The sequence below is a fragment of the Ipomoea nil genome, unplaced genomic scaffold (assembly GCF_001879475.1).
Source record: "Ipomoea nil cultivar Tokyo-kokei standard unplaced genomic scaffold, Asagao_1.1 scaffold1407, whole genome shotgun sequence".
NCBI classification, from domain to species: Eukaryota; Viridiplantae; Streptophyta; class Magnoliopsida; order Solanales; family Convolvulaceae; genus Ipomoea; species Ipomoea nil.
The window spans coordinates 6044068-6266174 of NW_017617835.1; the positions used below are offsets into that span (position 1 = coordinate 6044068).

Below are 222107 nucleotides of genomic sequence, written 5' to 3' on the forward strand. Positions count from 1 at the left end.
AAATTTTGGGAGTTTGTAGTAGAACTCTTTTAGAGCAGTAAATTATCTTTCGTTAAACTTTTTATTCGACCTAATCATGTTGTAGTGTACGGTAGCACCTAGGATTGTAGCTCTAGATCACCGACACGATAGCAACTATTATAGTTAAATTTAATAAAAATATGTGTCCATGGAAGTGTGGAACTTTCATTAACTTAACTTCAACGGCCATTTCTCTTTGGTCGGACTTTGACGACACAAATTATGCAAAAACATAACTGTGCATGCATGTTACAACGTAACATTCGAGAATTATTTTAAATGTTGATTATGATATACACAAAAAGATTCTATAACAGCATAACGATGTCCGTCAACCCTGATTAATCAATTATTGAATTGACGCTTTTATTATCCAGCAGAGCATACCCATTTTCTTCTAATTATGGACTGATTAACAAATTTTAAAAGGAAAATTATTAATTAGGCTAAAAAGGGATAAAAATGCACTGTACTAGCGAGTAATAATTAATATTTGTTGTGGTTTTAAAAAATATCTAATATAGTTTCAAACGTGTAAGAGAGTCAAATTCAGGACCTGATCTCCACTATGAATTTTTTAAGTTTGGACTTCCAGTTTCTATATAGGTGGATCGAGACTAGCTAGCTCTCTAAAATTGTCTCAATCCAGGCCTAGGAAACCCTAACTCGGGGGTTCAGGTCATGCTAATTTTTATTTTGAATTGAACTGATTCAAGGGCAGTTCAATCCTAAATTACCTTGCATTATGATTACCTCTAATGTATAGTATAACTCATCAATATTGTACATGTTTTTTTGTTTTTTGTTTTTTGTTTTTTTTTATAAACTTAGAAATAAATACTAAGTCAGAGATAAATAACTCATAATATATTTTGACGGTGATTTATAAACAATACATAATCTAATACTCCGTATATGGTATACTTCCATTCATTCATAGTATTTGGAGGTGGGGTTTGGTAGTTGATGTTGAATACTTGAGAACATGTCTAACTTTTCTCCCCCTTATGATAAAACATTGTCGTATTCTTAGTTCCATGAAAGTGGTTTTGTCCGTCAAATTGATTCAGTTTGGTCCACCATCTTTGCCATAAGTCTTTTGCATGTCTAAACTTCCTCAATTTTGTAAACCCCTAAGGTGAAGCTTCAGCTAGCCAGCTAGTCCATCTGTAGCTGTGTACCATCTCTAATGCACACCTCTCGTGTATTGTTTATTTGTTCCGGTATAAATCTAACACATTTTCAGAAATTATTTTTTGTTAGGTGAAGACATATGAAGATATATTTTGATCTGTTTAAAATAAACAAGGAGACAATCCTCGATTCTAATATATGGTAAAGGTTTATTCTTGTGATTTTTTATTTTTGGGTGTATAGTGTAAGTGTGTAACACTTCTTGTAGAAATTTTATGTCAAGTAAGATCGATAAGAAGATATATTAGAGCAAATATATCAGTTGGTCTTTTGCATAATATTTAAGAAGCCAAGTAAGATAGAGAGGGGGGAGAGAGAAGAAGAAAAAGAAAAAAAAAAAAACATTCAGACACAAAAAGAAATGCCTTCTCTCTTTCTTTCTCCTTGGAATCCACAGAAAACCATTACTTTGCGGGAGATCAAAATGTCTTCTCTCTCGTTCTTCTATATCATCCACTTAACTTTGGGCCCACAAAAAAAAAAAAAAAAAAAAAAAAAAAAAAACCCAAGAAAAAGTCACTAGCTTAGGGCGTTCTCAATAGTTGAGGTTTTTAAGAAGTTTTTACAGGTGCGACTTGGAAAGTGAAAATTGCGAGGAGGGAAAAAGGGAGAAATCAAAAAGCAAAACAAAATATGAAAAATAGATTTTTTAGGTTTACGTGCCCAGCGGGCACGTGGAGTGCATGCGCCCGCTAGGCGCTTGTTTTGCTGCGCACGCGAGCAGCTTTAATCTCTTTTAATTTTTGGTGGGTCCCACCATTATGATAAAAACCATTGTTTTGCAGGAGATACCCAAACTTTCTCTTTCTTCTCCTTCTCTTTTCCACGTCCATCCGCATTGTTGTTCTTAAAAACTGTGAAGATCCATCTATTAGGGATGACCTATGAATAAAACAAAGAGACAATCACTGATATGATGTGACATATCAGGAGGTTAATTATTTAGTTGTATTGTTCTAACAATTGACCGCGTAAATTAATTAAACTAGATTCACACAATGTAATGATACGGTATGTATAGATAGAGAGAAGATATGTTATAGGCATAGGTCGGTTATGTTGTTTAATTTGGGCTCTCTTGTAAGTCAAGTTGATATGATCAGCATATTTTCCAATCAACTGGACTTGAGTTGATCGCTTTTCCAAAAAGCTAATTGTTGGACTTGAGATATTGAGCCTACTATTTGAAATACTGAGCTGATCGACATATGTCTTAATCAATTGGACTTGAATCGATCTTTCATTAAATTGATCGTTAGACTTGAAATATTGTGCTTAATTACTGTCTAGATTATAGAACAAATTCGATTTTCGATAATTAAAAATATCCATACCAATATTGAAATGAGCAATCATAGCCATAGAATGCATGGGTGATTAAAGACAAAAGGTGGGGATACTTTGGAGGTGAGGTAGGAAGCACCACATACACCAAAGTCTAGTCATTTCAACGTACAATTCATGAAAGCTAAGGGATGGAGGTGTACTACAGCTACACCGCAAGAAAGCACCGAACCAATTAAAGTAGCGTCGTCGTTTGTATTATCACAAACAGCCAAACATGGACGGAGGGTCGCCGGACCCCACCGTGCCGCCGCTGCCCGGCCACCCCCTCACAGATTCAACAAACACTTTAATCTCACCTTCTCACTCTTTAAGAATATAATGAATCTAACTAACTTAAAAATTTATCTATACACCACATCTTCAATAAGCACATCATCGTGTCCGACTGGCTTCACTAAATAATGTGACATTACTTTCAAGGTACAACTTCACTAATTAATAAATCTAATAAAGTTAATAATTTAATTTCATTAGCATCTACAAGAATACAAGACCATCGATTTAATTTAATTTTATTAACGAGAGATATATATAAAATTGGCCTAATTATACGCATGGCACATCTTATACTATATTTTAACTATTAACCGGGCGTTTGGTGAGAATGAAGGAATTATGATAGAAAGGAATTGTAATTCGATTAAAAAAATGGAAATAATGTATGAATTCAAAATACGTTGTTTGATAGAGAGGAATATAATTATTGTGACTGTAAAAATAAGTGATATAAAATCTAAAATACACTTGTAATAATAATAATAATAATTATAATAATGATAATAATAATAATAACTAAGAGTAGTAATGTCATTTTATCCATTTTTTCTTTTCTGACAATCATTGAATTGTAACTCAACAAAATAAATAAATATAATTCTCTCCAACCAAATATTATAATTGGAGTAGTCAAAGAATTGTGATAGAATTGTAATACAATTCATGTCTTACCAAACAACGCATTAAAGTTTTTACATTAAAAAAATAATAAAAAGAATACCTTGGGATGGGATGCAATCCTGGCCGTGCTTTCACGTTTGTTTTCTTACTATGCCAGCTGGCAAAGGAGAAGCTCATTGGCCACAAACTACCGCTCCACGTGTCGTCTGTCTTTTCCCGGATTCTCTTGCGGGACCCACCTTCTTGACCATGTATCATCGGAAGGAAAACGACGAAAAGCCGTGAAACTTTTGTACTACTGTTTTATGTTTTAACCATTGGATTTATTATTATTATTATTTCTATATATTACTCTCTAAGTACAATATCGGTTTTAAGTTTTAACTTTTAACCATAGGACAAAACTTTCTTTGGTTGCTTATTGTTAAATTTGGCATACAAATACTAGTTGTACTAAATACTAAATAAGAAGTACGGAGTAGTAGATAATAAGAAACCTTATCTTTAGTCAATAATTTTATAGAAAAAAAATCTTTCAATTAATTTAATCGTGTTTCATATCAATTAAAAGGTTAAATTGGTATCTAAACTTTACATTTATATTATATGATCAATACACCATTTCACGTGTGTAGTTTGATCATTTTTTGAGGGATCATGTGCAACATGTAGATATAATATCTTGTATTATTATTATTATTATTATTATTATTATTATTAGATACATCTTTTCACTTGTGCATGTGCGAGCTCATTACTTTTTGTATGAGACATATGTGACACATGGGCACAATTTTTTTATTGGGTATGCTAGCTCCTTCAAGTGTGCATGTGTGCGATTTGATTATTTTTTGATGGGTTACATGTAATACGTGAAAATGTTGGCACATAATTTCTTATAAAAGGGTTGAATTGCAGACATATTTTATATATATTATACAATCAATAACATTTTTTCTTCCAATGAAACCAAATCACGTTGTGAAAATACAATATTTTATCAATTGATTACTTATAAATTAATTGGTGTAAGTTAATTAAGTAAAATAACGTAACATCATTATGAGTTAATATGCTTCCATAATTAAACACACCATTATATAGTAATTGCGAAAATACCAAAAAAAAAAATAAAAAAGGAAGTTATTCGTAGAATCGTAGGTAAAGCTCTAAAACATGACGAGGTTGGCGGTAGCTAGCCCATCTTCTCTGTTTTATTTTCTTCGCCATCTCTTCTGGGACACGTTTCCTCTGAAAAAATTAAGGTCGTCAAACCTGCGATTCCCTCGTCCATTTCCCCTCTGTTCTATATAACCATACTCCGTTATATATATTTCGTTTGCACGTATCAATCCCCCATGAATGCGTTTACTTGAGACAATTTCTCAATCTGCACATACGTATCACAATCTCTCCCTGCCTTTTTCTCTCTGGAGGTGGTAAGTTGACGTCATTCTCTGCGATTTTTTGTTTTTGTTTTTTGTTTGTATCAATCCTCTTGTTCTTTGGGCTTCTGGGTTCTGGTTCTGTCCACGATGATTTTGTCTGATCCTTGTTCCCCGCTCCCCTTCTCTCTTGGAAAATACCTTTTTTATATTTAGATCCGCATTCATTCCCATTTTTTTTCATTCTGTGCTTTCGGCTTCGGTGATTCTTTTCATATTCCAGCTCGTGATTCAGGTGCTCCGCCGTCATTACTATTTCTGTTTCCGTAGTTATTAAATTTTTTTTAATGGCAACTTTTTGATTTTCTGATGTACTTTTTTTTTTTTTTCTGGGAAGTTTTTGTTTTTCATTTGTTGTTGTTAATTTATTCCTGTCTGTATCTAATTATAAAATCACATCGTACATTTCATGAAAAAGATGCATATATGCATTGTGGGTATAGTATTAGACAATAAAAATTGAAACTTTGGGTTATATAAGCGTTCAATATTCTTTTTGGAGTAGGCATTCTGCGTTTCTGGTTCTGTGTGATTTAAGGTTTCATCGTTTGACCTCTCTGTTTTTTGGTCAAAGCCTCAAACTTTTTTTGTTTTTTTACTCATCCATGTTTTTGTTTGTCAGCAACTCAGCATATAATTTTCTTAGAAATTTGGGTAAGTTAAATTTCAAGTTTTTTTTTTTTTTTCCTTTTTTATTTTCCTCTTTGGTGAACCAAATATGGAATAAATGAAGAAATTTCAAAAATCTTGATGGTGATAAGGGCTTTCTTGTACTCTTATTTGGTTGTTCTTTAGCTTGATGTTTATTTAACAACAACAATTTGTCATTTGCTGAGTCATTTGTAAGATATGTTAGAATATAATTAATTTGTGGTGCTGGTTAAGGATAGTAATAGCTAATAAGTTTTCGGTTATTTCTGTTTTTTCTCGCAGCTGCAAAGGCAGATATTCTTAGCATTGGTTTTATTATGTTAGTGATAGAGCTATTTGTTATTTAGACTGATGTGATGTTTGCCAAAGAATTTTATGTATACATCTTTTTCAAACTTTTATTTAATTGGCAAATGGTTTTGCTTGATTGTTAACATGATTGCGACTGGGCGTTTTGTTGATCCGAGTCGTTCTCACTTACACGGTTGTAACCCACAAAACTGATAAAAGGAAGGAAATAGTATATGCAATTATGCACGAATTCTTCTATGAATCTATGTAATGGCTTTGGAACGAAATGATTGTAGTATAAGGTGTTATGGTGGGGACGAAATATTCTGAAAGCAACAAGAAAATGGGGATATAAGAATTTAGTAGTTTCCTTTTTTTGACATGTCATGGTTTTGTTTTGTTTATGAAAATTATTGCGACGGGTCCATATTAATAATGCTGTCCATACTCCTGGGTAGGACCATATTATGTGGTTGCATATGCTATTGTTTCCTTTCACTACTGACTGCTCGAATTGTTTGTGCCAAATATCAGCGTTCTGGACCACATTATGTGGGTGCATATATGATATATACCCTTTGCATTAGTCATTAGTCTAGATCGCCTCGTTGTGACTGCTTTCCCCGACCTATTCACTCATCGGAGGTGATAATAATATCTGTTGTTGAGTCTTTATACGAATCAACTTGCATCTGCGTATTTGCTTTCATTTGAATTTGGAAGTTATTTCTCGACTCTCGTTGTCCTTTACTGGACATATGAACTTCATGATTGTCTCAGAAAGGGTTAGATCAAAATGGGTTCTGAATCCAATGAGGTTTACTCTTCTATTTCATATGATTAGGTGTTAATCTTTGACGTTCATCTTTTTTACTTTTCTTTTTGGAACGTGTTTTTTTTGCAGTTATTTTCCACCCGACTGCTTAAAAAACTGCGGTGAACGAGGGGGCAGGATGGTCAAGTAAGATTAACGAATGTATTGATACAAGTGGGGTTGAAAAGTGTGAAAGATTTAGGAAGGAAAGTTTGCATCTTCGAAGTAAATTTGTAGTTGTATATCTATCTATCGATAGTTCGGGCCATAATGGACCTAAATTCGAACCGTAAATCCCCTGTTATTGCTGATGCTGCTCCCGTGAACAATTCGAGGATAGGCATTGCTTCTCTTCTGCCTTACTCTCCTGCCGGTACAACTTTCTCTCATAAGCTGTTCCTTACAATCCCGATGATGAAGCCAGTAATACTCGATGACTTACAGTCGAACACTTGGTTAGATGTGATGAAATCGTCCTCTCCCACTCACAAGAATAGGAATAAAGATCATAGTATCGACCACATATTGAACGAGAATGATGTTCTCTATTACAATTGGACAGTACGTTTATTCCTTTCTCTTTTTTTTTTTTTTTCCTTGTGTACACTTTCTGTCAACCAAACAGCTCAATTTTTCTGTTTCTTTCTTGTCTAACAGCTCAGATATCCATCGGCACTCGCATCCTTTGAGCAAATCACGAACTATGCAAAAGGAAAGAGGATAGCGTTATTCTTGGATTATGACGGGACCTTATCACCAATCGTTGACAATCCAGATTGTGCCTTCATGTCAAATGCTGTGAGAATTAGCTATTATCGAACATCTAAAGTTTCGTCATTTTTCTTTGGGGGATTAATCTTGATACCTAATAAAACGCTTTCAGATGAGAGCTGCTGTAAAAAACGTTGCGAAATATTTTCCAACAGCAATTATTAGTGGGAGAAGTCGTGATAAGGTAGCTTGCTGCCATATATATATATTTTCCCGTTGCAGTAATTTCACCTCTAAGATAACCTTTTTCGTTTCTTTAGGTATATGAGTTTGTAGGACTAACCGAACTTTATTACGCTGGTAGTCATGGTATGGATATTATGGGGCCTGTGCACCCCGTTACAAATGACTATAAATGCATTAGTTCCACTGACAAGCAGGTAATACCGTTACTTTTTAGACTAATCTTGATTGAAGAGATGCGATCTTCGTTTCCCATTTGTGACTGTACTTATATGGTGTTACGGTTTTTAATTTTTGTGAACATAGGGTAAGGAAGTTGCTCTTTTCCAGCCCGCCATAGAATTTTTACCAATGATTGACGAGGTGTGTAATCGTCTTTCCTTTTAGACGAACCCCTTTTCATTTAATTCTAATTTTATTAATAATCATTCTTGTATTCTTCTTCTTTAGTATTTTTTAATAATTCCTCATACACTTCAGGTTTTTAGATTGCTTGTCGAGATAACCAGAGACATTGCTGGAGCGAACGTTGAAAACAATAAGTTCTGTCTTTCGGTTCACTATAGAAACGTAGAGGAACAGGTATGGTAAAATAAGTGTTCCGAAACTGTGTATGACACTATCTACTGATTGATGAAAAGCTTACACGATTTGCATCGTTTGTAGAGTTGGGAAACAATCGGGGAATCTGTAAACCAGTTATTGAAACACTACCCTCGTTTGCGATTGACACATGGTCGCAAGGTAATATATACACACGATTCGCTTTTTCGTATCCTTTGTTTTCACCCCCTTGTAACAAAGTACAGTGTACTCGATTTTTCTTTTTCCAGGTTTTAGAAATTCGGCCCGTGCTCGATTGGAACAAGGGGAAAGCTGTCGAGTTCTTACTTGAATCACTTGGTGAGTTTGTCTCCTTTGCATGATGCATAAACTTATGCCCGGTAGTTTGTTCTTTAGTATGGAAAAACATAGTACAATACAAACATTAAAGATTAGTATTAGAGAATCTGTTCTTAATAGGTTGTTTGACTATGCAAAGCACACCATCATTTATATGATGATGCAGGGCTAGAAGATTGCGATGATGTCCTCCCTATATACATTGGAGATGATCGAACAGATGAAGATGCGTTTAAGGTAATGGCAAACATACCCGAATCTGAAACTTAAACCACACATGCTTGAAACATTCGAAACTGAATGGTATCCTGGTTTGTTCCCAGTTCTTGAGAGTTGGAAATCGAGGATATGGCATCCTGGTTTCTTCGACGCCCAAGGAGAGCAACGCAACATACTCTCTTCGGGATCCATCCGAGGTATAACCAATGTTTTGCTCGCTGATCAGTTAGTTAGTTAGTTAGTTTCGTTCTTCTGGTTTCCTGTCGGGTATTCATGCCTCGATGGCGACTTTGCAGGTAATGGAGTTTCTGAAGTTGCTGGTGACGTGGAAGAAGTGAACAGAAGTTTAGCGCTCACTATAAATGATTGATGACAGTAATGGAAGACTAAACTTAGTAATGAATGATGATACTAGAATTTTTTGCTAAAGAAATCTTATTCTAATCAAAATTGTAAAGTGTTACTAAGGAACAGGAGCTGAGGTGCTTTAAGGAAAGTGTTTTAGATAGTTTGATTCTTCCTAATGTCTATAGCTTTTCTTTGTTTTGTTACTGTTGCACCAAGGATGCCCTTTTCCTCTGTATTCTGATCTCCCAAAGGGGAGAGGGTAATGTAGGAAACTAGGAATATTACTATTGCTTTTCAATTCACTAATGACTTTATATATATATATATATATATATATATATATATATATATATATATATATATATGGACAATTCCAATTATACATTTATACAAGAATTAGAAGTATCTAGAATATTACAGTTGTTTAATATCTATCGGGATGAAGATAAGAAGAAGTCTTATCTCATCAGCTTCCTGTATACCTGTCACTTACAAGATATCTTAAAGAGATAATTTTATCTCATCTTTTTAAATCATTCAATACTTCATCAAATATTAATAATGGTAAGAACATTTTGTCCAAATTTTAATTAGGGACTATTAAGCATAACTGCATAAGACACAATACTTCAAATATTTTATATATAATTAGATTTTCAATGTTGTATTCATTGCAGGCCCTTTGTGAGCACAAATTGGGCTTTCCTCATTAAAAAAATAAAAAGAAAGAAAGAAAAGGTGTAGCACGTAGATATAGTGAACATGAATATTAATATATTATATACTATTAAAAAATTATTGCAGAGTATTTTCTTAATTACTCCGTATTAGTTATTAGTGATTTGGTGTCTCACTATCAAGCGAATACAAATGTCATCCTTATTTGCTCTATGATATTACTAAATTGATCTTTCAATTGTCCATAGGCCTACCAACATAGTAACATGCAAGATGCAACCTAAACTGGTTGCTTTTTTGAAGGTCCTAAACTGGTTGCTAATATTACAAATTTGCAATAATTAAGAGACTAATTTGACAACAGCCTAACTTGAAAAAATATTTGTGTACGCATAATAACAAAGAAACAAAATGATGATTCACCATTAATTAAGAGGCTAACATTGCTTTTTATCCTTTAAACTAGATCTTTTTATGCGCCATGCGTAAAAATAGACACACAATAATAATATTAAATATTAAAATTATAATTATATTGAAATATCTTTTAAAATAATAGTATATAATTTTTTTAATCATAATTGTGAAATTCATATTATATTTAAAGTATAGTTGATAATTTGGGTAATAATAACTATTGTATAATTTTTATTTATTTATTTATTTTAAAGGAACAATGCAATGCTATTAACTGAAAATAATATGAGAAATACACATAGGAGGGATGAGACTCACTCCCTCAAAGGGTAAAGTAGGAAAAATAATAAAAAAAAAATACTAAAATTAAAATAATTTGAATCATTCACAAATTATTCGAATATTGATTTCAAGTCTAATCCAACTAGCCATATCTACGTATATTGGCATATCAAGCCCAATATAGTAGTTTAGCAGACGGTTGCGAACGACGCCGTTTCACTATGGTAGAGTAACGGTGCCGTTAGTGGCACCGTTTAACTCCACCAATCATTTTTTTTTCTCACCATTGTAAATTGAGGTCTACTTCTTCATGTATTATGCATTTTATGGATATATAGTTCACTAATTCTGAATTTATAGTTCATTAATTCTAAATATATATTTCATTCATTCTGAATACACAAATGCAACGAACTGCCATAAGCCAAAACAGAGTACCAGTAACCGGTGTGGATATATAGTTCACTAATTCTGGATATATAGTTCATTAATTCGTGATATATAATTCACTAATTATGGATATATAATTCATTAATTCTGGATATATAGTTCACTAATTCTGAATTTATAGTTCATTAATTCTGAATATATAGTTCATTCATTTTGAATACACAGACGCATCGAACTGCCATAAGCCAAAATAGAGTACCAGTAACCGGTGTTGATATATAGTTCATTAATTCTGGATATATAGTTCAAATTATGCACGGCATAATGCCGTTAACGACAATCAAGAATATTTTTTTTTTAAAAGTCAGATGGCATCATTTTTAATCTAAACGATGCCATTTTCCAACCGTGTACACTATGCATGGTGCACACGGTTGCACGGCATAATTTGACAGTAGTTTAGAGTTTAGACCTGGCAACTCAAATCTATTTATACAAGTGTTGGATGGCATTTAATAATGTAGATAGCATGCTCATTGCTCAAGCCTAAAAACGTTATCGTCGCACAAGAGACTAGACTAGACTTTACTTGTAGTTGAATGTTACCCTAATTAACACTCACGCACAATGTTCAAAAAATCGCTAGGCGCCCTCTAGACGTCTGGGGACCGCCTAAAACGCCTAGGAGGCCGACCGCCTAACGTCTAGGCGTCGATTTTTGGAACACTGCTCACGCATCATACACGTACAACTACACTATTATTTAACTTATATTAGACATCTTATTTATCGTGACTTATATTATATATCAAAGTTTAGTGTCTCGAGTTAACGAAAGTTACAAAACCCATACACGTTGATTGTGATGAGTTAGGAATGTGTCTAAAGGCTAATTAAACTTCCATCACTCCCAAGTCCCATCAGTAGTAGTGTAACATATTGATTTGCAGACAGGAGTCAAGTAGATAGTGGAGTAGTGTAGAGTGGTGTGTGTGTATATATATATATATATATATATATATATATATATATATATATATATATATATATATATATATCACTTTCCAGCTGATTCAGCTCATAATATTAACCATTCGGTCGTTGGCTACTCAATTTTCATTCATTTGGATATGTGGTCGATCTGTACCTATCTACGCTTTAATAATTCACATTTACACTATTATTGATCATAAATAATTTAGGTCTTGGGTCCCATATTCATATATTTGGATGTGCAAACAATTTAATTTCCAACGCCAGCAAGAATCTCATGATTCCTAGCAAAGTTGATTAATCAATGAAATTAATTTCATTTTTTTCGTGTGTGGCTGACAAAAAAAATTATAATCATTATCAGATGATGTATATATACTGGATAAATTTTGTTCTTGTATAATAAATAACAAATCACTTGATAAACTATGTTACTGTATAATAGCCCACAAATCACGTATGAAAGGTAAATCGTACTAAAAATACTTTGCATTCGCAAAAGGTTGACCGAGAGGGTTTGGTTAAATTCAATGTGGTCGCGCCACTACAATATAATTCGTTGTTAAGAGGGGATGCATGTCTTTCGAAATGTCTTCGTATATATGAATGTAACGAGGGAAACCTACAACGGATGTCTTTTACACGTGATAAATACAATTTATTGTCTTTAACACGCGATAGATATAATTTAAAATGAATAGAAATAGTTTTGAGTACGTTTATACAAGATATTGTCAAAACAATACAAATATTCTTAAAACTTTTTTACTTGTATCTGGTACAAGATGCACCCGTAACAATTGATATTGTACTTCCCCAATTGTATAATCTCGTTTAGTAGTGTACTAGCTTGGTCCTTATTTGTTTGAAGGTTTTGCACTTGTTTCACATAATTTGTTGCAGTGAACTTATTTATCAATTGAAATAGAGATATTGTATGTTCATTGTTTAATTGTGTAATTAAATATTTCGTGAGAAAAAAATTAAATTGAATTACTTATAAAAACAAAATAGATTATTGATTAACGAGGCAAGCGAAACCTTGAAGGAGTGAATTAAAAACATAACAAGTCTTAATCTGATTAATAGGAAATTACAATCAAAGCATGATTAGTAGAAGTTTGGATATAATTATTGGTCACATGTGAATCATTCCCATGCTTAATCATTTTATCTAAGAAAATTGGACATTGATGATGTGGCTTCAAACATTATTATTTTTTTGTTGGATTCACAATAATGCAAGAAATGTCGACAATTATACTTGCCTTTGGGACCCATCATCATCACACTTTTTTTTCCTTTAGAATTTAGAAATATATTATTACAATTATTTCATCAAGTAACTAATCACAATTCGCAAAGTACTCATAACATAAACAGTTAAACACCTCACGTGAAAGAAAAAAGAATAATATATAATGTTTCTTCAAATTAAAACTAAATACGAGGTTGAGAGTATAAATTCATGTATTATAAAAAATTAGACCAAAATTTATTTGGATTAATTACATCCCGCAAGATACATGACATTAATAAATGTTTAAGGATTAAATTAATTTGTTTTAATTGAATATTGTATGTACATTTATAGGATAGGAGCCTTATTTATAAGTTACTGTACTACACCTCTTAACGTGAAAAATAGCATCAATGCACCAAATTGAGATCAATCCAATTATTATTACATATATACATGATTGCATTCGATCAATTAAGAGATACATCTTTAAAAGATGTTAAAACTCATATTACTTTACCGAGTATTTTTCAATAAATTTTATCCTCTTATAAGACTGTGAGAATAAAAAAATTAGTTATCTAGATTCATTAAATCATGACATAAAAATGATGCTACATATCATGCACTATGTATCAAATTTGCAAATACATTAGTTCAAAAAATAATTATGTAAAACACATCATGTTATATAATGTTTGATTTCTCGAAGTATCTGAATAAGCAGCCCACATGGCACATGAGATGTAGGCAAATGTTGCGTTAAAAAAGAAAAAGGAAACGTACGAGATTAGTGGTTGATTTATGTTGAGAGGTCATTCGCAAACTGCAAGCCGCAACGCTTTTTAGGCCACCAATTTCGACCAATCATTATTAAAGTTCGGCCCTCATTGCCTATGACAAGTGTCTCAACTCAAATAATTCTACTATATATATATATATATACTTCATCACTTTTACTCTTTGATATAATTGACATTTGATGATTAGTTAATTATCTTCATCTTGTGAGTTTCAATTAAAATATCAATATCAAAATTTTATTAAAAAAATAAAATTTAAAAATAAAATTTGAGAGTAAAAATAAATTATTTTCCCAACTCAAATTCTTTTTGAATATTCAAACATTTTTCACTCCATCTTTTTATCCTATGGTCTATACTTTGATTTATTTAAGAAAAAAGTTAGTCTCTTAATTAGAAATGTCAATCAGGAGAATATGTTATGTTTTGGGTTAGTCTTGTTGAGTTATTGAGTTTAAACGATCAAATTTATTATTTTTTTGTTAAATTTAAATTTTTTTTTCTTAACTCTAAAACTTTTAAGTTATTTGGTCATTCTGATTGGATTGGCCTAGTTAGCTTGATTTGCTTATCCAGCTATTTTTTTCGTACTAATCTTATACTTTTTCAATTTTATTAGGTCAATCCATCTATTTTGAGTTATTATTAAATCTCTAGTCACAATATTTATTTTTTTCTACTTTATTTTTCTAATAAAATCAAGACATGCATGAGAATTTTATTCCCTAGGAGTACGCTGCTCATTTTCATTTAAGAAAATTGGTAAAATGCAAGTTCACAGCCGTTGCTTGAAAGCACAATGCGCTTTGAGTGAAACTTGTCTTGTGATCATAGCTGACAAAGGACATAAGGGTGTAAACCATTTTATATTGTCCATAATTGATCGGCTCAAATTAAAAAAGTCAATATATAGATAAGCTCTGCGGAGAGTCAAACTTAGAACATTATGATTACCAAACTAACTATCCGATCAACTTAAATATGCTAAATAATATTTTCTACTATCTTATGTAAAATTTTGATGTCATTTTTTTCCTCCCAATATGCAAAACACAGCTTTGCCATGGCTGGCTGCATATTAATCTGTATTTAATTAATTAATACCATAATTAAATGCCTAATACATTCCAGAGTCCAGAAACATGTATATATCAGTGATGATTATAACTTTTGGTCTTCCATCGGGTCACGTGGAAGATGCTAGAGCCACGTCGATATGTTAGGTGACATGTCAGTTCACACCATGCCACGCTGTATTTCTCTTCTAATCATTTCTTTTAGGAAAATATAGAACTCTTTCTTTTATGAGCATATACCAATTTTGGTCCCATGAGTATTAACAAAATAACAATTTTGGTATACATGTTTAATTTCTATTAATTTTCATTCACGACTATTATTTTAGTACCAATTTGCATCCACGACTATTATTTTAATGCTAAAATTTATCACGTTGGTCACTCATTCATTTAAGACATGCCGAAATTTAAAAATTTTAAGGGTATTTTCGTCTTTTCAACTTAAGTTCCCAATTTGAGCATTAATAATAAGATTTAAGCCCTAAGATCGATCTCAAATCGCAGTTCTCTTCCTCATCCTACCTTAATTTGACGAAGAGAATTGTGAATTCGGATCGATCTAAGGGTTTAAATTTCTTTATTCATGCTCAAATTAGAATATTCATTTGAAAATGACAAAAATACCCTTAATAATTTCATATTTCGGCATATCTTAAACGGAGGAGGTGACCGGTGTGATGAATTTTGACACTAAAATAATAATCGTTGATGAAAATTGGTATGAATTAAACATGTGGATCAAAACTAATTGTTATTTTATTAATACTCGTGAGACTAAAATTGGTATTTACTCTTTCTTTTATGTTTTAGTTTTAATTCCAATAGGATACATCGAAAAAAAAAAAAAATGAAACACAAAAGCATTTTAAGTGCATGTCTTTAATTAGCTGAGTTCGAACTTTGAAGTGCTATTTTTTTAATGAATTATTCAATGTTAAAAAAAGATACGTTGAAAATTCTGAACTAGATTAAAGAACAACTAATCATTAAGGAAATTTAGGAATATTTTATTGTATTATTGGGACTCCGATGATGAACGCTACGATGATTGTCAGGTCGTGTCCAATAATCAACCGAATTTAGTCACTAATATGGCGTGTCGACACGTAGATATATTTTATCAAATGACACCTGTCGTCTTGTAGTGGCCTGATGAAAGATAATCTCATAATTTGTAAATTAAACAAGAAAAATAAATTACTTCAGAAAAAATCTATACAACAACCTTGACTAAAATATTAACAATAATTGCTTATAATATTTTGATTCCAAATTTATTTATATTCTATATTTTCTTAGTCATCTATTTTAGCGCGAAATTTTTTTAATAGAGAACTTATACATAGAACGAAACAACAAATATTAAAAAGGAGCACCGCCTCAAATAAATTTTAATAATCACTTGATAAAATAATGAAAACAAGTGATTCAAAAGAATAATGGACTTATGGACTGAACCAAAGCATATAAGATCAATTGCCCTATTGAATACAATCAATGTACACTATCAAGAAAGTACGTGAAAATGCTCTAATTGTTATATCATGGATCAGTGTCTATATTGTATTATAAATTTTGGTACAAAAATTATGTATGACAATAATTTATATATTTTATACCTGTAATCAATCGTTTATATATTTGTAAATAAATTGAATGTACATAACACGTCAACTACAGACACATAAAATGGTAACTACAGACATATAAATTATTAATTACATGTACATAATATGTTAAATGTAAACATATAATATATTAACAATATATTATGTCTGCAATCATGATATTATGTACTTGCAATTAACAGTCTATGTGGTCGTAGTAATATATTATGTACCAATTTGGCCAGCATTTTGCCCATTAATTGAATCGGTCCGGTGCGAACGAAAATTGGTCTGAGTATGATATAAGCTTAAAGGTGCCTCTTACAGTTATGACATACTCAGTACACCCCGTGGTCTGACAAAATAAAATAAAGTTGATTGTTAAAGATCTAATGTTAAAAATGTATAATACTTATATGACTAAAATTGGAAAAACTCTCGAACTTATTATTACCCTTACAAATGTGATTTCCCAACAATGTTGGACAAACCCTCCACCCAACCTTAGGTGTATTGGACACGACAAACACATTTACCTTATTGGCCTCAAAATTTGACCCAATTCCAAAGATCCAACATTATGCCCTAGCCTGGTATCCTGATTGATTATTGATTATTATTTATTTATTTATTTTTCCCAAGCATTATATATGTAAGCGAAATGTGTTGTTATTTCTTACAATATAGTCATATGTTAGTCATTCATAGTTGACGACTTTGTCGGAAACACATGGCTAGCTCTCATTTGAACCCCACTTACGATCTTGAAAATGCGGCCGCGGCCGCGTACACTCCCCTGCCGGAGCAACCCCATTCCGCCGGAGTTCAGACCCGTGACCGGAAACCCTTCAAGGTCATCTCCGGCATTATCCTCTCCTCACTTTTCCTGCTCGCTTTAATCCTCGTGGCGGTAAATTACCAAGCGCCACCATCTCAGGCGCCGCCGCTTAGCAGCGGCGGCGACAATTCTCAACATCCTGCCCCGTCCGAATCCGCGCAGCCGGCGGCTGTAATCCCGCCGTCCAGAGGGGTGTCTCAGGGTGTTTCCGAGAAGGCGTTCCGGGGAGCCTCCGGCGCCGGCAACCGAGTCTCGTTTGCTTGGAGTAATCTCATGTTGAGTTGGCAACGAACGGGTTACCATTTTCAACCTGTGAAGAATTGGATGAATGGTAAGTGATAATTCTGCAAAAATCTGTTTACTCCTTTCTTATTTTGCTTTGTTAATTAAAGACATTTATCGGAGTTTTTCCTGTTGATTCTCATGGCTGATGTTTGGGAACGAATGGATTCTGATCATCGTTTTCTGCTACAGATCCTAATGGTACGTTTGACTGCATCCTCTTTTTCCGTTTAATCGTGTGATTATCATGCTAATTATTATTTCTACACATTCTTAACATGCGCCGCTAATGCAAACGTCTCTAGATCTTGTCGCTGCAGTTTAATACTCGTATATTCTTTTTTCCTATTATGGTATTATTAAGCATTTTTAGAAATAAAATATGCAATAGTATAGTACTCCGTAATAATCAAATGAGTGGTTGATTGGATAGAATATAATTCTTGTATATGTTTTTTTTTTTTTTTTGTATGGTTTTTGATAGAGATATTAACATTTATTTAGGAGTGAATTTTTAAATGTACACTTTCAAGTAGTAGATGTGAATTTCTCTTCTCCCAAAAATATATATGGTAGGAATGGCTTATGGTCCGTTGTTATATCATAGACAAAGGTGCACATTGCAAAGTGAATCCTAGTCATAAATTGTCTATTTTTAGTATTGGAGTTTGAACTTTTAGAATATAAATTGTGTTTATAAGTTTTAGAAATTTGTGAATACAATACATGGTCATTACAAATTATGAATTTTTAAAAGGTAAGTTATAAATATTTAGTATCTAAAATGTGTATTTTTAGATTTGACCTACGTCCACAGAATATTTACCGTTTATGGTAGGACGGTGGATAAATTAGTTAGTTAATTTGGATTGTTTTGGTTCATAAAAATATGTGGTGTTTACTCATCTCTGATCTGGATTAGGATAAAAAAAAATAAGATAAGAAAGTGCCCAAGAATTGAATATTCCATTATTTTTGGACAGGGCCCACCTCTAGATCCAATGGTCCACTAGTTGCCACAATTATGTGAATATGTCGCCCCCATTCATTTTCTTTTAATATTAAAAACATTTTATGACCTAATGTTATTTGTTTAAAACATGTAAGTATGTAACCTCATTTGTTGCCCTTTCTTTGTTTAATTTTACCTTAATTACCTCGTGCAAAAGATATAATTTATCTTTAAAATTTAGAGAATTGTTTGTTGTATATACTTTTTAATTATACCATGTATGATTAACCTCAGACTTTACAATATCCAATATAATAAAATATATTATACATATAAAACAGCTTTAGAAATACATTTATATGTTGATAATTTCTGTGACAATTTCATAAGTGGTGACCCATGTTGCCCAATAAGTAATAAGCTGAATTGGTACGTCAAACAAGAGGGGTGGTGGATTATTTAATGATTGTAAAGACGAAAACAGTTTGACTAAGACATTGTAACATGGACTGCACGTGGCATTTATACAGGCCCATTATACTACAAAGGATGGTACCACCTTTTCTATCAGTACAATCCAGATTCCGCTGTTTGGGGGAATATTACGTGGGGCCACGCTGTATCAACGGACCTGATTCATTGGCTCCACCTACCATTCGCCATGGTTCCAGATCAATGGTACGACGTTAATGGTGTCTGGACTGGATCCGCCACCATTCTTCCCGACGGTCGGATCGTCATGCTCTACACCGGCGACACCGATGACTATGTTCAGGTCCAGAATCTTGCTTATCCGGCCAACTTGTCGGATCCTCTGCTCGTTGACTGGGTCAAATATCCGAATAATCCGGTGTTATTCCCGCCGCCAGGGATAGGTGTCAGGGACTTTAGGGACCCTACCACTGCATGGACATCTGGCAGTCAAAACGGTCAATGGTTGGTTACAATAGGGTCCAAGGTCGGTAAAACCGGTATTTCACTTGTTTATGAAACCACCAATTTCACCAGCTTTAAGCTCTTGGATGGAGTGTTGCATGCGGTTCCGGGTACGGGTATGTGGGAATGCGTGGACTTGTACCCGGTTTCGACCACCGGAGAATACGGGCTTGACACGTCAGCTAACGGGTTAGGTATCAAGCACGTATTAAAAGCTAGTCTGGATGACGATAAACACGATTACTATGCACTTGGAACATATGACCCGGTGAAAAACAAGTGGACACCCGATAACCCGGATTTGGATGTGGGTATCGGGTTGAGACTTGATTATGGGAAGTACTATGCATCCAAGACGTTTTATGATCAGAACAAGCAGAGAAGAATCTTGTGGGGATGGATTGGTGAAACTGATTTAGAATCTGTTGATCTCATGAAAGGCTGGGCATCTCTTCAGGTATGATAGATTCTTCATAAAATTCTAAAAATACTAAATTGACAACATTGATAGATATCTTTAATGTTTATGTCATTCATTCAGGCGATTCCTAGGACCATAGTTTTCGACAAGAAGACTGGGACAAACGTGCTTCAATGGCCGGTTGAAGAAGTGGAAAGCTTGAGATCAGGAGATCCTATAACTGCTAAGGCGAATCTTGAACCGGGATCTGTGGTGCCAATCCATGTTTCAGAGGGGACACAGTTAGACATAACTGCTTCATTTGAAGTGGATGAAACCCTTCTTGAAACAACCTCGGAGTCCCATGACGCTGGCTACGAGTGCAGTAATAGCGGCGGCGCCGTTACACGCGGCAGTTTGGGACCGTTCGGGCTTCTGGTTGTCGCCGATGAAAAACTTTCTGAGTTGACGCCTGTCTACTTCTACATTGCTAAAGGCGCCGACGGGAAGACAAACACTCATTTCTGCGCCGACCAGACCAGGTATATATAATATATGCATGCTTCTAAACCTTATTCATGTCGGAAAGATTACTATGTTGTCCGGTCCGGAATATGTGACATGATGAACAATTTGTATGCAGATCATCCATGGCTTCTGGAGTTGAAAAGGAAGTATATGGTAGCGCAGTGCCGGTTCTTGATGGTGAAAACTACTCTGCTAGAGTACTGGTACGTACGTGATTCCACTACTAGAAATTATGGAATTTCCGACCACCTGAAAGTGATCTTGAATCAAGTTGATACCAAAAAGTGGTCGGAAATAGCAACAAAGGTTTTTCCGAATACCAAAAGTGGTCGGAACAAAGTTTTTTACTTGATTTAAGATCATTTTCAAGTGGTCGGAAATTTCATAATTTCCACTAACATATATAAACATAAATGTGCAATCCAACTATCAGCTTAGATTTTTAGTTGAGAGATGGAACACATGCTTCAATTAGTATACTAATCGTGAAAAACATCATTAATGCAGATTGATCATTCGATAGTAGAGAGCTTTGCTCAAGGAGGAAGAACGGTGATCACATCAAGAATTTATCCAACAAAAGCCATTTTTGGAGCTGCAAAAGTTTTCCTTTTCAACAATGCTACTAAAGCTACTGTCACAGCATCGGTGAAGATGTGGCAAATGAATTCAGCGGATATTAAACGATTCCCCTTGGATGAGTTGTAGTCCCATGAAAAAATTGTTGTATTTTAGTTTATATATGTCGTTTTGATTTCATCAATTTAAGGTTTAAAATAGAGAGATATGAAGTGATATGCAGATAATGTTTGTATGTAAAATCTGTTTATTGCTAGCTATTTTTTAATCAAAATGATGAGTTTACAAGTATAACCCAATGGGCTTCACCCTTGGAACACTTTTGTTGGGCCAAAACCTTTTTCCAACCCTCAAAAGAGAGTTTTTTTTTTTTTTTTTTTTTTAAATATTATTTAGTCTATAAGAGCATCCACACCCGTTGGAGAGATTTGAGGAATAATACAAGAATGATTAGGAAAGAGAATGTGGAAAGGGACAAAAGAAAAAAAAAAAAACAGAAGATTCAGGCGCGCCGGTGTGGGCTGCTGTTGTGCGCGAAATAGCAGCCCATGTTCCTTATTTGCGCGAAACAGCAGCCCATGTTCCTTATTTCTTTTTTTTTTTCTTCTTCTTCTTTTCTGCCATTCTCTTCAACTTTGCAGAGAATAAATCTGATATTATCCTCCTCCTAATATCTGTTCATACATACTGGTGCACAAAGAATTAATGTTTCACGTTGAGATTCAAACCGGAAATCTCTGAAGTGAGGGACCACAGTTATGTCGCTCGACCACAAAGGCAAAACATAGTAGGGAAAAGGAGCATGTACGATGAGATAAGAATGAGGAGGCCTGGTCACGTTGGACCTGTGACAGTTGGAAGCAAACAACAAGACAAGACAGAAATTCCATTTTTATAAGTAAACTATGTTGTATCAATCTTAATCCGTTTACATGACCTGTAAAGCCCAGATTACTGTGTCATTTTGTGATTAAAATACTCAGTAGTTACGATTATGGTTGATGGCTCGACTTTACATAGACGTTTCTGGTGAAATTTGTTGTTTGTTTAATGTTTCTTTTTTGTTCTTTTAATACAATTATTTATTGAGTTATAGAATTAGATCCTTCTCTATGCTGTATCATGTGCTAGTTAATTATCACACATATCATGTTTACTTCTTAACGGTAACTAAGTAATCGGGATTGGATTAAGCTAAGCTAGATAGTCAATTTAACAGAGTTAGGGTGAATTAAATCGGATTACTTAATAAGCCAATATTGTTATGATTGGTATTACAAATATGTAGTGTTTTTGGAGTTATTATTTGTGTTATTGAATTAGACTTATTATGAGTCATTTGATTATTTGTCTAAATTCAAACTTGTAAATTAAATAACATATTTTAAGAGATTTTTTTTTTTAATTTCAATAAAAGCAAACATTTGTTGAAATAGTAGGATAGCTATAATTTCGAGCTATTTGCATATAGCATACAATTATTGTTTGAAAACATCATTATATTGCAAGAATGGCACTCATAGACATGTGTGGGAACAAATTATTGTTGTTTAAAAGCATTGTTTTTTGAAATCATTTCATCACTAAAAGGATACCTGCTTTTATGCATTTATCACCGGAAAATTTGTCCAATTATTCTACAAAAAAGTTACATATGAATGTGCTAGTATATGCGTATTTACGTAACGAGTTCTTCTAACATAAATTATTATCATATAATAATAACATGAATCAAAATTTCAAAACTGAAAAAGACTAGTCTAGTGGATGGATTATACTTTCTCAATCTTTTTTTTAGAATAAAGAATCAATGTTCATAACTTCATACATTAGGTTTGATCATGTGAGCACCCATTAAGAATAATAACAAATTGTCTATCACATTACATAGTAGTTGGCATATCATAAGTTATTATTATAAATTAAAATGTGAGTTTTGTATTTTTTTTTTATTACTAATTCATATAATCTAATCCATATATCAAATCAAAGTGATAAAATCCGGCATTAATCATGTAAAGTTAGGTAATGGCGCATTGGCGCCTCAATCACTCTTATTTATTTATATATTATTATTATTCATTCAACGAGGAGCCCGACCACCTTAAACAATTCTTGCGCCAACCCCACATTGTTCATTCGCATTGTCGGAGCCCAAAATCAGAAGTGCAAACTTCTTTGTATTTGTGTGTGGGTATATATATATATATATATATATATATATATATATATATATATATATATATATATATATATATATAATTCCGTTACCCTTAAAAGAAAGTCTAATTTATAAGGTCTTTAAAGCAATTTCAATCAAATTAGTCAACAATTTTTTTTGATAATTACAAAGTTCTAAGTTGAATGTTCAATGAAAATTACATATTGATATTTTTGATTTGAACCAATTACCTATGAATAATCTATGTTGAGCTAATTTTTTATGGTCCATTATTACACATTTCTAAATAGACTTTCTCTAAATTAAAGTTTAAATTTTTTTATCTTGCCAAATATTAGTAATTTGCTCACCATTTATCTCAAACATTGCATTAAAAAAAACTTATTATATATATATAATATGTATGTATATAATTAAAAACTATAGTGTAATCAAATAATATAATGTAATCTCCCTTTTATATTTGAATTTGAAAGTTATTTTTATCATTAATGTAACTTAACAGTAAACTACATCATTAAATTACTTTACATATTTTATTTTATTTTTCATATTTATTACCAAGTATTTAAATTTTGGTTTTCTTTTTTGAAAAAAAAAAAATATTAAGAACACTTTGTCAATTTTTTGAGGGGGCCCATAACGGGTGGTTGGGGTCTTTGAGGGAGTGGGCCCCTCAACTCACATTTCAAGGAGTCGTTTAGCCCAAAAAAGCAACGCCGTTGTGAAATGTGAAACCATTGACGGCTTCATTTTCGAACGTTACTTTCAATTTTAGCTTTTACAGGCAATAACCGGTTACCGTTTGCCAATTGTTTTATACTCCCTATTTCCTATTTTACCTGTTATATTTTTCTTTTTAATTTGTTCAAAATATTGTTATCTTTTCAAAATTGAATTTAACTATCACTCTATATTTTTTAATGAGTAAATACTTAAAATGATCCATCGACTATAGCAAAATTCATAAATTGATCTTCGATTTCAATTTCAACCAATTAAGTCCTTAACTTTGCAATTTACACGATTTGGTCCTCCATCTATTTGACCATTCGACTATATATGTATGTATGCATGTATATATTATTTTTTTTAATAATTGAATAGACAACCTGCAAAAAAAAAGTTAATCGAACAAATTTAGTTGGTAGATGGGCCTATTTGACATTTAATTTAGTTCGTGGTGAAAATTGAGCACTTCGCAGTTGTAGATGTGCCTATTTGTTACTTATGCCTAAAATTTATGCAAAAAGCAAATAAGACAATCAATTAAGGAGGAAATGATATATTTGAAAAAAATCTCATGTTTTTATTTTTTTTATTTTTATTTTTTTTTGAAAGAATCTCATGTTTTTTCCCTTAAATATTCATTTTATTATTAATATTATTAATTTCACATACATAAAAGATTGATATTTTATGAGATGAGATTAATAGAGCTGAATCTTTGCTACATACATATAAATTTCAACTCTTAAACTCATGGTTAAGTGATTAAATTCCTTGCATTTTAACTAGTGTTTTTTTGGTGTTAAGCATTTTATGCTTAATTGATACATTTATGACTTTTCTTGAGTGAAGGTCACAGAATAAAACTCTAGTGGTGGGATATTCATTCTTTAAGCTACAACAGATTTAGAAAGTATATTGAACAGACAGTACCGTGTAATAGATTCGATAGTACTAAAAAAAGTTAATTATTATTTGTTTATAGTTTAACGTAACATTAACTTTACTTATAAGTGAAAATTTAACTTGTAAAATATTCGAAGGTATTTAAATGTGTATTTTGAAAAAAACTTGTTTAAATTATTTTTTAAATTATTTATAGCTGATCGACTTAATAAAAAATGTCAATAAATAGTTGATAATCAAAATTAGAATATTGTGGTTAGCTGATTAATTTGGTTGGTTGCTTTTATAGTTATTTTTAGTGGAATTTTGAAAATTGGTTTTGGACAAACCGGACGAAGCAGTAAGCGGTTCCATGAGCGCACATTACGCTATGCATATTTAGAAGAGAGAAGTGCGAATTTCGGGGAAAGAACGTTTGCTTGCCCATTCGTCTGCTCCTTCTCGGAGAACCACCTCGGCGTTATGTAAAACAGCTCATCCAATCTCTGTTGCAAGGATTTCATCAATGGCTCTGCTTAGTGCTCTCCGTCGGGCTTGCATTTGTAATGCTTTGATCTTCTTCACTGTCTGCTTCGCCGGCGACAGATTCGTCAGCTTCGAGTTGGAGTACACCTATGTCACCAAATCTCCACTCGGTGTTCCTCAGCAGGTAAGAATAATACGTTCCCAGAAATGGAGAAGGAATTAGAACCCGTTTTGCTCAGTAGTTGAACTGTTTCTGTGGCTATTCGTGTAATGCGGGTCACGACTAACAAGACGGAGTAAATTGAATAGAAAGTTACACTTTTTTCTGCTGATTTTTACTTCTTCTTTGAAGTACAATAGGAATTTATGGATGCTTTAATGACCCAGGTGCTGGTTATGGACCATTTATGGAAAATACATCTTTTTTTGTTTTTGGGTTCTGCTCTTTATTGAATTTGTACTGTGTATTTTCTCTCTCCTTTTCCTTTTAAGAATGTTGTTACTCTTTGTATATGGTATATAAATTGGGAGTCTATTCTGTGTTTTTTAGTGTTAGGCTTTATTTCCATGTAGTCTTGCAGTTGAATGGAAGTGCTTTTGTCTTTGATTATCATGGGAGTATACCATTTCCTGGGTTTTGTTTGAATTAGGATGTGTGATTGTATTTCTAGTGAAGCAGTAAGATGACTTCACCATTGGTTATCATTTGAATCAGGTTATTGCAGTTAATGGGCAATTTCCAGGTCCTGTTTTGAATGTTACAACTAATGATAATGTTATGGTTAATGTGAGGAACAGGCTGGATGAAGATCTTCTGGTTACCTGGTATATTTTAATGAATTATGGTTTTGGAAGATAAGAATGTGACTGGAATATGTTATCTTTTCTTACTTGTGTGGAACTGGTTTACAGGCCAGGAATTCATATGTGGCGCTCTTCCTGGCAAGATGGGGTTCATGGAACAAATTGCCCTATCCAAGCGAAGTGGAACTGGACCTATCAGTTTCAGGTCAAGGACCAGATTGGAAGCTTTTTCTATTTTCCTTCATTGCTCATGCAGAGAGCATCCGGTGGCTTTGGTTCTTTTATTATCACTAACCGCCCTGTTATCAGTCTTCCGTTTGGTTTTCCTGATGGAGATATAGTCATGCTCATCGGTGACTGGTATACCAAAAGTCACAAGGTTTGTATAAGTCATTAAGTTGAAAGATTCTATTTTTTGTGCAAATATTGATATGTTTGGGTCCAGTGTGTTCAGTGTATAGTTTCTAAATCTAACTGAATCTTAGGCTCTGCGTGAGGACCTTGATAATGGTAAAGAATTGGGAATGCCAGATGGGGTACTTATCAACGGTAAAGGACCCTACAGATACAATTCTTCACTTGTTCCAGATGGCATTGATCATGAAACAATTAATGTCGAACCAGGTGCATCATTTGCAAACATTTCTTGTTTAATCTTATAATTGTTGTCAAACTATGTTTCTCTTTCCTTGTCGGTCATTGTTATTATCTTGACCAGGTGGTATCGAATACTGCAGGCAAAACTTATCGTGTTAGGGTGCACAATGTTGGAGTCTCGACTTGTTTGAACTTTAGGATTCAGAATCATAATTTGCTTTTAGCAGAAACAGAGGGAACGTATACTTCTCAGCAGAATTATACTAGCCTAGATATCCATGTTGGGCAATCCTACACTTTTTTGGTAACAATGGATCAGAATGCAAGTAGCGATTACTATGTTGTAGCAAGTCCTAGGCTTGTAAATCAATCGGTTTGGGAAAAAGTTACTGGTGTTGCCGTTTTGCACTATTCAAACTCCAAAGGAAAAGCAAGTGGCCCTCTCCCGGATCCTCCCAATGATTTTTATGACAAATCCTATGTGATAAATCAAGCATTATCCATCAGGTTCGTCACAATTTACCAATGTTTATACCGGTTTAGAAATGGATTTCTTTTGGCCAGTTTTAAACATTCTTTATTGTGAAATGAGTTAATACATCTCAGGGTCTCAAATTTTCTTAGAGAAGAATTTTGGTATTGATTTGTGCTGTTTAATGAAATGGTTTTAGGCAAAATGTATCTGCTAGTGGAGCTCGTCCGAATCCTCAGGGATCCTTCCACTATGGCTCTGTTAATGTGACTGACATTTACATTCTAAAGAGTGTCCCACCAGTGACCATTGACAGAAAACGGCGAGCTACATATAATGGGATATCCTTTGTTTATCCCGATACTCCCATGAGGCTTTCTGATATATATCATGTGCCAGGTGACTACAAACTTGATTTTCCGAATAAGCCAATGAACAGACCACCTAAGATGGACAAATCACTTATCAGTGGTACATACAAGGGATTCATAGAAATCGTATTGCAGAACAATGATACTGTTGTGCAGAGCTTTCACATGGATGGTTATTCATTCTTCGTGGTCGGGTATAACTCTTTACTGAAAGTATGGTTATTACGAATTCCAATTCTGGTTATATATGTATTGGTTTAATGATCTATTTCATGCAGGATGGGCTATGGAGAATGGACAGAGAACAATAGGGGCTCGTATAATAGATGGGATGCAATATCCCGGTGTACTACTCAGGTTTGTTTTCATTCCCGAAATTCAGAAACTAGATTTGCATTTTGTTTCTCTTAATGACAACTTTCCCTTAATCATTAGGTTTTTGCTGGAGGCTGGACAGCAATCTTGGTATCTCTTGACAATGTTGGTGTGTGGAACCTTAGAACAGAAAACCTCGACAGATGGTATTTAGGGCAAGAAACTTTTATGAGAATTATCAACCCCGAAGATACTAGCAATAAAACAGAAAACCCTGTGCCGGATAATGTTCTTTACTGTGGTGCCCTTTCCTCAATGCAGAAGTATTAACCTTTTTCTTCTTCTTCTTCTCTCTCTCGCTCTCTATGTGCTATTAGACCATTAATTAACTTGTTATTCATATTTTGCATTTCAGGCAACAAAAAACATCATCTGCAGTTGTCCATGGAAGCTCGGACCTGATGCTATCGATGATGTTGCTATCTGCTGCTAGCATTTACATTTTACATTAACTTTGAATGTTGTGGAAATAGGGTCCTTTTTTGGGGTGTGGGTAGAGGTGAGGGGGGGGGGGGGGGGTGTGGTTTGAATCATTTGATTTGCTGTTTTGCCTTTAAAAAGTTTTCATTTCCATCATTTACATAGGAATGTTGTGTATGACAAATTCTGTTTTAGCATTTACCAAGGAATGAAGTAATTTTATCTTAGTCTATGAAGCTCTATCCTTAAATGTGTGTTTGTCTGTACACTTTACATTTATATATGTTCAGAGGCCAGAACTGAATGGAACATTGGTAGATGGCAGCCATGAATTGCCATCAATAAACTTGTCCACAGTGAACTGTTCAGCTTGTTGTGGTGTAATCACTTGGCGCGCATTACCCCAATCCACCCTGCGGGCGGTGGAAGAGCCGGGGCCGGTGTTTTTAAACTCTGCATAGTATATCTTATCCTTAAAAACATCTTCCTTTCCAGCCCACCATAGCCACCCTTCTGGATCTATCAAAGAATCGATGTGTGATTGCATGATAACTGTTCTTGCGTAGTGTCCCCACGGTCTTCCCAGGTATACTTTGATTCCTTCCAGGTGCGTGCCCGGCGCGGCGGCGATGTGCGATCTCTGGATTATGATTCCTGTTTGATTCTTTGGGTCTTCGCGCTTTGAGGCTGTGATTACTGCGTCCTTGCTCTTTGGTTGTCTTACGTATATGTTGCAGTTTTGGAAGACGGCCATGGCGTTTCCGAAGATGAAGTCGAGTGAGCCGTAGATGTCGCATTTCTTGTAGAATTGTCGGCCGTGGTGGACGTAGAGTGTGTCTTGGTATCCCTCGAATGAACAGCTGTAGAAGGCCGCCCTGTCGCCGCTCACCCGCAGCGCCACCGCTTGCTCCGCCTTCGCACCGGCGGTGTTCCGGAATGTTATGCCGCGAGCTATAAACCCGTCAGCATCAACCGCTGCAAAAAACCGTGTCATGAAATTCAGGATATAGTTCAATGAAATCGGAAAACTGAGTTACAAAAAAAAATAAAAAAAAATTCACTTACTAACGGTTGCAGTTTGGAAGGTGGTTAAGTTATTGCCAAGAACACTAAGGTAGCCGGAGATAATAGTCTTCCCCTTTCCATCTCCGAGCAGCGTGAGATTCGGAAGGTTGTCGTCGATAATGACATTCTCGTTGTAAACTCCCGCTTTTACTTTTATAACATACCTCTTGTCGCCTGTCCTGTTCTGAACCGCTGTCGCGATAGCCTCCTTAATGGTGCGGATATTTGTCGCGCCCCGACCAACCACAAGGTCCAGTTTTGCAGCCTTTAGTCGCCGTGGTATGCTGCCGGCGTCGATGCGGCACTGGGCTAGTAGCGCCCAAGATACGAGGAACAATAAAAATCTTATGTTTTTCAGCTCCATAGTTATGTATGTTAATCTGCAACTATCTTAGCTTAATCGGTCCACGATTTTACATGCATATTATAGAGGGTATTGTGTGTCAAATTTATGACTGTGTACATTTAACATTTTTTATTTAATTTTTCTCAACGCATTATAGTACAATATGCTAAGTATTCATTTGAACCTTTATATCAAACGAAACTGTTTATTCACAATTACTTTGTTATAAGGAGATGTATATATCCCTTTAAAAAAAAAAGGAGATGTATATATTTATATAATCAACCTTTTATATTGAATTTGAAAGTTACTTTTATCATTAATGTAACTTAACAGTAAACTACATCATTAAATTACTTTACATATTTTATTTTATTTTTCATATTTGTTACCAAGTATTTAAATTCTGGTATTTTTTTTCAAGAACACTTTGTCAATTTTTTGAGGGGTCCTTCATATGGTGGTTGGGGTCTTTGAGGGAGTTAGCCCCTCAACTCATATTTCAATTAAGGAGTCGTTTATATATATATATGTGTGTGTGTGTGTAACACCATTAACTTGTTTGAATCAATTGATTTGCTGTTCTGCATTAAAAAAGTTTTCATTGCATCATTTACATAGGAATGTTGTGTATGACAAATTTTGTTTTAGTATTTACAAAGGAATAAGGTAATTTTATCTAGTCTATGAAGCTCTATCCTTAATTGTGTGTTTGTGTGTACATATATATATGTTCAGAGGCCAGAACTGAATGGCACATTGGTAGATGGCAGCCATGAATTGCCATCAATAAACTTATCCACAGTGAACTGTTCAGCTTCTTGTGGTGTAATCACTTGGTGCACACTATTCCAATTCACCCTACCGGCGGTGGAAGAGCCGGCGCCGGTGTTTTCAAACTCTGCATAGTATATGTTATTCTTTAAAGATTCATCCTTTCCATCCCACCATAGCCACCCTTCTGGATCTATCAAAGATTCGATGTCTGATTCCATGATAATTGTTCTTGCATACTCTCTCCACGGTCTTCCCAGGTATACTCTGATCCCTTCCAGGTTTGCGCCCGGAGCTGCGGCGATACGCGATCTCTGGATTATGATTCCTGTTGGGTCATCTGGGTTTTCGCGCTTTGAGGCTGTGATTACTGCCTGGATGTTGTTTGTTTGTCTTACGTATATGTTGCAGTCTTGGAAGACGGCCATGGCGTTTCCGCAGATGAAATCAACTGCGCCGTAGATGTCGCATTTCTTGTAGAATTGCCGGCCGGCGTGGACGTAGAGTGTGTCTTGGTATCCCTCGAATGAACAGCCGTAGAAGGCGGCCCTGTCGCCGGTCACCCGCAGCGCCACCGCCTGCTTCGCCTCCGCACTGGCGGTGTTCCGGAATGTAATGCCGCGAGCTATAAACCCGTCAGCGTCAACACCTGCGAAAACCGTGTTTCGTTACTTCATGTTACCTTAAACGTGTCCTATCACCTAAGTGTGAGTATATAGCCATTAACGTGCAATCCAACTATCAATTTAGACTTTTAATTGAGATGGAGTATATGCTTCAATTCTAAGAACCAACTATACGGTTCATACGATTTAGGATATAATTAAGCAAAATGAAAAAATCTGGGTTATAAAAAAAACACAAATTCGCTTACCAACAGTTGCAGTATTGAAGGTGGTTAAGTTACTGCCACCAACACTAAGCTCGCCGGTGATAATAGTCCTCCCCTTTCCATCTCCGAGTAGCGTGAGATTCGGAAGTCTGTCGTTGATAATGACATTCTCGTTGTAAACTCCCGCTTTTACTTTTATTACATACCTCTTGTCGCTTGTCCTCTCCTGAGCCGCTATCGCGATAGCTTCGGTAATGGTGCGGATATTTGTCGGTCCCCGGCCAACCACAAGGTCCAACGACGGCTTTGTAGCCTTCAGTCGCCGTGGTATGCTGCCGGCGTCCGTGCGACACTGGGCTAGTAGCGTCCAAGATACGAGGAACAACAAAAATCCTAGGTTTTTCAGCTTCATAGTAATGTTGATCTGCAGCTATCTTAGTCGGTCCACAATTTTGGATGCAAGTTATACCGGGTACTGTGTATGTAATTTATGACGATTTTGTGTACCTTTATATCAAAAGAAACTGTTTATTCACAGTTACTTTGTTTTTAGGGAGATGTATATATTTATTCTACCTGGAAGTAGTAAACGTTGATGGTGCAAATCTAGCTAGAATAAGGGAGTAAGGGTTGGTGTTGGTGGTTGATGGTTTTATATACAAGTGGGCTTGGAATTACCATAAAAGCAAACTGATTCCTAAGTTGTTTCACATCTGGGAACCCATGTTACATTTGGAATAGGAATCCCAATCCAAATTGTTAGTCAAAGGAAAATGGTTCAATTCCTAAGTTGTTTCAGATTGGGAATCTGGTTATCTGATTCCTAAGTTGGTTTGAGTTAAACACCAATAGCAATAGACGATGTATTCTTCTCAAGAATGTCATAACAGCATGACATGTAAAATCAAACTAAATATGAAACCAAAAATCCATAAGAAATAAACTAAACACGATCTAATGATCACAAGCCTGCGGTAAAAGGGATGCCGGTGGAAGGCAACCAAGTCCGGCCGGCAATAAGGCTGGAGACAGTAAACCTCGCCGCGACATTCCGGTTAGTAATAACGTGGTACCCCGGCCACTTTACCCTTAACCTCGTCGAAGCTCCCGGCCCGAAATTCCGGTACTCTCCGTAGTACAACGTGCTCAAAGCGAAATCGGTGTTCTGCCACCGCAGCCATCCCTGCGGGTTCACAAGCCGGTCTATGTAACTCTTTAGGACGACCGTTTGGGAGTACTGTTGCCATGGCCGGCCGAGGTACGTTTGGTAGAAACGCGCCACCGGCTGGAGGTCCGGCGCCGCCCGGATTTGGGAGTTGTGGATGGAAATTCCGGTATTCTGAAACGGGTCGCCCCGGCCTTGGGCGGTGACGACGTTGATTTGTCCCCACAGCGGTTTTCGGACGTAGATTATGCAGTTTTGGAACACCGCCGCCGCGTTGCCGAAGATGAAGTCTATGGTCCCGTAGATGTAACATGATTTGTAGAACTGTCGTTGCGCGAGTACGAAGAGCGTGTCTTGGTAGCCCTCGAAGCCGCAGCTGTAGAAGACGGAGAGATCGGAGGCTGATCGGAGAGCCACCGCCTGTCCCTTTCCCGGACCCGCCGTGTTCCGAAATGTTATGCCACGAGCAATGAATCCTGGGCCGTCAACCCCTAATCAACTCAAAAGAAAATTAAGACATTAGAATCCAATCAAACTATTAGCATTTTTTATTTGAACTAGCCAAATATAATTTAAGTTAATTTTCTTTGTTAATTAAAGCCATAAGTGGATTAATCTAATGTATACAGTTGATAATGATTGAGAGTTTTTCTTATCATTTAAAAAAATAATAAAATTATTCTTATTATATGTTGATTAATTAATTATTCATTATCAAACACGAAATATCGAAATCAATAAAATATAAATGAAAAAGAATTCTTTCACGTGATATGATCGATATTAATGTACGTAAAAGCTTAGCGTTGACCTTCTAATTTTTTCTTAATTACTCTAATGGAATCTTGCCTCACTTTCCGCTACCTCCATCTGACAAAAACTTGAATACCTAATTTAGTAGTATTTATCAAGAAATTCGAAAATGTTCTTTCTATAATTTTATTTTATATTTATACTTATAATTTATAATAAGCTTTACATATCATTTAAATCTTTATGTACGTGTTTTCCCGCCAAAAAACATAAACACGAAAACAAAAATTAAAAAAAAAAAATAGAAGTAATGTATTGATTGAATGACTTGGTTAGCTCAAAAATCAAGATTTGAAGTTGGATTTTTATGTGTTTTTACACTAATTTGGATGTATTTTAAAAAAAATAAAAAGAATGGATCCATACCAAAAGTTGCGCTGCTGTAAGTGGTGTAGCCACCGCCGACGCTACGTGCGCCGGTGATGATAGTGTATCTCAGGCCATCGCCGACCAGCATGATTCCACTCATCTTACTGCTTATGATCACATTTTCTCTATAAACGCCCCGCTTGATATAGATAACAATCCTTTGATTCCCCCTTCGTCTCGACGTTGCCTGATTTATTGCAGACTGAATGGACCGGAAATGGCCTCTTCCGTTCTTGGAAACTACGTAGTTTGCCTGTGACGCCGCCGCGACGGATGAACTCTGCAACAGCCGCCGTTCGCCGGCGGATATCCAGCTCGGGAATTCGTCGTCCGTCGCGGCGGTGGAGTTGTGTTCGTCTATCAAAACTCCGTTCACGGCCAAGCAGTTGCTGATGAGCTCGGAGACGTTGCTGGAGACGATGGGTTCGACGACGCTGGAAACGTTGAGCTCGACGGCGCCGGAGCGGCACGTCTCGATGTTGGTGAGGGCGGTGCTCAGCCACGTCTGGGCGTCGACGTCGGCGCAGGAAGTGGCGTTATCTTTAACGCCGTCGAGAGTCCGGTTGAGTTGCAGAACGGTGTTGGCGATGAGCTTATCGCAGTCCATCCAAACCCTCTTCTTTCTTTTGCCACGGCAGTTGCTGCCGTGCTGCTTCGCCGTGTTCTGGGCGTGGATGGCTCTTTCCAGGGCGACTCCAACAGTCATCGTCCGGAAATCCGACCGGCATTTCGGCCTGGCGTTGTAACCAGCGTGCGCCATATAAAACTTGCAGGTTTCCGGATGAGGTGTGGCGGCGCACCACCAGTCAATATCTCCTCCGCCTTCCACCACCGGTTCTTCATTCGAGTACGCGGATCGAGGTAACAAGAAAGAGATGATGAGTACTAAAGAAATGGAAATGAAAATGAATCTTACCATTGATAAACTTTAATTTGGCGTTGTTATGCAACAATGATGTGGTGTGTGTATATATATATTTGTGGACATCGAGGTTGTAGTGTGTACTAACTAATATAGGGTTTGGGTTTTTGTTTTTGTTTTTGTTTTTATTTTTATTTTTATATTGGGAAAATGGCACTTTTTCCCCTATGTTATATGCTTATAGCACTTTTTCCTCCTGAGTTATTCATGCATCCACATTTGCCCCCTCAATTATTATAAAAGTGGCGGTTTTTCCCCCTGATAATATTAAATAGACATTTTTACCCTTAAATACATATTTTATTTATTTCTCTTGTTCAACAAATTATTGTTTATACGTAGGGATGGCCACGGTTCGGTTCGAACTGAACCGAACACTATAGCAATCAAATAAAAAAAAATTCGGTTATGATTCATAACATAACCCAATATTTGGGTTTCCGTTTATTAAAATTGTGAAGTGGAAAAAAATAGATTCTGAACCGTGAACCAGAGGTTCAAATCGGAACAACTACTAGCAATAGCTTAAAATTAGAATTATAATATTTGCAAATAGTGTATGTTTTTTTCGCATTTATATTGACTCTCACATATAAGTATATATAATCGCGATTTGGTTTTTATTTTGAATCGTTGTTTCACAATTTCGGATCCAATTTGAACTGTTGGTTCAAACATTATTTTAAAATTTTATTTTTTTATTTTTAAAGTATTCTAAATTCAACAATTAATGTATTTTATTTTTTCAAATTGTGGTTATAATTTGTTGGAGAAGTAAAATAAAGGAAATATTTATTTTAAGGGTAAATATGTCCATTTAATATATCAGGGGGGAAAATTGCCACTTAAATAATATAGGGGGGAAAAGTGCTATAAGTATATAATACAGAGGGAAAAAGTGCCATTTTCCCTTTTATATTTTTATATTGTTGAGTGAATAGGAAAATTAAGAACTGTATATTGGAGGTGTTTAAGGTGTAAATTTAGTATTGTGATCCTTGTTGAACATATATAATATATAAATATAAATATAAATGTGCAATTCAACTATCCACTGTAGTTGACATAAAAAACATGCTTCAATTTGATATTCGAGTCCGTCCAGAGACTATGGTCCACCTGTTGCTTGGAGGGTAGTTGGCCTGTTAAGCCAGAGTGTGTAATTGGCCCAAGCATGTGCATTACTAGTAACTATTTTGTGCCACGAGTTTGATTGAGAATGTGTGAACAAAAATTAAATTTATAACTTTCTCATATGAGAATCATACTTTACTCATACAATCACCTAGGTAAGATAGGATTTTGTTGGGTTTTCAGTTTAATTTGACATGCGTATGAAAGTAATGAATTGTCAGCCGACAGTTGGCCTAACGTTGAAATGTGAGGAATAAATTTATCACATAATTGTGAAAATATAGATTATTATAGTGATAATATTGAATAATTAAGCTTGGTGTGGTTTTCTTCCATGTTAGATCCTCGTTTTGTGGATCAGATCACTGACAATACACTCAATTTCAGCATAGGGGTGCATGGAGTGAGAAGCTTTAATGATTTTTCTTTTCATTTTTTATTTTGTTTCCACAAAATTATATTGTATATGGTTTTATAAAACTATATATTTTCGTCTCAAATTATTTATAAAGGCACCGATACCTATGCATGAAAGCATGTCAAACAAGTATGTGTTGCTTAGTTAAGATGTAATTCTTAGAAAAATGAAAATGTATGTATAAGCAACTTTGTTAAGTGTTTTTTTATTTGTAATTAGTGGATATTGTTTTGAGGATAATCATGTTAATAATTTTATTCGCAGAAAAGTTTACATCTGCTATGCGATGACGTGTCATTGAAAGCTCACTTTGTGACTCTAATCGTATGGGATCATCACGAAGTAAGCCAATTGAAGTTGTCCATAACTATCCAACTCAAATTAAAAAGACAAATAGGTAACTTTATAAGGAATTGAATTTGAAACCTGGTGATTAGTAAGTTAGGTAATCCATCGATTTAGTTGGGATTGTCCAATTATATTAATAATAATGAGTGTGATGAGATGATGATGAGGATTGAGGTTGTCGTTGTGTTTCGATTGATTCTCATGCACTCATCAATATTCCGTTAGTTAAGTTAAGCTAGCTAGCTTAGCATTACCTAGATTCTAAATTCAATATGATAGCCATATATTTGCGAGATTGCATGTGACATTGGCTTTTATTTTGAGTTATATTTTATATGGTGAATTCCTTGTTAAGCATCAAGTTATTATATATGAATATGATTTATCTTGTAAATTGGTTTAGCTCACTAGCTCAGTAAGTAATATTATTTGGCTTTAGCAATGTGAGATTTTTTTTTTTTTTTTTTTTAAGTGAGCAGATTCCTTGATTCCTTGTGTGAGTCGACAACTGGTCCTGACTGTGAGTGAGTGACTTTCATCATTTTTTCAAATGCTTTGTTGGGACGGAGTTGGTGATTCGACCTTTTAAGAGAAGATTCAAAGAATTAAATTTGTGACAAAAATATTTTAAAAAACCAAATTTATGACCTTTTAATAAGCAGAGAAACATACATTTCATCTTTTTTATTTTTATTTTTATTTTGACATTTACACAATTTAATTGGTTCTTATACCTAGATGAAAGACAATAATGTCTCAATTTTCTTTTAAAAAAATGTGTGAAAGTACATGCTGCTTATCAAACCTAATTAATATCGCAGTATCCAAAAATCTAGGTTATGAGCCCCAGAAATTCTGCTACACTCTTGAAGAACGCCCTTAATTATTGACTCTTCTTTAATTTAAATGCTTAACGATACAGAGATAACCAATAATCATAGATCTATAACGCCTCATGGCCCTCATTACCATATTTACACATTATTGTATTCTTTTAAAAAAATTTATTTTATTTTTTTATGACTAGGAAACCGCAACACTAACAAAAAAAAAAAAAAGGAAAATAATATTTTTTCTCCCTAAGTCATATACTTATACAGGCTCTGTTTGGCAAACCTAGCTGAAAAGCTATAAGCTAGGAGGTAAAAGCTGAAAATGAGTTGAAAGCTGAAAAGCTATAAGCTCGGAGCTGAAAACTGAAGAGCTGTTAAGCTAGCTGTTATAATTGAAAGTGTTTGGTAAAATTAGCTTTTTGATAAGCTGATAAATGTTAAAAGACAAAAAAGTACATCTTCATAAAATTTAAATTAATTTGTTTACATATTAAAATTTAACTTTTTGTCTTTTAAAAAAATTTAACATTTTGAAATAAAACTATTAGCATAATGATGATCTAGCATCTCATAATAAAGTAGCAATATTGTTGCAAATCTCATAATAATAATAATAATAATAATAATAATAATAATAATAATAATAATAATAATAATAATAATAATTACGGTGAAAGTTGTGGATAAAGGAGAATAGAAAAGGGTTATAATTAGGAAGGGTAAATTATGTCATTTCTTTAAAATAATAAGGATAAAGATGGAAAAAAAAGTTAGGAAGCTAGGAGCTTATTTTGAAACGCTACCTAAGGTAGCGTTCCAAAATAAGCTCATATTTTAAGCTAGGAGCTTATTTTGGAAACATTATCAAACAGAGCTTATAGCTTATTAGTAGCTTAAAATAAGCTATAAGCTCCTAAATAAGCTCTGCCAAACAGAGCCACAGTTATATCACTTTTTCTCATTGAAATGTTAAATGGACATATTTACTCTTAAAATAAATATTTCATTTATTTTTCTTCTCAAACAAATTATGATCACAATTTGGTTCAAACCAAACAAACACTATAACAACCAAATCGAAATATTCCAATTACAATTTAGAATAAAAAACCGATATTTAGAGTTTATTAACTCGCAAACCGAAACGGCCGGTTCATGTTCCGAACTGAAAAAAATAAAATAGATTTGTTGTTGAAATTGACTATTTTAAAATAAAATAAAATTTAAAATAAAGACGGTTCAAAATCGCGAATCGGATCCAGAACCGCCGGTTCACGGTTCAGGATCCAGTTTTTTTGATTCATAATTTTAATAAATTGAAATCCAAATATTAGGTTCTGGATCTGAATCATAACCTGAAACTTTTAATTCGATTGCTATAGTGTATGGTTCAGTTCGAACCGAAACATGGTCATCCCTACGTATACGCAATAATTTGTTGGAGAAGAAAAATATATAAAATGTTTACTTTAAGGGTAGAAATGTTAATTTAATATATCATGGGAGAAATTGCTATATTTAAAATAATTGAGGGGCTAATGTACTTACCTGAATAATTCAGTGAGAAAAAGTGCTATATGTATATAACTCAGTAAAAAAAAAATGTCATTTTTCTAAAAACCAATTATGCAACGAGAATCAATTAAGAGGTGTTAGACAAAAATTAAACTCGTAACCTTGAATTACAAGAAATATGGTATACATACTCATTTGGTCGCCTTTTACGAGCTACGGAGTATATGATTTCTTTTTACAGGATATATATATGCTTATATATACATTGTGCAGTGCATACAATCAATAAAATTGGTATACATTTTGTGAACGGATCTCCAGCCTATTAAATGTGACAATTATTTATCAAAATGTTTACAAAAATATACTGTTTTTGTCATGAAAAGATCAAGTAACGTATGTATATATCATGAATAAGAAGTTGATGATTTTGGAAAGTTTTCAAATAATTAGCCCTGCTCATACTTCATCCATCAAGCAAACAAAAAAATGCTTTTGGAATTCTTATATATAGCAATAGCATCATATAGGATATTGATCGATCAAGCTAAGCTAACAACGATACCCGGACGAAAGTTGTTACTCTGATCTCTTCATCTACCTACTCTCCAGCTAGGTACTATTTTCAATTTTCTATATTCACTTAGATCAGTGTAACTAGTCAAGTTTCGAAAGAATGAAATCACAATCGATTTTATTCTTATCACAAATTCACAATTCAAAGAGTAGTTTGATGATTTATATTGAAATTGGACTCTATAGTTGATTATATATATATTGTATAACAGATGATTATTTTGAACTCACTGCAGAAAATTTTGTTATTTCTGTCTACTATTTTTTGACCAACTAAAAGAATTAGAGTTTTTAGTGAGTTTAGAATTTGATTCTTGCCAACACTTCTCAGTTGAACTTATGGAACAAGGTCTTTTTAGTATAGTTTACTCTCAATTTGTTGTATGGTTTACGGCCCAGGCTATTATACATGAACAAGAATTATCCACTATACCTGCTCTTATAATGGTTACGAGCTGATCGAGTTTTCCTTAGCACTCAATTCAAGAAAAAAGAGAAATTTAGAGTTTTTTTAACCCCCTTTTTTTGTGACGGGAGAAACTTACGGTCACTATCTTAGGGTGTAGGTTGGGTAAACATTACTTGTGTAATAGCTTGCAAATTATATTAGACAGGAGAAAAGTAAACTACACAATCAAGAAAGTATTGATAAGAATAGAATTCGTGATTGGGTTTTTAAACTTTTATGGTTGGTGAAGGTGGAAATTTCCAAAAGGAAAAGTACTTTATATGTTCTACGGAAATTCAAGCATATATAGATTTCTCCAAAACGTGGATCTTCATTTCGATAAGACTACATGTACTTTTGAGACATGAAACGTGTTCATTAATTTCATGAAAATGACGACGATAGTGTATAAAAATGAAACAAAAAAAGCTGCGGTGCGTAAATCTCTCCGCCACGCGGCGCCGCCTCCATTCCCGGCGCCATGCGCGCACACATAATGAAGAAGAGAATGAAGTTTCATTCCATTCTGCCGTGCATTCTAATAATTCTTGCTTTTGTCATACCTTATACGTTTCAATTAACAATTTCCCCAACCCCAAAACCTCGTAATTAATCTAAAAACATCATATTTAGACAAGAACGACGAGATATCAATACAACAAATTGCAATATAGATCCAACAGAACATACATGCATGTGTTGATGGTATAACTTTTTCTCTTCTCGTGAAATGAAAAAGTAGTAAGGGTTTGTTGCGTTATTATATTCACAAATTGCAGCGCTAAGGTTGTCTTCTTCGCTGACTTCTAGGTGGTATAAAGTCCTATATACTTTGAATATGAACGTCAAAGTTTGAATAGGACACTTAACCAAGCTTTATTTATGGACAAGTATTGTTGTTAAGTTGTTGTTCTTGCCCGTGAAGGAATTTCCCATTCTTACTCTCTTTAATTTTCTGGGCTCGTGAAGGGATAATGCATATATATGTGTGTGTGTGCGTGTTCTTACGATGAAGATCAAATAGTTGGGAAAAATTAAATCTTTTGGTATTGGGGTGTGCAGATTTTTGGAGAAGATGATGGGAAGTGGGAAATTAGCAGTGTTTCTGGGAATGATGATGAGTGCAGTAATGGCGGCGGGGCAGCATGATTATGGCGACGCCTTGTCGAAAAGCATTCTGTTCTTTGAAGGGCAGAGATCTGGAAAGCTTCCTTCTTCCCAACGCATGAATTGGAGGAAGGATTCTGGTCTTCAAGATGGTGCAGATATGGGTGTATGTACTTAACTTCTCTTTCTCCCTTGATTTCAATTCCTTTTTTCTCATATTGGTATGATATTATATTATTGTTAGCTTCTTGATGTCATTTAATTTATTAGGCCTGTGGAGTTGTTCTACCATGGACAAGGTGGACCTTGGTCCTAAAAGACGTATAAATTGTGTATTTTTAGTATTAGAATTGTAAATTTCTAAAATATAAATTGTATTTCTAAGTCAAAACACATAACAGTATAGAAGAGAATTTGTGAATATAATAATATAATAACGTCATCAAATCATAATTTGTTAATATTGTGTGATTGCAGTATTTGAAAGAAACTTGTAAATTAGGTAACATTTGAATCTACTTTCAAAAAAAAAAAAAGGTAACATTTGAATCCAAGTCTACAGAATAATTTGCGTCATTTAATTTATTAGGCCTATGCCCATGGGCTGTATTTATTTTTGGACACTTATCGCTAATTTTCTGATGACGTTTATTAGGCGCATGCCCATAAACCATATTTTTTGGACATTTATCCAATAAGATTCATCCTTTTTTTTTTTTTTTTTTCATATTGATATGATATTGTTAGTTTTTTGGTGTCACTTATTTATTAAGTTCAAGCCTATGTAACGTATTTATTTTCTGACACTTATAAAAAAACTTTATTATATTCCTTTTTCTCATATTGAGTATAATGGTATGATAATGTTAGCTGGTGTTACTTGTTAAGCCCACGGACTATATTTGGTTTTGGGCACTTACCCAAAACCCATCATAACAATGGATTATTAATTGTATTGTTCACGAGTATAACTGAAAAGAGTAATGCTACTCTCTTTCACATACATATTATCAATGTATTAAGTATCTCCCCTTATTTCAAGGTTAGGAGACTAGTTCAAAAGTCAAAATTGATAAAAGATAGTACATAGTAAATTAAATGAGTACTTTTGATAAAAGATAGTACATAATAAATTAAATGAGGTGTGATGAATAGCATACCCATAATGCATAAATATAATGAGAAAGTAGTACTCAAAAAAAAAAAAAAAAATCTTCAGTGCTTCGGTAAGTGAGAAAGTAGTTAAGCAGATACTACATTGTAACAGAGTCGTAAGTCCTAAAAAGAAATAATGAGAAATCTTTTGTGACATATGTATTAGGTGGACTTGGTAGGAGGATACTATGATGCGGGTGACAATGTAAAATTCAATTTTCCAATGGCATTTTCCACCACAATGCTGGCATGGAGTGTGTTGGAGTATAGAAAAGGAATGGGATCAGATTTGCAGGCTGCAATGGATGCCATCCGCTGGTCAACTGACTACTTGTTGAAGGCAACTGCCAAACCAAACACGGTTTTTGTTCAGATTGGTCAGGCCCAGGCTGATCACAATTGTTGGGAACGCCCTGAGGACATGGACACACCTCGTACGGCCTTCGCCGTCACCGACAAGTCCCCTGGCTCCGAGGTTTCTGCCGAGATTGCTGCCGCCTTAGCCGCTGCATCCTTAGTTTTCAAGAAATCTGACACTCCTTATTCCGAACTCCTGCTTCAGAGAGCTTCCCAGGTTTTTGTGTTTGCAGATAAGTTCAGAGGCTCTTACAATGACTCTCTTGGGGAATGGGTTTGCCCTTGGTATTGTGACTACAGTGGCTATCAGGTTTGTCCTAATTCAAATCACTTTTATCACTTCTTCAGCTTTTCGGCGTATGGGTGTCTCAGCACAGTCACCGTGATCCGAGTCACCTGTACAGGTGGCTCAAAACATTTTTTTATAGGTGACTCGAAAAGTCTTTTTTGTACTAGTGATTAATAGGGAACAATGATATGTAGGATGAGTTGCTCTGGGCAGCTGCATGGCTCTTAAAAGCCACCAGACAACCTTTTTACTGGAACTATGTCAAATCGAATATCATAAATTTTAGACCACAAATTGAAAGTGGCATATCTGAATTTGGATGGGACTCCAAGCATGCTGGTATAAATGTGCTTATCTCCAAGGTATAGTATATTAGTATATCTTCTTCATCAACGAACTTCGTTAACAAACAGCTTATATATCTAAAGTACATTAAATTAGCAAATTTTATAGCATTTCAAACCTTTTTCTTCTGATCTGCAGTTTGTTCTTAAAAATATCAAGAATTCCACCCCATATATTCCTTATGCTGATAAATTTATCTGCAACTTACTGCCCGAATCGCCTTCGAGATCAGTATCGTACACACCAGGTACATATTCTAATGTTGTTATTACATATTTTTTGGTACTTTCGCCGCCGTTAAAAAATTAATAATTTAATGTTGTTTCATGTTTTTTGGTACACTTGAAGTTTAAAAAATTAGCGATTTTTAAAATTTTTTAGACCACCGTCTAGTTTCAAAGTGAAATTTTGACACTTTAAAATGATTGGAACTCTAAGATTAGGTTTCCAAGTTACTTTAAGGTAGTCAAAAATTGTGAAATTTTTAGTTATGTGTAAACATTTTTTTCCTTATGTTGGCAGGTGGACTTTTGTACAAATCTAGTATTTGCAACATTCAAGGCACGACATCTATATCATTTCTTATTCTAACATACGCCAGATACCTAAAAAACTCCAAAAGAATAGTTGACTGCGGTAACGGCGTTACTGCAACTCCGACAAGGCTCATGGAGTTCGCGAAAACCCAGGTGAACTATATCCTAGGAAGCAATCCGGCGAACATGTCGTACATGGTCGGGTACGGCGAAAGATTCCCTCAGAGAATACACCACCGCGGCTCGTCGTTGCCGTCGGTTGACCAGCATCCACAACGGATCGAATGTAAAGAAGGGACGCCATATTTTCAGACTGAAAACCCAAATCTTAATCTGCTGATCGGAGCTGTGGTCGGAGGACCGGATATCAATGATAACTTTTACGATGATAGAGTCGACGCCGGGCATTCAGAGCCCACTACTTACGTTAACGCGCCGCTTGTCGGCCTCTTGGCTCATTTCAATAAACATCCTTGATTATAGATTATTTTTATTTATTTTTTATGTAAGAAATCTCAAATTAAATCTTTATTTTTTTGAATGTATAAAATTTGAAAAATTGTTGTTTTATTGGATTGGATTTGATGGAATATAATTGTTATGAAAAAGATTTCTGTGTACCAATACGGATTAGGGCACGCAACTGAATCAAAGATGTGATAAAAGGGATCGGATATGATATCACGGATAGAATTGTAAATTAAGATTGTGATCCATTATAACTTTATAAGTTGATAATAATATGTTAAATTAAGGTGTATTATACAAGTTTGGATATATTTGTTGATAATAATATGTTAATAAGGGCAAGTTTGGATATGGGATAAGGTTAAGGTTACGTGTGGCTAATCAGGAATTGATATATTTGTTCGCAGGAGTAAAATTTGTTACAAGGTTGGTGTAGATATGGCCAAATCAAACTTCGAGTTTGATTTTAATTTAATGACACATTATACTTTTTGGGATATTATGAATCACACTTTCAAACTTTCTCAACCTCACCGAATGGCCCTGGAGTGATTAATTTGTTTGGCCTAAGGGCATCCTTAATAGTGGAGATTTTAGTGTAGTTTTTTAGGTGCTAAGTAAGAGAGATGAGGAGGAAAGAGAAAAGGAAAAAAAGTAAAAAAATAAAACGAAAAGAGGTTTCTAATGCAAGAAAAAAAGAACAACCAATTGTTATCTTTATTTTGCATTGGGATCTCAAAAATCTCATTCTTTGCAGGAGGACCTCTAACATTCTCTTCCTTACTTCTCTTTTATTCATGGTGATAATTTTTATTAAAAACTGTCCTAATGGGGATACTTTAACCGTTAAAAAGGATTTTGGTTCTAATTTAATGACAAATTATAGTTTTTTGGGATGTTTTGAGTCAACCTTTCTCAACTTCACCAAATGGTATCTGGTCGGCTAAAAGGAGATCTGTTTTAATTTAATGACATATTATGCGTTTTTGAAATGTTGTTTTTTTGGTCAAACTTTCTCACCCCAAATTTAATGTACCAAACAAATTTTTATTAAAGATCGATGTTAATTTATAAAATCTTGTTTTAATTTTGACCAAACATTATGTAAAATAAAATTGTCCAAATAAGGAAATAATAAAAGTCACAAATATTTTATTTTGTTATATTTTTTCAAGGGAATATTTTTTTTTTCTTTTTTGAGTACTACTAACTCTATTCATATATATTTTACCATCCCAATAGGGCTTGGACCTTCCATATGAGACATCTATTTCATCAATCTATTGAATTGAAGTACAAAAAGTCAATACTATTCCAATTGGGCTTGGACCTTTCATATGAGAGAATCACCTCGTACCATTAGAAAGTCATTGACTTGTAAGAGGAGACTTGTTTGAGTACTTTCACATACATGCATTTTTCCATCATCATCTAATTCTTTCTAATGACACACTGCTTGTATTTCTTGGGAATTCATTTGTTCTTTGGTCCCCCAATAAAACATCGTTTTTATCCGCACTTAACCATGTTAATTTGTAAATTAATGATATCATTCATTTCCGATTTGATCTTTTTTTTGGGTAAGATATCAAATCTAGATTCAAATTTTTTTTTTTTAGATTAATCTCTAAACTACATTAGGAAATAGATCAAATAATTAAGGGGAGCGCACCTATAGATATATGGAGGCATGCAGCCCAAAAAGGCATATTATAATGATATTACTAAATATGCAATCTGGTGTAATCTATAAATAAAGCCATCTGTGTGTGTATATATATATATATTCAAGTAGTCCATACGATTTATATACGAAAAAAGTAAGATTTTGGTTTAAAATGGCGGCGTTGGTCAAAGTTGCGGCGGCGTTTCTTTGCCTGATAACCATTGTAACGGCGGCGGAGATGACGGGGAGCCGCCGGGGAAATGATTACGGCGACGCCTTATCCAAAAGTATCCTATTTTTTGAGGGTCAGAGGTCCGGCAAACTGCCCAGTAACCAACGTTTGAATTGGAGAAGGGATTCTGCTCTTCAAGATGGTTCTGATCACGGTGTATGTCTTCCTAATATATATATAAATAATTTAAAAATTACCTTTTAATTTGTCTCATACTAGGTGGTCTTTTTTGTTTTTTTGCAAAATGATTTTTAATTAAATAATAACAATGCATGTAGTCCCTGCAGGCACTAATTATTTAATTATGTGAATCTTTAATTGTTTTCCCTGAATTTAGGTGGATTTGACAGGTGGATACTATGATGCTGGAGACAACGTTAAGTACAGTTTTCCAATGGCGTTTTCTACGACGATGCTGGCATGGAGTGTGGTGGAATACGGCGGCGCCATGGGAGATGAGCTGGGTCACGCTTTGGAGGCGGTACGGTGGGCGACAGACTTCATGTTGAAGGCTACAGACAAACCTAACGTTGTATATGCCATGGTTGGTGAGCCTCACGCCGATCACAGTTGCTGGGAACGGCCGGAGGATATGGACACTCCTCGGACGTCTTTCGCCGTCACCGACACGTCTCCAGGCTCCGAGGTTTCTGCAGAGATTGCCGCCGCCATGGCCGCCGCTTCCTTGGCTTTCAAGTCTTCTGATCGTCGTTACTCCAAATTGCTCCTGAAAAGAGCCACCCAGGTACGTATCGTAACACACATACATTAACCTAATTATTTTATGATATGATGAAACTAACATTAATTGTTTGGAAACTAACGTTGTTGGATCATATCAGGTTTTTCAATTTGCTGATAAATACAGAGGGTCATACAATACCGGCTTAGGGCAATGGGTTTGTCCATTTTACTGCGATTTTGGTGGCTATCAGGTAATTAATATATATATATGTACTAATCTAATTCCTGGACATCCTATCCTAGTTATCCTCAAATAAAACATCCTATCCTAGTCACAATTCATAAACCTGAATGTTTTTTTCTCAGGATGAATTGGTATGGGCAGCAGCATGGCTCCACAAAGCCACAAATGACGCTCAATACTGGAATTATGTGAAGCAGAACATTAATGGCATGTCGATGGCGACAAGTATGTTTGGATGGGATTCCAAGCATGCCGGTATAAATGTTCTCGTCTCTCAGGTTCGTCGGTTAGGTTATAAACAACTAATACAATCAACTACCTGATAACCGTATTTATATATCGGCCCTTCACATATTTTGCAGTTTATTCTAACTAAAGACAGCCCAGATTTCAACCCTTTCATTCCCAATGCTGATGCACTCGTATGCAATGTTCTCCCCGAATCGCCTTTCAAATCCGAAAAATTCAGTCCTGGTAGGCATTTTCGTGTTTTTCAATCACTCGTTAAAAAGTTAAGATTTCTATTTCTTAGTAACATTAAAATCTCTGACTATTACACTTTATCTTGAAAATGTTGGTAGGTGGACTTATGGTGCAGGACGGTGCGGCATGTAACATGCAACGTCCAGCAGCTGTGTCGTTTCTTTTCGTTACATATGGAACGTACTTGGAGAAGGCTAAAAGGACAATCAACTGTGGCAACGTTGTTGTCACTCCAGCCAGGCTTATAGAATTCGCAAAATCCCAGGTAAATTTGAAAACTTTAAGGTACAGGTAGAAAATATACCTTGTTACAGTTTCTAGTACAATCCAAATATAGTGAAGCTAAATATGGTGAAATTGAACAGGTGGATTATATATTAGGAAATAATCCGATACAGATGTCATATATGGTGGGGTACGGCTTCAAGTATCCCCAACGAGCACACCACCGAGGGGCGTCATTGCCGTCGGTCGGCGATCATGGTGAGCCCATGGGATGCGATGGGTGGTCATATTTGCAAACCCAAAACCCAAATCCTAACTTGCTGGTCGGAGCTGTGGTCGGAGGGCCTGACGGAAACGACCAATTTGCTGATGACAGAAATGATCCTAATCACTCCGAGCCTACTACTTATGTTAATGCACCTCTTGTTGGCATCTTGGCTTATTTCAAAGCACATTAACTAGGCGATACATGTTTGGGTGACACATTTAATTTTAGATTAATCTTTTGACAGCACAGTTAGGAACGATATTAATTAATAAGTGTCACCTATACAAAAATGATAATATTTATACTCATCATATATTATATGAATTTAAATTTACGAAGTACTTTATTATGCAATACCCCTCTCTCTCTCTCTCTCCTTTTTTTTTTTTTTTTTTTTTTTTACTGGGCCTTCATGCGTCAACCTATCTCCTCAAGGCTTAGCCCAACTTAATTAACATTTATAGATCCATTACATCATCTTGGATGAGCTTGTATACAAAACTTAAAATCAAGAAATATTTTATTTGGACCCATTAATCATAAAAAGTATTTAAAATATAAAACAAGAATAATTAATTAATTCGAGTTCAAAATGATTATCGAATATCGGGAAATTATGTTATTAAAAAAAAATAGCATTTAGGATATTTTTAGTAGAAATGAAAGGATAGGAAAAGGACTACTCTTGTGGTGGATGATAGGGTCGGGTTTCCAACTGGACCATATGAGTTTTTATCGTTTTCATTGTGCAACTTGCCAGTTAAGGCATGGTCCAACAAAATTTCTTTCTTTAAAAAAAAAAAAGGTTTTTATAAAGTATAAAGAAAAATCGTTAGGCTGAAACTCGGTTGTTATTTCGTGCACTTTAACCTAATTCAAAATTATGTTGTTTCGTAACTTTTTGAAGCAATATCGTTAATGACGTCATTTTTTCAACGTAACATTAATACATAATCTGATAACTGCAACTTTATAAAATTAATACTTTAACTGTATAATAAAAACTTTGCATGTCAACATAATTGTTGTAATAAACCAAAAATAACACTACTAAGTCGATCAATACAACTTTAGAAGGTGGGTAAACATAATACTACAAGTTCAATTTATAAACTTGATACACTAACTTCATATATAAAGTATTTAATTTCATAAAATATATAACATTGTTTAAAACTAGGGTCCACAATGACCCTAGTCCACATAATTATTTGCAGCTTAACTGGATGGGGGGATGGAAGGAGCCAAGCTAAAACAAGCATCTTGTTATAGGTGCACGTGCATTGTCTAGTGTAGGGTACCATTCATGATCAACAATGCCTTAAAACAAAACATTTTCATTTTCAGTAATATAATATTAAAAAATCTTAAGATATTAATTGATATCAATGTCAATCAGCATCATATCGAAGCAATTATATATATATATATAACTTTTCTTACGATTATGCAGCTTTGCACAAATATGTATCATAAATATACCATCACGTATCTAGAAATGCATCAAGGTGTAGTGTATTTTACAATTTAAGTGGTACCTGGTACATTTCTGAACACGTGGTGGTGCATTTTGTGCACACATAATGGCGCAAAGCCGCACGAAAAATAGTGACCACACCAGATCTTGTTCATATATATATATATATATATATATATATATATATATATATGTATGTATGTATGTATGTATGTATCAAGTATTATAAGGACAAAATTAAAATTGACAATACTCTTTAATTTAACATATATTGGTACTGATTTATATGGTAGAAAATAGCAACCGAGTATCCTTCAAGTGGTGACTAATAAGTGGTTGAACTAATTTTTGTACCTAAATGTTACAAGTTAAACGTACTCTTACTAATAAAATCTTAGTCAAGCCGTCACATATAGAATTTTGTTTGTACAGTACACAAGAATAGTACGTGACGATGAATTTTTCTCGTTATTCACAAAAATGGGACAGAGTAAATGATGTTACATACAAAACATATATATTATTATTTAGTTTTTTTTTTTTTTATAGTACTACTTACCTCCTATTTGGGAGAGCAACTCGGTGACACCCGATCTTATTTAGTTATTTACAATAGAAACATTGTTTGTCTAGTAGTAAAGTAAAATTCATAGGTAACATATCTATGGTACTACATCACAAAAGCCCACTACACACCCATCAAAATTATACACAGACATACAACCTTTTTCCATCACTCAAACATGCAACATGTTTCTTGGAGAAATTAACAATGTACGATTAAGCTTAATTAGTTATGGAGAGCGGCGAAGCTGTTGATTAGAGCTAAAGCGTTGCTAGTCAAGTGCGCAACCTTCCGAATCTGCGCCCTCACGGCGGTCTTAAGTTTGCCGTCGACGGATTTTCCGGCGAACCCTTCGGTGCAGGTATCGTCGTCCGTCAGGGCGGCACTAACCCACGTCTCTATGTCGCTCATTTTCATGTCGAAATCCGGGCCGGAGAGCTCCTTCATTTCCTCCATTGAGCGTCTGATGCGGTCCACGGAGTCGTGTAGCTCCTCGATGCAGTCGCGCATAGCGCCGACCTCCCGCCGCGTCAGGTTGTAGGTCTCCGCCGCCAGTTTCGCCAGCTTGGCGGAAGTCGACTTGGTGGTCTGCAGCGTCACCGTCAGCGCCGTCTTGGCGAGAAGCTCCGGGTCGGCTCCGATCTCACTTGCATGGCTCGACAGAGATCTGTAACACAGATTAGGGTACGTCGTTGCCTGGCAAGATGTTTTAATGAACTCGGTGTTTGTCGTTCCGACAGCCACCGCCCGCGCCGCCGCCGGATTTACAGAGAATAATGCTAACGCAAGTACTGAAGCAAGAAAAGCTACAAGAAATTGGTTATTCAAACCCATTTTCATCTCTCTTTCTCTCTCTGGTTCTTGAAGACTTCTTAATCACTTAGGCTATGAAATCTGGGGCAGAGAGCTTCCAAATTTATAGGAAAAAACAGTAGTCATTTTACTATGAAGTAACAATCTTAAAAACATAAAAAATTCATACGTTATTACTGAATGTTTTTGGAAGATTCGAAACGTGAAAATTTAGGATGTTTTACTTGTTTTTATAGGTAAAAAGAATAGGAAATATATATGGATGCAGTAGAAGAGTTGGGGATCTGATCTGAGTAGATGGATCGAAATGGTCCAATGAATGAAGAAATTAGATGAAGTTCACGAGAAAGAATGGTATATTGTCGAGGAAGTGAAACATGTCACTGCAGTGGACGACAAAGACAGATGGATAATTGGGCATACTTCTTTTTAATGAAAACAACGGACATATGGGAAACGATTGCGACAACTAATGAGCTAATCATAGTATTGACAGCTAATTTTCAGTTAAAACATTCACATCCATATTAACCTTTTACTTCATTTAGGTTCCGTTAAAAGACAAAAAAAAAAAAAAAAAAAAAAAGACTTTTTGAAAATTATTTTCCAATTATCACTAAAAAATATTTATTGTAGTCAAAAGAAAAAAAAAAATAATGTAACTCATTTCTAGTTAAAATGTATTTTATGGCGGATTCTTATTTCATGCTCATCTCTCCCTTCAAGTGGTGTCAAATGCTGGGTTGGCTGCCTGACTCGCCACACGTCTGGTTATTATTTGAATTAAATTGGACTAATTTGGTTAAAATATGAGTCTGATCATGTTATGTCAAACAATAAAAACTTTGGTCCAATTAAACTCATAGTCCAAAAAATTTAAAACATTTATTTTTTTTTCGTTAATTTTTTTAAATTTAGACTTATTACATTTATTAATTGAAAATAAAAATATATATTACTATTTCATATTTTTTTTAAAAAAAGAACCAAACATAAATATAAATAAATAAATAAATAAATAAATATATATATATATATATATATATATATATATATATATATATATATATATATATATATATATATATATATATATATATATATATATATATATATGTATATAATTTTTTTACTTTCAACCAAACAAAATATTACTATTTTGTTACTTTCAAGTCAAACACTAGAAAATGAAAATATTTTACATAAAATAAATAATTTTCTAGAAAATACTTTTTTGCTTTTTTCAAACATATTATAAATTTCAAAAAAAAAATAAATGTAAACTTGAGTTTAAAAAGAATTACATATATAAAGTACCAATTCTAATCCCCCCCCCCCCCCCCCCCCCCCCCAAAAAAAAAAAAAAAAAAGTGGTGTTTAACAGTGAATGATAAACATGCATGCATAATGCAAATATTATAAGCTAATAAGCAGCCAATTGTATCATTATTACTATTAATTATTATAGCTAAAGAGTAGACATATATGGGGTCCATCTTCAATTTTTTTCCCAAACTTTAAATTTAATTTGTTTGCTTATTGTATATGGGAGGGCCCTTCATAATTATTGTTTTACTAGAATCTTCTTTTTATTTTATTACTTTTTGCTGCACATGAATGAACAGGGAGGTAAAGTTTTGTGTCCATCTTGATATGATCTCTTTCCACCTTTATTTTAAATAAAATATATAATAAGATATCCAACGTTTTTAGGGTCTCCTATCTCGATAAAAAAATTATTGTACTAATTATTAAGATAAAAAGTTGTAATGAATAACGAAAGTACAATTTTATATATGATATGATGGGTTATAATAATCCGGGAGTCTGGATTATATAATCCGAATATATGAATATGAACGTGATGACAAGTAAGGATTGAACGAATGAAGAATATAATAACAGTACGAAATAGGACCGAATATACGTCACGGGGACGAATATTGTATTAATTATGTATGAAACGCTATTACAAGGACAATGATTACGTAATAACGAGACAACGTATGTAATTAGGACACAAGATGTCTAAACAAAACACAAATGAGGATTTTTATACCCCATGTCGCCCCAACAACCCTGAAGAGAAAGGTGGGAGGTCCTCTCAACTGTCTTGGACCGCAACCGACGCTGCAAGACTCGGACAATACGAGGACCCCGTCCCTTGGTCGAGCCCGGAGCTCGGCCAAGCGAGGACCATGAGGTGGCCGACCTCACGCTGGCCGACCCCAAGGTGGCCGACCCCAAGGTGGTCGAGGACCCTGGGTTGCAGTGTCCGAGGACCCCGGGGTGAAAAGACCGCTCCACGATCGGCCTGGTCACGTGCGTAGTCATATCAGGTCTCATGTCTGATTCGCTTCATATTACTTCGCCCCGGATCCGCTCCGTAATTATTCCATCAATATATTTTCTCATACTTGCATTACAATTCCTAAACTATTTCATCGGTGTGTGCCTAGTAGTCATGTTGTTAATTGCTATGTTAAGTATATTCACGGATTTATTATAATATTAATTGCAATTTTTTTCTTAAATTAAAAGAAAAATCATTCTCCGAATAACGTAACCACTTGAAGTAGACTAGTGGGGGAGTAATCAAGTTTGGCATGATAATTAAACGTCGTGTCCAAAATGGCGCCCATGAATCATCGCTATCCAACAAACCAAATTGGTCGATTTCATCTATCATTATACTTCTTCTACGAGGCTGCCGGTCCATATATGCCTGCCTAGATAATTTCCAAAACCTAGAACAACTCAATCCCAATCGATCTCCTAAGACACCAAACTTTGATATGATTTTTGCATCACATTAACAAGAAATTTTAAAATAATTTTATTTTTTCAATCCAGACGGTTCGATTTCAAAAATTAACCAAAAACTTCAACAATAACGGATAATTGTAGTTCTAGAAATTAAACTTTAATTATTCTTACGACCGGCTGACCAACTCGATCAAATCAAGAAGGTCGATCTGTCAATAAGCAATTCCACACAAAATTAAACTTGACACTTTATAATTATTAAATTAATTGTCCGAGTAACTTAGCTAGGATTCTTCAATTATATTACTACCCTCGAACTTATTAAAGATGTGTTGGAATTGTAGGACCTTGTAATTTTGTTGGATACATATGCATGCATGCATGGCAATTGGGAACGTAGCCATCTATCCATTCATATATGATCATGATGGAGTACCTACTGGATAAATATTAAACAAAAAAATTATATAAACACTTGCAACATGCCTTTCTTTATTGGACCGAGGTTTGTAAGACCTAATCCAACATCTTATCATAGGAATATGACGATTATTATTATATAAATTTAAAAAAAATTGTATATTCACTACGCGCTATGATTGTCATCGGAGTAGTAAATAAATCTTGGCATTCTGTGTCAATATTCTTATAATTTTACTAAAATTTTAATAATTTAGTCTAATTTCATTTAATAAAATTATGTCAATTATTGAACTTTAATTTGAGTAAAAAATATAAAATAAAACGCATAAACAACTCAGCACTTTGATTTTATTTATTTATTTATTTTATCAGAACAATATATTCGATCAACAGGGAGGTAACTGTCGTAGATTAATTATATGGTATTTAGGTAGGAAGAATCATGCATATCAGCGGAATATCCTTTAAATATTCATATAATGATGGCATCATCGGATCTATTTTATTAGGAAAGTCTTGTCCTAAAAACATCTATAATAGTAGATTTTATTATTTGGTTTTTGATTGTCAAAAAACAAATGAACGGATGTGAGAGGAAATTTTTTGACAAATTTACTCTTACAAGAAATGAATTTTGTCAGAGTTACAAAAAAAAAAAAAAAAAAAAAGGCAAGCGCACACTGCCCGCCACAGCGGGTGTGTGTTTCCCACGCGCCCGTTGGGGCACTTCATGACGGCCACTCTGAAGAAACCAGTTAAACTTGTTTGTTTTTTGTTTTTAGTTTGTCAGTTTTTTTTTTTTTTTCATTTTGTTTTTCTATTCTTTTTTTCCTCCATCTTCTTTCACTACTGAAGATTATGAAATTTCCGAACACTTGAAAGTGATCTTAAATCAAGTCGAAAGCCTTGTTCCGACCACTTTTGGTATCCGAAAAAACCTTTGTTGCTATTTTCGATCACTTTTTGCTTTCGACTTAATTTAAGATCACTTTCAGGTGATCAGAAATTTCATAATTTCCAGCGGTGTTTATCCTATGTGTAACCTAAAAAATCATATGCAAAAAACTACTACTACTAAGGAGAAGTCCATTTTTATTGTTAAGGAGGAAGGAAACAAAAACAAGTAGGATAACAACACACACACATTATGTGATTAGAATAAAATTATATTAATTATTAATTATACTTAATTTTGTCCTTCTTGGTAATATATTTGAAGGGTATATCACACTCTAGGAAATTACTTTTATTTTAAAAAATACCTCAAAGCAATTAATTAGCTCGTAAAAATCCCAATAAAATTAATTTAATAAATAATTAAATTAAAACCAATTTACAGAAAGCACGTAGCATAATTGTGATTGTGATTAAATAATATGTACAACCACATCATATATATCGAATCAAATTAATTATTTGAAATAATTAATCATTGGCATGATATGTGACACGTGTGAAATAGACACATGTATTGATTTTGGATGAATTAATTGATAAATCATAATTTGGTGACCGGTCTAAATATGCATGTCTAAGTGATACTAACAACTATAACTAATAACAAATACATAATTATATTTTCTTGTACTTATGTAATATTTAACGTTACATTTGGATGATAGAATGTTAGACTTGATCATCTAAGCCTATGTTCAACCATTCATCTTCATTATATACTATTTTTTGTTTAATGTCGATTACGATTTAAGTTTGTTTAATTATAATGCTGACATCAAGTTTTCATTTCATATATCAAGTGAATGAGAAGCCCACCATCACAGTACAACCTCAATAGTTTCGTTATTTGATTCGATTGTATGTCGAATAATCATTGTACCTTAAAAGAGCTGTTCCACTAACTTTGTCTTAAATAATGCATTGACCGATTGCTTCGAATATATCGAAACAATGACCCTAACGTACGACGATTATGCATGTATGATTAATTTTTGATTAAAAAAAAAAAAAGGTGATAACTGTTATTGAAGTTGTTATGGTTTGAATAAGGTTCGCTTTCTGTTTCTAAACGGTAAAAGATCACAATAAAGTAAATCAAGTTAGATTGCTTATAGCTAATCAACACAAATCAAGAAGGTCAACAAACGACTTTACAAGGAGACGAAATTGAAAGTTTATGATTACCAAATTAATTGCACGGATAACTTGATTGAAGGTTATCCCATGTCTGATTAATCTTGATTAGCCACAAAGTGCAGTGTAATATTTTTTTTGAATGTTACTAGCTCTATTACAATGTAGTATCTGTTTATATACTTTCTCAACCTACTGAAACACAAAGAACCAATAACGCTTCCACTGAAGCTCGAACTCACAACCTTCCAAAGTGCGGTGCAATATAATTAATATGGATCACTCGATCTCTCGCTGGAATGGGGTATTCTATGTTTGATTTTCAGCAGTAAACTTGATGATTCCATCTTTTATTATTATTATTATTAATTATTTATAAAATTTAGTTCCATCTCTAATGAGTCCAATTTGTTGTCTAAAAAAATTAAATCAAAACGAACAACATAGTACACCAATGAAACATCAATAGTCATGTCTTAATTAGCGCATATACATCAGTACATCACCTTTTGAAGTTTTATCTGATCTTTAATTAGGTACTAACATTGTCGTTATATAGGCAAATCACATAGTGGTTGATTAGAAACAAATTAATTATATTTAATTATTGTACGTCACAAGTAATTAAATTATGAGTTATAGAACATATATTACTTGATAAAGAATCATAAATTTTTCAAAAAAAAAAAAAAAAAAAAAAAAGACTATGGGTTTGACGAATTATGAAAGTAAACAAAGAGTCATTATAATTCTTATCTTGTTTTACTTACTCGAATTAAGAAAATAAATTTATATTTACAAATACTGAATGCAAAACTAAGCAAATTAATCAAGTTATATAAATAGATAGAGACGTTACATTTTTGTAACGAGTGAAAGTAAACCAACCTAGTAGGTCTGATAGTACTAATACACAGACCGGTAGGTTAACCTATCTATGAATCCGATCGAGTGGCGGTCGGCAGGGATGGAGTCAGAACGGAATAGTGCGGGGGTCAACTACGATTGAAGTACTAAATCAAATACATTGATATTCCGTTAACATATCTCAAAATAATCATTACATTACAAATTCAATAAAGTTTAGAATAAATCATTTATAATTGAATCTATATTAAATTATTTTGCAATATGCTTTGTACAGTTGAAAGAATGAAAACATTCACGCATGTTTTAAAAGACTATTGATTATTTCTTGAAAAACCCTCTTCACAACATAATAGTAATTGTTTTATCAAATACATATACCACACAATTGTTACATTATTATGCATTTTAAATTAAATACAAAATTTATCACACAACCACTAATTTACATAATTAGCCAAACAAATGCACCTTGATATCCACGATTTAGAATCAAACAAAACAATTATTTAAGATAAACAATAGAATATGAAACAAAAATTAACCAAACAAGTTGCTATAAACAAAAATAAAAAACAAAAATTAACTTGAAAAATATGAATGAATTTTTTTAATGACAAATTATCTTATTATAACGTATATGCTGCATATATGCATGGTTCTAGAGAGAGAAACTAGTACGTAGGTTAAATGAAGTTTAATTTGAATGTGAGTCAACAATATAGGGAATACAAAATTTGAAATAGGAGAGAACTGAAAAAGTTGAGAAGATGAAGAAATTTATAATTTAACCTGTAAGATTAATTAAATGGAGGGGGGGCAAATATTTTGAAAAAACAACAAAATTTAAAAAATTCTATATAATATTTTTTAAAAAAAATTAATACCTATATAGTATTAAAAAATTTTGGGATGGGGGAGGGGGGCCAGCCCTAAGCATCCACTTCCCTCCGTCCCTGGCGGTCGGGAAGCTCTTAAGGGTCTCCACCTTTCTGTCCAAAAGTCCTCTATACTACTGTAACTATCGCTATTTATAGGCATGGAAGGGGAACACAGTCCGGGCTATCGGCATGATGACCACATTGTATATACGTGTCTTTAACTAATTAGCACGACCTTCCTGGCACCAGCTACCGTCGACACGTGGAGGGGCATAAAACGGATACGCTTAGGCGAACAAGACTAATCAGTCGGTCGAGAAGACAAGGGCGTTCGGGAAAAGTGCAACCGCACGGGCAAGATGGACAAGGGGTGAATCACACGGCTCGTCGATCGGTAGACGGAACTGATCGGGTCGGGCGTATATCCTATCAAGGTCCATAGCTGATCGGTTCAAATCAAGAAAGTCAATAGATCATTCACTCCCGAAGTCACACATAAAGCATTGTTATTGTCAAGCTAATAGTCTGACCAACATGATTGGGGTTTCCCTTAGGGTCAGAATTTTTCAAACTCAGACCATTTTTTTTATCAAAAGAGGAAAACTTGTAACCACTATTCGAAAGTGTGTACTAGGTATAAAAAAGATTACGTGTGACAATTGACGGACTTGATCGAGAAAATGTTGACAAAAATCAAATTGATGACGATGCATCAGATATACATGCATATGCATCATGGCTACCGAGGATAACGATCGTACCAAAATATCGTGTCTGGCCAATTGAATTAGCTAGACCAACTTGATGAATTACTTCAATTCTTCTAAGAGGTCGGTCCAGTTGTGCCTGCCTAAATAATGATTTTCAAAAACTAGGTTACGATTAGGATGTCTCACTCCTGACATGAAATCCTACGATAGGATGATGACAACATAATGCCACTTACAATACATTCATGGCATAATATGGTTTGTTTCCTACCCTTGATATGACAATCACACTTGCTTATCTAAATCCATATATATCTAATCTAAAAATTATTTTAAAAAACAATAATGATAAAGTTTTATTGTAAAAAAAAAAAAATGTTTTAGTATATTTAATTGTAGCGATAACTTGTACACAACATCCTTCTATTACATGTGCTTAATTTGAAAGTAAAAGTCTGCATTGTAACCTTAGTTAATTGACAAATGACTATAAATAAATTAGATTAAGTTGTTCAAAATTGGCCAACGTAATTCAAATTGAAAACCCTACTAGTCACCGAGCTCCTACAAGTTGAACTTAGTTGGAACTTTATTTTTTATTTAATATACTAAATTTTTTATATTCTTTTTTAGTTGGAAATTTGTTATATTCTAATTGCATAAAGAGATTTGATTTTTATTTTTAATACGTCGGCTCAATTGCCAACCTTGTTTAGTTAATCATAATGAAGATCGTCGTGCGTTAGTTTTTTAGTACAATTAATTCTGTTACAGTGTAGTTTCTTTTCATACATATTTTCTCAATCTATTGAAACACAAAAAATCAATGTCGCATTGAGCCACAGTTATGCAGCTTGACCATAGTTATGAAGATCGCCGTGTGTTAGTTATTATTATTAAATTTATTTTTATTATTATTATTATTATTATTATTATTATTATTATTAGGAAAAATGACACTTTTCCCCCCTGAATTATATGCTAATAACACATTTTCTCCCTAAATTATTCATGTAAGCACAATAGCCCCCTCAATTATTCTAAAAGTCATTGTTTTCCGTCTTGATATATTAAATTGACACTTCTACCCTTAAAGTTAATATTTTATTTATTTTTCATCTCCAACAAATTATTGCTTATACGTAGGGATAACCACGGTTCAGTTCGAACTGAACCGGACACTATAGCATTCGAATTGAAAGTTTTCGGTTATGATTCAAATCTAGAACCCAATATTTAGATTTCAGTTTATTAAAATTATGAATCAAAAAAACTAGATCCTGAACCATGAACCGGCGGTTCTGGACCCCGTTTGTGATTTTGAACCGTCTTTATTTTAAATTTTTATTTTTTTATTTTAAAATTGAACTTGTCTAAATTCAACAATAAATGTATTTCATTTTTTTCAGTTCGGAACATGAACCGGTTGTTTCGGTTTGCGATTTTAATAAACTTTAAATATCAGGTTTCGATTTGAACCAAATCGTGGTCATAATTTGTTAGAGAAGAAAAATAAAAATAAAAATAAGGGTAAATATGTCTATTTAACATTTCAGGGGAGAAACAGTCACTTGAATAATTTAGAGGGAAAAAGTGCTATAAGTATATAACTCAGAGGGAAAAAGTGTTATTTTACCTTATTATTAAGAAGAAATAATTTTTTCCATGTTATCCCACGAACATCGCCTTTTCTTGAGCAGTGTTTTAATGCTAATCGTTGTTAAGCGATCCATCCAATATTCCCAGCATGTGACTGGTTTGACTTTTATTTTCTTATTTTTGTATTTAAATTTCTCACAGAAATTATTTTTCTTTCCATTTTAAATTAGTTGAGTAGACTCATAGCATTAGAAATAAGTATATATTTAATCTTGAGGAGTAAAAAATTAAAGAAAAGACTATTAGTCATATAGGTGCCAGTTGAGATTCATCACGCATAGGTAGCACGAATCTAATTAGTTGATTAAGTTAACCTCGAATTCGTTAGATCCAATGATCTGTTCCTTTCATGTTCTTTGTATATTCCAGCCCCCAAATCTCTGTTGACCAATCAGAATTAAATGCATTTTTAGATGAAAAGCAAATTGGATCCAATGCAAATAGACTAGTAACTATATACTAAGACTAAAATTATTTATTTCTGGTAAAATATCAAAGTGACAAAACATTTTCTCATAGATTTGATTAAGTTGGAAGACACTCGTGTCATCGCATTTACACGTACCCCACGTGTGCATAACTTACTTAATTGTGGAGTGTCAATCCAAATTGTAATTGTTTCATCCCCTTTCGAAAATTAATGAGCTGAGTGATTAGTATGGTTCCATATCCACTTCCCAAGTTGAAATTAAATTGTAAAATGATATTTAAATTATGGTCAAATTTCTAATTTTGAGCTTGTAAGGGTAAGATTTTAATTTAAATATTGTGTGATTATTGGCTGCTTGATACTTGATAAGGTTCTAAAGGAATTGAGAAAAGTTAATATAATGCCTGATCGGAGATACATATTACGACTCTATATGCATGTCCTTGTTTTAGTGTCACTCTTATTATAACTCTTCATTTGTATATATTTGTTGCTTATATGATATCAATAGGGTAGGGTTTTTCCTATGGCTGATCAATCTTCTGCTCATGTCGGTTCTGTTAGTTCTTCCGAATTGACTGTCTTGGATGTTGTTGTTGCGTCTTCGTTTCTTGCTACCACAAACTCCCTATCCACGGCTCATCATTTTATTATTATAAAATTAACAACGCGGATTTTTTGTTTTGAAGGACATAATTGGTTCCGTTTTTGCGTGGCCAAAATGTCATGGGTTCCAGAATATACAATTCTCATCATACATACGTACGCTTTGTACCAAATGCATGCATGCTTAGCTTCGTATACTTTACATTAATTTGCATGTGACGGCCGGTGACATCGTAAACTATAATCTTCACATCACATATTCACGTCTGTATTTTATTTAAATTATATATTGTTTAATACAAGACTCATTATTTGGATTAGTGGATAGTTGAAGCACCACGTTATCATGATTTTTTTAATTAGTATTATTATACACAAAATTAGAAAATAAAAACAGATCAGAGAATCAGCACGTACAAGGATCTCATCATTATTCCATTTCGACTACATTATTATGTACGAAACAAGGTAAAAGAAATATGTAAATAAGGAAGAATGAAATGGATAAGATGAAGATTATGAAAATTTTATGTAATGCATGTCTTCACATAAGATGATGGAATTTGTATTTGATATCAATGTATTGTATGTGCAAAAGAGTGAAAAAATTATTTCGAAATGAGTGATCAGGTGAGTGGAATATAATTATCGTACTAGAGAGTTATGCATTTAATTCTTGTCAATATACTTTCAATCGAACTTGACACAAAATCTTCTTAGTATTTGCAAACTATTACACTGGTGCAGGCCGGATTTATTTAATTACCAATTAGCAAGGATGTGCAAAAGGTAGTTAATTAAATTAGTTATAGACAATTAGGTTAATTAGTTAAATTAGTTAGATTTGGGTTCTATTCTCTATGTGTATATAAAAAGTGTAAAACTAAACCAACTGCGGCGATTCTACACAATTGAGATCAAAGCTCCAATCTTGAAAGTAATATATTACTTTTTTTTTTAATTTTTTTTGCATGTTACTTTAATTAGGGCGTTATTAAACTTACATTATACTTCATTTGATTTATTTAAACATAATAAACATCATCCGATCCACGTTCAACGCATTCCACCTGACACTAAAGCTCTATAAATTCAATCCTTAACTCGTACAATTAATCGATAATACATTGTGTTTCCAGTTTAAGAAGTGATCAAGAAACATCTATCTTATATTACCTTTTCGAAAGTCATGGAATCCTCTTCCATTACAAAAATCGCAGTTCTCCTCGTCATAGTTGTTTCATTATTCGTGTCCCAGAATGAAGCTGCAACTTCGACCTCGAAAAGAGTGCCGGCAAAGTACACAAACTTCATCAAGACAAAGTGCAATGCCACCACCTATCCTTACCCTTGCCTGAAAACACTGCTGCCGTACGCGGCGTCGGTGAAGGGAAACGCCACCAATATGTGCACGGCGGCGCTCAAGGTGGCGGTGCAAGCGGCACGGAACGCCACGCTGACCGTCAAGGATATGAAGAAGAAGAAAGGGATTTCCACGACGGAGGGTGCAATCTTGAGGGACTGCATTGACGATTTGAAAGACGCGGTTTATGAACTGAAGGATACCTTGGACGCCATGGAACATCTGGGCGACGAGGACGGGCGGTTTCAGTGGGATAACGCCAAGACCTACGCCAGCGCCGTTATTACCGACATAGATTCTTGCATGGATGGATTTTCCGGCCAGAAAGTCGACGCGGCGCGGAAGCGCCAGATTAGAAACCTCATTTATTATGTAACACAGCTTGCTAGCAATGCTTTGTCCCTCGTCACCCATCTTTACTGAAAACCTACGCATGCATGCATTCTCCTCTCCTTCATGTTTATTATAATTAATATATATATATATATATATATATATATATATATATATATATATATATTTGGATGGTTAATTTCTATTTCTTTGGATTTTGAAAATTGTTAATATGGACTACTAATTAAAATGGTTTTTTTTTTTTTTTTTTTTTTTTTGAGAAAGTAGCTTATTGGTACTTTTCATTTGAACCGATCAGTTATGGACAAATTAGGCTATCCTAACTAGCTGATTATCTTTGTGTGGTCCTTACCAAATAGGATCACAACTCATAAGTTTGGTTTTACATAAAATGCACATTTAAATTGTGACTATAAATTTTTCATAAATCAAAACTAATGGTTTTGAGATTTTTTGTAAATTAAAAGTAAATAACGAAAAAAAACATTGGATAAATATTTTATTTTGGTTAGTTGATGGAGTATGACTTCAAGCATGTAACGTACCAACGTTAATTGACCAAAAACGTACGAGTTACGACTGCACATGTACGTGAAATACGTTAATTATACGTATGTGTATGTATAATACGATATATATATATAGATTGACCAGATTTGTAATAAACTATTGTATTAAACTTTCTGTACATTATAAAAAAAAAAAAAAAAAAAACTATTAAATTAAAAGAAGCAATTTGGACCTACTGCCCACCACACCTTTCTTTTTCTTCTTCATTATTTCGTATTCTTTTTTCCTGCTTTACAGCCGCAAATCACGTGGGTATGCATATGGTAATTAAAGTCGTCTTTGTCGATCTGCCTTTCACATCTTTCCAAATTTCCAGATTTCTTTAATATTACACTGCTACTCTGCCTGCTTTTGTTCGGCCAAAACGCACACTATTACTACAGTACATATCACCATCATTTTCTAGAGTATCAGAAGAAAGAAACTTTAGAAACAATCTTGACTTAAGTAAAATTTGATTTTTTGTGAGATTTGCCTATTGACGTATTCAGATTAATTAAGTTTGTCAGTTATGAATAATTTAAATTAGTTTATTTTTTGTATAGTCTTTTATATATTAAAGTTATAAATTGAGTTTCATCCGTAAAATCAAAATGATAATAGAAATCGAGGTTGGGTGGCAGGTTAATATGTATTTTCCCGCTTCATCATCTCATTGCCATTCCTATTTCTGATAAGGTTAGGCAAAAAATAAGTAGTGAACAAATGCTTCCTTAGTGTGTCCCCACAATTTGTTCCCATCTTTATAAATATCTCTGGTATATATAATATTTTAACCATGTATTAGTAAACTAAGCTACAAAACGTCAATTTCTTAACATGGTATATATGTGTGTGTAATTTAAATTGTAAATAGTCGCGTTATTATGAATTGTCTGGCACATATTAACATTATTATATAATAATTATTATGTGATTTGGGTATCTTAAAATGAACGTGGCTAGCTAGCTAGGATATATAGATACTTAGAACAGTACGTGCCAACCTTGTATTATTCATCATATTATATATATGGATTATATTGCTCGACTTTTTTGAAAGTGGATTTTTCGTCCGTGCCATGTTTTGACAACATTATGGGCAACACCATTCACCCGACAAGACCATTTAATTTTCACCAATAATTGCTACCTCCTCAATATTTTATTCATTTCGTTACAACCTGCCAACTCGTACAGATCGATGTTCAATATTGGACAAATAATTTTTTTATTATCATAAAATTTTTCGTATCCAATTATTATTATTATATTAAATTATTTTTAGATTTTATTCAAAATTCACTTAAAATTTTACAAGATGCTAACTTAATCAAAACAATATAATTAAGTTGAACAAACTGTTAATTTAGTTATTACTCCGTACAAGATTACAAGTTTAACTCATAGAACGTCTTTAACTTGAGCTGGTGAGCTAAGACAATATATACAATTAAATAGTGACGGTTGATACTCAGCGCTCATTAAAAAAAAAAAAAAAAAAAAAAAAAAAAAAAAAACTTAACCCAAATAGGCAAGGGTTGAAACCTTTTTAGGGTATATTTATAACTTTAATTTGACGGACAATTTACAACAAAATTCCAAAGCCATCCAAGCAAACATGACTTAGTGAAGTGCCTTTATAAAACACTAAACAGACAACCTTAAAACGGACAACCTTAAAGCAGCGACGACGTCTCAGGCTAGCTAGGTTGATTAGTTGTACTTAGAAGCGAACTGGTTGATTAGTGCCAAAGCATTGCTGGTGACCTGGGCAACGTTGGTGACACGGGCCCGAATGGAGGCCTTAATCTTGCCGTTCAAGGCCCGGCCGGCAAACCCGTCCATGCAGGTGTTCTCGTCGGTGAGGGCGGCGCTAATCCACGTCTGGGCATTGCTGATGTGCCACTGGAAGTCCCGGCCCATGTTCTTGAGCTCCCGGACCGATTTGCTCAGCCGGTCCACGCTGTCACTCATCTCGTCCAGGCAGTCTTTCAGAGCCCCATACTCTCTGCGCTTCAACCCTTTGAACTTGCAGAGCTTGTCGACGAAGCCCTTGGTGGATTGGGCCCGGTCCACGCTCACGGACAGGGCCGTCTGCACTAGCTGCTGCGGGCTTCGCTTGATGGTCGGGCCGTACGCCGCCAGGGAAGTGACGCATAGATCAGGGTACGTGGTGGCTTTGCAGGAGGTCTTGATGAAGCTCGTAGCAACCGTCGCCGCCGCCGACTCCGCCGTGTCGGAAACATACAAGATAGAAAGCACCACCACCGCCACAGCTTGAACCAACACTCTCGCCATTTTCTTTACTTATGACAGGCAGAGATCTTGAATAAAATAAAGAATGGCCGCAGCGTATTTATAGTGGCAAATGAATATGAATGATTATGGGCACAAGAATTTAGGGCCCTCCACGCTATCGTGCGCAGTGTGATTTGGGCTAACTTTATTGGAAAACAGAGGACAACTATAAGTCTATAAGTCAAAAATCCATTAATCAAGCATTAATTTGAGGTTAATAATGGAAAAACGCTTCAAGGCTTATTATATTTTATTAATTTTTTTTGCCTACATTTGGTACGGCGTTGAAATAAATTAATAATGTGCTGACCGTACTTGGACCATATTAATTAGTGCAATAATACTTACTAAATCTAAAAAAAAAATTAACTTCAATACGGAGTACAATTTTACTTTTCTACCGTTAAATACAAGTTACTTTTGATTAATATTAATTGAGTCATTGTTGGAAAAATGAAAAGTTCCTTGGTCAAAGTTGACCAAAGTCTCCAAAACTTGTGGTTAATATTGAGATGGAACTAATTTCACTTTTGGTCCCACGACTTTTGAGTTCGTATCACTTTTGGTGCACAACTTTAAATTTTTTCGATTTTGGTGCCTAACTTTGTTATTTGTATCAGTTTTGGTCCTTCCAGTCAAATTGACGGTAAAATATTTCCGGATTTTATATTTTAGGGGCGAAATCGTCATACCATGGAAAGATCTTCAATATTTAAACAAAAGAAAAATCATATTAAGAGGAAAAGAAGAGTTTGCCAATGGTCGAAACTATAAATCCCATAAATTTGTCTGGTTTCTGTCCGTCTTCCCCATTATTCTCATCGATCAAACACCTATAGATATGATTTTACAGTGATTTTATTTAGATATTGAAAATGTTTCCTTGGGATGACAATTTTACCCTAAAAATATAAAATCTAACAACATTTCGCTGTCAATTTGGCCGAATGGACCAAAACTAATAAAAATAACAAAGTTAAGCACCAAAATTAAAAAATTTTAAAGTTGTGCACCAAAAGTGATAGAACATTAAAAGTCGTGGGACCAAAAGTGAAATTAATTCTATTGAGATGTGCTCTTTAGGTGATGCTCCCTCGTCATTCTAGCTGACAAAGGATCACAAGAAAATAATCTAACCTAGGTTACTCATAGTTGATCGACTCAAACCAAGAACACTAATAAACAACTCCCGCAAGTAATTGAATATACCGATCGTAAATTATTAATAGTTGACAGACTTAAACTAAGAAGATCAATAAACAATTCCAATAAACCATATTTTCTTCCTCATCATATATTGTGGCCAGTAATGAAATAAGTGATTTTTTCCTCATATGTATAAGACACGACAAGGTTTGTCTACATTTAGACAAACGAAAAGATATAGGGGGTGTTTGGTAAATAGTCGTTAGCAGATTGAGTAGTTAATAGCATCAGTTGGTTGTAAAAAAAAATGTTTGGTAAATTAATTGTTTATTGATAGCTAATTACATGCAAAATGACATTTAAGAGTATAATTTATTTTAAAAAAAAAAAAAAACTGATCGAAAAAACTTTTTTGAGCAGCTTTTGGAATTTTAGCATTATGGAATAATAAGTTGTTACAAAAAGCTGATTAACCAAACACTCATATTGGTTGTTTAACAAAGTCAAACAGTTAATAGTGGTCAAACAAGTCAAAATTGACAAATAAGCTAATTATATATGCTACCAAACAAAGCCATAGAAAACACATAGAGAGTGTTTGACAAATAATTCTTAGCTGATTGGTTAGTGGTTTGACTAGTTGATAGTATTAGCTAATTGTAGAAAAGTGTTTGGTAAATTAGTTGTTAGCTGATAGCTGATTACATACAAAATGACTTTCTCAAAAAGTTAATCGAAAAAGCTACTTTGACAACTTTTTAAATTTTAACATTTTGGAGCAATAAGTTATTACAAAATGCTAACTAATCAAACACTATTAATTTTTTAACCAAATTAAACAACTAATATAGTCACTAGGACTATGTGGTCTAATGGTACCCGGGTTGGACTTCCATTTGGAAGGTTGTGAGATCGAGCCTCAGTGAAGGCGTTATTGGCTCTTTGTGTTTCAGTAGGTTGAGAAAGTATATGAACAGATACTACAATGTAATAGAGCTAGTAGCATTCAAAAAAAAAAAAAAACAACTAATATAGTCAAATAAGTTAAAATTGATTGATAAGCTAACTATTTTACCAAACGGGGCAATAATCACTTCTCTTTTCTCCTAGATGGTATATTACTCTGAAGAGATATGCAAGGTTCAATCTTTGTTCAAGATGCAAAGAAACAAATACCGTTCTGTAAGTTTTGGAGCAACAAGTTCGCTTTTAAGAATCTAGGATAATAGTTCTTCTACAATACAATATTTAATTTGTATTTCAATGCTAAATTTTCAACCATCCACATTTTTAAATAATAAATTAGAGAATCAAATCGAGATTGATGAGATAGTGAAAGTGGGTAATGTTTTGTGGTGTTGAAATTTTGAAATTTAATTTGCTACCGACACGGTAGAGAAACGCCGATATATAATGCCGACCAGAGGGTAGAAAATTAATTTTGTTAAAAAACGTTAAATGTAGCAATCGGACGTACGTTTTTTTTTTTTTTTTTTTTTTTCTTAATCACGAAAGCTGAGACACTATTTATTAGTATTCGACAAAAATGCTCTCACTCTCTTCTTCTCCCAATGTGTGTGTGTTTTTTTTTTAAAAAATTATAAGAGAATAACGAGGCTAAAACCCACTACTCCCACATAGAAAAACAACTTGGTATCAGTGAATCAGAAAGTCATTGGTATATTTCGTATTTTTAAATTTTCTAATTTATATCTTATGCGATTATTAAATACGTGATTGATGTTATAACGATATTATGTATATGTGTCAGTTGCAGTATTTTAATAATAATAACAATAACAATAATAACAATAACAACAACAACAACAACAACAACAATAATAATAATAATAATAATAATAATAAAGTCATGATCTAAAAATAAAAATAATGAATCCGTACATAGTAAAATATTATATGTACTAATATTATGTGATTCTTTGAATAGGAAACTAATATTAATACTGTACTATATAAATTTGATTTTCATTTTATTATTTAATTTACATTTTTTTTCTATAATATAATGTCACCATCATATGATGAAAATGTGTCTCATTTTAATAATATAATATTGGAATTTGTACAACTTTAAAAAGGCAAAAGATACTTGGTATAAAAGATGGGAGATTAGAAGGATGGCAACTACGGCCAAAGCATTCACACAAAAATAGTATTCAATTCTACAAAATACTATACATTATGTGTTAGAATAATATACATTATCATGAGTTAAAATAATGAAATTCCTAAAATAAGATAATATATATTATGTGTTAGAATAATGTTCCGTGTAATAGGTTATGTGAAAAAAAATTGCGCGAAACGATATCAGTTTTGAACTGTTGGCCACACAATAACTATTGGAACTTTACCTACCAGGCTAAATTGCCAAACCTACAAGTGCTAGCTAAATCATGACATGAGGGTTAAGAGGTTATTGAATATAATATTGACTTTTAATTACTCGTAGTATATATTATTAGTAATTAGGTATGAATGGGAGACATGTGAGGTGTTAGTTAAATTGTGCAGTGTGTGAAAGAGTTGAATGATGTTCCTAGCTTTTTAAGAGTGAAGCGTGTTAGTTATGGGCGGGTAACCGACTAATCTGAGAAACCATAGCTTTAAAACGTTAAAATACAGAATTAACATAATAATTACAAAAAAATAATGTTTGGATCCAGCCGTACTTTATGTACTTGGGTTAGTTTTTGTTAGTCGGCCAATCTCTAATGTGGTGTAATTTACTATCAAATTGTATAAATTAAAAAGCATATGATAGGCTGTTTAGTTAAAAAAAAATTTATTTAACAATCATTAATTATACCACTATGAATAACTATGGCGTTTTTCTTACTATTCAACTACAATGAAAGGAAAAATTGTTCTATTGTATATAATGTGATCTAGTTTGTTCAGTCATCCTAATATAATGATATCATGTCATAATATAATATAATATAATACATGCCTTAATAGAAATTTTGAATGTGTAACCATTCAAAAGTGATCAAAATTCTAAAATTTGTAGCCACAAATAATTGTGACAATCACTTTTGGATGATGCAAAATCCCTTCTTGGTAATATTGACCGCCTAGTAAAGTGGTCAGAACTTTTGACATCTTTTTCTTTAGTTATAAAGTTTGGTTTCACATATAGGCATGACATAAATCTTAATATTCTAATCACTTTTTGCTCGACACCCCACACGGGATCGTTATGCTGTGCATTCGTATGTACCATGCATGGTGCATATGGATGGCAAAAACGACGTCATTTTATTAAAAACGCGCATCCCACTTTAAAAAAAAATATTCAGTTTCGATTCTCCTCAACAACATTATGTTGTTCATTCATTCTGAAATTTTAGTTCATAGATTCTGGAATTTTAGTTCATTGATTATGGATATTTAGACGTGAATTGAAACTGATTTTTTTCATTCATGCTGGATATTTAGTTCATTCATTATGGATTTTTAGTTCATTCATTCTGGAATTTTAGTTCATAGATCTGGAATTTTAGTTCATCGATTCTGGAATTTTAATTCATTGATTCGGGATATATAGTTCAAATTATGCACAATATAATGTTGTTGCTGAAAATCGAAACTGAACTTTTTTTTTAAGTGACACGCGCGTTTTTAATAAAACGACGTCGTTTTTGCATTCGTATGCACCATGCATGGTGGTGCATACGGATGCACAGTATAATTTACCCCCCTCAGGCGCGTACACATAAGTAATAAGATTATATTCAGCGTATGATCCTAATCTACTAATTAAGAAAACGTGTGGTGAGCCCAAATATCCCACTCAAACTGGCCCAAAAACAATTGAATGTGTAAATTAGGTAACAAGCCTTGAGCCCAAAGTCATTGTGCTACACTTTTTTTTTATCATCTCAAGGTATTAGGGTTTTTGGTCTGCAGTCCAGTTCATTCTGCAAATTGGGCACAAATTGTACACAATACCTTCTAGCCCATTTATAATGTAAATTGTCATTTCTTAAGTTATCTATTGGTACGGTATTAATAGTATAGAACACAAACATATAAACTATATCTAGTTATATCATGTACCATTGATATACTAGATAGCTCTCAATATAACTAGATGTATTATACATAGTTGTATTCGATATTTTTGACAGGAGAAAATTAAATAGTAAAACCTTAATGAGAAAGAAAAAAGATTGTCAAAATAAGGGGATCAGAATAAAAAGTAAAATGGATCACTTAGCTGGCTTAAATCTCATAATTTTGACAATCATTCTTGAGACTGGTTTTCTTCGGGTGGTGCAAGGTCTCAACTTAATCTTGGATGATCTATCTTTTCATTTAGTATTAGTTGATATTAAAAACTTAATGAGTATGTTTACTCATATTAATTTATCGTTTTCTAGGCGATTTACGAATCAGGCGACTTATTTATTAGCTAACCAGTCTGTTTCTATGTTGATTGCATGGAGTGGTTCTCAAACCCATCAAATATCATTTTTAATGTTCTCTTCTCAGATTTGAATTAATGTGATCATTCATTCAAAAAAAAAAAAAAGTAAAATGGAATACAAAGGAGAAATAAACATTTGCTGACAACATAAGCAACTGGAGAGGATTGAGGAAAGCACCTAACATAGTGATGCTGACGGAGGAGTGAGGCAATGCTTGAGTAAGATTAAAACTTTATGAAATGTAGTTTGAAAATGAAGGTTCATACATGGGCCAATGGGACTGAAGGCCCATCTTGTTGTATCACATCATTGGGCCCACTTACAATTGTGGTGCCCAATAAGAAGTAGCCATCATATCATGTTTTAGTTACCAAGCACTTGTCCACAACATAGTCCCCAACTCTTATATGCATGCGCGTGACGCCACGCCACTCAACTCCACTTACATGCTTCATTTAGCTTGTAAGAGCCAAGAGCCAAGAGCCAAGAGGGGAAAGGAACACCCAACACCCTAAAACAAACACCTAATTTAAAGTTGGATGTCTCCACTGAGGCTCGATCTCATGACCTCCTACATAGGAGAGGTCACTACATGTCATCTGAGACACAAGGTGCTTGGCAGGTAATATTATCTCCAATGATGTTAATATGAAGGGTTTGTGCAATAAGGGAGCAAGGGACAGTGGAATGAACGCGCGAGAGAGTTAGTTTGAGCGTGGAAAACACTATATATAGGGAACAACTCCTACCAAGGAAAGGCCGGCATGCTCATCCATCATTCATTCTCTCATATATATAAAGGAAGGTGGTGATCGAGTGGGCCTCTGGGACAGATCCGTATCTGAGAAAAGTAATAATAATAATAATTCTTTTCTTCTTCTTCTTCTTCATTTGGCTCCAAGGATTAGCTAGGTAGAGCATTGCAGCAAGATTGCTTAATTGTTATGGGCAGGCAACCTTGCTGTGATAAGTTGGGTGTGAAGAAAGGGCCGTGGACTGCTGAGGAAGATAGGAAGCTCATCTCTTTCATCCTCACCAATGGCCACTGCTGCTGGCGCGCCGTCCCTAAGCTCGCCGGCCTCCGCCGCTGCGGCAAGAGCTGCCGCCTCCGCTGGACTAACTACCTCCGCCCCGACTTGAAGCGCGGCCTTCTTACTCAAGAGGAAGAGAAGCTGGTCATTGATCTCCATGCACGCCTCGGCAACAGGTAGCTTCTTAATTAATAAACTCATCTTCATTATATATATATATATATATATATATACTATCTGGGTTTATCTTTGTGTTGGGCGACCGGCGACTCAGAGAGTCTTGTGTTTTTTGAGGATATATAGGTGGGCGAAAATTGCAGCAAGATTACCTGGGAGAACAGACAATGAGATCAAGAACCATTGGAACACTCATATAAAGAAGAAGCTTATAAAGATGGGAGTAGATCCACTGACACATGAGCCATTACAGAAAGATGATGATGAAGAAATGCTGCCACCATCTTCATTATCACTACATTCTGGTGATGATCAAAAGCTTAAACCTGCAGAGAATGATGATGATCTGGAAGAAGAGCTACCAAAAATGGAAGAACATCAACAGTGCTCTAGCAAGGAAGCCATGTTTGCAGCAGGTCCACAGGTGGAAGAAGCTGATTATGACCCATGGATGAGCCAGTTATTGTCAGACACATTTTTCAACGATCTGTCATGGAGTTTTGGAGGAGATGAATGCAGTGACTTTGCCATGTCATCATCTTCTCATGGAAGCTCATCAGAATGGCTCATGGATTTGCAAGATTTTGGTGAAGATCAAAGCTGGGCATTATTGCCTGGTAATCAGCCTCCCAAGAACATGGACATGGAGATTCACACACAGGATATAATATAAGCTGGAAGTTCTGATGATATATATGATGGACATGTGATCATCACGTGATATTAATGTATAAACAATTTTACCAGTCCTGCAAACTTGAAGAATAAGAATACAATATAAAGCGTGGTTTGAAGGGGCTTAAATTTCCCTTTTTTTTTTTTCTTTTTTCCTGAAAAGAATGTATTAAGGATGAAGCTTGCCCCGCTCCAAGGAGATTGAGAGGCTGAGAAACTGATAATATATATTCTGGGTATGAATTAAGAAATGTAGTTTGAAACAAAGCATATGTAAGAGTGGGATTCATATTCAGAGAACAAAATTTCACTTACAGCAATACCATTATATACAACACACCCATCACAAGTGTATATATGTTCCATTCTACTGCCATTTTGGCATCCCCTTCATCCTAAATCCTGTGATAGATTAAAAGGAATCACTGTAGAGTCAAAATTGTTTCATTCTGAAGCTGTAACGTAACTATGACTGTTTGAATCTGTGATAATTCCCTGACCTAAGGTTTTAGCTGTGCAGCACGTACTGCTCGTGTTCTTGACCGATCATTCTTGTGGAGAAAATATGATCCAAGAGAGACAGTTGTTGCTCGCCAGAAATGTAATTGCTGTACTTGATTTGTCATGGCATGGGTGGCTGCTGCTGCTTCATAGCTTCGGAAACTGATTCTTTGGCATTCTTTACTACCAAATCATAATTCATGGAAGCCAGCTGCGATAAATTCTGAGAATACAAGCAATGAAATTATATGATTAGAGTGTAAAAATGTGTATAAATTTGCCAGCAATTTGTATCTTTCAAAAAGTTTGGAAATTTCTGCAAAACTGATACGAATGTAGCATTATCTGATGTGCTTTTCTTGCTTTACAGCAGCAAAAGCCCAGGCTAGCATGCATATCCTACCTTGAATGAAAAGTTACTGAATGAATATTGCACTTGTAGGGTTGGATTGCCAAACTGTGTCAAGTTGCCACATTCATCGCCCTGTATCAATGGAATAAATAGAATTATGGATCATGACAAAACATATATACAAAAAGCATTTAATAGTCAATGCAGCAACTGGGTTTTACGTAGTTCCTTATGAGTGCATGATTGTGTTTGAGCATATTCTAGAAGGGAGTTAAGAATTAGGCAGATATTAGCATGATGGTGGTAGTGGCAAGAGTTCTTTGACCGTGGAAGATGTTATTAACAGAATGAACCATTAAGGTGTTATTAGACCACCCAACCCACTAGTTATCATCAATGATTATGATGTTTGGATCCAAATGTTGGTTTGATACCGAATCAAAATTAAACGATCAATAAGGCATGTACCTCTTCGTCCTGTACGTTGCTGCACGTACTGCTGCTGCATGAGGCACTGCCTGCATCACTCATGCCATCAAAATCACTACCTCCGCAGACATCTTCATCTTCTGGATTCCAAATGTAACGACTCATAAAATAACTAGTATCATGCGATTCAGCAGCTGGTATGAATGTAGCCTGTGGGCAACGAGAGAAGTACAAGTCTATTTTTGTTACCAGGAACTTTTTAGAATCCTTTATGGAGAGAGAGAGAGAGAGAGAGAGAGACCTTTTGCCTTGCTAGTGTATCCCAGTTGATATCCTTAAAAAAAGGATGCCGTTTTACCTAGTAATGAGAAACGCTATAGATATTGAAGTTGCTATCACATATTTTATGTTATTATTTACTAAATTAAACATTTGGAGGGAAAGTTATTACCTCTCCAGCCCCCGTCGCACCTAATCTTTGAACAGGGCTTTCGATCAACAACCTAAAGCAAAGATACATATAAAACAGTGTACGATGAGCAGTAGCACTTCCCTGTTACCAGCAAAGAAAATGCAATTAAATCTTACTTGTTAATCAAATCATATGCTTCAGAGCTTATTTCATCTGGTACCTTCGGCCAAGGTATGTCTCTATTCATGATATTGTTGAAAATTTGCTGCACAAAATACAAATATATCCTATATTAGTTTTGAGCCACGACAACACTTTGGACACATGCATTAATGCCACATGCGATTTCTGAAATGACTAACATGTTCAGATTAAAGGAAACATAACTGTGCTTCATATTACTTTTGGCATGGCAGAATTTGATTGAGCATCCATAGAACATTTTTGAAATACAATTATGATTTGGCTCTGCTATTATGCAGTTCATTGTGATAAAGAATCAAATCAAAAGAAGCACAAGCATGTGTACATATACTCGTAAAGATATTGGCCAAAGAACAAGCTGTAACTTCTCTCAACCCTCTTGGTTTCACTAAAGAGTAAGATGGCATACCTGAGGGTGTTCTGCATTGAAAGGTGGAATACCAACAAGGATCTCAAAAATAATAACACCTATAGACCACCAGTCAGCAGTTGCACCTACAAGAACAATAAATAAGATGAAATTTCAGCAACACTTGAACTAAAACCTTATTTATTCTGTGTATGAAATAGGATTCATACCGTGCCCAACACCGAGGAGTATCTCTGGTGCCAAGTAATCAGGGGTTCCAACAACTGAATCCTTCTGCTGCTTTTCTCTTTTAAACGATGATTGCACTTTTAGTTTACCATTCCCAAGCAAAGCAGAACCTGATGAACCTGACAAGTCATCAGTGCTGTTGATAAGACCAACCTTGGAGAGCCCAAAATCTGTCAACTGTGATGGGAAGGATTAGATTTATGAGCGGACAAGAAAAGCAGCCCATAACAGTAGAAGCTCATAAATTTTGTTCGAGGAAGACAACTACTCCGTATATGTTTACATCATGTTTCAACAGAAATTAGAAAAAAAAAAACAAAAACAAAACCACTTTAAGCCTGGAAATATTTCTCTGCTATAAATCCTCCCATGGTCACCTAGCATATGTAAGCAACCATGATAGTAAATTTGAGAGGAGAAATACACATGATCAGTGTTAGAGAAAGCTAAGAGGGAGTTAGAGAGTGTTTCTCCTAGACTTGGGTTTTAATTTTTGAATCTTGTGGCTGTTTTCTAGCTTGTGTGTATAAATAGGACCTTGTACAGCTTCATTATACAGACAGAAATACAAAAGTTCATCTGTTTTACAATCAAAGAAAGCTTTCAGCTCCATCGGAACATGATCTATTACCTTGACAGTTACCCTAGTTAAAAGATACTCTACTCTAACGAGAAATAGGTTCACTCAATTCCTAACAAAGATAAAGCTACTATGCCTTACTCTAGAAATGTGACTATTACATGCACACACAATGTACTTCAAAATCCAGATATAAGAAAGATATCTCTGGCCTAGGTGAAGTTTCACCACTCCAAGGCTGGCTTTGAAACCATTTACTATTTAGCAAAGTATAATTATTATTATTATTTTTTTCATAGAAGTAGAAACTTCATTTCCATACTTACATGTATTGCATCTTTTGTTTTTTCAATGTCTTATTGCATAAAAAGGAAGGATGGTGATAAAAATGACAAGAACTATTTATGATGATGATAGAAAGGACCACATAGAGGCATAGAGCTGTTTAGTAATAAGAGTATTGACCTTGATGTGACCATCCGGGCCTATCAATAGATTGTCCGGTTTCAAATCCCTGTGAATAATATTTAAGGAATGGAGATACTCCAAAGCAAGAACCTGAAAGGAGTAAATTAAAGTGCATCTATTACTCTTTGTGACATTGAAAATTTTGCTGGCACATCTTGGTTTGTTAAAAGAGAACCAATGTGTACTTACAATTTCAGCAATATAAACACGAGCCATGTCTTCATCTAAGCAGCCAAGATTTCTCAGCAAAGAGAAAAGATCTCCTCCATTCAAGTACTCCATGACAAGATAAAGATTGTCCCTACATGTGAAGGAGTAGAAAAATCGGACCTGTTCGCCCACAGATTTTAAAGTTGTAAATTGTTTAGAAAAATATGTGTAGTTGTACAAGAGAAGTGTAAAATAAATGAGTAATAAATTTTAAGATATGCTAACCACAAATGGATTGCGAACTGAAATTAAGATATCACGCTCAGCCAAGATACTTTCCACAGCATTTTTGCGTATCAAGTCAGATTTTTTCAAAACCTGCAAGAATTTTAAGTAGCAAGCCCAAATTCAATAATAATAGATGCTGTGAAGCATGAATGCAAGGCTATAATATACACATTGCATATTTTTGGTCATCAAATATCTTTGACTGGAAAGATCCCGTTTTATTTCAACACGATTCCATGAGAACATCAAAACATGTTTAGGTTTCTCAAAATCATATAGTCTTCACCTTTATTGCAAACAAATCACCAGTAGCTCTTTTCTTTGCCAAGAAGACTCGCCCAAAAGCACCCCTACTGATTGGTTTTATTATCTCAAAATCTTCAATAGATGTCCGATCCTTAGAGCATAGGTTAATAGGACTCGCACGCACACTGCGTATTGTATCATCATCTGCTGAGCTTTCCTCATCAGCAGTGCTATTTGAAGCAACCACTCTGTCATCATCAATCTGTCCACAGAGGAGGACATATTTCTCTCTGTAGAGTATTTAAGTAAATACAGTCAGTGGTCCCAAAAATACTAGGGAAGTGGAGACAGATTTACATGCAACTAGCATTATCAGGCAGTTTGAAACCATGAGAAATCTTTTATGCAGACCATGATGTCATTTTGTAAGAAAACTCAGAAAATGAATTGAACTCACTGCAATAGTTTTTCGATGCGTCTCCCAAATGTCTCGACAACAAGAGCATCAACCTTCCTGTCTTGAATGACATACTTCAGGTCGTCCAGACGGTCAAGCAAATATTCTAATGTACTGTAGTCATTGTTGTTCACATTGGCAACCGATCGAGCAATATCCAGTAGCTTACTTATCTGTCAGGCCACTAAATATTGTAGTTAACACATTTAAGAATTGAAAAAAAAAAAAAAAAAAAAATTAAAGAATAAAAAAATGCAAGGATAAATAATACTTCATAGTACCAACATATTGGGTAAACAGAGATGCAGCAGAATATCAAAGCAGAAAAATAATTCCCTGCCAACAATCTTCCGAAGAGGATAAATTCCTCCAACAGGTAATATGTTGTCCTGTAGCTAAGCTTAACAGCATAGCAAGAATCTAAGATCTTCAAGAAAGTACAAGAATGGAGGGGGAAAAGTTGACAATTGCAAAAACTTTTATCTTTAGGTTAGCACTAACAGACTAATGGCATTTGGGAGAATGATGTATCACATAATATGAGAAGAAAAAACCAAAAAATTGCTTGTCTTTTCCGAAAATTAAATAAACCAAAACCTGTAAGAGCCACATATCAAAAGCAAAAGCAGTAACTAAATGATAATTGAATGATATGTTCGGTTGCTTTCAATATATATATATATATATATATATATATATATATATATATATATATATATATATATATATATATATATATATATATATATATAATTCCAGACTGAAAGGGGGATGAAAGAAAGGAGTGCTATAAGAGAACAATGCCTGCTGCAAACAATCATAACATCCAAACAAAAGAGTTCTCCTTAGACAAGAAGGATCTCAGAGACTCAGACAAAATTAAAAGAAGTTCAAAACAGACAGATGAAAATTAGCAGTTAACTCCCACAAGAAGTATCCATCCAATGAAACCAAAATTAGAACAGAATGGTTGGTTTTCATTAACAATTAAACATATTTATTGTAGGGAAGACATCAAAGAGAGAACAAGATTCAAAATCTTCAATATGTGAAATACCTGCTGACAACTTTCATGTTCAGATATTGTTCCGCATCCACTCAACAGCAGCTCAATGGGGGTTTTCTGAGGAGTCAGCAGTGGTGACCGTGGTGTCAAGCTCCCAGCTGATAAGGCCTTCCTAGACACGCCAGACAAACTGTTGAGATTATCAATCCCAGTAGCATCAGACTCTAGAGCATAACCTACTATGTCTCGAGAGCATTGCCATGGCAACCCATTCTGCTTTGTAGACGAGACATCCAATTCTTCAGCAATGCTCATAGCAGAGACTCTTGCTACCTCATGACTCACCATCCCACTGTCAACAGTTTTTGGTGTCCATGATTCAAGCATCTTTTCAAGAATTTCTGCAACTCTTTCAAGTCGTTCATTTACAGTCAAACCTTTTAAGTCGCACCTATCAGCTATAGTGCAAATTCTTGAATGTTGTTCTACATAAATGATTGGAATTTCAACTTCGCATATACGGCAGATAAATGAATCCTCATAAGATATATTATGCTGAGCACAATCTCCCCAGCTTAACCTCCTTACTTTAGGGGGATCCTCTGGATGCTCAGGGTGGCGAAGTGGAGTATCCTGATTCAAAGTGCTGTCTGTTTCTTCTTTATGTAGCAAGGAATCAGACTTATCAACAGGTGGTGCATCAACAGAGTCCTGGACTTTCTGATATCTTTCAGGTGCAGTAGGAAGCTTCTTCCAAGAGGACATTCTAAAGCTTCCTGTAGATGCAGCAGCACTCTTTGCAGTGCTAACCTCTGTGGTCTCTTCACCAAAGTTCTCATTTGTTTCATTTTGCCTACCTGTCAAACTGCTATAGCCTGGTCCCTGGGCTTTTTTGTTCCTTCTCCCACTCGATTCTTTCCGCCCAAACGGGTGACTTGAATCTTCAATAACAGGGGAAAGCACTTGTTCTGGATAGATGCCTAGGTCACCAAGCTGATGGGAAGACAGAACATGATCTTCAAAACCACTCTCCTTTTGGAACCGTACAAGCCTAGTACAACGAGTAAGTATGAATAAGAGGCGGGTGTGGGCTTGTTTGACGGTACCCATTGGTAACTCTTGTCTGCGATCGTCTAGATTCTGAACAATACCTTCACAACACAACCAGAAGTCACTAGGTGACATCTTTGCACACTGCCTAGCTACAACCAACAAATCTTCCAAACTCTCCCTCCAATAAGGATGGGGTGGTTCTGAGGTCTTCTCAAGCATTCCAACTAGATCTCCAGCAAAGATTCCCAAATCAGAGTTAACCTCTTCCTTTAATTTATCAAATTTTGACCGAATCATTACCATAACCTCCTAAAGAATTGCAGGTACGAAAATAATAAGTTACTCAAAAGATTCAAATCATTAATTTCTGGGAAACAGTGGTAACTAATGGCAGGCAGCAAATTGTTTTCATTCTATAATAACATAAATGAGATCATTAAAAAAGCAACTCATACTTCCATTCTCCCAACTGCACGAGATTTCCAAAATGGAAGAGGTCGGACTCCTTTGGAATCGAGCTCATGAGAGAAGCTCTTGATGTCTGGCACTCTCCTTCTGCGACCACTAGTCACACGCAGTATAGCTTGAAACCGTGGAGATTGAATTTCCTTGGCAAAAGCTTCATGGTAACCCTACAATAAGCACATCAGCATACATGACATTAAGCTGAATAACCTAACCCTTTCAACTAACTTGAATATATGGCAGAATAAAAGAGTCATATAAACCATGCTGTGTAATCAGCAACTACCTCTGAATCCAAACGCCGAGGTGACATCACTCTCAATGATTTAGTCTGACTCCAGTGGACCTTTTTACCTGACATAAAATAACACAACATTTATTCCCTTGTGTTTAGGAAACACAAATAAAGATACTAAATTTATTCATTAGCTCATCCAGAGACAATGCAATTGCATACAATCTATAAAATATTGAGTAATGTAGCTAATCAACATTTCAAAGAATTTTATTTTATTTTATTATTATTATTATTTTTTTTTTTTTGGTGAGAGAGAGAGAGAGAATAGATTGAAATACACACACACGTACCACGTCCCACGAAAAGTTCAGCAGATTGATCAGCATTGGATGAAGACCTAGGGCGCGATTTGGCTCCACCTCTTCCCTTACTGCCGCCTCCAAAATCCGAAGGGATACGAATAGTTTTTGAAATTGTGAGCGGGGACGGAGCTGAGCGAGTCCTAATGCGATTGAGGCCAAGAGACGATGGCTCAACCATGGACGAATCGTCACTTTCACAGCCTTCCTCTTCATCATAACCATCATCATCATCGTCGTCGCCGTCGTCGGCAACATCATTGGCATCATCTTCCTCGTCGTCTTCAGCCACGGGTCGGCTAATCGGACCAATCTTCCGTAGATGCTTCACGACGGGAGGCTTGGCCGCCGAGTCTCTGTGGTCAGCGGACAGTGGCGCATTGTGGACGGCGGCGTTTGAATTCGAGGTTCTTTCTGATTCTGCATTGGCATCAGACGACATTGCAGTGATGATTATAGCTGCATATAGATATCAGGATCTGGCTCATTCTCCCATGGAAATTGTATTTCGGAGAAGATAGCTATGGCGGATCAAGAGCTGGAGGTTAAGGAAAGTTGAGGAATAGTACCTAATTCCGGACATGGATGCCAGTATTTTCACAGAGATCAGATTTTCGCGGGAAGGAGGCAGCGTACACGGCGACACGAATACACCTTCAAAATCACGTACGTTAATTCATTTTTTTTTTTTCAACGTGCGCTCGCACTACCTATCTTAAATATGACGTCACATGATATATAGAATTTGTTTGGTAACATTAGTTAATTCATTTATTTTTATTAGTCAATTTTGCCTTATTCACTATTAATTACTCCGGTATTTCACTTAGTTAAATAATCAATATGAGTATTTAATTAATTAACTTTTTTAATAATTTATTACTTTAAAATGCTAAAACTCAAAAAAAATTCTTTGAACACATTTTCGAAAAAATCATTTTGCATTTAATCAACTATTAGCTAAGAGCTAATTTATCAAACACTTTTCTACAATCAGCTAATGTTATTAACTAGTCAAATCCACTAACCCAAACAGGGTACCCGCTATTTACCAAACACTCTCATATTAATTTTCTATTTCCCGAATAATTATACCTAGTTCGTGTTGGCAAATTATGTCGTGCAACCGTGTGCACCATGCATGGTCACATGGTTGCAAAACGGTGTCATTTTGATTAAAAACGACGCCGTCCGACTTTAAAAAAAAAAAATCATTTTCAATTATTGTTAGCGGCGTTATGTTGTGCATAATTTGAATTATATATCTAGAATTAATGAACTATATATCCATACCAGTTACTGGTACTCTGTTTTGGCTTACGACAATTCGCTGCGTCTGTGTATTCAGAATGAATGAACTATATATTCAGAATTAATGAACTATAAATTCAAAATTAGTGAACTATATATCCAGAATGAATGAACTATATATCTAGAATTAGTGAACTATATATCCAGAATTAATGAACTATAAATCCAAAATTAATGAACTATGAATCCAGAATTAATGAACTATATATCCACACCGGTTACTGGTACTCTGTTTTGGCTAACGACAGTTCGCTGTAACTGTGTATTCAGAATGAATGACGTATAAATTCAGAATTAGTGAACTATATATCTATAAAATGCATTATACCTGAAGAAGAAGTAGACCTCAATTGACAATGGTGAGAAAAAAAATTGATTGATGGAATTAAACGGTACCACTAACAACACCATTACTCCACCATAGTGAAACAGCGTCGTTCGCAACCGTATGCACCATGCATGGTGCACATGGTTGTAGCACAGCATAACGATTGGTTCGTTTGGGCCGTCAGGGAACAAAAAACCATCATAAGCAAAATAAAACAAATAGTATTACAACAAGAAAATGCATGGTTGTCTGGAAACCTTGATAATTGCAGTGCATCCAGCCATCCAGTGTATATATGCTTCCTAGTTGCTGACTATACAGTCTACCAGTCTATAGTTGAAGTGAAAAGCAAACACTAAACTGAAAATTACATCACTTCTCTAATAGATTTATATTCTGGTGGCTGACTGTAAGAGCTTCACCCTCAACAGTTGCTACCCATTCCAGGAGGATGGAGTTTACTTCTTCCGGTTTCTCATCTTGCGGGCAATGACCTGAGAATCGCTCACAGAGAGAACAAAGAATAAGAAAGCGATCACATATTGGAGTGATTGAGAATGAAAATTCAACCGATATATATCAAATACCAGCGTCTAGTTCCCGGGTTAGAATTCCTTTGCAGTGTTCGCGAAGCATGGCAAGCCTGGAGGAGTTGTCAGAGACTAGTGGATCTTTCATTCCCTGGGAAGGGAAGATTCAATGCAAAATGTATATACATGCACAAGTAGATGAAGTTAATGGATGGTTCTCTGTCAGACCAGTAATGTGGACACTGAACAAATTACCTGTATTACTAGACTTCTTCCCTCAAATCCTTGCAGAAGATAGTTAAGAGGAACTGAGAGATCAAAGCTGAAAATGCTTTCCAGGACTGCCATCACACCGGGGTCATACGACTAAATTTCAGTCAAGTGCAGACACACAAGTTTAGTAGTAAAACTCATTTTTATCAATTGGGGGCCAAAAGAGAGATTCAAACAGTCAGTAAATTACGGTCAGAAGGGAATGATCACAAGAGATTTAGACTAGTAGACTAGACAAGGATACTGCTCTCAGCATCTCAGAAATAAGCCATTCATCCACGCGATCACGTCTCTGCAGAACACAGATTTTAAGTGAAGAATACATAAAGCATGCAACAAATGAAGCAGTAACAAATATCTCGGGTCCCCTTACTGTTGGATAGTAATCTCTAACTATGTTCCGGAGGCTAAATCTTAAGAAGAGTGAAAGGAATCTAGCACCAAGCCAAGCTGCTCCAGATTTTTGCCTAACCTGACAGATATATTAACTCATTTTGCTTCATTTAACTTCAGGAGAAACATAAAACAATTAAAGAAAGTAAGAGTATATATAACAATTGCTGATACTAAAACCATGGTGCTATTAACCAGAAATCCAGCATTTTAAATAAGTAAATGCTGATTTGTGCATGAGAAAATGGGAGGGGGGAAAAACAATAGCCTTAGTAGGATCTATGCCGTTGAGATAATACCCAAAAAAAGCACCAAAACCATGCTATCTTACTTTAGAATATCTCGAAGCTGTATAGTCAGGAACAACATTGCCAGCACTGTTCACAAGGACCACAGACTTCACTAGAGCAGGCCAAATACCAGTAACAATAGCAGCCAAGTAGCCTAGAAAATGGAAGACATACAAGCAGTTAAAAGTTAAAACTATCGAGTCATTCAAAAATAGTTCAAAATATTGCAAGAACACATCATTGTGGCACAACAGTATAATACATAGATAAAAGGTTATGTGTTTTGCTCTGTATTTGGAGCATGAAGCACTGAAAGCATACCACCAAGTGAGTTCCCAACAAGATGTACCGGTTCTCTGACAACATCAACTATGAAATCTTTGATCAGCTCAGCCAACATCACTTCACTGTACACAACATTTGGTTTATCTGATTTTCCAAACCCCAAAAGTGTCAATGCCCACACTTGGTTCCCACTTTTGGCTATAGGATTTATGTTGTCACGGTAATGCCCAAAAAAAGCACCAAAACCATGAACAAGCATAATTGCAGGGCCTCGATCACCAGCAACTGTATACTGCAGAATTGCAATAAATAGTGGATCACACAATCCCACCACTCCCAACCTCCATATTTTAGGCAAAAGAAAGGAGCAACATACAATATTGGGAAGGCACTAGCAAAAAAACAAAAATAGAAACAACTTACATGTATCAGATGGCCATTCCATCTCCATATCCTAACAGAGAGATTTCCTTGGCCTGTTGCTTGACTTTTTAAAGCCAAAAGCCAATACCACTACCACAAGAAAATGTAGTAATGAGGAAAGAAATCAAACAATACAAGAAACCTCCTTTATAAAGTCATCAAAACCAAATTATAAGAAGACAAGTACCTCCATTGAACAGACTGTATCAATCGCTGCAGCAACAGTTATTGCTGAATATCCAAAAGGAGATATAAATCCACCGTTTCTTTCTTTCTCATATTTGATAGCTTCATAATATACTCTTCTTCTAGATACAATCCCAAGAAGCAGTGCATACCCAAAAAGGGTACCAAATGATGCTCCTTCCCGTGTCTCAGCGTCACGAAGTTTTCCATGTACCCTGTAATACAAATCAAATGAGCTCCCTTTACATTACTGACCTGAAGTGATTAAAGAAGCAAAGAGTTAACATCACCAAATTGGTAAAAAGGTTAATACCCAGGATATTGGACCATCCAATTGACCAATTTCATTGACTATTCAAACAAGAGACCAGTTTCCTTTTTCTAGATTCTTTTTTGTGATATATGCCAAACCAATAATTTTTACTAACTGGACAATCTAATGGACTATTTCTTGAGCCCATGCTCTTATAAAGAAATGCAACCGTGACCTAAGCTAAATGAAATAAGATGACACAATCAAATGAGGAAAATATTCTTCAGAGCAAGAGGGATATAATCTAAAGGGGCCAAACTAAGCTCACATTTAGAATGGATAAACCAATTCAAATATGAAAAAGCTAGTCAAAGATATATATGTCATAAGTGAGACAATGAATCAAATTTGAAGTAGGAGGAAAACAATACTCTAAAACACTTCGGTATCATAGCTAACACATACTCCTGCCATTCATCACGAGCAGTGCCCTCTAGATATCGGAGATATGCAGCAAGAGCATTTAACACAGTATGTGTACCACCAGCCACTATGTTTCCCTGCTCAGTTACAAATGCTGATTTTTCTACTCTATTCCTTGGGGCACTAACATCATTTGAAACCATTTGATTGCCTTCACTTGATTTTGTCTTCCGCAAACCTTCAATAATAGAACTTAGAGATCGATCTCTCTGCCGCCAATTCCAAGCTGAAAACTTGAAAGCCCATTTAACTTTTGATGTGTCAGCATTGCTGCCAACAAAATTCTTTAAATCATCCAACGTGGGCAAGGCACCTATTCCACAAGGTCAATATAAAACTTCCATGACCCATTCATGCAAATAATTCATAAACTTAAATTATTCTGTAGGGTGAACAAATAAAACAGTATTTGTGAAAAGCTTACCCCACGACAAATCCATTGGCACTTTAGGTAATTTGGGAGAAGACTGGGGTGATGTAATGGGCATTTTCTTTTTCATGAATTCATCATATGATGCTGGCAAATCATTCATGTTCTACATAGAAGAAATAAACATTAGGAAATTGCATTGAGGGCTCCAATACAGATCAGTATAGATAAAGGTTTTAATAGCAAATAGCAATACCCCAATATCATAAAATGGAGTATTCCATACAACGACTCTAGCTCTCCTCTCTGCAAAAGATATTCTGGCCAAGGTTTCTTTCACACCATTCACCACTTCGCATAGAACATATTCTACCTCCTCCTCAGCAAATACACTGGAAGCATCAACCTGTTCCAATCCTAGGTGATGAAAGTAACAATATGAGCGGATAACTGCTTCAAGTTCTCCTCTTTCTTGGACAACTAAATATCAGAATAAGTAAACATAATTTCATACAACCTCTTTGACAACTTCTTCTATAACACTCTCTGAACTCCCAAACCTGATCATAAGATTAGAGCCTTGCTCCATCAGTGAACTCTTCAAATCTCCCAGGGCGGAAAGAAGCAATTCAAATGTTTCATCAGTAAACCCTGCAACAGTGATAGCAATAGTGAATATGTCCAAGTTAAACAACATAAGAAGTGGCCAGGTAACTTGTCACTTGCAAAAAAGAGAGCACGGGAGGTGATACTTTGCAATATTCTTAATTAAAGCATAATGGATTACTAAACATGACACTAAAAATAGAATATTGGTCCAATAAATGTTGCATGGCTAGCTATGATATGTACATGATTAATTTATAACTTTGAGAAAACATTATAGATTACAGGAATTCATTCAAGAACACCTATTTTACAAATATATTTCATGCAAGAAAAGTTTTGAAGTTTTAAAATATAAAAGTACATGAAAAGACTCTGGCGCTGAAGCAAACAAAGAATAGTTTGATCATGAAACAAAGTTCTTTAACTTTTGGAAAGTATTACCGATTCACTCAAATATTCGAGAACTAATTAGAATACTAAATTCATAGACTGATTAACACAAACACCTTGACAGGGAATAAATAAATATCACATACTACTCAGTATATACTTTACCAACGAATGTCACGTTGATTTAAATCAAAATTTACTTCCTGTTGTCCCCAAAGTTCATGTCTTTACCAGAAAATTTTTGCATTATAAATAATAGCTCAAAATAATACACATAAAAAAATGCCTATAACTTGACTACTTGAGTGAACTAAGTAGAGACTTCATACGCGAAAGAATGCGGTGATCGAAAACGTAAAGAGGCACGAGCGTCTGATTCTGGGAAGCGGAGAGGAGACCAGGATGATCGTCGATTCGAAGGTCATGCTTGTACCACAGAATCGCAGAGCCGTCGTCCGCCGCCGCCGCCGCACTAGACTCCGTCCTCCTCCCAACGCTCATCCTCACCGACATTGGGGAGCACCAGCGGCGAGTTCGAAGCTCAGCAGTGAGAAGTGCGGTTCTCGGCGAGAATGAAAGAGAGAGAGAGCGCGGGAAAGCGAGAAGCGCCATGGCAGAAGAGCAGTAGAGTTGGAAGAAGGTTTGGGATTATAGTGAAGCTCGAAATCCATTAACTATTGGATTTAAATACGGAGAAGTTTACGTGGCCATCGGTCGGAAGCATCTCAGCGGAGATTGTGGCGGAGAACGGCAGCTGAGATCTCCAGATTGTGGCGGAGAACGGCTTTCTTTATTTACTGTAAACCACCCGGAAACTTTTCAAAGTTTCAACTTTGTACCCGACATTATAGCCAATATATTTCCTTGCCCATTACTTGAATTGGTTTATGATAGTTAATATAACAATTAAAAATAGTGAATATCATTTTCATCTACCAAAAGTTAAATAATAAAATAGAAGCCTCGAAAGTGGTGGATAAGTGGATAGAGCATAATTATCATATCTGAATATTATAAGTTTGATTTTCACAACATTTTCTTAGTCGAATCCGTCACACAGAATTTTTCTAATGAAATTTTCACTCATGTGCGATTTGTAAACTATTACATAATAACGGAGTTTATATAGTATACAGTATCATTTATTGACGGCAAGTTTCTCACATAATCCAAAATAATAAAATAAAATAAAAATGTATTCATTAGTCTTACTCTTTCTTACAAGAAAGAGATAAAAGAAACTTGAAAGAAAAAGAGATGTTATAAATGATGGTTGGTAAGATATGACAAGTTGGTCTTGGTTGTACTAATTTTTATTAGTTTGGGTTTCATTAATGATTTTTAAATGTAAATTTTAGCACTAATAATAGCATTTTTAAATGATTGTGGTGATCGATGTTGTAAATTGGATGTTGATGAGACAAAAAGTGGAAGAGTGATTTAGAAGGTGTGTGGGTGTCCACTTTCACATTCAAATTTGGTACTTTTAATGTTAAAAGAATGAAGCTTTGAGTCAAATCCGTTTAATTTGGAAAAAAAACGTTAACTTATGTTATAATAGAGTGTAATTTTGATGTGGTGATTAAATGAGTAATGAGAGATTTTTTGTGTTTGGTTATATACTTGTTGACCTAGTTAAAGTTTGTAAATGTAAAGTTTGTGATCGATAAATTTTAAAAGTAAATTTTATGGGTACTCTTGAGTCTTATTTATTTCTTACGTTCTACTTGTATTTAGTTACTTATTGACGTTATAAAAAAAAAAAAAGAAAATTGTCTTTAATTTAGGGAACAAACTAACATTTTGGGGTGAAAAAAATAAAATCTCGACGGTTGAGAGAAGTCCAACTGACTAAACTGAAAATGGCGCTAACTCTCCATTTATGATTTATCGTCTTCTCTCTTTTGTTACCATGAAACTTGAAGATCATCTCCTTCATCACAGAGCTAGACCTATAAATCTCTGCGCCAAATCACACGACTCATCTTCATCGCAACCCACAGAAACGCGCAGCCGCCTCATCCACGGTGGCCCCGCCGCGGAAGAAGCCCGGCTTAGGTTTCGGCTCCTCAAATTCCACGAAACCAAATCATAGCCCGAGAAGAAGAATGCAGAAGGGCAATAGAGAGAGAGGGCCTCTGTTATTCTTGCTTGGTTAGGCCTTGGCGCAATCATTCTTGTCGAGGGTATTGTTGTTGCTGCTTCAGGTGAATTAATCGCTGAAATCAACACTTAAAGTTCTGATTTTTATTTGAATTGTTGGAGTTATGTTAGATTTTGTTACAATGTCTTTCATTTAAGTGCAAAAATGAATTAGCTAACCAATCCGCAGATAGTCTAGATCTCACAACATTTTTCTCTTGCCAAATCGAGGGTACGCAATAAACTCTGTTTTGTGGCCTTAGCTGTCAAATGATCAAGGGAAACCAATTTAGATTGTCCGATCCATAACTAAAGGTCAATAAGTCACTCCTGCTGAGAGTTGAAATTGTAATTTGTGATTACCAAACAGTCCGACCAACTTGGCTTTTCGATCGAGTAGCCTAAACTATGTGCAGAATGAGAAATTTATGAAGAGTGAAGACTGATTCATCATCTATCTTCAGTTATAAAACTAGCTTTCCTGCATTAAATGTGGTCGCTCCAACCAGTTTGTCCATGCATTTTGCCATGAATTGCCCCCCAACTGGAAGTGCAAAAAGTGAATTTATCTTTTTCCTCAATATAGATTATGAACCTTAAATGATTAATGAAGTTAGAAGTTGTTGTAAAGTAGCATTCTAGTCTAGGGAAGCTGAATCTACATGTCTCCATCTATATGGATCTTCTTTGAATGTATCATCATCCAGAACTCATCTGCCATCCTGATTTAATTTAATGCTAACCTTAACCACTTCATACTAATATCTGTATTCTGCTAGTCATTTGGTTCTTGAAAAACTCTTTTGCAGTATGTACTTGTTTGCTTCTTTTGAATGGATGCCAACATTTTGAAGCTTGTGGCATGCATTTAAGATGCACATCTTACTTGTTTTTGCGTGCTCTTAAGGCAATATATATTTATATATATGTTCCCTTCGACACACAACTGACTGGTTGACCAATCTAAAGAGAGTTATAGTTCTGTTTCGCTGTCAGCTATAGGAAAACTCGTAATATAAGCCGTTGAGACACATTTTCTTGATTTAATTTGCCCCTTCCAACCAATCTAAAGATCAGAGAGTTAATAGTTCTGTTTCGCTGTCAGTTATAGGAAAACCCGTAATATAAGCCATTGAGACACATTTTTGTTGATTTAATTTGCCCCTTTCACCAAGACTCTAGGATAGGGATGGTAAGGAGTGTTGGTTCGGGATTGGGGTACGATCCTTTTTTTTTTTTTTCTGTATGCGATAAGGTTCCTTAATGAGTCAACAAATTCAGTTGTGCTCATTGGAATTGAAGGGTGGCAGCAGTGTGTACTTAAATGCCATGTTCAATGGATTTTAATTCCATTTACTTTGACACGGCAACCATGAGTGCACTGCTAGCTAGTGATTTATTGCTGTCACTATTTCATCAGAATTTTTATGGTGCACTACATATCCATTACAGATAGACTACAGACCATCAATTCTTGATCAAACTGTACTGTTTTTAAATCAATGCTTTTCTGGAAAAGTTTTCTTGATATGAACTGTGATCTAATAAGTATATATATATACTGTATTTGATTGTAATGGGTACGGTAAGAATTGATGTCAATAGTTGTTGATATACATACCAAGAATCTTGTATCCTTGAGAGGTCCCCCACTAGGGCTGTAACTGTTATCGTCTTTTGCCTCTCACTATCCTTGTACAGCCAAACAACCGGAATCAATTCCAGAAACATGTCTCCATTGTTCCACTTGTGGGGATATTCATGTGCACTCCGATCCATAAACTAAGCAATTCCTTCTGATCTTCTCCGATCCATAGTCATTTAAGGTTAACATCTGATCTGGGTTTAAGGTTGCATGATATATGCAACCTGCAAAAGATGCTAAATTGTCACATGGCATGATCTTTAGCTGTCACCCAAGCTTTGCTTCAGCAGTACAGTAAAGATTTTGCACAATCAACACTGCTTTCTTTAATTTGCTTCAAATTTCATCATTTCTAGAAGCACTAAGCAGAAATCTGTGTTCTGGGTTTCACTTTCATGATACTGTAAAAGGCATTCCAATCAAGGCATCATTAGGGGATCCACTTTACAAAAGGAAAGTGTTGGGTAAAAGATAAGTTCTTGGCTGACCCACACTGCATCAAAGCAAATTTGTCAGTAAATAATGTAGTTTGTATAGTAGTTTTCATGTGCATATATTAGTTACAATACAATGTCAAAGAATATCGGGGTTATCCTCGTCCCAGACTGGTTCCGATAATAGTGGATTAGGTGATTTTTTTTTAAAGTTGTCCCTTTTCTTTGATTCAAAAAAAAAAAAAAAAAAAAAAAAGTATATAAACATAAGACAAAGATTGTTAGTATTATTTAGTCTTTTTAGACCACGATTATAGTAAGTGAACAACTAACAACAATTTAAAATAATTAAGCATAACATCTGCTTTCTATAATAATTAAGGACTAAAGCAATCTAATTGCTGACAATTAAAAGATAAAACTTACCCTTTTCTCGACTTTTAATGTATGAATGTTATGACAAAGGACAAGACAATTGAATATGCAAATCTTGTAACAGAAGCTAATCCTAGATAACCTGTACTAATGTATGAACAAAAACTCAATACCCAACTTTATTTTTTGGTGACATGCGAGACTTCCAAAAAAAGAATAAACTTTATTAAATACTACAATGTTTTTTTGAATGAAGATGGTATACCATGAACCAAAATGAAGTTGATACAAAAATTTTTGAATTAAATATTATATTGTTTTTTTTTTCAAAAAGAATATTATATGGTTTTTGTTCTTTGTAGAAGGGTAAAAAAGAAAAAGAAAAGAGAGGATTGTATAATTGATGGCACGAAACTCAAGGCGACATGGCACAAAGCCATAATAAAGCAAAAGAAGCAAGAAAATGATGGATGATGAAATTTCAAATAAATTTTGATCGGGTTTGGCAATTGGCACGTCCGTCAATGAATTTTGCAACTCACAAAAAATGTAAAGTGGCAATAAAGAATCTTGAAGACGACCACCTACTACTCTCTTAATTAATTAGCTTTCAGAATAACACAACATTTTTACTATTGTATACAGTACAAAACAAGATGAAACAACGTTAATTATTTATAGTACGTATTAGAATTCAGACAAAGCTTAATAATCAACTAATATAATTATCCATTAACAGGGGATTAACAGATGAGATGGATAACAAACACGAAAAAGGGAAGGGGTACAACGGGAATAGCAAAGGCGGCATGGAAAGTGGAAAGAATGAATGGAACAGTAAACTGACGGCGTCACGGCGATGAGCGTTTACTGGTCGAGAGCGTTGGGGCCAGAACAGTAATTTTTGTAATGGTTCCAGAGCCACTGGACCAAGTAGCGCCGTCTAATCCCGTTCATGTTGTAGGTGGCGCCGTCTCCGCCGTTCAACATTTGGCCGGTGTAGGAGCCGCCGCCGCCGGTGCCGTATATGCCTTCACAGAGATCCGCGATTTCCACCGGGAAGACGGGGTCCCCGCCGGCGTACCACGCGTTCACCAACGGGTTCGTGGACAGCTCCGCAATCTCGTGGCCTATCACGCTTATCATCCCGTCCACCCCCACGTCGCCGTTAGGGGATTTCACGGCTTTCAGGCCGGGAATGTAGCTGGGCACGGCGAAGGGGTAGGCGCACGTGCCCGGGCAGAGCTTGGCGGAGTTCCCCACCCACGCGTACGGGAGCGTGTAGCCCACGATGGACGGGAAGGTGAAGTAATGGAAGCCGCAGACGTTGTTGCAGAAATCCTGAACGTACACGTCGTCGGAAGTGAGCAACAAGTAGACCCCACTCTTGGGATTAACGGGCAACGGCCGGGTCTTGGCGGTGACGGCGGCTTTGATCACAGTCTGAACAGTCAAACGAGTCAACGACTTACCATGAGAGTAAAACCGGTCATTCTTCTCATCTCCGATGTGGACATTCCGGGAAATATTAGCCCCGGTCTGATCAGTATACAGCTGAACCGTCTTCCACCACCCGGCGACGGACGGCGGTTTGGAATCAGCGGCGGAGATTGCAGTAACGAACTCCCGAATAATCCGCTTCTGGGCGTTCGTCCACCGCCCATACCATATCGGATAAACGGTGATATTGGCTGTGAGAACAGGGCCCATATGGTACTTCAAGTGGATGAGATCCGAGGAGCCCTCGTACTTCTTAGACCCACCAAACATAAAGTCGGTGGCACTGTAATTCTTGTTGTGCCATGGCCGCCACCCACTAACCGGCGGCGCGCACAGGAAGAACACTCCGACAAGGAGAACGACAAACCGGAAAATGCAACACCGGCGCATTTTAGTGGGAGTAGCTCACAAATTTACTTGCTAGCGTGCTTGAGAGTGTAGATATATATGTATATGTATATGTATATGAGATGAGAGGAGTGGAGTGGCGCAGTGTAAATAGGTACAAAATTTGAATAGAGCGATGCTTTTGGCTTTAAAGGTGGGGTGGTAAATGGTAATGGAAGACAGGTGGATTCTTAAAAGTGTAAGGTGGGTGGTGAGGTGGGGCCTACTGTCGAGTGTGTCATGATGGCGATGGCGTCCTCGCCGTTTGGTCACCGGGGAAACGGCAACGCCGGCAAAGGGCACTTTCGGGATTTCATAACATTGTCTTCATCATTCACCCATGCATGTGGAATATTATTTCCCTTTTAACATCAAATTAACCTCGTCCCCGGTGACAGTATTTGAAAGAAGAGACTAAGATTCGAATATCCACCATAGTAATACGAGAATTATGTTTAAAGTGGGTAAATTTCTTATACACATTATATTTGGCAAGCATTTAAACGGATTACTAAATGTGTATATTATTTTCTTAAAAAGACTTGTGAATGAACAATGGTAAGTGGAGCAATTGGGTTTTCCATTCTAAGTTTGGAAGAAACAGCATCCCGTCAAGGATATGCTTGGAGTTTGAACCCGCCATGAATTATTCGGTGCCCCGACAGCCTTGTTCACACTTTTGCAACTTGCACATTTTCTAATTATTATTTTTTCAATGCCACAGTTATTTTTTATTTTAAAAACAAGTTTATAATCATTACTATCTAAAAGTTTATTTTGGATGAAACTTATTTTGTAATTTTAGTTGGTAAAAAACTGAAAATAAATCAGTTTAAGTTGTTCATATATAACTAATTCAGAAAAATAAACTTAAAATCATGTAATTAATTGTCTAATAATTTGAGTCGGTTTAAGTGTCATTTATCTACACTTTTTGATGCGGGTGTAGGTCTTAGGGTCTTGAATTACAAAGACATTTTAGTATGTCGTTTTCATTAAAAGAAATTTGTGAATGGACTGTTGTTTTGATGTGTACTAAGATGATGTATTTAGGTCCATTATTTGATTTGATAGCACTTCTAGGGTGATGTCTAATCCAATCCTCAACTTTTATACTAAAAATTCTTACCTAGAGAACCTTCCCTATCAACCTTTTCTCTTCCAAACATAGATGAAGAATTTTTCTTATTTAATGTTGATCCTCCTAACTTATTTTACGTAATATATATATATCTTCTTTTGCGCTGAAGAAGAAATTATTATAACTTACTAACAAAATATAATACAATTTCATTAAGCATATTAAGTTATTACCTATCATAAAAACTCTCATAAGTTATGCATGAGATTGTACAGCAAACCACGTACGAAAGAAGTGAATCGCGTTAAGAAAATCATATACAAAGGACTTAATAAAAAAAGTATTAACAATAACTAAATTTATAATCTTTATGTACGAAAATTATATTTCACACCTTCCGTCGAGCCACATTTTCTAAAATTGTTTATCTGTTAGAATGCACTGATAAGTACTACGTAACAGTGTAACACCAACAGGTATGTACTATGTATTATTTTTAATTTATATATTTAAAAAAAAAATCGAATGATAGCAAGTAGGGGTGAATAAGATAATTGAGTAGGAGCAAGATGGTAGGGCCTATAGAGACGAATGGTGTTAATAAATCACGGAGTGAATGGCGCTGATCTAATAATGTTTTGGGCATTGGAATTGGGAGAAAAAGATGAGCAGTCATGATGGGTGGACCTCACCAATTATCATATATTGTATGCATAAAATCTAAAAATACAAATTTTACTATTATATTTTTACCCATCAATCAACACCGATGTCAATAATATTAAGAAATAGTATATAATTTCATTAAACAAAATATGTATATTGATGCTTAAACGTAGTGTATAGAACTAATCGAATCAAGCTCAAGCCATCATCAAGTATTGAAAAAAGTGACTCGAATTCATACTCGAGTATTGGTTAACATGTATGCTTGATAGGGATATCAACTAAGAAAATTTATTTGGAATTCATACTCGAGTATTGGTTAACATGTATGCTTGATAGGGATATCAACTAAGAAAATTTATTTGTAATGGGTAATTAGAGAAATAATCGATATCTTTTTGAGACGGTACAACTTATTGTTCATCTTTACTCATTAACATTAATTCATTTGTGACACTAACTTGAGTATTATTCCTTATACGTCAAATTGATTTTTTAAAAAACCCACACAATGTTTCAAGTTCGACTCTATATGAGAGCTACTTAATGATATTCTCGATTTGAGCTGATCAACTATAGAAAACTTTCTTTTAAAAAAAATTATAGAAAACTTAAATTGATTTATCTCATTGAAATCATTTGTTAGCTAAAATCATGTGACAAACTTCACCTAAAGTATACATTTAAACAAGGATGATAAATTTTCGAGAAAAGGGTCAAATAGGCCTCTAAACATTTCGCTAAAGGTCAATTAACCTCACAAACTTTTAAAAGGATCAATTGAACACATGAACACACAATTTTGAGTCACTTGACCCCATTAATCGGTAACTTTTCCCTGAAGAACCGGTATTTGACCATGTTGCGCCACATCAGCTTTGTTTTATATTTTGAATTGCCACATTGGACTTTTTTATGTCAATTACCGGTTCTTCAGGGAAAAGTTACCGGTTAATAGGGTCAAGTGACTCAAAATTGTATGTTCATGTGTTCAATTGACCTTTTTAAAAGTTTGTGGGGTTAATTGACCTTTAGCGAAATGTTTAGGGGTCTATTTGGTCTTTTTTCCTAAATTTTTCTGTATTTTTAATAATTTTAAAATTAATTATTGTTCTTTTCACGTATACCGAAACAAATAATGTGTTAATTACTGTGAAGGCACGATGCACATTTAACCAAAGCATAAAGGCATTGGGAGCTTTTGGTTAGGAACTTTTTATAAGATTTTTTATTTTTCGAAGAGGATTTATCTCCCTTTTCGTATGCATATGTTGGCTATTACTAAAAAAGTCTACAAACACCTTGTAGATGGATGGACTCTCTTAAACGAAATTATCAATTATAATAGCATTATATTGCATGTATATTTACAAAACTGTTTGAATATTTGGTGTTGATTTGTTGTTTGGTGCTTCAATTCATTGAGTCACATGTGCATAGTTGAGTATATATTTAAGAGATAAATTCACAATTACAATAATTATGATCGATCATACATACTTTCATACCACTTGCATAACATTGTTACATGAAAACCTTATTCAATGATTTTGATAAGAGAATCATATTTTATCTACTCGATCATCTCTTTTAAGATGATTATTATTTATTTTTGAATGACACAAAAATTAGATAAATCTCGTATTGTAATCCTAATCGTCGTCGAAGGACGGAAAACATGGTGACGGAAAATTTGCAAAATGTCGAGAAAATATCTTTAAAAAATCTGGGAGATGAAAGCGCTTTCGGCGGTGGGAGTGGGAGCAAGCAGGTTTCACCACCTCGGAATTGTAAAACAAGTTAAGTCTTCATGGCATGCAATGGACCCTACGCGCGGTGACAGCGTTAGTCCAACACCGTTTTCAGGATTTTGAGGCCGATGCCATTAATCATGCTGCTAATTAATTCCGTTCGCATGAAACAAATTATTATTATTATTGGAAAAAAAAAAAAAAAAAAAAACATTTTTACGAGACACGATAAGTCCATAATATTATGTTTCATATTGTACAGTTAATGGTGGCTACAAACCATAATCTAGTATGTGAGATTTTTAGGTTAATTTTTAACATATTTAAAAGGAAAAGGAAAAACTTTTAATTATCTAGGTTACTAGGTACAGTGAAGTCAGTCATTCAATTAGACACTTTAATTTTGATGTCCTTATTACTAGTGTAGTGACATTTATTTTCGGATTAAATAGAACTATTAAAGACGACTAATTTGTCACAAAATTTAATTTTTGCAGTGTTAAACTTATAAATTTATCTTAGTGTTATTATGCACTCCACATCAAAGAAAAAAAAAATATTATGCATTCAAGTTATGTAGGTTGAAGTCACAAGTTTTAGGGTAAATTCAAGTTGTTATTATTATCATTATTATTATTATTATTATTATACTCAAATAAGATATTTTTGAGTAATGATTAGGTAGGGAAGAAATGATTTATGACGTGAACTCTTTGAGAAAAAGTCCAATGTAGTTTTGTTTTGTTCCTGAACTAACAACAGATGACTGTCAATGCCACTTGCACAACGTAATAATATATATAATGTTAATACCAATTATTAGAGAGGACATAAACAGGGGAAAATGAACAGAAACCGAAATTAAACACAGAAAATCTCAATTATTTATCCACTTGGTATATCGTCTTCCCTACTATTTGGGTAATCAGGAAACCAACAAAACATGTCCTAATCAAAATATATGCATGCTGGTAGGAAAGAGTGCAGAGAATCCACATAGTTTGAAAAGCTCAATCTCAAAAGACGAAGTCCCTCACCCCAAGCTCCACATCCCAGCCAGACAAAAATTGTGACGAAATAAAGATAGGATTGTAAAGGGGTAGACTCTCAATGACTCAACGGTCTCTCACCACTACCTATCTCCACACCCCAAGCCACGAGGCCTCTCTCCAACCAGAGAGGATTGAGACGAGATAAATTCTCGATAACTCAGCAGCCTACTAGTGCTTGGTGCCCAACGGAGCCCAGTAGCCGACCACATTAAGTAAAACTAAATCTTTATTAATGTTATGTTAATAATTTCTCTGTATTAATGTTAATGAACATTGCTACTTTCATTGACATATGGTATCTTGCCTGCCTGATGTGAAAAGCAACATAGACAGTCAACTCTGTACAGCTTCATCAATTAATATGTTTTGTTTCTCATGAAAATTATGTGTGTATGATGGTAATTTGGTTGACTTAACAAAATTTTGTGAAGAAAAAGTCAAGAGGAAGTACAGAACCTCAATGGACAGCCTGGGACACTTGCAGAAATACTAGGTAAAATCATCTGCAGTCTGCAAACTCAGGCATTGGTTTAGGACTTTAGGTGCCTAACTAACAGGAAACACTTTAAAGTCAATGGTCATTAATAAAGAAGTACCCTTCACAGCAGTTAGGACATCCCAGAACTTCAATCACCATATATGAAATGCATGTTCGAAAGAAAGACATGCTAACACAGAATCGAGCATTGAATGGATGAAATAATGAAAGATAAGTCGTGAAGAGAGATCGAAAGCAGGAAAATGATCAACATTGGCATTGAAATTGACAAAATTGTTCTAGTTCCTAACATTGAAAGTCTTTGCTGAAATTTAAAAAATGTAACTCCAAAACCGAATGATGCTATAAACTGGCTACAACCTTCACACCCGTGAGGAGTACGGGATGGAAATTCCAAATTACCATTATCACCAGGGAGGCACACAAACTAAGAGTCGGCAATGGTGACTTCAACCTCGACCCCAGGTTCAATAGTAATTGACGTAATCTGTTTGACTACTTCTGGGGAGCTGAAGAGGTCAATAACCCTCTTGTGAACACGAAGTTCAAACCTGTCCCAAGTGTTAGTACCTGTAAAAGAAAATGCATAACTACAAACCTCCATAACTCCATTCCAGAATCTTTTTACCATAAAATAATTGCTATAGATCACTTTCCACCAAGAATACACAAGTAAACTATGGTCGTATTTAAAGAAAGTGAATTCAAGTTAAATGTACAGTCCATCGGATCTTGCAACAATAGTACCTTCTCCACAGGGAGACTTCCTAGTGGTAATGTGAAGAACTTTGGTGGGCATCCTCACTGGTCCCTTGACCCTAAGTCTTTTGTCCTTAGCACCTCGAACCAAATCACCGCAAACTGTTTATATATTAACCAAACAGAAAGGAAAATCATCCAACTGAGTAAATTAGATGAAGACAACAATGCCTCAGCTAAATGCAGTAGAGTAACTAGAGAAATAAAATTGCTCCTCCTACAACAACCACCATGGCTTTACCATAATCCACAACAGTTTACTTTGGATTTTGAAAGAAAGTCCATCTTTTTACAGCACCACCAAGTCTATGACAAAGAGGTTCCATAGAAAGATGACATAAAAACTCAAACTTAACAATTCCATGAATCACAATGCCACAATGGAACATTATGACTATTATAAATGGCAATGTAATAATCAGCAACATGTTTCTACCTCAAAGCTAACATTTTTAATTCTATAGTCAGATAAATATGAAATAAACATGAAAGTAAAGTATAAGAAGAGCAACATAGTTACATAATCAAACATACGATCGCAAACACAATAAAAAGCAGCAAAAATATACATTATGGTGAGAGTGAGAGAAAGAGACCCTTTTCGAGGTTCTTTACGTTCTTGGAGGAGAGAGTGATTCTGATCTTATGAATCTGCTCCTGGGGCTCCTCCAACCCTGCTTTCGTCGGCTTCATTGCTTGGTATGCCATTCTTTTGCTCTGTTAACAGCTCAACTAAATTATTCCAATTCGAACAATAACAGTTCCAGAACACATATAGATGCAAATGAGAACAAAGATATACAGAGAATTAGAAGTTACCGGATATAAGTTGAGACGGACGGACGGAGGAAGCTGCAGTGGAAGTGAGCTGGATACCGTCGGGAAAGCTGCAACCCGTAACAATTTTTGTATAGGTGTATCTATCAGACTATCAGAGGACTAGGGTTTATTCAATTGGGTTGGGCTTCCAATTCTAGGGTTTATTCAATTGGGTTAGGGATCCAATTTGTGGGTTTCTTTGATAAATCGGGTTAAATTGGATAAGATTGTTACGGTGAAATCATAAAATTAAATTAAGAATACAATCAAGCTCCTTGCTTTATATTCACTTTATATCTCAGAGGGTACTTCCTTACAAGCTAGTGCTTCCGACCTTATAGTATGAACTATTGTTTGGTCATTATCTAGCTCCCGACTTTATAGCATGGACTATTGTTTGGTCATTGTCTAGCATCTCTAGCGTTTGGTCCATTTTAGTTCTTCACTATCACGGGTGAATAAACTCTCCCAACACTCATAATTCTATTATTAGCGTTATTTGGTTCATTTCCTATATATATAGTACAAAAGGAGTATATAGTTGTCATTTTGTTATCTACTTATCTATATACTTTGATAACAATGTTACTCTGTGTGTGTATATACACAATTGCTATTATTAAATTTTGAATGACTTTATATCTAACGTTTGTAGCCATAGTATTTGCTATGGTTCGGGAGGAATATGTAATTGTGCATTCAACATACAAATATTCAATTCATGGACCAAACATTAAGTATCTAAAATGGAAATAAAATTAAAAGGAGCATAACATGAAGAGACACTCTTGTACTGTATAATACGGAGTAATAATAATAATAATCCATCATTTCCAAGCAAAAATAATCATGTCAAAATCACAAAATTTAGTTTAACAAAGGTTTCCCTTGGATAAAACTACTATCTCCTGTCCCTTCCTTCTTGTCATTTAGGAACTTCTGCTCTCTAGCCTATGCCACAAGGGTGCTGGCAGTGGTTGACTCGCTGCACATCACGAATGCAAAAATCAGTAAGAAAAATTGGATCAAAGGCCAAAAGGACAAGGGAGATATGATTGAATTATTTGCTTTGATACTTCTTACTACTAGCTGTGTCCATAAAGCTCATTACAAGTACCCAAAAGACTCGTTTCCAATGGGAGTCTCTTCCCGAGAGAGATGGCTAATATGTAAATTTCATCCACTCCCATTGTACACAATGACCATTACATGAGGTAATATGAGCCCAAATGACGCACACAACACTCATAAGTTGGCATTTGAGTTTTGACACAATGAAATGAGCAACATCTAAACTTTTGCCTATCTCAGTATCTATATATCAGAATATAATTTATGGTATGTACTGTGTGTTAAGTCTGCAGATGCCTAGAGGCAGGCTCAAGATTCCTTTATAACTTCTCATGGAGGACATTCTCGAGGTGCTTGATAAAAAGGTATACAATATACTAATGCATTAGCTATTTGCAGAGCTCAAGTTATTCTATAGAATGAAGAACTACATAAATAGCAGGCTAGAAGACAACAGGTAATAATCTAGCAGAAAAACAATCTTATGGAGTTATGGGCTGTAAAGTTATGTGCATTCGAAAAAAGAGACCAATTTACATCTACAAATTCTGGAATCTAAAAGTGAGAATAGAGGAAGAAATCTTACTATTTCCAAACTGGGGGGAGCTTCTTGGTCTTCTTGTAGTAACGGGCAAGGCGGTGGATCCTGCTCTCAACCAAAATGAGACGGAACTTGGAATCCTTGTCCTTTCTATTCCTCTCCAAGTGCTTCCTGATTGCAACAGCCTTCTTAATGAGGTGGTAGAGATCCTCTGGAATCTCGGGAGCAAGCCCTGCACCCACACCATACATCAACACACATTCTATCCACAAACCAAAGCCCCATAATAGTTATAGATTGACTAACAGAACACAGTTATGGTGACAAAAACAATACCATGAGCCTTGAGGATACGCAGGATTTTGCTGCCAGTGACACTCTTCACCTGAGCAATTCCATGTGAATCTCGCAGAATAACACCAATCTGCGATGGTGTCATGCCCCTCTTGGCATGCTTACAAATGCTCTCATCCACCTTAAATCATTAAAAATACAAAACAACACAAAAACAATGACCAATTCGTTCGAGCATTCAAATTAACGCCAGCAAAACATGTATAATGCCTAAGAAAGAAATAAAAACAAATACAGTACAAAGAAATAATTTTTTTTCATACATTGCAGGTGGTTAACTAATACTCCGTATTGTTTTTGGTTTTCTAAAAGCAAAATCAGTTGGGTTACTCACATCTTGAGCGGAGATCTTGAGCCAACTCGGAGGAGTCCTCTTGTAAGGAAGAGCTGAAGATGAGATACCCTTACTGAAATCCAACAAGTAAACATAAATCAAGCGATTTTTTGAATTATAGGTCAGACAATATAATGGAATTTATAGTTAAGAAGAAAGGTAGAGAAACAGAGTTTAATTTAGGTACGAGCACATACCCGCGGCTGTGCATACGACCCATGGTGGCGGAGGTTGTGGTTGAGCTCGGACGCTAGCTGCTGTAACCTCCTCGATCGTCTGTCTTCTCCCTCAAACTGAAACTGAAAGATGATAACCCTAGCTATCTTAAAAAGTGTTGTTCTGTGCTACTAGGGTTTATTAAAATTTAATTAAAGATACCAGAAGGCCCAGTGCAAGCAAGAAAAGCCCTCTTATCGGCCCAATGTAAAATAAAATCGACCCAAAAGGGCAATGATCACGCTTAGAGGTGTGCTATCGGTTAATCGAACTGTTTTAATTGAAATTTTTAAAAGTTTAAATTTAACAATTTTATATTGTCGAATCGAAGTTTTTTTTGATTAATCGATCGGTTAACCGAAGTTTTTTAAATTAAAGTTTTAAATCTTTAAAATAATACCTATAATAATAATTTTAATTAAAATAATACTTAGAACAATAATTTTAATTAAAATAATACATATAATAATAAATTCATAAGAAAATATACAAACATAATACTATAACAACACTAAAAACAGAAAAACACAAATTATAAAGTCCACACACACATATATATAATTTTATTTTTAAAAAAATTTCCGTCAACCGATAGTTTCGAACCAAATTAACCTTTAACCGAAATCATATATATAATTTTATTTTTAAAAAAATTTCCGTCAACCGATAGTTTCGAACTAAATTAACCTTTAACCGAAATTTTACAAATCCAAAACCGAAATCATATATATAATTTTATTTTTAAAAAAATTTCCGTCAACCGATAGTTTCGAACCAAATTAACCTTTAACCGAAATTTTACAAATCCAAAATTTGCACACCCCTACTCACGGTAACACTTAAGATCCGTATAATGAATTCTCAGCTCCACTTTTTTTTTTAGTACATACTTTCTCAACTTACTGAGGCACACAGAGTCAATGTATTCGAACTTGTGACCTTCCATTTAGGAGGAGAGCTACAGTTATACCGTTCAATCACAAGGTCTTTGGCAATCAATAGTTAACTCGATTCACGAGCCATAACAACACAGAGTCAATATGTTCGAACTTGTGACCTCCCATTTAGGAGGAGAACTACCGTTATACCGTTCAATCACAAGATTTTTGGCAATCAATAGTTAATTAAATTCACGAGCCATAGTTATGCCGCTCAATCACAAGGTCTTCGACAATCAATAGTTGATTCGATTCACAAGTGCATTTTTTACTACTATAAGCCTATAAGGAGAGTATTAGATACTTAACCACTTTAACGCTAATTCAATGTCATTTCTTTAACCTAGGGTGGTAGCTCAAGTGGCAAATATGAAGAAAAATTCTCAAATGACCCAAGTTCAATTCGCACAAGTAAAGATTCCCCCAGTGCTAGCTCCCATGGCCTCCCGAAGCGAACAAAGACCCAAACCATGAAAAAAATGTCATTTTCTAACAACAAGGCTATTTTTACAAACTAAAGTTAATGGTTTTCATTCTCCAATAGATGGATTACCGAGGACAAAAAATAAATCGTAACAAGCTGGTTGCTGACTTTTAATATTGAGGGGAACTATACACATGTTATAGTGAATGAATCTCAAGTACATGATTCCAAAGATTGAAAGGTTCAGACTACTGAAATCCAAATACACAACCCCTGAAACATCCAAAACCCGCAAATTGTTCAATAACAAACAAATCAGAAACGAAAATAAACATCAAGGCAGAGATTTAGAAAATGCCCTTCAAACGCGCCATGCAAAAGACTAGCCTGTAGAAGGAAGCAAACTAGGAACTCCGCTTCATTCAAGGTACAACCAATAACTAATGTTGCCTGCATTTGAAGATTTAATGTCAGTATAAGCTCAAAAACATCAATGCCCCTATCCAAGTCTCGATAAACATATAAAGGAGTGAGAAGAAGATATGAACAAAGAAAGAGTAATCAAGTAAATCATGAAGTTGTTTACAAGTAACTGTTTTCGTATAAGTTTCTGCTAAAGCCATGCCAGAGTTTCATGGATCTTAAGGTGCATTACTTAAACACAACATAAAATCCATACGAAGTTGGTAAAATATCAAAATAGGAGTTTTAAAGTATAACTGGATAAGTATTCAATTCCAAGAAAGCATTTCTCCAAGTTTTTCAAATTTTCCTCATTCTCTCATTCTCTGCAATAATCTATTTAACCTGTTTATGGGGACTAATTAACATGTAGACTGCATTGAGGTGGTTCATGGTTCGGAGAGAGGAGTAATTCAAGAATTGGGTTTGGTATATGTGTGTGTCCATTCTATAACAGCCTATACATCGTCACTTATCTATCCCTCTATGACCCACATGGCCACATTGACAAATTGAAAACGGTTTTGTACCAATTAACTGAATAACATTGTTTTGGCCTATCATATAACATGATAAAAGTCATGCACATTTGAAAATGAGTGTCAAAGTGAGAAAGGAAGCTGCTAGTTAATAACAGCATTCCCTATTATGACCAATTCGGTAAGTTTTAACATAGGTTTATAGTAATCACTAATCACCTCCATCCAATAAATCATTAGTCTCATCAATCACATCATCACTCAACTACTCAACTCCCACCCAGCAAGGCCGCTCTAGACTTTTGGTAACAAAAGAGATGAATCTTCACAGACTTACATAATAGGTAGAGTTCATCTTTCAAACAAAAAATTGCAGTATGCCCTCACAGAAAACTTCTTTTACTAATTGCCTCCATCAATGAAACATGAGTCCTACCAATGAAGGTCTCCCAATACTTTTGGTAGTAAAAGACAATAACTTCAGAAACTTTAACAAGATGTTTACTTTAAAAGAGGCAAACATAGAATAATGAGCATTGATATTGCAAAAACTGCACCATGCTCTCAAAGGAGATCTTTGGACTTTCTACTCATCCAGATACTACAGTCCTCCAAAGTTGGGCAAATTGCTATTTCCAGTTATTCCTTAAAAACACACCCAAAAAATAAATAAAATCATTTTATTAAGTTTCACCCAATTCGAGCTAATAATAGCATTTTCTTTTTAAAAATCCAAACTTTCATCCATCTACAATGTCTATCTGGCCTACCTAGTTCAACAAAAAATTATTGACCTACACAAGAGGATTGTTTTCTATGATCCCCCCATTTTGATGGGATTTCTTTTAATTATAAACTGCGGAGTAAATTGCAATACACGCTCAAAATTTAACCAAAAAAATCAAATTCTGCTAACAATAAATGGCGAAGAGTAATGAATTATAAAGTTAATAATCAAAAGAAATGAGTCGAGCAATGAAAATTGTGAAGAATAATAGACTCACAGGAGGAAATCATTTGGCAACCATGCGAGCGATGAAGTCCTCATAGCGGATCTTGCCGTCGGATCCACAATCAACCTCGCGGATCCACTCATCAAACTCCGCAGGCTCGAGCTTCTCCCCGATGCTGGTGAGGATGTGCTTGAGATCCGCAACGACAACGAAGCCCGAGTTGTCCTTATCGAGGACCTTAAAGGCGTCGCGGAGCTGGCGATCGAAGGGCTCGGGCTTGAGGTGCTTGGACATGAGGTCGAGGAAGCGCTTGAAATCGAACGGCGAGCTGAGCTTCTCCTCGGAGATGATGGATTTGAGCTGCGCCTGGGTCGGGTTACCACCGAGTGACCTCATGAGGATGCCGAGCTCGGACGGCGCGATCTTCCCGTCGCCGTCGGTGTCGAACAACGTGAATGCCTCCTTCATGGAGGATATTTGATCGCTGCTCAGATCTTTCCCCATTTCTCCCTCTCCCTTTCTCTCTCTGTCTTTCTCTGAGCTTTAGAGAAAAGAAAAGCTTCGGTGAATGATGTTAGATGGAGATGAAGCAAAGGGTCGAAATGCAAATCATCAAATAAATAAACCTAATCTAATATTTAACCACAATAATTTTTTCTTTTTGTATCAAATTAAATTATTAAAATTACATAAATAAAACAAACATGCACCCCAAAAAAAGAAATGTTTTCCCCACTTTGGAGCGATGAGGAGTATGATCTTATAGGATTGATTAGTATACATATTCTAGGCATGAGGAAGTCTCGGCACCATATATTTAGTCGTGGGAGATAATAAAACTTTTATCAATAATTGGTACTTTTTGAATCGAATACCATCGTGTATGCATATATAATTGTATTCCGTACTAATAATTTTAATTGTGTTTGGTTAAAAAATACTCTTTTTTTATTGAGGAAAGTCATAATCAATGTCCAATTATGTGTATTGTATAAATCACACTATTGTGTATTTGTAAAAAAAAATAACACATGAATGAGAAGTAAATTGCATTATGAATACCATGTTTAATGAAATCAATTAAAAATGTAGGTATGGGTTAGGATGTAAGATTCCCGCTGCTAAGGTAGCGGTGGCAAAATGATAGGCTATCCTAAAGGAGATCGATTGGGCACGGAACAAAGAGTTCAAAAAAGTGATCGTGCATAATAACTTTAATAATGTAACTAGATGAACTGAAGGAAGCGATTCTCCAATGACCCGCTGAGAACATCATTGATGGATGCATTAGAATAGTAAATACTGGGATCTCTCATTCCATCATGACAATACGTCTATCGGGAGCATAACGGGGTGCAGATATATTGACAAACCAAGCTTGTCATGCAAACATGAGGTGGATTGATTGGGAAGAACCTCCACCTAGTGCAGTGAGAGTTTAATTGAAGACACGGTTGGCCTACCATGTTGATAATAACTAAATTTGTGACATTTAGATATGAAAATTTGTGTATGGATACTAAATTTTCAGGCCAAATGATATTGGTCTTTAACAAGTGCAATGAACAAATTGAACATAGTTAATTGCAATATATATGTATTTTGGGTATGGGCTACTATTAGTATAACTTTTTTCGGAGAATTAAAACAGGTTGGGCCTAACAAAATTAAAAGCCCATTACATATATTATCATTATGATTCCATACATGATACATATATAAAGTGATGAAAGAATGGACCCGGGCAAATCGAAATGGACCATCTGCAGCCCAGCCCAAACATTTTAACAAATAACTACTCCGTAAATTATATATAAAATAAAATAAAATAAAATAAACTGGCCACATATTTGATCATAACCGGTCACACAAAGTAAGTCACTTTTACAAGTTATAATGCATATGAAGAGAATAAAGGAAAAAAGAAAAAGCCTTTTTTGATCTTTGTTCTTAAAATTAACCTTTTTTGCATTATCATCATTACATGATGCCTTTATTTTTATTTTTTCCCTTCCTTTTAAAAGTATATAAAGGAGACTTTCACATTGGGATTTGGATAATTGGATGCATATATGCATTGTCTAGTGGAACAAACTGAGAGCAAGAATTCAAAAACAAAGACAAAAAAAATAAAATGAATTGAATAACAATAATTATATGATTCTACTGGTTACCTATATTCACATAAGAAAATAAAAATTCTTTTATTAATTATGATGATCATCAAAACTAATTATATTAATACATTTTCAAAATTATTCATATATTGTACTGTATGACATATCCCCACACCCCGACCCACCCCAATTCATTCTACTCGAACAATATTCCATGTTTTGAAGCGGTGTTAATTGGACAAGAAAACTAAGGCATCTTGCTTTTTGGTATAATTAAAGTGTAAACGAACCAATATTGCGTTGCACTTCTGAAGTGTTCTTAGCACATGCATGATGTTGTTCGTACGTTGCCATATATTATTGTGTTTTGACTCCTCAACTCATATCTTTAACTTTTATGAAGCTATATATATATATATATATATATATATATATATATATATATATATACCACGATGGAATATATACTGGACGTGATAGCTAAAAAGATGTGAATTAAAGTTGTATTTGTCACTTCTCCAAAAGCAACGTGAAAGTGAAAAAGATGCCTGCTGCTCCATTGCTTTTGCACACCCATCGGATAAAGGAATATCAAGAACAACCTCTAGCACATTCTTGATTATTTAAGTTTTAGTTATGGCAATTTAGCCAATAATTTCATTAAGTTGAAGAAATAGGTATGAACATATATTACATTGTAACAAAGATAGTATTAAAAAAAAGGTTATAGACATTTAAAGTTGATTGATTTTATTTTTAGTAACTTTTTATTGGCTAAATCGATTACTTAGAATTTGCATTTTATATATATAGAGAGGGGCAATCATCAGTTTTATTCAAAAATGGAATCAAATAATATTACTGATCGAGACTGTACTGTATACTCGGCCAGGCCAGTTCATCTATCTCTCTCCACGCACTGTACTACAGTCAAAATGTACGATCTGTATCTATCAGAGAGCTGTACTGTAGTGTTCATCATTCTATTGTAGCCCTGTGATCATTGGTATAACACAGCCATAAAGACCGGACCAAAACCTAGTTCCATTCAACCTCACCTCACCTCCCAAAACATGTGCAACCACAACCTAGCTATATCATAAAAGAATCTAGCCCTGCACTTCCTGGGACCAGATATGCATGCAAAGAATAATAAGCATGGGCATTGGGCAACACAAAATATTATAAAATCTCTGTCTCTCTCTCTTTCTTTCCCTTAAAAGCCACAAAACCCTGTTATGTTAAACCCATTAACGTACATACCCAGATTGCTTGCTTGCTTTAATTTGCTTTCGTTACCGTCTGTTCTTTAATTTCCCCAAAGCATATATCATGCATGCATGCCAAGATTATGATAATACAGACGGTGCAGCTCTTTATCCTCAAAACCCACAAATATTATCGTCTTTTGATTTTCTCTTCTCGGAAGAACCCAACAGCCTTCCTTGTGCTTGTTGCTGTGTCTCACCATGGGCAATCTAATCTCTTATTGTCCACAAAAGACAAAATTTCCTTGCTCTCAAGACCTTCACACTCCGATCTAGCAAGATAGTGCTGTAATATATATAATGCACAAGTTAATACGAACTTAATTTGACACCGATTATGGTTTTTGATCTCATGAGCTGTTACTATTATATTAAACAATATTGATGTTATTATTCTTAGATTTGAATTTGAAAATGTTAAAGGAGTTGGAGTCCAGAGAATCTCTGAATAAAGGGGTTTTGATTTCATTAAAAAGGGGTTGGTATTGCTGATCATGCCGAGTGCAACTTTTCAGCATGTACTAGTACGTATATGTTAAGATGACTAGCATGGCAGGTGGACCATGGACCTCATCACTATAGTTAGTCCTCTCGTTAGAGGTCACTCTCCTTTTGAGGACCACCGTTTTATTGAATTATTACCAGCCAACCTACTTCTTCGGACTAATTATTTATTAGAGGCTTTTCTAATTTTTGCTATATATTTTTCAGGTTATTATATATAGGGCAACTTATTGAATAGTTCAAACAATAACTCAATAAATCAGATACTACATTATAAAAAATTATGAGTATTTAAAAAAAAAAAAAAAGAATGACCAGGGATCGAGTCTCACTAGCGGCAGTGTGGGAGCAACCTCTCAAAGTGAGCAGGACTCCTTGTGCGCAGTAAGCAAGGTCTAGCCCGCAAATTATGCTGTGCAACCGAATGCACCTTGCAAGGTGCATACGGTTGCAAAACGGCGCCGTTTTGGTTAAAAAAACGCGTGTCTCACTTAAAGAAGAAATCAGGTTCGATTCTCGGCAATAGCATTTTTATATATCCATAAATTCATAACTATATATCCACAAATTCATAACTATATATCAACAGTGAATGAATGAAGTAAAAATTCACAATGAATGAATGAATGAATGAAGTAAAAATCCACAATAAATGAACTAAATATCCACAATGATTGAACTAAATATCCACAATGAATGAACTAAATATCCATAAATTCATAACTATATATCCAGAAATTCATAACTATATATCCATAAATTCATAACTATATATCCACAGTGAATGAATGAAATAAATATCTACTATGAATGAACTAAATATCCACAATGAATGAACTAAATATCCATAAATTCATAACTATATATCCACAAATTTATAACTATATATCCAGAAATTCATAACTATATATCCACAATAATGCTATTGCCGATAATCGAACCTAGATTTTTTTTTTTTTAAATGGGACGCGCGTTTTTAGTCAAAACGACGTCGTTTTGCGTCGTATGCACCATGCGCATGGTACATTCGGTTGCACGGCATAACTATTGGGTCTAGCCTCTGTGGTTCATGTTCAGTTGAGTTACCATGCTTTACATATTCCCAGATGCTTTGTTGGGCCGAAATGTGAGGGCCCTTAATGTTGGGGTTTAGCCTTTTAAAAAAAATGAGTATTTTAAAAAATTAATAAATTAGTATTAAAGAATTAATATTTTCGAGAATCGGATTCAACTGACATAGTTATCCATCAGTCACCTAACTTGCTCTATAGGAGTCAAGATAGAACAACCTAAGGCTGTTACATTTTATTACTAAATTGAGTTGTAGCAATCATCTATTGGTATTTAGGATTGTGCAAATTTTGGTAAAAGTGTCAAGGGTGCGGGACAAATTTATTTATCACATGAATAAATTTACAAATATACCATTAGAGTTATCTAATTACAACAATATTATTATCACAATTAATAAATGATCTCCTGCGATTCTATAGAAATAATATAGTATAGTTAAACAACCAAATCATGTAAATCTTTTTATTTATTTATTTATTTTTATCGACCTTTGTTCTTGTCTTGTTATCGTGTTTCTCAACAATTACAAATAATACTAAACATTGTTTAATTGTTAAAAAGCTGAGATTATGGTATTAAACACTGTTATCTATACTACAGGATCGTCGTCACCCTAGTAACAACCATTTTGTGATTGTCCTATTTACAGCAATAAGCTGTAACGCAGTGTGGGCGTCTCCATAAACTTTGTCTCTTCTCCTTGTCGGAAAGAGGGGGGAGTAGTTACTTTCTCATTGTTGCAGAGGCTCCCTCGGTCCCAAGAAACAAAAAAACAACACCACAAACCATTACAGAAGCACAAGAAAGATTAAAGGAGAGCAGAAACAAAGTTCTATTTCAAGAGACAATTACAAGTGACTGAAAAGCAGGTGGTACATTTCTGAAGGGAGAAAGCTAGCTGCTAGCTTCACTTTCCGCCATTGTTGATCGAAGAAATGGGTCTTTCTTCTTTACTCTTGTATCTTGCTCTGCTGTTCACCGCCCTCTGCTGGGCGCCATCTGTATGTGGAAATGCTGAGCTAAGAGCTCTGATGGACTTGAAGGCGAGTATTGACCCGGAAAACGCATTGCTGAGTTCTTGGACCGTTTCAGGGGACCCGTGCGATCGTTCCTTTGAAGGAGTGGCGTGCAATGAGCAGGGTCAAGTGGCTAACATTTCGCTCCAGGGAAGAGGGCTCTCCGGGAAGCTGTCGCCGGCGGTGGGACGGCTCGAGCACTTGACGGGGCTGTACTTGCACTACAACTCCTTGTATGGGGAGATACCCCCAGAGATTGCAAACTTGACTAAGCTCAGCGATCTCTACTTGAATGTCAATAATCTTTCAGGGGAGATTCCTCTTCAACTTGGAAAAATGGCTAGCTTACAAGGTTAGTTCAAAATCTCTGTCTTTGCCATTATGAACCAAATGAACTATCTTCTAATGGTTTTGAGTAATATTTCTTAGAAAGTTCCTAGCTTTTGTGCTTATTCAAGATAGAATCATAGAAATGACTAGCATTTGTGCCTATTCAGGTGTATCATTACCCAGTAGTCCGGAATACTGATAATTTTTCCAAAAGGTTGAAACTTTTAAGAAAAAAAAATTCCAAGATATTCTTGCAATGTATCTATCTTTATGGTAAATGTTAAATCTCTTTAGAAAGATTCAAGCTTTATTGCTAACTTCATTTGACACCACCTAGTAACATTGAGGTAAACTTGTTTTTACTTTTTAGCAACATGGCTTTTGGTGTATTCTCTGATGAACTCCTACTTTGATACGCAGTTCTACAATTATGTTATAACCAGCTCACTGGAAGCATACCCACTGAGTTTGGTGATCTTGAGAAGCTGAGTGTCCTTGCCCTGCAATCTAATAATTTAACGGGTGCTATCCCTGCTAGCTTGGGCAAATTGGGATTGTTGAAGAGGCTGGACTTGAGTTTTAATGATCTCTTTGGTTCAATTCCTTCAAAACTTGCTGACATGCCTCTACTTGAAGTTCTGAATGTCCGCAACAATACACTTTCCGGCAATGTCCCTCTTGGTAGTTAGTTTTCTTTGACTGTAATGCATATCATCCCTACCATAGTTCTATTGTTTTAATTGTAGATCCAATATGGGGAAAGTCTAATTTTAATCACTTTTTATTTGAAGCTTTCAAGAGATTTGTCGATGGGTTTCAGTATGAGAACAATCCGGGATTGTGTGGAGCTGGTTTTCTATCCTTGAGAGCTTGCACTTCTTTGAATCATCCGAATCCTAACAGACCTGAGCCTTATGGAGCTGATTCAAATGGTTTCTCTACAAGAGATATTCCAGAAACTGCAAATCTGAACTTAAATTGCAGTGGCAGTCATTGCTCAACTGCATCTAAATCCTCACAGGCATCAGTTGTTGTTGGAGCGGTCATAGTTACCGTTATTGGGTCAGCTTTAGGAATTCTTGTCTTCTCGCGATATAGGCAATGGAAGCAGAAACGGGGTGGTGCACTTGATGTATCTGATAGCAGTCTGCATACTGAGCATGCCAAGAACGTAAACAAGAAGAATGGCTCACCACTCGTTAGCCTTGAATATGCAAGTGGATGGGATCCTTTGGCTGAGGGGCGGCGTTATGGTGGGGTTCCCCAGGAGGTTTTTCAAAGTTTTAGGTTCAATCTAGAAGAGGTGGAATCAGCTGCTCAGAACTTCATAGATAAGAATCTACTGGGCAAGAGCAACTTTTCAGCAACCTATAGAGGAACTCTAAGAGATGGATCAGTGGTTGCAATTAAGAGAATCACCAAAATTAGTTGCAAGTCTGAGGAGGCCGAGTTTTTGAGAGGTTTGAGCATTCTGACCTGCTTTAGACACGAAAATTTGGTCAGGTTAAGAGGATTCTGCTGTTCCAGAGGCCGGGGAGAGTGTTTTCTTGTTTATGATTATGTTCCAAATGGAAACTTATTACGCTATCTAGATGTGAAAGAGGGTGATGCTGAGGTTCTTGAATGGTCCACCAGAATCGGTATCATAAGTGGCGCTGCTAAAGGTCAGTTCTAATCCTCATTATTTTTCTCAAAAGAGTTTTAAATAAATCAGTTTATGCCAAACCCCTTAGATGCACGAAAAATGGTAATATGTTGTATATTAGTATGTTAGAAGGAGTTTACTTACATAAGCAAGTCGACTAAAAATGTGTACTTTATAAACTTCAGAAGTATATGCTTGTTTATCATTTCAGTAGTGAACATTTAAACCTGAATTTTTATGTTCCCTTTGCCCGTTTTGGATGATCCATATCGTTTATTTGGTTCACTAACGTCAGTTCACCTCTTAACCAGGAATTGAGTATTTGCACGGATGTAAGGTGAATAAACCAACTATTGTCCACCAAAATATATCTGCTGAGAACATTCAACTTGACCAGCGATTTAAACCTTTGCTTTCCAATTCGGGCCTGTACAAGCTTCTCACGAAAGATACTGTCTTCTCGGCCCTCAAGGCAAGTGCTGCCATGGGATATCTAGCTCCAGAGTACAGTACTACAGGGCGGTTCACTGAGAAAAGTGACGTTTATGCTTTTGGGGTTCTCATTTTCCAAATAATCTCTGGGAAGCGAAAGTTCAACAATTCAATGCGTACTGCAGCTGAATCTTGCAAGTTCCATGATTTTATAGATAAGAATCTTCAAGGGAGATTCTCAGAAGCTGAAGCTGCAAAGCTTGCAAAAATTGCTTGGACATGTACTCATGAATGCCCAGAGGAGCGACCATCCATGGAAACAATTGTTCGAGAACTGGGTAACCACACTAACCTTTGCTGATGCTTGCCAAGATCTCGCTGTTGCCTGAGAAACTTTCGTGTCTTCAGTTCGTGCAACAGATAGGATGCTACTAACCTCTTATTAGCACTACGCTTCTAGGATTTACTGATGTAGCTAGGAATCCTAGGATGCTGTTTCTTCCTTAGAGAACACTGTCTTGTTTCTTGATGATTTTGTAGCGTAACACCTTAACTTTAGCATTTATGTTCTTCCATTGTTTGCCCTTTCTGCTCTTCCCTTTTCCACCTGCTGCAGCTAAATGATCTCGAGCAATGAAATCATTTTAAGTATTTGAAATGAGAATGAGATAAATGATTCTTGCAGTGAAACTGGAATGTCTCAACAGAAGAGTAAATTTCTTTAATGAATTCATTTGGAGAATTGCGAACTGGATAAGCTCACTATTTACATTTGTTTAACTAAAATTCTTGTCTAAGTAGCTAAGCACCTCTAATAATTGATGCAGTTGGGAGATCTAAGCTTCTATTACTCTCCTCTGAGGGGATCTGACCCTGAAAACGTGTTCTTCGCCAGTGCATTTATCTACTTTGACAATCCAGTGACCCTTCTTCTGCATCCCGGGTCTGTTAATCTTCTTGTTCTTGGCAGCTATTCTTGTTAGCAGCAATCCTTCTCCGATAGGCAACAGGCTAATACGCAAACTGCTGCTTCTCCATGATTGCTTGCAGAACGCGTTATAGCCTAAGATCACAGTGTTGTTATACCTCACACTTCCCTGAACTGATCTGAGAATTTCTTCATGGTTTTCAAGATTGCAGTCAATGGCTAGAAAATCTGCCTCTTTATAGTGCTTTGACAGCAATTCCTGAGGATTCCCAACGATGAAATCAACATGGCCAGCGTTTGTTCCCAGAGTAAGTTTAGAACAGCACAGCTCTTCTAGCCCCGGGAGGATGCAGACAACGCGCCCTCCAGTTTGCTGAGACGCTGCTGCCAGGGCAAGCGTGATGGCATCTGCAGCACCAGCACACGCAACAACAATCAATTGCGCGTTGTTTCCAGCTGCTAACGCTGAAATAAACTCTGCACCATTTAGCTCTTTAGCGTTCTCTCCCTGCACAAGATCGAATCAAGTAAGCAACTGGACAAAATACATATCAAAACTTATATATGTTCTAGAGCCAAAAGGATTCTTGATATGATATGATATGATACTCACCATATTCATTGTTCTGATATAGGCTTTTGTGGCATTTTCAGCAGACCAGCAACTCATCTTCTCCATTCGTTGTGTTTTCTTCGCTTCCCTCTCTTAATTGATCTGTCTTCCTTTTGTGAGAACTTGAGATGATGAGTTGAGAACACTGAAGAATTCCAGCTTTTATATAGAGTAGTGGTGGCCTGGTGGGGTGTTATTTGAGACAGTACCCAACTGGATTTAGGTAAAAAAACAGATAAAAGAAACATCATGAACATGCCATGTTTAACCTTTGCTTGCTTGTCTTATTCTGCAACTTGAAATAAACTAACATGTATGTATGTACGTACTGTATGCCATGACCAGCTTCCAGGAAACTGCATTATGAAGATGCCTTCCTTCATAGTGATATAACATGGACCACTGGTCTGTAGAAATATATATAATCCGTACTTTATTAGCTGTAATGCTGTATTAGGAAGGGGCAGCTGAAACTTCCTTCATTAAGACAACACAAAGCCTATGATTTTAATACTATTTGCTTAGGAGACAAACTAGACACAAACCATGTTATTATTACCTCCTCAAAATCCTAAATTTCATAGTCATTTGACAAAAACTGTGTGCTTACAATCCCAGGTCAATGCTAGCTTTCCATGGTATTATCTCCTAAACAACGTATGAGTCACATCTGCAGAGTTTGACTCTTATTCAGGAAGACATAACCTATAAATTTTCGACCTGCTTACCATTGGAGAAAACGTGTGTACTTGGAAGCAGCTCCAGTCAAGTTGGTCAGGTTGTTAACTTGATAATCACGTACAAGGTTATAAGTTCGACTCTCAGCAGAGTGGCCTATTGGCCTAGCTAGCCGTTTTACCAACTAACCGTGGAGGAAACATCCTAGAATGACAGAAAAACAATAGAATAGTTAGATGGCTGGTCAGAAGCAGAACATGTCACAGTTTGCTGTGCTTCCGGGCAGGCATGCAGAGATCCAGATCAGATCAAGTTGTTTCCTTCTGCAAAGGTGGTGGATAAACATAGCTACAAGATGAATGAATTTCCTGTCGTTTGGTCTTTCTTCTTCCATTATTGAGGCTTCCCATTCCGGTGTAGCTAGGGAGTTAAGATCATGAATTATATATATATATATATATATTGCTCGCACACAACTGATGAGTAGGTGAGGCCATGCATTTTTCTGGCAATAAAAGAATCTTGACACGTTCTTGATGGACCCAGATCAGAGGGCCATAACAGTGACAGTTCTTGAAACTTTCTTTGTCTTCTGCTTTATAAATGCATCCCTCTTGCCCATAAAATAACACAGAAAAAAACAAAAATGCAGATTTGTGGGTGTGGACAAGTTATAGTTTAATTTGAAGAATCTGCGCGCACGTATGGGTGCAGATCAAGGCTGTTTTTTCACGTGGATAGATGAGTTGCAGCTAAGCTCATCATCAGCATGCAATGATCTATCATATCAGGCCCGCCAGGAAGACCCTAGCCTGTTCATCTATCTTAAGATCCTGTTATATTATCATAATTATAATTATTAAGTTAGTCATAGTAGAATGATTGCGTGCATGTGTGTATAGGTTCTAATCAACTAGCAGCTAGATAACAACTAGATTTGTGTTGTTCTTCATCATCATCATCATCAATTCATCATTGATCCATTAATGGTCAAATTGCTTTTAGATCCATCAAGGCTGGCTGAAGTCTATAACCACCTTATAACTCTATCTCGTCAAGGATCATAAAGAAATAAAACAGATTAGATTGTTCATAATAAATCGACTCAAACCAAGAAAGTCACTTCCACTAAGAAGTGAAAACCAAACTTGATTTCTGTAGGTTTTTTTTTCTTGTTTTTTGATCCATTGTTTAACTTCGAAAAACTTTATAAATATTCCAGAATTAAAATAAAGCTAATTGATATATATGTAGCAGCACAAGTTTTTACCCTGGCCAAACGCAGCCTTGAAATATATATATGTACAAATTCAAGAAGACTGGGAGTTAAACCCTGATCACCATAGCCATTAGCCAGTAAGCTTACTAATAAATTGCTTAACTAATAATGGCTGTTCATAACTTAATATAGGAAAATGTTGAATGGATCAAATTTGGTGTTTTGAAGCATGCATTTAGCAAGGGTTTAACCGTCTTTCCGGCCATGTGTAGAAGAAGATGATCTGACTCTGAAGACATGTTCTTCCCCGGTGCCCTCATCCACCGTCACAATCCACCGGCTCTTGCCCTTTCCGGCGGAGCCACCGCGTCTGGCTACTAATACACCTTCTCCTATAGGCAGCAAATGAGCGTTGAGTCCCTGACACCGCCGTGACGACGCCATGCAAAGCGCGTTGTACCCCAAAACCATGGCGCCGGGTTTTCCGACCCGCCGCGCCGTTTCTAGTATGGCTTCGGAATTCTTAAGGTTGCAGTCCACGACGACGCAGTCCGCTTCCCTGTATTCGTTCCTCAGTAGGGCCTCGGCGTCTCCGAGGATGAACTCCACGTGTTTTGCGTCGTCGTCGTCTTCACCCAGAGATGTTCTGCAAGAGCGGAGCTCATCGGCGGAGCTGAGAACGGAGACCACGCGGCCGCCGGTCTGTTGGGCGGCGGCCACCAGGGCTCGTGTGGTGGCTGCGGCGGTGGAGTCGGCTCCAGCTGCTGCTGCACATGCAACGAGGATCAGGCGGGCAGTGTTGCCGGCAGCCAGTGCGGAGATGAACTCTGCTACATCCGGCTGTTTTGCTCCTTTTCCCTGCACATTCATTATCAATTAGTCCGAACTGAACACGACAGAAGAACAAACATAATTAAGGATCCAAAACTATATATATATGCTAACCATTTTCATTGTTTTTAGATAAGCCTTGGTTGCGTTTTCAGCAGACCAGACACCCATCTTCTTCTCTAGCTATATGTTATCCGATCCGCTTAGCTTTGAGCCAACTACACCCTCTTCCACACGGATGCATATATAGCCTTGAATATATATATAGTATCAATCTATATATAAAAAGCCGGTCCACAATCAAGTTGATCTGACAATTAGGTTGATTTAAAGTTCAACTCCTCATAAAAGTTATTAATAGACTTTTTGATTTGAGCCGGCTACTTATGAATAACTTAATTAAACTAATTTACCTCTTTACGGACTAGCTAAGACCATGGCCTGACAATTAAGTTGATTCAAAATTTAAATCTTTGTAAAAGTTATTAATTGACATTTTTTATTTGAACCAGTTAGCTATGGATCGGACAACTTAATTAAGTTAATTATATTTACCTCTTTACTGCCTAGCTAAGACCAAAAGGTGAATTTCACCAATAATACATTTTTAGGCCGAATCTAAACTAGTGTCCGAAATTCAGCTAGCGGTTAGGGCGACCATTAATTCATGTCAAAAGTAGGTAATCATAAGGTTCCAAGTTAAATTTGTCTTCTTGTAATTTTTTGTTAACTAAAGTTACAGGGTGAATTTTATTCACGATACACATTCAGATAGGAGTTGCAAGTTTTTTCTATACAAAATTATTATATTATTAAAATACTTTAATTGATTATGCCAACATGCATGGTATTTTAATTATTATTATTATTGGTCGCACGCACTAATTTAATAAATGGGTTGCTATTTCCGAAATGTTCCGTCTTCGCTGTGATGTTTTGCAGGAGGAGGCAACCAAGAACTAAAAAAGAGTTGAGCGACGGTCGTCTTTGACGGAGTTTATAAAATAAGCAATTGGGAGACAAGAATCATGTTACACCTGACGACACGCCCATCCAAAATTTAACGTTTGTAGAGGATTAATTATGGATGCTCTAATTAATAAATCAAATTAATTAATGCCGTGGGTGTCCCAAATTTTTAATTTTGTCCTTGAATTTGGTACGTGTACGGTAATTTGGTTAGCTCCAACTTAATGAACTTTTTAATTACGATCGAATTTGTGTTTGGTAGTTGATATATATGGTTGGTAGCTAGGCCAAATTAAGAAATATATATACTAAACTATCTATGTGATCTATTTATTTGTCTGTTTCTAATTCTTAATTTTAACTATGATAAGGTGGCTCATTTCAAGAAAATCTTAATTAGTTGATGACCAACTTCATAGATAAGCCAATCAACTAAACCCAGGTGTCATCCCTTGTAGTGTTGCATTTCATGTTTTTATTCATGAGCAACAAAACATTACTTTCTTAAATCATTTGATTATAATTTTATATTTGAAGACAATACTTATCCGCGCATCGGAATACGTATACATACATATTAGTGAGTCAAATTCATTAAATGTTACGAAGTAATTTATACAAATTAAAAGAGTACATACCCCACACACATTTGGCGTGACGAAAGGTGAAAAAGAAAGAAAGATGAAGAAATACATTATATTATATTGTTAGGAACCAAAAGATATATTATTGTCGGAGGTAGACCTAATGCCAAACTACGGTACCATACGTACAATGAATAAAGACGGTAAGATCGCACATGCATGCATTGCCCCTAAAGGGACAACCTATATCCTAAGGAACAAAATTAAACATTAGTAATTTTTATTTTTATTTTTTATCCTCTAACAATGTTGGTTTCTAGCAGTAATTTGATGCTGTTCGATCTCTGTTACATTGTCAGGCAGGGAACCATGTACCAGAGAATAAAGCGAGAAAACAAGTATTAACGTTAATTACATTAACCAACAAGAAATAACATAATCTAGGATTAGTGTTTCTTAACTACATTATATTCTTTCTTGCTATATTTTCGACATACGTACACATGCATACATTGAGACCGAAGTGGGGCAAATGTTTATACATGAAAACGACAAGTGATGGCCACCTTTGACGATGATTTGCAAGCTATATATATATATATATATATATATATATGTGTGTGTAGGAACATATATACATGCATGCACCATTTTATGTATGCATGTATTTAATGGAAGTTGTGTTCAGTTTTCCCATCCTGCGGCATGGGCAACTAACTTCAATGTATGGTTCAATTCTGCCCTTACCTTTGCCATGTTCAATGTTGATATATACATGCATGGTCAGTGGTCACTACTGAGTATGTACTGATATGCCTTAAAAAGGAAAAATATATTATCATGATGCATGGAAGAAGTTAATAATATAAATGTGCATGAAATAGTCTTAGTATAACTTCAATTTTTAGATGAGATGAAATAAAGATTTCAATTTTGTTTCTTATATAAAAAAAAATGCCAAATTAACTAATTAAGATTGACCGATCAGGTGGTTGAAGAGATGGAGCATACCAAAAAATAATGAATTCGATTCTTGCTATTTCTTAATATCTTCCTGGCCGAGCCCATCACATAAGAAAATTTTGCCTATAGGGACAATTTTGCCTAGCTAGTAACACCTTTAAGTAGTGATTGCGAGTTTAAGTAATAGACCCCTAGTGTATCAACTACCTATATTATCTCACTCATTGTATATCATGGACTATGGTCCACCTTGTGAGGAGAATCATTGACATAAAATTCGTTTTTAATAAAATGACTATCCATTTGTTGCATACTGAACGTTCATTATTTGATGTACTACAAAATAATGAACATTCACTATATTAAAAATAAATATTTATCCATAATTCACATTGTAATATGGACTATGGTCTATAGTATAAATGTATAATATGTCATGTTTTCTCAAAACCTCCAAATCTTGATGGGTTGAAGTTCAGTTCTTGACTTGTTGGGCTAATGAGATCAGTCCAATGTCTTTACAACATTCCAAAATCATCACCTTGCAGAGGCCCAATCATTTCTTTGTTGCAACTTTTTAAGCTTACAATTTTTACCGCGATGAGCATGCGATTCCTCAACGATGAATATTCGTGCACGTACACATGAATCTAAATTCCCTTCCACAGTTTCAGCAAAGCACCACCATTATCAACCAATACATTTTGTTTGCAGTTTTTGTTCATTCCCAGAATGGAAAAACACTCAAGTTGGCATCATTACTCGCCACATTCATGAAAATCCACAAAATCATGATCACTTAATTCAAGAATACAAGATGATTAAGGGACCACACCTCCAGCATTACTGTTGTTCTACATGTTACATAAGCTAATGTTTAGGACCACACTACTAGATTGATTCTGGACATAGTAATACTTTCATTAGTTAGTTAAACTTAAACACAATATTAATGAGTTTTTCAAGCATATGAAAGGTATCTGCAGACAAACAACATAGGTCCTAGGAGCAGTGGTTACCCACATAAGTGGGAAATAAAGATATGAAAAAGTAACAGCAATTATAAGGAAGAATTCAAAGGTGTAAGATTCTTGTAAAAAGTACTTTTAACAGTTAAAATTTCCACTTTTTTTTCAGACATATATACTCCCTGGGCATCTTTCATTTGATTAAAGTGCATGTATTTTCCTTTGTAATATCAGTAAAGTATGTGCAGGTTGATTATCCATGGCAAAAAGAAACAATAATGGGTATTATCTTGAAGAATATTAGTCCATTCCAATAGTGTTCAACAGAAAATGATTGGAGATTATAATGAAGAACACAAAAAAGGCAGATTAGAGATGATAAGTTCAAGTCTGTTGCAATATTCCTTTCAGGTATGACAGATGACTAATGATGCATGATGTCGGCAGCCTCCGTTGCTTAAGGGTTGCTCAAACAACTGTAATCAAGGCAAGCACACCAAAAAGACATGATTCTTGGAAGAAATTGAACAAACAACATTTGGATTCAAATTAAAATTTCCTTAAAAATCGCAAACCTTTCCCTTCATTCCTGATCCTGTGATAACTGATGTAGTAGAAATCCCCTCTCAATACAGAAATCTGGTTCGTTATAGTTCCTAGGTTGGCTCATTTGATGGTATCACTGTTCTGCGAAATGCCAAAAAATGGAATCGGACCTGATAATAAGCTGAGAGAAGTTTCTGCAATAAGTCATAAGTTCAAACAAATGTGCACTTTGTTGTAATACATAAGTGATACACAAACAATTCTTTATTCTTGGAAACAAGAAAATCTGCTTTTTCATGCAATTAATCACAAAATAATTTTCCATTGAAAGTTCTTCCTAGAATACACTGCTCTCCCTGTGATATTTCCAAAACCTTGTACTAGAAGCAACAAGTGGACAAACGAAATAGAATGTAAAGAATTCTAGCCTACATATCACAATTCTAGAGTTAAAAGATTAAAGATTACACTGAGCGTGCATCAACATAGACTTCGTTGAGCATACTATCTTCACCACTAGCCATGGGAAACACTTCGGTGTCCTTATCATCTTCCTCGTTCAAGAAGGCATGCCTCTCGAGTTTTGCATGTGCTGCAAGAAATATCATTCTTTGGACTCTATCGAGCCCAACCCTGGAGTGCCCTTGTGAACAAACCCACCGCATTGAGGGAAAATTACACTTAAGCCCACATGAAGTTGCGTGAAGAAAGAGCAGCCTAACTGCAACTTTACCTAGTGACTTTAACTCTTTCAAGCAAGTCTCCCAAACGAGTCTACTGCTCTGAGGATTTGCGATCTTCATTCTCCCTGTCACTGGATCTCGCTGTTTCACCTGAACGGCCTGTGCATAGAGTGGGTCCAAGCCTTCGGACCTCCATTTCATAAGCTCCATCAATGCAATAGGAGCTTCCTCCCTTGAAACCAGGCGTGTTATGAGTTTGTCCACATCTGTTTCTTGTTCATGTGTCAGGCACTTAAACGGTGGCAAGTACTTCCCACTCGTGTCCCTTATAAGGTATAATGGATCGAGTACAAATGCAGCTGACCATGCTGGGTGATAATTTTTCTTGAACCTCCTCTCGACTATCTTCTCCACTGTCCCTTCAGCAATTCTAAATTTGACACACCAATCTTTAACTTTAACTTTCAGTGCTTCCCAGAGGGGAAGACACTGCCCAATTAATGGCCGCTCAGCCTCAACATCTTCAGCCATATCCTTGATCATCTTCATCAGTGAATGAACAGATTCCACATCATTCCAGAATCCAACATCCTGTATCAACTCCGCAACTTCTCTAGCAATAAGATTCTCAGCACACACAGTTTTATACGAATCATCGAGAACTATTAGTTGGAGTATCCGAGCATAGCTCAGCACATCCTCCAACATTCTAGAAACAGGACCAGAGTTCTTGGACAAATCACAGTGAGGTAAGGGAACTCTAATTAGCCCTGGAAGCTCAACCCCATGTGACCTAAACTTAAGGAAATGATTTCTAATTTGAGAAGTAGTATTGAATAGAGTGGCTACCTTGAAACAATTGTCAGTTACAGTTTTAAAAAGGGGAAGCTCTCTGCTAAAATCTTTAATCAAACTCATAAATCCTTGAAACAGACAAGACAAATTAACCATCCAATGATTCCGATTCTCTAAATTCTTCAATGCCTTGGCTTTATACTTATCTCCAACTATTCCTACACATCTATGAACAACATTCCCACTTATCCCTCTAATGGTTTCCCACAAAACATCCTCAGCATACTGTGATGGCAATGAACCACCCTTGTACACTGCCTTATGAAACACACAAGAGCCATTTGGAAGATTTACAGTAAACTTAATCATGCAATCATCCACGTACTGACAATTATCGTTCTTCCATCCATCCGAAGCAATTTGAAAAAACACTGCATCCCTAATTCTAGCTTCTGACTCCATTTTTGCTTGCTCAAACTTTGAATCAAGCTTTGCTCCGGCAAAGTACTTTCTTGATACTGCAGGCAAGCCAACATGGCTTAGGAAATCTTTGAACTTTGGATGCTCAAGACTGGAAAAGGAAACCGAACCACAAGATTCATAGAACCACTCAGCCAACAAATTGAAAGCTGAATCAACCTGGTCCTTGCTGAGGGCAGGGCCAGGCGAGGATTTTGGGCTTTTGAGCTTTTTAACACTATCTTCCAGCTTAGCTAACGCACCCAAATCCTCTTTCCCACCGGACAACACCAATTGGTGTTGAGTCAAGCCAGTATTAGTGACCATTGTCTGCGGATTCTGGGCACCTGAATAGCCCATTATTTCAGTAGAAACCCGCGAAGAATCAAGCACCCCAGCTGCTGCGAAGGAGCTAGAGGGAACGGGAACGGGAACGGGAACTCCAGTTTGTTTAAAGCCTCGTTTCCGATGATTCTGCGAAGAAGGCGAAGCTAAGGGAGGCAACTGAGAAACGGGCCTCGCGACTGAGCCGAAATTCGGGCAAGTTCCTCTCTTTAGATGCTCAGTAGCGGTCCGGGACGGATTTGAAGCCGAAAACGAAGCGTCACAGAGACTGCACCTGAGCTTCACGGCTTTTGGCAGGTTGGTTTCCGGGTCCCGAACCAAAATGGGCTCAAGATGAGTCCAATACCAAGCTCCTTTCCCATTTATAGCCTTGGTACGAACTGTGAGCAGCCCTTCATACCGCTTATTCACGGCCTTCGCCGCCCCGTCCTCCCCGGAAGACGAGACGTCAGCTGCTGCGTTCGCATTAATGCTAGCCATAGAAGTCGACAACCTTGAAAATTCCGAGGGAAACGTGAATATCTCAGAGAAGAATTGTGAAGAAAAGTCAGAGGCTTTTGGGTGTTTTATTGGTCCTATGTTGTTGCTGCTACTACTGTGTTTGGTGTGAGTTTGGTTTAGTTTGAGTTCAAAGTTCAAACCTCGGGTTACATTACACAGGAAAACAACAACTAACCCAGATTCGAAATGGGTTTCCGGTGTCCCCGACCACGAGCTTCCATGTCGAAATCGCCGGAAACCTGTCGGGTTACACTGATTTCGGCGATTAACTGAGCCTGAACGGAAAAAGATACAGTCTTCGAAGGAGAAAGGAAAGGGGGTGAGAGAGAAAGGTTGTTGTCTCATAGCATTGGAGTCTTATGTTAGAACTTTTTGTCGTCGAGAAATGGGAAGGGAGAAACAGCGTAGGTGGAGGGAGTAGGCCACGTGCCGATGAGGCGCGTGAGTTAAATGTACCAATGGGAGTCCTAAATTGTCAACAGCGGTGGGGCCCGGGAGGTGCGGCCAATGAGAAATTGAGATTTTTATTTGACTCTCCCGTTATAGTCAACACTGAACGCTGATTACTGTCCCGGTGACACCCAAACTATGCCATTTTAGCAACAAAATTAAGGAAGCACAATTCGCTAGTTGAGTTGATTAACTATAAGTGATTTTTTTTTTATTTAAAAAATTTTATTCATAAAAAATGGTGCATCAAAATAGTTTATTAACTATAGTAAAATTATTAATTTGGTCATGAGTTAACGAACATCTAACGACAAAATAAATTGAGGAATAAATTATTTTTTAAAAGTTGAAAGACTTAATTAATCTAAAAAATAGTCAATGATCAAATTGATAATTTCGCTATAGTCAAGAGACATTTTGATAATTAATTTTTTTTATATGTTTAGTTACTAAACCCTAAATTAATTAATACACAAATTGTTGTATTGATGTCTAGGTGATGTCATTTTTGGAAGAATTTTAAAAATTATATATATTTGGGAAGAAAAAGTCATCATTGTTGAGTGTCATTATCAGACACTGTTATTCACAAAGGAAAATATTAAACTAAGTAGTGCATTATTACAAAAAGAAAATGAAGAGAAAAAGAAGATATTGTGAATAATTACTAGTAGATTTTTGGTATGTAGTGAAAATCAGTTTGCTAATTGAAGTCTTAACCAACAGCTAATCAATCTTAAGCAAGTGTCATTAACCCACAACTGTCAGCCACTCCTTTCCCATGGTGGTAAGGTTCAATTCATAAATACATAATTTAAGCCACAATTAAGTGTCACATTGAATATTATTGTAGTATTCCCCATGTACCTATTTGATTTTGATAGCTAAATAATGTTTAGCTATTTGTTGAGGGGGTTAATCAATAGTGTGTCACGTTTGGATGGGATGATACTGGACTAGACCTTCAAGTAATCCGTCTAATAATTTCCTTTTAACATTCTGTCATTGTAAAGATCAATTTGAGTTGTCTTTAAAAAAAAAAAAAAATTGGTCACAAATTTTCTCGAAGATCAAATAACACACAAAGAATAATTATGTTTGTGTTGGTAGGACCTCAAAGGTACTTATGGTTAAGTTATGAGAGATTTGTGTAATCTCTTAAACACCACCATGAGGCTTGAGTAGTAACTTGTATTTCTTTAAAGATGAAGAACTAATCGTGTCATTTTTCTTAAAATAAATAGGATCGTACTTATGTAAATCCGTCTAACGAATTTTTATCTGTAAAACAGATCGGGTCCAGATGGAAATGTAATACTAATTAGGAATAAAGTGTCAATTACTTATGAGGGAAAGTGTAATACTTTTACATTTTGATGTATCATAAAAAGTATTACACTTTCCATTATAAGTAATGTTGGCATGTGTTTATTACTTATGAGAGAAAATGTAATACTTTTGAAGAAAAATGAAATACTTTTAAATCAAAATGTAAAAGTATTACATTTTTCTTCAAAAGTATTATACTTTCTCATATAAGTAATAAATAATTTATTTTGATTAGTATTACATTTTTCATATTGACCCGATCTCACACAAATTTTTGTCAAATAAATAATACTTTATTATTATTTTAGTAAGACTATAACCTCTAATTATAAAATAATAATATGTTAATGGAAGAATGGGAGTTAGTTTGGAGCTAGGATGTCGGCAGTTGGAAATTTGTTGGGAGATTTTGTTGATAAAAGTGAAAAAGTCGATGTAATGATTTATTAGTTAGAGACTTAGAGGCATACTCAATACCGTAAAAGGTGGAAAAAAGGAAGTGAGATTTGAGAAAATGCATAATTATGAACATGGAGATATGATGGTTATGAACCATAATTGACAATTAGCTAATTAGCTGAATTAACTAGGAAGCAAGAGTTTTAAGAGGATGGTGCATGCACCATTTTACCCAAAATTGAGGATTTATTTATTTATTTATTTATGTATATGTAGTTGTACAATATACATCATGATTCATGACACCAAGATTTTTCTTTTTAAAAAATTGCAAACACTATTAAAATTTTACAAATTTCAATTTAGAATTTTTTTTTTTTTTAAAAAAAAAAAACCATAAAAATATTGTTTTCTATACATTTATTCATGTCTAAAAAATAAAGTGTCAAATATTTTTTATCACAAACTAAATATATGAAAATTATCTACCGAGTTAATAAATATAAATTTGATCAATTCATTGAAATATCTCTTATTTTTTCTTTGAAATTTGTATATACTAAAAGTAACTAAATGAACTTGAACGTAACTTCTTGTCGCCTCATGGACAAGAAGTGGGATCTCATGTCGATGCATGTTTACTAAGAACAAAGTAGAGTAGTTGACTCATTTGTGCGGTTCTTCAACTCGTACAATTTGAATTTGAAATTTCACCCTCATTTGTGTAAAAAATTCTTCACGAGCATCGTGTAAGTTTTAATTTTTTTTTTTTTGAAAGATCTCCTACATGATTTTGTTTTTATCCTTTTGAGGAATTGAGGTTTCTTGAAAAAAATAATAAAGATTATTGTGATTTGTATTGAATGAATATATGTTAAATGTATGGGAAAAAAAATCAAGAATGTGATGCTGATAATTCAAGAAAGTGGCTAGAGATAGACATGGATGTTCAAATTTATATCATGATCATTGTATAAAATACAAATCATTAATTTAATTATATTTATGTACCACATGTTCAATGTGTATACAATGATTATTCATTTATTCCTGTGTGTGGGTAGTATGGTGGGAGGAGGGAACCAACAGAATCAAAATAATTACACTTTAATCAGTAATCTTAATTTTCAAGCTTCCATTTCATTAAAGTACGGTCCAAGTTTCCCTCCATAAAATCACAATTGAATTGGACCCCCAATTATTCATATATACAATGGAACATAAAAAATTTCAGACATCTTCAATTAGTGGCTATTGATTTTTCTCGTTACTCAAAAAAAAAAATCATACAATTTTTTATTTATAGTTGGTATCTTTTTACTGTTACACTAATTCAAAGTCACCTTGAGTCACTTGCAGAGTTTAATTGAAGTCATATATATTGGCTTGAATTCTCATCGATAGTCAAATGTAAAATAACTTATAAAACGTGGTAGAATGTGGTGTTGTACTTTGAAAATAAGAGGAAAACAACAATAGACAGCTTTCTATTCTTGACTTGTATTTTTAGAACTAACATGTCACAATGTTGTACGGCAACAAAATGCTGCAAAAGCCCCTGCAAGTGAACTTTACTCATGTACTACTGTTCAGCGTATCAAACAACAATAATTATGTGACAAGCCAAGCTGCATTCCAAATTCGTGGCAGATAAGGTTCATAAACTGGCAAGGTATGGCCATGTAGTTTTGTCTATTTGTTTCTCATGTAGCCTGAAGAAGAAAGGAGTCGAGCCAATAGCCATAATTTAAAAGAATCTTTGCAGTGCGAGAGTGGTTCATGAGGGAGTAGTTTGCGGTCCTTGGAATTCTCTCCGTATAGTCTCAAACACCATCTCGTTCCATGTATCGACTGGACCTGGCATGCACCAGTGCAGGCAGTCCTGCGGTGGAGGTCTACCATCCGGTCCTCGTTTTGTGATTTTGTTTGGGTCAAGGCTTCGGTAGGGGCCTGGGTGTCCATCGTGGCGATACCCAAACACTCGTGTGATGTCCATGAATTTCAGCTCTGACTTGTTCGTTTTCTTCTTGATTGCTCGAGAGAAGCCACTCAACTGTTTCTCGTGCATTATGTTGGTGAACCCATTCTCGGCCAATTCACTATCTTCAGCTGGCTTGACCTTCCCCGTGCACGATCCTCCCGTGTTCCACGCTCCTCCCTCGTAATGATCGGGCGAAAAGGAACGCACGATGGTGAGACCTCTGTACTTCGGGTGTGAAACCATGGCAGCGAGAGCTGTTTCAACAGATATCCCGAAAGCTTCAATGTTGTTGACTTTCATCGGTCTAGACTTGTCTGGCCACCAAAGTTGTCCCCCCACAATCTCGTCGTTTAATATGTAAACCGATTGCTTCGCAAACCAGTGACCAGAGGAGAGCACAACAACGTCGAACTGGGGAATATGTTCCATGAAGCCCTCATCTGGAACGTCAAGGTGGAGTTTGGTCACTCCTGCTGGAGCATAATCAAACGGCTCAGATGTTTGATTAACCAGCCACGAGGACCAGATTCGCACAATCATGGTCGATGTTGATTTGAAATAATAGCGTTGCATTTTCTTGTTCCCACGGTTTTTTGGAGTTTCATACTGGAAAGAAAAGGGAATCAAAAGTTACCATAAGTCCATAACGAGAAACACAGATAACATTATATCCCGAGAGAGAGAATGGTTCTTGAATCTTGATCATACCTGCCAAAGGATACACAGCATTGACTCCATCTGGTTGCGGGCAACTGAATCACCAACGTAAGCTAAAGTCTTCCCTCTCATTAACTCCAAGAATTGTTTTGGATTGAATCGAGGGAGGTCACATTGAGTTGGTTTCCACCGCCAGTTCTCATAATCTTTGTCTGGCCTTCCATTTCCCTGGCAATTCTGCATTTGTGTTATGATTGGGCAGGAGTTGTTCGTGTACAATGGTCCAGTTGAATCATAAATCCATTTCCCACTGTACAAATCACACTCTGCAACAATTTCAAAAATGAACCCGACGTTTAAAAAGACTATTTCATCTTATTGGCACAGTCATCACTATGGAAACGCAAACAAGTTCCATTCATTTATATGGCCTGAACACCAAGAACTCAATTTGTATAACAAAAGCTAAAATCAAGTTGAATATGGCGAAAGAGAGAGGGTTTAACACACCTGAATTGTTCAACTGATATGAAGGAAGAGTTGCATCCTTCTTTCCATCAAGTTGACCATCATCGACAGGCTCTTTCTCCACCGACTTTGAAGAAAACTCTCTCAATTTACTATCCTTGGCTTGAGAATCAATTCCTGTACCATTTCTGGGAGGGTCAACACACACTCCAGCATCCTCGAGGACTAAACTATTCTTTCTTGAGTTATCAACACCATAGTAATGCCCACGAACAGCAGAAGCAATAGGCCCCGAGGTAAGAAACGATGAAGCAAGAATTAAGAACACAGCAAGGCCCCCAACTGAAATCACAATGGACACTAATGTCCTCGGATAGGATCCTGTTGCACTGTCTTTAGCAGAAGCTGTAGTCATCCTATCCAAATTTAACAACTTTAGCAAACCCCTGAACGACAGAATCATATATTAACAACAATTCTAAACTAACTATCAGCTCATCTGCTCAACCTAATTGTTGTTTAAGTAGCAGAAATTGAAAACAACACATTCTTAAATCTTAACTATAAAATCACAAATATAAGGCCCCAAACAACATACAAATCAAATTCTTAACTATAAAATCATAAATATAAGTCCCAAGTTACAAACTTTCTGGTCAGTTAAAAGATATTGCTGAGAACTAGTGAACTACAGTCCCAATTAACAAACACATCCAGCATAATAATGTATTTTGTGTTTCCCTTTAGCCCGCCCAGCAACCACAACAAAAGCAACCTAGCTGAGATCTAAAAAGCTCTTACCTTTTAAGATTTGAGAACAGAACCGCCCATATAACAGATCCACTTGGAATCTTGAAATTCAGCCAAAATTTATAGTTTTGAGGCTCTGGGCAGTCCTCCAGTGTGTTGTTGAGCTTGGGAGAAGATGGAGTAAAATGCAGAGAGATAATGGTGGAAAGGGAAATCAAGAATGCATAGAATCAGAAGAACGGATACACGGCACGAGAATGTAGTAATTACTACTCAGTAGTCTGTACTTGCCGGGAATGGAATTTTTACAGATTTGCTCTTTAAACAATCAATTAAAATCCTTGTTAGGGATTAGAGAAGGGGAAGACCAGAGCCTAGAGGCAGTCAATGAATGAATGTTCAGACTGGATCCAGGTGGCAAGCGACGGTAATTAATGGATTTCGACGTTTGATCGTAACGTCATGTGATACCGCGATGTCAACCGTTTCAACGTTGTCTCATAGTTGTACGGAATATTTAATTTACACGGCGTTAAAACGCCGTTATCGTCCTAATGATGCAAGTCCAAATCAGAAATGGACTTGAAAACGACTTACTCGTATTGGTTTAAGTTTGAAAACAAACTTATAAAGAAATTGAAAATTTAAAATATGTTAAAATTAAATGAACCGGTTCTAATTCTGATTCAATCAAATCTCGCTTCATAAATTATCAATTTGAGGCCAAAATTGAATCTCAAATCATAAATTGTCAATTTGATTGACACCAGAATCGAACCATTATCACTGCTAATTCACGTATGTTTGTTTGTTTTTCTATTTAGTACATGTTTTATAATGTAGCATAATGTATCATGTTTTGGTGCAAGAGCACTGATATGTTTCGTAACGAATCTGCAAGCCGTCACCCGTTCAACTAATTGACTAAACATGTCCGGTCAAAAACTAAAGCAAAGTGGATAGGTTGGTCTAAGTTGCTATCATCTTCTATTCTTGGATTATCCAAGTTTTCGGATATTAATAAAACAAAACAGGCGTACTTTACCTAATTTCTGAACCATAAAATGGTGTTGTTGGGCACGTAGGTTTAGGTGCAGAAGCCGCTAACCCACTATGTTTCACACTATTTTTTTTAGCTTTATATATGTATATGCAATAATGCAAGATTTCAGTGTCAGACAAGAAACCATTGACATTCCAAGATGGCAGAAAACAAGGTTCCTGAAAGTTGTAACAGCAGGAAAGAAAGACAGCCAATTTCTGTACCATTTGTTTGGGAAGTAAGGCCAGGAGTGCCAAACAAGGATTGGAAGCCTGTTGATAAACCCGTAAAGAAATTTGTTCCTCCGGTGAAGCTTGTAGCTTCGATCCCATTTGAGTGGGAGGAGAAGCCGGGGACGCCACTTCCCAGCTTCCCACTTCCCCGCCCATCTGCAGAGTCGTCTTCCCAGGAGAACATCTTCGGCTCCTCTGTGTTGCCTGCAAGAACAGAGGCTCGAGGTGATGATGGGAACGACAACAGTGGTCATCTGTGGGAAGCGTTTTGTTTTGAATCGGATGATGACTCCTTCAGCTCAGCGCCCTCTTTGCTAGCGAATGGCTTGATATCAACCTGGGAAATCTCGAGCGCTGTTCCTGTGGAAGATATCAACAGCAGCAGGCTGAAAAGTCCACCTTCACCGGCTTCTGAAACAGGCAGCACGAGCAGTTATGCAACGGGCACTACTAGCCTAGTTGGGACCGCTTTCTTGGAGAAACTCTTTCCTTTATTATCACCTGAGTTAAACTCCATTGAACAACAGGTTAGCCCCCGCTTAGAGAAGGGCAGTGCTCAAAATCCAGAAATATGTGACACAGGCTCAGACTCGGAGAGTAATAGCAGCACAATAATAAGGAAACCACTGCTAACACTAGGAGACCTTATAATGATGAGCCGAAGAAGAAGCCATCAGAGAAAAGCTAATCAAATGGTAATCCTCTAGTTTTTACACTAAAAAATTTTCAAAAGCTTATTTTACACTCAAAACTATACTATGCTTCATGATAAATTACAACAGAATAATATGCCAAGCACCAATAGAATTTAAAATGGAAACGTATTATTTTACCATCCTTCGTTGCAGAAATTCATAGAGAGGAGTGGTATTGGATGCTGCATGTTTGGAGTTGGAGGAAGCGTTGAAGGATTGCACACCAAATGGAAGAGGCAATTACAACTTCTGTAAAAATCAACCTCAACTTGTTTCATGATGTTACAATATACATAGCATAAAAACCGATTAGTTGTGCTTTGTTAAGGATCTCAAGGTGTTACCTTTCTAAAACAAGAACCTGTTGTACACATTTCCAAATATTCTATTGTGCAATGAAAGATAAAGCTTGCAATGACATGAAACCGCACTGCAATATAAATGCTAACTGTGTCCAATCATAAATACAGGAAGAAGTGGAAAAAGGCAAGTAGGCAAAATGATATTAATTAAAAACTCTAAAACTTCAAGCTGGAGGTTTACAGCTTTCAACAACTCGTTTTATCCTTTCAACAACTAAAGGAACATCCTTCTCTTGTAAAGTTGCAAAGCAACACCTGAACCATCCAGGTTCGATACAATGGCAAGCTGATCCGGGAGTTACATTTATCTTAGCTACAGTTAAGAGTTTATCCCATAATTCAAGCTCTCCCTTCTCGTTGTAAGGGTTGATTAATCTACTCATGTTCACCCAGCAATACAAACCTGCATTGCTCTTCGTACATTCAATTCCTAGTTGATTTAGACCTGTGACAAATAAGCCATGCATTCTTCGCAATCTCTCTCTATTTTCCTCGAGGTAATCCCGAATAAATCTAGTGTCTGAAAGCATTGAAACTAGCAACCTCTGTGTAGGAGTTGAAACTGATGAAAATCTTGTTAACTTTCTTGAAGCAGCCAAAACATTCTCATTGAAGGAATATATTACCCCAACCCTGAAGCCTGGAAGACTAAGGTCTTTAGATAGCCCATATATTATATGAACCCTTTCCCTGTCAGACTCTTCCAAGTCTATAATTTCTGCCATGCTTACAAACTCTTCATTGCCATAATTAGAACCAGCAAATATTTCATCTGAGATTATATGGATATTTTTCTCTCTAGCAAAATCTAAGAGATCGTATAGCACTTCTCTGGTCAGCAGGGTTCCAACAGGGTTGGAAGGGTTGGAAATGAGTATTCCACGAACCTTTTGCCCACGCTTTCTAGCCTGGTTAAATGCTTGATCCAGAGCTGTCATACTCAGCATGAAGTCATCAGAGCTACGACAATGTACAGGAATTAACTCTATACCAGTTCGCCATCTAATATCCCTATCAAACCTGCATATTGATAACCTAGTTAAATTCAGTCCAGTCCACATATATATTTTTCACACACGTAAGCATAAACTAAAAGAAAAAAAATTGCAAAAATAAATAAGATTACTGCATGATATGAAACTGACTAGAAAGAAATAGCTACTACCCAGGGTAATATGGTGTTGGAATAAGAAATGCACTCCCCTGGTCAGCTAAGCAAAAGGACAGTATCTCAACGGCAGGAGTTGCACCAGAAGTTAATACCATTTGTGATGGATTATAAGAAACTGCTCTTCCCATGACCTCAGACATGAAACCTGCCATGGCCTGAAGGATTAAGAATTTAAGACTGCATGGTTAGACAGATTCAGTATTCCTTCAAAGATCATATTTGGTTAAATCCAAAAAGTTGAAACAATATGAAATCTCAGTGAGCTATCAACTATCCAAGGACTGAAAAAGTTAATCCTTTCAAATTAACAACCCAAACTCCTTGGTTAATAAAACTGCTAGCCATGCAACTTCCTGGCATCAAGAATGCTCAAACTCAAATGCCATTAAACAGCATTACGGTAATATTAACTACAACATTTTCAGAAAAATTCAAGCTTTAACTGAATTAGGATCATAATAAGCATAATTTGACAAAAGATTACCACTTTCAGCTCCATCAATCCATCAAAAGGCTGGTAGGCAGCAATTCCGGTAATATTCAACCCACCAGCAAGACTTTCAAGTGCAGAACCGTTCAAGTTATTTGAAAGCCACTTCTCTATCAAATCCAGCGATAACTTTGAGGGAATAAAGAATGAAAACAGCAGAAAATAATTGAATTTCGAATCAAAAGATAAGTAAACTAGTAAGAAATAACGCAACGAAAGCCATATTGTTACCCTATTTTCAGCTAATCCCAGGTGCATAATCCCTTCCGGGTTGTTCAATTCATCGTACGGGTCGTCTCGGAACCTATCGATTCCAATGTAGTAAGGAGAATCATTGGGCTTCGCAATAGAACTAGCCCTAGCGGAGAGGTGGGCCCGGCCAATGGAGCCACGAGCGGACAAATTTAGGCGCGAAGACGTCCGGGGTAGTTCGGCCAGGTTGGGGGATGAGGTGGACGGCGAGGGAAGATTGGAACCGCAAGAAGGGCGACGCGAACGGTGTCGTTTATTGTAGAACTGCAGAAAGTAGAAGAGAGCGCAAGGAATGAGTGAGCCCAGGATTAGGCCACCCCTCCCTTGAACTACGCCTTGTAAGGGGACAATGAGCTTCATGCCTGTACTGGATGATGCCTTGCGGGTCTGGTCTTCGTTGTATGGGTCCGAATTGGCGTAGGTGGACCGGGTCATGTGAGTCGCCGGCAAATCCTCGCCCGGAACGGCGGCCTCGATGATTGAGAACCAAATTAAAAGGGAAAGGCTTTGGATTTTAATTTGTTGGTGGAGGCTGGAAGCGTTTGCTTGGTGGACGAAAAAGATTGGATTCTCGATTTCGTCCAAGGAATCTTAATTCTTACCCCAAGTTTATAGCATGACAAAAATGCCCTTTTCCAATTAAGATTTTACACAACTCGATGTTAAAAAATAAAATATAATTTCATTGATTAACAAATAGACACCGAGAATTCACACTTACATGTATTGGATAACTCTTGTGAGTATTAGATAACAATTTTTTTTTAATGACGATAGTTAATGTAAATAATATCGAGTCAAAGAAAATCCGACAAATCATGAATGAATAGAAAAAAATTTAATGTATGTGTAAGTTATTATAATTATTCTATATATATAGCAATATTCATGGTGCATTTTTGGTATTTTTGAAACTTTCCTTAATTGGCCAGATGCATATATTTATTGTTTTAAATTAAACCATAATCCTTTTGTATGCATGTTTAATAATCATTTTAAATTTTTACTATTTTAGAGAAATTTAAGAAAATCTTCCAATATTACTCTATCAACAAAAGTTTGACTAACCTTTCAAAATATTACTCCGTAAAATAAAATTAATGGCCTACCTAGATCAATCCATTATTATATATATATTCATATTAAATGTAAACATTGTATTTTGTAGTAATGGAGATTTGTCCAGCGCAGCTTTTGGTAATTGGTAGGCAACATACTGATACTAATATGGGTAGAATTTGGAGAGCATGGGCGTTATTGTAATTAAAATTAAAGCGCCACCGGGTCACCTCATTTTCAAAATTCAGCGCCACCGCCCCGCCTCCGCGAAACTATAAAGATTATTTTGCTACTCGGAGTTACTTACTATACGTAGCAAACCTCATTCATCTCTTCTTTCGTCTCTGTTTCTTGGTAGGGTTTAAACCTCCAAAACCGCCGCGACCTGCAGTGAAAGCAATGCAAGATAGATATATGATGGATGAATCCATTGAAGAAGAACTACTGCATGATGATGAGCCTTCGTCGTCGCCGGAGATTGATTCGGTATACGAGTTTGATGCGTCTCAGTTCTTTGATTTCACTCGACCGGAGTCTCCTTCCGAGGCTGAACGAGCCGAGCGGTGGTTCCAAGACGCCGGATACTACCCGCCTTCTCGTAAGAATATTTAAGAAATCTGTCGCCGCCGGCCGTTTACCGGTTTATGAATTAATGAATTGAATGTTGGCTGGTGTGCTGTAGTGTTTATGATTTACAAGATTTTGTTTTTATATATATGATGATTTCTTGAACTTTTCAGCTTTCTTTTTTAAGTTAAACTTGAAAAATATCAGCCCTATAGAAGAAGCAAAGGAATCTCCAATGTCAAAACACTGCATTTCTTCATCCAATGAGAAGATGATGATGATGAAAGGTATGTACGAATGAATAATGTCCTGTGCAGTCTTTTTTTTTTTTTTTTCAAGTAACTTGGAAAACTCACAATTACTATCTATACAACTTTGTGACCGTAACAGATAATAGATCATAAAAGAAATAAACCACTCAAATTATGAACAGAACTTGTAATATTTTGATTATCAAGTCAGCTGACTAACTTGACTAGGGTTGACCCTTCGATCCAATATAGGGCTGATTTTTCTGTGGCATCATATATATCTGCAGGAACAACATACAACGATCAAAGAGTTGAGGATACTCCAAAAGCTAAATCAAAGTCAATGACAAAATCCTCCAAACCCAGGAGCTCAACCTTAATGAAACCTACGGCTAGTCAGTTGGCCAAGCAGAATCATGCACTACTGCATGATAATCAAGCTACCAAAAGGCAAAAATTGGAGAGTGGTTACGTGCGTAAGGTCTGTTACGTTGACTCATTAATTCTGCATGCTGCAGTCATGTATAGTTACATTCTTTAAGTGTTAATTACGTTGTTGATCATGTTTGGGTTTGATCTTGATGACCAGGTTGCTGATTTGAAACACCAGACTTCGTTACTGCACAAGTCGTCCAAACTGGTAGCTAGCTATGAAAATTTTATGATCATGATTACAAGTTTGAATATATAAGAGCTTATGAAACATGTTGGAACCTAATTAGCTTCATTCTATGTTGTAGGGTGGATTGTCTCCTGCTGCAAAAACCATACATTCTAGGTTGAATGTTACAGTTCCCAGAGAGCCTAACTTAGAAACTCGGCGTAGGGCACAATGGCGGAGGTACTGTACTTCATCTCTTCCTCTTATCTGATCACTATCCAATTGTATGCACTGGGTTCTTCATCTTATCTTCATCCTCCATGTTTCCAGCTAAAGAAAATATAAGAATGGTATGTAGGTTAAGGCCCAAGAATGATTTAGGCTCAAGTGATCAGCATGTTACAGAGAAACCCATTGCCTTCAAAGCCCGGGCAATGAACAAAAATGTTGGTACTTTTTAACATTTTGTTATATATATATATTCTGGAACAGAACTGTTCCTCATCATATACATGCATACTTTCTGCAAAATCCTTATTCTACATTTTCATGCTGTTTATAGATTCTAGAGTCTCCTTCAATGCCCCGACATAAAAAGAGCACGCCCCGATCACCAGCATCCCAAGTAAGTCCTTTGTTCTTGTGCCTTTCTGATCTGGTGCATTTTCCAGCAGACTATGGAAATGAAGAATGTTGTTGTTTTAGCACAGATTACTGGATTACATTGTTTAATTTATTTGACATGCATTCTTATATTCCATAATCATCACACTTTTCTTCAGGAATCCAAAGTTTCAAATGATGGGAAACTTTTGAAGCATCCACCAATTGAGTTATTTAGCAAGGTATTGCATTGAGTATAATTCATTCATTAGAATAAGTTCTGGATTTAGAGATTTCACCAAATCCCTTTTTATTTCACAGTTGTCCCTCAAACCTGACATGGAGACTAGTGCAGTATCCCAGCCAAAACATCATCCATCTGAAAAGGTGAACTTAAGGAAGCATGGTCGAAAAATGGATGAACGATTCACATCTAAGGATAAAGGAATATGTTTCTGAATTCTAGAACACAATGAAGAATGCAGAAACTTGTTGTAAAACCAAGCCATTGTGAAGTGCAAAATAGTTAGATTAAGGCATAGACAGAGTTGCATTACTTGGTACTATACAGGGAAAGAGGAAAAGAAGATGCATGACAGTACAATTTCCAGATGATAACATCTATTACTACAAAATATATGATCAGATCAGACATTCTAGGCATTTAGATCTTTCTTTGATCAGTCCTAAACCATGTATCAAAAACAGCCAACATCAACAAAACTTTGGCTAAACAAACCTTACACCTTCAGATTCAAAGTGTGTTTTTGGATATGGCTTCCCGGAATCTCACCAGCCATTGTGCATCAGAGGAATTGCCATCCTGCTGGTTTTCAGTCTGTCCCTTCCCTACCAAAAACTGTGCATAGTTTATGGATTTTGACGGAGGCAAACAAGGCTTCAGTGGAGGCGGTGGAAGCAGAGAAGTGAGGACCCTAACAACTTCATGCATTGTTGGCCTCTCTGATGGCAGCCGTTTCGTGCAGAGAAGAGCAAGTTGAAAGGTTTTACTGACATGGCTCAAATCCGTGCATGTAACTGATACCTCAGAGTCCACAGCCTCCATCACGGTGTTGTTATCTGCCTTAGACAGTATCTAGAACATGAATAACAAAACTTTTTAGTTTCTGAAATTTCCATTTATGCAACCATTACTAGTCAATTGTTTATAGAATTTTAAGTGATTATTTGAGAACATACCAGCTGATGCAAGTTCGAGTCATTGTCCACTGGCTTCTTTCCTGTCAAGAGCTCTAAGAGAACAATCCCAAAGCTATAGACATCTGATTTTTCAGTTAGTCTGGAAGTCCTGGCATACTCTGGATCGATATAACCTATGGTGCCAAGAACATAGGTTGAAGTATGAGTTTTCGCTGAAGATATGCATTTTGCAATCCCAAAGTCCGAGAGATGAGCCTCGAAGTTTTCATCCAGCAGAATGTTTGAAGATTTTACATCCCGGTGGATAATTCTTGGGTTGCAATCATGGTGTAGATACGCAAGCCCCTGAGCAGCTCCAACAGCAATTTTTAGACGCGTCTCCCAGTCAAGTTTAACCTTCTTAGAGGGACCTGGTATATTAAATTGTTCAACAAAACTAGTGAATGCCTAAAGATATCAGCTAATCAATAAGCGATCATGTTCTTGATTAAAAGGAGAACTTACCATGAAGAAGATCCCATAGTGAACCGTTCTCCATGTAGTCATAGAAAAGGAGGTTTCCAAGGGGAGACAGCGAGTAACCATGCAAACTAACAACATTTCTGTGCCTTATGCTGCCAATTGTATTCAGTTCGGTCTCAAACTCACGCAAGCTATAGGGATGCTGTGTGTAAATTCGCTTAATGGCAACTGGTCGGGAATTTTTCAGATGACATTTGTATACAGTGCTCGAAGCACCACATCCTATTATGTATTTCTCACTCAAATTCTCAGTGATTCTCATTATGTCCTCGTAAGTATGAATAGCCATATCCATGTGAAGAACTACAAGTTTTGCAGAACCTGATTGAGCCAAGTGAGAAAAAAAATAACGAATAAAATGTAAATGAAACTTTATAGTGTTGAAGAAGCAGAAAAAGAGAATTATTAAGCAATGTTATACCTATAGTACTTGTAGGTCCCTTCATGAAATGTGGTGCTTGGTTGGATTTGTAAACTGCAACTATCACCATGGATAAAAGAGCAATGAATCCTAGTGTTATGCATATAACTGCGGTTCTTGAAAAAACAGCTGCAATAAGAACATAAGGAAACAATGTTAAGCACAAATGCGATGAGCCAGAATTGATAATCATTGAGGGTAAATTATGAACGAGAATGTAACAAGATTGTACCTTTAGACTTTGATGCACATGGATCACATATAGAACCACACCAGTTGCCACAAAGTAATGGGTTCCCGATGAAACTAATGACAGGAAAAACATACGTAAGGAAAAGAGATGTGGAAATGACTATGAACCCAGGATACTTTTTTAAAAAGCTGAAAGGATTCCAAGATGGTAAGAAAGCCAAGTCTTGGGAAGAGGTTTAGCATACCTGTCAGGAGAAAACCGGTAAAAGTCCCGGCTAATGGGAATAACACCACTGAGATTATTGTAAGAAACATTCCTGGTGAAAACAATACTAATCAGCTTCACAGAAGCAACAGATACATCACATATTTGCATCACTGAGATGTGATAAGAACATACAGACTGACTAGGCTCAAACAATTAGTTAGCTGTTCGGGAATTTGTCCACTGAGATTGTTATTTGTAAGAGAGCTGCAATGATAGAATAAATAGCACCAGAGGCAATTAAAAAAATCATATCTAATAATAGAAAATGGAGAAATGCAAGTCAAATAGTTTTATGGACAAAAAAATGGAGGAACTTACAGTGAGCCAAGGTTTTGAAGCTGCCCCAAGTCTTTAGGGATAGCACCAGAGAGTTTGTTGCAAGACATATCGCTGCAATAATGACAACTAATGTCAATGGGAAGAACTCACAGCTCCAAGATGTCTCTAAATGGAAACTTACATAATCTGAATACTTCTCAAGTTCCCGAATTCAGTTGGTATACGTCCAGCAAGATGGTTGTGACTTAGATTCCTATGATTTGACAGAGGATGATTAGTAAATTCCAGATATAAACAATGTTCAAGAACCTAATATTTACGTCTTACAATGTAAGAAGATGCTCCAAATCACCAACAGAAGCAGGTATGGATCCAGAAAATTCATTGCCGGAGAGATCCCTAAAGGAAGCCATGCACAAAATCAGCATTGAGGATTGTTAGAGATAGAAAAGAATGAAAGACATTGAGAAAGTTACAGTGTATCAAGATTTATTATACGCCCAAGCGCAAAAGGTATGGTGCCCTTGAATCTGTTGGAAGAAAGGTTCCTGAGGATTAAAAAGAAAATTGTTTACATCAGTATGCAGGAACAATTTCATTGTAAAACTTCAACAAATTTGGTACTTTAGTCTACAGCATACAAATAAGTCAGGCTTTCTAGATCCCGGAAACCAGAAGGTATGGACCCGTTTAAGTTGTTTCCATGCACATTCCTACCAAAAGAAGAAGAAGAAGAAGATAAGATAAATCAAATCAAGGAAAGATTGGCTACAAAAAATTCAGAAGTGGCTTAAAGTGTAGCTCTAAAAAGATGAGCCAATGTCTTACAACTGGTTCAGAGCCCTACAAGAGCTTATGTTCTCAGGAATAGGCCCTTCCAGATTGTTGTTCGCAAGATTCCTGAAAGAAGGCTGGTTATCAAACCTTAAAAGGAGAAATGAAACAAAAAGAGGGGGTGGGGGGCTGATGGTTCTGGAGAATGTAGAGATAAAATAAAAATAATTCAGACTCACAGTTCAAATAATTGCTCCAATTTCCCAAGTTCACCAGGGATTCTGCCGACTAGTTCATTGTCATTTAGTTGCCTGCAGAGAATGCCGAGAAGCTTAGCTAAGAATTTCATTGAAACAATTTATTATCACTGTGTACCAATAGTTAATACTCCGTATCTTACAAGTAACTAAGTTTTGACATATTTCCCAATTCTGGTGGGATTGAGCCGGTAAGCTTGTTTCCATGGAGGTACCTGAAGAACAATATAGACGTATCAGAATGAGAAAAGTATAGGGAAATTGTTTTTGAATTTGATCTGGATCTTACAGCTTCCCAGTGTAGGACAGATTGCCAAGAATAGGTGGAATTGGCCCTTCTAGTTCATTCTCACTTAAGTCCCTTGAGATGACAAAGTAAAAAAACTTTAGCACTCTGAAATGTAATTCAATACGAATGAATATAGCAAACAGCAAAAAGACAAAGGTTGATACTCACAGAACGGCAAGTGCTTGCATTAGACCTATAACCTCAGGAATTACACCTGATAGCCTATTGCCTTGTAAAGACCTGATAGAAAGAATCAGATACACCCATTATCCCAATGCCAATTAAGGATTGATTTCAGTAAAACAGTATACAATCTAATGACAAAGACAAAAACGGTTGACAATGATTAAAGACTTTGAATCAAAAAGCAATTGATCCAACTTACAGAGTTGCAACTTGCAGAAATCCGATATTGTAAGGAATCTCTCCAGTAATTTGGTTGTATGAAATGTCCCTAAAATCAAGAATCAGAATATTCGACCAGTTAATAAGCATAAATAAGGAAATTTGCTCCATAAAAGAGGTGCAGAAGATAACTTACAAGATTTCAAAGCTTGTACAATTGCCAATGTTATCTGGAATTGTCCCAGTCAGGTTGTTGCCCCGTACATCACTACATGTGGAATTACAAGTTCAGGTCTAAAGAACACTTAAAGAAATGTCTCAATATGCTACATGGGAATAAAGTAGATACATACAAATACCACAGGCCAGTCAACTGGCACATATCAGGGGACAGCGTTCCAGTTAGGTAATTGCCTCGCAGACCGCTGAAAAAGAATTCATAAACACCATAAATTCAATTAGAGATTACGTCAAAGAAATAAATGTTTTTAAAGATATATCTAGGAACCATTTAGACATCCATAAGCATTGTCCAAAGCATTCAAAATCGACACCAATAGTTTTGCACTTACAGATATTGCAAGACTTCATTCCAATAGATCAATCTTGGAATCTCACCACTGAGTTTGTTTCGAGCAAGATCACTGTGAAACCAAGATCACTTAGAACACACTAAATACATTCTGCAAAATTGAAATCAGTCCTGCTGCATTATATTGATTTCTGTAGTGCAACAACTTACAGAGTTTTCAGGTTGGGAATCTGTGTTAAAGTTGATGGAATGGGGCCTATAAGTTGGTTGTTCTTCAAGTTTCTGCATTTGAGAGTGGCTTAGGATAAACTATAAACACATCATGATCAAGATTAAACAAAGCAAGCACAGTCTATCACTCACAACAATTCAAGCTGCTTTAGCTTTGAGATTGAGAAGGGTATATCACCATAGAGCAAATTATCAGACAGATCACTGAAACATAAACCAAATCAACATGTGAGATTCTAGAACTTATGACACAGCATTTTCAAAAAGGCAAACCTGTTTTAGAGAGTTAAAATTTACAGCAGAATCAACGATATGCAGTTTCCTATCTCGTCTGGAATTTGACCAGTTAATTGGTTTCCTTGAAGGTCTCTGGAAAAATCATTAGAGTACATCAATACCATTAACCATTAACCAATAAAACAAACACTGCAACAAAAACCCATTAGCAACAGAGCAAAAACAGCCAAAGTAACATACATAGATTGCAGATTCCTTAAATCGCCTATGGCTGGTGAAATTTCACCTCCCAAGTTCAGATTTGACAGGTTCCTTCATCCAAAAACAATGGCATTACATTGTTGCATATAGTAGAGTAGTGACAAAATACTGATGCTGAAAGCTCAATGCTATAAGAACTCAAACTACCAACACCAAGCAGGGGAGAGTAGCTTACAGAGAAACAACCGACATGCTAAAATTGCCACAAGATACACCCCGCCATGAGCAAAAATCTTCGTTGTGGACATCATCCCAGTCTAGCAGCACATTAGCGACATTGCTAAAAGATTCTTTAATAGACATAAGTGTTTTACCTAAACACGGAGAAGAACAAAGATTCTTTACAATCCATTCAAGAACATCATTCCAAGTCTAGAGTCATTATATATTCAGCCAGTGCGTTTCCTAAGCATAAAGAACACGACTTTACACAACCACACAACAAAAATTAAAACAAAACCTCTTCCTCCCAAACAATGCCAGAAAAAATGGAAATTTCCGAATGACAACAACACCTCGGCCCGACACAGTACATTAATACTCACCCTCGTCTCCGATACATGAAGTAAGAGGAAACGAAAGCAAAATGAGAGCCAGTACGCAAGCAAGAGCAAACTCCATCTTCCTGATCCCAGGGAACAAAACTTTCTCCACCATTCCGGGACAGACGAAAAAAGCAAAAGGGCAAGAGAGAATGGGTTTTATCTCAAGGGAGAGCAGAAGAGAGGACGGCTAGCTAGCTAGCTGATACCTATTACTCTATTAGCTTAGCTTTAGATTAAAGTCAGTGCTTTGTTTCCGTGTCTCTCTCTCTCATAGTGGCATATTGAAATGGAGTGTACAGCGTGAGAGAGAGAGAGAGAGAGAGAGAAAACAGAGCACAACAGAAGCAGGCATTTGGCGTGAAGTGTAAGGGAGAGAGAGAGAGAGATTAATACTCCGTCTGGGTGGATAATAACAATGGCACACTGTCACGCAGACAGACAACAAACAAGAAAGGATAGGATAGTTGTAGAGAGAAGAAGTATGCCCCAGCCCCGCTGCTTCTCTCTGTTTCATATCGTAGTTAATAAACGGCGGTGAAGGGACGTTAAGCTGTGACGTGACTGCTGTTGTGGCCGCAACCCCGTACGGAGCTTTTCCCGTTCCGACTTTGACAGCTAGCTATGGACTCTTCCACCTTTTAGCCACGCGCCGGCGTAACATTTGCTTCCCGTTATGTTATGTTAGAAATAAACATCACGCGTTTCTTGCGACTAGGATAACTGGATGTGGGCCCTGCTCCCCTGCTGCTTAAATTTATATTGAAATTTGAAATTGCAGTTCCTATTTCCACAATTCCTTTTTTTTTTTTTTTTGGAAAACAAGCAGTTTCATTTTATTAGTACAAATCAGGGATAGAAACAGGCATCTTAGCTAAAATATGTTTTAATTTTATTTTATAATCCTAATATATTAATTAATTATTACTCCGTATGAGTTTGATATAGCTATAAACATTTTTCTCTTTTTTTTTTATTTACATGCAATTAATGCATATTAGGTAACAAAAGTATTTTTAGATTACCCATATAATTTTGTCATTTTCCTTGTAAATACGTGGATGAATTTTGGGGTGAAGTGATAAGGAAGACATTCTCAAATCCCAAACAAAGGTGTTGGAAGAATATAATGGGAATAAAACATTATAGTTTACGAGGATTTTGTTTGCATGGGAATACGTTAAGATGGAATTGCTTTTGTTGCAAGTAAAAATTTACTCCCATCTGACCATTCTTGATGCCAAGTTTTGCACTCTTGTGTGTATGGCCACAGTCAAACTGCATACGCATATATGCATTTCAACCCTATATTTTCATTTTCATAAAATAGGAAGATTTTGCTATGGTCAGAAGATGTACTATTTGTCAAGATTTGTTTTTTGACTCACTAAAACTCAATAGCAACATGCCATTTCAACTTTTTACCCTATTTAATTTTTACATTTTTTATTTAGTTTTTCAATTCACTGAAGAGATATACTCTATATAAACTCTATCAGCTACTTGCAACTTTTTTTTTCTTGGAACACAAACTCATCTCCCAAGATGAAATTGCAAATTAAAGGCTTTAAACAAAATATTCAAAAACTTCGTAATCATATTATATTCTCTATAAATACACTCTAACTTATTGTTCCATTGACACTTTAAAACTTTTCTATAGTCCTCTACCAAATTAAGTATATATTCACAAGGGAGTTCATCACTTCATCCCCTATTAAGTATTAACCACGTATGTATAAATATAATTTTTTTATTAACACATACTAATATAATCTGTAATTATATATCAGCTAACAATTATTTGATTTTGTTTGTCTCAACAATAAGATATTAATGTATTAATTAATTATTTAATATTTTTCAAAAAGTGAGATTGTTTTACCTTATTATTTTTGCATGGGTCAAACCTTTTTGTTGAGTTGATATGGTAAAGCAAAAAGTGAGGTGTTATTATATCTTCTTTCGATTTTCCTTGATTACTTTTCTGAGTAAATAAAATATAGGCTTTCCTTCTCTTTATCCTGTCAACCTGCAAAAGCCAAATTGAAATTCAAAGCTTGCATGCATGCAACACAATAAAGTCATAAAATAATTACCAACCAACCACAAACGTTAATTATTAACGCTCGCATAATTGTGGTCAGCACAAAAAAAGGTGGCTATTAGTACGTATTCCATGAATAATTGATCCAATAATTATTCATTTTCTTGAAAAAATTAAAGGAAAAGAAAACATTATTATATTGATCCATCCAACCAGACATAACCTGCGACTATTGCTGCACCCAGGCAATCCACGCTTTATATAACTCTGCTCATGAATAAAGCTGTATGTATAGTATTTCATGGAGTTGCCTGGATTAACCACTTCCTCCTCCAACTTCTTGCTGGGTATTTACCATGGAATAATGTTAAATTATCCATCATAGATTGTGACAACATCACAACATTACTCAATAATTATTAACGGGATCAAGATATCAAAAACATAAAACGAAAATGAACAATAATAGTTTACTTGATTCGGCCGATAGTCTATATTCGTGGGAACAAATGAAACTTTTTAATAATTGTGATAATAAAATATACAGATTACAATATAATAATCAAGACAATCCTAATATTATATTTACAAAATTAACCTTTCATACCATAGGGTGCAACACCCTGACTCTCACCCCAACTCTTTCAATAAATCGAATTCAAGTTCAACTACTAAACCGTGATATCGCTTCATTGCACTCATTATTATACTTAAGCGCGCGCACGCGCGCGCGCACACATATATATATATATATATATATATGAAGAAATTAAATTAGTGGCGGCCTAGGTCATTGCTTTGGGAATGAACAAATAAAATCTGATCTGATTGGCAATATAATCCAAACAGCAAACGAGAAAAAGAAGAATCACTTTTTTCAGAGATTGATGGGATTTCCATTCCATATATTTTTGCTTCTCCCAATGCATGCTAGTTTCGGTCAGCTTCATTAATCAAATCGCTTTATAGTATAGCTGCCTGCCAACAATAGGATAGGCGACTCAGCACTGCAGTGGTCGATCAGCCCAACACATGAAACTCAGTCAGCGGCTTCTCCGCCGTCATCACCCTAGCTTTTTACTCTCTATTACTCCGTATTATTTTAGTTTGTATAAATGTTTTTTTCACAGACCACAAATATCCTGACTATGGGCATGTTTGGTTATTTGTGAATCTATCAAAATTTTGACTGACCCATCAACTTTGATGTGTTGACCATGGTTAAAATGCTAAAATCATTGTTTAGAGCAGCGGATTGTTCCAAACCGTTGAAATACAACACATTACATTTAGCAGCATGTTGGATTGGTGTTTTGGGGAAGGAATTTTCCTTCCCTAAAACACCCTCCAATATTATTAATACATATATATATATATATATATATATATATATATATATATATATATAAGCCTTAGGCTTCTCCTCCCCCACGGACAAGAGGCGAATTAATTTAAAGGAGTGTTGAGCACCCTTTTATAAAGGAGCCAATGCCCCCCCCCTTTTTTTTTTCTTTCGATGTGGGATTAGTGCGATTCTAATCCCACATCTTCTTTGTTTTTTTTTTTTTTTTTACTATTATTATATGTACTTTTTTGGTCATTTTATATGTTAATCGCTAATTTTATCAAATATATTTTCACAAATCGCGGATACAATCCGCTGGTCAAACTCGTTAACACAATCTGCTACCATTGCCAAACAAGCCCTATGTCCTAATTGTAGAATGACAACTTTAAGTCAGTACAATACTTAGATTAATTTCCGTCCGCATCGGGCCAACTTAATTAAGGGACAAAATACTAATCCAATTGATTTTTCCATACGAAAGTAGATTCAAACTTCACACTTTTTTTAAATGATAAGAGTGCACGTCCATTCAGATCAACGAAACTGGTTTATTTTGTATAAATGTTTATGTTGGCGTGACGGAGCGGGTGGGGTGGCGTGGCCGGCCTAGTCCGTATAATGCATGCATGGTGGAGGATGAAGCGATACGATGGGCCCCCCGGGCACCTTGTTTGAGTGTCTTTATTGTCATTTCGCTTTCGCCTCAGCTTCTACGTACTGCTACGTACCTACTCCAACATAATAATTCACCACCTCCATCAAATATATATGATTTAATTATGTTCATTTTAACTACAATTAATTTATATTATGTTTGACATAATATGATTGGTCTAATATAAAACTCAAAGTATGTACAATATATAAAGAAAAATATTATATTTTTAATCCTTATATATGGTTATTTTGGCATGAATTAGAGCGAAATAGCAACTCTTATAATGTCTTTAAAAATACAAATTAAATTCTAGAAGGATGTCAGATCATATAATTCGCACCGGTGGCGGACCCTTGACCCCACTGCCCCCACTGTAGGTCTCCCCATGAACCGCACAATGATTTGCTTCCCTATTTACATGAATTATTAAAGTGCAAGTTCAAGGAAGTGCCTACATGGAAGAGAGAAGTGTTGGAGAGAGAATGTTGGAGTGCATCTGCAAGGTGTTGAGTTATTTCTGAAACGTGGGACCCACAAAAAAATTATTTCAATTGTGACAGCCACGTCATTGCGCCAAGCGGGCACGTGCACCTGCTAGCGCGTTAGGCGCGCTTGACAATCTCCTTTTATATTATTTTTTTTAAAAATAAGTTCTGCTTTATTTTTCCTTTTTTTCTCTCTCCTCCCTTATTCTCTTTCCTAATTATACTTACAAAATTTCTCAAGAATCACAAAATATCTCCACTATTATAGATGTTCTTAGCAATCATTGAATTGTTTTCGAAGATGGGGTGTCACCCATTCTTTCCTATTCATGAACTTTAAAAATAACTAGCAATAAATCGCTCTCAAGTCTCAAATTCAATTGGTAATAATGTCATTTGTTAGGTTACTATAATCTTGGCAACCATTATATTATATTACCTAAATTAAGGTTATTATGTGTCATTAAATTGACTTTAATATATTTGGTCAAATTATACTTAAATCAAATGTAACCTATTTAGAGTATCATTGAAAATAGTAGATGGAATATATTATGAGAAACAACTAACAACAATATGATTTCAAAAAAAACACAATATTAATTATTACAAAATGCAACATCATGTCATAAGATTTGGGGGGGTTACATGATTTGTGTTGGTCCATAATTATTGGATAACATCAAACTCTCAACACCTCAACTTTAATAATGTCATCTAACAATAATTGTTGCAACCACATGTTTGGACTTGTTTGTGATTACTAACATATACTCAACATCTAAATCAACACATTACACTAGGTCAAATAGTTTTCGGTTTTGGTTGTAATCGGAAAACAGGTGGCTACATTGATGTGATTTATTATACATTATTATATTCGGAGTATTAGTGAAGTTTGTTTAGTACGCGGAGTATATACTTTGAATACGTTATTATGATTTTTTTTTTTTTTTTAAAGAAAAAACAAGTAGGTTGAAATGTGGTAAAAAAGAAAGAGGAGAAACAGGGGTAGGTGTGGGACCTGGAAGAGATTTTAGTTGACAGGAATTAAAGTGGGAATTGATTATGGCATCATAGGACCCGTGATCCCCGTCAAATCCCTACTCTAGGTTGCATTACCTTTTACCCTAATTATCCTATTAGACTATACAATAATTACATTCTTGGTGGATACTATTTATTACGGAGTACTAACTAATAATATAATATTACTATTTTCAATATATATTTGTTTTTTCCTGTATTATTAACTGTGACATCCCATTTAGAGATCACAGTTATGTCGTTGAGCACAAGGTCATTGACAATATAAAATTGTTGTTTTGTATGTCTGTAATTATATGGGCAGATTTAGATATCTTCGTAAGTGGAGACAAAAGATTAAAACCAATGAGATATTAAAAAAAAAAAACAAATTAAATACTTAGAGCCGAGCCATCAATATAGTTAACTATGGAAGAATAAATAATATACATCAAAATGGGATTTAAAAAATAAGTAAAACAAAATATGAAATATAATTAATTAGATAAAATAATTCAAATAGAAAAACACATTATAAATCACTTATATCACTATTAATTTTAAGAAACAAGAAAAAAAAAACAATATTACAAATAAAAAATCTAATTAAAATTAAAAATTAAACTCATAATAACAATTATAATCTCAATATTAATATTTAAAAAATTTCATGATGTAAAATTTAAACCCCTACCCATTTAAAAAGAAACCATATGCATTACCATCTAACTAACTCATCATTTAGTTAAATTTGGCATTAATTAATAACTTCTTGTATACCCTATTTTCTTTACCGTTATAGTTGCATTAATAATATTGTTTACTAATTATCTAAGATTGTTGAGGGCATGAGTTGCCTATGTCTCTTTCAATAGGTCGGCTGCTCCACACCTACACCCTCCATAGTATTATGAATCCACTCCACCTCTCTCTCTCTCTCTCATTCTATCTATTATGAAGCTACAATCGTTATGCTGTGTATCCGTATGCACTATGCATGGTGTATCCGATTGCAAAAATGATGTTGTTTTGATGTTTAATTTTTTTTATAAAAAAATCAGAATTGCATAACTACACATCCATAATTTCATCACATTATAACTATAAATTCAAAATTACATAATTACACATTCATAATTTCATAACTATAAATCCAGAATTACATAACTACACATTCATAACTTTATAACTATACATCCAGAATTGCATAACTACACATTCATAACTTCATAACTACAAATTCAGAATTGCATAACTACACATCCATAACTTCATAATTACACATCCAGAATTGCATAACTATACATCCAAAATTTCATAATTAAAAATCAGAATAAATAAGCTAAAAAATGAATAACATAATGTTATTACTGGGAATCGAAACTGATTTTTTTAAAAAATAGGACGCACGTTTTAATACAAAACGACGTCATTTTTGCATCCGTATGCACCATACCGATGCACAACATAATTTGCCATGAAGCTAGGCTAGGTGATTGGGCCTGGAGAAAAGCAAAACAGAAATGGGGTTTTGCCGATTGGCCCACTCCCCAATTTGGGCCATCTCATAAAATGGACTATATTAATATACATGCGTGAGAATATGAGATACAATTGAAAGTCAAGAATATACGGAGTAATTCGGTGAATGTGAAATAATAAAAAGAATTTGTATTTTTGTGTTTTAGTTTCCCAACAACGATGTGGTTGTGAATTGTAATCTAATATAACTTGTCGGCAGGCGGCGTCAGTTTTGTTCGTCGTCTTAGTATGTTTTTGGCAGGAAGAAACGATACACAACAACTCTAATTAATAACAGAAGTTATGTTTATAAAAATATTGAGAAGTGTTGGGTGCGTGAGGAGGACAAAAACTTTAATTTTTATTTCGTAACATATAAACAAATTAAGTAATTAAAGATGAACTATGAAGTCTTTAAATAAGATGGGCCGCAACATAATAATTAGAGGATCAGAGCATGTCATTTTCGTTGGGACGCAGGTCATTTTCGATATGACATGACATTAGTCGCTGGTTGATTTGTGATGCTACATGCTAAAATAAAATACTCCGTAATATTTTGTTGAAAAATAAAATGTTTAATTGTTTGAATGATTCTTCTCGTGGTCGTTTGTATTACAATTTTGTGATCATGTTTTTTTTTTTTTAAAATTTTATTTTTATATATGTTATATATTCGATTTGTAACCTTGGAAATATAGATAAAATAGTATATAGTTACATTTTCTTTTTATATGATGTTAAGAGGAATTATTTGGTGAGGTTTTGCATGAGAAAGTCGAGTGATGGATAGATTAGAAATGGAATCGGGGCAAGTCAACCTAAAAATGAAGCGAGAACAACCCGGAGGTCGACCTCCCTCGGCCTGAGGTGGCCTTGGCCTTGGCTCGGCTAGGGACGTGGTCAAGGAGGACCCAACCGCATGTCTTATTTTTTATGAGAGCGTTTAGGAGGAAGCCTTAGTATGAATTAGTTTATCCTTGTTATGTTAAGACATCGTTCATTCACTTGTAATCATCTTACAACGCTTATTAATACAAATCGTGTCTCTGCAATACATATTCATTGTCCTTTTCATTTCATTATCCATATTTTTATTCCTTTAATTATTGTGTTAAATAATTCGGGCTACCCGAATTAATTTAATCCAGCATTGGTATTATTATTGAGAACTCGACATACAAGCTGGAATGTGCTCCCTATTTTCTAACCTACCAAAGCAATAACAAGCTCGAATTCACGACCGCAACTCTCATAATTCCTATAGCACCCACCTTGGCCCGAGTGAGAATGACCTCAAGGAGACTTACGGGAAAAACTCAACAGCAACCGCAATGCGCGGGGCGGCCCCTATCTCCCCACCTTCAGCACGACCTCTAATATGAAGTGATCGCGATCCAACAAGCTGCAACTTTGCTAACCCGCCTCGTGGAGGGGCTCAAAGTAGTAGCGTTGCCCCCTCAACTCAGCACCAAGGCACTGTATGAAGTCGTTCAAGGCAACCCGACCCTCACCCCACCCCCCTCCCCTTCCCTGGTTGAACATGATGCTGAGCTCCTGGCCTCTACGAGTGTAAGGAACTAAAGTTAATGAGGAGGACAATTCGCCCCGACCATCGGCACAACATGAAGGAGGAGGGAACGAACCCGAACTACCCCCATTTAGAGAGAAACCTTATGCCTTAGTTACCATATAAACTAATTCATCATTTGGTTAAATTTATGTAAATTTACATTTATAAGTTAACTATGTATATATAAGAGCATATACATACAGTATATATGAAGGAGATGAGAGTGTGAGGAGTGGGGGTAGTTGTCCCAACTGCCGTCACTATGGATTGACTCGTGTTTGTATTATTGTATATAAACTCTAAAAAATGACAAGTACTCATAATTCTTTACAATATATATATATATATATATATATATATATGTTTTATATTTTTTAAAATTTTTTTCCAACTAAAAATCAATGTCCCCACCACTATTGTGACCATCCACTTATTTAAAATGATAACATGTGCAATCACTACATAATACTTAACAAATCAACGGTAATTAATCAATACTCATCCCAAAGTTGAATGATGTTACTTGGACCATATATGCTTTCACTTTATTCGCAGTTTGGAATCACATTATCTTATGAATTTTTTTGGTAGGGACATTATCTTATGATTATTTGTCATTCTCTCACTCATTTGCAAATATAGAAGGGAAAGCCACGTGGAAAACAATACTAGCCCCTCAATTAATCCGCAATCTCGCCTTAATCAACTCCATCTTTCTGGCATTCAAAAAAAAAAAAAAAAAAACTCCATCTTTCTTGCCTTATAATTTTACTTCAAAAAGTGTCCCCGGGATGCATAATAATTAAATGGGAAAATGGCACTTTTCCCCCCTATGTTATATGCTTATAGCACTTTTCCCCCTGAGTTATTCATGCATCCACATTTGTCCCCTCAATTATTATAAAAGTGGCAGTTTTTCCCCCTGATAATATTAAATAGACATTTTTACCCTTAAAATACATATTTTATTTATTTCTCTTGTTCAACAAATTATTGTTTATACGTAGGGATGGCCACGGATCGGTTCGAACTGAACCGAACACTATAGCAATCAAATAAAAAAAAATTCGGTTATGATTCATAACATAACCCAATATTTGGGTTCCGTTTATTAAAATTGTGAAGTGGAAAAAAATAGATTCTGAACCGTGAACCAGAGGTTCAAATCGGAATAACTACTAGCAATAGCTTAAAATTAGAATTATAATATTTGTAAATAGTGTATGTTTTTTTCGCATTTATATTGACTCTCACATATAAGTATATATAATCGTGATTTGGTTTTTAGTTTGAATCGTTGTTTCACAATTTCGGATCCAATTTGAACTGTTGGTTCAAACTTTATTTTAAAATTTTATTTTTTTATTTTTAAAGTATTCTAAATTCAACAATTAATGTATTTTATTTTTTAAAAATTGTGGTTATAATTTGTTGGAGAAGTAAAATAAAGGAAATATTTATTTTAAGGGTAAATATGTCCATTTAATATATCAGGGGGGAAAATTGCCACTTAAATAATATAGGGGGAAAAAATGCTATAAGTATATAACACAGGGGGAAAAAGTGTCATTTTCCCTAATTAAATTATCTAAAAAAAATTAATATTTCATGAAAATTTTTAAATCTTTAATATATTATTACTAGATTTTTAACATGACGGACACCAAAAATAATAAATATATTATTGAATAAAGACAGATTTTCAGTAGGCTATGAAAAATAATCTCACCCCTTTAGTGAGATTTACTTTCCTTGAAAACAATGAATCTAAGCAACACTCTATTCTAATTTTTATTAACTTAAACTTTCAGTCAAAAATTACATCAAACCTTTTAAATTTTCAAGAAAAGTTTGAACTTTAATAATTACTAATAAATGCCATGTAATGTGTTTTAAAATTCTCATAGATGAGAGTATGAGAGAACGAAGTAGGAATCTTATTGGAGTACGATGTTTGATAGTCCTAATAAAATTTCCAACAAAAAAAGTATGGGTGTCGGCGAGGTTTTGCAGAGGATTAGCGTAGTTTGACACATGGCTCTTTGATCAATGGCTGCCCGCTACTGATTTAAATGCCTTCATCTTCGTAACGCACCATTCATCTCGTACTGACGTATACTACTCCATTTCCCAGAGTCTCATCGTTCAGTGCTTCCCACATCATCAATTTTCCGGTAAACTTCGCCGGGAGCCACCGGAGTTTCTTTCACCTTGTAAAGCCTGATGCTTCCCGTTTCTGATAAAGATTCTTCGGCTTCTCATCTAGTGTTAGATCGGAAAAACACGTTGTTCAGGTATTTCTCTTTCTACCACCCCGGCGCATGGCTTCTACTCTCCGTCGTCCTCCTCCAGTCCTTGCTCCTCTTCTCCGCCCGCTCTCTCCCCATCGCCTCCTACTTTCAACACTCGTATCCTCGCCGCAACGCATCTTCCACGGCGGCGACGACGACAACTCTCTCGACTGCACCTTACGCCTCTGAAGTTAACGCTACCGGAGCTACAAATGACGGCGGCGTTGAGTGTCCTTTCGGTAAAGTGTATATCTACGACCTTCCAAGACTGTTTAATGCTGATCTAGTGGAGAATTGCCGGGATTTGGACCCGTGGCACTCGCGCTGTCAGGTGCTGTCGAACGACGGATTTGGGCTCCCCGCCGCCGGAATTTCGAAGATACTGCCGGAGAATCTCGCGGGGTCATGGTTTTGGACGGACCAGTTTGCCCTGGAGCTTATCTTCCACAACCGCATGGCAAATTACAAGTGCAGGACCACGGAGCCAGAATCTGCTACGGCGTTCTACATACCGTTCTACGCTGGACTCGCGGTGGGTAAGTACTTATGGCCTATCAAAGTCAATTACACTAACGAAGACCGTGATCGGGATTGCAAGATGATGCTTAACTGGATCCAGGATCAACCCTACTGGAACAGATCGCACGGCGGGGATCATTTCATCACGATGGGGCGCATCACATGGGATTTCCGCCGGAAGGAAGGTATGAATTGGGGCTCTAGTTGCATATTCTTGCCCGGAATGCGAAACATCACACGCCTGTTAATTGAGGCTCACCCGTGGGACTATTTCGACGTCGCTGTGCCTTACCCCACCGGATTCCACCCCTCCACGGCGGACGACATCGCCCGCTGGCAGCAATTCTTGCGCACTCGTCAGCGCAACACGTTATTCTGCTTCGCCGGAGCGCCACGCCGGTTAATCAAGAATGACTTCCGGGCTCTGCTGCTCAGCCAGTGCAACGACTCCGGCGGCGCGTGCCGAGCCGTGGATTGCGGCGGCACCAAGTGCTCAAACGGCACGTCGGAGATTCTGGAAACGTTTCTGGACTCCGACTTCTGTTTGCAGCCCCGGGGGGACAGTTTAACTCGGCGGTCGACGTTTGACTGCATGGTGGCGGGTTCAATCCCGGTTTTTTTCTGGAAAAGATCCGCTTACTATCAGTACAGGTGGTTTTTCCCGCCGGAAACAGAGAGCTACTCCGTTTTCATACACAGGGACGAGGTGAAAAACGGGACCTTAATAAAATCTGTGCTTGAAAAGATCAGCAAAGAAAAGGTAAAGGAGATGAGAAATAAAGTGATTGATTATATACCCAACATAATATACTCAAAACCCAATGCGGGTATAGAGGGTGTGAGGGATGCCTTTGATATTGCCATTGAAGGAGTATTGAGAAGAGCTAATTAATGAAGGAGCTGGAAGAAGGACACTAGCATAGGAGTTGACGGCGGTTATGTTCGTTATTGAGTAGGAATTGTTAGTTATACGTGTGTACTAAAAAAAGTTGGAATTTGGTAAAATAAAAATTCATAAATTAGTAATTTTTGCATGTAAAATTTTCTTTTGCAATAAAGATGAATTATATTATATTGTTGCAAATTAATACTTGAATAACCAAGTTGGAGTAAAAGTATAAACCCTAAACCCCTGATTCTCCTTATTATTGATTATATTGCAGCTGGGATGGATCGCTGTGAGAATAGAATGTTCCCGGCATTTGGTACATGTATATATAGTGATATAAATAGATGCGGGCATGCATGCATAATGGGGTTGTACGTTGTGTGGTAGTGAATTAAGGTGTGGCCTCGAAATGTTTAAGAAGAAGAATTCAAAAGCAATAAGCGATCGAAGCCTTGGCTTAGAGTTTGAGAAGAAAGAGAAAAAGTCAGAGGAAGATAAGGGAAATTCGGAGTATGATTCGGAGAGGGCGAGTAAGAAGCGAAAGGCTTTGGAGATTGATAGCGTCGAGGAGGTGAGGAGTGCGACGAGCCGATGAATTTTAAGGTGGACAAGAAGAAGAAGAAGACGAAATTTACGGAGTTGGTGGTGGATAATGGTGTTGAGACGGAGGAGAATCCAAGCTCGATTTCCAATTTTCGGATTTCGGATCCTCTGCGAGAGGCTTTGAAGGTTAAGGGGATTGAATATCTGTTTCCGATCCAAGCTACCACTTTTGATATCATTTTGGATGGTTCCGATTTGGTTGGTCGAGCTCGCACTGGTCAGGTATATATATATATATATATATATATATATATATATATATCATCGCATCTGATCTAATTCACACACTCATTTACCATTGCACCTCACTCAAACAATTCTTCTTTTTTTGGTTCAGTGATCGAATTACCAATTATTGCTTAATTCTCAAGTGCTAACCACAATTCCTATAATCAATGTTGTTTATTTTCCAAATTTGCAGGGTAAAACCTTGGCCTTTATCTTGCCTATTTTGGAGTCCTTAAGGAATGGACCTGCCACAGCTACTCGAAAGACTGGTTATGGGAGAGCTCCCAGTGTTCTGGTTCTCTTACCCACTAGGGAATTGGCTCTTCAGGTATTTGCTGACTTTGAATTTTACGGTGGGGCATTGGGGCTGACGTCCTGTTGTTTGTATGGAAGTTCTCCCTATGCTCCCCAACAAACTAAATTGAAAAGAGGTGTTGATATTGTAGTGGGTGCTCCTGGACGCATCAAGGTACGTAACCTTTTTATTGCTTTATTAATCTTAGGTTGATCCAGTTTGTCTTTATACATTACTATTTTTTCAGAAATATATATATTGTGGTGCAGGATCTCATACAGAAAGGAAATATTGATTTGGCCTCATTAAAGTTTCGTGTTCTTGATGAAGTTGATGAAATGCTGAGAATTGGTTTTGTTGAAGATGTTGAATTTATTCTAGGTATTCACGGTTATAACTCAGTTTGTTTGTTGCCTAGTACGTGTTTTCTGTGTCATATCACTCTTAGTGAAACTAGCTGTTAGCTTCCTTCATGTCTACTTCTTGGGTCATTTCAGAGAATTTTGTTTATTAATGATCGATCATGCCATTCTTTCCTTTTTGAAATTTAAAAAGGAAGTTTTTCCAACTGTTTTCTGCTATGCTATACCACTCTTAGTGAAGCTGTTAGCTTTCTTGGTATGCACTTCTCTGGGCATTGAAATTTGTTGGTACAGTAGATATCCTTTTCAGTGAGTTCTGTTTATAATCATTATTAACAATCTTTCTTTCTTTCTTTTATTTCCTCTTTGAAATTTAAAGGGAGGGTAGAGGATGCAGGACAAGTCCAAACACTTCTCTTCAGTGCCACTTTGCCAGATTGGGTGAAACATGTTCGTTTACCATCAATATTTCTTCTTGTCTTTCTTCTTTAAATTAAATGGTAACCAGAACCAGTGAACATGTGGCATGATGATATTCAGTTAATAAAAATTGGCCTACAGTCAATGAGGTGGTAAAAATAAAAATTTCACTCAAATATCTATATCAACTCTTTGTTTTTTCCATTCATAATTTAATCATCTGAATCTCTGAACAAAACCTGTCTTTATTTGGCTAGATCTCTGCTAAGTTTCTCAAACCAGATAAGAGAACCATAGATATCGTTGGCAATGAGAAGATGAAGGCCAGCACTAGTGTCAGGCATATTATTATTCCTTGCTCTACTTCAGCTAGATCTCAGCTTATTCCTGATATCATTCGGTGCTATAGCAGGTTGGTTTCTTATTTTTCCCAAATTTACTCTTCAGAGATGATAATGAAGCTGCTGAATGGTTTGTACTTCCTTTTAATGAAATACTATTTTAGCGGAGGCCGCACTATTATTTTCACTGAAACAAAGGATTATGCTTCTGAGCTTGCTGGATCATTGCCTGGTGCTCGGCCTTTACATGGTGATATACAACAGGCCCAACGTGAGGTAAAAGTTTTGTTGAGAATGGCTCTCTTTTTAATTTGCAGAATATTTTAGGTCTGTGTGTGTGATGCATTATTTATAATCTATGCTATACTGATTATATTCACTTCCCTCTCCATTTTTGTTAAGCTTGTACTTGTTTATAATACAACTAAAAACCATGCAATAGTAGAGGATCTGTGGATATGAACAAGACAAGTCAAATGAATGTTTCATAACTATATTTGGTAATCATGGCATGTTTACTTTTATCACTTGATTGAGTTGAAATTCCTTAGCTTTCAGGTGATAGAAAAAAAAAAAGTCTATTTAATTTGGCAATGATGTGATTGGCACATTGTTTTCAGGTTACACTTTCTGGATTCAGATCAGGCAAGTTCATGACCTTAGTGGCGACGAATGTGGCAGCTCGGGGATTGGACATTGATGTTATGTTAGTAATCCAGGTTTGTGATCAAATTAGTGTTTGTTAATGATGTTTAATTAACAAAGAATTATTTGGTACTTTTATATACTAGCATTCATAGTGCTTTTCTAGTGTGAACCTCCACGTGACGTAGAAGATTATATTCATCGATCTGGAAGGACAGGAAGGGCAGGTTAGTTGGGCAGATGATCTTAATTAATGCTTATGAGATTGGAATGTTTGGGAATCTTTACATAACTTGTGTATTGGCATTTGGCACTGCACCAGGGAATAGTGGCGTTGCTGTAATGTTCTATGATCCTAAAAAGTCCAACCTCTCGAAAATTGAAAAGGAATCTGGTGTGAAATTTGAGCACATAGCTGCTCCACAGCCAGCTGATATTGCGAAAATTGTTGGCAAAGAAGCAGCAGAAGAAATTGCCGGAATCTCTGATAGGTAGCCAGTCTCTTTGTTTGATGGTTCTAGTAGATAGGTAATCACAAGTGCTGATATTGATATACTTGAAATATGCATGCTAGTGTCATACCTGCCTTCAAGGCAGCTGCTGAGAACCTGTTGCAGACCTCTGATCTCACTGCTGCAGAATTGCTTGCAAAGGCACTCGCCAAAGCTTCTGTAAGTTGTGATTTTTGTTTCTTTTTTTGTTTTGAATTGCTTGAAACCCAGTATACCATCTTGGCTAACAAAAGTCTCTGGCTTGATGTTCAGGGATATACGGAGATGAAGAGGCGCTCACTTCTTACTTCCATGGAGAATTATGTTACTCTACATCTTGTGAGTGGGAGGCCTGTCTATTCACCTTCGTAAGCATTCAGGATTATTATTTTCTTTTAGAACTTTTCATATAGGACTGAATTTAAAGAACTATTCCCCTTTTTTTTGTTTTTAATCAGGTGATAGCTTAAAAATGAAAGCACAAATTAAACAAACAATCCAACTTAATATTATTTTGATTGTAGTGTCTGAATTCTGATCCTTAAGTCTTGTTGCCAGCTTTGTATATAATGCGTTGAAGAGATTCTTACACGAAGCGATGGCTGAATCAATCAAAGGCCTTACTTTGACAGCTGATGGAAGGGGGGCGGTTTTTGATGTGTGTGCCGAAGACGTGGAAACATTTATAGCCGGTACGGTGTGTGTTTCAGTCTTTGATCTTAAGTAGTTATTTTGATTATCCATTGTGATATGAATATTACATTTGCAGGTGCAAGAAATGAATTTGACATAAGCCTGGAGGTTGTAAAAGCATTGCCACAGTTGCAAGAAAGAGATAAGTCAAGAGGTGGAAGATTTGGAGGTGGTCGCGGCGGTGGTGGTGGTGGTGGTGGTGGTGGGTTTTCTGATAGGAGGAGGGGTGGGGGAGGTCGTTTCTCCGGTGGTGGTGGTGGTGGTGGCGGAAGAGGGGGGAGAGGGGGATATTCTGATCGACAAAATGACAGGTTAGGCAGAGGAAAAGGGCGCATCAAATGGTGAAGATCAGAGGATTATTTATACTGAAACACTCCCCTCCATCATATAATATAATGAGACAGCTGATTGATGAATGTAGAAAGAACACACAGGAATATCATTATACCATGTTTTCTGCTGTTTATGAACCACCTAACAATATAATTAAAGTAGATCGATTTCTTAAAACACATAGCCATACAGCTGATCTTTTTCCTTCCTTAACAATAATTTTGTTTTTTCGTGAATTTTCCGACCAAATTGTTTATGTTGTCTGTCTGATACCACTGCACTGCACTTTACAGCATCATCAGTCATTAAGTATACAAGATCGACTCTCTTTATTTCCGACCATACAATAATATAATAGCACAGTACAATGTAGAAACAACGGAGGATCTTCTTAATTTCATCCTTCACTTGTCGGTCTTCACCATACACAGGCAGCTCCAAAAATATAATGATGGAATCCAAGCGCTTATATCTCAGGAACACACTGGCAAGGCTGCTTGACAATTGCCTGAAGATGAACGAGCTCAAACGGATCCATACCCACATCATAACTTCCCCTTTCTTGTTAACAACTGACCGTTGTTTCCTCATTTCTCGCCTCATATTCTTCTGCTGCGTATCGGAATCTGGCTCTCTCAGCTACGCCACCAATGCTTTCAGCCTCATCTCCAGCCCAAGTTTGTTTATGTACAACGCCATGATCAGAGCTCATGCCTCCAAAAACAGTGATCCCACTTCCTGTCAAGCCTTAGTTCTGTATAAAAGATTGTTATTTGATGAGTTTACACCTGACTTTATTACGTTGCCTTTTGTGTTGAAAGAATGTGTTAACAGGGTTGATGGGTTTGCGGGTCAAAGCCTTCATGCTCATGCTGTTAAGTTTGGGCTTCACAGCGATGTTTATATTCAGAACTCATTGATTAGTATGTACTCAGGATGCAGGCTTCTTGATAATGCCCAAAGGGTGTTTGATGAAATGTCAAATAGAGATGTAGTCTCGTGGAATTCGATGGTTGTTGGGTGTTTAAGGAATGGAGAGCTTGATTTGGCCTTGGAGCTGTTCAGGAATATGGAGAAGAGGAATATTATTACATGGAATTCAATCATCACAGGGTTTGTTCAAGGAGGTAGAGGAAAGGAGGCTCTAGGATTGTTCCACGAAATGCAGGTTTCGGGTGGTGATGATGTGATCAGTCCGGATAAAATCACTATTGCTAATGTAATTTCAGCTTGTGCATCGCTTGGTGCTATTGATCATGGAAGATGGATTCATGGTTTCTTGAATAGAAGCAAGATAGAGTGTGACACAGTAATCGCAACTGCTTTAGTGGACATGTATGGAAAATGTGGGTGTGTTGATAAAGCCCTTGAAGTTTTTGTGTCAATGCCTAAGAAGGATGTTCTGGCATGGACTTCCATGATTTCTGTGTTTGCCCTCCATGGAAATGCTAATCAAGCTTTTGAGCTTTTCTCAGAGATGGAAGCGGCCGCAGTAAAGCCTAATTCTGTCACCTTTACTGCCTTGTTATCAGTTTGTGCCCATTCCGGCCTAGTAGAGAAAGGCCGCTGGTTTTTCAACGCAATGAGGAGCGTCTACTCTTTAGAGCCACAACTCCAACACTACGCTTGCATGGTTGATCTTCTAGGTCGAGCCGGGCTGTTTGATGAGGCTGAAGAGCTTATCAGAGGCATGCCAATGAAACCAGATGTTTTCGTCTGGGGAGCACTTCTTGGGGGGTGTCAAATGCACAGGAATTTTGAATTGGGAGAGAAGGTTGCTCAGTATCTGATTGCTTTGGAACCTGAGAACCATGCTTTCTATGTTAATCTGTGCGATATTTATGCTAAAGCTGGTAAATTTGATGATGTGAAGAAAGTCAGAGCTTTCATGAACAGCAAAGGAATAGCAAAAACAGCTCCTGGATGCAGCATGATTGAAATTGATGGAGTTGTCCATGAATTTTCTGTAAGAGGATCGCCTGAAGATCTGTTGCAGGAAATCAAGCCTTTGTTGGATGCTTTGAGTTGTGAGATGAAGAGGGAAACTGATATTTCTTGTTTACCCAATAGCCATTGTTATTGATCTTCTTGGTTTGAGCTGATCAACTATAGATAAATTAGGCTGGTTTACCTGATATTTTGCTACCTATGATCACAATGCCAGTGTCACACCATTGGATAGTGACTGCGGGTTTCTCCATCACGAAAAAAAAAAAAAGTTGAAATCTTTACAAAATCTATATTATTAGGGGTGTAGAGATGAGAATAGCTAGCAGCTTCAACTTTTGTGGCATGCTAGCCTTTTTGTCGCTGTTTATTGACATATCAATTTTCGGGAACACAGAGACAAAACAGGAAGAAAGAGATGTGCAGAAAACGTTAGACACTGCTAGCTCACTATGAATATGGGTGCCAAAAGGGATCAAAATGGAGACCTATTGAAGAGATTAAAGGTGACGCCCGTGACCCAATTATTTTGATCTTCACACTGTACCCTTCCACCACTCCCTTTTCAAGCCTATGAAGCTTTTTGTACCCCACGGTGGTGCCGTCTGCAACCTTAACTCCGTCCACGTAAACTTGGTGGCGTTTTATTCTCTGTCCTAATCCGATTGCTTCTTGAATACGTACCACGTTGAATTTCAGTTTTTCTTTAAACGCCGTCAGTTTGATCCAATGGTGTCCCGTGTATTCATCCATGGGTGCCCAGTAAGTCCATAAATGATCACCATCTATCATATTTTCAGGTCCAAACCCACCTCCCCTTTGGCTACTTACTTTTATTGAACAATTTTCAGCCAAATTTGATGAGAATATTGTCTCAATGGCACCTCTAAACTCCTTTAATCTCATCACGTCACTATCTGATATCAATCCTTTTGTATTAGGCGGTACGTTTAGCAGTAACAGGCAATTCCGTCCCACTGAATTGTAGTAAATTTCAAGTAACTCTGTAAGCGTCTTTGGTGCTTGTGATTTATGCCAAAACCATCCCTTTCGGATTGAGACGTCACATTCCGACGGTAGCCAATCCGTCCCTTTCGAGTCTCCGGTGTTAAGATAACTGCACATGCACATTATTATTATAAGTTCATAATAATAAAAGACAAGACAAGACACTTAAGTTGTTGCTTACTTAATTAAGCTGCCATTGCCAATTGAAAGTGATGTCCGATTGATAGTGGACCAGCAAGTGGTTCCGGCGAATCCTTTCTCATTCCCAACCCATCTCACTCCCGGACCGGCGTCGGAAAATATGTTGATTGTCCCCTGCAACTCATTCACCATTTCAAACCAATCATTGAAGTAGTAAGTCATGTTTGGTGCATTTGCGCCCTTTGCTCCATCAAACCATATTTCTCTAACACTTCCATAACTACGTACACCCAGATAAAAGATCCAACACAAAAATTAAAGCAGTTAATGCTAAGGTTACAAGACAATGTTTATACAGTAAATAGTGACTGCGGGTTTCCTTAACCACCCCAAAAAACATTAAACGAAACACTTACTTTTTGAGAAGTTCTTGTAATTGAGCCAAGTAGTATTCATTGTAGGCCTTTGTCCGCCCGTATCTATGATCGTGGCGATCCCAAGGGGAAAGGTACAAGCCGATATCGACACCGCGAGCCTTAGCGGCGTTAACAAGCTCCCGGACAACGTCACCCTTCCCGTTCCTCCATGGGCTTCCGATGACGGAATGATCAGTGTATTTGGATGGCCAGAGGCAAAACCCATCGTGATGTTTAGCGGTGAGGATCATGAGAGAAATTCCGGCCTGGACCGCCGTCTCCACCCATTGGTTAGCGTCTAGAGAGGTTGGGTTGAAGATGGCCGGATTCTCGTCGCCGGTGCCCCATTCCCGGTCTGTGAAAGTGTTGACGCCAAAGTGATGGAACATGATGACTTCCCTCTGTTGCCATTTGAGTTGAGAAAAAGTTGGGAGGGGAAGGATGGGCAATGGGGGTGGTGTGACTGTCACTTGTGGCGGCGTTAATGAAGAAGAATTTGATATGGAAATTTGTGTTAGTATGAAGAGCATGATGATTTTACACAAACTTTTGGTCTTTGCCATTATCAATTACTTGTGAGCTAACTACACTGTGTACACCTGCTCTTTATAACATAACATCAAACAAACATACCTACATACATACATGTATAATCTTGTAGCGTATGTTGGCGCACGTTGCACACTCACTATAATTCTTTTAGTTTTCTAGGAATATGTTAGGCGTTAGCCATCCTAGTCTTCTAGAAGGCTTGTGAGTTATGAGCATATATGGAAAAATTTTACCCTAGCAGCATGGACTATGAAGTATATAATGTAGTTTGATTTTAATTTTAGGAAAAAAAATGGTTACTGCTTTCCTAGTTTGTTACCTTTTGTATTAGCTATATCTTTTAATTTCATTTTTCACACGTGCACTGATTTCATTATAATAACGTTGAAATATCATTTAATTACACTTCATGTCTCTGCTATCCAGTTTTATTTTATATACATAATAGGTTCATTATAATAATATTAAAGTATCATTTTTAATTCCACTACAAGTTCTGTTGTGGGCTTCATCTAAGAAAGAAAAGTAGTTTTAATTCCACTACAAGTTCTGTTGTGGGCTTCGTCTAAGAAAGAAAAGTGGTTTTAATTCCACTACAAGTTCTGTTGTGGGCTTCGTCTAAGAAAGAAAAGTGGTTTTAATTCCACTACAAGTTCTGTTGTGGGCTTCGTCTAAGAAAGAAAAGTGGTTGGTCGATGGAAGCAAAGGAAGGAAAGTGGTGGTGTAAAGTCTTGCCACTCCAAGGATGGAGATAAGGGTTAGACGTCACTTATTAGGAAGGAAAAGAAAAAAAAACATGTATATATGATTGATAAAATAAATGGCATAGGACTAGCCCAATAAAGCTAACCCGTAAGAGGTTAGGGGAAGCCCAATGCAAAAAATCAAGTATATGAGTATGAGTGTGGCGACAAGTATGGTCATTCTCTAGAACCATAAACCAACTAGCATGGGCAAGAGTTGCAATGGGTAGTCATGTTTTTAGACCATAATTGTATTATATTTTAGATCAATAATGACTTAAAGGTTAACTCTTTTGTAATATGTGCTAATTCTAGTATAAATTATTCTCAAACATCATTGAAAGAAGATTGGTTTTGTGTCTAGACAGAGGGACACAACAACCTTTACTTAGAGATAGTGAGAAAGCATCAAAGCAATATATACTTAGTTGATTAAATTAAATCCTCTCTTGGCCTTCTCTTCCTTGCTCATACATAACCTAACGTTTTGTAAATTTTAGTAAAGCAGATCAGAGCTAACAACTCTCTTTCAAATTACTCAATTAGTTGCGTTGAAAGTATAGAGTGATGTGAGTTGGAATTAATTGTAAAGTAGCCATTGTATGTATTGTTTCTGTTTTTATCCTCTTATAATTTTGATGGGTTTGGTGTGGAGAGTTGTTGGTAGGGTCAAGGCCAAAGGAAAAAAGTTGGAAATGAGATTCCATTTAGACGTTAAAGCCAAACCAATAATTGAAGAAAAGATGGAGTCATCACGTGATCTGAGTGCTTCATATACGGCTTATTTGTATAACTTGCCACGTAGGAAAGCAAGTTAGCAACCACTTTCTAACTTAGAAAGTGCTTGCTAATTGTTTCAAAGCTGCAAGCCGGCAGCTTTTGCCACTTTTGCTGGCAAAAGCTTCCGTTTTTTTTTTTTTTTTTTTTTTTTTAAATCTTTTATTATTATTTAATTTATTAATTATTATATTTATAATAATAACATGCAAATTATGCCGTGAGCATATGTCCACCTTGCAAAGTGGGCACGGTTTTATATCCATAATTTCTATATTGTAAATGTATAAAATTTATACTTTAGATTCCAATTGTTGAATTCTGTTTTCACAATTCAAAAAATTATATGTTCATAATTTGATAACTATACAATTTAGAAATTATGGAGTATAAATTTACAGTACAGATATTATGAATCTACACTATAGAAATTATGAATCTACTGTATTTAAATTATGAATCTACGGTTTAGAAATTATGAATCTGCAGTATAAAAATTATGAATTTATAGTCTAGAAATTATGGATATGAAACCGTGCCCACCTTGCAAGGTGCTGGGGACAGCATAAACGTGTCAAGTCAAGTGCATCTTGATCTTTTCCATAGAAACCATTATGTAGTATTGCTGAGATGGAAACATAACGGAAGAAAATTTTCAAGCGATTTTCAGGCTTGATTTGGGGCCGTTATTGTAACGGAAATTAAATAACAGTGTCAGAGTCCATTTTAGCAGCCCAATCTTGATCACATCAAGGCTTTTACCAACTCACATATTGAATGAAAATGGAGGAAATGCATGGCCTGAAATTCAAGAATTCCAACTTAAAGGCTTCAACTAATTTATAATGGTTGTTTAATTAGTGATATATGGAATTAAAGCAACATCCAAAAGATATAGTAGCTAGGGCCAAACAAATGGTTCTTTAATGACCCGGTAACTCCATATATACCACATGATTTTATTTGTTTTTAGTGATAAGAAAATATGTCATTGCAATATTACTATTTAAAGGTGTACACTAAATAAGTCCATTCTTATATAATAGTTTATAAATTAAAGAGTTAAATTAATCGTACTAAAAACGTACTATATGCACGTAAAGTGGTTCACCAAAAAAATCACATTTTGTGAACAAATAATAAATGGTTCATATGGCACGTCTCATGCACGTAACATGCACGACAGTGCGGGCAACTTAATTGGGCACCTCCCGCAAAAGCTGGCGGCCCTCTCCGCCTCTATAACAAACTCAATACCTTCTTCACCTTTATCCTTAATCTTCAAAATTAACTTCTCTTAACTCACTGCAATATGCTTACGATTTTGTTACGTGTAGTCGCACGGATACTGCTCAAAACATGCACATCACAATATACGCAAATTAATCATGCATTGCATAAAACGAATATAAAAAATATATATATATTTGGACGCAATGAATTAATGTCGAAAATTTAGGATATGATGAACATTAGCCAGATAAATGCGTGGAGCGGCGGCGGAGCTGAGCTGAGCTACAAAAGAATCATATATAAATCGTTCGATTGCAGCTAGTTCTCACTTCTCATCAAACTCGGAAATCATGGCTAACCCTTCGTCGCCGGCGATTCCCCAAGCGATGACGGCACCGGTGGTCGGAGCCGTATCCATCTCCGGCCGGTCACGAGAGATGGAGGATGCGCTTTGCGTTCGTCCCAACCTTTGCAGCCCGGAGATCAACCGCCGCCGTCCTCTCCATTACTTCGCTGTTTTCGACGGACATGGCGGTGCTCAAGTAAACATCCGGCTTGAAAACGTTTTCATTTTTGTTTTTCTATGAAATTCTCGCTTATCTTAGCTTAATTACTTGCAGGTGTCCTCCCTGTGTAGGGAGCGTATGCACACGTTACTGGAGGAAGAACTGGTGCGCGTCAGGGACAGTTTCCGTGCGGCGGCGGAAACGCCGCAGGCGACGGCGGAGGCAGCGCTGAAAGATGCATGGGTGACGGCGATGAAGAACTGCTTCCAAAGGATGGATATGATAGTGGGGAACTGCTGTCGGTGTTGGGGCACGGCGAACCAATCCAGCTGCAGTCATAAGAAGGCGGGACTCATCGGCTCCACGGCGGCGGTGGTGGTTCTGACGGATGAACACATCGTCGTGGCTAATTGCGGAGACTCACGCGCCGTCCTCAGCCGTCGTGGGAGAGCGCTTCCCCTGTCGGTTGATCACAAGGTAACCACCTCGTACGTTACGTTTTCCTTTCCATGCAGATAGACAATGACACTTGCCTTAGCTAAACAAACACGTGTCCAAATAATTGTAATTTATTCAGAAATTCCAGCTAAGCACTTCTGACTTATAAGTGGTTGGTCAAAGTCTATCCATGCATGATAGCATCTATCTCCACTTGTTTTTCCGTAGTACAACTTCTAGGTATTCGTACAATCACGTGAACGTACACACATAGGACGACATCATATTTAATAATATTTTATTTGTCTTCTCTTCAAGAAACTTAACTTTACTTGTACTTTGTGACAGCCCAATCGACCAGATGAATTAGCAAGGATTGAGGCATTAGGAGGTAGAGTAATTTACTCCCATGGTGCTCGAGTGGAAGGAATTCTTGCAATGTCTCGTGCCATAGGAGATAGGTTTTTGAGGCCATTTGTTATACCTGAGCCGGAAGTTACCTTAACGAGAAGAGGGCCAGAAGATGAGTTTTTGGTCTTGGGGAGCGATGGTTTGTGGGATGTTATGCCGAACGAGATGGTGTGTGATGTCGCTAGAGAATGTTTGAGAGAAAACATCCCTCCGGCGGAGTGGGCAAATGACGAGGAAGCGAGTTCAACGTTGTTCCCCTCCCAAAGTGCATCGGCAGCAACGTTGCTCACTCGCCTGGCTGTTGGACGTAATAGCCGAGACAATATTACTGTTATAGTTGTTGACTTAAAGAGAAATGAAAAAATTAATTAGGTTTTATTGATGTCTCATATTTGAAAAATATGAAGTACGTTAAAGTATAAAAACGGATGCCAACTTTATTAGGCAAGTGAAACAAAGATTGACTTCAATGTCTTATGTTTAAAATTTTTGAAGTCAAAGTACTAAAATCTATTTTACCTATAAATTATATTGGCATTTCTTTCTTTAGTCTATATATATAGATTTGATTTCCTGCAAGTTAATAATTTTTTGTGGATCCCTAGGAGAGAAAACTCGGAGGAAATGCACAAATGTGCATATTTTGTGCAGATGTGCACGTTTCGTGCACATATAACGCTCGACGGGTGCACGCGTCATCTGGCGCGCTTTCATTTTTTTTTTTTTTTTTTGCGTCAGAATGCATTTTTTTTGGCTTTTTCCTTCTTCTCTCTCCCTCATCTCTTTCCTACTTGGCTTCTTAGGTTACTCATCGTTGACTAACTCATCCCAAAAAAGTAAGACACGAAGACATAACTTTACAAGGAGTAGAATTTGAAACATTGTGACTATTAAGTCAAACTTGAAACTCGGTGATTACCAAGCCAATTGTTTGACCAACTTAATTACAGTTACATAATCTTATCATACTATTTCACATAAATTGTGTAAATTAAAATGTAATATATTCTTTTTCAAATATACAACTAAACATATCTTTCAATTATAAATACACCACTAAATTGTCATACTTATAAATGACAAGATTCAATCTACTACGACTTTAGGGGTTAGTTGGATTAGTTAATTTTATAAACAAAGAGGTTACGTGCACAACTAGGCATGCAAATAAATTATTATTTTGGAACACTAAATTAGTCGAATAATTAGTTCAATGATATTGTAAGTTTGACTGAAATGCATGAGCTATTTATTGATCTTTTTGATTTAGACTTTCTGTCATAGTAAAAAATAAATTTAATTAAAATAAAGACTATATATATGACACAAATTTAATTTAATGGGATAGTTGGATGTGTAGTAGGTTTTGTTTTTCATTTGGCAATTAATTATATATTAGGTGAATACAAAACCAACTTACCTCATTTCTTTAATTTGGTTTGACCATCTGCCTATAGTGACACATTTTCTCCACCGGTTTTCTTATTTTATAATCAAAATGACCTAATTCTCATTGCTTTATTTTAGTGGGTACACAATTTTTGATTTGTTAATTAATGATGTTTATTGTCTTTTTCAATTCTCACCAAAGCAATTTGGTAAAACATACATTAAATCCCAGAGCCTTTTTCATTTGTTTTGTTATTATGTATGTACTAGGTTATACATGTTGGGTTCTAACATTATGTATCAGTTCAATTGCGAAATTAAGGAATCATTCATGCATGAATCTTCTCTTTCAAAAACTTAGTTAATGTTAGGTCATCCATATTAGAAGTTTTTTGTGTGATTTTTTTATAAAGCAAGGCTTATGTGTAAATGAAATCAAGGCTTATGTGTAAATGTTTGTTTTATTTTAAGCTTTGTTTTTTGTTTTTTGTTTTTTTTTTCCTTTTTCATTTTTCTATTCCCTCTCATCTTCTATTTCCTAACCATATTTGTGAAAACACATAAAAAATTAGAACTAAAAAAAAAAAAAAAAAAAGAGGATAAAAAATAAAATAGTTATTCAACAAGTCCATTCGGGCTAGCCGGACTTGTTCATACAATGTTGAAAACTGGAAAACAACAAAAGACAGATACACCGGCAATCATATTATATCTGCACAAATTAAAATTAAATTCCATGAAGAAGGAGGAGGAGATGGAAGCGTGTTTCTGCATCACCATTAATGAATTGCAGCAGTAAACGAACGGTGAGTGGAGTGATAGATGCTGCGTTTTCTTTCATTTAATCACCATTTTATCGCTATCGCTATAGCTATTGCTATTGCTGTTACTGTTTGATTCTTCATACTCTCACCATGCCATCGCGTGACCTGCCTTCGTCGCCGCCGCTTCTGTGGGCACCGCCGCCACTCGTCCACCGCCATACTCACAACCTCACCGCACCTCTCGGCGGAGGGATAGCTGCCGCCGCAGCAGCAGCTTCCCTTTTGATCCTTTTCGCTCTCTGCTTTCGGAAAATTTCCCTCAAGACTAGCGTCCCGTCAAACTCCGATTCCAGGCCTCCTTACCGCTTCTCTTACTCTGTCCTCCGCCGTGCCACCTCAAAGTTGGACCCTTCTCTCCGCCTCGGTCAAGGCGGCTTTGGCTCTGTCTACAGCGGGACTCTGAAAATCCCGGGCTCGAAGTCTGATGTTCCCGTTGCCGTCAAGGTCATGGATTCGGGTTCTCTCCAAGGAGAACGTGAATTTCAGAACGAGCTGCTTTTCGCCGGAAAAATCGATTCCAAGTACATCGTCTCCGTCGTCGGCTTCTCCTCCGACCTGAGAGGACGTCGGATGATGCTGGTCTATGAACTCATGGCCAACGGAAGCCTACAAGATTGTCTGTTGCACCGTAAGTGTAGCGAGTTAAAGAAATGGGAAAATAGATTTTCAATTGCTCTTGATATAGCTAAAGGGCTAGAATATTTGCATCATTTTTGTGACCCTCCGGTGATCCATGGGGATATTAAGCCCAGTAATGTGTTGTTAGATACTAATTTTAATGCAAAAATAGGAGATTTTGGATTGGCAAAGGTAAAAACAGAGGATCGTGTTGAAATTGAGGTGAAAAAGGAGCAAACTTTAGGGAATTTGCCAGTGGAAGACAATGGATCGGTAATTGAGGAAACGGAGAGTGTGAGGCTTGATGAGGAGTTTCATGGAGGCGTGGATCAATTGCCCGAGACTCCAGTGGTTTCACCTGAAACAGTGGCAGCAATGGCCTCGCCATCTGAGGGATTTGACAAGACAAGTGTTTCGGAGGGGAATTTTGATAGGTTTAGTGTGGAAAGTGGGAAAATGTCTGATAAGAAGAGTGGGGTAAAGAAGAAGAAGAAGAAGAAAGGCGTGTCTGGGAATGATTGGTGGTGGAAACAAGACATTGCTGAGGCAGAATCAGGTCCAGTGAAGGATTATGTAATGGAATGGATTGGGAACGAGATCAAGGAGGAAAGGCCTACAAGTGAGTGGATAGGGGCCTCGTCCAGTGCAGGGAAAACTGAGAAGAAGAAGAAGAAGAATAAGCAGAAACGGTTTGATTGGTGGGTGTCTCTGGATGATGACAAGACTGCAAAACAGGAGCAAAGAAGACCAGCAAGGGAATGGTGGAAGGAGGAATACTGCGAGGAGCTTGCGAGGAAGAAAAAGAAACAATGGCAGGGTTCCACAAGTGATGATTGTCACAGTGATTACTGGGCAAAGGACGACGAATTGTATGGTGATAGGAAGAAGAAGAAAATGAGTAGGAGCAGGAGTAGTAAGAGCAGCATTGATTGGTGGTTTCAGGATGGATTTAGCAGTGGGGAGATAGCCATAGCCAAGAGTGGTGTGAGCAGCACGCCTAGTCTTCGAGGCACTGTCTGCTACGTTGCACCAGAGTACGGAGTTTGTGGAGACCTATCTGAAAAGTGTGATGTCTATAGCTATGGGGTACTGCTGCTAGTTCTTATTGCTGGGCGTCGGCCCCTCCAGGTGACAAGTTCACCATTGTCAGATTTCCGACGTGCCAATCTCGTGTCGTGGTCTCGCCACCTTGCCCGAGCAGGGAAGCTTCTTGATCTGGTTGATGAATCGGTGGAGTTAGTTAATGAAGAACAAGCTCTGCTATGCATCACTTTGGCCTTGCGTTGCCTGCCGACTGCAGAAGTCGGCTGCCAGGAGGCCATCAATGAAAGAAGTTGTGGGGATGCTTTCTGGGGATTTAGAACCTCCCCAGCTACCAGCTGAACTATCTCCTTCCCCTCCCTCCCACTTGAAATACAAGAAGCCTCACAACAAGGTCCGGTGACATTATTTCATCTGATACCAGGTTTCAATATAATGACAGCAACATTGTTTATAGACTATTGAGGACTGATAGGATAAAGATTGTTTATAGACAGACGATTATGTAAAGAACACAGGAAATTAAAGAAATAAATTTTAACTTGTGGTTTTTAATTTGTTCATATGCTCCTCCTCCTGTTCTTCATTCTTTACGTACCTGATACTTATTTGCTGATCAGGCATATTAATACGATTAGTTGAAATTACAATTTGAAAAAGGATCGTGATTCGTGAATCTAGAGGTTCCTAGTTTATTTGTACTTAATTTTAAGTTGATTACTTATTTGAATTAATAACTGTATCGTGATTCGTGAATCTAGAGGTTCCTAGTTTATTTGTACTTAATTTTAAGTTGATTACTTATTTGAAAGATAAGAATATAAAAGTTAAGTTAAGAAAATGAACTAGGGACACAACAATGGTAACACAGTTTGGAGCAAAATCTCCCACGTTTGCGGGACCATTCACGTCAGCCCAATTCACTAAATGATCACCAAAGATTACAAGGATTGATAAGATATATCCATAGACACGTACTATGACCTTTAGCCAATTACACCAACTCAATCTTCACCATCTACTTGAGTGGGTATGTGCAAGCCAAATAAAGACTTAAATCTTCAACACAACATAGTCACGTTTTTAGACCACCTTGTAGAGTTATTAAATCACTTCAAGGATCAGATATAATAAGATATAAAGTTTACAAGATTAATCACCAATTAGAGTACTTGTTCGTGCAATTCAAGAGCTTCAAAAGCATCTTTTTATAGTCAAAATAGAATAACCAACTCGTCGGAAAATGTGCTGCCTGAATTTCTCAAATCAAGGTGCTCATTCCATTCAAAATACTGCAAAATTGTTAGAGAAATTCACCCCTTCCTTAGCTTGGCCACATTACTCAGGCCCAAAAACTTCTGAGGTAGACGGTAGCTTCTGAACTCTGAAGTAGATCCAAGTCTAATACAAAACTTAATACAGTCAAACAAAAAAAAAAACCTAATCTTGACAAATAATTTAGCCAATAAAAATAGAGTAAAATATGTATCATTTTGTACAATTACACAATTATAATACAAAGATGAGTTTATTCCATTTTGATCTCTCAACTTAATGGTATTATGTTTTTAGTTTCTATTTTCTAACTTCAATTTGTTTTAGAGTTAATACCCAAAATCGTCCGGTGGTTTTTCTCAATTTCGTCCTAAACGACTGTGGTGACCTAATATCGTCCCAGACTTTTGTGTTTCGCTCAATTTAGTTCTCTATTTGTTATTCTGTCAAATTGGTGTTAAATAAAGGGACAATTCAGTAATGTCAATATTGATCTCTCTTTACTTTCAACTTGTGAAGTGCGAAATTCCTCTTTCTTGTACGAATTATACCCAGAATTACTCCCGGACCTGCGAATCAAATTTTATATTCGTAGTTTTAGGAGTAATTCTGGGAGTAATTCGTTAAAAAAAAGGGATTTCGCAGTTCACATGTCTATGAGTAAAGAGATGTCAATATTAAAATTACTGAATTATCTATTTATTTAACACCAAATGGATAAAATAACAAATGAGGGACTAAATTAAGCAAAAACACAAAAGTCTAAGACTAAATTGAGCGAAACACAAAAGTGTGGGACGATATTAGGTCACCAAAGTCGTTTAGGACGAAATTGAGAAAAACCACTATAGTCGAAGACGATTTTGGGTATTAACTCATTTGTTTTATTTAATTCTTGATTTTAAAAATAATTTACTTTTAGTCCAAAAAATTCTTAAAAATTTATAAAATGTCTATAAAACTTCATTTTATCACTGTATATTTGAAGGTTTTTTAAACAATTTTAAAAAAGTAAAATAATTTTAATATGGAGAATTAAAAATAAAAGAAATCAAAATTAAGAATTAAAGGTAAAAATATTATTATAATCCAGTAATCAGGAGGTGGAATAAACTCGTACAATCATAGCAATGGAAAAGCAAGAACCTTAATTACCTTATCCCAACACAACTTAACATAAACATCAAAAGAAGAAATAAAATAATAATTTAGCTGTCGAAATTTGATTGGTTTAAGGTTATTGTTTATTATATAAATTACAATCTCCAAAAGCTGCACAATTGGAAGGTAAACATCTTTTAATCCATCTCTCTTTTCTTCTTCTTCAATTATGAAATTAAACTATATTTTTTTTTAAAAAATTACTTTTTCATATTTTATTTTGGCCACAGTGCATTGAATGGAGAATATGGTGGGGGTTGGAAACCATAAAGAAGAAAGAACCAATAAAAAAAAAATTAAAAAATAGAATAAAGAAAGAAATGATTTTTGGTTAGTATTGACATCTTCGATCTTTGTTTATGATGAAGACATTGCAGCATTCTGGGAATTATATTGAATAAGATCATGTGTGTATATATATATATATGTTGTTGAAGATTTCACAATCCTAGCTAACAACCCATCCTTCCTTTCTTCTCTGATGTGTCGTCTTCTTGACATGATATATGATTATTCACCTTGGATTATCTTAATTAATTTGAAAATATATATATACAAGTAGCCATAATATATAATGTTTCCTTTAATTTACAACGCGCAGTGATGAGCTTGCCTATCAGATTCTCTCCGATCCTCATCATCATCTCTCTTGCCAACAAAACATGATCGATCTCAGAAGATTTGATTTTGGACTATAATTATCCTTTTGATTATACGAGTAATTCTTGTCCTTTACTGGACACCAACAACCACTGCCACAACAGCAACGTTAATAATATAATTGTTCTTCTTCAAGAAAGATCAGAGGAAGCAAAAAGCTGCTGTCGACGGCGCCGGAAAGAAATGGCCACCCTCCGCTCTCTCCTCCCTGTCGAGTATGTTAAGGTAAAATTTAAACACACACACACACACACACACACACACACACATATATATATATATATATATATATATATATATATATATATATATATATATGAAATAATCTTGAAAATATAATGAGTTAATTCGATCCATTTTTGTTGTGATCGATGATAATATAGAGAAAGCGTAGTTCAATCGGCATGGGAGTAGATGCAGGCGGCGGTGAATTACATCGAACTAACAGATGCATGCATATATACCAATTTGAAGGAGTTGGAGAGAAGAAGAGACTAGCTACGTACTTCTCAATTTCTTCCCGGCCATGGCTGCAGCTCATCACCGTCGCCAGGGTATGTCTCCGTCAGCCGTTCCGGGACGGCGGCTTGGAGATCGTCGTTGACACTGGCTGCAAACTAGGTATAGAGGAGAGATTTCCCTTATCAACACTGCTCAGAACCCTAGCTACCTATTAAATGAAGGGGTTGAGGTTGAGATTGAGCTGTGTTAGTTTCTACAAGAACCAGCCATATATATGGCAGGCTGCTCGATCCACAGATTTCAATTCATTCCAAGGTAATTGATTAAAACATACAACAGCAAATCATCCAGATATATAGTTAAAGGACACATACATACATACAGATTTCTTGAATTGATCATTAATAATACTGTATAATTGTAGGTATGAGGAGAAATATGTGTTGATGTTGGGGGCTTAGCTTGAAACAGAAGCTGATCGAGTGGTGCATTAAATGCATCGCAACCCAATGTTCTTGACTTTTGAGGGTATGCACCGAGTAAATATAGTCTTATAACCTAATTAGTATTCACAAGAAGGTAATAGACGTACTCAAACCAGGAAGCTAAGCTAATATATAGGCTCAATCTCTCAAGACAGCTTCATTAATTAGTTGCCAGTTTTAGTGGTTTCTTGATGTATACAAATTAAAGCTAAGGTAGGTACGGAGTACCAGATCAGATAGGCTCTCTGATCTACCTAAAAGATGATGAAAATTAAATATGAATTGTAGTCTTCCCAGTTGTGCGTACGTTGTTAATTATATTAGTTATTCTTCCAGGAATTGAATTCTTTGTTGAATTGAAGTTCTCTGATCTGTGGTTTATTAATTTGTTATTTATTCCAGTATATATGTCTCAGCTCTGTGATATGATGCAAAAATGTATATAATCTTAAGTTGTTGAGTTTTAGTTTTTGAGAATATTGGAAAAGATCATCAGAGTTTGAAGTTTGGAATATTTAATTTAGTCTTTACATTTAATTTTTAAGTTTTCTTATTTTAGATGCTGAGTTGATATGATCAAGCTAATATAAATATTTTTTTTGTTGTACATACCATTCTAAAGTTATGCTTATTGTTTGGTTTCACCCTCTATGGACTATATATGCACATGTCACAGACTTGGAAAACTAAGAAAAATATGCAGAAAAGGGATGAAGAGGAAGAAGAAAAAAGGGATTCTGAATTGTATTTTAGGGAAGGAAAAGAAGAGTTTTTGATTCTTTAATTCCACCAAAAAGCTAAAAAACTGCTGAAGCTAAGCTAACAATAAATAAGATAGCCCGCTAATGCTTCCAAGGTCTGCTAACAACCTCCGGATTCTCAGCTCCTCTTTGTCCAGCGCACAGCAGCAACATCGGATGGAAACAAAATAACCGCCTGGTTCGAACGACTGCGTTTTGATTAAATATAACGGCTTAACTGATTCCTTCAAACGACGCCGTATTAGTCCTCGACTTTACTCCTTCAATTCTCTGAGGCTTCTTTGGGCTGCCCAGAGGCTTCTTCTTCAATGAAATTATCTTCACTTGCCAGGGTTGTTACATTACCCTCCCCATCATGGGATCCTTGACCCCAAGGATCAAAGCCTGGAAATTGTTTGGTAATATGATGAAAATTTTCCCAAGTTGCTGCCTCCTTAGGCAGATTTGCCCACTGCACAAGGATCTCCACTTCAGCTTTGTTGTTTTTCTTAATCAGTCTCTTCCCTATAGCTGCAATTGGCTGAGTCAATATCACCCCTTCAGGATTAGTTAGGGGCAGTGTGGATTGTGGAATCACCCCTTCTCCAACCCTTTTCTTCAATTGAGAGACATGAAAAACTGGATGGATAACAGTTTCTGCTGGCAACTCTAATCTGTAAGCAACTTCTCCAATCCTTTCCAAGACCTTGAAGGGACCATAGAACCTTGCAGTGAGTTTCACATTCGATCTAACAGCCATGGAAACCTGCCCGTAAGGCTGTATTTTAAGGTAGACATAATCCCCAACAACAAACTGCCTCTCAGTCCTGTGCTTATTTGCTTGTTGCTTCATTCTGGATTGGGCTTTTTGTAGATTCTCCTTAAGTATGGCTATCATAGAGGCCCTTTCCTGAAACCACTCATTGCCCTCTCTTGCCTGTAGTACATTGAAGGTTAGAATGGGGGGTAGATAACCATACAAAGCCTGAAATGGGGTACACTGCAAGGAGGTGTGGTAATTTGTGTTGTACCAATGCTCAGCTAAATGCAGCCACTTAGACCATGCCTTAGGTTTATGAAAAACCATACATCTGAGGTAAGTTTCTAAACATTGGTTAACTCTTTCTGTCTGTCCATCAGATTGGGGGTGATAAGCTGTGGACATGCTTAAATTCACTTGCAGTTGCTTAAACAGACTCCTCCAAAACCTGCTCACAAACACCCTATCCCTGTCACTCACAATGTCTTTGGGCATCCCATGAAGTTTATAGATATGGTCCATGAAGACCTCAGCTACTTTTTCTGCAGTATAAGGGTGGGCAAGGGCTAAGAAATGGCTGTACTTGGTAAGTCTATCCACTACTACCATGATGACTTCTTTTCCTTGGGACATGGGAAGCCCTTCAATAAAATCCATTGAAATGTTTTGCCAAGCCTGCTCTGGAATCTTTAAGGGTTGAAGTAGCCCAGGGTAGGCCACATTCTCTTCTTTGCATTTTTGACAAATGTCACAAGCTTACACTGCTGCTATCACTTCATTTTTCATTCCTTTCCAATAAAACAATTGTTTGAGTCTATGATAGGTCACTTGCTGGCCTGAATGTCCTCCTGTAGGGGAGCTATGCAACTGTATTAGAAGCCTTCTCCTTAAGTCCCCTTGCTGACCAATATATAACCTTCCCTTAAACCTCACCAATCCATCAACTACTGTAAAATTTGAAGGTTCTTCAACTGCAATCAACTGCTCAGTGAGTATCTTAGAAGCTAATTCATCCCCTTCATAGCTTCTTATGACTTCTTCTAACCAGAGTGGTCTTACTGCTGAAATTGCCAAATTCTCAGCTTGACCAGGCCCCCTCCTTCTAGACAAGGCATCAGCAACACTGTTGTCCACCCCCTTTTTATATTGAATGGTGTAGTTCAGTCCAAGAAGTTTAGTAAGCCCTTTTTGCTGCATAGCTGTTGTTATCTTCTGTTCTAGGAGGAATTTCAAACTCTGATGGTCAGTTTTGATAGTAAATGGCCTTCCCATTAAATAAGATCTCCATTTATCAACTGCATTGATGATGGAAAGGTACTCTTTTTCATAAATTGACAGCCCCAAATGCTTGGTTCCAAATCCCTTGCTAAAGTAGGCCACTGGCTTCCCTTCTTGCATAAGTACTGCTCCCATCCCTTTGTAACATGCATCAGCTTCAACCACAAAACTTTTTTCAAAATCAGGGAGAGTCAAGACTGGGGCACCACACAAAGCTTGCTTCAAAGTTTCAAAAGCAGTTTCAGATTCCTCACTCCACTGAAAGGCATCCTTTTTTAACATGTTAGCTAGAGGCCTGCTGATAATACCATATGCTCTTATGAATCTCCTGTAGTAGCCTGTAAGACCTAGGAACCCTCTCAATTCCTTAATGTTAGCAGGTTTAGGCCATGAAGCCACAGCAGCCAGCTTGGCAGGGTCTGTATGCAGTCCTTTCTCAGAAATTATATGACCAAGATACTCCACCTCTGTCTTTGCAAAGGAACATTTGCTAAGCTTTGCTAATAGCTAGTGGTCCCTCGTTACTTTCAGAACTTCCCTTAAATGACCCCAATGAGTGTTCAATGTAGGACTGTAGATCAATATATCATCAAAGAATACTAACACTGTCTTTCTAATCAATGGCTTAAACACAAAGTTCATGAGAGATTGAAAGGTAGCAGGGGCATTGGTTAATCCAAAGGGCATTACCTTAAATTCATACAACCCTAGGTGAGTCCTGAAGGCTGTCTTGAATTCTTCTCCTTCTTTCATTCTGACTTGATGGTACCCAGCCCTTAAATCCAGCTTGGTGAAAACTTTAGCATTGGCCAATTCAGAGAACAAGTCCTCAACTAAGGGGATTGGGAATTTGTTCTTAATGGTGATCTCATTGAGGGCCCTGTAATCTACACAAAATCTCCATGTGTTATCCTTCTTTGGCACTAGCAACACTGGAGAAGCAAAAGGGGATGTACTGTGGGAGATAATTCCAGCTGTCAGCATCTCCTCAACCATCTTTTCTATTGTGTTTTTCTGCACAAATGAGTACCTATAAGGTTTAAAGTTCACAGGTTTAGCACCTGGCATCAGGGGAATTTCATGGTCAAATGGTCTCCTTGGTGGTAATGTCTTAGGTTCTGCAAATAGATCCTGAAAATCCTGCAAGATCTTAGCCAATTCAGGGTTGCTGGGGAGGGAATCAATTTGTTGGTAGTATAGGGACCCATCATTCCTGGCAAGTTGAGGTGTACTTTGGACCCAAAACCCTTGCACACCCTCCTTCTTCCATCTTCTGATTTCCTTCTTAGTGGCTGAGTGTAAGGTGACCCCCTTAGTCATGCCTTTTAGGAGTACCCTTCTGCCATCTTTGTGGAATGATATGCCGGGAGGCCTGGTGTGCAATGGGATTGGAGCAAAGTTGTCAATCCAATCCATGCCTAGTACCATGTCACAACCACCCAGTTTTAACACCCTAAAGTCTCTTTCAAAAACCACATTCTGCACTTGCCACTTAAGGCCATCACACTTGAGATCACAAACCATGGTGTTCCAATTTGCTACTGTCACCATGAGAGGACTAGACTTTTCAGGTATAATTTTCATCTGGTTAAGAACTCTGGGGTCAAGGAAACTATGTGTGCTTCCACTGTCCACTAAGATTGTAATGGCTTGTTTCCCAATGCTTCCCATCAACTTAATGGTGTTGAACCCTTCTCCTCCAATAACAGCACAAAGGGTCACCTCTACTGTTTCAGATTCTGGGGCTATTACAGATTCCACACTTACAGGCTGCTCCTCATTAGCTTCCTCCTCACAATCCAGGTTCTCAACCCCTTCAATGATGTTGAAAGTGGGACTCTTGCATTTGTGCCCAGGGCTCCATGGATCAAAGCACCTGAAACACCTATTTTGTTCTCTTAGCTGGTTCTTGAATTTGCTGATTTCAGGTGATCTAGCATTTGATTGAAATGTGTTTGAGGCTGAGGTCTTTGGGAAATTTTGGATATTTTGGGGTCTGTGTGGCTCAGGGTGTTTGGGGTTAGAAGTTTTAGGGTAGGCTTGGGTGTTTTGGGAAGTGAAGGATGTTTTTTGTGGGTAAGAGGTATTCTTCTGAGGCTCATGGGTTTTCAAACCCTTCTCAAACTGCCTGGCTGTCCATATAGCATCCTCCAAACTAGCAGGCTTAGCAGTTCTCACAAAGCATCTTAAATGTTGCTTAAGTCTGACTATGAAATTATCTAGGAAATATTGCTCAGTTAGGTATGGGTAAATCTGCAACAGGAGCCCTCTATACTCCTCATATTTATCAGCAAAATCAGTGACATTCCCTGTATGTTTGAAGCTAGCAAACTCTTCCATCACATCAGTGCTGTTCTCACAAAACCTTTTACACAAAGCCCTGGCAAAAACTGCCCACTGAAATCCCTCCCTAAGGCCATTTAGGTACCCCTCATACCACAAGGCCACCTTTCCTGTTAGATTGACACACAGAACATGCAATATTTCTTCCCTGGGAACCCTAGCTAGCATAAAGAATCGTTCACACCTCACCACCCACAATCTTGGATTCTCATAATCAAAACTAGGGAACTCATGTTTGTACCTTATTCCTTGATCACCCCCTGGGTTGTGTTGACCAGCTCTTGCCCCAAAGTGGACTCTCCTAGCTAGTCCTGGCCTAGCTGCATTCCCAGGAAATGCCTGGTAACCAAGAGGGTTTTCTGGCAAGCCATCATCTCCATCAGAGACTTCTTCCATCTCCACTTGTTCTCTCTCTACAGGCTCTTTTCCTGGTCTTCTTCTTCCTGGATCTACACTGCCTTCCCCTGGACTCTGCTGAGGAGGTGGGGGATGTCCATGCACTGAGGGTTGGTCCATGGAAGGTGGGGGTGGTCTGTTCAACCGTAACAGCTCCATAATCTCATCTTTCCACTCCACCATGTGTGCTCTAAGCTCCAGGATAGCGTCCTCCATTCGTTGTTGCCCAGCAGTGATCCTTGTGTTCTGCTCAAGGTTACTTGCTTCCAGCCTTGCCTCAATCTCAGTTTGCAAGGCCCTGAGTCTTTCTTCGCTATTCACCATTGTAGCCCAGCAAAGGGGAGCTCTGATACCAACTGTCACAGACTTGGAAAACTAAGAAAAATATGCAGAAAAGGGATGAAGAGGAAGAAGAAAAAAGGGATTCTGAATTGTATTTTAGGGAAGGAAAAGAAGAGTTTTTGATTCTTTAATTCCACCAAAAAGCTAAAAAACTGCTGAAGCTAAGCTAACAATAAATAAGATAGCCCGCTAATGCTTCCAAGGTCTGCTAACAACCTCCGGATTCTCAGCTCCTCTTTGTCCAGCGCACAGCAGCAACATCGGATGGAAACAAAATAACCGCCTGGTTCGAACGACTGCGTTTTGATTAAATATAACGGCTTAACTGATTCCTTCAAACGACGCCGTATTAGTCCTCGACTTTACTCCTTCAATTCTCTGAGGCTTCTTTGGGCTGCCCAGAGGCTTCTTCTTCAATGAAATTATCTTCACTTGCCAGGGTTGTTACAGCACATTTATCTGCGGCATTATATTTTGTTTACTTTGAAATTTACAAATATTTTGATACCAAGTAAAACATACATAGAGTTTGAATCCAAAATACTTTTATCTATTTTAATGAATAAGGAGTACCAAATTAAAGCTAAGTGTGCGCATGTATGCATATATGTGTATTCTAATTTAACTCGAGTTTAGAACAAGGTTTACAAACACTCATGCAATTATATATCCAGTAAAAAAAGGTAGAAGCTAAGGTTATTTCTACAAGGCTCCTGAAAAGAAAATTTAATGCTCTATTTTGCTCCCAATAGACATGAACAATCCGAACTTCCCATTAACAATTATATTCACAATATAATCCACCACTATTCCTCTAACAAATTAAATTTAAGCAATTAAAGACGTCGAGATGGAAATGTAAAATTCTTCTAGCTCACGTAATTTTAAATCACACTATATATGAATGACTTAACAATCCCCCGCTTTCCGAACAACTTGCACCCCCTTCAAAATGGTCAAAACTTCCATTTCAATGATGCTACAAGACGTTACGTTCAAACTCAAAGGTTCTTCCATATTCTCTGATAGCAGATTTTAATCAACAACCTTGCTCATTCTGCTCCGATACAATATAATGCAACAACAAATCATAAAAATATAAATATATACCCAAAAATAAAAAATACAAAAAATTGGTGCCTTTAATTCAATTCCTTCGATCAATATAATATTTAGGATGCGGGCATTTCTGATCTTCATCTAAACCATTTTGCAAAACCTAGCTTAATCAGGTCAAGTATTCAAAGTGCCCACAAATATTAGTATAAATTATTGTACTATAAGTTTTGGGATTCCAAATAGGGTTTTCGTGGGCATGGAGCGTAGTGGTGTTACAGTACCTAATACCATAAACAAATGTCAGGCCTTTCTCAGGCAGCTGATGTCGCTAAAATATTAATCCCCGGCGAGTGTTTCAATATTGGCCTACATTATATTAACTAAGCTACTACTTCCAAACGTGTACATATACACATTTATATATTAATATAATTAGAGCTAAACACAATTAATTTATTTATTATATGGGATTATACGATCTTCAAAGCAATTAAAGAATTGATACTCTTTGATTAGCATCCTTCCTAATACTATATTTAATTAGAACACATGTCCTGGAAAGCATAACCTCAATTAAAGTTCATGGACCTACGCATCAGTATTCGCTCACGCCCAGTTTCCCAAATCCTTCCTACTCCCCCTAGTAGTATATTAAATTTGATGATTCCATCACTATGTTATAAATTATAGCACAACTGAAAAAAAGACACTAAAATTCGATCTGACCATTCAAATGAGGTTTTTTCACTAAGGGGTGTTTGGTAGATACTTGTTAGCTGATTGAGTTAGTGAATTTGATTAGTTCTTTGTAAAAGGTTGAATCCCCTCATGGCTAGACCTTTGCTTACTACATACGCACAAGGAGCCCCCTCATTCCCCTGCCGCTGGCAAGACTCTATCACTGGTCATTCTTCCCAAACTTCACCCCTATGACCAGCTGAGCTGTCCATGTGGGCTTGATTAGTTAGTTGATAATATTGGTTGATTATAGAAAGATGTTTGGTAAATTAGTTGTTAGCTGATAGCTGATTATATGCAAAATGACATTTTTAAAAGTTAATCGAAAAAGTTGTGTTGAACATTTTTTTTAAAAAAATTTTAACCTTTTGGAGCAATACGCTGTTACAAAAAGTTAATTAACCAAACATTTATATTGATTATATAACCAAATCAAACAACTAATAGTGAGCCAACAAGTCAAAATTAACTGATAGACTAAATATTTTACCAAACAGGACCTAAATTTACAAAGTATTTTGACCGCATACATCTAAATATATTGATCGTAAATATCAACAACCTTTGGGGGTGCAATGGTTGGTTGATCACTTCTTGACTAACACCAACCGTGGTTAAAAAAGTTTTTAATTCTTAATTTTTGTTCACTTTTTTCGAATGATATGAAAAGTAGATGAAAATGAGTTTATATTCCAACTTGGTACATATAAAATTTGTTGCGGACTTATATATATCTTAACAAAAAACAACACTTAATCGTTAATCACAGATCCATCAAAAATTAAAGTAGTATGAAATTATTTAAAATGTATTATTGCACAATCTTTCTTAGAAAAGTAAGCAATAAATGCACACTATATTTAAACAAATAACAAATAAAAAATAAAAATGTCAATCAAGTACCTTGTGGTATGATGTCATATTATTACCATTTCAAACGGAAGATTACATGTTCAATATATTATAAATAGGTTAGATTGTAGTTATAAAAAAAATTAAATATTTTACTAGTGAAAGGACCATAATTTAATTATACCATATCTTTTTAATTTAGGGTTAAACTATGGTTCACTTTGGAAAATAGTTCTCCAAAAAAGTTGCAAACTTTTTTTAAAGTATAGTTAAAGGTTTGATGCTAAGGACCTGCCGACCTGTATTCTAGTTATAACTTATAACATTAATTTGTGACGACTCTCAACGTGAAATTGCACATCCAACTCCTAATTCTATCAGATATTTTTCTTATTTTAAAGGCGAGGTTTAATTAGATTAATTAAGAAAAATTAATGCATGGTAGGAATCTTTTCAAAACAAAGATTAAATAGGTAATAAAACTACACCATAAACTACTGCAATTAGCTATGCAATTGAAAAAAAAAAAAAATTACAATTGCGTCCATGAAGAATAATCCAACATCATGCAATTAAATCGAAAGTTACATGTACTCCAGTTGTAAGCTGACGTGGTGGTTAACTTTTAAAAAGTTATTTAAATCTATTTATCAATTTTATGTTGGGGTGGAGGCTTGAGTTTGGGATTTTTTAATTTTTTTTTTAAATGTTGACTGTCACATCAGCCTACAACTGGGAGTACGAGTAACATTTGATTTAATTGCATGATGATTTTGGATTATTCAGAGATCAATTGCAATTTTTTCGAGTTGAATAATCCTATTGTAATTTTGCGTGTAATTTGATAACTTATTTGGGCTTTGTTCTAATTTTTTAAATTTAGCTATTGGAGCTCAAAAACTAATGTTGAAAGAGCATGTTTGATATTATGTTGTAGTTCTATTGGGTGAAGGCTTGGAAGGTTAAGTCGTATTGTGTCGTAAAAATGTGATATTGATAACTATGCAACTATAAGAAAACAAAGTTACACTTTAATATTATTCATATTTTTTTAGCATAAGACAAAGGTTTAATCCTGACAAATTCTAATGTTAAATAATAAAGGTCCTGTTTGGTAAATGACTGTTAGCTGATTGGGTTAGATGGTATATATGACTAGTTGATAACATTGGCTGATTGTAGAAAGGTAATTGACAAATTAGCTGTTAGTTGCTGTTTGGTATAATTTCTTTTCTAAAAGAGTTAATTGAAAAAATTATTTCTAATAGTTTTTGAATTTTAGCATTACAGTTACAAAAAAAAAAAAAAAAAAAAAAAAAAAAAAAAACTAATTAACCAAACATTTAAATTGTTTTTTTAACCAAGTCAAACAGCTAATAGTGATCTAACTATCTTTTACCAAACATGGCCAATAATCTATTAGCAAATTACGAATGGCTAAAGTAAATTAGAGTATGCAGTAAAATAAGTGCACACACGTTAAATCCAATCCTAAGAAAATACTCCATATTATATAAATATATATACATATACACGTACACAGCAATCAATTATTGGTTCGAGCTAAGACCAAGTAGAATCAGTCGCAGACGACAATACTCCAACATGTCACATTCATTATTATTATTATTTCATTAAATTAAATTAGTATAGACTATTTGAGGTTGTTTGTCAATTCGCAAGATTGACAAAGCCAAGGCGTTTTGAAGGGTTTAAAAATGGTAGCAAATTATAACGTTTTTTTAAAGATACTCTTGGCAGGGTGGGTGCTTCCGTCCACCTGAGTGTGAACTAATAAAATAGACGATTTGGCCGGGAATGGATTAGTACATATCTACAGTAACAAAACAATAATTAAAAACGACCAACAGTTTACGTTAACTCACGTATATAATGCCATTAATGTGTACTCATGTAGACTACATGCTTAAAAAAAAAAAACATTTCTAGAGAATTCTCAAAGAAAATCAAATTAATCAATTGATTTGGTAATTATAAGGTTTCAAGTTTAATTTTTAATAATAGTGATTTATTGAGCATGTTAGTGTACCGATCTTTTGTAGGCTAGGATAATAACTGCGAAGTTTTTCCCGTCACTAAAAAAAACAAAAAAAAAACTATTCATTTAGATACTATGGTGTATAATATATACCTTTAAATATATTTGTCCTCCCTTTGATAGTCTTCATCTCTCTTTCTATATATGTATTTATTGGGAAGGGAGAGAGAGAGAGATTGCATAATCTCATGAGCATCAAATTAAAGGCCCATTTCAAGATCTGCTAACAACCGAATCCCCTTCAATATTATCCAAACTAGCTAATCTGGCCGTATGATTAGCTAGCAGTGCACTTGATAAAGTAGATAGATGAAGGGTGATTGTTAGTTGGTGAGGATTTTATTGAATTAATGCGAATGGATAAGTTTCCTCATCATAATCCATTCTTTCCCTCGCAACAAAACAATGAAGATTACTCTGAGCTGTTTTCTGCTCCCCATAAAACACACGACGATGACGCTCCCTTTTTGTTTCAGACAGATCCGACATTACTCCAACATCAAGATCTGCAGTTTGATGTTGGTTACTTAGAATTAGACGACCCAGTGGCGGCAGCGCTAGAGGTCAGTAATTATCCCATTCCAGACAACGTTAACGTTAACGCCCCCAGAAACAAGGGAAAGAACAAGAACAAGCAGCAGAAACCGTCGGCGGCTGGTCGGGGCCAAGGGGAGAGCAGTGCGAGTGATGGCAAGCATAAGAGAGTGATGCATAGGGACATTGAAAGACAAAGGAGACAAGAAATGGCCAACCTTTATGCTTCTCTCCGCGTTCAACTCCCTCTCGAATACCTTAAGGTTCGTTTACTTAATTAACTTAGTTTAATTTTTTGTTAGGTTAATTAGCTAGCTATATATGTGGTGGATCTTTTCAATTATATGGGTTGGGTTTTTTATTAGGGAAAACGGTCCACATCTGATCATGTTATGGAGGCGGTGAATTACATTGAGGACAAGCAGAAGAGCATCAGGGAATTGGAAGAGAAGAGGGACAGGTTAAAAAGAGTTGGTCCCAGTGGCAGTGATGTTGTTGATGAAGATTATAATCGCAGAACTGGAAACTCATCAAGTGCAGCAGCAGCAGCAATGGTGACAGTTGAGGCATGCTTGGATGGGGTTGAAATATTCATAAATTCTGGGTTTCCCAACCAAGGGTTTCGGATTTCCAGGGCGCTTGATCTACTGGTGCAACAAGGCCACCATGTTCTTAGCTGCGTTTGCTCTAGAGTCGATGATAGACTCCTCCACACCATCCGAGTTCAGGTCAGTCAAAACTTTAATTTTCTGATCTGGATGCATATATGGGAAATTAAAATGTTGATTCATAATCAGACTGCCGGCCTATCTAGCTTCTTCAAGTCTTTAATTAGCTATATGTAATATTATTGCAGGTGAGTCCACAGGCAGGAGTTGATCTTCAGGTGCTTCAACAACATCTGAGTGATTCTATTAATCTATTGTAGTATTGATCGAATTGAATTTCCATATACACGTACTATACATCATGTTATGAGTCCCCTCATGAACGTGCAGTGTATGTTTGATTTGTTTCTTTGTTTTTAATTTTTCATTTCCTATATATGTATGTGTTCATGCCCGGATCGGATCCGAGTTGTTCCATTAATTTAATGTTGTGTAAGACATTATTGCAATTTTGCTCATGCATGAATGAGGAGTTTCTGATGGAATTCATGAGGTTCTGCAATCATGTGTACGTAGCTAGTTTTCATGAAACAAATGTATGTTGATCCATCCATTTATATATATGCATGATATATATGATGAATGAAGAAATTCATGATTGTCTGTCTGTCTGTCTTTCAAACATCATGTGTTGTTCCTCAGCTCGTTCTGAATGCTGCAGGCATATATACATGCATTTACTACTACCTACGTCATATATATATATATATATATATATATATAAGGCAAGCTAAGTTTGCCAGTGCAAGACGCTTTTATTTGTGTTAGTTGAGATGAGCTGATACAATGAATGACACTTGTCATAGGACTACTCATGTAACTAATAACTACTCCGTATGTTATTTGCATTGTACATTAACTTTGTTATATATATATAGAAGTGTACATCTATTGATATACACATTCACGTTAATCTGCAAGAGATTGTGAAGTGATATTTCAAGTTTGAGATTGGAGGGGCTCTCATATATCAACCATGGCGGGGAAGAGTTTGGAGTGAAAGACATCCAGATTAGTCTTTTTAATTTGAAATGAGAACACTGTTTGGACTTGAGTACTTATCATCTATTGTTTGTGTCCGAGATCATATATGTTATGGAAGTGAATGAATGAATTAACATTAATTGATATTACTGCTTGGCTTTGTACATGGAGGATCCCATCTTCTGTGACAAGCAGCTATGAGCTGTTGAATGAATTGAAGAAATTTGATCTTTCTACATGGTTGGGTTTTAATCTGATCTCCTCATGGCAGAATGAAGATTTGCTGGAAATTCATACCATGTGTATATATATGTGGTTGAAGATACAATATGTCATTTATATAGGTCCTTATTCATCTTAGAAGGATTGCACTCTAACTGTAAGGGTCCATTGTCATTCTCCCATCCTCAATTGATTTGAACCCACTCTAATACTAATAGTCAAAATTAAATATTTAATTTACCATTACATCAAATTTTGATGAAAAGATACTGAATTCGCCCATCCACTCTCATATTCTTCTCCCTACATTTAGTTGAGGATGCATGCATGTATTTAATTGGTGGTTCGTTATAAATAAATAAATAAATAAATAATAGTAATTTTACGGTTGTCGGAGTAATTATTATTGTGTGACAAATTAAGAATATTTTTATAAGGTATACTGAGATCAAATCAATCGATGCAACTTATTGTTCATCTCACATATATACATGCATGCATGTGATAAAAATATTTATTCTACTTACTTATTCCATTTTTTTTATACGGCAGTATCCTACTATTATAAGAATAATCCAAATTAGACAATTTGATTAGCCTTTTTTTTTTTTTTGGGGGGGGGGGGGTTAAAGCACATATTTCTTTGACTCACATGTTGAGACTAATCATGTTCTTACCAGATAGGACCTTAAAATATGACAAAACATGAATAATTACATACCTCATCTTATCCATCATCAAAGGTAAATTCGAGCAGTATTTATGTGAACTAACAAGGCGTTTGGTTCACTGTAATTTAGCTGTAGTTATGCCTCAATTACATTGTTTGGTTGGAGGGAATTACAATTCCACAGAATTGCAATTCTCTCCTTTTGTTGAATTGCAATTCATGGGGTGATAGTAATGTCCTTTCATATGTTTTTCCTTTCTCAAAATTCATTGAATTGCAATTCATGGGGTACAATTCAATGAATTTTGAGAAAGGAAAAACATATGAAAGGACATTACTATCCTGGGTTGTTATTACTATTATTATTACACAAGGGTACTTTAGTCTTTATACCACTTATTTCTTTCTCAATTTCAATAATTCTATTTCTCCTTACCAAACAACGTAATTTGAATTCCTACTTTATTCCCACCGAATTATAATTCCTTTCCCTTTAATTCATTCCTTCAACCAAAAGCCCATAGGGGAAAACTTTACCTTCCCCCACTCTGGAGTGTTCTGAGGGTTGTTATGGCATTGACTTGCCCAGTCCGTGTGAACATATATATATATATATATATATATATATATATATATATATATATATAGAATGTGAACTGTTGTTAATTAGTATTCATAAAAAGTGAAACCAAACATATTTTACGGTCTATGGTCTAAGTCCATTACTTTCTTTTACTTTATGCCTTTTTGTTTTCTCCTTTCAAATCAAAGACCACCGGATTTATCATCAACACTAACTAAGGTTAATGTCTGTGCAACCCAGGCCATAGGCCTTTTTATGTTATTTCTACATATTATGAGAACTAGAACAGAATTAATTTATTTATTATAAAAAATCAATAAATAGAGTAAGCATATTAAGAGGATGTCTGTTACAACAAAATCATAAAACAAGGTCAATACAAACTACTAAAAGACTAAGTCTCAACACATATATGACAACATTTGGTATTGGTTCAGGGATGGGTGTACGCCAGGCAGTACCTGGTGCATTTCCAGTATCACTGTGCTCTGTCCACTATATAGGCACGATTTTAGTCATTTCTACATGGTTTTGACCCATGGTTGAGCCCTAGCTTCTCTCTTTCACTTCCTTTCATATTGTAGTGTTAGATTAGGTTTAGATTTAGGTTTCTTAACATATTTCAAGCTTGTAATCAAGGATTCAACACTTGGATTCTAACATTTCAAGATTCTACCATCCATTTTCTTTAGATAAATTTTCCTTCCTTTTATCTCTTTCAATTCTTTTGCAAGATTTATGTTTAATGCTTGTGTTTTTGTGTTCTTTATGCTATTTAATCATGAGTAGTTAGTTTATGGACTTGAGTTAGGGTTGCATTACCTATCTTGATGCTTAGTTTGTGATTATTGCATAAAGGGGATTTTTGCCTACCTAGGGTTCTTGAGTTTATGAAGGATTTGTGTTTGTATATTGTTAATGCTTGGTTTACAACATTCATTGGCATGTTTTGGAGGATTTTTGGCCTCAATGAGAGTTGGGTCAAGATTCCAAGCCACTCCTTGCATAAACCCGATTTTTCCTATGAAAATGGGGGAAATTGGGATTTTTAGATGCTTTGTGTTCTTGAAGAACTTGGAGTTGATTCACCACGAGAGTGGGGCAATTCCTTGTTCTAATCATTTTTAATTTGCTCACGTGAGTGGACTTATAGACTAGGATTTCTACGTGCATCCCCTCTATTCCTTGGTTGTGTGATTTTTCCCAATCCTTAAATTGTGCTATGCATCTAGAAGATAATGTTCCTTAGCTTGAGTCCTATTTCTTTATTTCGTGTTTACATCTTGTTAATATGTGTTTGTGTTACTTTGTTTAGTTACCGTAGTCTCAATCTCGTTATGATTTTGCTTAGCTTCTTGTTGGTTTCCTTATGCTAGTGCTTAATTTATTGCGATTGCATATTGCGTACCATAACCCCCAATCTCCTGAGGACGACATAACACACCCGAGCTCACTACATCTTTATTTTTGCTACAATCACACGCATGGGCAAAAAAAAAAGGTGGGCCTCACATTTCAAAATTCTCTCCACATTTGTAGAAGCTCTCCATTTTTCTCTTTCTTAATTCTCTCTCTCCCACATGGCTTTGATTTCTGACATTATCCCCATAATAGATATTATGATTTCTATATGAATAACACGTAACTATCATAGATTTGACCCCTCTAACGAATTAACTCACCCAAGTGTGATTCAAAAATTAAAATAAAATTCTTATCTCAGTGAAGAGACAAGATAACCATCATATTAAGTTAATTACGACTTAGAAAGCCTTGTTCGTGAATCTTGAATCCACGTTCTTTAAGCATATATGCTTCACATGAAAATTAAAGCAGGGGAAAATAATAATTAAAAATATAAAGCGCCGTTAGAGGAACAGTACGATCTTCTACCGCTTTCCATGTAAAACGAAACATCAAAATCAAAGGTCAAGAACACCCATCATTCAATCTCAGCCTTTCTTTCCACTCGCTGTTTTTCCTACTTAGACACTGGGTTTAGGTAATTATACTGCAGATTAATTGGATCACCCAAAGCCATTTATGTCACATGTCCATAATAATAAACTCTTTAATTAAATTGACTTATTGTCGGATCCGATTACCAACTCTCGTTATATTTCACATGTGGTTTATTATAATTTATATATTATTATGTATTTGACAAATACAATATTATTGTATTAACAAATAGAAATTAGAAGAAAAACACGTCGACTGCCGTTTTTCTGTACATGTGGTGGGCATTTGATTTAGGAAAGATGAATTTTCGGCACGCTATTAATTAATTTCATTAGTATGCAATAACTGCACGAGCTAGGAAAAAAAAAAAAAAAACCAGAATATATATAAATTAATGGTAGTCCACGTCCATCATCATAGTATCAGATTCGACATCGACAGAAACTTTAAGTTAGAATAATATATTGCAAATTTACGAAGTTTATGTTTCAAATATTAAATCCAACGTTGTCTTACTTAAAAAGATACATCAAAGTGTTGTATTTAATTTGCGATATATTAATTCCTTATCAATTGAATATAATTCCCTATCATTTTATGTCATTGAAGATATTTTGTGATTTTATTCAAACATAAAGTTGCAAACGATGAAAATAATTACTCTTTTCCAAAAAAAAAAAAAAGTTAAAAAATGTCATTTATAGTAAACGTTATGTGGTCACGTTCTTCATCCTACTCTGGCACAAAATTATTACCAAAAAAAAAAAATGTTATAAACAATATTATATTTTCTCAAATAAAGATGAATGGAGGAGATTGACTATATATAGTATACAGATATTCAGGATTTGGGACATACATTCTTTTTTAGAGAATTTAAGATTAAATTAATTAGTGTATAGAAGGTGATTAATGATTACTAGTTTAATGAATTAATGTTATATTATTCATTGTTTTAAGGAAAAAAATGAGTTGTCGTGGATTTATCATATCCACGAACTAATGATCACAGCATAATATAATAATGTACATAAAAGTAATCTGATTGCATCACTAAGCTAGCTAACCACAGAACATAATTTCATATAAAAATGCTTAAAATTGATACATGCATATCTGCAAAAGTACTCCGTAATCATAAAATTGATACATGCATATCTGCAAAAGTACTCCGTAACCATACCCTTTTATAGTTGGGATCTTATGTTTCCACTTTGTTCGGATTTTAATTAATTACATTTTTTGTGTTGTTTGTTCTATCATTTCTATGTATGTAGTAACATACCCTGGTAGCTTTGATAATTTAAAATCTCACGTTCTATCGCATTTAAAATGTTACTCAGTTACTCGACATAAACAGTAGCATTTTTGCATTTACTTCGATAAACAATAAGTGTAGCGTGTTATAAATAATTAACTATTTATTATGAAACTCTTCATTTAACAAATTGTCAGTACGCTTCACATGCATTAAACAAAATTGTTGAAAGTAGCTTTGTTATTTTTTTACATATAAATATGAAATGTTCTAACAATGAATTTCTGTTAACTATATATTATGTAGTGTGATGATGACAACTCTGTTATCATTTCAAATGAATGATCATCGGATCGAACTCTGGTGATAGGAGCATTGATTTTTTGAGCTGAAAAATATTAAAAAAGTATTTTAAAAAATGATTAGAAAAGTTTTAAAAAGTATAGAATAGATATTACTTGTAAAAAATTATAAGAGTTTAAAAAAACAATAAATTTCCAACTAAAACACAAATCAAAGTTGAGTGTGACTAGATCACCCTAAACTTTAAAAGACCACATAGCAGCCCGTTGGGCTCTCCCTACTTTGCTAAGTACGCTGTACTTAAATTATTTGGCCCACAACATCCTTAAACTAAGCTACAATCTATAGAATAAAACATTATTTAATTTTATAATGTGCTCTTATATAACCTGATTTCAAACATTTACTAATATTCGTGATACATTTATTCATAATGACAATATTTTTTTTGTTGGGTACATATTCATAATGACAATATGCATAACACTTTGGATATAAGTTTTTTTTAAAACATTTTTTAAATTTAAAATTTGAACAGTGTAGGTGGTTGTATAATTAATAATAAAATTAATGCATTATTAGATGAAAAAAAAAAACAAAAAACATAATGGAATCCTGAGCTTGGATGTATGGTAGTACGTAATAGTAGGAAGTATGCAATGGAAATGATGATAGGGAGTAATAAACAAGACTAAACATAACATATAGGCAACAGGGCAGGATGGAGTAATTATTAAATCTGAATCATCTTTTTGAAGATTCTCTACTTCTCACTTTAGGGGTGCCAAAAGATTTGCGTAGATTATATCCTTTCATTTACAGCTGGTTTCCCTATAACGTTTTTATTTGGGTGTACGTCGGTCCGACACGCCGGCCGGCCTATGCCCGCCCGCTTAATTCACTTAATTGCTTCTCATAATTCTTGCATTGGCTGTAAATTGCCAAGTGTACAACTTCAATTTCTAGTTTTGTACCCATCCAACTGCTTAATTAATGTGCTACTATAATTTTGTCTCAATAAGGCACCATATATATATAACTGGAATTGAAGGACACACCTATGGGCTATGGTTATACTGCAATTACTTGCACCTATATATATGAATCTTATCATTTTCAAATTTGCAAATTTTTTTTGAAAGCAAACAAGGGAACTTTCATTAATTCAAGTTTAACTTAGAAACCTGGAAAATGATTTTCATTTTTTTTTTTTTTTTTTGTGTTTGAGTATTCAAGAAAAATAAAGTCAAAGGAAAATATTCATTTTGGTCAACGAAAAAAAATGTTTAAATTGACGACAAATGTCTTCCTAAATTTTGTCAGAATACAATTTTTAGATTCTTTATTTTTCCGTATTTATCTTATATTTGATATCTTTTCAAGCTCGTTCCAAATTTTTACATCATCACCACTCACCACACAACTACTACTACAACCACATAACTACACCTACCACTTATTATTATTATTATTATTATTATTATTATTATTATTATTATTATCACCACCACGCCACCACGATCACTTACTATTATTATTATTATGGTACTACTTTTATATATATATATATATATATATATATATATATATATATATATATATATATATATCTCCAATTATGATAATTAACATTCACTACTTTAAATTTTTTTGAATATAATTTGAACAGAAAATTTAAATTATTTTTGTTTATCAATATTTTAATATCAATATGAATTTTCGCGCATCATGTACATGTACTACATGATAGTTGCGGGCTAATTAAATAAAACCCACGAAATGAAATTTAAGAATTGAATAATTACTTGTGTCATGCATAGAATAAAGAATAAAATTTGGCCTCAGTGATTGGTGCACCTAGAGTTTAATTAATACTCCGTACGTGAATTTAGTTAAATAAAAGAAAAATATTTGGTGACTCGGTGGACTCCTATTTTATACTCTTAATTTTTACTCTTTTGAGATATAAATATTTTTTTGTGGACCACATAATGTAAACCATTATTGTTTGCTATGTTAAGAAGTAGAAATTAAAGAGTAAAATTTAGGAGTTTGTATAGTAAAACTATTAGTTTTTTTGGTCAAGTCATGGGATGTACCGTACATGTCTTAATCCTGAGAGACACTTTTAAACTCATACCATACTCAGATTAATTTTTATTCGCACCAGATCATATCAATTAAGGGATAACCTCTTTTAAGGAATGAGAGTGCACGGCGACTCACACCAACCAAGATAGTTAGTAAAACTTTTAGTTAATGATAGCAAATACGGAGTAAATAAAAGGTTGGAGAGTCTAAACCCTAAGCTAAGCTAAGCTAAGGTAGGCATCCTAAGTCCTAATGGCCTGTCTGGGGCCTATAATTTCAGAGAGAAGAAGGGCATGCATTTGGCGCACAAGACGATATCTACTTTGCTGGAACACGACAGCCTTCGATCCCTCGCCTGTCTGTATGTATGTATGTCTGTCCATCTCGTGAGTCATTCATTCATCCAACTCCCTAAACACACAAAAAGGATGAAAAACAAAGCTTGGGTCTGCTGGGAAAAAGAAAACACCCTAAAAACAGAAAAGCTAAAGCCTTATTAATACCCATCATGAACACTGAATTATGATCGATGAAGATTAATATGTGCATGCTCTGCTAGCTACCTATCTAGCTTCTGCAGCATTATAGATAGATGTATAAATGTATGCTATATAGTATATGCGCCTGTGTGTGTGTTTTTAAATTGGAGTTGGTAGTCATTGATTGGCTTTCTTTGAATTGAATTGAATGGCATGCATAAAGCAGACACCAGAAGTGAGAAGTGAGAGAGAGAAAGAAAAAGGATCTGGCATGGGGAGAGCTGTAATGTGAAAAGAAGAGTGGCCGCCCTATGATGATGACAGAGGCGAGGGTTTCTTAGGTAGGGATCATACATCATCAGACTACTGTCACCTCCTAGATAAACTACTGTTCAGATGCCATTTACTTGTCATTCTGTGTCCCCTATATCTCTCTCTCCCCTCTTCAATCTATAACGGTCTGCAATTTGTAAAATTCTTCAACTTCAATAATTTTATGTCTGAAATTACGTTTTTTTCTTTTTAAATACAATGTTTGATCAAAAAGGAAATATATATATATATATATATATATATATATATATATATATATATATATATATATATATATATGTGTGTGTGTGTGTGTGTGTGTGTTTAAGGGTTTCTTGGAAGCCCTAAGAGAAGAGAAAATAGAATAGAAAAAGCAAGAAAATGAAAAGGAGTAGTGGGTGGGGATGGATTATTAATATTATTGTTATATATTATTATCGATCTTGATAATTACAGGACTGGTTGGTCCAACTTCTTGGTTGCAGCAGCTTTATAACAGGTGCAATGGCCACTCACGGAGGAGGTTGAGGCTCTGAGGAGTTCAGCATCGCGTCAATCACCAGAGACATAATAAGATCCGGTTTTGGGATGGGGAAGAAGGGGGGGGGGGGGGGGGGGGGGGGATAAATATAATAATTGTATATTGAAAAATAATAATATTTCAATCTCCAGCTGTGACCACTATCTTCTCATCTTGATTGTGCCATAGTCTTCATTTGGGTACGGCGCACTCTCACTATTCAAAACAAAAATACTAGATGTATCAAAATGGAATCAAAGTCAAAGCGTCAAACTAATTGCCAACTTGAATGACATGATCTATCATATTGTTATTAAAATGTATCACTAATTACTAGTTAAGTGACGTGGTTATATACTAATTTGGTTCGACCTTAACTGATCTTGCAATGGAATAAGAGCTCGACCTATATCGATTATGTTGTGATTGACAAATTCACCAAGTGTGAAGGTTACATGTGTTGTTCTACGTTGTATTGTCATCTTCGGTTAGTGTACTTTGAACAAATGATGACTTGACCAACTCATTGGCCCGTTAGCAATCTGCCACCTATAAAGAAGCATAAGAAACCTGTCATGTCTTTTGGAACGCCCTATAAAAGGCGTTATTGTAGTTTACTTTGGAGGGGCTTTTTGCCCAATAATCTAGGAATTCCTTAATTACTACTCGAAGTCTGCAGGGTTTATTTAGTACGTATAGTAAAAAAAATTGTGTCTACACTAATATATATGACTTTGAGGCAATGTGCCAAACAATTGATGGACTTGGTTTTTCATCATTTCCCATCCCAACACATGTCAATCTTATTTGCACAAATTTTACTCATGGGACTCGAACAAGTGACATGGCTTTGATAGCACTTGTTATGATCAAAGGCTTATCACTATTACACCAAAAGTTATAGCTCGTAACGGAAGCTAACTTCGCTCACCGGCTTCCGTCTAACAATTTCCCCTCTCAGCACCTGCTTGTCTTAACGGGACTTGAACTTGTGACCCGACTCTGATACCACTTGTTAAATCAAGCATTTAATTACCATTACAACAAAAATTATAACTCGTAGGATGCTCAACTTTATTTTCTTATATTGCTAATTTGCTTCTACATTTTCAAGAGATAGATAGGATTTTGGACTTAATTATTTACTGACCCCGCCCAACATAGCAAGTTACGGTAAGTGATCGTATTGGTAACATTCCCTTCAAAATGATATGCTGGAGCACGGTTGAACAGAATTATATTGCAGTAGGTAGAAGTATGTTGGTGTTTGTAGGTAATAAATTGGGCATTATATGTATGCAGGCATTATATATATGGTGTGTGTGTCATACATTGGAGTATACAATGCAACTGTGATCTGATCTGCATGCGGGCTGTAGAACACTGCACGCATATGTTTGGTTGAATATATAAATGCGATGGAACACTTCTGTCTGCATGCATTCCTGCCTGTCAACCAACTTTCCTAAAAACAAACAACTGCATTCTTAACCAAATACCAACGACAATATATTGCCAATTTTCCCATTTCTCTATTGTAGTATACACTCACTTTCTATATATATATATATACACACACACACACACACACTTAAAATGAGTTTTTTTTTTTTTTTTTTTTTTTTTTTCTTGATTAGAGTATTTTTAAATCTTATTTATCAGATCAATTTATAGAGACTAAATCTTTTTTACTAAAATTATTTACCATTTGATGTTAAAATATATGATTTGTATTTAATTAATGAGGTTTTTTTTTTTAATTTTTTTTTTAATACAGAGTGAATTGGTCAACTCATAATAAACAATGAATGAAAATACATTTATTGTCTGAGTGCAAAAGAAGTGTACTTTTGTTTTAATAATAACTCTTGTTTGTCATATTTTATATCTATCTTAAATAATGAGAATTTACTCAACTTATTTATAATTTAAATTTTTGTGAAATTTAATTTAACATGTTAAACTAGGTAATTTAATTGAATTGTATTAAGTGAAAATTTTCCATTATGTAAAATTTTAAGCAATAATTATTAAGTGGCAAATGTATTAAAGGTAATTTATTGACTACAATGCTTGAGTGCAGTTAACTAGTTGGAAACATTGATAGTGTAGTGATTGAACAAGAATCATATGGAGTGAGTAGTGAGTGACACTACACCAATAAGATGTTAATGCGGTTAAATTTATAAGATATGTATACAATTAAAAAATTTAATTTACTACATTATATTTAATTTCACAAGATATAAAATAAGGTAGAACTTGATCTTTTATTTTAATAATAATTTCTATCAATGTTAGAGAACAAAAACCACACATAATTTATATTAATACTTAAATTTTTTTGAAGGTATTAATACTTAAATTAATATTATGAAAAGTTAAATTATATTTACCAGGACTATGTGGTCCAATGGTATCCGGGTTGGACTTCCATTCGGAAGATTATAAGTTCGAGCCTCAGTGGAGGCGTTATTGGTTCTTTGTGTTTCAGTAGGTTGAGAAAGTAAATGAACAGATACTACAATGTAATATAGAGCCAGTAACTTTCAAAAAAAATTAGATGAGTTTTAACTATCAAACTGAGTAGAGGGTCATTGAGCATTTGAGCTGAGGTGGATGTATAGGCTCTATACCCCTGCCACCCAATGCCATATCACTCACTTTCTTGAATTCTATAATATATCCTACTCATTGCATCCATTTCCAGATCATGAGAACTTTCTGGTGAAATGGCTGATTGAATCCAACCTTCTACCACAAATTATAGACCCCTCGGATGCCACCATTTATCCTTGAGCTAGATTGGCTAGAATAGGTCAAAAGGTAATTTACTAGATCGAAAGATCAAGCTTAACATTCTATAATTCGGTGTAGATTCGAAATTTGATATTATTGGCAAAATTAGTATAAGATTATTATCGGTGGTTTTTAGTTAATGTGGGAAGTGATTTTTTTAGATTTTTTTTTTCCTTGTAAGTTTTTTGTGGGTTTCGCAAGTACGAGCCAACTGGGCCGTTCAGCATTACTTGTTTTTTTCAAATGCACTAAAAAAACAACTGGGCCCGTTTTTCAAGTACGAGCCAACTGGGCCCTTTTTTGTTTTCAAATGTACTAAAAAAAATTGTTTTCAATTTTTTTTTTCCTTCTTTCCTCTTCTTTCTCTTTCCTAGGTGGACATGTAAAAATCATGAAAAAATGAAAATAAATGAGAGTGTTGTTTGCTTGTGTAATGACTCTCTAAAAATGGTCACCTCAAAGGGTTTAATCGACACATATTGTTTTAATTCCTAAAAAAAAAAAAAATCAATTTTGAAATCATGGCGGACCTCATACCCAGTGCCCTCTATATTGTGGCATACAAAATTGTTACCAAGGCCATAGCCAACAGACTTAAACCTATTTTTAATAGATTGATATGAGACAACCATAGTGCTTTTGTCCCGGGTAGAGTTATTACGGATAATATTATGATGGCCAATGAAATACAACACTTTTTGAATCGTAAAACTTAAGGGAATTGAAAGTTGGTTTTGTTGCTCTTAATCTCGATAAGGGCAATGCCTACGATAGAGTTGAATGGCCTTTGCTTAGTACCATAAGGCTTAAGTTGGGTTTCCATGTGAGATGGGATAATCATATTATTCATTGTGTTTCCATTATTGAGTATTTTGTGTTAAATAAGGGTGAGAAAATATGACATATTACTCCTAAAAGAAGCACATTTGGCAAGGACAAAGTGCAAATAGAGACAGCCTCGCTCAAATTAAAGTGATTCAAAGCCGTAACCCAAGCTAACGGGGAGTCATCCTTTCATCTGGTTGTTAATGATATCAAAAACCTGCAAGTGATTTTTCTTATGTGTTTTTATCTGTTGTTAAACGATCAGCGAACTGGGCAGCTCATATCATTGCTAAGCAGTCTATTTTGTGTCTGGTTGATCGGAGTGGCATTATAACTTTTAATTTAGTATAATAATTGTTAGGAAATGTTGTGCAATTGATTATCTTGCATTGGCTAATAGGAAAGTAATAAGCAATTGATGCTTAATGTTATTTGCATAAAGTTGGGATATGATGAAACGAAGTAGGATTGTTGTTGTTGCGAGTATCCGTGATAGTTTGGATTGGTATGTGCACATGACCCAATTGTATGAAGCTAAGTATGATGAGTGGGAAGAAAGTCATAAATGAGAGAAGAGAGAAGAGATGATCGATGAGGGGGCTGGGCCATGCATCGATTTGAGACGTCCCAATCATGAATCCTCTGCCAAATACAAGCAAACAATGTACCAGAAATCGAGCAAATTAATAAAGAAACACCAAAAACCTTAGCTTTAATTTGTCACTCACTTCATCGCGGGAAGCCGGACGCTACGCTAGCTGTTCTAATTAACGTCGTCGTTGCCACTGTCTCCACAAACAAAAACATACATTATTATTGTTTTTAATTTTTTAAAAGTTCTCCTCGTAAAAAGAATGAATGAATGAATGAATGTTACATCTCTAGAGCCGCATTTCTCAGTAGTTTCAGTACAATCATTTACTTTACTCTCTTTCTCTCTCTCTTCTTAATAACACATCCAATTTTACATTCAGAAAAAAATAAAAGAAAGTTGTTTACTGTTAATTGAAGCCAATGTCAGGTCTTATTCAACGCTGCAGGTTCCACAATCTCCCCTTAGCTTCTTCCTCAGTCCCTTGGCTATTATTGTTGTGCTGGCTTTTGCTTTCATAGATCCTCCACTTTTCCTTCTTTCCAACTTTCCCTTTCAAGATACCCTAGCTAGCTTTCAAACCTAGGTCTCCAACCCAGCCCTTCAATTTACAAGTTAAAGTCAAGTAATTAGCTAGTTCTGTAGCAATGGATCTTGTTATCTTCTTCTGGTTTTTGGTTGTGTTCTGATCAATCCATTTTTTTTATTATTATAATTATTTTCTCGATTCTCTCTGTGGGGGCCCGTTTTGAAGAAATTATGGTTGACAACAAAGGGGAAACCACCAAGAAAACGCAGCACCATGCCCATTTGTCCGCCTCTTCTGACGATCCTGCAGATCAGGACCCCGCCGAGGATACGCCACAGCATCCGCCGCAGCCGGTGGTTTCCGGCGCTTCTCACTATGTTTCTCCTACTCTATATATTCCTACTGGCACTGCCACTTCTGGGGCGTTTGAGCAACAGCAGCAGCAGTTTGAATCTGTAAATCCGAAGCGGCCCAGATACGCCGCCGTAGCTGCTGCGAGCCAATGGAAGCCGATACCATCTTCCTCCTCCCAGCAGCAGCAGAAGCCGAGTATGCTGAGCTCAGAGTCAACGCCCTCTCCGTCGGCCAATCCTCAGGCCGGCCACGCCGCGGCTTCGTCTTCCAACACCGCGTCTTCGCCGTCACATTCTCCCCGGCCGTCTCACTCTGGGCAAGAGGCCAACAAGCCGGCTTCCGAAATGGAACACTTTCCACAGCAACACCACCATCAATTCAGGAAGGGCAAGTACGTGAGTCCGGTTTGGAAACCTAATGAGATGCTGTGGCTAGCTAGGGCATGGAGGGTTCAGTACCATGGCGGGTCTTCGGAGCTCCAAGGAGAAGGCGGCGAGATCACCACCGTGACTCCGCCGGGAAGAGGAAAAACTAGGGCGGATAAAGATAAGGAAGTAGCGGAGTTCTTGAACCGGCACGGAGTCAACCGGGATGCCAAGACTGCCGGCACAAAATGGGACAACATGTTGGGTGAGTTCAGGAAGGTTTATGAATGGGAAAGAGGGGGAGAGCGAGAGCAGATGGGAAAGAGTTATTTCAGGCTTTCGCCATACGAGAGAAAGATTCACAGATTGCCTGCTTCTTTTGACGAGCAAGTGTTTGAAGAATTATCCCAGTTCATGGGCCCAAGGATGAGAACTACTACTCCTCAAACTAGCAGAGGTGGTGTTGCTCTTATTTCCACTGGAGATGCTTTAATGCCTCCCAAATCTTTGCCTCCGCCGCATCCCTTTAGAGAGGAAGAACTTTCTCTTCCAGGTACATATATATAAATATAATGATAAGTTGAGGAGCGACGTTAGTTATAATTGCATGCGGAAATGAATTGAAATTAAACTATATATATATATGTCAGGTGCAAGGGCGGCTAAGCAGCAGCTTATATTGGCAAGTGGAGAAGGGATAATTCATGGCGGGACGAGAGGGGTGTTAGGGTTTGAAGCAGCATCAATGGAAGCTTCAAAAGAAGTGCGGCGGATAGGGAAGATAAGAATGATATGGGAGGAGAGTGTGAGTATATGGGCGGAAGAAGGCGAGCATCACAGAGGTAGAGTGAAGGTTCCAGGTTCAAGCTTCTTAAACGCAGACGAATTAGCTTTCTTGGATGACTCCATGGTTGCTTCCACCCTGGAAACCTTTGAAGATGGGCCCCTTAAAGGCTTCTCCGTCGACCGCTTCATTTCCGGCCAGCACCTCAAAGTCTTCGGTCGGAGGAAGCCTTCCCTACCCCCTCCCGGTACCGTATACCTACCTACCTAGTATTATTAATTACCAAGTATTTTATTTGTTTTTGCAATCAAATATATAAATACTATCTTATTTAATTAAAATTATTGCTTGCATGCTGCTGCGCTGCGCTCTTTAATTAATTTGATCCACCCATGACCCATGTATCTTCTTCTGCAGCTTCTAATGAAAGATTTCACCTTCATTCTATGGAACCCTCCATCCGATGTAAGTAGTGCGTGTCTCATATATAGTCTACAACCTTAAATATATAGGAGCTGAACTAGGTATATCCTCATCAGACTTTTTTTTTTTTTTTTATTACTCCCCATAATGTCATCATCTTCCTAGATTTTAACAGCTAGGCCAATGGTGAAAATTGAATCTTCTGACTTTGACAGTTCCAATATGATTTGGAGATCTTCAACTCCCACTTATATTACATGGAGTATAAGATAATTTAATAAAAAAATTGCACTTCCTCGATTTTAACACAATACGTGCATTTAAATTCAATTCAAATGTTACTGATATATAATATAGGAACCATATATAATACATAAGTATTAATTAAGCTGTCCAAGGAATCAATTGAAAACTCGTACGTCTGATCTGCTCTCAACCTCAATTAACGAACAGTATTCATGTCAACAGTTGTGTCTTCAAATTAAAAGCTGGTAGGATCGAAATTTAAGTTGCAGCCTTTCAATAAAAATAAAGAATCATATATAATGTTAATGAATGTGTACGTGCATATTATATTATATTATATTATGCAGCAATTACTCCATGGGAGTTTCAAGATCCAAGCGAGTACTATGTGGGGTGTTTGCGTGTTCCGCCGCCGTCTTTGCCTTGCCTGTTTGAACTCTCCTGGTACTTACAAGAACCGCCTCCGGAGGAGCTTCGGTTCCCGCTGAGAAAAGACGTTTACAGAGATTTACCTCAAGGAAAAGAATTATTCTTTACTACTTCCACTGAACTATTGGACTGTAGAGGAATCAGTTTTGACGTATTGAGCTCTGTAATGAGATCAAACCCTAGCCTTAGCGCCTCAACCTCAGCTTGTAGGGACTCTTTTATAGGCCTCTGGGATGATTGCATCAATCGGATGGTGTCCAAATTCTGCTCCCAAGAAATGCTTTTTATTCGAAAGTCTTCGTCTTCGTCTTCTTTGGCGGAAACAGTTCAAGATCAGTGGCCAAACGTGACTGCTTTCATTCGAAATTTTTGCCTGTGGAGGGGAGAAGAAACTGATCAGTTAAGGGAAGGGCAGCTGGATCCTTCGTCCACACTTGTGGAGAAGATTATGTGGACCTACGCTGATGTGCCATACGTCTTAGGTTACTATGCTGTCGGATTTCTCGTTACATTCTGCGCTTTAAGTCGGTTACAAGATCGCATTATTCGAACCGACCTTTACACCGTTGATCTGTCGACACCATCGGAAAGATTGAAAGCCCTTGTCCCGTGCTGGAGAATTGCAGGCGTGTTGCCTTTGTTGGCTGATCGTTGTCTTGGGAATGGGAATGGGAATGGATACAAGGTGTTGCCGTACGGGGACTTCGAAAGAAGTGATTTGGGAAACGGAAACATCATCGAGATGACGCCAAACAGTGTGGTGAGATATTTCTCCAGTAGAAGAAAGTGGGCTGCCATTAAAGAGATCTACGATTTTCTTGACCACAGAATCCCACATGCGGAATTCATCGTACGGTCGTCGGAGAAAGATTTAGCGTTGGTGTTGAAGCCGAGAGGGTGTAGATTCCGGCCGGCCAACTGTGATCAGTTGGTGGAAGCTCTGAAGCATGTAACCAAGGCGTTGGTGGCACTGCATGATCTGTCGTTCATGCACAGAGACTTGGGATGGGATAAAGTGATGAGGAGAAGCGACAGGGACGATGGGGAATGGTTCATTACTGGGTTCGACGAGGCGGTGGGGGCGCCGCAGATAAACGCGCACGGGGCGGCGGCGAGTGGGAGGCACGCTCCGGAAATGGGGAGGGGTTTGCATGGGGTGAAGGTGGACGTTTGGGGGGTGGGTCAGCTTGTAAAGACGAGTGGATTGGTTGGAGTGCCAAAGCTGCTGAGGGAATTGCAGAACAGATGCTTGGACCACAACCCGGAGCAGCGTCCCACGGCGGCGGACTGCTACCACCATCTACTGCAGCTTCAATCTTCAATGTCATCCGCCGCCTCTGGAGGCGGGTATTGACACGTAAGCGCTGATTTGATCGAGATGCATGGGGGCGTTATATATATATAATATGCATATATGCAGGTGTTAGTATGGTACTATACGTACGTGATTTTATTTTATCGTAGCGCGCGTAGTATTGTGTATTCATATTCATATTTGGCGGCAGTGTCATGTCGGCTCCGACAAAACAAAAATTGGATTTGATTTTTCTTCAGCTAACAACAATTACATCATTGGCTTATGGAACATCTCATTCAATTCTTGAATTGCACAACCAAATGGACTGCAATTTTCTCCTTTTTTTTTTCGACTTTATTATATAATAAATATATATAAACATAAACACTAGTATGTCGAAATCCTCAATTTTTTTTAAAAAAAAATAGATGTGGATAGCTAAATACGAAAGGCCTGAACCTTTTATAATAAATGATGTAAAGTTGGATAAAAAAACATTCGATTTATGTTGCTGTTGGATGTCCTTTAATTAGATGCTGGAACATCGGGATTGTGTAACACAAGTCCAGTGTCATTATCATGAAAAGTAGCTTCTTCTTTTCTTATTCTTTGTTTTATTTATTTATTTATTTATTTTTGTTTCGCTTTGCAATTAGATATTACAACAAGCATTCTATTTTAAGACCTTGGAAGTATTTGGATACTAGAAAAATGATGATAATTTATGTGAAAAAGTTAGATTTTTTTTTTTTTTTTTTTTTGAAATTTGACTTATATAATGTTAAAATGTTGATATTTTAGATATGAACAAGTCTTGTACAAAACTGTAAATAACATGTGACAGGATAATGGTGCTGGCATCCGACCCGGATCATCTGCAGCATCTGACCCGACACCACATGGAAATCCAACGGGCAAAACTCCAACGGGCAGAATTCCAACGGCCGTCACCTTTACTGCCATTGAAGCCACCATTGATGTCACCATTGATGAGAGAGAATTAAAGGCTTAGCTCCCCATTTATGTTTCATGTTGTTACCGTTAGCAGCTTTTGTATAAGTAGGGGCTCCCCTCAGCTTGAAGGGGGACGTTCAATACTCTGGACACACGGTACTTTCGATACTAAGACAAAAGGCAATACAACTATTGTTACTTTCTTATTCGTTACTCTTATATTATATTTCCGGTAACATATTTACCGTCATTGGTGCTTTCATTGAGAGCCTGAGTCCAATACTCAAGCAGGCTACGACACACACAACTCATTCCTCTTTAAACAGCAAGTTTGAAAGAATGGTGTCCCGCAGCTCCCATGGTTCCCGCAACGTGAACAATGGCAATGCCTCAGGTGCCTCCGGGACCAACTCACCAACAATCGCGGAGGGGACCTCCGAGAACAGCTCAACAACGGGAGGCCCGGGGACCTTCGAGACCAACTCAATAATGGAGGAGACCTACGAGACCAACTCCACAATGGAGGGGCGAACCAAGTCATGAACCTCGAGGCGGTCATTCAACAAGCAGTGACGGCGGCACTAAACCAAGTGGCGGTGGGACTACAAGGCCAAGTGCCCCCGCCGCGGCCTCAGGAAATAGAGGTAGAATCCCCACGGAGGGTGGATGCCCAGGACGCGACCCGTGTCGCGAGGGACGCAGGGCGTCGCACTAGGACCGAGGGTCCGGGAGAGGGCACCCAAAGAAGCGGACCGGCCGGACGGCAGCCCAGGCCCTCCCGCTCTGCCTTAGAACGGTTGGGACACGGGGCGCCCGCTCGGCAAAGACCGGAGTCGCGTGCCGAGGGGTCCTCCGCTAGAGGCCCTCGCCGACACGAGGAAAGAGAAGCGGAGAGATCGCCCACAGAAACGATGGGCGAGTCTCGTGGGCCGGCCCCGTGCCGGCACGGTGACGAGTTGGCCCTGATTCGACACTCGGAAGAGCGACGCTTCGATGAACCGGCCCCGCGTCGGCACTCGGCGGAGCAACGCGTCGATGAGCCGGCTCCGCGTCGGCACTCAGCGGGCGAACGACGCGTTGGTGAGCGGGTTCCACATCGACACTTGGATGGACGAAACGTCGAGGAACCAGCTCCGCGTCGGCACTCAGATGGACGACACGTCGATGAACTAGCCCCACACATGGAGGAGCGGCAGCCGGCCCCGCGCCGGCACCCTGACGAATCAGCCCTGGTCGAAAGGCTGCAGAGAAGGATCGAGGAGTTAGCCAGAAGGGTGGAGGCACGGGAGCAGTCGTCGGAACCCGAGGTACGAATGGCAGCACCGTTCTCCCCAAGCATCATGGACGTACCTCTACTGAGGGACTTCAGGTTACCCGCCATCAAGGCATACACGGGAGCCACTGACCCACGTGTCCACATGACTAGGTACAAGGCTGCTATGGTGATGATTGGGGCAGGGGACGCCATCATGTGCCGAGCGTTCTTGTCCACCCTGGATGGAACGACCCAAGATTGGTTCAATACCATCCCGGACGGGTCGATCCAAAATTTTGGAGAGTTGTCCAAAAGCTTCCTGACATACTTCTCTGGTAGCATACAGCGTAAGAAACCGTTCTCTCACCTCTGTGTAGTAAAGCAAGATAGAGGCGAGAGCATCAAAGACTTCCTGATCAAGTGGAAAAAGGAAGTCAATAATGTCTACGACTTCGACTCCAAGGCGACGATCCCGATATTCATCCACGCCTTGAGATCGGGGTATTTTCACAAGCAGCTGAACGCCCACCACCCCCGTTCTTACGAAAATTTGATGAGGACGGCTAGCCGCTATGCCGAAGCAGAGGACGTCGACAGGAAAAAGAAAGATGAGGAGGACGGCAGGAAAAACGGGAAACCTGGGAAAGCTGGTCCGTCCAGCCAGGCACCACGTTCGAACCACCTGGCCGCAGGGAAGGGCCGGGACCATGAACGGCCTCGCCTGGTTCCCCTGCGTAACCTAACTCCTCTTACCCATCCCGTCAGCGTCATCCTAAAACAGGCTGAGGAGATGGGAATAGTCGAGTTCCCACCAGAGTGCATGAAGGTCTCCCCAAAAGGAAACCAAGCAAAGTACTGCAGGTTTCATAGGCAAACCGGCCACGATACGGATGAGTGTCACGTTTTGAAGAGACAAATAGAAGAAGTCATCCAGAAGGGCTACTTCCGACATTTCGTCAAGCAATCCAAGCAGCAGCAACAGCCGCAACACAATCCACCAAAAAATGTCTGGAGGAATGAGGATGGCACCGAGCCGTCCACCTCGAACGCCAAAAAAAGAGAACACGACCAAATATCTGAGCAGAATGATAGCGAGAAAGAAATCGAGGTGGCGCCCAGACGACAAAAGAAGCACACCACATACACTTTATCTATGGTGGATCCGCAGGGGGTGACACTCCTGCGGAAAGAAAGAAGTGGAGCCGGCAGCTATACGTGGGAGAAGTGGTGAGTCTTCCTAGAGAAGAGAAACAGAGACAGGAGGCCATCACCTTCTCTAATGACGACCCCCAGAGGGCCCGTTACCCCATCATGACGCCCTGGTGATTGAGATGGACGTCAACAATGTCATTGTCAGCCGCATCATAGTCGACACGGGAAGCTCAGTCAATGTGATGTATTACGATGCCTTCACCAAGTTAGGGATACCTAGGAACCAGCTCAAAGAAGTACGTACCCCACTCTCTGGATTTACGGGTGATTCAGTGGAGACGGAGGGGTTAGTGGTCTTACCAGAGGAGATAGGCACGAGCCCTAACATTCGCAAACTTGACGTGAAATTCATCGTTGTAAGACTCACTTGTGTGCACAACATCATTTTGGGGAGACCGGCACTGGAGGACCACAAGGCCATAGCGTCGGCGGAACACTTGTGTATGAAGTTCCCTACTCCGAGTGGGATAGGAGTCGTCAGAGGAGACCAGAGAACAGCACGCAGTTGTTACGTAAAAGCATGCAAAAAGATTGACGGAAATGACCTACAAGTCCACACCATCTGCAAGGATGATCGATCGGGTATGGAACTCAGAACATTTAATTAGATATTATAAGAAATATTTTGTAGTCGTGGTCCGTCCAGACCTGTAAAAAATATTTTGTAATCATGGTCTGCCCAGGTAACTTTGCTCAAATAAAAGGTTCTCAGCACCACCTTCGATCAACCAAAAGCCGGCCGACGCCGCATTATAGAAAAAACAAAAAAAAAAAAAACAAAAAAAAAAACAAAAACCAAGGCCGAGGCGCACGCCTCGGCCCAAGGCACGACTGAGGCGGCGCCTCAAGCCGAGCCGCAAAAAGGCCTGAGGCGCGCGCCTCGGTCACTGGCCGAGGCACGCGTCTCGGCCAACGCCCACGACTGAGGCGATGCCTCGGCCAAACCCGGCTAAGGCTACGCCTCAGCCAAAAAAAAAAACAAAAACCATGGCCGAGGCGCACGCCTCGCCCCAGTGCGGGCTGAGGTGACGCCTCGGCCCAAGGCACGACTAAGGCAGCGCCTCAAGCCGAGCCGCAAAAAGGCCTGAGGCGCGCGTCTCGGTCACTGGCCGAGGCACGCGTCTCTGCCAGCGCCCACGGCTGAGGCGACGCCTCGGCCAAACCCGGCTAAGGCGACGCCTCAGCCTGAAAAAAAAAAAAAAAAAAAAAGGCCGCCAGGCGCACGCCTCGGCCAGTCCGAGGCACGTGTCTCGGCCATTGGCCGAGGAGGCGCCTCAGCCTGTCCGTAAAAAAAAAAAAAAAAAAAGGGCCGGAGCTCGCCTCGGCCACGATCGGCCGAGGCGCACGCCTCGGCCACGATCTGTCGCGGCGACGCCTCGACCTCGACCACGGTCGGTCGAGGCGACGCCTCAACCACGATCGGACATGGCGATGCCTTGGCTACGATCGACCGAGGCGCAAGCCTCGGCCACGAACGATCGGCCGGGGTGCACGCCTCGCCTCGACCTCGGTCGGAGGCACGCACCTCGGCCAGCCTAAGCCGCAGCCCATCTCGGCCAGCATAAAAAAAAAATTCATGTGTGATTTGGAAAATAAAATCACATACTCGGGATCAACCGGGATTCTGCACGATATCAAGCAAATTCAGTCTTACTCACTAGTCAACACAAACACATCCGTAGACTCAGGAGTAGGGGGGACTGGTGACAGGATAGTGGTGCTAGCACCCGACCCGGATCATATGCAGCATCTGACCCGACACCACATGGAAACCCAACGGGCAGAATTCCAACGGCTGTCACCTTTACTGCCATTGAAGCCACCATTGATGTCACCATTGATGAGTGAGAATTAAAGGCTTAGCTCCCCATTTATGCTTCATGTTGTTACCGTTAGCAGCTTTTGTATAAGTAGGGGCTCCCCTCAGCTTGGAAGGGGACGTTCAATACTCTGGACACACAGTATTTTCGATACTAAGACAAAAGGTAATACAACTATTGTTACTTTCTTATTCGTTACTCTTATATTATATTTCCGGTAACATATTTACCGTCAACATGAAATATGTAATACTTTTTAATTAAAATTTAATAAAAAGATATTTTTTTTGAAAGTTACTGGCCCTATTACATTGTAGTATCTGTTCATATACTTTCTCAACCTACTGAAACACAAAAAAACCAATAACGCCTCTAATAAGGCTCGAACACATAATCTTCCAAATGGAAGTCCAACCCGAGTACCATTAGACCACATAGTCCTAGTAATAAAAAGATATTATACATTTCACATAACACACTTATTTGTTGAATAATAATGTATCGATAAAGACAATAGGGATGTAAATGCACTCTCTCCAAAGGGGGCGAATTATACCATGGACCAGAGATTACCTTTGCATTGTGGATGTTGATCCAAAATAAACTTCAAATTATGTTTATGCATTTGACATATTCTGTACATCCAGTTAAAACTTTATGTGTTTTTTAATAAATTAAAGACAAATAACATGTTAATTACAGTAACGTACATATGGTAACTACATACACATAATGTCTTTAAAATATTATATTATTTACAGTTTACATATTATATGTCTGTAGTTACCATGTTATATGTCTGTATTTAATGGTGTTTTCATTTTATTTACAGATATATAAAATGTTAATTGCAATTACAAAGTATGTCAATTGTAAAAACATTAGTGCCTCCTTGACTGCCATTGATTCAGCCATATAGGGGTCGTTTTCACAATCAAGCTTCGCACTAAAATAAATTTTAATAATATTATTTTAGAATCCGATTGTCTCAATTTTTGTTCAGCTTTTAATTCTTGTAATTTGAACCTCTCGTACGCTGGTCTGATTGTTAAGCAATACTGTAAGATTGCTACTGACATTGGGAAAGTGTGTGTTCGCCATGTCAATAGGTCAGCAAATCATGTTGCCCACGTGTTAACACAGGTGTTTGGTTCTTTGTCTGACTTTAGTTCGTGGTTCGCTAAGTCACCGGCTTGCATTTCGTTGTTGGTTGATTATTAATGAATCTATCTCTTTATCTTTCAAAAAAAATTGTAAAAACATATTTTTTGATCCAAAGTCGGCAATGCAAGTGTCTATAGGGCTGTCATCTCTCTTGTGCTTTTAAGCCTTAGCCGTAAAATTGCTTTAGCTATGGACTGACAAGTTTAAATTTGAATTGATAGTATTCGAATCGCAAATTATACCGTGGAATCGTGTTCACCGAGAATGGTGAACACAAGTCAAAACGACGTCGTTTTTAGGCAAAAAAAAAAAAAAAAATCGCGGATGTGGAGTTAACGGCGCGTTACTGATCAAATTATGAATTTTCTGTTATAAGATTATGAATTTTATGAAAATTCATAATCTCATAACAGAAAATTCATAATCGCATAACAGAAAATTCATAATCTCACAACTGAAAATTCATAATCTCATAACAGAAAATTCATAATCTTATAACAGAAAATTCATAATCTCATGGTTCCAAAGTGAATGTGTAGGCATGGTTCCAAAGTGAATGTGCAGGCATGGATTCATAATTTATGAATGTCCGTGATTTCGGACGGGAATATGTAGGCATGGTTCCAAAGTGAATGTGCATGCATGAATTCATAATTTATGAATGTCCGAAACTCCGAAATTATGAATGTAATGAAAATTCATAATCTCATAACAGAAAATTCATAATCGCATAACAGAAAATTCATAATCTCATAACTGAAAATTCATAATCTCATAACAGAAAATTCATAATCTCATAACAGAAAATTCATAATCTCATGGTTCCAAAGTGAATGTGTAGGCAGTCACGTAATTAATTAAAAGAAAAAAAGAAAAAAAAAAAGACAACGGTGCACTAATACCGTTGGAACCGTGTTCATGAATGGTGAACACGGTTCCATGGCATAACGTCTGTATTCGAATTATCTGGGCGGCGGCCCAACGTTGTATAAGGTTTTCTTAAAGAACGGGTTGAGTAGTATTTTGTTTCTTTAATTTTCAACTCTGGACTTGTATTTATTTCTTAAAGAAAGAGAATCCACTATCTTTGTTTTGGGCCACAACTCAGATGTTACTTTTGGACACTGAATCCAGGGTTGTGATGTACAGACCAACAAACAATAAATTAAACAACCAAACAATACATACATACATACATATACATATATACATATACATACATACACACACACACACACACACACACACATATATATATATATATATATATATATATATATATAAAAGTATAAAGTCTAAAAGCAATAAAATAGATAAAAGAGTTTTGAGAAAATATATTTGATTGAGATTTGACTACTAATTGATGTTATGTTATTGGTTGAGAGTGGAATTAGATGACAGGCTATAATCAAAAGAGAAGTGTCCAACATCAATTTTAGATTAAAAAATAGATGGATAATTTTGTCTCAAAGTTAATTTTTTCTTCCTAAAATCCATGAAAATGAAAATGATGAAATTTTAATTCCACGGAATTGCAATACCATCCAACCAAACGAATGAATTTTCTTGACTTCGAAATTATGTGGGAATGAAATTGTAATTTCTTCCAACCCAATGCCCTATTATAATAGCACTCTAATTGTTTTGAATAAAAAAGTCAACGTCGTCTACATTTTTTTTTTTTTTTTTTTTAACAAAAAAAAAAGTTGGAACGGTAAAAAGAGATTTTAAAAAAAGAGTGGGAAATGTTAAAAAAAACCTGTGTCAGAGGTACAGACCACAAAATCAATGATGGAACAAAATAAAGGCATGACATTATGACAACAGTAAAAATAAAAATGAAACGTTCAAAAAACTAGACAACAGAGACACATACTTCTCAAAAACCAAAACCAAAACCAAGTATCGATGCAACATGCAAAGAATAACAAATTGACCAACACTATCTCTCAGCTTTTGCTGTTCAATGATTTGATGTGATCTATATATGGATCCTACGTTACGTGGATATGTACACAAGTACACCACATATACATATGGCTCCTAGTGTATATATATTCACTTATTCAGTGATAATATCAAACTTGAAGTTCTAAGCATATATATGATGGTGAGTTAGGTCTTAACTATACACAAAAGTTAATTTATAACTATGAATTTGATCTAAAATTTGTATTAATAGTCAATGTGAATGAATCATAAGTTAATAGGTAGGTATGTGGAAGGTAGAATAAGTGTAAATTAAAATAAAAATGGAGTATATATATACTAGATGGTTCAAATGTGACGCCCTGTTCTCGTACGAATTGCACTATTAGTTATGCATAAATATACCACAATGTGTTTAGAAATGTACTTGAGCGAATTGCACAAATTAAAATTCTGGGACATGCGGTCATGCCTATTAGGTATGCAAAAAATGCACCACAATGTGTTCAGGAATGCACAGGGTGAAATGCACAAATGCACCACACTCTGGTGCATTTCTAAACTGTAGTGGTGTATTCTTGCATACCTAATGGTGTTAACTGCAAGACCGCACGGGAAGGTCTAACCGCATGGGAACCCGACCCCCCCCCACACACACACACACACATATATATATATATATATATATATATATAAAAGACAGAAAAACAGTAGCTGATATTGCTTCTCGAAATCCTAACATGATACGACCCACCTGGCCGTGCCTGCACTAGCAACCAAAAAAAAAAAGTTATGTGAACCTATTTTAATTTGTTGTTTTGTCCAACAATGCATTTCTTTTATAATGTACCCAACTGTTAGCGATGTATCTGTAAAAGATTTTATATTTTGAACATAAGTCGAGTCATTTTCACCCCCCACCCAACGCCCAAAACCAAACAAAAGTTGAAATATAGGACCCAGGTTGAATTGCCACAACACAAACGTAACTCCAATTTGCTATGGCTGTTTTGCTTTCTTGACGACCGGTTACGATGAACAAAAGCATCGATTCCCTGCCCCCCACACTACGTACGTCTCATCTTATTAATTAGGGTCATAACAGCCTTAGACTGTGTTATCATATGGCCCTTCTTCTAGATTTTTTATCCATCATTGTCCATGTTATATATAATATTATAAGCTAATTAAAAAAAAATGGAAGTAAAAGATCTTAATAAGGGAGGTGTGATATATTTTGTGGTGACGAATTAACTTGTTTTTGGGTAATTTTGTGGTGTCTGGGCGTCAGACCATTTGTATTATCTTCTTAGATATATATGTGGTGTTGTAATTGAAGGAGTATTGGGTTGATAAGGGTTCGAAAGATAGTTGGACCAGGGTAGGGGGAGCCAAAGTGTATGGATTAGGGTGGGCAGCGACTTGGAGAGTCGGTCGTCCTACATCTTGTCATCAAAACGTGATGTTGATTGCTACACAAATATATAAAAATAAAATAAAATTTTCCTTCCGTATTACCTATAGTTTTTTTTTTTTTTTTTTTTTTTGCACAGTTGTAAGCACTTGATCTAGAGAATTTTTACGTAGTGATCACATGTGATGTGTTGTGGCATATAGGCAATTATAATCCCGCGATGTATATTGTGCCTAGTAGATACAATACAATTCTAATATTTTCTTATAAATATAGTGGATTAGTCACTGTGTCGGACATGAAATTAAATGCATAGAGCATTGTTTCGCTGTTTTTGTTGTTTTCTTATTTCGCGATAAATCATTAACGTAATCAAGGAGCTGTCGCAATTACGTTAACATTTTAATTTGAATGGATATAAGTAGGATAAAGACGGAGGGAAGGGAAAAATAATTGTTGCGTCCGTAGTTACTATTTCCAATTTTGTCGTGCCGATGACGATAATGAGATTCACTATGGAGATATATAAAAAGGTGTTACAAGAAAAGACAAGGTAGAGAAGAAATCAAGATTTCCATGTCGTGTCAATGTGTGCAGCCCTTCTTGGGTATGTTGGACACGTAGGCACCTTATTATTAGGCGGAATTCAAACTTCCATCACCTTAATTATTCAATTGGGAATAGGGGTGAAACTTTGGAAGAATGACCAGGGATCGAGTCTCACCAGCGGCAGTGTGGGAGCAACCTTTCAAAGTGAGGGGGGCTCCTTGTGCGCAGCGAGCACCGGTTTAGCCTCTGTGGTTCATGTTCAGTTAAGTCACCATGATTTACATCCTCTCAAATGCTCTGTCGGGCCGGGGTATGGGGGGCCCTTAGGGTTGGGGTTCTTCCTTTTGGAAGAATTATTCAAATGCTCTGTCGGGTCGGGGTGTGGGGGCCCTTAGGGTTGGGGTTCTTCCTTTTGGAAGAATTATTCAACTATAACGGGACGTTTGGTTGGATGAAGGGAATTATATAGAAAATGTGTTGAGATTAAACAAGAACGAGAAAAATAATAATGGCAAAAAAGGTAAAGAAGACAAGATTTACGTGGTTAGGCACATGGTGATACAGGTGATGAGATACATTGATTATATTTATAGGCATATAATCTCCCTTTCACTCCTATTCCTTATATGAGACAAACTCATATTCCTAATCCTTATATGAGACAAACACAACAAATCTCCACCTTGGCGAATATGCTCTCTAGGAGAAAAGATAACTCAACAAATCTCCACCTTGGCGAATAAGCCCTTCAGGAGAAAATACTTATCTAACCATCTCCACCTTCGCAAATAAGCCCTTTAGGAGAAAAAACTCATCTCATAGTCTCCCTGGATTAGGACCACCATGTTCATTTAACATCTGGAAACACCCAACAAGTCCAAACAATGTTTGAACTTGTCACTAGTAACTGCCTTTGTCAACATGTCTGCTGCATTCTCACTCGTATGAATTTTCTGCAACAAAATCTCACCAGAAGCAACCAACTCTTTGACCTTATGAAACCTTACATCAATATGTTTGGTTCTGGCATGGTATACTTGATTTTTAGCTAAGAAAATGACACTTTGATTGTCACAGTGTAATTGAACTCCATCTTGCTCAATACCCAACTCCTTAATCAAACCTGAAAGCCACAAAGCCTCTTTAGCTGCCTCAGTCACAGCCATGTATTCTGCTTCAGTTGTAGACAAAGCTACAATAGACTGAACTGATGATCTCCAGCAAATAGGACCACCCCCAAGAGTAAAAACATACCCTGTTGTAGAACGTCTATTATCCATGTCACCAGCATAATCAGAATCCACATATCCCATGAGTACATGCTCACTCTGTTGACTTCCAAATACAATACCATGCTCCATAGTGCCTCTTAAGTACCGGAGAATCCATTTAACTACTTCCCAATGCTGCTTCCCAGGTTTAGACATGTACTTACTAACTTGGCTAACAGCATGAGCCAAATCAGGTCGAGTACAAATCATTGCATACATTAAACAGCCAACTGCACTAGCATAAGGAACCTTTGCCATATTTTCAATCTCACTAACTGTTTGGGGACACTGACTGGATGAGAGTTTAAAATGATTAGCCAAAGGGGTACTAACCGGTTTAGACTTACTCATCCCAAACCTGTCAAGAATTTTATCTATATAACTCTGTTGAGTTAGCCACAACTTTCTTGCACCTCTATCCCTGTGAATTTCCATGCCAAGAATTTTCTGTGCAACTCTGATAAGTGCATTTATGTCCATATTTTTACCCCTTGTATAGACATATTTTGTGTGACAAACACTTTGATTTTATGCAAAGAAGTGTCTTAATTCCTTTGTTTATATCTTTTGATGCATAGTGTAGAGTGCAGGCAATTGTGTGCTTTTGAGGTATTTTGGATGAATTTGGAGTCAATGAGAGCCAACTATGAAGCTATCGAGATGGATGCAAAACTTCCAAAGGAGTCTAGGGTGGTTCTTTCAATGGTCTTGGTCATGTGGGCAAACCAAAGCAAAAGAGAAGCAAGCGACCATGCAATTGCAATTCCCGACCTGCACGTTGACGTCATGGTTTTTGGACCATATCTCAAGCTAAAAACATCCAAATTACATGATTCTTGTCACATTGCAAAGAAGACTCAAAGGACTATAACTCATATTCAGACATCAAATCCTAAAAAGGAAGCCACAGTGGTCAAAATCATCCTTGAAGTTGAAGTTCCGAACTTACAGATTTCACCCGAAACTGACCACTGTTTGGTAATTTGATCATATCTCGACCTAGGATTGTCCAAATTAAGTGATTCTTGCACCATTTGAAAGAAGACTCGAATATCTACAACTTTCATGAAGACACCGAAGCCTAATTCTGAATACAAAAGGGTCAAAATTAGCCTGCAAGTAGAAGTTCTGTTGCAGATCAGCGCTCGACGCGTCGAGAATTACTCTCGACGCGTCGAATCCTGGCAGAATGTTTCTGTAATTTCTCCACGCGTCGAGAATTACGCTCCACGCGTCGAGCAGCCCATCTCTGTTTCTTTTGACTGCGTTATAACTCATTTTTTGGAAAAAAGAGAGGGAGGTTAGAACCCTAGATAGCAAGAACTCGTTTTCCTTTCATTTCCTTAGCTTAGATTAGTCTAGTATTTCATCTCTAACTCTTCTACAAAGCTTGTAATCATGGATTGGAGTGAGATTCAACCACAAAATCTTCATCTTCAATAGAGAAGCTTCTTACTCTTCTTCTTAAGCTTTTGTGCAATGTTTATGATATTTTCTTGTACTTTGTTGTTATTTATGCTTATGAAGTGTGAGTAGTTCGTTTTTGGGCTTGGATTAGGGTGATATTGCCAACCTAGATGCTAAATAGGTGATTATTGCATAAGGGGGAAGAACCCTAACCTAGAGTTCATTTGTTTGAGTTGGTTTTATGTTGAATCTTGCTAATATTTGGTACGTAACTCTTATTAGCTTGCTTTTGGATAGTTCTTCTCCACAATGAAGGTTGGGTGAAGAACTTAAGCCTCTCCTTTCTCAAACCCCATTTTCTTTCTATGAAAATAGGGAAGAATTGGGGGCCTAAATGCTTATGTGCTTTAAGAGCTAGGAATTGATACACCATGAAAGTGGGGCAATCCTTGCTCTAATCCTTGTTCTTTAGCTTATGAAAATGGCTTTAAGCTAGGATTTTCTTGTGCATTGCCTTAATGTTCATTTGGTTGATGTTCTTCCCCTAATCCTTAAGTTGTTGAAGCATCTAGAAGGCAACATCCCCTAATTTGAGCCCATCTTTTATCATTGTGTTACTTGTGTTTAAATTGCATTGTTTTAACTATATTTTTAGCCTTTAATTGTTGACATTACCCAACCATGAATTTGAATTTGCTTGGATTCTTGTGGGTTCCAATACTTTGGTGCCTAGAATTTTAGTTGTCACTCAAGTACGTGCCATAGTCCCAATCCCTTGCGGAACGATAATTTACACCCGTCTACTCACCATCTCTTTCCCGTACATCAAACTCCTAAGTCTTTCATATCAAATTCCTGACCCAACAACACTTTCAATGCAGTAATATCATTCATACTCTTAGCAGCAATCAACATATCATCCACATACAGTAACAGAAAAATAAAAGAACCATCACCAAGGCTTTTAACATAGACACAACAATTATACTCACAACGTGTATAGCCAATTTGAATCATGTAAGCATCGAACCGCTTGTACCACTGCCGTGGAGCCTGTTTCAGCCCATACAAAGACCTCTTGAGTCGATAAACCAGATGCTCACCTCCGGGTTTAACAAACCCTTCAGGTTGCTTCATGTAAATTTGTTCATCTAGATCACCATGTA

General features: G+C 36.3%; 34 protein-coding genes, 4 long non-coding RNA genes and 2 pseudogenes across 50 annotated transcripts; 19 read left to right on the top strand and 21 right to left on the bottom strand.

Moving 5' to 3' along the window:
* Window positions 1–4645: 4645 nt before the first annotated feature.
* LOC109186771 (trehalose-phosphate phosphatase A-like) lies at window positions 4646–9400 on the top strand. Of its 7 annotated transcripts, none has more exons than XM_019336897.1 (12): window positions 4646–4898; window positions 6751–7221; window positions 7318–7458; window positions 7544–7615; window positions 7692–7811; window positions 7921–7977; window positions 8095–8196; window positions 8281–8358; window positions 8448–8517; window positions 8684–8754; window positions 8841–8933; window positions 9033–9400. In XM_019336897.1, the coding sequence occupies exons 2-12, from the start codon at window positions 6931–6933 to the stop codon at window positions 9072–9074; spliced, it is 1137 nt and encodes a 378-aa protein (XP_019192442.1). In that variant the 5' UTR covers window positions 4646–4898; window positions 6751–6930; the 3' UTR covers window positions 9075–9400. The 7 variants fall into 7 exon arrangements, with proteins under 7 accessions (XP_019192442.1, XP_019192443.1, XP_019192444.1 ...); XM_019336898.1 differs by having other exon boundaries at window positions 4646–4895; XM_019336899.1 differs by lacking the exon at window positions 4646–4898 and adding an exon at window positions 6472–6491.
* Window positions 9401–17214: 7814 nt separating this feature from the next.
* On the top strand, window positions 17215–21272 carry LOC109186906 (acid beta-fructofuranosidase-like). Its single transcript, XM_019337094.1, has 6 exons — window positions 17215–17742; window positions 17886–17894; window positions 19176–20038; window positions 20123–20523; window positions 20625–20712; window positions 21017–21272. The coding sequence occupies exons 1-6, from the start codon at window positions 17304–17306 to the stop codon at window positions 21215–21217; spliced, it is 2001 nt and encodes a 666-aa protein (XP_019192639.1). The 5' UTR covers window positions 17215–17303; the 3' UTR covers window positions 21218–21272.
* Window positions 21273–25291: 4019 nt separating this feature from the next.
* LOC109186807 (monocopper oxidase-like protein SKU5) lies at window positions 25292–28661 on the top strand. Its single transcript, XM_019336960.1, has 9 exons — window positions 25292–25554; window positions 26086–26195; window positions 26283–26553; window positions 26660–26798; window positions 26912–27278; window positions 27443–27808; window positions 27893–27971; window positions 28050–28252; window positions 28345–28661. The coding sequence occupies exons 1-9, from the start codon at window positions 25411–25413 to the stop codon at window positions 28439–28441; spliced, it is 1776 nt and encodes a 591-aa protein (XP_019192505.1). The 5' UTR covers window positions 25292–25410; the 3' UTR covers window positions 28442–28661.
* A 34-nt stretch (window positions 28662–28695) lies between these two features.
* LOC109186276 (pectinesterase 2-like) lies at window positions 28696–29838 on the bottom strand. The gene is made up of 2 exons (XM_019336201.1): window positions 29475–29838; window positions 28696–29384 (listed from the first exon to the last, which is right to left on the bottom strand). The coding sequence occupies exons 1-2, from the start codon at window positions 29836–29838 to the stop codon at window positions 28696–28698; spliced, it is 1053 nt and encodes a 350-aa protein (XP_019191746.1).
* Window positions 29839–30554: 716 nt separating this feature from the next.
* LOC109186277 (pectinesterase 2-like) lies at window positions 30555–31838 on the bottom strand. The gene is made up of 2 exons (XM_019336202.1): window positions 31469–31838; window positions 30555–31243 (listed from the first exon to the last, which is right to left on the bottom strand). Exons 1-2 carry the CDS (start codon window positions 31836–31838, stop codon window positions 30555–30557), a joined length of 1059 nt encoding a protein of 352 aa, XP_019191747.1.
* A 459-nt stretch (window positions 31839–32297) lies between these two features.
* Window positions 32298–34705, bottom strand: LOC109186808 (probable pectinesterase/pectinesterase inhibitor 33). The gene is made up of 2 exons (XM_019336961.1): window positions 33771–34705; window positions 32298–33082 (listed from the first exon to the last, which is right to left on the bottom strand). Exons 1-2 carry the CDS (start codon window positions 34690–34692, stop codon window positions 32388–32390), a joined length of 1617 nt encoding a protein of 538 aa, XP_019192506.1. The 5' UTR covers window positions 34693–34705; the 3' UTR covers window positions 32298–32387.
* Window positions 34706–40607: 5902 nt separating this feature from the next.
* On the top strand, window positions 40608–44416 carry LOC109186809 (endoglucanase 17-like). Of its 2 annotated transcripts, none has more exons than XM_019336962.1 (6): window positions 40608–40672; window positions 41030–41240; window positions 42396–42896; window positions 43070–43237; window positions 43359–43467; window positions 43743–44416. In XM_019336962.1, the coding sequence occupies exons 2-6, from the start codon at window positions 41043–41045 to the stop codon at window positions 44231–44233; spliced, it is 1467 nt and encodes a 488-aa protein (XP_019192507.1). In that variant the 5' UTR covers window positions 40608–40672; window positions 41030–41042; the 3' UTR covers window positions 44234–44416. The 2 variants fall into 2 exon arrangements, with proteins under 2 accessions (XP_019192507.1, XP_019192508.1); XM_019336963.1 differs by lacking the exon at window positions 40608–40672 and adding an exon at window positions 40680–40753.
* Window positions 44417–46062: 1646 nt separating this feature from the next.
* LOC109186278 (endoglucanase 4-like) lies at window positions 46063–48216 on the top strand. The gene is made up of 7 exons (XM_019336203.1): window positions 46063–46278; window positions 46460–46867; window positions 46965–47057; window positions 47173–47328; window positions 47413–47524; window positions 47632–47798; window positions 47899–48216. The coding sequence occupies exons 1-7, from the start codon at window positions 46063–46065 to the stop codon at window positions 48214–48216; spliced, it is 1470 nt and encodes a 489-aa protein (XP_019191748.1).
* Window positions 48217–50208: 1992 nt separating this feature from the next.
* Window positions 50209–50970, bottom strand: LOC109186810 (21 kDa protein-like). Its single transcript, XM_019336964.1, has one exon. The coding sequence runs from the start codon at window positions 50906–50908 to the stop codon at window positions 50294–50296; it is 615 nt and encodes a 204-aa protein (XP_019192509.1). The 5' UTR covers window positions 50909–50970; the 3' UTR covers window positions 50209–50293.
* Window positions 50971–62453: 11483 nt separating this feature from the next.
* LOC109186471 (21 kDa protein-like) lies at window positions 62454–63125 on the top strand. The gene has a single exon (XM_019336462.1). It carries the CDS (start codon window positions 62504–62506, stop codon window positions 63098–63100), a length of 597 nt encoding a protein of 198 aa, XP_019192007.1. The 5' UTR covers window positions 62454–62503; the 3' UTR covers window positions 63101–63125.
* A 1995-nt stretch (window positions 63126–65120) lies between these two features.
* Window positions 65121–65927, bottom strand: LOC109186473 (21 kDa protein-like). The gene has a single exon (XM_019336463.1). It carries the CDS (start codon window positions 65879–65881, stop codon window positions 65297–65299), a length of 585 nt encoding a protein of 194 aa, XP_019192008.1. The 5' UTR covers window positions 65882–65927; the 3' UTR covers window positions 65121–65296.
* A 6318-nt stretch (window positions 65928–72245) lies between these two features.
* Window positions 72246–73493, top strand: LOC109186470 (protein ODORANT1-like). The gene is made up of 2 exons (XM_019336461.1): window positions 72246–72688; window positions 72816–73493. Exons 1-2 carry the CDS (start codon window positions 72426–72428, stop codon window positions 73360–73362), a joined length of 810 nt encoding a protein of 269 aa, XP_019192006.1. The 5' UTR covers window positions 72246–72425; the 3' UTR covers window positions 73363–73493.
* Window positions 73494–73512: 19 nt separating this feature from the next.
* On the bottom strand, window positions 73513–81767 carry LOC109186467 (probable serine/threonine protein kinase IRE). Its single transcript, XM_019336458.1, has 18 exons — window positions 81162–81767; window positions 80860–80927; window positions 80564–80740; window positions 79107–80417; window positions 78050–78222; window positions 77633–77882; window positions 77344–77436; window positions 77098–77238; window positions 76906–76998; window positions 75842–76037; window positions 75672–75757; window positions 75235–75323; window positions 75098–75149; window positions 74948–75004; window positions 74686–74856; window positions 74269–74349; window positions 73865–74088; window positions 73513–73766 (listed from the first exon to the last, which is right to left on the bottom strand). The coding sequence occupies exons 1-17, from the start codon at window positions 81610–81612 to the stop codon at window positions 73987–73989; spliced, it is 3591 nt and encodes a 1196-aa protein (XP_019192003.1). The 5' UTR covers window positions 81613–81767; the 3' UTR covers window positions 73513–73766; window positions 73865–73986.
* On the top strand, window positions 79174–102776 carry LOC109186476. The gene is made up of 3 exons (XR_002055143.1): window positions 79174–79186; window positions 81798–81802; window positions 102683–102776. It is a non-coding gene; the product is annotated as an uncharacterized LOC109186476 (long non-coding RNA).
* Window positions 82994–88145, bottom strand: LOC109186468. The gene is made up of 14 exons (XM_019336459.1): window positions 87624–88145; window positions 86813–86946; window positions 86552–86701; window positions 86350–86461; window positions 85908–86238; window positions 85191–85404; window positions 85004–85093; window positions 84617–84872; window positions 84337–84449; window positions 83986–84084; window positions 83857–83904; window positions 83595–83705; window positions 83397–83490; window positions 82994–83303 (listed from the first exon to the last, which is right to left on the bottom strand). Exons 1-14 carry the CDS (start codon window positions 87904–87906, stop codon window positions 83182–83184), a joined length of 2157 nt encoding a protein of 718 aa, XP_019192004.1. The 5' UTR covers window positions 87907–88145; the 3' UTR covers window positions 82994–83181.
* Window positions 89480–100628, bottom strand: LOC109186477. Its single transcript, XR_002055144.1, has 3 exons — window positions 100487–100628; window positions 97053–97060; window positions 89480–89492 (listed from the first exon to the last, which is right to left on the bottom strand). It is a non-coding gene; the product is annotated as an uncharacterized LOC109186477 (long non-coding RNA).
* Window positions 92494–103029, bottom strand: LOC109186469 (protein EXORDIUM-like 3). Its single transcript, XM_019336460.1, has 2 exons — window positions 103019–103029; window positions 92494–93794 (listed from the first exon to the last, which is right to left on the bottom strand). The coding sequence occupies exon 2, from the start codon at window positions 93778–93780 to the stop codon at window positions 92758–92760; it is 1023 nt and encodes a 340-aa protein (XP_019192005.1). The 5' UTR covers window positions 93781–93794; window positions 103019–103029; the 3' UTR covers window positions 92494–92757.
* Window positions 99057–100514, bottom strand: LOC109186475 (40S ribosomal protein S20-2). The gene is made up of 4 exons (XM_019336465.1): window positions 100405–100514; window positions 100182–100302; window positions 99574–99687; window positions 99057–99396 (listed from the first exon to the last, which is right to left on the bottom strand). The coding sequence occupies exons 2-4, from the start codon at window positions 100291–100293 to the stop codon at window positions 99254–99256; spliced, it is 369 nt and encodes a 122-aa protein (XP_019192010.1). The 5' UTR covers window positions 100294–100302; window positions 100405–100514; the 3' UTR covers window positions 99057–99253.
* On the bottom strand, window positions 101127–103041 carry LOC109186474 (40S ribosomal protein S13-like). The gene is made up of 5 exons (XM_019336464.1): window positions 102902–103041; window positions 102705–102777; window positions 102353–102491; window positions 102062–102248; window positions 101127–101389 (listed from the first exon to the last, which is right to left on the bottom strand). Exons 1-5 carry the CDS (start codon window positions 102922–102924, stop codon window positions 101356–101358), a joined length of 456 nt encoding a protein of 151 aa, XP_019192009.1. The 5' UTR covers window positions 102925–103041; the 3' UTR covers window positions 101127–101355.
* Window positions 103042–104424: 1383 nt separating this feature from the next.
* LOC109186931 (probable calcium-binding protein CML13) lies at window positions 104425–106778 on the bottom strand. The gene is made up of 2 exons (XM_019337128.1): window positions 106228–106778; window positions 104425–104732 (listed from the first exon to the last, which is right to left on the bottom strand). Exon 1 carries the CDS (start codon window positions 106678–106680, stop codon window positions 106237–106239), a length of 444 nt encoding a protein of 147 aa, XP_019192673.1. The 5' UTR covers window positions 106681–106778; the 3' UTR covers window positions 104425–104732; window positions 106228–106236.
* Window positions 106779–111727: 4949 nt separating this feature from the next.
* Window positions 111728–115146, top strand: LOC109186916 (probable LRR receptor-like serine/threonine-protein kinase At5g10290). Its single transcript, XM_019337106.1, has 4 exons — window positions 111728–112507; window positions 112906–113166; window positions 113277–114149; window positions 114442–115146. The coding sequence occupies exons 1-4, from the start codon at window positions 112075–112077 to the stop codon at window positions 114921–114923; spliced, it is 2049 nt and encodes a 682-aa protein (XP_019192651.1). The 5' UTR covers window positions 111728–112074; the 3' UTR covers window positions 114924–115146.
* A 112-nt stretch (window positions 115147–115258) lies between these two features.
* On the bottom strand, window positions 115259–116314 carry LOC109186917. Its single transcript, XM_019337107.1, has 2 exons — window positions 116104–116314; window positions 115259–115998 (listed from the first exon to the last, which is right to left on the bottom strand). Exons 1-2 carry the CDS (start codon window positions 116167–116169, stop codon window positions 115399–115401), a joined length of 666 nt encoding a protein of 221 aa, XP_019192652.1. The 5' UTR covers window positions 116170–116314; the 3' UTR covers window positions 115259–115398.
* A 1725-nt stretch (window positions 116315–118039) lies between these two features.
* Window positions 118040–119037, bottom strand: LOC109186352. Its single transcript, XM_019336300.1, has 2 exons — window positions 118946–119037; window positions 118040–118858 (listed from the first exon to the last, which is right to left on the bottom strand). Exons 1-2 carry the CDS (start codon window positions 119000–119002, stop codon window positions 118247–118249), a joined length of 669 nt encoding a protein of 222 aa, XP_019191845.1. The 5' UTR covers window positions 119003–119037; the 3' UTR covers window positions 118040–118246.
* Window positions 119038–122600: 3563 nt separating this feature from the next.
* LOC109186355 lies at window positions 122601–122928 on the bottom strand. Its single transcript, XR_002055127.1, has 2 exons — window positions 122891–122928; window positions 122601–122791 (listed from the first exon to the last, which is right to left on the bottom strand). It is a non-coding gene; the product is annotated as an uncharacterized LOC109186355 (long non-coding RNA).
* Window positions 122929–123135: 207 nt separating this feature from the next.
* LOC109186739 lies at window positions 123136–126023 on the bottom strand. Its single transcript, XM_019336855.1, has one exon. The coding sequence runs from the start codon at window positions 125987–125989 to the stop codon at window positions 123326–123328; it is 2664 nt and encodes an 887-aa protein (XP_019192400.1). The 5' UTR covers window positions 125990–126023; the 3' UTR covers window positions 123136–123325.
* A 3180-nt stretch (window positions 126024–129203) lies between these two features.
* Window positions 129204–132084, bottom strand: LOC109186741 (protein YLS7-like). Of its 2 annotated transcripts, none has more exons than XM_019336857.1 (4): window positions 131730–132084; window positions 130971–131374; window positions 130512–130786; window positions 129204–130409 (listed from the first exon to the last, which is right to left on the bottom strand). In XM_019336857.1, exons 2-4 carry the CDS (start codon window positions 131341–131343, stop codon window positions 129600–129602), a joined length of 1458 nt encoding a protein of 485 aa, XP_019192402.1. In that variant the 5' UTR covers window positions 131344–131374; window positions 131730–132084; the 3' UTR covers window positions 129204–129599. The 2 variants fall into 2 exon arrangements, with proteins under 2 accessions (XP_019192402.1, XP_019192401.1); XM_019336856.1 differs by having other exon boundaries at window positions 130971–131344; window positions 131730–132083.
* A 677-nt stretch (window positions 132085–132761) lies between these two features.
* LOC109186880 lies at window positions 132762–134066 on the top strand. Of its 2 annotated transcripts, none has more exons than XM_019337060.1 (2): window positions 132762–133648; window positions 133802–134066. In XM_019337060.1, the coding sequence occupies exons 1-2, from the start codon at window positions 132881–132883 to the stop codon at window positions 133901–133903; spliced, it is 870 nt and encodes a 289-aa protein (XP_019192605.1). In that variant the 5' UTR covers window positions 132762–132880; the 3' UTR covers window positions 133904–134066. The 2 variants fall into 2 exon arrangements, with proteins under 2 accessions (XP_019192605.1, XP_019192606.1); XM_019337061.1 differs by having other exon boundaries at window positions 132767–133659.
* On the bottom strand, window positions 134064–136510 carry LOC109186879 (probable aminotransferase ACS12). The gene is made up of 4 exons (XM_019337058.1): window positions 135903–136510; window positions 135666–135800; window positions 135176–135336; window positions 134064–135030 (listed from the first exon to the last, which is right to left on the bottom strand). Exons 1-4 carry the CDS (start codon window positions 136356–136358, stop codon window positions 134175–134177), a joined length of 1608 nt encoding a protein of 535 aa, XP_019192603.1. The 5' UTR covers window positions 136359–136510; the 3' UTR covers window positions 134064–134174.
* Window positions 136511–137093: 583 nt separating this feature from the next.
* Window positions 137094–138995, top strand: LOC109186279. Its single transcript, XM_019336204.1, has 8 exons — window positions 137094–137154; window positions 137341–137580; window positions 137723–137836; window positions 138088–138281; window positions 138390–138440; window positions 138541–138641; window positions 138760–138851; window positions 138964–138995. Exons 1-8 carry the CDS (start codon window positions 137094–137096, stop codon window positions 138993–138995), a joined length of 885 nt encoding a protein of 294 aa, XP_019191749.1.
* Window positions 138996–139506: 511 nt separating this feature from the next.
* On the bottom strand, window positions 139507–145800 carry LOC109186129 (LRR receptor-like serine/threonine-protein kinase ERL2). 3 transcript variants are annotated; one of them, XM_019336043.1, is made up of 27 exons: window positions 145319–145800; window positions 144949–145087; window positions 144753–144824; window positions 144576–144644; window positions 144408–144479; window positions 144255–144326; window positions 144085–144156; window positions 143866–143937; window positions 143709–143780; window positions 143553–143621; window positions 143336–143407; window positions 143168–143239; window positions 143022–143093; window positions 142861–142932; window positions 142676–142747; window positions 142489–142560; window positions 142324–142395; window positions 142175–142246; window positions 142029–142100; window positions 141887–141958; window positions 141701–141772; window positions 141546–141617; window positions 141341–141414; window positions 141109–141237; window positions 140670–141008; window positions 140205–140578; window positions 139507–140100 (listed from the first exon to the last, which is right to left on the bottom strand). In XM_019336043.1, the coding sequence occupies exons 1-27, from the start codon at window positions 145428–145430 to the stop codon at window positions 139759–139761; spliced, it is 2943 nt and encodes a 980-aa protein (XP_019191588.1). In that variant the 5' UTR covers window positions 145431–145800; the 3' UTR covers window positions 139507–139758. The 3 variants fall into 3 exon arrangements, with proteins under 3 accessions (XP_019191588.1, XP_019191586.1, XP_019191587.1); XM_019336041.1 differs by having other exon boundaries at window positions 144573–144644; XM_019336042.1 differs by having other exon boundaries at window positions 139508–140100; window positions 140205–140575; window positions 144573–144644.
* Window positions 145801–155865: 10065 nt separating this feature from the next.
* Window positions 155866–157817, top strand: LOC109186799 (xyloglucan galactosyltransferase XLT2). Of its 2 annotated transcripts, XM_019336946.1 has the most exons (2): window positions 155866–156351; window positions 156382–157817. In XM_019336946.1, the coding sequence occupies exons 1-2, from the start codon at window positions 156197–156199 to the stop codon at window positions 157673–157675; spliced, it is 1449 nt and encodes a 482-aa protein (XP_019192491.1). In that variant the 5' UTR covers window positions 155866–156196; the 3' UTR covers window positions 157676–157817. The 2 variants fall into 2 exon arrangements, with proteins under 2 accessions (XP_019192491.1, XP_019192490.1); XM_019336945.1 differs by having other exon boundaries at window positions 155868–157817.
* Window positions 157454–162260, top strand: LOC109186797 (annotated as a pseudogene).
* A 61-nt stretch (window positions 162261–162321) lies between these two features.
* LOC109186798 (pentatricopeptide repeat-containing protein At5g66520-like) lies at window positions 162322–164467 on the top strand. Its single transcript, XM_019336944.1, has one exon. The coding sequence runs from the start codon at window positions 162532–162534 to the stop codon at window positions 164164–164166; it is 1635 nt and encodes a 544-aa protein (XP_019192489.1). The 5' UTR covers window positions 162322–162531; the 3' UTR covers window positions 164167–164467.
* On the bottom strand, window positions 164348–166333 carry LOC109186800 (alpha-L-fucosidase 1-like). The gene is made up of 3 exons (XM_019336947.1): window positions 165596–166333; window positions 165220–165459; window positions 164348–165147 (listed from the first exon to the last, which is right to left on the bottom strand). Exons 1-3 carry the CDS (start codon window positions 166156–166158, stop codon window positions 164481–164483), a joined length of 1470 nt encoding a protein of 489 aa, XP_019192492.1. The 5' UTR covers window positions 166159–166333; the 3' UTR covers window positions 164348–164480.
* A 2844-nt stretch (window positions 166334–169177) lies between these two features.
* LOC109186357 (probable protein phosphatase 2C 75) lies at window positions 169178–170627 on the top strand. Its single transcript, XM_019336303.1, has 3 exons — window positions 169178–169442; window positions 169521–169883; window positions 170193–170627. The coding sequence occupies exons 1-3, from the start codon at window positions 169251–169253 to the stop codon at window positions 170625–170627; spliced, it is 990 nt and encodes a 329-aa protein (XP_019191848.1). The 5' UTR covers window positions 169178–169250.
* Window positions 170628–172262: 1635 nt separating this feature from the next.
* LOC109186280 lies at window positions 172263–174690 on the top strand (annotated as a pseudogene).
* Window positions 174691–177391: 2701 nt separating this feature from the next.
* Window positions 177392–178436, top strand: LOC109186348. The gene is made up of 3 exons (XR_002055125.1): window positions 177392–177448; window positions 177607–178000; window positions 178110–178436. It is a non-coding gene; the product is annotated as an uncharacterized LOC109186348 (long non-coding RNA).
* A 1990-nt stretch (window positions 178437–180426) lies between these two features.
* On the bottom strand, window positions 180427–184011 carry LOC109186281. Its single transcript, XM_019336205.1, has 2 exons — window positions 181474–184011; window positions 180427–181419 (listed from the first exon to the last, which is right to left on the bottom strand). Exons 1-2 carry the CDS (start codon window positions 184009–184011, stop codon window positions 180427–180429), a joined length of 3531 nt encoding a protein of 1176 aa, XP_019191750.1.
* A 4887-nt stretch (window positions 184012–188898) lies between these two features.
* Window positions 188899–190441, top strand: LOC109186311 (transcription factor bHLH118-like). Its single transcript, XM_019336241.1, has 3 exons — window positions 188899–189534; window positions 189637–189999; window positions 190128–190441. The coding sequence occupies exons 1-3, from the start codon at window positions 189088–189090 to the stop codon at window positions 190197–190199; spliced, it is 882 nt and encodes a 293-aa protein (XP_019191786.1). The 5' UTR covers window positions 188899–189087; the 3' UTR covers window positions 190200–190441.
* Window positions 190442–204298: 13857 nt separating this feature from the next.
* On the top strand, window positions 204299–208275 carry LOC109186283. The gene is made up of 4 exons (XM_019336206.1): window positions 204299–205340; window positions 205438–205818; window positions 205989–206036; window positions 206588–208275. Exons 1-4 carry the CDS (start codon window positions 204299–204301, stop codon window positions 208021–208023), a joined length of 2907 nt encoding a protein of 968 aa, XP_019191751.1. The 3' UTR covers window positions 208024–208275.
* The last annotated feature ends 13832 nt before the right edge of the window (window positions 208276–222107 follow it).

Excerpts from the sequence above, each read along its gene's own strand:
- LOC109186771 (XM_019336897.1), top strand. The coding sequence starts at position 6,931 with ATGGACCTAAATTCGAACCGTAAATCCCCTGTTATTGCTGATGCTGCT. Across the intron at positions 8,197-8,280 it reads ATAGAAACGTAGAGGAACAG|AGTTGGGAAACAATCGGGGA; the intron begins GTATGGTAAAAT and ends CATCGTTTGTAG. Across the intron at positions 8,359-8,447 it reads GATTGACACATGGTCGCAAG|GTTTTAGAAATTCGGCCCGT; the intron begins GTAATATATACA and ends TTCTTTTTCCAG.
- LOC109186906 (XM_019337094.1), top strand. The coding sequence starts at position 17,304 with ATGGCTAGCTCTCATTTGAACCCCACTTACGATCTTGAAAATGCGGCC. Across the intron at positions 20,039-20,122 it reads AAGGCTGGGCATCTCTTCAG|GCGATTCCTAGGACCATAGT; the intron begins GTATGATAGATT and ends TCATTCATTCAG. Across the intron at positions 20,713-21,016 it reads ACTACTCTGCTAGAGTACTG|ATTGATCATTCGATAGTAGA; the intron begins GTACGTACGTGA and ends TCATTAATGCAG.
- LOC109186807 (XM_019336960.1), top strand. The coding sequence starts at position 25,411 with ATGGCTCTGCTTAGTGCTCTCCGTCGGGCTTGCATTTGTAATGCTTTG. Across the intron at positions 27,972-28,049 it reads TATCCCGGTGTACTACTCAG|GTTTTTGCTGGAGGCTGGAC; the intron begins GTTTGTTTTCAT and ends CTTAATCATTAG. Across the intron at positions 28,253-28,344 it reads GCCCTTTCCTCAATGCAGAA|GCAACAAAAAACATCATCTG; the intron begins GTATTAACCTTT and ends TTTGCATTTCAG.
- LOC109186276 (XM_019336201.1), bottom strand. The coding sequence starts at position 29,838 with ATGGAGCTGAAAAACATAAGATTTTTATTGTTCCTCGTATCTTGGGCG. Across the intron at positions 29,385-29,474 it reads CTTCCAAACTGCAACCGTTA|CGGTTGATGCTGACGGGTTT; the intron begins GTAAGTGAATTT and ends GGTTTTTTGCAG.
- LOC109186277 (XM_019336202.1), bottom strand. The coding sequence starts at position 31,838 with ATGAAGCTGAAAAACCTAGGATTTTTGTTGTTCCTCGTATCTTGGACG. Across the intron at positions 31,244-31,468 it reads CTTCAATACTGCAACTGTTG|GTGTTGACGCTGACGGGTTT; the intron begins GTAAGCGAATTT and ends CGGTTTTCGCAG.
- LOC109186808 (XM_019336961.1), bottom strand. The coding sequence starts at position 34,692 with ATGGTAAGATTCATTTTCATTTCCATTTCTTTAGTACTCATCATCTCT. Across the intron at positions 33,083-33,770 it reads TTACAGCAGCGCAACTTTTG|GGGTTGACGGCCCAGGATTC; the intron begins GTATGGATCCAT and ends TGAGTTGATTAG.
- LOC109186809 (XM_019336962.1), top strand. The coding sequence starts at position 41,043 with ATGATGGGAAGTGGGAAATTAGCAGTGTTTCTGGGAATGATGATGAGT. Across the intron at positions 42,897-43,069 it reads GTGACTACAGTGGCTATCAG|GATGAGTTGCTCTGGGCAGC; the intron begins GTTTGTCCTAAT and ends AATGATATGTAG. Across the intron at positions 43,238-43,358 it reads TAAATGTGCTTATCTCCAAG|TTTGTTCTTAAAAATATCAA; the intron begins GTATAGTATATT and ends TCTGATCTGCAG.
- LOC109186278 (XM_019336203.1), top strand. The coding sequence starts at position 46,063 with ATGGCGGCGTTGGTCAAAGTTGCGGCGGCGTTTCTTTGCCTGATAACC. Across the intron at positions 47,329-47,412 it reads TAAATGTTCTCGTCTCTCAG|TTTATTCTAACTAAAGACAG; the intron begins GTTCGTCGGTTA and ends CATATTTTGCAG. Across the intron at positions 47,799-47,898 it reads TAGAATTCGCAAAATCCCAG|GTGGATTATATATTAGGAAA; the intron begins GTAAATTTGAAA and ends GAAATTGAACAG.
- LOC109186810 (XM_019336964.1), bottom strand. The coding sequence starts at position 50,908 with ATGAAAATGGGTTTGAATAACCAATTTCTTGTAGCTTTTCTTGCTTCA.
- LOC109186471 (XM_019336462.1), top strand. The coding sequence starts at position 62,504 with ATGGAATCCTCTTCCATTACAAAAATCGCAGTTCTCCTCGTCATAGTT.
- LOC109186473 (XM_019336463.1), bottom strand. The coding sequence starts at position 65,881 with ATGGCGAGAGTGTTGGTTCAAGCTGTGGCGGTGGTGGTGCTTTCTATC.
- LOC109186470 (XM_019336461.1), top strand. The coding sequence starts at position 72,426 with ATGGGCAGGCAACCTTGCTGTGATAAGTTGGGTGTGAAGAAAGGGCCG. Across the intron at positions 72,689-72,815 it reads CATGCACGCCTCGGCAACAG|GTGGGCGAAAATTGCAGCAA; the intron begins GTAGCTTCTTAA and ends GAGGATATATAG.
- LOC109186467 (XM_019336458.1), bottom strand. The coding sequence starts at position 81,612 with ATGTCGTCTGATGCCAATGCAGAATCAGAAAGAACCTCGAATTCAAAC. Across the intron at positions 74,857-74,947 it reads ATACACTAGCAAGGCAAAAG|GCTACATTCATACCAGCTGC; the intron begins GTCTCTCTCTCT and ends CGTTGCCCACAG. Across the intron at positions 74,089-74,268 it reads TCAGTAACTTTTCATTCAAG|AATTTATCGCAGCTGGCTTC; the intron begins GTAGGATATGCA and ends TTGTATTCTCAG.
- LOC109186468 (XM_019336459.1), bottom strand. The coding sequence starts at position 87,906 with ATGGCGCTTCTCGCTTTCCCGCGCTCTCTCTCTCTTTCATTCTCGCCG. Across the intron at positions 84,085-84,336 it reads CAGCTTCGAGATATTCTAAA|GTTAGGCAAAAATCTGGAGC; the intron begins GTAAGATAGCAT and ends TATATCTGTCAG. Across the intron at positions 83,706-83,856 it reads TTTCTGAGATGCTGAGAGCA|TCGTATGACCCCGGTGTGAT; the intron begins GTATCCTTGTCT and ends ACTGAAATTTAG.
- LOC109186469 (XM_019336460.1), bottom strand. The coding sequence starts at position 93,780 with ATGCGCCGGTGTTGCATTTTCCGGTTTGTCGTTCTCCTTGTCGGAGTG.
- LOC109186475 (XM_019336465.1), bottom strand. The coding sequence starts at position 100,293 with ATGGCATACCAAGCAATGAAGCCGACGAAAGCAGGGTTGGAGGAGCCC. Across the intron at positions 99,688-100,181 it reads CGTAAAGAACCTCGAAAAGG|TTTGCGGTGATTTGGTTCGA; the intron begins GTCTCTTTCTCT and ends ATATATAAACAG. Across the intron at positions 99,397-99,573 it reads GAAGTCTCCCTGTGGAGAAG|GTACTAACACTTGGGACAGG; the intron begins GTACTATTGTTG and ends TTTCTTTTACAG.
- LOC109186474 (XM_019336464.1), bottom strand. The coding sequence starts at position 102,924 with ATGGGTCGTATGCACAGCCGCGG. Across the intron at positions 102,778-102,901 it reads GGTCGTATGCACAGCCGCGG|TAAGGGTATCTCATCTTCAG; the intron begins GTATGTGCTCGT and ends GTTGGATTTCAG. Across the intron at positions 102,492-102,704 it reads TCAAGATCTCCGCTCAAGAT|GTGGATGAGAGCATTTGTAA; the intron begins GTGAGTAACCCA and ends TAATGATTTAAG.
- LOC109186931 (XM_019337128.1), bottom strand. The coding sequence starts at position 106,680 with ATGGGGAAAGATCTGAGCAGCGATCAAATATCCTCCATGAAGGAGGCA.
- LOC109186916 (XM_019337106.1), top strand. The coding sequence starts at position 112,075 with ATGGGTCTTTCTTCTTTACTCTTGTATCTTGCTCTGCTGTTCACCGCC. Across the intron at positions 113,167-113,276 it reads TTCCGGCAATGTCCCTCTTG|CTTTCAAGAGATTTGTCGAT; the intron begins GTAGTTAGTTTT and ends TTTTATTTGAAG. Across the intron at positions 114,150-114,441 it reads CATAAGTGGCGCTGCTAAAG|GAATTGAGTATTTGCACGGA; the intron begins GTCAGTTCTAAT and ends CCTCTTAACCAG.
- LOC109186917 (XM_019337107.1), bottom strand. The coding sequence starts at position 116,169 with ATGGAGAAGATGAGTTGCTGGTCTGCTGAAAATGCCACAAAAGCCTAT. Across the intron at positions 115,999-116,103 it reads ATATCAGAACAATGAATATG|GGAGAGAACGCTAAAGAGCT; the intron begins GTGAGTATCATA and ends GATCTTGTGCAG.
- LOC109186352 (XM_019336300.1), bottom strand. The coding sequence starts at position 119,002 with ATGGGTGTCTGGTCTGCTGAAAACGCAACCAAGGCTTATCTAAAAACA. Across the intron at positions 118,859-118,945 it reads ATCTAAAAACAATGAAAATG|GGAAAAGGAGCAAAACAGCC; the intron begins GTTAGCATATAT and ends ATGAATGTGCAG.
- LOC109186739 (XM_019336855.1), bottom strand. The coding sequence starts at position 125,989 with ATGAGACAACAACCTTTCTCTCTCACCCCCTTTCCTTTCTCCTTCGAA.
- LOC109186741 (XM_019336857.1), bottom strand. The coding sequence starts at position 131,343 with ATGACTACAGCTTCTGCTAAAGACAGTGCAACAGGATCCTATCCGAGG. Across the intron at positions 130,787-130,970 it reads ATATCAGTTGAACAATTCAG|AGTGTGATTTGTACAGTGGG; the intron begins GTGTGTTAAACC and ends AAATTGTTGCAG. Across the intron at positions 130,410-130,511 it reads TGCTGTGTATCCTTTGGCAG|TATGAAACTCCAAAAAACCG; the intron begins GTATGATCAAGA and ends TTTTCTTTCCAG.
- LOC109186880 (XM_019337060.1), top strand. The coding sequence starts at position 132,881 with ATGGCAGAAAACAAGGTTCCTGAAAGTTGTAACAGCAGGAAAGAAAGA. Across the intron at positions 133,649-133,801 it reads AGAGAAAAGCTAATCAAATG|AAATTCATAGAGAGGAGTGG; the intron begins GTAATCCTCTAG and ends CCTTCGTTGCAG.
- LOC109186879 (XM_019337058.1), bottom strand. The coding sequence starts at position 136,358 with ATGACCCGGTCCACCTACGCCAATTCGGACCCATACAACGAAGACCAG. Across the intron at positions 135,801-135,902 it reads TGGGATTAGCTGAAAATAGG|TTATCGCTGGATTTGATAGA; the intron begins GTAACAATATGG and ends ATTCCCTCAAAG. Across the intron at positions 135,031-135,175 it reads CCAACACCATATTACCCTGG|GTTTGATAGGGATATTAGAT; the intron begins GTAGTAGCTATT and ends ATCAATATGCAG.
- LOC109186279 (XM_019336204.1), top strand. The coding sequence starts at position 137,094 with ATGGAGATTTGTCCAGCGCAGCTTTTGGTAATTGGTAGGCAACATACT. Across the intron at positions 138,282-138,389 it reads AGAGTGGTTACGTGCGTAAG|GTTGCTGATTTGAAACACCA; the intron begins GTCTGTTACGTT and ends CTTGATGACCAG. Across the intron at positions 138,441-138,540 it reads TGCACAAGTCGTCCAAACTG|GGTGGATTGTCTCCTGCTGC; the intron begins GTAGCTAGCTAT and ends TCTATGTTGTAG.
- LOC109186129 (XM_019336041.1), bottom strand. The coding sequence starts at position 145,430 with ATGGTGGAGAAAGTTTTGTTCCCTGGGATCAGGAAGATGGAGTTTGCT. Across the intron at positions 141,009-141,108 it reads GGGACCTACAAGTACTATAG|GTTCTGCAAAACTTGTAGTT; the intron begins GTATAACATTGC and ends TGGCTCAATCAG. Across the intron at positions 140,579-140,669 it reads ACTATGGGATCTTCTTCATG|CAGGTCCCTCTAAGAAGGTT; the intron begins GTAAGTTCTCCT and ends AATTTAATATAC.
- LOC109186799 (XM_019336945.1), top strand. The coding sequence starts at position 156,197 with ATGCTTCCCGTTTCTGATAAAGATTCTTCGGCTTCTCATCTAGTGTTA.
- LOC109186798 (XM_019336944.1), top strand. The coding sequence starts at position 162,532 with ATGATGGAATCCAAGCGCTTATATCTCAGGAACACACTGGCAAGGCTG.
- LOC109186800 (XM_019336947.1), bottom strand. The coding sequence starts at position 166,158 with ATGGCAAAGACCAAAAGTTTGTGTAAAATCATCATGCTCTTCATACTA. Across the intron at positions 165,460-165,595 it reads TTACAAGAACTTCTCAAAAA|TTATGGAAGTGTTAGAGAAA; the intron begins GTAAGTGTTTCG and ends GGGTGTACGTAG. Across the intron at positions 165,148-165,219 it reads GGCAATGGCAGCTTAATTAA|TTATCTTAACACCGGAGACT; the intron begins GTAAGCAACAAC and ends GTGCATGTGCAG.
- LOC109186357 (XM_019336303.1), top strand. The coding sequence starts at position 169,251 with ATGGCTAACCCTTCGTCGCCGGCGATTCCCCAAGCGATGACGGCACCG. Across the intron at positions 169,443-169,520 it reads ACGGACATGGCGGTGCTCAA|GTGTCCTCCCTGTGTAGGGA; the intron begins GTAAACATCCGG and ends AATTACTTGCAG. Across the intron at positions 169,884-170,192 it reads CCCTGTCGGTTGATCACAAG|CCCAATCGACCAGATGAATT; the intron begins GTAACCACCTCG and ends ACTTTGTGACAG.
- LOC109186281 (XM_019336205.1), bottom strand. The coding sequence starts at position 184,011 with ATGGTGAATAGCGAAGAAAGACTCAGGGCCTTGCAAACTGAGATTGAG. Across the intron at positions 181,420-181,473 it reads ATTTAAGGGAAGTTCTGAAA|ACAGAGGTGGAGTATCTTGG; the intron begins GTAACGAGGGAC and ends TCCTTTGCAAAG.
- LOC109186311 (XM_019336241.1), top strand. The coding sequence starts at position 189,088 with ATGCGAATGGATAAGTTTCCTCATCATAATCCATTCTTTCCCTCGCAA. Across the intron at positions 189,535-189,636 it reads TCCCTCTCGAATACCTTAAG|GGAAAACGGTCCACATCTGA; the intron begins GTTCGTTTACTT and ends GTTTTTTATTAG. Across the intron at positions 190,000-190,127 it reads TCCACACCATCCGAGTTCAG|GTGAGTCCACAGGCAGGAGT; the intron begins GTCAGTCAAAAC and ends ATATTATTGCAG.
- LOC109186283 (XM_019336206.1), top strand. The coding sequence starts at position 204,299 with ATGGTTGACAACAAAGGGGAAACCACCAAGAAAACGCAGCACCATGCC. Across the intron at positions 205,341-205,437 it reads GGAAGAACTTTCTCTTCCAG|GTGCAAGGGCGGCTAAGCAG; the intron begins GTACATATATAT and ends TATATATGTCAG. Across the intron at positions 206,037-206,587 it reads TATGGAACCCTCCATCCGAT|CAATTACTCCATGGGAGTTT; the intron begins GTAAGTAGTGCG and ends TATATTATGCAG.